This window comes from Ochotona princeps, chromosome 1 (assembly GCF_030435755.1).
Source record: "Ochotona princeps isolate mOchPri1 chromosome 1, mOchPri1.hap1, whole genome shotgun sequence".
Taxonomy (NCBI): domain Eukaryota; kingdom Metazoa; phylum Chordata; class Mammalia; order Lagomorpha; family Ochotonidae; genus Ochotona; species Ochotona princeps.
In genome coordinates, this window is record NC_080832.1 from 117,272,096 (window position 1) to 117,512,470 (window position 240,375).

General features: G+C 45.3%; 4 protein-coding genes and 1 pseudogene across 9 annotated transcripts; 4 read left to right on the forward strand and 1 right to left on the reverse strand.

Annotated features, from left to right (window-relative positions):
• The first annotated feature begins 6,260 nt into the window (after positions 1–6,260).
• Positions 6,261–20,323, forward strand: LOC101516549 (E3 ubiquitin-protein ligase TRIM31-like). Its single transcript, XM_058669942.1, has 6 exons — positions 6,261–6,677; positions 14,695–14,790; positions 17,275–17,505; positions 18,695–18,717; positions 19,173–19,294; positions 20,292–20,323. Exons 1-6 carry the CDS (start codon positions 6,261–6,263, stop codon positions 20,321–20,323), a joined length of 921 nt encoding a protein of 306 aa, XP_058525925.1.
• A 27,175-nt stretch (positions 20,324–47,498) lies between these two features.
• LOC131480756 (E3 ubiquitin-protein ligase TRIM31-like) lies at positions 47,499–214,083 on the forward strand. Of its 4 annotated transcripts, none has more exons than XM_058666683.1 (8): positions 47,499–48,157; positions 204,936–205,031; positions 205,986–206,216; positions 207,759–207,781; positions 208,260–208,381; positions 210,390–210,485; positions 211,603–211,974; positions 212,631–214,083. In XM_058666683.1, the coding sequence occupies exons 1-8, from the start codon at positions 47,981–47,983 to the stop codon at positions 213,155–213,157; spliced, it is 1,644 nt and encodes a 547-aa protein (XP_058522666.1). In that variant the 5' UTR covers positions 47,499–47,980; the 3' UTR covers positions 213,158–214,083. The 4 variants fall into 4 exon arrangements, with proteins under 4 accessions (XP_058522666.1, XP_058522676.1, XP_058522671.1 ...); XM_058666693.1 differs by lacking the exons at positions 204,936–205,031; positions 205,986–206,216; positions 207,759–207,781; ... (2 more) ...; positions 211,603–211,974; positions 212,631–214,083 and adding exons at positions 83,378–83,473; positions 100,526–100,756; positions 102,751–102,773; ... (2 more) ...; positions 107,726–107,791; positions 201,637–201,988; XM_058666688.1 differs by lacking the exons at positions 47,499–48,157; positions 204,936–205,031; positions 205,986–206,216; ... (3 more) ...; positions 211,603–211,974; positions 212,631–214,083 and adding exons at positions 81,500–82,126; positions 83,378–83,473; positions 100,526–100,756; ... (3 more) ...; positions 107,726–107,791; positions 201,637–201,988.
• Positions 95,557–99,198, reverse strand: LOC131480778 (SERPINE1 mRNA-binding protein 1-like; annotated as a pseudogene).
• Positions 214,084–222,202: 8,119 nt separating the features above from the next.
• Positions 222,203–229,832, forward strand: LOC131480804 (E3 ubiquitin-protein ligase TRIM31-like). Of its 3 annotated transcripts, XM_058666854.1 has the most exons (4): positions 222,203–222,852; positions 224,945–225,034; positions 227,700–227,921; positions 229,467–229,832. In XM_058666854.1, exons 1-4 carry the CDS (start codon positions 222,436–222,438, stop codon positions 229,533–229,535), a joined length of 798 nt encoding a protein of 265 aa, XP_058522837.1. In that variant the 5' UTR covers positions 222,203–222,435; the 3' UTR covers positions 229,536–229,832. The 3 variants fall into 3 exon arrangements, with proteins under 3 accessions (XP_058522837.1, XP_058522830.1, XP_058522843.1); XM_058666847.1 differs by lacking the exon at positions 229,467–229,832 and having other exon boundaries at positions 227,700–228,154; XM_058666860.1 differs by lacking the exons at positions 224,945–225,034; positions 229,467–229,832 and having other exon boundaries at positions 227,700–228,156.
• A 3,636-nt stretch (positions 229,833–233,468) lies between these two features.
• On the forward strand, positions 233,469–234,732 carry LOC131480808 (E3 ubiquitin-protein ligase TRIM31-like). Its single transcript, XM_058666882.1, has 2 exons — positions 233,469–233,508; positions 233,810–234,732. Exon 2 carries the CDS (start codon positions 233,887–233,889, stop codon positions 234,334–234,336), a length of 450 nt encoding a protein of 149 aa, XP_058522865.1. The 5' UTR covers positions 233,469–233,508; positions 233,810–233,886; the 3' UTR covers positions 234,337–234,732.
• Positions 234,733–240,375: the final 5,643 nt, after the last annotated feature.

Genomic DNA, 240,375 nt, shown 5'->3' on the forward strand with positions numbered 1-240,375 from the left:
GCTAACAGACATATGAATAGATGCTCAGTCTCTCTAACCAGAGAGATACAAAAGAAAACCACATTGAGGTACCACCTAACTCCAGTGAGACTGGCCTACACTCAGAACTCAACTAACACCTGCTGTTGTAGATGTGGGGAGAAAGATTACCCTCCTTCACTGCTGGTGGGAGTGCAGGGTAGTACAACCAATATGGAAATCAGTATGGAGAGTGCTTAGAGAATTGCAAATAAACCTGCCATATGAGCCAGACATCCTACTCCTAGGAATTTACACGAAAGAAATCAAGACTACATATGAGAAGGGGATGTGTAATCCTGTATTTACAGCAGCAGAATCTATAATAGCAAAGACATGGAAACTACCCAGATGCCTATCCATCAAGGATTGGTTAAAGAAACTGTGGTACTATCTGGACAATAAGTAGCTGGACTCTATGTTTGGTATATGTTTGCAAGGAAAGAATCTTGATTGAATTTGAACTGTAATACTGCACCAAGGTGGAGGAATCCACCTGGGGGGGGCGTGGGGAGGGATGGGGGGATTCCCAGAGCCTATGAAACTGTCACATAATGCATAATAATTAATAAAAAAAAGAACTAAAAAAAAATGCTACAGCAAACATGTAATCCAATTTTATAAACCTAGATATATTTCTGTATAATGATTCCAAAACTCTCTAATATTAAAGAGGGGGGGCGTTTAATGATAAGCAGTATGTTCCAAGAAGACCGCAGCATTCATTGTTAGTTTCAAAGGTACCTGTACCTTTTTCCTTATAATTTAATGAAATGTGGCACGTTTTTATTTTTATTAGTCTCCAAATTAAAATTAGTTATTCTATGGCTTGATCATAAATAGGTTAGCCAGCCATTTATTTTGTGCTGAGTTTATAAATTAAAGTTTTTTTTTTTTTTCACAGAAAAGGCACTAATATATAGTAGGTTAAGCCAGGTCTTGGGTCCTCGTTTCAACCTGGGCCAGCCCTGGCTGATGCGGGCATTTGGAGAGTGAACCGTCAGATGCAGGATGTCTCCTCTCTCTCTCTAACATTGTCACTATGCTTTTTAATTAAAAATAAAACTTAGGCTGAATATTATAGATCAAATGTGATGATCACCTATTTTCTCCATACCAGCTACCTTAAGCAAAATTATTACTAACTAAGAAGTCCTAAGTCTTTAAAAAACTTTATAAGCCATATGTGTAGGTTTTGATGACATATTCCCACCAATGGTGCTTGAGAATTCCTGTGTTTTTACAACCTTGAAAAATCCTTGAGATTTAATCCTTTGTAAGATTCGCATACAATATTGTTGGACATTTCTATCACTAGTTAGCATTAAGCGTTATATGTATTGAAGTCTAGCCATTTATGATTATTCTCCATTGTATTTCTTCATATATTCTCTGTGCATTTTTATTCAGTTATTCTATGCATTTCTAATGAGTCTTAAAAGGTCTTACATTTATCTCCGACTTTTTGCTAACCATATGCGTATAAGTTTGAAGTACACATAAGATGTAGATGAGATGTCAGCAAAACATGTGGAAACACATGGTCTGATTAGAAATCTTGAAGTAGATATGAGTAATCTGAACACTTCAGTGAGATTTTCAATTTATTAGATATGGCTCTCAATAACCAAACTCAGGTATTCCTTTTTTAAAATCTCAGAATCAAATGTCATCGGTATTAATAGGTTGTTTGTGGAAGTTTTAGGTCTCTTAATAAAAGACATACAAGCATGGAGCTTTTTTAAAAAATCACTTTATGAAATAAAATTCAAACCCTGCTACAATAAAAAAAAAAGAAAGAAACTGTGGTACTTCTACTCCATGGACTATTATTTAGTCATTAAAAAGAATGAAATTATACCATTCGCAACTAGATAGTCCAAACTAGAGACCATTATGCTCAGTGAAATAAGTCAATCACAAAAAGAGAAACACCATATGTTTTCTCTAATCAAGGAATCCATGATGCAAATTAGAATGTATAGTGGTGGAGTAATGGAGATTACATATTCAGATGTGAAGACGCAATGCAACATGCATCTCTGCTTCCAAACAAAAGATGGACCCCCAATGAAATTGTTGGATGTATCTAGAAAATGGGATGATGGTCTGTACCAGTAATGTAGGGGCATACTTCAATAGCACACTGATGGAATTGTAACTCCTTATGAAGATTTTTGACACTATGAGAAAAATCAATTGCTGGGTGGAAATCAGGGGTAGGGGAATTCCAGACTATACAGAATTGTTAGATAAATTTCAAAAATAAAAGTAAAAAAAAAAATTTTAAGTTTATTTTTTTTATAAATTATTTTTTAATAATCTTACTTAGTTGATTAGGGTAAAAAGGGTCAAGGGCTACAGGATGAAAGTGGGTAATACCAGTATTTCCACACTAATATTATCACTTTTCCCTGTATCTGGGGTCAGGGGAGTAACAAAGGGAAAAGCCCCACCCAACCTCCCACCCATCCCAGATCCCCAACGGGAGGCGCGCTCCAAGGGTCCTGTTCAAATAGTTTTGATAGTTCATTCGTTCTGGATTGCTGCCAATCTCACAGTTCCAATCGCAATGAAACCTATTCAGAGTCCACTGCCTGACAGTCTCTTTATGGTTGGGGTTCTAAGATCAGCAGTTCAGTTGGAGGGATCTCCAAAGAAACTTTATCTGAGATGATCCCAGACCTGATTCTTGCGTGAGTTTGCTAGTACAGAGTCCAACACCGTCCGTCACACCAATCAGCTTATGCACATGCTGGTCGTTGCTATTGCTGGGTCAGTTCTGTTTCCAGCCCAATCTTCCACATAAACCAACGGGTGTTGTAGTCCAGCTCGATCAGTAAAAAAAATTTTAAAGGATGTATTAAACAGACGATTATAAGGAATGGAATATGTGCTTTCAATTCAATAGGCTGGTACTTTAAAATTTCATTTTCTGTGGTGGTAAGCAACATTGTCCATTATTTAATTGTTTATCTTGCCCTAAACTGGTTTTGGCATGTTTGTTGCAGTATTCTTGATGAAAGAAATGGATAGACATTCCTTTTCACAGTCTCTGTTATACCGTATATAAGATAGGGATTCTCTAAATCAGATGTTGTCTGTTCCTTGACTCCATCAGAAATCGTTTAATTTCATAAAAGATAGATATTTTTACTATATAAGTTATTTTTGCACAGAACTAACATTTTAAGATTATGTTTACTTGAACCAATTTTCAGCACTTATATATTTCTTCAAATGTTTTTCATTATATAAACTTTCTAATAACTGGCATGAAGCTGTACATTGTGGGTTATCTGTGAGTTATCAACTTCCTAAGTTTACTTTCAATTTAAATCCTAATACTGTTTGTATCTTCCCTTTATTTTTGGCCAGTCTTTTCAATGTTATGCACATGTTGCTTAGTATTCATGATTAGTATTTTTAAATGTAATTCATTTTATTTTTGATAATGTTGACATGGTTCAGAGAAATGCATGCCAAGTGCACCAACAATTTGGATAAGGATGGTCGAGGAATGGGGCAAAATGGATGAGACAATTGCCTGCAATCTCCTTTCTCTTCCTTTATCTGTGGAAATTGGGGAGAAAGAGGAGAGGACCACTCCCAGCAGCCCAGCAGCATCAGCACCTGGGAATGGAGCAGGCCAGCCAATGTCATGCCAAGGTCCCCAAGGTGAAGCATGTTCTGAGGGTACTACTTTAGTGGTTTTGATAGTTCTGAGATGCTGTTGATTTTATTGCTCAAAGGTTAAGGAAATCCTTCCAAGGTCTATATGCCAACATAATTCATCTTAGGGTCACCATCTGCCCAGGTACCCACTATCAAAGCACAGCCGGGAGAGCTTTTTAATTTTTTCTCCCCTCCATGGTATTAGACATCCTCTGAAGGTTTTAATGACTGGTTGTCATGTCCCCCATAAGTATCTCAGCATGCCATCTGCTGCACAGACTTCAGCATCCGAACAGATCCAGTTCTGACACAGGCACTCCAAGATCCTGTGATTTTCACTGTGGTTGGAGTTCTGGATTTGATGATCCAAGTGGGTTGGGAGGTCCCCAGAGAAACCTCTCCAGGGGTCTCCAACCTGACTCTGTCCCCAGCCTGACTCCTGTGCCAGTCAGTGTGGAATCTGGCTCAGTCCATCACCCACATCAGAGTACACACACAGTGGTGGCTGTAGTCACCTGGTTAGTTCTGTCCCCAGTCCTCTCATTGCAAACTGACAATATTGGGGCCCAGCCTAACCTTGCCCATGGCACACTTAGAACATTCACACACTAGTGGGAACCACAGCCTAATTGGAGTGAACGGTAATAGCCCCCACTAGCCTGGCTTCCAACACTAATTCTCACTCATGCTGGTATGTGCAGCAGACTGGTCCACATCCCATTTGGCTTACATACATATCAAGCGGTATTGGAGCTCAGCTCGGCCCAACCAACCTGGCTCTTCCCCTATCCCAGTACACATACAGGTTTTCTAGTCCTGCCCAGCCTAGTTGGCACAAAGTCCCAGCTCTCATGCTCACCAGCAGGAGCAGTGTCCCAGCAGCGGAGCCCCTGAGCACCCCTGCTGGACTCAAAGCCCAATTCCAGGTCTTATCTGTGCTGATGGAAGCTGTGGCCCAGACTGACATGGTTTGTCTCACCTCATTATCCAACAGAGAGTACTCCAGCCTGGCCAGGCCTGGTCAACCCCTTATTCTAGCTCATGTTGTCAGGTGCTGTAGCCTAATCCAGCTCAGTCAACATCCCTGCTGTCCTGACTCTATGAACAGGATTATGCTGTGACCAACCTGGTCTGTCCTACATCTCAGATCAGCCAGTGAGTGTTATGAAAGGGACCAATTTGGTCTGCCCGCAGACCTCAGCCATATGAAAGCCAGCTAGTTCTGTAAACCAGCCTGGCCTGGGAAAGCAGCTGAGGATAGCCTAAAGCCTTGGGATCCTGCGCTCATATGAGAGACCCAAAGGAAGCTCCAGGCTGCTGCCTTTGATGACTCAACTCTGGCCATTGCAGCCACTTGGGGAGTGAACCAACCAGCTGAGGATGAGAAATGGGTGAATTTTCCTAAGGATAAGTAGAGATAATTTCTCACAGAAGAGACTCAGAGGAAATCTGTAAGTCAGGGTCATAGACAGGAACATGCCTGCAGACAGGGAGACCCAAGGTAATAGAATGGTGGGAGGAAGGCACCCTCCCAAAGGAACTCAAATTTCTATGTTTTATATTACCATGCCAATGAAAGCAGACCTGAATAAAAGTTAAACTAGCTCTCTGGGGACATGCAGTTTAGGGCAAAAATTGGTTACAAAACAATGCTTTAATTCAGCCTTAAAGCAATCAGAGAGACCTAGAAGTAGAACTTTTACAAATGTCTTTGGCTTCCAAAGCTGCTATGACTAGGTTAGTCATGTAATTTACCATCCAAAGAGTATACTATGAGAAAGGAAGGAGATAGTGTTAATAAATAAGCCAGGATAAAGAGAGAAAGATAGGTGGAATGTAAGGCCTGTCTATGTATGATCATAAAATTCACCATAGGCCACTGTATGACCTATGATAAATATCAGATAAAACAATCAGTGCCCTTCTTGTTTTTCATTCAAGACAAAGTCTACAGGGCAAAGCAAGTCAGGAATCAGAATCAACATGGAGAAGGAGGAAACAGGATAATCATAAACCACACAGCAAAGATTAAAGACATATGGAAGAAGCTTCACAGAGGTCATATGGCTACAGCTGATGTGCATCAGGAAGAGCCCCACCAGGAGAACAATGTGGAAGCCGGTGACTTGCCAGAGTAGCCTGTCACCCAACCATTCAACCTCCTGCCTAATGCTTCTGGGAAGTCCTCTGTGACTGGACTTTAGTGCCTTGGCCATTCTGATACAGTCACCTGCTTAAACACAACCAGTCCAAAGTTCAAGACCACCTATCCTATTTATAATCAGCACATATACCTTATCAGTAGCCATTTGTTTCTAAATGGTGACTGAGGAGGGTTGTGGTGTTGTTTCTCCTATCTTCAGAATGCTCACTGGATTGAAATCCTTAGTCCTTTGGATCAGTTTGTTCTTCTTCTTTTCCTCCCACCTTGCTACCATGGTTGATTGACAGACTCTTTGACTTCCCCCTGCTCCTTTCCTTCTCCCTTCTGGCAGCAGTGCCCACCACCAACACTCAGGGGCATAGTCAAGGTTCCTGTAGACGTCAGTCAGCCTGGATGCTCTGCCATGGCCAGCCAACATTTCTCCAATGACCTGCAACAGGAAGTGACCTGCCCCATCTGCCTGGACATTCTGCAGGAGCCTGTCACCATTGGCTGTGGGCACAGCTTTTGCCAATGTTGCATCTCTAGGATTAAGGAAGCTTCTGGGGATGACTTCAAATGTCCTCTCTGCAAGTGTTCCGTGAGAAAGGACACATTCATACCCAACTGGCAGTTGAGGAATCTTTTAGAGAAAATTGGAAGAATGGGTTCCTCTGAGATGAAGCCAGAAGAGGAGGAGCTGAGATGTTCAAAGCATGGGGAGAAGCTGCACTACTTCTGTGAGGAGGATGGGGAACTCCTCTGTGTGGTGTGTCGTGACTCCAAGGACCACAAATCCCATAACGCTAGTGTGATGAAAGAAGCTGCTCAGCACCACCAGGTAGGCACTTGCTCCCCTTTACTGTTGGGAGTTCAGTAGAGATCTGCAAGCTGTTTCCTCCTTCCTGTGGGTTTGCTCTCTGTGGCTCCTGCAAGGTTCCACTTAACCAGGACCACTGATCTTAAGGTTCTAATCTGGGCAACTGCTGTCCATGTGAATCAGGGAATAATAGAGGATGGAAAAGACATATTTTTCTGTTTCTGTTTTAATTTATTTCCTTTCTTTTTTCATTATAATTAATGCAATTTTTAAAGATTTATTAATTTTTATTACAAAGTTAGATATACAGAGAGGAGGAGAGACAGAGAGGAAGATCTTCTGTTTGATGATTCACTCCCCAAGTGTGCACAATGGCCAGCGCTGTGCTAATCCAGAGCCAGGAGCCAGGAACTTCCTCCAGGTCTCCAACAAGGGTGCAGGATCCCAAGGTTTTGGGCCGTCGCCCATGACTGCTTTTCCCAGGCCACAAGCAGGACCTGGATGGGAAGTGGAGCTGCTGGGACTAGAACCGGCGCCCAAATGGGATCCTGGCATGTTCAAGGTAAGGACTTCAGCCGCTAGGGCATGCCACTGGGCCCAGTTATTGCTATTTTATAATACAGTTCCATAGGCACTGGCTGATCCTTTATCCCTCCCACAAACCCTGCCCGCCCACACTAATTTCTTCCATACCATTAAAATAGTATAGTTCTTTATAAACAGTTGTAAGTCCAACATTGTGGCCATGGTCAATGACAGAGTCCTACATTGTCAATATACATCCAGCAATTTCATTGGGAGCCCATCTTTGATCTAGAAGTAGAGATGCATACTCATTGTATCACATCTGGACATGATAGTCTCCACTACACAGTTACTACACATTCCCCTCAGTTAAAAGCCACAAAACAAAATCAAATCAACAACAGGAAGGAAAATAGAAATTTACTATGCCATGAAATTGAACAACGTGCCACTAAATGATGTGTTGCTGAAGAAATGAAAAAGAAAGTCAACCTTCTTGAAGAAAATGTTGCTACTGTGTTATCCATTAATCAGTGAAGAATTTAATGAGAAAAAAGGAGTTTGGAAGGGGTTCAGGCCTTGGGTTTGGTAGCAACAGCAGCTGTGGGGGTGCCCCTGCCGGGCTGGACCCAATGCTGGGGATGCAAGCCAAAGACACTGCTGGAAGGCAGTAAATGAGTCCTCAACCTCCCCCAGGGCAGCCAGTACACCAAGTGGTGCCAGGCTTTGCCTGCTGGCCACCAGGCAGCAAACTCTGGGGTTTTTAAGATATATAGTTGCTCCCTGGGGACACCCATGAATAAGGCCAGTTTTAGTGTAGGTGAGAAGTGAATTCTGGGTGATTCAGAGTGACAGGGTCATGAAACTTTCGGGCATGCGTGGGGACTGACACCTGGTGGTTTGGAGGGAAGTATCCAGAAGATAATTTGGGTTAGACAGATTCACCAGCCCAATTAGGAATCCAGAGATGGGCTGTTAGCATAGAACATCACTGATCGTCACACACCAGTCCACACCAATGCTATGGGTGGGGGCCTCTTTGGCAGTGTTAGGTACAATTTCCCGACTGGGTGGTGGAGTGGTGGAGTGGTCACATTTGACAGGGTCAAGACTCTATCCAGCATGTGAGAGAACTTGGTCTGGGGGTAGACTCTATGGGGTTGTGTGGGCCCAACCCTGTGGAAATACAAGTCCCCCTGATTAGCTCACAAGCTGGGGATGCAGTGGACTAAGCTAGGTGTGACCATGCCACCTGCCATCACACATGGGTGCAGGAACCCACAACAGTCAGGGCAGGTCAAGGCAGCAGCACCTGAAAGTGCATCCTAAAACAGGATGTGGGGTGGGCCAGGCTGCCACTGGAAGGGGGCAGAATGGGCAGGGCTGAACAAACCTTAACTCACAAGAAACAACAGAAATCAAGTTGGAGCACAGGTTACGCCAAGTAGGTCCTTGTACCTACTGATCTGCGTGACACAGGGATGCTAAGCCACAGCATCTAAGGGGTCAGGACAAGTGAGGGGCTCTACCAAGTTGAATCAGAGCAACCACTGGCCTTCACGAGATCTAAGGCTGGGAATAGGCCAGGTTGGGCAGCTAAGGGAATACTCTAGCTGGGTTGAGTTTCCCACCAAGGAGCGCATGGGCTGTAAATGGGGCTGCGTTCTGATCAGGATACGAGTGTAATCCCACTTGGCACAAGTGTGTACTGGGAATGGAAGCACCAAGCCAGGCCAGACTCCAACACCATCTGGTGCTCTGGAGGGCCAGGGGAGATGTGTGACAGACTAGGCTAGGTCTCAGCCCTTACTGAAACATGTATGAGCTGTATGGGGGTATGGAAGAGCCATGGCTGGGTTGAAACATCCAACAGTAAGAACCAGAATAGGTTGAAGAACAGTCAGGAAACACCACTGTTCCTGCTAGGACAGGAGATGAACTGAACAGGGCTGGCTCATGGACCCACTGGTATGTGCGAAACCTGGCACTGGGGGAGTTTCTGTTGGAGGAGCCTGGACAACTTCTCTGGCAGGACACAGTCCATGCAGGTAAGCGCAAGAAGCACAATAGGAAACAGCCTAGAACAGGCAATGGAAATTATCCCACGGGCATACACATGGCATGGATCAGGGGCAGACCAGGCTGAACCTGTTCACATCAACCGCTGGCGAATCTGAGCAGCAGCAGAGTGTGGGTTGAGCCCGGTTCAGTCACGACAAAAAACCAGTACAGATTAAAGAATGTCAAGGTGAAATGAGCTGTACCAGATGTGGTTGCAGCGCCCAAACAGCACATGTGATAATCAGGTGGAGGAGGCAAAGCTGACAAGGGAAGGTGGGCTCCCCTGCTGGACAGCCACTCCCATTGGAAAGCGTGAGTCGGGATGGGGGCAGATCAGGCTAGGCAGGGCTATAACACCTGTGGGCCTCATGTGAGCTAGATAAAGGAAAGGCCACGGTGGGCTGACTTCCGACTGGTACAAGCAAAAATTAGAGTGGGTGAGGGTTGGATGGGGTTAGCCGCAGCATTGGCTGACAGAGGCTGGCACTGGGAGCTAATTCTGTCAAGCCACATGCCAGAACCACCTGGAGAGTACATAATCTGGGAATGGGAATGATCTAGAAGGGAAATAATGGGCACCTCCCTCGGGGTGACCACTCTCACTGGACAGCATGAAAACCAGGACAGGGGCAGGGGTGGCTGTACAGAAAGGCACCTGCCAGGAGGTGTATGGGCTGGATAGTAGGTTGGTTGGGTTGAACTAGACTTCAATGCCCATTGACATATGTGAGAGCTAAATGGGAAGTGGGACAGACTGGATAAGCCTGCGGTACATACTGGCAAGCATGGGAACCAGGGTAGGGGGCAGAACTGGTGAGGGTTATGGGGAGTCACCCCAACTAGGCTGCACCTCCAACTGGTTTGCGTGAGGACCAAGTATGAAGTGGGTAGGATTGAGCTGGACTACAACACCAGTTGGTTTATGTGGAAGATTGGGCGGGAAACAGAACTGACCCAGCAATAGCAACGACCAGCATGTGCATAAGCTGATTGGTGTGACGGACGGTGTTGGACTCTGTACTAGCAAACTCACACAAGAATCAGGTCTGGGATCATCTCAGATAAAGTTTCTTTGGAGATCCCTCCAACTGAACTGCTGATCTTAGAACCCCAACCATAAAGAGACTGTCAGGCAGTGGACTCTGAATAGGTTTCATTGCGATTGGAACTGCAAGATTGGCAGCAATCCAGAACTGTTGAACTATCAAAACTGTTTGAGCAGGACCCTTGGAGCACATCTCCCGTTGGGGATCTGGGATGGGTGGGAGGTTGGGTGGGGCTTTTCCCTTTGTTACTCCCCTGACCCCAGATACAGGGAAAAATGATAATATTAGTGTGGAAATAATGGTATTACCCACTTTCACCCTGTAGCCCTTGACCCTTTTTACCCTAATCAACTAAGTAAGATTATTAAAAAATAATTTATAAAAAAATAAAAAAAGAATTTAATGCGAAAAAAACTGTTTTGAAGAAATGAAAATAAAAACAAAAATATCAAAATCTATGTGATACAGTTACTCCTGATATTTGTTGGTGAGATGTGTCTCCTGTAGGTAACAGATAGATAGGTTTCGGTTTTAAATACAGTCTACTAATTTATGACATTTCATTGATGAGTTTAAGTCATTTATATTCAGTGTTAATAAGAATAGGTGGCAATTTGGTCCTGTCATTTTATCAATCGGTTGTTTATTGATTTAGTCTTCTGTTATTTTACTGGGATGTTCTTCACATTTGTCTTTGGTTTTTGTGGGTGCTATTCCTTTTCTCTGGCAAGAGAACATTGTATGTATCATTTGTAGGGCAGGTCTGGAGGAGGTGTATTCTTTTAGCTTTTCTTTACATTGGAAGAATTTCGTCTTTTTCAAAGACAAAGGAAAACTTTGCAGAGTATATTATTCTGAGGTGACAATTGTTTGCTTTTAGAATCTGGAATATGCCACTCCATTCTTTTGGTCTATAGAGTTTCTTTTAAGAGGCCAACTGTGAGTCTGATTGCCATTTCTCTATATGTCAATTTATTTTTTTCGTATGGGCATTTAAGGATCTTTTTCTTATGTTCAGCTGAAGAGAGTTCAGTTATCATGTGTTGTGGTAAAGATTGCTTTTGGTCAACCCTGTTGGGAGCTCTGTACCTCACCTGTTTTTTGTTTCCCAATTCTTTTCCCAGCTAAATAAAAATTATCCTTTATTAATTTATTAAACACATTTTTTTTTCAACCGAGCTTCTCTTTCTGCACCTTCTGGAACTCCCATAACTATTATTTTGACCTTTTAATAGTGCTCTTAATTCATGAATACTTTTTTTAGCTCTTCTTCCAGCTTTTTGGTTGTTTTCCATTTATGACAAGAAATATCTTCCAATTCTGACATGTTTTTCTTCTGTTTCATTTATTCTTTTATTGAATTTTTCAACTGAATTTGTAATTTTCTCTTTAGCATTCTTCATTTCAAATAGTTCGCCTAAATTTTGTTTCAATGTTGCTGTTTCCTGTGTGACATATTCCAAAATTTCTGAACTACAGTATATCCTCCTCATTGTTGATAAGAAGCTTCTGTATCCCCTATTTAACTGGTGTATTCTTCAGTTAACTCAGAGTTTAGCAGATACTTTTGCTGCTTTGCAGGGGGAATTTTCTGTAATATTCATTGTGCTGCTGCCTGTTTTTGCTCCTGGTCATTGTACTTCTGGTTAGCATGATCTTCTCCTTAGGTCAGGTTTCTAAGATGACTCACCAACAGATCTATATTTTTTTACTTGGTGTGGTTAGTACCCAGTTCTTTGATTGCAGTCACTTGTGACACTCACTCCAGTGAGTTTCATGCCTGGGCTCTAGTGTTAGACTTCCACCAGTCTCTATAGCCCCAGATTCTGCCTCATCACTTTCCACCTCCTGTGATCCCATGCTGAAACTACATATACCTTTGTCTGTACAACCTTTCCCCCACTTCTTATTTCAGCAGTTCCCAGGGTTAGGGAGACACCAGGTGTCCTAAATAATTAGGTTGTTGGTGGTGCTGATCTTGCAAGCACGTGTTGGCCATTAGGTCTGAGGGCCACATGAAACTATTTTGACCCAAAAGATGCCAAAGTCAGTATTATCCGTCTCAAAGCCTTTGCCACACTGTACAAAATGGCACCTGGATCTGCTGTCGTTAGGTCTGGTAGCTACCTTGACCTATGTTGGGTAGAACCTGAAGGATGCCCCGTTGGTGCAATACACTGAGCCAGAAATGAATTCTCTGAGCTTAGTGTATGCACAGTCCTGACCCATTGCCCTTTTTCCCTACACAAAATGGTGCCCAATGCAGCTCTGGTGGGGTCTCGGCTGTGAAATTCACCATCTATTCTGTACCGCCTGATTGGATTATGCTGGTTTGTCTCTGCTCCTGGTCAAATGAAACAAATCAGTAGGATGGACAGTTCTTAGCCTGGGTTCACTTACTGAGTTCCTGAAGAACACCCCTTCCCACCTGACTCTGGTGGAGTTCCAGCTACTCATGGAACTCAGATCACCACTGACTGCTGCTGGTGTATATGGTCACTGCAACACCACACTGTTTTCTCCACTGTTTTCCATTGTCCAACTTTTTCCAGGTGCCCCTCTGCCATTGGCCTGTCCTCTCCTATTTCCTGGAGTGATCCATCTTCTGCTTCACCCTGGCTAATGATTCTCTGTTGGTTTAAACTTGTCCTTAGCTTATTGCATCATGTTGATGCTCCAAGACAGATTTTGCAAAGGTTTTTTTAAAGAAAATTTATTAGAAAGGCAGACTTATGGAGAGGGGAAACAGGGAGAAAAGGATCTTCCATCCACTGGTTCATTCCCCAAATGGTTGCCCCAACCCTAAATGAGCCAATCTAAAGCCAGAAGCTTCCTCTGGATCTCAGGTTCAGTGTCTCAAGAATTTGGTTGTCCCCTGATGCTTTCCCATGCCACAAGCAGGAATCTGGATGGAAAGTAAAGTAGCCGTTGCACGAATTGTCACCATGTATTCTGTCACTTGTAAAGGGAGGATTAGCCAATTAGGCATCATGTCAGGCACCCAAGGATAAAAAAAAAAAAAAAAAAAAAAAAAAAAAAAAAAAAAACAAGAAGAGAAGGAGGAAGAGGAAAAAGAAGAAGAAGGAGGAGGAGAAGGGAGTGGAAAAGGCGGAGAAGGAGGAGGAGAATTTGTTTTGATTTGAATGGCAAGTTAACAGAAGTAGAGAAAGATCTTCCATCTGTTGGTTCATTCCCCAAATAGCTGTAATTGCTACAGCTGAGCTGATCCTAAGCCAGGAGCCAGGAGCCTGGAGCCTGGAGCTAGGAGCCTGGAGCCTGGAGCCAACAGCTTTTTCTGGGTCTACCACGTGGGTGCAAGGTCCCAAGGACTTGGGCTATCATCTGCTTTTCCAGGCCATATGCAAAGAAGTGGATTGGAAGTGGAGCGACCGGGAATTGAACAGTCAGTGCACATAGGGGATGTTGGCACTTGAAAGGGGACAGATTAGCCTATTGAGCCATGTACCAGTCACAAGGAACAGCAGCTTGATTCAGAAGATATCAACACGACACTGGGGTCTCTAAGATGTCATTATGTCAGATGCAATTTGACATCAAGGAGCTGCCTCCTCTATGCCTCCTCACCAACTTCCCCCAGCAGAAACAGAAGAAAAAAAGAAAAGAAGTAAACCATTTGTCCCACTAACTTTCATCCATACCTTGACCCTTCCCACCCTAACTGGAGATGCACATAGGCATGCTTCCCTCTCAGCTATGTAAGCAATATACAAAAATAAAATTAAAAACATGAAATTAAAAAAAAACAGATGTGGCCTCAGAATCAGACTTTCAGTTGATTGTGACTTTAAAGGATTCTCTGGGGTTCTCTGAGCCTCAGATGCATCAGCTTTGAAATTAAACTGACATCTTTAAAAAAAATCATTGTTTAAAAGGCAGAGTTAGAGTGAGGCAGAGAGAGAGAGAAAGAGAGAGAGAGAGAGAGATATCTTCCATCCTCACCATCTTCACTCTCCAAATTGCTGAAATGGTTGGAGCTGAGCTAATCCCAAGCTGGGAACCAGGAGATTCTTCCTGGCCTACCACATTAGTGTAGGAACCCAAGGATTTGGGCCTCTCTTCACTGGTTTACCAGGGCATTAGCAACAGACCCCAAACATATCTTCTAAAACTTTGGCAGACAGCTGAGGGAAGGTTTGTGGAAATTCTTTTGAAGCACTATCCTAACATTACTCATAGTCATTAGTAACCCTTTTCTCTTTTAGTCCATTTAGGTTCTGATTTCTCCCTTTGCTCCCAGCTCAAGAAGGGAGTGTGGATTAGCACTTGCTCCCAGAACCCCCTGGAGCCTCTCATATGCTCTCTGGAGCGATTGTGCTCTCAGGAGGTTTTTATGTAGCCAAGAACAATCCTGGCAGAGCCTTGTCTGAAGGTCCCTCTCCCCACAGGAACAAATTCAGGTGCAAGTGGCAGCTTTGCAGCAAAAAGAGCAGGAACTTGTACGTGTGAAGGCTCAAGATGAAAAGAAGATCAGCAACTTCATGGTAAGTGAAAAACTCCATCCTGTGTTGCTTTGGTTTTGATGTGTCAAAGGGAAAAAAAAGATATGAAAGCAAAATAATACTGAAAAACCCTCTGGAAAGATGAATTTTAGGGAAATTCCCTTTTTTAAAAAAGATTTATTTATTTTATTACAACGTCAGATATACAGAGAGGAGGAGAGACAGAGAGGAAGATCTTCTGTCCGATGATTCACTCCCCAAGTGAGCCGCAATGGCTGGTGAGTGCTGATCTGAAGCCAGGAACCAGGAACCTCCTCTGGGTCTCCCACATGGGTGCAGGGTCCCAATGCATTGGGCTGTTCTCCACTGCTTTCCCAGGCCACAAGCAGGGAGCTGGATGGGAAGTGGAGCTTCCAGGATTAGAACCAGCTCCCATATGGGATCCCAGGGCGTTCAAGGCAAGGACTTTAGCCGCTAGACCACGCCGCAGGGCCCGGGGAAATTCCCTTTTAAAAAAAACTCATAGCAGTTTTATTTACAATGTAGAAGAGGTAGAGCCAACCAAAACATCCACCAACAGACAACAAATACACAAATGTACTGTATACATTCAATGGAGTGCTATTTCACTCTTAGGAAGGAACAAAATTTGAACTCATGTTACCACATGGATGAAGTCAAAAACGTATTAAGTGAAATAAGCCAGGAAAAAATGATAGCGTATGGTTCAACAGGTACAGTCTGTTTCCTGTGCCTTCCAACATGTGCAGTGGCTGGTCAGGTCTGCCCCACATCCCATTCAGTTCTCGTATACACAATTGGGCATTAAAGCCCAACTCAACCCAATTGCAACTGAGTGTGGGCTGGAGGATGAAGTAGATTAATCTTCCTCCTTCAACACAGAATCCCACACGAGTACTTGTGTGAGATCCAGCTGCTCTATTTCCAATCCAGGTCCTTGTGTATGCACGTGGGAAGGCAGCAGACAATGACCCAAGTGCTTGGGCCCCTGTATGCAAGTGGAACTTTGGATGCAGCTCCTGCCTGCTGGTTTCACTCCTACCCAGCTCAGGCTATTTAGGCATGTAGGGAAGGAACCATCAGATAGAAGATCTCTCTCTCTCTCTCTCTCTCTCTTTCTTTCTGTGTCTGTCTGCCACTTAAATAAATAAATTAATCTCTCTCATATAAGGAAACCAACATGGAAAGGTGGAGTTCATCAAGTGCCCATGGAGTATGCGATGGAAACATAGTTCCTAAGAGACTTCTGTGTTTCCTTTTAGTTAAGCATGTGCTGCCTATTCAGTGACACATTACTTAATCAAGGTGTTACACTTTGTCGTTGACGTTGTTGCTGCTGTTATTCATGCTGTGATTGATGTGTTAAATTTGCATTAGTCAGTCACTTTCCTTGTAAAATGCTATGATTTATAGTTAGCTGAAAGAGCTGTGCATTTTGTTTAATCAATATGTGTAAAAGTGCATATGCAGTGTTAGAGATGGGAATCATTGAAAAGATGGTTGATGTTACTGTTAAAATTATTGTACTTCTTTATATTTAGTTTTGATCTAAATATAGATTGCTGCAAGTCAGGTCCCACGGCAAGAGATGGTGAAAATTCTCTGTTCTAGGCATGTAGGCATTCCATGGATGAAGTAACAGCAGAGTATATTTAGCATGTTGTGAACATGAATATGGCAAATTGGCAGTCTCCGTCAGTTGCTGGCAATAGTTTAGAGTGATGACAAATATTATTTTGATTTTTCTTTGTGTTATTTAGTTATGAGGAAAGTGTATGGTAAGCAGTCCATTTGATGGTTTACTAATTTCCTCGTTGAGAAGTCCGAGTTGATTATGTATTTAATATGATAACCATTTGTGTGTTGTGAATTGCATTAAGAGTTATGTAGGGCAGAGTTGATGCTTACTAAATGTACAGAATGGATTGATGAGATTAGCCAGTTAAATCTTTTCACCAGTAAGGCACTCAACAGCCCATGAGATATTTATTAAAAATGTCAAGTAAATCCTCTTATTTTTGTATCATAGTGTCAAATAGCAGTAAAACAAACAAGTTAAGGTCCTTAATCTACTGCTATGTTTCACTGTAAAATTTACCTTTGTTAAAACCTGCTTCTGTTCAAATTTGTTGAGACCGCACGTAAAAGGATCCTAATATTACTTTGGCTGATATTTTTCTAATTACTGTATAATATTTTGGGAATGCAAATTTTATTTGAATGTCAACTACAGTTAAGCATGTGCCGTTTGTTTTTCTTACTCAGGTTTTGTAATTTGATGGAATGTTTTTATTACAATTTAATAAATGTTTGAAAAAAATAATAAATAAATTAATTAATTAATTAAGGGAAAAGAAGTTTGTTCTCCTCATCTTTTCTCATGTATGTACCCCATTCTACATTGGTACTCTATGTAACCAAACACAAAATTAAAATGGAAAAGCATCAATATAAACACAGTTGAGAACATCTCTTTTCTCTGTGACCCTATACCTCAACCCCCAGGCCCAAGTGGAGTCTGAGAAGCAACGGATCCACACAGAATTCAAGGACCTGCAGCAGGTCCTGGAGGAAAGGAAGAGCATCCTCCTGTCCAGCATTGAATGGCTGGCTCAGGAGGGCACCAAGGAGTGTGAACGCTGCAATGCTGACACACAGGCAAAGCTCAGCTCTCTCAAGGATGCCCTGAATTCCCTGAAGGTCAAGCAGCAGATGCCACCCAGACAGCTGCTGCAGGTGAGTTCCAAGAGATCAGAATCATTGCAAGGCAAAGCCCAGACTTGGTGTCCAGCCCAGCGCCTCTCAGAATCCCTGAGTCTGCTCCAGCCACCCTGCCATACGGCAGCACCATTCAGCAGAGTCAAAGTGGTAATGTGTCATTTGAAATGACAGTATGAGTTGCATGTGTGATTTAGAATATGTAAACCACATATGAAAATTACAATTATACTGCCCAATATAATTGAGAAATGTAACATGAACCACATGTGTAATTTAGAAATATATTGCCAGGCACATTTGAGAAGCTTCAGCATGGTAAAGGGCAACAGCGTCCCATATGGGTGCTGGTTGGAGTACCAGCTGCTTAAATTCTAGTCTAGTTTGCTGCTAGTGCACCTGGGAAAAGGGCAGAAGATCAGCCAAAGCCTGGAGACCCTGCATATGGGAGACAAAGAAGCAACTCCTGGTTTATGATTGGCTCAGCTCCAACTGTTGCAGAAACTTGGGCAGTAAACCAATGGATGCAAGATCTTTACTTCTGTCTCTCCTCTCTGTAAATCTGACTAACCAATAAGAATAAATAAATCATTGTTAAAGTCCATGTGGTGAAGAAATTATAAGTGGATTTCAAAATGTTTGACACTAAAATTTTCTTTTTTAAAAGGAAATATTTATTTATTTGAAAGGTTGAGTTACACACAGAGAGAGAGATGGGGAGGGAGAGAGAGAAAGAGAGAGAAATCTGCTATTACTGGTGCATTCTCCAAATGGTAACAATGGCCTAAGCTGTGCCAGACAGAAGCTAGGCACTTCTGGGTTGTTTGAATCATTGTGATGGTTAGAGCATCCATTCCTTTCTACCAAGAAAGTTCATGCAAAGTCACTCCAATATTTCTTTTTTTCCCGGGGAGTAGGGCTCACCTACTGCTAAGGTTAAGTATCAGATAACGTTTATCAGCGAAAGTTTGCTTTTTTTCTGCTCATCAATGGTTCCTCTTGATATCTAACCACATTTCTGCTTGAAATCATATCAGCGCTTCTTGGAGGATTTCTCCCGGGAAATGAGAACAGGAGAAAGAATGAGAATTTCAGACATGTTACTTACTCCACCAGCTCTGCCCACAACCACTTGCCTCCTTGGCTGCTCCCTGGCCCCAAGGGTCAGCCAAGTGCTGAGACCATGCTGTTTGTCTTTCTCTTCCAGGACATCAAAGGCACCTTGCAAAGGTATGATGGCCATCCCAGATGCATGCTGCCTCCCTAGTTATTGCTAGCTTCTCTTCTCAATATAGCTTCAGATACCCTCAACATTCTCCCTCACCAATACCCACAGCCTCAGATATTGCAATCAGAGATTTAGGTGACATGAGGGGAGGTCTGAGCTGGTCAAATAGTTGGCTGTGAGATGTCTGAACTCTTCTCTCCACCTGCTGAGGTCTCCTGTTGGCCCCCTGCTCAGGTCGCTGCCTCATGGTCACCTCTCCCCACTGCTTTTCTTTTCTCCCCTTCACTTCCAGGTCTCCTTGGGCAGCTTCTAACTCCAGCCCCATTTCTGTAGTGTTTGCCTCCTGACTCAATCTACTCCCTAGCACTTGATGCCAACTGCTCTTCTCACTCCCATGACTCCATCCCCACAGGCTCTCTCCCTTGCCTCCCTACCAAGCTCTGCCTTGTCCTCCTAGGTGTGAAAAGGTTCAGTTTCAGTTACAAAGAACAACCCCAATTCCTCTGGAACTGGAGAAAAAACTCAATGAGGCCAAGTCCAGACATGACTCCATCATCAAGAGCCTGAAGAAGTTTGGAGGTAAGGAAAAGGCTGAGGGGGCCTCTGTTCTTCTCCCTGTAAGGAGTCTCTCCTGTCAACATTCGTCATTGCACCCTTCCATGGCTCTGCCTCCGTCAAGCATTTTTCTTGTGCTCTGTTTGATGTGATAATTGTCTATGCCCACCATCCACTGATTCTTGTGATAGTCAAAAAAGAGGGTCAAACATGGCCTTCATGTGACTCTGAAGAGTATGTCCATAGGGAAGAGGCAGATCCTTGCCTTCCCAGTGGATGCCAGCACCACAAAGGGCAATGTAACTTGCTTCATCAAAATGTCAACTTCTTCACTTACTTTTTTAATGCAGCCACTGGAAAAAAATATTTTAAAGACTTATTTGTTGGGCCTAGCACAATGGCTCAGTAGCTAAATCGTTGCCTTGCAATTATCAGGATCCTATATGTGAACTGGTTCATATTCTGACTCCTCTACTTCCCATCCAGTTCTCTGCTTGTGGCCCGGGAAAGCAGCAGAGGATGGTCCAAAGCCTTGGGACTCTGCATCCACATTGGAGACCTGGAAGAAGCTCTGGGCTCCTGGCTTCAGATCGAATCAGCTCAGCTCTGGCTGTTGTGGTCATCTGAGGAGTGAACCAACAGATGCAAAATCTTTCTCTCTGTTTCTCCTTCTTTGTAAATCTGATCTGCCTTTCCAATAAAAATAAATTAAAAAGAAAAAAATTGACTTGGGTTTCAGACAAAGGAAGATATTGAGAGACAGAGAGATGTGTTCCATTAACTGGTTCACTCTCTAGATGGCTGCAATGGCCAGGGCTGGCCAGGGCTGACTCAGGAGTTAGGAACTTCATCTGGTTTTTCCATGTGGGTGACAGGGGTCCAGGCACTTGGGCCAAATTCTACTGATTTCCCAGGCCCTTTGCAGGGAGCAAGATTAGAAATGGAGCAGCAGAAGTGAGTGTGCAACAGAGAAGTGTCCAAATGGGATGTTGACATTACAGGTGTCAACTTTTTTTTTCAGGTGTCAGCTTTATCTGCATGCCACAACACTGACCCTACCACTACAAAACTAAAAGTAATATATGGCATGCTTAAATGTTCATGGAAAATATGTATGGAAAAAGCTGCCTATGGCCTTCAAATCTGTTGTACCAAAATAAATTAATTTTTTAAAAAATATTGTTTAGGGCTCGGCAGCGTGGCCTAGTGGCTAAGGTCCTCGCCTTGATCCCATATGGCCGCTGGTTCTAATCCCGGCAGCTCCACTTCCTCTCTATCTCTCCTCCTCTCAGTATATCTGACTTTGTAATAAAAATAAAATAAATCTTTAAAAAAATATTGTTTAAAAAGCAAAGAATAAACAGAGAGAGAGAGAGAGAGAGAGAGAATATCCCATCCACCCAGTTTACTTCCCAAATGTCTACTATATCCAAGGCTGAGCCAGAAAAAAACCAGACATCAAGAACTCAATCTTAGTCTCTCACCTGTGTCGCAGGAGCCTAAACCTTTGCACCATCACCTGGGCCTCCCAGGGTGTCCCTTAGCAGGAAGCTGGAATTGGAAACAGAGCCGGGCATCAAGTGACCTAAGCAGCATGTTAAACACTGTACCGAATCTCAACCATATGGGTCTTTTAATTTTATCTTTCCTTAACTTTGTAAAAATTTTTATTTATTTTTACTCTTTTGAAAGGCAGAAATACTGAAAAAGACAGGCAGAGACAGAGAGATCTTCCATCCTCTGGTTAAGTCCCCAAAGGGCCACAACAGATGGGACTGGGCTGCTCTGAAGCCAGAAGCTTCTTTCTGGGTCTCCCCTGTGAGTCAGGGGCCCAAATCCTTGGGCCATCTTCTGCTACTTTCCCAGGCCATAAGCAGGAAGATGGATTGGAAGCAGAGCAACCTGAACATGAGCTGTTGCCCATATGGATGCCTCTGCACTGCAGGCAAAGGATTAGTCAGTTACTCCATCACTGCTAGTCCCCATGAATTTTTAAGAACCCTAAATGAGATCACATTAGATGTTCACTGGACAGTGCTGGGCTGTGTGGCCACTTTAGAGAAGCAGGGCAGCAAGGCTGGGATTTCACGTGCACCGAGAATATGAGAGAATTACAGCTCCCTGTTCCTAGGGGTTTTATATCAAGGCCCTGTGGTATGATCCTGGGTTCCTTGCTCAACTTCCCTGGCCTCTCTTGTCTTCTGTTCTCTACCCCCAGCCAAGCTCCAGGATGACAGGAAAAAACACAAATGCAAGTTCCTCCAAGACATAAGTACAACCTGCAGGCAGAGTGGTAAGTGGGGGAGAGAGGCTGTTTCCTGCTCCTAGGGGAGAGTGGGAGAATTCTCCCACAAAGGGAGAACAGGCCTAAGATGATGTCTTACACTTTCAGACTCAGGTAACTCACAGCCACTCAAAAAACTTTTAGAAGTAATCAGAATCATCAATTGATGTCTTCCCTGCTCAAAGTCAGGGAAGACAAGAAATGGATCTAGATGTGCTGGATCCAGGGCCTTCTCTGCTGTCTTAGCTGCCATACTGGGTAAATGCCAAGATCCTTGGCAAGGTCTTTGTTGGCAAGGGCTGGGCTATCTCCAATGGGAACTCAGTCTTCCCTCCCCTATGTCCCAGTGGCACAGGCCAGCAAGGATGTCCTCTCCTGCTGAGCCTGAGGCCAACTGAAAGATTTTCACACTTCTATTGACAGCAGTAGTGGTGCCGCCTGGGAATCACTGGCTGCCTTTATTCTTGATGCTGGTGGTGGGTGAGCGTTGCCTTTAGGTTAGCTGGTATTTTCTTTCTCAACCAAAGTTAGTTTTCCTGCCTCGAACTCCTAGGGTGCCTACTAGAGAAAAATAATTCTAACACTGACAGAGGCTCACAGCCTGAGCCAATATCCCCAGGTAGCAGTCTGGTCTTGAACACAGGAGACTGTCTGTGGGGTTGGAGGGTGATACAAAGCTGGTGGGTGTTCCAAGGTGGACACAGCCTGCAGAGGGAGCTGCAGGATATGTGTCCTCACCCTCACCACAGCTGCTGAGACCAAGGACTGCTCCCAGTTCCAATCTGAGGTGGAGAAAAAAGGGAAAAAACAGAAAACAGGGGTGAGAGGCAGAAAGAGGAGGTTGGTGGAGGAGGGGACACTGTGTCCTCCACAATGTTTCAGGTGCCATGGGTGTTGTGGGAAGACATGAGATGCGCTGTGCACTGCAGGCACACATGCCTCCCTCTGTCTCTGCTCACTTTCCACTAACTGTGGGAGATGGAAGCCCCAGAGTGAGCCCCTAAAGCTTGTGCGGGCGGTGGGGATTACTGCCCTCTTATTCCCACCCTCTTCATTCTTCTTTCTGTCCCTCAGAGGTGACCCAACAGCCAACCTGGTTTCCTCAACTCCTCACGCTCTAGTTCTATTTCAACCTCAACTTTGATGGGGTGGGTAGGTTCCAGATATCAAATGCCAGTTTAGCAGTGAGGTGCAGCTGCTAGAAAAGCCGCAAAGGTGCCAACATCGGAGAAAAGGGGAGCTTCCACAGCCCCGCGAGCTCTGTGTAGCTACAGCGGGTGCTGAGTGAGTGGCTGGGGGCTTCCTGGGGTTGGATCTCAGGTTGGCTGCGGGGTTGGGATGACCTAGAGGAGGAAAGGACTTGTTCTTAGCAGCCACAATCAAGCTGCCTCTGGCCTTCGTTTGGCCCGTGGTGCCCTCTACAGGACACATGAGGTTCCTGCGGCTATATCCACTCCTTCCCTCCTCCAGAGTGAAAGTACATGCACGAGTTAAGGCCTGCCTCATCACAGATCTCAGAATCCGTCCCCATGGACATAACTGGCAGGATAAAGTCCTCCGTGGGGACTTGACCTGGGGCTGCGCCTCTTTTCCCCTCTCTTCCCACAGACCCTGTGATCTTCAACGCGGCGTCTGCCCATCCTGACCTCAGGATTTCCCAGGATCTGAAAACGGTGAAAACAAACCAGAGCGTTTGGAAGCACTCAGACGATCCAGTTGAGCCACAGCGCTTCTATCCCTTGCATTGTGTGCTGGGGTTACCTGGCTTCTCCACTGGCCTCCACAGCTGGGAGGTGGAGCGCAGTGGATCAAGGGGCGGGGACTGCATCCTGGGCGTGGTGTGGGAGCAGGTCCCTAGAAGGGGAAGCCTGACCCTGGAGCCAGAGAGAGGCTTCTGGGTGCTGCGCTTCACAGATTCCAAATGCCAGGCGCTCACTGGGAAATACTCGCGGAAGGACCTCCCAGTCTGCCCCAGGAGAGTGGGTGTCTGCGTGGATTTCGAGGGCAATAAGGTCAGCTTCTGTGATGCGGCCACCAAGAAGCATATATACACCTTCCAGGTCTCCTTCCCGGGAAAGATCTTCCCTTTCTTCTGGCTCTTCTTTGACACCCAGATCACCCTGAGCCCTTAGCCTCGCTGCTTGGACATCCTCTGCAACTCCTTGGGGCCACCCCATCGCCAGGTGGTAGCATTGACATCAAGTTCCCAGGAGACCCGGAACTGATGTCTGCGACTCCAGTTTATTATTTTTTATTTATACATTTATATTGGGAAAGCAGATTTTTACACAGAAAAAAGAGGGCCCAGTGTGATAGTGTAGTGGTTAGAATCCTCGCCTTTCACAAGCCGGGATCCCTTACGGTTGCCGGTTCTACTCCGGCGGCCCCGCTTCCCATCCAGCTCCCTGCTGGTGGCCTAGGAAAGTAGTCAAGCATGGCCCAAAGACTTGGGACCCTGCAGCAGCGTGGGAAACCCGGAAGAGCTCCTGGCTCCTGGCTTCGGACTGGCTCTGCTCCAGCCAGTGCGGCTGCTTGGGGAGTGAACCATTAGATGGAAGATCTTCCTCTCTGTCTCTCCTCCTCTCTTTATATCTGGATTTCCAATAAAAATAAATAAATCTTAGAGAGAGAGAGAGTGAGCAAGAGAATAATCTCCCACCCACTGGTTCACTTCCCACGTGACAACTGAGTTGAGCTGAAAAAAAGCAAGAAGCCAGGAGCTTCTTCCAGATCTCCCATGTGCATGAAGAGCCCAAGGACTTGGATCATCATCCACTGCTTTCCCAGGCCATAAGCAGAGAGGTGGACTGGAAGTGAGCATCTGGGACATGAACCAGTGACAATAGAGATGTTGTCACTAGCATACAGAGGATTAGCCAATTGAGACAATGCATTGGCCCCAGTGCCCCAGGTTAGATGCACTCCCAGTTACTCCTCTGAATCCTGTTCCTGCATCTCTGGTATATGATCACCAGCTTTAGCCTCTCTCTCTCTCTCTCTCTCTCTCTCTCTCTCTGTCTCTCTCTCTGTCTCTCTGTCTCTCTCCCTCTCTTTCTGGACCTGCATGTCCTCTGTCTAAACCAAGATCATCCAAAGTCCACTCTTAATTAAACATTAACGCACTAAGTGGAGGCAGTGCCCAGAGCTTTAGGCCAGCCTGCAGAACTGTGGATGGCAAGACTCAGAATCCAGCCATCAGCGATCAGCCCTATAACTAACATCCTCTCACCAGGCTCCACTTTGAGTTGTTTCCCAGGCTCTTCCACCAGTCCCTCAATAACAACAAGCCTACCTGTAGACCCCTACAGTCGAGCTCTTTGCTCTCATAACATTTCCAGAACATGCATGCCTCCTGTGGGCCACTGTGATGATCCTTCTGAGGGGACCAGGACACGAGGTGTGACAACCATGCTAAGCAAAATTGGGACATGGGGGATAGAAGGCAGCTGAAGCAATGCACACCTATTGAGCTCAACAGGGTGTATATATATATATATATATACTAGGTAGGTCACCTAGGCAGCCAAGCAAAGCCTCTCTAAAGATACCCAATGAGGAAATGAAGTAACAATCATGAGATCTAATAACTCAAAGTAGTAAGAATGTATTTCAGGGACAGATTCTGATGATCAAACTGATTAACTGAGGAAGGGGATATGCTTGTCTACAAGAAACTAGTGAGGAAGGAGGCACAGCAAGGCGCCACTCATCCCCACTCATGCTTGGCCAGTGAGGCAGCCACAGTCCCGTGCAGGAAGTCAGCTCCCTGCTAGCACTCTCAGTCTGATGAAAAGTGTGTGAGTTCTGGTGTCCTCAGGCACCCGATGAACTTTTTTGAGGGGGTGCATTTCCACAGGCCACCAATTGCAGGAGACAATGAGGCCCAACCAGAGACACCCCTTTTCCCCTCCAATAGCCCCCCCCAAGAGGTGGTCATGTCCTGCTCAGTTCTCTGGAAGGTCTAGGAAGTCAGGAAAAGCTACCCACTCCCTTATTCTCTATCTGGCCAAAATAATTACTATCTTGCACCACTCTGATGTGAACAGTTGGTTTGCTGCCTCAGTGCTGAGTGGACCCAGTTGAGAGATTCGAGTACAATCCTTCCAACCAGGTTGGGGTGGTATTCTACTATTCCTGTCCCTGTGTGCCTGAGATAAAGCATACCCAGCTGTTCATGGCAGCACTGTCTGTGACAGGACAAGACAGGAAGCAACTCCAATATCCATCAACAGGTGATGATTGAAAACTGTGATGAGGAAGCCTCTGGAGGTGTTCTGGTTGAGGCACAGGTGCAAGAGACTAGACACTGACCCCAGACTGCCCTTTCTTTTCTACCATCCAGATCCTGGAAGTCCCATAGCCCTAACTTGACTCTGTGTGTCATCTTTTCTGACATCTTAGAACTCTGATCCTGGACTTGTGTCTCAGCACTTCAGCAATGCCTGTCCCTGTGCCTTCTATCTATTTTACAAATGAGGACTATAGGATGACTTCTTTCTAAATTTTTTTTAAATTTATTGATTTTTGTATGAAAAATTTACAAAGAGAATAGAAACAGAGAGAAATATGGTTTTCCATCCACTAATTCATTCCCAAAATGCCAAATGGTCTGAGCTGAGATGATCTGAGGCCAGGAACCCAGAGTTTCTTCTGGGTTTCCCCTGTAGGTACAGGGGCCCAAGCGCTTGAGCCATCCTCTGATACCTTTACAAGTCTAAGCAGGGAGCTGGAAATAGAGTAACTTGAGCATGAATTGGCTCCCATTTGGGATGCTGATGCTGGCAGACAGAGGAATAACTTGCTGTGTCACCTCTCTAGTCCGTACAGGATGACTTCTTAGATCCATTCATCCTTAAGTGAAAAAAGTAAAGTATGGAACAATACACAAATTATAGCACATTTACCTAAGAAGTGATTTGTTGACATATGGTTATGTTTTAGAGGAAAAGACAAACCAAAACCTAGTAAACAGTTCTCTGTTCAGGGAGGGAAAGCCAGATGAAGGGATGCAAGTTGACCCTTCTGAACATACTTTTTTTGTACGTTTGACTTTAGTACCATGTAAATGCTATATGTCATTATAAAGCAAAATTTAAGAGAGATAAAATGGCCTGTATGGAGTTGGCAGCTTACACTCAGACAAGAAGGATTTAAAGGCAGTTGTTTGTTGTGAGTGCTCAGTGCCAGCAGCTGCGTGACATCTGGATGCCTGCATCCCACATCCAGGGCCTGAGTTTGAGTCCTGGCTCCACTTCTGCTTCCAGCTCTCTTCTCCTTGTGATTCCTGGGGGTTGCAGGTGACTGTCCCTGAGTCCCTGCCAGCACCATGAGACCTGGCTTGTGTTCCTGGCCTCTGGCTCTGCTCTGGCCCTGCCCCACCTGTTGTAGGCATTTGAGAATGAACCAGTAGATGGAAGGGATTTCTCTCTCTCTCTGTCTAAGCTTGCTAATAAGATGAAAATAAGTAAGTTTTGTGTGCAAGAATTTGATTGTAATCCTTAGGATGGTATATCCTAGGATAAAAAGAATCACAAGTAAATGTTAAAATTGCTACTTATGTTGGCAGTATTAGTGTTACTATTCTGAACCTAGTATGCATGTATGCATATGTGTATGTTTGATAGGATAAACATTAATTATTCTTAAGCTACTAAGAGTATTTTCAACCTATATGATTATGGTTTTCTCTGACAAGATTAGCATGATTGAATGCAAATTAAATCATAGTAATGTTAACTTTGAATAGAAAATCTGTATAAACTCATAATGTAATTCCTCTGAAAGATAGTATAATTTACTTCTGCACTTTAAGTACAAATAAGCCCTAATCATAAGTAGGAACCAATCAGACCCTGTCAAAATCATATGACCGGGCCTGGCGGCGCGGCCTAGCAGCTAAAGTCCTCGCCTTAAACGCCCCGGGATCCCATATGGGCGTGGATTCTAGTCCCGGCAGCTCTACTTCCCATCCAGCTCCCTGCTTGTGGCCTGGGAAAGCAGTCGAGGACGGCCCAATGCATTGGGACCCTGCACCAGCGTGGGAGACCCGGAAGAGGTTTCTGGTTCCTGGCATCGGATTGGCGCACACCGGCCGTTGCGGCTCACTTGGGGAGTGAATCATCGGACGGAAGATCTTCCTGTTGATATGAAAAGTGAAACTGGCATTAAAGAGTAAATTAACCATTCGTTTTCTTTTTTATTATAATTAATTTTATTTTTGATGATTTTACTTAGTTGATTAGGGTATGAACGGTCAAGAGCTACAGGAAGGTGGGTGAGATGACCATTTCCACATTCTCTATTTTTCTTGCTGTAGCAGGGGATAGAGGGAAGAAAAGAGGAGAAGCCACACCCAGTTTCCCAAGCATTCCAGGGATGCGCTGTGGGGCATATTGTGAGGGTCCTGCTTAAGTCATTCTGATAGTCTAATAGTTCTAAATTGCTACCAATCTCACCACTCCAAGCACAATGAAATCTCTCCAGAATCCACTGGTTGATATAGTCCACCTTAGAGTCTCTGTTTATCTAGGTAATCACTACCAACACTTGGCTGTGGTAGTTCTCCAATTTTTTTTTCTGTCCTCCATCCTCTGTTCTGGTACCAGGTTTCTTGGCAAGGTCCAATGTACTGCCATATCCTCCACGCAAACCTGTATATGCTGCCCACTGCTCTGTCTAAGCCACCAAAGAGGCCCAGCTCTGAAACATGCATTCCAATGATCAGATCATGGAACCTTTAGTTCTCTTCATGTTTGGAATTATGAGTCCAGCGGTTCAATTGTCAGGGGGAAACCCACAAAAATTTCATCTGAGGTGATCCCAGACCTGATTCTTGTGTGTGTTTGCCAATATAGGGTCTAGCACAAGCCATCACCTAAATCAACCTACACACAGACTGGTAGTTGCAATTATTGGGTCAGTTCTCTCCACAGCCCTGTCTTCTACACAAAGCAATGGGCATTGTAACCCAGCCCAACCAATCCTGCCCACCATACACTCAGCCTTCACACAAACCAGTGGAAGCTACATGCTAGTTGAAGTAACCCCTCCAAATCCCTCACCAGGCCCACCCCCTTCCCTGAGTCTTGTGCTTGTCAACATGTACAGTAGACTGATCCAGTCTGTACCACATCCCATTCGACTCTTATGCATGTCAATGGACATTGAAGTCTAGTTCAACCCAATCAGCCCACTATCCAGCCCACACTGGTGCTGGTGGCTGCCACTCTCTGTCTAGCCATACCTGCAACTGGTCCTGGTTCTCATGCTCACCAGTCAGAGTGGCAACCTGAGAGGGAGGTACTCACAGTTTCCCTAATGGGCCCACTTACATACCCAGATCTTACAGTCTCCAGGTGGTTCTGCAGTTTAGCTTGATAGATTTTTGCCCCCCGCCCCATGCCAGCATCTGCTAGTTGATGCTGCGGCAAAGCCAAATCAACTTACACTCTTTGGCTTATGCATGCACCAATAGGTACAGTCAACCCATCCAGGCTTTCTTCTGACCCAACTCACATGCAGGCCAACAGATGCTTATCCCTGCACCGCCTGGTCTGCCTCCATCCCAGCTCTTATGCTTTCCAGTTGGAGTGGTGATTCAGCAGGGGAACCCCAGCAACCATTCTACCAGTTTGCCTCCCCGCCCCTCCTCTGCTCCTCTGTGTGTTTTGTGTGCTAATTAAGCACCACCGCCACCCAGTCCTGCTGTCTTGCCAATGGGTGCTGTGGCATGGCCTGGTCCAGCCCACCCCCAATTGCAGCTCACTCTAGTAGGGATTACAGCCTAGCTCAGTCTAGCCAGCCCCTAGTACTGGCCCTCATGTAAACTGGCTTGTGTTGTAGCCTGATCCGGAATGACCCACACACCATTCTGGTACTCTTATTTGCCCTCGAGCGCTATGAACTGGCCCAGCCTGGCTCACTCCAGACCTGCACCAAATGTATGCTAGTGTGTAGAGTAACTTGGCCTGGTCTGGGCTGCTCCCCACTGTGGTTCTTGCACTCACCTGCAGAGACTACGTCCCGACATAGAAGTTCCCCAAACTCCTCCATCAGAACCTCTCCCAATGCCAGATTTCGCACACACTGGTGGGTCCATGGCCCAGCCTTACTTAGTACACTTCCTGTTCTAGCAGGAACAGTGACCTTTCCTGGCTGATCCTCAACCATTCTAGTTCTTGGTGTTGGGTGCTACAGCCCAGCCAAGCCTGGTCCACACCCAGACACAGGTCACACATGGCTCAGCAGGGGCAGAGACCTAGCCCAGACTGCCCTATACCCACCCTGGTTCTCACGAGTACTAGTGGGTACTGGAGTTTAGCTCAATCTGGCACACTCCATACCCAGTCCACCCCTGTACAGAGGGACACTGCAGTCATATCCAGACCAGATATCAGTCCATACTCTGGCCCTTGCACACACTAGTGGGAACCACCATCAAGCTATGGTGCTGGAGACCAGTTCCAGCCTAGTTTGGAGCTTGGGAAAGGTGCGTGGAGTCAGCGATAAACAAAGACACAGACACTGTCACTTGGTGCTCTCTCGCAACAGCTCAAGAAGATGTCCTTTTTTATTTACTCAGACACATCACAAGCTTCTGCACAAACAACTAATTGTTCTATTTTTACTTCAAGGCTAAGGGAGCATGTACAGACATTTGGTCATTCCATCTGCACTTCAGGGCTAAGCAGGTGCCCCTAAAGATAATTCTGCAAAACGCTGTATTCTTATTCTTCAAAGCAAGCCATTATTCATTCTTCAGCAGTAGCCTTGGAGCGACAGCCAGTACTCCAAGGCCAAGGCACATGTGATTACCTACTAATCAGTAATACATTCCTACCACACTTCTATTTCTACAATTTACCCAGTTCTTAACGGGAAAAATGGGTTACAAGGAAAAAATATAAAGATCCAAGACAAAAGTTTCAAATGTTAAATCCCCCTACAACTATAGGCTCTACAACCCCATAAACAATGAAACAATAATTAAAAGCATATATCTTTAATAAAAGCATCCTTAATTCCTCTAGCTAAAAATTATAGAAGTGGCTAAAACAGTTACATTTTCCATGCTCCAAAGAAATTGCAAAGACAGGCTAGTCTTTGCGATAACAGTAACTATATATATTGTCATATCAGTTTCAGCTCTTACTCCCATCACTTGCTTTAATATTCAGGATATTTATCAAGCCCTTTCCCAGAAGGTGTGCTACATGTCTGGGCCAGATTCTGAGGCAATGGTTAAGTACCCAATAAGGTGTCCAGAAATGGCATGGGCTTAATTGTGCTCCTGTGTGTCAAATGTCAAAGGTGCACTTACCAAGACATTATTAGGGACATTAACTCTTAAGCTCACTTCGGTTGCAGAAACCATCTCACAGGGGTAAACAACAATGCCTCAATAGATTACAGAATTCTTAGTGGGGTGCTTGAGTGTCCAGGTAAACAGGGGGTGAGAATGCATCAAGGTGGTCAGAGAGAAATCTGCCAGGTCCTGCCAAACAGTTGGAAGCTCCCCTGGGCCCTGCCAAAAAAGGGAGCTGTTCACTTTCGTGTCATCCACACCTACTGCATGGACCCCAGCACTATGGCATCCCTTTAACTCCCCAGCCAGGTCTTTTCCCAGTCACAAATCTCATGTGTGCCAGTGCTGCCTCTAACCAAGCTTGGCATAGCCCCTCACCTTTATTGGCTTTTGCCTTTGGATGCTGCAGTCTGGACTGACCTGGCCTGCCCACAGTCCCAAATCTCATTGGTGGGTGCTGCACCTGAACCTGCTCAGTCTGCTCTCATCCCTGGTTCATGTAAACCAGTAGGTGTAATATCCTAGTCTGGCATGACCTGAACTCCAGCCTGGTTTCTGCACTTGCCAGTGGGTTAAGGTCTGCTCAGCCCTGCCCGGTCTGCCTTTTTTCAAACCCAACCCTTCACATTAGCAAACAATTGGAGCTACCTTGCTCAGCCTATGCAACACCTAGTGTTCACCAGCAGGAGTTATGACCCACAAGGGGAGTTTCCCAACTTTCCCTACTCAGCCTACTCCCAGACAAAGATCTCTTGCATGGCAGTGGGTTCTAGGCTCTTAATACATACAGCCTCACACTTCCGTCCCAGCCTTTGTATGAGTTGGTGGAATTGAGGCACAACCTTCCCCACACCCTGTTTTAAGATAAGCATGTGGGTGCTGCAGCCTGGACCTGCCCAGGCTCTTTCCAGCCCTAGTACCTGCGAATGTTGGTGGGTTCCATGGTTACCTAACTCAGCCCATCAAACCCCCAAATTTAAGCTAATCAGTGCAAGTTGCATTTCCACAGGGTTAGGCCCACATATCCCCCCCTCCCCCGAATCTACTCCCAGACCTGGTTGTCTTGTGTACTGGTTAGTGTCATGGCCCAGCCTAATTTGACTTGTCCACTGTTCCAACACACATAGTCAGATACTGGGATCTATGTTGGGAGTCTAGGCTACACTCCCTGCCACCAGCCAAAAGCAACTGATCGGGTGGAGGCTCCCGTTTGCATACCTAGCCTGACCCAAGATGGTGCAGGTGCCAATAAACCATTGTTGAAGTGCAGTCCTGGCTGTTAATACTGGGGAATGCACCTGACTAAGAGTCCAGAGGTCCTATACTTGCAATGAGGGAATCTCAACTGGTTATGCAACAAGGTGGAGGAATCCACCATGGGGGGAGGGTTTTGGGAGGGGTAGAGAGAATCCTAGTACCTATGAAACTGTGTCACATAATACAATGTAATTAATGAATTAAAAAAAAGAGGCCAGATGTCCTTTTGAAAGCACTGAAAAAATGGAGATTGTCACCCAAGATTGTTTACCCCTATAGCAGGAGTGGCTCAGGGATTCAGTATCAAAGACAAAATGAATCTGCCTTCACAGTTACTCACACGCAGAAACCAAAGTGAATCACGAAGCTCTAGCATCCTCACCTCCAACCATCACTATAGCCATGGGCAACTGAGACTGACCTTTTGCAACATTACCACATGAGGGATCCCAGTGTCAATGAACTTGTGTTTCTTGAGGAAAACTTACAAATAAACGAAATCAAAGGCATGAAAGTGAAGGAATACCTGCAGGTTCCTTCCTCAAGCACTTTTGTTGGAGGTGGCAGCAGGTGGTAAGATCTGGGAACAGTCCCTGCCTACAGAGGGGGATGCAGCAGGCAGGCTAGGGGCAGGCCCAAGTGCCCAGGCAGGACACATCCAAAGCCCAGCCCAGATTCCAGCAGCTCACAGTCATCCCTGAGCCAACACATCCAGCAAGTTCCCCTGGCCACCCATGAGCTGTTGCCAGTGACCTAAGCCACCTGGCCTTATATGAGGAGAGGGGATGACCTCAGACCAGCAGCCCATAGAATAGCTCCTGTCTGGACATATGTCCAGAGTACCCCCTGATATGGCCCAATTTCCTAGTTAACTTATGCAACACCTGGCCAGGAGCTTCCCAAGCTACACCTTATTGGTCCCTCTAGTAGCATATCCCTTACCTAAGAGAGGTTTTCCACTAGTTTTAAGTTAATGTACTACTTCCTCCCTCTCCCAGCTCCTGGCTTTCCAGCACAAACCAAAGAACCAGGTAGTTGGTGACTATGCACTAAATTAAAGCCACCCTCTAGTTCTTGGCAGTCTTTGAAAGGCCACTGTATTTTCACAGACTATCTTTACCTCACCTCTCCTAGGAAGTTGTCTCCAGGTAGGGCTCCTGGGTGCTGCAATGGGAAGTGTGCCCATTCTTGGTGATTAGAACGGCCTTGAGTCACCCCATGATCCAAGTTATCCTGGTATGTGGTGAATGAAAGCAGACTTTGTGGCAAGGTTTAAATCTGAGGTGGCTCAATGACATGGACCTTACCCCTGAACCATAACCATTCCTCCTGGACCCTGTGGAGAGAAGGGCCTCATTTGTCAGAACCTTCCAGAAGCTGAGTCACCTTAGGCATGTCCCAGCCATTCATTAGATGGTACAGCTGGGAAGCCAATGGGATACTGAGACCTCACAATATCTAGATCTCCATTCCTTAATCCAAGATGTTGTCTCTTGTACTCACAGTCTAGAAATACTAATAGAAGTTGTGTAAGAGCTTATCAGTGGGGGATGGGCATGTCTCAAGCCTGGAACACACGCCTGCTACCACGTACATACACGTGGTGAGTGGCTCCCGGGCCTGCCGGAGCCCCAGCGACTGCCCTCTTTGGGGGTGATTTTCGGGGGTCTGTGAAGCGGTCTGGGCCTGCCCACTGCTCACCATGAGGCTTGAGCTGGGGGAGGAACCAAGAGGGGTGGGGCCTGGGCCTTGGGCACCTGCACCCACATGGGAGACCCAGAGGAAGCTACTGGTTCCTGGCTTTACACCACATAGCTCTGTTAGTTTAGCCATTTAGGGGAGTGAACCAGTGGATGGAAAATCTCCCTGTGTTTCTCCTTCTCTTTGTAACTCTGCCTTTCAAATAAATAAATAAACCTTAAAAAAAAGAATGCACATCTGTAGGCAAGTGTCTAGGTTGCCTTGTACCTAAGCAAGTTTTACACAGTTGGGAGAAAAAATGCCGATATGTGGTGGGTATTTTGGGCCTGCTCAGTTCCAAATTGTGTTAACTATACCAGTATGCCAGCATAGTTACTTATTATCATTATTATTATTACTATTATTTTAGTTTTCATTGTGATTTTAGATGATAGTTACAATGTTGATTAGGATAGGAAGGATCTAGGGTTAGGGAGAAGTGGTAAGATCATTGTTTCTAAACTTTCTTCTTCTTCTTCTTCCTATTTCTGGGGGTCAGAGGGGAGATGAGGGGATATTGCCATAGCCAGCCTGCCAATGATCCCAGGACCCGAGGATGGAGAAAGGACACCCAATATCATTCCAGACTCACAACATGACACATGCTCTAAGGGTTCTGCCTAGTTGGATATGAAAGTTCTGAAATGTTGCTAATCTTTTTTTTTTCTGTTTTTAAATGCGTTATTTATTCTCTTACTAAATATTTCATGACCTGTGGTGGGCAACTGGCCTTGTAGTTAAAGACATGGAACAGCATCTCTGTTTCTGATTGCATATTTCTGCTAAGGCACATCCTGTGACATATCAAATTATGGTTCAAGCTTTTGGGTCCCTGCCACCCACGTGGCAGAGATGAGTGGCGTTGCTGGCTACTGGTGTTGGCCTATTCCAACCTCAACTGTTTGGGGAGAAAACTTTTGGACAGTGAACCACTAGATGGGAGACCTTTCTGCTTTTCAAATAGAAATGTTGCTAATCTTGCAGATCTATGGATGGGGAATCCCTGACAATGCCCATGGCTAACTAATCAACCTTATATTCTCCATTAGCCTAGATATTTGCTGCCATTTAGCTGCTGTAGCTGTCCATATAATCTGTCCTCCATTCTTTGCTATGGTACCTGATGTACTCCTTAGGTCCCAATGGACTGTGATGTCCTCTATGTATACCATGTTCTGCCACCCAGCACTCCATCCTTTACATTGAGGAGGACCAATTCCCTTAGGTAAGCTCATGGACCTGAGACAGGTGACCAGGGAAAGCTGGAACTTGGGCCCCAGGACTCATAGATCCAGCACCCACTGCCCAGGCAGGTCCAAGGTACTGTGCCATGAGAGCTGGACCCTGCTGGACCCCCTACCCCTAGGGCTCATAAACCTGTCACTCACCATGCAGGCAGGCACAGTAACCTGGGCCAGGGACTCAGGCGCATTATGAAACCCCGACCCCTAGGACTCATGGATCCAGCATCCACTGCGCAAGTGGATCCAAAAATTTGGGCCAGGAGACCCAGGTCTTGCCAGAACCCTCACCCCTGAGCTCAGAAATGCATCACCTACCACACAGGTAGGCCAAAGGCCCTGGTCCATGCAACCTGGGCCCCACTGAAATCCCCACCCCTGCATCTCACAGACCTGGAGCCTACCTTGCAAGCAGGTGCCGTGACCTGGGGGCTCATTGATCCAGCACCCACCATGCAGGTAGGCCTAAGGATCGACTAGAAGACCCAGGCCCCTCAGGATGCCCTACCCGTGGTGCTCACAGATCCAACAGCCACAATGCAGGCAGGCCCAAGGGGCTGAGCAGTGCTACCTGGGACCCACTGGACACCCCCAACCCCAGGGTTCGTCGAACTGATTTCCACCACACAGGCAGGCCCAGTGATCTAGTCCAAGAAACCCAGGCCCCTCCAGATCCCCACCACCAGGGCAGACAGACCCAGCATCCACCTCTCTGCAGGACTCAGTGACCTGGGCCAAGAGACCCAGGCCCCTGAGGGACCCCCACCCCTGGAGTCAAGAATCTAGCACCTAATGTGCAAGTGGACCAAAGGCCCTGAATCATGTGACCTGGGACCCACTGAACCCCCGGCCCTGGGGCTCTCAGACATGGCACCTACCATAGAGGTGGGGCCAAAGCCTCAGGCCATGCTACCCAGGACCCACCAGTACCCCAATGCCTGCAGCTCATGGACACAGCACCCACCATACAGGAGAGCCCAGTGACCTAGGCCAGGAGACTCAGGCCCCTTTGAACCTCATATCCTTTGGGTTCATGGATCCAGCATCCACTTCACAGGTGGGCAAAATGGATCCTTTTTTCCTGAGGCTCATGCCTGTCATCTACTGCCCCCAGAATGAAATGTCTCATCTCTCCTCAGCATCCACCAGTGGGTGCTTCAACCTAGCTTGATCCAAACTACACCCAGGTCCAGATTGTGCTGGTTGATGATGCAGCTTAGCCTTGCATAGTCAATCGCCCATCCCAGATACAGTGTGAACTGGCAGGTATTGCAGCATGACTTGGCCCCTCCCACACCCCATCCAGGTTCTTTGATCTGCCAGTAGATGTTATGCAGTGGCCCAGCCTGACAACCCCCCTAACCTGGCCCACATCTATGTCTATTGGTACTGTAACCTAAACTAGTTTGGGCTGCACTTTGCCTTGGTTCTTGCACTTACCTTCAGGGACTGTAACCCTCCAAAGCAATTTGCCAAGCTCCTCTATCTGGTCTCCTTCCAGTGGCAGATCTTGCACATACTGGTGGGTCCTTAGTCCTGGTTGAATCTGTCCACCTGTTGTCCTGGCAGGAACTGTGTTCTTGCCCAATCAGCCCATACCCTTTCTGGTTCTTACTATTGGGTGTTGCAGCCCAACCACACATGGTCCGTGTCCAGACACAGGTCTCACATGGTTCAGTGGGAGCTGAGACCTAGCCCAGCCTCTTCTACACCCACCCTGACTCTCAGGAATACCAGTGAGTTCTGGAGTCTAGTCCAGTCTGGCCTTGCCCAGACCCAGGCCACACACATGCCAAGGGAGATTGCAGCTATGTTCAACCCAGGACAATGCACTGATTCTGACTTTTGTGCCTACCATTTGTAATTTCAGCCTAGCTAGGGCAATCATTCCGTCTTTTTTTTTCTTTATTATTTTTAATTAATTAATTACACTGTATTATGTGACACAGTTTCATAGGTACTTGGATTCTCCCCACCCCTCCCCAAACCCTCCCACCATGGTGGATTCCTCCACCTTGTTGCATAACCACAGCTCAAGTTCAGTTGAGATTCCCCCATTGCAAGCATATACCAAACACAGTGTCCAGCATCTTATTGTCCAGCCAAGTTCAACGGCTTCTTAGGTATACCCTCTCTGGTCTAAAGACAGAGCCAGCAGAGTATCATCCCGATCAATTAAAAGCTTCAACATACCATCAGCAAAAATTTACATCATTATGAAATTAATTGACATAGTAATGAGTAACCAATATGTTAAAAGTAATTGCGAGTTCTTAACCACCTTCTGTGACCACCTCATTGACATTTCAATTTTAGTTTATACACAACATATAACATACATAACATGTTATACATCACATCATATCATCTTTTTTTTTAAGATTTTTTATTATTATTGGAAAGCCGGATATACAGAGAGGAGGAGAGACAGAGAGGAAGATCTTCCATTCGATGTTTCACTCCCCAAGTGACCCACAACAGGCCGGTACGCACCAATCCGATGCCAGGAACAAGGAACCTCTTCTGAGTCTCCCACATGGGTGCAGGGTCCCAAAGCTTTGGGCCGTCCTCGACTGCTTTCCCAGGCCACAAGCAGGGAGCTGGATGGGAAGTGGAGCTGCCAGGATTAGAACTGGCACCCATATGGGATCCCTAATGCCAGTAAGACTGGCCCACATGAATAAAAGCACCAACAACACTTGTTGGCAAGGTTATGGGGAAAAGGGAACCCTACTCCACTGCTGGTGGGGCTGCAGGTTAGTACAGCCTCTATGGAAATCAGTATGGAGAACATTCAAACAACTCAAAATCGACATACCATATGATCCAGCAATAGCACTCCTAGGAATATACCCAAAACACCTGTTTTATGAGAAGCCAACATGCACCCCTATGCTCATAGCAGCACAATCAGTAATTGCAAAAACATGGAAGCAACCGAAATGCCCATCAGCAGAAGACTGGATAAGAAAGCTGTGGTTCATCTACTCCATGGAATACTACTCAGCTATTAAAAAAAACAAAATGCAGTTGCCAAGCTGGAAACCATAATGCTAAGGGAAATGAGCCAATCCCAAAAGGTCAGATACCACATGTTTGCGTTAATTTAACAGGATATGATGTTATGTAAAACATGTGATTTTATGTATATTATGTTATATGTTGTGTATAAATTAAAACTGAATTGACAATGAGGTGATCATAGAAGATGGTTAAGAAATTGCAATTGTTTTTAACATACTGGTTACTCAATACTATAACTATTAGTTACACAACGAAGTCAATTGTTGCTGAGGGTATGTTGGAGCCTTTAATTGATAGGGTTGATAATCAGATGGTTCTGCCCTCGCACCGGACAGGGTCTCCCCAGGAAGCTGAGGAACTAGATTGGACTATAAGATGTTGGACTCTATGTTTAGTTTATGCTTGCAAAGAGGGAATCTCAACTGTACTTGATCAGTGGGTATGCAACAAGGTGGAATATTCCACATGGGGGGAAGGCGGGGGGAGGTGTGGGGTGATTCCCAGTTCCAACGAAACTGTATCACATAATACAATGTAATCAATGAATAAAAAAAAAGATGGAAAAAAAAAGAAAAAAAGGACAGTAGGTTCCTAGGACACTACAATAACTGGTTCTCCAATTCACAGGACAGCTGCTGTCAGGTAAATGCATCTCATCTGTACTAAGTCCATTGCTTCACTGCTGATGGACCCCAACGTATCACTCAAGGCTATTACCAGACAGGCTGGGGGTGTTGAAGTAGTGTCGGACTTCTTCTGACCAGCTTCTTCCAGATATTCTTTCATAATATGTTACACAAATCTTTTTGGGACCAAAGTAAGAAAAAGAGACAGAGAGAGAGAGAGAAAGAGAGAGAGAGAGAGAGAGAGAGAGAGAGAGAGATCGAGAGATCATTACCTTCATAAATTAAACAATCTCAATAATTATTCTGATTCCCTCTGAGGTGCTGGGTCCTCGAACTATTCCTGAGGTTTTAATTTTGCTGTGGCTGGCACAGTATTTTTAAATGTTGTGTAGATCTTTGCTGCTTCTTATCCACATGCCACAATCACCGTATCGATGACTTAGTTGAACAGTAAGATACCCCATGCATTACGAACTGAGAAGACAACCATGTACCTGGGAAGGCTGTAGGGGAGGAGAGATAAAGAGAGGATGCTTGGTTGTTATAGCAGTGAAGTTGGATAAGGAATCACTTTTGTGTCCTCTCGTACAGAAATGCTTCACTTGCATGAGGACGATTAACTAAATACTTCGCAGCAATTAATACTATTTTGAATACTACTAATACAAAGAACCAACAAATGCCTGCGATAACAGACATGCCAGCTAACCCAGTGTAACCATCATGCATATTTCCTCCATGTTTTCAAATGTCGCACTGTACCCCATCAATGTGTGTAATTGTCATGTGTCTTTTAAATATACCAAATGAAGAAAAAGAGAGATCATGGTGAACTTGACTGTGATGGGAAACTGCAGAACTTTTTAGTCCTGACCTTAGACAGCTGTGTCGTTGACATTCTTACTGTGTTGTCCTTCCTGATGGTATCATCACTGACATCTTTACACTGTATTACATTTACCAGAGCTTCTGTTGACATTTCCTATTTGATAAAGGACGAATAAATAAAAGTATATACTAGGAAAAAAATACCACTCAAGCAACACCCTTGGAACATTCTTCCCAACATCTGTGTCTCTTAGACATCATCAGGGAACTATATCTCATCCCTGGATGCTGATGTAGTTTGACAGCTAGGAGCAGCCCTCTCCCACCCATCCTTAGCAAAACACAGCAGAAAAAGAAAAGACTGAAACATGTGTGCCACCTACTTTCCTCCATGCCTGATTCTCCACACCCTAATGAAGGGCCCATGTATGCATTCATCTCTCCTAACAACGCTAAAAATATTAAAAATAAAATGTATTCCCCTGGTAACAGAAAGTATCTTCCAATTCTAAGATTCTTTCTTCTGCTTGCTTTATTCTATTTTGGAGACTCTCCACTGCACTTTTAATTTGCTTTACTGTATTCTTAATTTCTGATATATCAGCCTTCATTTGCTTTATTACTGCTATTTCTTGTGTAACATATTCCTTAAATTCTTTGAACTCTTGCATGTGCTTCTCACTGTTGATCAGAAACTCAAAAATGAGTTTTCTGAATTCTGTGTATCCCATTTTCTTGATGTATTCCTCAGTTAACTCTGAAGTTGGCATAGGATTTTGCTCCTTTGCAGGAAAGTCTTCAGCAATATTTATTTTGTCTCTGTGTCTTCTTTTGCTCTTGTTCATTGTACTTCTAGTTATCAGATTCTTCTCCTTGGGGCAGTTTTCTAAGCTCTGTCACCCACAGGTCTAAAGTTTGATTTTACTTATTGCAGTTGGTACACAGTTCTTTGCTTACAGCCAATTGTGCCACAACCTCCAGTGAGTTCCAGGTCTGGGTTCTTATATTTGATTTCCACAATGGTCTCCATAGCCCCAGCTCCTGTCTCACCACTTTCTACCTCCTGTGATATCATGCTGAGGTTGCACTGTTGTCTCTTGCAACCTTTCTCAGAATTGGAAGATATTTCCTGTCACCAGGAGAAAACAAACAAAAATGGAAGCAGAGCCGGATCAGGCAAAAAAAAAAAAAAGTATTCAAGAATTGAAAGGCACTTTGAAGAGGCCTAATGTAAGATTTATGGGAGTCCCAGGAGGAGCAGAAAGAGAACCTGGTTTTACAAATAGTTAATGAAATAATAAGAGAGCATTTCCGTAATCTAGAGAAAGAATTGGGAAGCAACATCCAGGAGGAGCACAGAACTCCCAACAGGCTTGATCAAAAGTGATCTTCACCACGACACATGATCATCAAGCTCTCTTCAATTGAACATAAGGAAAAGATCCTTAAATGTGCACGTGAAAAAAAGATCAATTGACATATAAAGGAATGGCAATTAAACTCACAGGAGACCTCTCACAGGAAACTCTACAGGCAAGAAGAGAATGGAGTGACATATTGCAGACCCTAAAACAAAAAACTTGTGCGCCTAGGATAACATATCCAGCAAAGCTTTCTTTTGTCTTAGAAAATGAAATAAAATTCTTCCACAGTAAAGAAAAGCTAAAAGAATTTGCCTCTTTCAAACCTGCCCTACAAATGATACTTCAAGATGTTCTCCTGACAGAGAAGAAGAATAGCACCCAACAAAACCAAAGGCAAATGGGAAGAACATTCCAGTAAAATGACAACAGAAGACTAAACCAATGAACAACCCATTCCTAAAATGACAGGATTAAAGTACCATCCATACATATTAACCCTGAATGTAAATGGCTTGAGCTCAATCAAACGTCATAGATTAATAGACTGTATTAAAAACAAAACTCATCTATTTGTTGTCTAGAAGAGACACACTTCACCAATAAAATCAGCAGAAACTATATCGCATGGATTTTGATGTTTTGTTTTTGTTAGTTTCATCTCTTCCAGTTTCTTTGGAATAAATTATTCAGTGACTCATAAATCATACAGTGCATCATTTTCTTCAGGAAGGTTCTTGAATTTCTTTTTTATTTCTTCAGTGACACATTAGTCATTCAGTAGCATGTTATTTAACTTCTTGGTGTTGTTAATTTCGTTTTTCTTCATGTTGCTGATTTGTTTTGTTGCTTTTCATTTAAGGGGATGTATAGTAGCTGTATAATGGAGACTGTCAAATCCAGTAACATGTTATTTAACTTCTTTGGCATTATAAGTTTCTAGTTTTCTTCCTATTGTTGATTTTGTATTGTGACTTTTCATTTAAGCGGATGTACAGTAACTGTGAAATGGAGACTATCATATCCAGATGTGAGGATACAATGTAGTATGCATTTCTACTTCCACACTGAAGATGGACCCCCCCCTCCAATGAAACTGTTTACTGTATTTTCACAATAGGATGCTGGACTCTGTCATTGTCCATGCCCGCAATGATGGACATATGACTGTGTATGAAGAACTATACTATGATAATGATATAGGGGAACTTGGAGGAAGAATTGAGGAGGCGATAAGGGAAATGCCAGGAGCCTATGGAACTGTATCATAAAATGATAATAATAATAATAAATTTAAAAATTAAAAAATAAAATAAAAAAGCATATAAAACAGGTATTGATACCACGGTAAAAAAAAATAAAATAAAATGTAAAAAAGAAAAAAATGGTGAGCCATACAAATAATCGGATGGCTCACTTTGCTAATCCTGCATTTGCAAGTTCCAGCATCCCATATGGGTGATATTTTGTGACCAGACAGCTCTATTTTCCATCTAGCTCACTGCCTGTAGCATGGTAATACAATAGAATATGTTCAAAGTATTAGAATCCGGCACCCACATGGAAGACACGGAGGGGGTTTGTCCCTCCTGATTTCTGTTCAGCTCAGCACTGGCCATAGTGGTCATTTGAGGAGTAAAACAACAGATGGAAGATCTTTCTCTCTGTAAATCTGTTAATTAAAATCAATAAATATTTTAAAAACATTTATTAAATAACATATGTGTGTGTTTGGCAACATTTTGCATGAAAATTGCTTACGTTTTTCAACCACAACAACAAAATAGCCACAGGATTTATCACATCTGCACAGACAGAACTTGCAGGAAATGACTTGGTTGAGAATAGCAGCTGAAAAGTGAACTATTTTGTCCGAATTACTGCAGAAAAGGCAAAGGACATCAGGATGGAAAAGCAGTCATGAGTAAAGACCTTGGCTTTAACAATCTGAAGTGGTAAATCTGTGACTTGGGAAGGTACATGGGCCATCTGTGACACGGGCCCATGGGATCTGTTGGCCTATGGCACACGCTTTGTGTCCTGGAGGTGCTGGGTGTCAGACTGTGAGCTGGCAACCACATCACACCTGCTCACCTGTGCCAGCTCTTAGTCTGGACTCCTGCTCTGGCAGGGGAGAAGAGCACCAGCCTTCCACCCTACAAGCAGCACAAACTTGGTTTCAGATGTGAATTGGCCATATGACAGGACAAGGCCTTGGTTCTGAGACAGAGATCAGCTTTGAGTTACTGTCAGGTGTCAAGGAGCAAGTGTGGGGGTGGGAGCTATCCAGGGCTAAGGCCAGATAACACAATCAGAGAAGCATTACTGTTTGCAGTAGAAGCCGGCTATTTTTAAAGCTCCCTTGTATTATTCAAAGAAAAACTATTTGTAAACCAATGGGCTACAAAAACATTGACTAAGCACACATGATATGAATTAAAAGAGTTGGACCTTATAAATACATGCCCTGTTTAATGAAAGTAGTTACATTTATGAGCTGAGCCAAAGTTCACATTGAAGCCACCTGGGTTACAGTCAGAACTATCTGATCATGGTGTGTTCTGTATCTACAGGAAAGTCACAGGTCAGGGTCAAGAACCATCCTTTAGACTGTGCACCACCCTTAAACAGCCCCAAAGTGTGCTACTTCTGTAGAGCTTGTGGACAGGCTTATCTCATTCCCTATCCCACCCCAGCTTTCTTCCCCCTTAATCTCTTCCAGTTCACTGAAAAGTTGTGAGAATTTGGGAGATCTTGTAAGAGTTGGGAGAGAAAGATCACTTGCAGTGTTGCAAGCTGAAATATAGGAAGCTCAGCTAGACCTGAATTTCAGATAAGCAGTTTGAAAAAATGACTTAGCTCTTGCCTCATTCATTATGTATGTGATTTTCATATTTAAATGGGCGTCACCTCCTGTAATGGAAGGAGGTATAAGGGCATTGGTTAAAATCCCAGATGCTCCATCTCCTATCCAGCTCCCTGCTAATGTTCCTGGGAAAAGTAGTGGAAGTTGGTGCCTGCGATTGGGGCCCTTTCACTCATTTGGGAGACCTGGAGGAAGCTCTGGGCTCCTAACTCAGCTTGGCTCAAGGCATGGCTTTGAATCCACTTGGGGCATGACCCAACCAAAGAAAGAACTCTCTTTCTCTCTCTCTCTCTGTCAGCTTGATTTTCAAATGACTACATAAGATCTCCTTTTTAAAAAATATAAGAGTATACAAACTATGAAAAATTTATCTACTTGTCCCCTGCTAGTCAGCCTGTCTCAATAGAGACAGCCGATGCTGTTAGATTCTATCAGATGGAGAGTTCATATGCATGATCAAGAAATGTTTTTGTTTGTTTGCTTGTTTTGTTTTATTATATTTATGATAGCATAGTGAGTGCACTGTTCTGAATCATAGCCCTTTTTCTCCCATCTAAGAGCATATCTTGATGATATTTGCTATCTGTATACACAGATCTTTCTTTTTTTGTTGTTGCTTTTATCTCTGTTACGTCAATTATATGCAGCTCCATTGATATTTGTCTATTTTTGTAACAGGACTACACTGACTTAATTATTTTTGCTTATAATAATTCAAACTAGCAGGTAGAGTATTCATCCTGCTCTTTAGACTCAATTGCTTTGGCTTTTGTGAGAAGGGGGACTTAAGCCTTTTGCGTGAATTTTAGAATTTGTCAGATTTTATACATGTTGCAAAAACAATTGTCATTGAATTGCAACTGGTATTATATGGGATTTATAGATGAATGCTGAATCATAATTATTACGTTAAATTTTCATGTCCCTTAGCATGACTTTAAATTTAGGGTAAGGTTGGGGCTGGTGTTATGGCATATAAGCCACTGCAGGCAACACCAGCATTCATTTTGCAGTGTCAGTTTGAGTCCTGCTTGCTTTATTCTGACAAGCTTCCTTGTTCCCATCCCAAAAGGCTGAAAAAGCTACAGTCAGGCCTGTCCAAAATCAGGAGCCAGGAGCCTCCTCCTGGTCTCCATGTGGGTATCAGGAATTCAAAAGAGCACCTAATGTAAGGTGGGAAACTTGGGACTGACTCTCAGCTCTGTTATTTACTGGTTGGGTAGGTTGGAGCTCTCAGGGGTGTTCTTAAACCAATGGATCTCTCTCTCTCTCTCTCTCTCTCTGTCTCTTTTAAATGATTTTTTTGCATATTTGAAAAGCAGAATTTCAGGAAGAGAGGTGTGAGGGAAAAGGAAGAAGGAAAGGCATAGAGAGAAGAACGAGAAAGAGAAAGAGAGAGATCTTCCATTTGTTACTTCACTCCCCAGATAACCACAGTGGCCAGTGCTGGGCCAGGGCTGTGCCAGGCTACAGCCAGGAGCCAAGAGCTTCCACTGGATCTCCCACAAATATTTCAGGGGCCCAAACACTTGAGCTGTCTTCTTCCACCTTTTCCAGGTCACTAGCAGGGAGCTGAATTGGAAGTAGAACAGATGGAGCATGAATTGATGCCCACATGGGATGCTGGTATCACAAATGTCAACTTCACCCGCAGCACCACAGCACCAGCCCCCAACCAGTGGTTCTGTTCGTGCAGGTGCATTCAGCAGCATGGCTGTCTCCTAGAGTTTAAAATGTGAATACTTGAGGTGGGTGCCTGACTCATAAGGCATGAACAGGGCTGGAGCAGGAAGAAGGAAGGAACCTGGGTTGCAGAAGAGATGGCATGCAACTAAGAAAACAACAAAGAGAAACAGAGGGACAAAATAAAACATCATAAAAGCAGGCAGACAAGGGTTTGTCTTCTTCAAAACAGAAAGGATCTCTGTAAACTAGCTGCATCAACTTTTGTTGACTTGTTTGATAATTTAAATTACAGGAATTGATGTGGCACAAACCATGATTGCCATGCCCAGTATTAATCTTCATCAACTAATGATTGATGATCAGGGCACAGAGTGAACCAAGTACGGATATCAGCACATGGTTGTCTTAAGGATATTCTTAAGCACAAAGTTCTGTGACTGAAATTATCCGACTTCAGTCCATTACATGCAAACTCTGACCTTGGTCTCTGGCACTAGCAATCTGTGAACTCAATATCCAGACACAGTCCTCTCTGCTCTTCTTAATCAAGTCAAATTTTTTGTAAAATTGTTTGCAGCCACCCTCCACTGCTTTCCCAGGCCACAATCAGGGAGACAGATGGAAGCAGGGCTGCTAGGATTAGATCCAGCACTCATATGGGATCCTGGCGCATGCAAAGTGAAGACTTAAGCTGCTAAGCTACCGCACAGGGCCCAGCAAGCAGCTTCTTCCATTTCTCCCCAGTGGGTGCATTGCTCGAAGACTTGGGACCATCTTGTACTGTTCTCCCAGGACACAAGCAGAGAGCTGGATGGGAAGTGGAGCAGCTGGGACACAAACTGATGCCTACATGGGATCCCAGCAGATACTAGGTGAGAATTTAGGTTATAGCAGCTCCCCAGGCCTGTTTTATTAAACAGCTAGATTCACTGGCTGCAGGGTGACCTGAATGCTTCAGAACTACAACACTCTCCATAGAGGAAGCCACAAAGCTAACTTTTAGCAAACCACTTGAGGTATAAATAACATCATGTACATATCATGAATGGTTATAATCATAAAAATCATTCAGGACAAAATCCACAGGGGAGAGCAAGTAAGGAATTAGAATCACCATGAAGAAAAAAGAGACATAACACACAGATCAAAGAACTAAACATATACAGGGGAACAGTTCCACAGAGGACAGATGACTGCGGATGGTGTGTAACAGGAAGAACTCCACCAGGATGAAGAACAACTTGGAAATCAGAATGATCTTCAGAAAGGTGGTTACTGGGGTCACAGCAGTGCAATAACAAATTAGTTCTCTGCCTGCAGCACTAGCATCTCATGTGGACGCCAGTTCAGGAACCAGCTGCTTTGCTTCTGATCCAGTTCCCTGCTGATGTGCCTGGGAGCACAGCAGAGAATGGCCTCAGTGCTTGGGTCCCTACATCCAGGTAGGAGACCCAGAAGAAGTTCTGGGCTTCTGGCTTTCAACTGGCTCAGATATGGCCATTGTGGTCATCTAGGGAGTGAACCAGTAGATGGGAGCTCTTCTTTCTTTGTTTCTCCCTATCTTCCTATAAGTCTCAAAGATAAATAAAATAAATCATAAAACAAAACAAAACAAAAGCAGAAAAGAAGTTCCTTGTGCCTGTCATTTGACTGTGAATCCCTTGTGAGAGAAAAGGTACAAGGTGGCATTCTATTTTCAACATCTTCACAAGATTCTTCAAAGTGAGGAACCACATTACCTGCAATGGATCTAATTTCCTTCCTTCCTTCTCCCTACACATGTTCTCTATCTTTATGGACTTGGCTCCACCTGTCTGTGACCTTGCCAGAGATGCTTGCCAGTCCTCCCACTCCCTTCCTAGCTGCTGGGAAGTCTTCTGTGACAGGACTTTATTGCATTTGCCCTTCTGATCCAGTCACCTGCCTTGTATACAACCAGTCAAGGTTCAAGACCAATTAACCTGTCTATAATCAACAAATATACTTTCTGAGTTCTGAGTTCTGAGCCATTTGTTCTCAGGTGGTGACAAGAGAGAACTGTCCTGACTCCACTCTCCAGAATGTTCACTGGATTGAGATCCTTACTCCTTTGGATCAGTTTATTTTCCCTCTTCTTTTCCTCCCACCTTGCTCCCATGGTTGATTGGCAGACTCTTTGACTTCTACCTGCCCTCTTTCATCCTCTCTTCTGGCAACAGTGTCCAACACTGAATTCTAGTGTTCCTGCCTATAAGGTCAACCTGGATGCTCTGTCATGGCCAGCCAAAGTTTTCCCACCAACCTACAGCAGGAAGTGACCTGCCATATCTGCCTGGAGATTCTACAAGACCCTGTCACCATCTGCTGTGGGCACAGCTTCTGCCACAGTTGCATCACTCAGCTTAAGGAAGCTTTCAAGGGTTCCTTCAAATGTCCTCTCTGCAAAAGTTGCATGAATAAAGACACATTCTCACCCAACTGGCTATTAGGAATCTGGTGGAAAGAATTCAAGCTATGGATCCCTCTGGGATTTGCCTAGAAGAAGCAAAGCTGAGATGTTCAAAGCATGGAGAGAAGTTGCACTACTACTGTAAGTCAAATGGGGAACTTCTCTGTGTGATATGTCAGGATTCCAAGGAACACAGATTCCATAACACCAGCCTGATAGAAGAAGCTGCCAAGCATCATCAGGTAGGCACTGGGGCTTCCCTGTGCTGATAAGAGTTCAGCAGAGATCTGCAAGCTGTTGACTCCTTCCTGTAGGTTTGCTGTCTGTGGCACCTATAAATTACACTTATCCAGGCATATGAGCTCAAGGTTCTAGTCTGGGGAATGGCTGTCCATGCCAATCAGGGAATAATGGAGAATGGAAAAGATAGATTTTTATTTATTTATTTTTAAATACATTTTGTGTTTTATTTAAAGATTTATTCATTTTATTACAGCCAGATATACACAGAGGAGGAGAGACAGAGAGGAAGATCTTCCGTCCGATGATTCACTCCCCAAGTGAGCCGCAATGGCCAATGCACGCCAATCCGATGCCAGGAACCTGGAATCTCTTCCTGGTCTCCCACGTGGGTGCAGTATCCCAATGCATTGGGCCGTCCTCAACTGCTTTCCCAGGCCACAAGCAGGGAGCTGGATGGGAAGTGGGGTTGCCGGGATTAGAACCGGCGCCTATATGGGCTCCCGGGGCTTTCAAGGCGAGGACTTTAGCCGCTAGGCCATGCCGCCGGGCCCTACATTTTGTGTTTTAATAATGACTACATGATTGATCAGGGTGGGAAGAATCAAGGTTTAGAAAAAATTGAGTGAACACATTGTTTCCAAATTTGCTATTTCTTATTGTGCCTGGGTGAAGGGGAGAAACAAAGGGCAAAACCACTCATGACTTCCCATATGTCCCAGGAACCAGGGATGAGGAACTGCCAGCTTAAACCAACCCATAATCTCAATGTGTACATATTCCAAGGGTTCTGTCCAAGTGGTTTGGATAATTCTGAAATGCTGTCAATCTCACTAATCCAAGGATGATGTCACTCTCCCAATGTCCATTGGCTCCATTCACTTAATATTTTTTGCTCTCCTCATCTGTTTAGGATAGATGTCTAGTTAGTTCTGTTCTTCTTCTGCTACAGCACCAAATTAGCTGCCATATTCTCCTTTTACAACAGTACCTTTGTCCACTGCTCTACCGTTTTCATTAAGTAGGGAATGTTCTTGTAGGCGAACCCAAGTAGCTGGGCCAGGTGTCCCAAGCATCATCAGATTCCCCCATCCCTGAGGCTCACAAACCCAACAACCACCTAGTAGGCAGGACCCAGGGCCCAGGACAGGAGACCCAAGCCCCGCTAGATCCCCCACCCATGGGGCTCACGAACTTGACATCCACCTAGTAGGCAGACCTGGGACCCGGGCCAGGAGACCCAAACCCTGCCAGATCCCCCACCCTCAGTGTTCAGGAAACCAACATCCACTTAGAAGGTGGGCCCTAGGATCTTGGCCAAGCCACCAACACCTCACCAGTTCCCCTATCCCTGTGACTCAGGAACCCTTTCCTCACCACACAGGTGGGCCCCATGACCTGAGCCAAGCTACCTGAGCCTGTCAAATCCTCTGTTGCTTGGACTTATGTACCTAACCCCACTAGGCCCAGGTTGGCATGACTCGCCTCACCTCAGTGTCCACAGTCTAACTGATCAGCTTGGCGTAGTCTAATCTGCCCCCTGACCCAATTCCTGCTAGTGGGTGCTGCAGCCTATCCCAACCCATCCTGATTGCTGTCATGGTCCTAATGTGAACTGGCTGGTGTTGCAGTCCAATCTGGCTCCTCCTGCCCCCTGCCTTAGTTCTTAGATCTGTCACTGGTCTTATATGCTGGTCCAGACTGGTTTGTCCCCAGATCTGACCCACATGTATTCCAGTGGGTACCATAACCTGGCATGGTCTAGGCTGCTCCTTGCCTTGCTTCTTGCACTCACCTACAGGGGCTACATCTCAATGAAGAAGTTTCCCAAGCTCCTTCATCGAGTCTCCTCCCAGTGGCAGTTCTCGCACACATCAGTGGATAGTTGGTCCAGGTTGACATTGTCCACCTCCTGTCCTGACAAGAACAGTGGCTTTGCTCAATTGTTCACACCCATTCTGGTTCTTGTTCTTGGATGTTGCAGGCCAGCACTACTGGTCCGTGCCCAGACACCGCTTTCACGTAGTTCAGTGGAAGTCAAGACCTAGTCTGGCCCGTTCTATAGCCAAACTGGCTCTCATGAGTACCAGTAGTGGCTAGAGTTAAGCCCAATCTGTCACTCCACCGTCCCAGTGCACACCTGTGCTGGTGCAGTCTGTAGCCATGTACAGCCACACCTGCTGCCCTCAATCCTACTCATGGTCTCACTAGTGGAAAGACAGGTTTACAGATAAAAGCAGAGAAATGGAAAGAAAAATCTTTCATTCACAGGTTTGCACCTCAAATGTTGCACCAGCCCCAACTGTGCCAATGTGAGGCCAGTTGCCAAGAGCTTCCTCTGGGTCTCACATGCAGCTACAGGGCCCCAAGGCTTTTGTACCACCCTTTGTTGCTTTCCCAAGGGTCACAAACAGGGTAGGCATAAAGTAGTCAGGACATGAATTGGTACTCATACGAGATCCTGGCACTTGCAAGGGGAGGACAATTAGACAATTAGACAACCATGTCAGGCCCCCACAGATCCAAGTACCTATGAAACTGTGTTACATAATACAATGTAATTAATGAATTAAAAATAATAAATAAATTAAAAAAAGAAGAAAATTTATTTTTATTTGAAAGGCAGATTTATAGAGAGAAGGAGAGAAAGATCTGCCATCTGCTGGTTGAATTTCCAAATGGTTGCAATGGCTAGAGCTGAGCTGATCCTAAGCCAGGAGCCAGGAGCTTCCTCTGGGTCTCCCATATGGGTGTCTGGTCCTAAGGACATGGGTCGTCTTCCTCTGCTTTCCTGGGCCATAAGCATAGAAGTGAATCAGTAGCAGAGCAATCAGGATGTGAACCAGCATTCATATTGGGGTGTTAGCAGTTGAAGCAGGGAGGTTAGCCTATTTAGCCATTCACCAGCTCCAAGACACAGGACTTTGATTCAGAAGATGTAGACTCCACATAGGGGTCTGTAAGATGTTGTATTCTATGATATAATTTGAAATCAAGTAGCAGTCCCTCCTCCTGCCCTCACAACTGCCCCCACAGAAAGAGGAGGGGAAAAAAAGGAAAGAATTTAAGCATTTATCTCATTCACCTTCCATACCTTGACTCTGACTACCCTAAATGCAAATGCATGTAGGCATGCACCCATCTCAACTGTGTAGACAATACCAAAAATAAAATTAAAAATACGAAATTTAAAAAAAATGTGGACTCAAATCGAGACTTTGAGCTGATTGTGTGACATTTAAGGAATCCCTCAGCTTTCAAATCATACATCTTAAAAAAAAAGGCTTATTTATCTGAAAGGCAGGTATATATATATATATATATATATAGAGAGAGAGAGAGAAATGTCTTTCATCTTCACTCCATGAATTTCCAAAACAGCTAGAACTGCATCAGTCCCAAGCTGGGAGCCAGGAGCTTCTTCCTGGTTTACCACATGGGTGCAGGGACCCAAGGATTTGGGCCATCCTTCTCTAGTTTCCCAGGCCATTAGCAGCAGACCTCCAAATACCTCTGAAAATATTGCGGGGTACAAGTGAGATCACTCCAAACAAGTCAAAAGTTTATTAACAAGTCTTTATTAGCCATGCTTGGTGATTATAGAAATACCAAATAACAAGTCCATATGACAATCCAATCAGTCATAACCCCAAGAGGAACAAATGGTCATTACCCTCAAATCCAAACATTAAGCTAAAGACCTATGTCCCAGCTCCCCCAACAATATACACTATCCTAAGAGACATGTAACAAATAACCTGGACACACTTACAAAGCTGCAGACAGTCACCTTTCCCTGGCTTCTCGGCCCACAATCACTACTGCTAGGCCTCACCTCTCCTCGAACTCACAATAGTACACAAATTAGAAATACAAAGCATCTTAGCATTGCTGTCTTCATTGTCTCACCCAAGCAGTGAACAGAGGGTGAGGAATATAGACACACAGGGGTCATGCTCAGGGGATACCTGTGCTCAGAGCTACTGGACAGGCCAAGAGTTGGAGTGCCAAAAACAAGGGAACACGTGACCAAGAGAGCAAGCCCCTTCCTATAATGAGTCTTTATAGTGGCTTGTGAGGGGAGTGATTACACAACAATGCAATACTGCCCCCTCTCAGGTGATAGGTGAGAGTCACAGTGGGCAGGAGGGAACACTAGGTGATGGGGGAGTGACTTCCAAGCTGGTGATCCAGAACTAGCTGCCTATCTCACCATAATAACACCCACCTAAGCCAGAGGCAAATGTGAAAACATCCAAGTAAGATAACGCCAGAGGAGTAAATCAAACAATGATAACCCATTGCTAAAATGACAGGGTCAAATGACCACCTATTCACATTAAACCTGCATGTAAGTGACTTAAACTCATAAATGAAATGTCATAGATTATTAGAATGGATTAAAAACCCAAACCCATCTATGTGGTGCCTGCAAGAGACACATTTCACCAACAAAGATCAGCAGAAACTGTATCTCATAGATTTTGATGTTTTTGTTTTTATTTTTATTTATTCAAAACAATTTTTCTCATATTAAATTCTTCACTGACTCATAGGTCAACAGTAGCATCATTTTCTTCAAGAAGATTCATGATTTTCTTTTTTAGTTTTTTGGCAACACATTAGTCATTTAGTAATATGTTATTTAACGTCATAGCATTGTAAATTTCTATTTTTCTTTCTGTTGTTGTTTCTTTCTGCTTGTTTTATGGCTTTTCATTTAAGGGATGTATAGTAACTGTGTGATGGAGTCTATCATATACAGATATGAGGATATAATGCGTCTCTACTTCCAAAGATCAAGGATGGACTCCCAATGAAGCTGTTAAATATATCTCGGCAATAGGGTGCTGAACTCTCTGCCATTGTCCATGGCTACAATGACAGTCATGATCGTTCATGAAGAACTGCACTATTTTAATAATATAGGGGAAATCAGTGTATGTGAGGAGTGGCTTTAGGGAGGGAGTAAGGGAAATCCCAGAGGCTGTGGAACTCTATCATAAAATAATAATAATAATAATAGAAAAAAGAAAGTTGGAAAATTTATCATAGAGTGGAGCCCTAGTGGATAAGGTTCCTGGCTTGAACACACAGGGATCCCATATGGGCGCCGGTTCTAGTCCTGGCAGCCCTGCTTCCCATCCTGCTCCCTGCTTTGGCCTAGAAAAGCAGTGGAGGTTGGCTCAAAGCCTTGGGACCCTGCACCCACATGGGAGACCTGGGAGAGGCTCCTGGCTTTGGATTGGCTCAGCTCCAACTATTGTGGCTGCTTCGGGAGTGAACCATCGAATGGATGATCTTCCTCTCTATCTCTCCTCTTCTCTGAACATCTGCCTTTCCAATAAAAATAAATAAATTTAAAAAAATTAGAGTGTATCACTGAGCACAAAAGAAATGTTCTTTTTAAAAAAATAAATATATATGTGAGAAGAAGAGTGACAGTGAGAGGAGAGATAGAGAGATTTTTCATTTACTGCTTCATTTTGCAATGGCCTCAATGGCAAGGAGGTGGTGTAGGCTGAAGGCAAGAACTCTGGGCTTCATCCAGGTTTCCCATGCTGTGGCAAGAGCCCAAGTATTTTGGCTATCTTCTATTATTTTCCCCAGTGCAGTAGCAGGAACTGGATCAGAAGCAGAGCAGTCAGTAGCTGAACCAGCACTTGAATATGAGATGTTTCCATTGCAAACAATGTCTTAATGGGCTGCACCACAACACTGGCATGGGAAGTGCTTTTAAATGTGTGTTCTCAGGGCCTGCATTATGGTGCAGGGGTTAATCTGCCTCCTTCAACACTAGCATCGCATCTGAATACTGGTTTGAGGTCCAGCTGCTCTATTATAGTCCGAGTTTCTGCCTATGCACCTGGGGAAGCAGGAGAAGATGGCCCAAGTACCTGGGGACCTGCACTAATGTGGGAGATTTGGGTGGAGCTGTTGGCTGCTGGTTTCAGCCTGGCCCAGCTTAGGCTATTTGGGCATTTGGGGAGTGAATCAGCAGATAAAAGATTCTCTCTCTCTCTCTCTCTCTCTTTCTCATTCTTTCTTTCTTTCACTGTCATTCAAAAAAGAAACAAATATATTTAAAGAAAAAGTTTATTCTCCTCAAAGTTTATTATAACCTATTGTACATTGGTACTCAGTACAATCCAATACAAAAATTAAAATGAAATCGCATCGGTAAAAGGACAGTTGAGGCCATCGCTCTCTATATGTTCCTGTATCTCACCCCCAGGCCCAGGTGGAGTTTGAGAAACAACGGATCCAGACAGAATTTGAGCACCTGCAACAGGTACTAGAGGAGGAGAAGAACAGTACCTTGTCCAATATCGAAGAGCTGACTAATAATGGAGCCAAGGAGAGTGAACGCTCCAGTGCTGCCACCAATGTACAGCTCAGCTATCTTAAGGATTTCAAGGATTCATTAAAGGCCAAGCAGAGGATACCACCCATAGAGCCACTAGAGGTGAGTCCCCTAGGGGCCGAATCCGTGTGATGTGGAGCCCAGGCCATGTATCTTACCCGTGCACCAGCGCCTGTCAGAATCCACGAGTCTGCCCCAGCCACCCTGCATCATCCAGCAGAAGGAGTCCAGATGGTAACATGTTGCTTGGAATGACAGTATGAACCACATGTGTGATTTAGTGCAAACTAGAGGGTTGAGGGTTATGTCTTATTCTCCCATCCAAGTACTAACCAGGCAAGACCCTGCTTAGCTTCCGAGATCAGATGAGATTGGGCGCATTCAGGGTGGTATGGCCGTCACATGTGTGATTTAGAATATGTAAACCACATATGTAATTTAGAAATATACTGTGAGTTACTGTCCAGGATAATTTAGAAATGTAAGATGAACCACATGTGTAATTTAGAAATATATTGCAAGCCACATATGAAGAGCTTCAGCACATTAAAGGCAGGAGATTGGTACAGTTTCAATATGTCACTTGTGGCATCCACCTTCCCTGTGGGCTCCTTTGCTAAAGTAAATATCAGACAAAATTCATCTACAAAATGTCACTCTTTCTGTTCGTCAATGGTTCCTCTTGAGTCTAACCATGTTTCCACTTAGAGCAGTATCAGTGCTTCTTGGAGAAGTCCTCCTGGTGAGTGAGAACAGGAGAGAGAAAATTTTGAGGCTGTTCTCGCTCCACCAGCTCTGCCCACACCCTCTTGCCTCCTTGGCTCCTCCTTGGCCTTCCATGGCTCAGCTGAGTGCTGAGACCATGCTGTTTGTCTTTGTCTTCCAGGACATCAAATACACCTTGCACAGGTATGATTGTCATCCCACATGCATGCTGCTTCATGAGGCATTGCTAGATTTGTTCCCAACATAGCTTCAGATACCCTCAACATTCCCAGCTCACCAACAAATACACCCTGGGACTTTGCAGTCAGAGGTTTAGGTTGCAGAAAGGAAGGTCTGAGCTAAGCAAATGAGTTGGCTGTGAGAGGCCTGAGCTGTCCTCCCCATCTCTCAGTGCCTCCTGTAGGCCCCCTGCTCAGCTGGATGCCTCCTGGTCCTCTCTCTCTGCCCCACTGCTTTTCTCCTCTCCCCTTCACATTCAAGTCTCCTTGGGCAGCTTCTCACTCCAGCCCCATTTCTGTAGTGCTGGCCTCTGGACTCAACACACTGATTAGGTCTTGATGCCTACTGACACTCCCACTGCTGTGGCTCTATCCTCACAGGACTGGATCCAAAGGACCAGCCTCTCGCTTGCCTCCCCACCAAGTTCTGCCTTGTTTTTCTAGGAGTGAAGAGTTTCTGTTTCAGTTTCACACAGTATCCTCAATTCCTATGGACTTGGAGAAAAAAATCAGCAAAGTCCAGACATGACTCCATCATCAAGAACCTGAAGAAATGTGGAGGTAAGGAAGAGGCTGAGGGGGCTTCTGCTGTCCTCACTGGAGGATTCTAATCTGACAGCACCCATCACGGCACCATTCCATGGCTATGCTTCCCTCAGGCATTTCTCCAGTGCTCTGTTCCTCATGGTATTTGTCTATACACATTGCCCACACATTATTACAGCCACAAAAGGGGGCCTGGTCTTCACCCCATGTGGCTCTGTAGCCTATGTCTGAAGGGTGAAGGCAGAACATTGAGTTCAGGGGATGCCAGTGTCACAAGAGGCCACAGAACTTGCTGCACCACAATGCCTACCTCTCTTCCTAGTTTTTGATGTAACCACTGGAAAAAAAAATGTTTTTAAGACTTATTTATTGGGCCCAGCAGAATGGCTCAATGGCTAAATCCTCACCTTGTAACTGCCAGGATCCCATATGGATGCCTGCTCACGTTATGGCTACTCCTCTTCCCATACAGCTTCCTTCTTACTTATGCCCTGGGAAAGCAGTGCAGGATGACCCAAAGTCTTGGAACCTGAACCCATGTGGGAGACCTGGAATAAGTTCCTGGCCCCTTGCTTCAGAAAGAATTAGCTCAACTCCAGTCCTTGCGGCCATCTGAGGAGTGAACCAGCAAATGCAAGATATTTCCCTCTGTTTTTCCTTCTCTCCACAAATCTGATCTCCCTTCAGATATAAATAAATCTTTTAAAAAGATTTATTCATTTCTTTGAGTTTCAGAGCGAGGAAGAGATTGAAAGACAAAGAGAGATCTTCCATCAACTGTTTCACACTCTAGAGGGCCACAGTGGCCAGGGCTAGTCAGGTCTGAGTCAGGAGCCAGGAGCTTCATCTTGTTTTTCCATGTGGTTTGCAGAGGTCCCGGCAATTGGGCCATCTTCTGCTGCTTTTCAAGCCTTTTTTTTTTCTATTCATTTATTCATTAATTACATTGTATTACATGACACAATTTCATAGGTGCTGGGATTCTCCCCCCTTCACCCCAAACCCTTACCCCATGGTGAGTTTCTTCACCTTGATGCATAACCACAGCTCAAGTTCCGTTGAGATTCCCTAATTAAAAGCTCACACCATACAGAGTCCAGCATCCCACTTGTCCAGTTCAAGTTCAACGGCCTCTTAGGGAGGCCCTCTCAGGTTTGAAGGCAGAGCCAGCAGAGCATCACCTCGATCAATTAGAAGCTCCAACATATCATCAGCAACAATCCAGGTACGATGAGACTGGTGCAGAGTCCACTGATTGACATAGTCCATCTTAGAGTTTCCCCTTGTCCAGTTTTTCGCTGCAAACATATAGCTGAGGTGGTTGATTGATCTACTCCATCTTCTATCTTTTCTTGGTTAATGTTTTGATTCCTCCATCTTGTTCAGGGGAATCCCCAAAGAAACTTTGAGGTGTTCCCAGTCCAGGCTCCTACATGCACTACTAGTAAACACAGTGCCTGCCACAGTCCATCACTCCAATCAGCTGGTGGCTGTAACCCCTGGGTTGGTTCTATTCTGAGCCCCGACCTCCACTGGAACCAATGAGTATTGCAGCTCTCCCCGGCTCTGCCCATCACACACTAGTCCCTCACCTAAACCAGTGGGAGGAGTGCTGGTTGGGTGCTGCATTCCCTATTGGCACAGGCCATTTCACCTTGGCATTTGGTGTTTTGTACTGTTTTTATCGCAACCAAACCTGGCCAGGCCCCCACACAGTTCCAGCGCTCGGATTTGCCAGTGGCTGACGTGAACTGACTCAGCCTGGTCTGCCCCCAACCCGAGCCAAATGTATGCCAGTGGGTCACTTTCCAAAGCCTTTTCTGGGTTGTTTACCTCCATGCTTCCTGCATTTATTTCTAAGGTCAGTGTCCTGTCAGAGGTACTGTTCAGATTCCTCCATCAGACCCCTTCCTGGTGTCAGGCTTTACGCATACCAGCAGGTCCTTTGGCCAGCACCGCTCTTCAATCCATTCTGGTTCCTGCTGTTGAGAGTTTCAGCCCAGCCATGGCTCGTCCATACCCACATTTGGTTCATATATGGCTCAGTTGGGGTTGAAACCTAGCCGAGTCCGTCCCACATCTACCCTGGTCCTCCAGAGCACCAAACTGTGTTGCGGTCTAACCCGGCATGGTGCGTCAAGTCCGAATCCATGTTTGTGCCAAGGGATTACAACTGTGACCCGACCAGAACGCAGCCCCCTTCCAGTTTCTGCGCCCCTTAGTGGTAACCTCCACCCAGCCAAGGCTGGTTTATCAATGCATCAGTAGAAGTGAGTGTCCAATAGAGTGGCACCCACATGGAATTTTGACATTATGGGTGTCAGTATTATCTATAATGCCACAATACTGGGCCTACCGCTGCAAGAGTTAAAATTACATGTGGCATGTGTAAATGTTTATAGAAATATGTATGTGAAAAAAAACTGCCCATGACCTTCAATATTTGTTGCACCAAAATAAATTAATTGTAAAAAAAAAAGTTGCTTAAAAAGCACAGAATAGAGAGAGGGATAGAGAGGGAAAGAGAGAGAGAGATCATCTTACTCCACTTAATTCACTTCTTACATGCCTGCTACAGTATCCTTGGCCTGGAAAAAGCCAGAAGTCAAGAACTCAATCTGAGTCTCCATTTTGCACCATTACCTGGGTTTCCCAGTGTGTGCCTGAGCAGGAAGCTGGAACTGGAAACAGAGCTGGGCATCAAGTGTCCTAAGCAGCATGTTAAACACTGCACCTGAACTCACCAAAACGTGACTTTCGGTTCCATTTTTCAATTCCATCTTTCCATGACTTAGTAAAAAGATTTACTTACTTTCACCCTTTTTAAAGGCAGAATTACAAAGAAAGAAAGAGAACCAGAGACAGAACTTCCATTCACTGATTAAGTCACCAAAGGGCCACAACAGATGGAGTTGTGCTGATCTGAAGTCAGAAGCTTCTTTCTAGGTCTCCCATGTAGGTGCAGGGGCTCAAGTCCTTGGCCTATCTTTTGCTACTTTTCCGTGCCATAAGCAGGAAGATGGATTTGAAGCAGAGCAGCTGGTACTTGAGCTTTTGCCCATATGGGGGCACTTGCACTGCAGGCAATTAGCCTATATGCCACCATGCCAGTCCCCATGAATTTTTAATACCCCCCCTAAATGAGGTCTCATCATATGTCTACTGGACAGTTCTACGCAGTGTGGCCATTTTAGGGAAGGAGGGCAGAACAGTTGGGAGTCTCACATCCACTGAAAACGTGATAGAAAACTCCAGCTCACTGCTCCCAGGGTTTTCATATTAGGGCCTTGTGGTGCAACCCCGGGTTCCTTGCTCAATTTCCACAGCCTCTCATGCTTTCTGTTTTCTACCTCCAGAGCAGTTCCAGCCTGAAAGAAGAAACACCGAGGCAAAATCCTGCAAGACATGAGTGCAACCTTCAGGCAAAGCATTAAGTGGGGTGAGGGGCTGCTTCCTGCCTCTGGGAGAGAGTGAGACCCCCAAAAGGGAAGGTAGATGAATTCTCCCACGAAGAAAATCAGAGCCAGGGAAGACAAGAATTGGTTCTAAATGTGCTGAACCCAGGGCCTTCTCTGATGTCTTAGCAGCCCTGCTGGACAATCCCCATGGTCTTTTGCAAGGTCTCCACTGGGAGGGTCAATGACCGGGTGTTCCACCTCCAACCGGAACTCAGTGTTCTGATCTCTAGTCCCCAGTGGAACAGGCAAACAGGGATCCTCTCTCCTGCTGAGACTGGGGCCAAATGAGGGGTTTTCACACTTCCACAAGGGGGCAGTGGTGGTCCCCTGGGAATCATTGGCTGCCTTCCTTGTTGATGATGGTGTTTCGTGGACACAGCCTCTGGCTTCCAGAACTAAAGCTAGCTTTTCCTCCCCTACTCCTAGGGTTCCTGCTTGAGATAAATAATCCTAACGCGGACAGAAGCTCACAGCCTGAGCCAACGACCGCATGTAGGACTCCAGTCTTGAACACAGGGGCTGGAGGGCGATACAAAGATGGTGGGTGTCCCAAGGTGGACACAGCCTGCAGAGGGAGCTGTGGATGTGTGTCCTCACCCTCACCACAGCTGCTGGGACCAATGACTGTTCTCAGTTCTAACCTGAGGTGGAGAGGAAAGGGAAAGGATAGAAAAACAGGGATGAGAGTCAGAGGGGGGAGGCTGGTGGAGGAGGGGACACTGTGGCCCCCACAAAACTTGAAGAAGTGTCAGGTGTCATGGGTTGTCTGGATGGATGTGAGGTGTTGTGTGTGTTGGGGCATATATGTCCCCCCTCTGTCCCTGTTCACTTTCTGTGATGGACCGGCTCGGATGGGTGCAATCAGTCCTATGGGAACAGAACCCCGGAAATGGTGGGCAAGGATTCAGTGAGTGACAAACGGACGTAACAACTCAAGGCAGTTGTATCTGAGTGCATTTTGCAAAAGCAAGGCATCAACTTATATACAATAGATTATTGCAAAGGGACATTTTCTTTGTTTATTCATGTGGTAACATTTCTACAAACAATTATTCCAGGGAGGTAAGCAGGTCTGCTGAGAAAAGATTGTTCTCTAATAGCCTGGTGACAGATTGCAGTTGCTATTTCTTGTGGACGCGGTTTGGCACAGTTACAGTTTTAATCATTAAGCGGTTAGCTCTCATTGTGCCTTCATTGGTTTTAATATTAACCTGTCTATTTTTCTTAGTTTTTCTTCCTGTATGGCTTTTTAAAAGCTTAAAGCTTTTAGCCTTAAAGCTATAGATTTCTACTATAATCTTCTTTTTAGGAATCCTCAAAAATAGTCCCAGGTAGGTTTATTGAAGCTAGTGACCTGATAGTTTTTATCCCATACTGCTTGTAATCCTTGTCCAGTCTCTTGTCAGAAGGCTTCATAGAACTATAAAGGAATATTGAGTCTTTGCTTCACATAAACAGCATTATTCCAGCCATTAAGAGAAGAGCAAAGAGAGTACAGGCAGGAATGCCAAGACCACTAGAGATGCAGCCAAATCCAGGAGGAATCCTTCCTTGAAGTTTCCACCTCGGCCTGGTGATTTCTCACGCAGGCTTCACTGGAGGTGGTGTGACAACTTTCCAGTAACTGTGAGAGCTGATAGCCCCGGAGTGAGCTCCTTGAGCTTGTGCAGGCGGTGGGGGATTCCTGCCCTCTTGTTCCCATTGACCTTGCTCTTCTTTCCTTCTCTGTCATAGGTGACCCAACAGGCAACCCAGGATCTTCTACTCCCCACCCCTCAGCTCAATTCCAACCCCAGTCGGGGGCTAGGTTCGAAGTAACCGAATCAGGATTAGAATTGAACCTGCTGCCAAGTGGAGCTCCCGAAAACACCACAGAAGTGGATACTGGGAAGACCTGTAATTGCATCACTCCCCCAATCTCTTTCAAGCTCAAGCGGGTGCTGAGTGAGTGGCTGGGGGCGGTTGATGGCCAGACTCGGGGGCAACTTGGGAAAAGTGTGGGTTGCTGATGGCAGAGGTCGGGTGGCAGAGGGGGTGGCGATGACTCCCAGGAGGGAAGGGCTTGTTCTTAGGAGAAGCAACAATCATGCTGGCCTTCTTGGCATAACTTGGCCTGCGGACAGATGCCTATGGCTGTGTCCACTGCCCTTCCCTCCTCCAAAGTGAAAGTCCACACAGGAGTTAAGTCTTGCCTGGTCACAAACCACCAAACCTGTCCCCATGGACATGACTGACAAGTGCTTGCACCTGTTTCCCCTCCTTTTCCCACAGCCCCTGTGACCTTGGACGTGGCCTCGGCCCATCCAGGCCTGAACATTTCCCAGGATCTGAAAATGGTTACTGCAGACGTGATCGCTCAGAACTCCTCAGAGGATGAAGTGGAGCATCAGCACTTCTAGCTGTCCCTTTGCATTTTGGGCTTGCAGGGGTTTTCCAAATGCCACACCTGGGAGGTGAAGTGCAGTGGGCCCCAGTGCGGGGCCTGTGTCTTGGGCATCATGTAGGAGGAGGCATCCCGCAGCGGCAGCCTGACCCATGAGTGGCTTCTGGGTGCTGCTCATTACCAGAATTCAAGTGCCTGGTGCTCACTGGGAGCAGCTCCTGGGAATCCCTTAAGGTGTACACCAGGAGAGTGGGTGTGTATGTGGATCTCGAGAGCAAGGAGGTCACCTTCTATGACCCTGATACTGTAAGGAGGGACTCTGAGGTCTGAACCAACCATCCTGGACTCAGTGCCACCTTGAATGTATACCAGGACCATCTTAAAGCTCCTAGGTCTCAGTTCCCTTAAACACCTGGTTACTCAGCACTACCGCAAACCTCCTAGTTCATATCCCTTTAAAGCCTATTGGCCTAATCAAGTTTAGTGACCTTCACGTTTAAACTGTGCTCTCCACCAACCCCTGATGTATATCCCTGGCGTATACCTACAGCCGCATCCGCCATTTCCTGACCCCACACTCCCTGTCTCCCTACTCCTAGGCCATACAAGATGCCTCTCTTTTTTCTTGCTCTGTTCTACTCTGTTTCTTGCTTCCCCACACTATCTCCCTTGGTGGAATAAGGGCCTTTGGTGTGGCTCACCTCTGAGTCTAGCATCTTGGGTTTGTGGAAAAAAGCTAAGAGATCCCAAAAACCACATCTACACTTTCCACGCCACCGTCCTGGGAAAGATATTCCTTTTCTTCAGATTATTGTTCTCAGGTGCCCAAATCACCCTGAACTCATACTCGTGCTCCTTGGTCAGCAACTATTTGGGGCCACCCCAGCACTGAGTGGTAGGATTAATGTCAAGCTTCCAGGAGACCAGAGCCTGATATCTATGATCCCACTTCATTTATTTATTTTAAGGATCTATGCATTTATATTGAAAAAGTAGATTTTACAGAGAGGAGAAGAGTCAACAAGAGAAAGCTAATTCACGATTTCACTCCACATGGCAACTGATCTGAGTTGAACAAAAGCCAGGAGCAAGGAGCTTCTTCCACACATCGTATGTGTGTGTACAGAATCCGAGGGCTTGGTTCATCATCCACTGTTTTCCCAGACCATATGTAGAGAGGTAGATTGGAAGTGAGCAGCTGGGACATGAACCAGCAATTATAGAGATGTGGTACAGAGAGGACTTAGCCATTCTATCAGCCCCAGTGACCCTGTGGAGATAATCTATGGATCTCTGCCTACTTAGCCTATGTGGGAGGTCACAGGCACATGGCACACTTTGTTCATGGGGGAGCCCCCTGCAATGGTTTCAGCTAACCAAGACCTCAACCTGGCCTATTCACTGGGCATGCAGTGAGAGCAATGGGCTTCACCTCAATTTCTCCTCTATGTCCTTGCATGAGTTGTGTTGGGACTTACTTGAGAAGCAACTCAAAGAAGGCAAATGCGACCCACAGCCTAACTCCCAGCCACACGTGGTGAATGTGAACGGAGGCATAGCTTCCAGCTGTGCTTGTTGAACGAACGTGACCTATGACTTGGTTGGAGGATCTAGAGAGCTAGACATGCTTTCTAGCCAGTTACAGTGTCATTGTTGGGTGGGAGTACTATTGGAGAACGTTCTTCTGCCTTCCCATTTCCTAGTCGATACGAGTTGCATTTACTTTAAAATTAACAGAATTATTCCATGAGACTGTCTCTGATGGTTCTTATGGCCAAAGAACACTGTTGCCTCACCCCCTCTGTGATCTTGGGGACTTTCTTCCAGGAAAAGCACCCGTGATGGCCCTGCATTAGATATTCTCCAAATTCCCTGTCAGAATCCTGGTCCCCATCTTTGATATTGTTTCCACAATTTAGAACCAGCAGCTGCGTGACATCTGGATGCCTGCATCCCACATCCAGGGGCTGAGTTTGAGTCCTGGCTCCACTTCTGATTCCAGCTCTCTTCTCCTTGTGGGTCCTGGGAGGTGTCAGGTGATGGTAGTTGGGTCCCTGCCAACCCCATGAGACCTGCTTGTGTTCCTGGCTCCTGGTTTTGCTTTGGCCTTGCCCCACCTGTCATGGGCATTTGAGAAGTGAACCAGAAGGTGGAAGAGATTTCTCTCTCTGATTTGCAAATATGATGAAAATAATTAAGCTTTATGTGCAATAATTTGATTATAATCCTTTGGAAGATGTATCCTAAGGATAAAAACAATCATAAATCTTAAATTTGCCACTTATGTTGGTAATATTAGTTTTACTATCCTGAATGTATGTATGTATATATGTAAAGGTATATATGTATATAAACAACACACAAGAAGGATAAAACAAATAACTATGCTTAAGTTCCTAAGAATGAATATTTTCAACTTATAAGAATAGGTTTTTTTTTCATAGAAAATAGCATGATTGAATGAAAATAGATGTTTAGCAATGCTAACTTTGAATTGGAAATCAGTATAAACTCATGACGTAATTCCTCTCAAAATAGTAAAATTTATTTCTGCACTTTGAGTACAAAGCAACCCTAAACATGAGTAGGAACCCATCAGGACCTATCAGAATCACATTACTAGCCTTCTGGAAATGCAGACAGAAAACTCCAGTTTGGGAAATTTTATAACACAGAAGATTAGTTTGTTTACCAAAGAGATTTCTGGGGGAAAGGGGAACATATAGAGAATACAGAACATATCCACCAAGGGTAATGGTAATATTGTTCGACTTGATCTGGGCAAAGCAATTGAAATTTAAATATAATAGCATGGGTCAGAAATCCCAACATACATCTGTATTAAAGAATTGGTTTCTACAGGTGTGCTAATTGTACTCTGAAAGTAGTTATTTGCATACTGAAAGGTTGGCAATGGTATGATAAGAAAGGTGGAACTGGCTGGAAAAAAAAAATCCTTGAAATATAGTCTTGACTGCCAGCATTGGAGAATGCACCTGACTCAGAGGCCAGACATCTTTTCAGAAACACCAAAAAGATGGGAATTGTCACTCAAGATTGTTTATCCCTGCAGCAGGAGTGGATCAGGGATTCTGTTTCAAAGACAAATGCATTTGCCTTCCCTTGTTGCTCACACGTGGAAACAAAAGCTCATCCCCAGGGGTTTTGCATCATTGCCTTCAAAGGTCACTGCCGCTGCACACACTGAGCTTGACCTGTTCCAGGGTTGCCGCATGAGGGACCCCAGTGTCACAGAGCTCACGTTTCTTGGTTGACATTGAAAACTAAAAGAAACCCATGATGTGAAAGGCAAAGGCACAGCTGCAGGCTTCTTGCTGCTGACTCCTTCCTTGGGCTCTTGGAGCAGCAGTGGCAAGGGGAAGGTGTCCCAAAGCTGTCCCATCTTCATGTGGGGCTGCAGGAGGCCAGACCAGGGGTCAGGCCCAGCAGTAGATTTCAGCAGAGCTCAATCAGCCCTGTCTGGCTCCTCCAGCCAGTTTCCTTCATTGTTCAAGAGTGACTAAGCCACTCTGGTTACCTAAGCCACCTGGCCTTGCCTGCTGAGGGTGGAGGAACTCAGGCAAGGGGTCCCTGAGCAGCTCCCTTTGGACACATGTTCACAGCCCTGGCTGCTCGAGGGCAATTTCCTGGTTGTGTTAAGCAATGCCCTGGCCATGGCTTCTCACACTGGGCCTTCCTGGTCCCTCTTGTCGTCATGTCCCTTAAAAGAGAGGGTCCTCAGCTAATTTTAAGTTGATGTCCTACTTCCTTCCTCTCCCTTCCCTGGTGTCCCAGCACAAACCCCAGAACCAGGTAGAAGATGAGTATGCCCTAAATTGAACCCACCCTCTAGTTCCTCTTTGGATACTTGGAAGGCCCACTGGGTTTTCACAGACCAGCTCTACTCCACCTCACCTCTACCAGGAAGTTGTCCCCAGGCAGGACTTCTGGGTTCTCCTGTGGTAAATGTGCCCATTCCCAGTAAGTATAACAGCCCTGGGTCACCTGGTAATCAAAGTGGCCCGTGTTTCACTGGAGAGAGAAGCAGCCTCTCAGCTTGTCTTCACTGCCTCACCTTTCTTGGACTATCAGGATCCTGGTTTGTAGTGAATAAAAGCAGCAGACTTTGTGGCAAGGATAAAATCTGAGGTAGCCTACTGACAGGGACCTTACCCTTGAGGTATAACCATGCCTCCTGGTCCCTGGGAAAGGAAGGGTCCCATCTTTCAGAACCTTACAAGCTGAGTCACCTGGAGCATGTCCCAGCCATTCATTCAGTGATGTAGCTGAGGAATCAAGACAGTACTGATCCAATACAAGACCTAGATCTCCATTCCTTATTCCAAGATGATTTCTGTCATACTCAAGGTCCAGAAAAACTAAGAACAATGTGTGTGTAAGGGCTTACCAGTGTTAATAGTATTGTGGTGCACTGAGTTAAGCATCCACTAGAAACACTAGCATCCCATATGAGCATTGGATGCAATCTCAGCTACTCTACTTCCAATACAGCTTCTATTAATTCACCTGGAAAAGTATCAGAGCATGTCCCAAATAGCTGGGCCTCGCCAAACATATGGCAGAGCTAAAGGACTTCCAGGCTCCTGACTTCCTATTGGCCCAATCCAGGCTGTTACAGTCATTTATTGAGTGAACTTCTTGGTGCAAGATTTTCATTCTCTCTCTCTCTCTCTCTCTCTCTCTCTCTCTCTCTCTCTCTCCTTCTCTTTCTGTAACTCTGCTTTTCAAATATACAAAAGGTTTAACAGTTTTTGAATGATTTCAGAGACGTTCTTCTTACTCTTCACCACCTCTTGAATTAGGTATCTTTGCATTCCCACATCTGGGTATGACATGGATGCTCCAATTCATCTTTTCATCCAAAATACATGTAAAAGTCCCCCCTTATAGATAACTGCTAGTACTGTCATCCATCTGGCAAAGATGTCCCTTGCAGTGCATCACACAGCGCTGACATCTATATAGATAACAATTCAAGTCTCAGTTGCTCTACTTATGATCCAGTTCCTTGCTAAGGGCCTGGGAAAGCGGTGAGGCGAGATCACATGCTTGAGTACCTGCACCCACATGAGAGACCCAGAGGAAGCTACTGGTTCCTGGCATTCAGACAATGCACCTATGGTAGTTTTAGCATTTAGGAGAGTAAACTAACAGATGGAAAATATCTCTGTGTTTCTCTTTCTCTTTGTAGCTTTGCCTTTTAAGTATATAAAATAAGCCTTTAAAAAAATCTGCAGCTGGAGTTCAGGTAAATCTGCTCAGAGGTGTGGGTATATGAATCTCCCAGCCACGTGACTGTGGCTGGGAGAACCCGTGCCAGGCCAGGCTTCCTGCTGGGGATCCTAGCTCCTCGTCTACCACTGCCAAGTGGTGGACAAATCCATGGCTTGTCCAGGCTCAATGTCCAAGAATTTCCTCTGTCCACAGTGATCATGCTGTGGGTGGATCTTGTGGATGGCTCTGGGCATGCTCAGGATTATGGCTCCACCCACTGCTGCCATGTGGGTGGGAAAAGTCCAGGTAATTCTGCTCAGAGGTGTGGGTGTCTGAATCTCCCAGGCATGTGGCTGGGATAATCTGAGCCAGGCCAGGCTCAGATTCACTGACTGCTGTCCATTCACTGCTGTCAAGTGGTAGGTTATTTTTGAGCTTGTGGGCAATCAAAATGACAATATAGCTGGGATTTGCCCGCTGGCCACCAAGCAGCAAGCTCTTGGGGTCTTGGTGGTCTGGAATTACTGCCAAGGAATATCCATGGATAAGGCCGCAGTACATGTAGGTGAACAATGAATCCTGAGAGACACCCAACGACAGGGCCACTGTACTTGCAGGTAAGTTAGGGGACTGAGACCTGGTGGTTTGGAGGGGAGAGACTAGAAGATGGGTCAGACTCATGCACCAGTCTACATGGGAATCTGGAATTAGGCTTGTTCACATGGAACATTGCTGACCACCACACATCAGTCCACATGAAAGCTAGTGCTGGGGGCTTGTCTAGCAGAACTAGATCTTTGTACCTGACTGAATTTCAGAACAGGGGACAGGTCACACAAGCAGGCCCATGACACTAACCAGCATGTGAGAGAATCATGACCAGTGGTAGATTCTGTGGGAAATTTGTGGGCCAAACCTTGTAGAAATGTAGGTCCTGCTAGTTAGCACAAGAGTTGGGATGGTGATGGGCTGAACTAGGTGTGACCATTCATGGAACCTGCCAACATTCACAGATACAACACTCACAGGGACTGAGAATAGGCTGGGCAGGTCCAGGCTGCAGCATTCACATGTGCATCCTAAAAGATGGTGTGGGGTAGGTTGGGCTGCACCAGCTCATACAAAGGCCGGGACAAATGGAGCAGGCTATGCCGGGCAAGGGTTTAGCACATACTGGCATGTGTGAGATCTGGGTCAGGAAGTGGGCCAAGGTGGAGGCGACTTGGGAAATTCCCCTAATAGGTCATATCTCCTGTTGGTCAACACATGGTCCAGGCCTGGGGGTCAGGCAGGCTGGGCAAGGTAGCTCCAACAGTTGGCTAATGTGTGGGTTGGTTCTGGAAGGAGGTGGACTCAGCAGGGCCAAGCAAACCTTAGTTCAGCAGCAAGTGCAGAAACCAGGCTGGAGTACAGCTCATGCTGTGTTAGATTGTCACACATATCAGTTTGTATAAGCCAGGGATGAGGACAGACTGAGCAGGGCCAGGTTGCAGTACCCACCAGTGAGAGCTGGGATTGGGGGCAGACTGGGTCAGGCCAGGATACAGCATCAAAAGGCAAAGGTTAAGACAGGTGAGGGACTATGCCAAGCTGAGTCAAAGCAACCACTGGCACATGCGAGATCTGTGGTAAGGGACAGAACTGGTTGGGGAGCATAGAGGACGCCCCGGCTGGGCTGTGGTTCCCACTGGTGGCCAGAATGGGCTGGATTGGGCTGGATTGCAACACTCATTGGTTTGTGCAAAAGACAAGGATGGAGACAGAACTCAGTAATTGCAATCACCAGCATGTGCATAAGCTGACTGGGGTGACAGACTGTGCTGGACCCTGTATTGGCAAGCGCACACAAGAATCAGGCTTGGTATCATCTCAGTTGAATTCTATGGGGATTTCCCCAGCTGAAACGTTGGACTCAGAACCCCAACCATGGGGAGAACTGTAGGTTCTGTGGTCTGACCGTGAAGCATATGTGTCAGAGCTGGGCCTCCTCAGTGGCTTGGACAGAGCAGTAGATAGCATATTCAGATGAACATGGAGAATATGGCAGTACATTGGAGACTGCAGAAACACCTGGTACCACAATAGAGGATGGAGGATAAAAAAGTCAATCAACTACCCTGGCCAAGAGTTGGCAGTGAATAACTGGGCAAACGGACACTCTAAGGTGGACTATGTCAATCAGTCGATTCTGGAGAGATTTCATCATGCTTAGCATGGCAATAATTTGGAACTTTTGAACTATCGAAATCTCATGAACAGGACCCTCAGAGCATGCCCCACATTGGGGACTCTGGATATTTGGGAAGCTAGGTGTGGCTTCTCTCCTTGTCTCTCCCCTTCCTCCAGTTACAGGAAGGAAAAAAAGAGAATGTGGAAAAGGTGATCTCACCCTCCTTCCCTCAGACTTTGACCCTAATCATCCGAATCAACTATGTAAAAATCATCAAAAATTTTAAAAATTAATAATTTTTAAAAATCCACAACTGTAGATAACTGTTTAATTTGCATTGTACCTAAGCAAGTGTTACACAGTTGGGAGAAAAGCAGCCAATATCTGATGGGTATTTTGGGCCTGTTTTAATGCCAAATTTGTGTTAACTACACAGGTATGGCAGTTGCTTATTATTATTATTATTATTATTACTATTATTTTTGTATTTTTTTAAATATCACCCGGGAAGGTAGGAAACTGGCCCAGAAGCAGCCCACCTGGCCCTCAGGCAGGGGTGGGTGTGTGTGGTGTGAGAAATTGCCTGGGAAAAATTTCTGGGAAAAGTTGAAGTTTGAGTTGCTGAGTGCATTTTGAAAGGGAACGAATGATTTCTGGGATCTTCCATGGACAGGGGCAGTTTATTTGCAGGTAGACAATGAGATAATACAGAGTGAATATTGGAAGGTGAGTCTGGGTCAGGCCTGGACACTCACCCAAGTGGGAGACTTGAATTGGGATAAACAGCATCACCCACTGTCCATGGTACTCATAAAAGCTGGGACTGGGGAACATGCCAGACTGGGTTAGGCTGTAGTACCCACCTATAAGTGTCAGTCCAAGTGTGAAGGATGTCATGCTGGGCTATAGCATCCCCCAAAATGCAAGAAAATCTGACCTGGAGGCATAATCTATAGGGGAATTCTGGACTCAGCTCTTGGGACTGTAGCACCCACTGGTTTACAAAAGAACTGATGATGATGGGTCGACCAGTCTGGACCTTGGAACTCGTCTGACAGGAAACCAACTGATACTATACTGCTGTATTTTACCTATCACTGAGGAACACAGGAAGTTGGGGAAGGGCCAGGCTTGGCAAGGCAGCAGCACCTATCAGTATACATAAGGGCTAAGTCAGGCTGAGCTAAGCTGTAACACTCATGGGTGTACACAAGAGCCTGATGAGATATAGGTTAGACAAGGCTAGTTTGCAGCAGAGGCTGGTGTGTGCAAAATCTGGGCCTTGACTGGATTGCCCCGACTAGGCCTGAGCACCTGCTGGTATTCATGAGGAGTGGGTCTATGCCAGGATGGCAAGGCTGACCTTGGAGCTCATGCATCAGGAATGGGCCTCCTGTTATTGATGCCTATGCAGTAGACAGCTTGCCTAAATAAACACAGGGTACGTGACAGCCAGCTCATCGGGACAGCAGAGGATGGGAAGCAGAACAGATTGAATAATTCTCTTGGCTAAGCATTGCAGCATGTTCCTGTGTCTGTGAATGCACTAAGGTTGACTTTGTCAACCAGTAGACCTTGAAAAGATTTCTGAACCCTACATCAATGAAACTGACAGTGTGTTAAACTGACAATACCACTCAAGTAACACCCTTAGAATATTTTTCCTGACATCAGGTCTCAAAGACATGCTCAGGGGACCATCTCCCATGTCCAGTTACTAATGCAGTTTGGCAGGTATGAGTCATTTCTCACCCATCCCCAGGGACACAGTAGAAAAGAAAAGACTGAAACATGTGTCCCACCAGTTTCCTCCATGCCTGACCCTCCCCACCCTAATCAAGGGCATACATGAGTTTGCATCCCTCCACTATGCAAAAAAACATTAAAAATGAAAATAAATAATTAAGAACACTTGGAGAGCCATTCAATTATGGCTTAGTTGGATAAGCCCACACCTGCAAGTGCCAGGATCCTACATGGGTGATATTTTGTGACCCCACTGCTCTAGTTTCCATTCAGCTCACTGCCTGGCCTGATAATATAGCAGAGGATGGCCCAAAGTCTTGGGACCCTGTACCCACTTGGAAGATTCCGAGGAGACACCTCCCTCCTGATTTTTCATCAGCTCAGCACTAGTCATTGTGGCCATTTGGGGAGTGAACAAAACAGCATGAGCTTGGTTTCAGATGCAAGTTTCTTTAAGATAATTTATGGTGATGGTTCTGAGGCAGAGATCAGCTTTGAGGTGTTCTCGGGCATTGAGGAGCAAGCAAATAGGGTGGGAGCTGTGCAGAACAAAGGCTTGATCAGATAATCAGAGAAGCATCGCTGTTTGCAGTAGAAGTTGTTCATTTTTTAAGATTGATTTTTTTTTTTTTTGGAAAGTCAGATATATAGGAGGAGGAGGGACAAATAGGATGATCTTGCATCCACGGATTCACTCCCCAAGTGGCTGCAGTGGCTGTAGCTCAGCTGATCTGAAGCCAGGGGCCAGGAACCTCTTCTGGGTCTCCCATGTGGGTGCAGTGTCCTAAGGCTTTGGGCCATCCTTGACTACTTTCCCAGGCCACAAGCAGGGAATTAGATGGGAAGCTGGGCCACCGAGATAAAAACTGGTGCCCATATGGGATCCCAGGATCCCGGTGCATGCGCTTTGAGGACTTAGCCACTAGGCTACCATGCTGGGCCTGAAGCTGGACATTTTTAAAGCCCCCTTAGATTATTCAAAGCAAAACAGGTTGTAAACCATTGGGCTACAAGAGCATTAACTAAGAACAGGTGGCCTGAATTAAAAGAGTTGGACCTTATACATACATGTCTTATTTAATGAAAATAGCTTCTTTTCTGGGGAGAGCCAAAGTTCACATTGAAGCTACCTGACTTCCAGTTAGAATGCTCTGACCAAAGCTACAATATTTATTTGCAAACAAGTCATAGGCCTGGGTCAAGAACTGTCCTTCAGACTGTGCCCCACCCTTTTCCAGCCCCTAAGTGTGCTACTTATGTAGAGCCGCTAGGCAGGCTTTTCTTATTCCCACTACCACCCAGCCTTTTCCCTCTTAACTCTTTCCAGTTTACTGGAAAGTTGTAAGAATTTAAGAGATTCTTGTAGCAGTTGGGAAAGGTAGATCATTTCAGTGTTGCCAGCTAAAATATAGGATGCTCAGTTAGACTTGAATTTCAGATAAGCAGTTTGAAAATATAAGTCAACTCTTGCATTATTCATTCTTTATGTGATGTTTGTATTTCACTGGGTGCCACCTCCTGCAATGCCAGGATGTGTAAGGGCACTGGTTTGAATCCCAGCTACTCCATTTCCCATCCAGCTGCCTGCTAATGTGCTTGAGAAAAGCAGCAGAGATGATGCATGTATTTGAGGCCCTGTCACTCACGTGGGAGACCTAGAGGAAGCTCTGGGCTCCTGAGTTTTGACCTGGTTCAAGTCATGGCCTTGGAGCCACTTGGGAAGTGAAGCAGCACATGGAAAACATCTCCCTCTTTCTCTGTAATCTGACTTTGAAATGAATAAATAAAATCTTTTAAAAAAAAAAGTCTAAGAGTATTTCAACTTTGGAAAGTTTGTCTTCTTGTTCCCTGGCTAGTCAGCCTGTCTCCCTAGAGTGAGCCAATGCTGTTACATTCTTAGCCTTTCAGATAGAAAGTTCATATGCATGCCCAAGAAAGGGTTTCTTCATCATCATCATCATCATCATCATTCAAATGGTCATTATTATTATTATTCAAATGGTAGCACAGTGAATCACTGCCCTTTTCCCTCCCATCTGACAACATATCTTGATGATATTTACTATCTGTAAACACAGACTTTCTTTTTTGCTTTATCTCTATTCAGATCAATTATAGAGGAATCAATTGGTTCTGGGTTCTGTGCTCAATTCCATTGATATTTCCTAAATTTTTAAATATCTATTTTCATTGGAGAGTTAGATTTAAAGAGAAAAAGAAAGACAGAGAGAAAGATTCTCCATCTGCTGGTTCACTCCCTTAGTGAGCTGAGCTGATCCAAAGCCAGGAACCAGGTGCTTCTTCCAGATGTCCCATGCATGTGCAGGGTCCAAAGACTTCAGGCCTTTCTTTGCTGGTTTTCCAGGCTACAAGAAGGGAGCTGGAAGGCAGTGGAGCAGCCAGGATACAAACCGGCACTCAAAAGGGGTGCTGACACGTGAGGGCTTAAGCTACTAGACTACAGTACTAGGCCAGATATGTGCCTACATTTATGAAAAGACTACACTGACTTGATTGATTTATCTTAAAATAAGTCATGCTAGCAGGTAGACAATTCACACTGCCTTTTTTTACTCAATTGTCTTTCTTTCGCAGGGGGTAGGGGGTAAAAGGGTAGGGGAAGAGGCTTAACTTTTTTACATGAATATTAGAGTGGTCAGATTCTATATATATACCAAAAATAATTGTCATTGTATTATCATTGATATTACATGGAATTCATACATAATGGTGAATTATTATTGTTACTACATTAAATTTTCATGTCCCTTGGGCCCGGCGGCCGTGGCCTAGCGGCTAAAGTCCTCGCCTTGAATGCCCCGGGATCCCATATGGGCGCCGGTTCTAATCCGGGCAGCTCCACTTCCCATCCAGCTCCCTGCTTGTGGCCTGGGAAAGCAGGAGAGGACGGCCCAATGCATTGGGACCCTGCACCCGCGTGGGAGACCCGGAAGAGGTTCCTGGTTCCCGGCATCGGATCGGCGCGCACCGGCCCGTTGCAGCTCACTTGGGGAGTGAATCATCGGACGGAAGATCTTCCTCTCTGTCTCTCCTCCTCTGTGTATATCTGGCTGTAATAAAAAAACGAATAAATCTTTAAAAAAAAAAAAAAAAAAAAAAAAAAAAAATTTTCATGTCCCTTGACATGACTTTAAACTTAGGGGTTGGTGTTTTGGCATAGTAGATTAAGTCACTGATGGCAACATCAGCATCCATTTTGCAGTGTAAGTTTGAATCCTGCTTGTTTTACTTCCAACCAGCTTCCTGCTAATGCTCTTGTGAAGGCAGTGGAAGACAAGCACAAGCCCCTGCCTCCCAAGGTGGAAACCTGGATGGAGTCCCTGGCTCTTGGCTTTAACCTGGCTCTGGCCCTCACTATCACAGACACTGGAGGAGAGGCTCAGCTGATGGAAAACATTCCTTTTTTATCCTTACCCCCCTTACCCTTGCTCTCCCTTTCAAATAAATCTCAAAAAAGTTTGTCTTACGTTTCTTTCCCCACCCCACCCCCATCTTTTGGGAGGTGTAGTTAACAGGTCTCATGGTTCTATATATCTCTTTCACACATAAATAGTAAAATTGAGGAAGAAGGCTGTTTGGTGTCATAGGTAAAACCAACAATTCCAGAAGTCTCATTGTATAAGGGCACTGATCCGATTCTCAGCTGCACCACTTCCCACCCAGCTCCCTGCTTATGCACCTGGGAATGCAGTGGAGGATAGCCTAGGTTGGGCCCCTGAACCCATGTAGGAACCTGGAAGAAGCCCCTGGTTTCTGGCTTGGACTGGCTCAGCACTGGGTATTTTTGTCATGTTAGAGTGAACCAACAGATGGAAGATGGAAGATTCTTTCTCTCTCCCTTTCTCTGTAATTCTTTCAAACAAATAAGTTTCTATAAATAAATAATGAATTTTAAAATTACAATTATATTTTTTCAATTGGGTATCTCTTTGAAAAAGTTTGATTTTTCTAGGATTTGTTATTTATTTATTTATTTATTTATGGAATGAGAGATTAGGTTTATGGAAAGAAGGATGGACAGAAAGATCTTCCATTCAGTGGTTCACACTTCAAATGGTCACAATAGCCAGAGCTGGGACTATTCAATGCCAGGAGTCAGGAGCTTCTTCCAGATCTCCCACACAGGTGCAGGGTCCCAAAGCTTTGGGCCATCTTCTACCACTTTCTCAGGCCACAAGCAGGTAGCTTGATGGAAAGTGGAGCAGCCAGAATGCAAACCAGTGCCCATGTGGGCTTACAAGTTCAGGATTTCAACCATTGAGCCATTGTACTATGACCGAAATTTGACTTTTATTGTGAATCTTCATCTAGCAACTCTTTAATTGATTCTAATAACTTTCTTTTTACTGAATTGCTTATAAAGAAAACCTGTAATACTTGCAAGCAGTAAGAAATTTCTTTTTCATCCCAATCCTTAAACACTTACTTCATTTTTTAATTACCCTCAGTGACATCTGTGGTACATAGCTAAGTGATATCGTGAGAGTGGCCATTACTGGCTTGTTTTCGAGTTTCACTTTTAAACTTTTACCGTGAGGTGGAAATTTTGTGTTAGATTCACAGTAGAAAACTCCTTGATGTGTTCAGGTAGCTTTTTTAATTTTTGCTGGAGGTTTTTTATCATGAAGGGTGTTAAATTCTACCTTTTTTTTTTTGCTTAAAATTTTTTTTTATATTGTTGACAATCTTTACATAGTTAATTACGGTAAAAAGGTTCAGTGGCTATAGGGAAGTGGGTAACACTATTATGTCCATATTGTTTCCTTCATGTATCTGAGGTAAAGGGGGATATTGAGAGAGAAGCCCCACCCAGTTTCTCACCCACCCCAAGTCCCGGATGTAGGGCATGCTCTGAGATACTTGCTCAAGTGGGATTAATAGTTCACCAGTTATGAATCACTGACAGTTTCGCCACTCCTAGCTTGATGAGGTCGTTGAAGAATCCACTGATTGACAAAGTCCATCATAGAGTCTTCATTTGCCCAGTATTTCGCTGCCAACATATAGCTGAGGTGGTTGATTGACTTATTCTTTCTTCTGTCTTTTCTTGGTTAGGGTTCTGAGTCCAGCAGTTCATTTGGGGAGATCCCCAAAGAAATGTTGAGGTATTCCCAGACCAGATTCTTGTATGTTCTAACAAGCATAGGGCCTGGCACAGTCCATCGCCACAATCAACTGGTTGTTGCAATTGCTGGGTTGGTTCTGTTTTCAGTCCCGACTTCCACTGGAACCAATGGGTGTTGCAGTCCAGCCTGGTTCTGCCCAGCACATACTCGGCCCTTGCATCAACCAGTGGGAGTTGCAGCCTAGTTGGAGTGACCCACAACAACCCCTACCAGGCCCGCCCCCTACCCTCGTTTGCCAGTATGTATAGCAGACTAGTCCGGTCAGTCCCACATCCCATTTGGCTCTTGTACTTGTCAATGAGTATTAAAGCTTAGGTCCATCTAACCAGCTCAACTCTCCAGCCCTCACGGATGTTGTTGAGTGCCTCTCTGTCTAGCCACCCCAGCCCGCATCCTAGTTTTCATGCCCTCCCACGGGAGTAGTGACCCAAGAGGGAGGAACCCACTATTTCCCTCCCAGGTCTCTCTCAATCCTGGTTTATGCACTCTTCGGGTGGTTCTGTGGTTTGACTTGACAGAATTAGTCCCCAGTGCCAGCTTCTGCCAGCTGGTGCTGTGGCTAAGCCCAAACAACCCTCACCCACTCTAATTTATGCTTGCACCAATAGGAATAATCCGCCCAGCCTGGCTTTTCCTGATCTAGTCCACATGCGGCACACAGGTGTTGTAGCCCTGCTTAGTCTGGTCTGTCCCCATCTCAGCCCACACTCTCCAGTGGGAGTAGCTGTCTGGCAAGAGGACCAGCCCCTAATCCCCCTGCCGGCTCTGCCCCCTCCCTTCCTGGTTCTCGCTCATGCTGGTTGGGTGCTGCAATCACTTCCAGTACAGGCAACCTCACCCTGGCATTCCATATTGTGCACTGGTTTTTGTCGTGACCAAACCCGGCCCCTCCCACACTCTGTTCTGGTGTTCGGATTTGCCAGTGGATGACATGAAGTGATTCAGCCTGGTCTGCCCCCAACCCATGCCAAATGTATGCCAGTGGGAAATTTTCCATGGCCTGTTCTGAGCTGTTTCCTATCATGCTTCTTGCACTTACCTGCAGGGACTGTGTCCTGCCAGAGGAGTTGCCCAGGATCCTCCATCAGAACCCCTCCCAATGCCAGATTTTGCACATATCAGGGGGTCCATGAGCCAGCCCTACTCAGTTCACCTCATGTCCTAGCAGGAACAGTGGCTTTTCTTGACTGGGCTTCAACCCATTCTGGTTCTTGTTGTTGGATGTTTCAGCCTAGCCATGGCTTGTCCATATCCACATACAGCTCACACTGGCTCAGTAGGGGGTTGAGACCTAGCCTTGCAAGTCCCACATCTACCCTGGTTCTCCAGGACACCAGACAGTGTTGGGGTCTGGCCTGGCCTGGTGCATCCAATCCCAGTCCACACTAGTGCCTCGGGAGACTACAACTGTTTCCTAGTTAGAACGCAGCCCCCATTCCAGCACATGCGCCTCTTGGTGGGAACCTCAACCCAGTTAGGGTGTCCCCTTAGCTCCCAGCCGGGCCTGTTTCCGGCCGTAGATCACGCGCCTGCCAGTGGTTGCTCTGACTCAGCTTGGCTCAGTCCCTCACTTGTCCTGGCCTCTGCCTTAGACACTGTGGCTTAGCATCCTTGACTCATGTAGACCAGTAGGTGCAAGAGCCTAGCTCGGCATGACCTGTGTTCCATCCTGGCTTCTAGTTTCGCTTGTAGGGTAAGGTTTGCTCAGTCCTGCCCGGTACATTCCGTTCCATTACCAATTTACACATTAGCCAACTGTTGGAGCTACTTTGCCCAGCTTGTCCGACCCCCAGGTCTGGACTACATGTTCACCAGCGGGAGCTATGACTTGCCAGGAGAGTTTCCCAAGTTCCTCCACTTGATCTACTCCCAGACCCAGTTCTCATACATGCCAATGGGTTTTAGGCCAGTGCCCGGCACAGTCTGGCCTTCCATTTGGCCATATATGAGCTGGTGAATGTTGCAGCCCGGCCTACCCCACACCCTATTCAGGATTCACATTCGGGTGCTACTGCCTTGACCAGTTCAGACTGTTGTGTGCTCCTTTACCTGTGATTGATGGTAGGCTCCTTGGTCACACCTAGCTTTGTCCAAAACCACCTAAGCTTTTGGGCTTACCAGTTGGGCTAGAATTTCCACAGGGTGTGGCCCACACATCCCGCACAGAATATACCCCCAGATATGGTTCTCGAGTGCTAGTTAATGTTTTGGCCCTGCTTAATGTGACCCGTCTCCTGATCCACCATCATGTCAGGTAAAAGGACAAACCCTGAGCCTTAGCATTTGCATGAACTGGTGTTCACCGCTCAGCATTGTTAAGTGATTACAAGTTCTTCAGAGGAAGAACCCACCAGCGGCCTCCTGGCTGCTGGAAGTTTAAATCCCCAGGCCCAAGGTCGCACCCTTCCCCAATCCCATTCACTGCCCAACGAGGGTGGTGGGTTGACCCCGGACCTACCCAGTCACAGAGACTTTCCCCCTCGGTGTACTCACCCCAAAGGAAGCAGCCCCTGAACCCAGGCAGGCCTGGGGACAGCTCACCACATGCACATGGTGGCTGGAGTTGGGATCTGAGCAGGACGCTCCATCCTGGAGCTCACCCAAAATTCTACCTGTTTAAGGAGGTGCACCTTATCTTATAGCAGAATTTGCCAACAGATTATCTAGCTTTCTTAAACCTAACATTCCTTGAATAAACATTATTTGGTTAAAGCACACATGCGTACACACACACACACACACAGATGCAGACATAAAAAGACCAAGGTGATTTCCTATCAGGAGATTTTTCTGAACAAGCTCCTAATAACTATTTGTTCTTCATTAAAGAGGAGTGTGACTGAACTAAGGGCTACATCATGCATGAAGCAAAGGAAAATTTATTTGTCAGTGCATGTGTATGTTGCTCAATATTTAATAGTATTGATTTTAACACATTGTGAACTAATATTTTTGTCTTCTAAAATGGTAGGATTAAATGCTCAGATGATTATGGAAGCTGGGACATCTTCTTTTGATTTAATTAGCTAAAACTTTATTATTTCATCATTTATGGTGAGAAGTTACATTATCCGTGATTTTATTGTTTTTCTTGGCCTTAACTAATTTAGCATGATTGTTGTACCATCCTTTTGATTCCATGGGAAATCATTTTGTTTCATGAAAGTCACATTTTTTAACTATAAAAATAATTTATTTAAATAGAAATAACATTTTTGGATTATTTATCTTTTCTTGAACTGCTTTTCAGTATGTATATATTTGTTTAAATATTTTGTATATGTATTTTCAAATTAACTGATATGAAACTACATTGTGGGTTTTCTGTGACCTTTTAATTTCCTAGCATTATTTTCCATTTAAATCCTAATATTGTTTGTGTCTCCACTTTTCCTTTACCAGTCTTATCAAAGTTATGTACTGTTTGCTTAGTGTTCATAATTAATATTTTCAAAGAGTAAATTCTAGTTTTATTGGTTATCTCTACTGTTTTTAAAGCTTAGCTCATTTTCCCTCTTTTAAATATTTTTATAAATATTAAAATTTATAAATTTATTTGAAAGGGAAAAACAGAGAGAGATCTGCCAGCTTCTGGTTTACTCCCCAAAAGGCCATAGGAGCTGCAGCTGGGCCTGTCCAAATCCAGGAACTGGGAGCCTCCTCCTGGTCTCCTATGTGGGTATCAGGGATCCAAAAGAGCAGCTAACATAAGGTGGGAAACCTGGGACTGACTCTCAGCTTTGTCACTTACTGTTTGTATGGGGAGCAATCAGGGGTATTCCTAAACTATTTAAAAATATTTATTTGCTTATTTATTTATTTGAAAAGCAGAGTTTCATAGAGAGGGAACAGAGGTGAGAGGAAAAGGAAGAGGGAGAGGGATAAAGAGAGGAAGAAAGATACAGAGAGAGACAGAGATCTTCCATCTGCCTCTGCTGGTTCACTCTCCAGATGCCCACAGTGGTCAGGCTAAGCCAGGTCAAAGCCAAGAGCCAAGAGCTTCCTCTGGATCTTCCATAGGGTTTGCAGGCCCCCAAACACTTGAGCTGTCTTTTGTCATTTTTTTCTAGGTATTAGCAGGGAGCTAGCTTGGAAGTGGAGCAGGTGGGACATGAGCTGGTGGCCATGTGGGATGCTGATATCACAAGTGGCAACTGTATCTGCTGCACCAAAACACCACCCCCCAACCAATGGTTCTCTATGTGCAGGCTCCCTCAGCAGCACTGTCATCTCAAGATGTTTAAAATGTGAGTATTTGAGGTGGGTACCCTGACCTGCATGGTGTGAACAGGGCTGGAGGTAGGGGTGGTGGGACATGGCATGCTATCAAGCAAACAACATAAAGAAACAGAGACACAAAATTAAAGACTATAAAATTTAGTAGCCAGACGTTTGCCTTCTTCAAAAAAGAAAGGAACCCTGCAAGCATGCTGCTTCAGCTGTTTAGTGAATTGCTTGGCTAACAAATTAGAGGAATTGACGTGGCACAAACTGTGACTGCCACACCCCATATTCACAGGCATTTGTTAATGATTGATGATCAGGAAAAGAGTGAACAAGGTATGGATATCAGCACATGGCTATCTTCAGGATATTAAAGCACACAGTTCTGTGGCCTCGAACTGTGTCCCAACTTCAGATAATTGCATGCAAGCTCTACTTTGATCTTTGGCACCAGCATTCTGTGAACTCAAGATTCTAGATACAACCCACCTTGCTCTTTCAATCAAGTCAAGCTGCTTGTAAACTGACTACAACAAGGGGTCTACAGGACAGTGGTGAAGTCAATTCTGGCTATGCCTGATGGGACACCCTACTTGAAGCCCCAGCTCTTCCACTTCCAATCCAGCTGCCTGTTCATGTGCACACCTGGAAGCAGCAGGTAATGATTCAAGTACTTTGAGTCCTGTCACCCAGGTAGGAGACCTGTGCTGAGTTCTCGGTGCCTGGATCCAGTCTGGATCAGTCCAGGTTGTTGTGGGCACTTAGGAGAGTGGAACCAGAGAATCATGGTCTCTCTCTCTCTCTCTCTCTCTCTCTCTCTCTCTCTCTCTCTCTCTCTCTCTCTCTCTCTCTTTCTCGTGCGTGGTTTGGTTCCACCTACAAGACATTCCCAAAGCACTGACACCCAACTGCCTGTGACCTTGCCAGAGATTCATCCCAGTCCATTCACTCCCTTTCTAATGCTTCTAGGAAGACTTTTATGACTGTGCTTTAGTGTCCTTGCTCTTCTGATCCAGTCACCTGCCTTATACACAACCAGTCCAAAGTTCAAGACCATTTACCCTATTTATAAGCAGTACATACGCTTTCTCAGTAGCCATTTGTTCCCAAGTGGTGAATGAAGAGGACTGTCCTTCTGGAGAATGCTCATTGGATTGAAACCCTCCCTCCTTTGGACCAGTTTGTTCTCCCTCCTCTTTTCTTCCCACATGGCTCCTATGGTTGTTTGACTGACTCTTTGACTTCTGCCTGCTCTCTTTCCTTCTCTCTTCTGGCAGCAGTGTCTACCACCGACATCCAGAATTCATGCAGATGTGAGTTAGCCTGGATGCTTTGCCATGGCCAGCCAACATTTTCCCTCCAACATGCAGCAGGAAGTGACCTGCCCCATTTGCCTGGACATCCTGCAGGACCCTGTCACCATTGGCTGTGGACACAACTTCTGCCGTGGTTGCATCACTCAGCTTGGGGAAACTTGCGATAATTTCCTCCAGTGTCCCCTCTGTAAACGTTCCATGAGGAAGGATGCATTTGCATCCAACTGGCTGTTAGGGAGTCTTGTGGAAAGAATTCAAACAATGGATCTTTCTGAGATGCGGCTGGAAGAGGAGCAACTGAGATGTCCAAAGCATAGGAAAAAGCTATACTATTTCTGTGAGGAGGATGGGAAACTCCTCTGTGCGATGTGTCATGAGTCCAATGAACACAAATACTATAACACCAGCACAATGGAAGAAGCTGCCCAGCATCATCAGGTAGGCACCAGGACTCTCCTTTGCTGACAGGAGTTCAGTGGAGATCTGCAAGCTGTTGTCTCCTTCTTGAGGGTTTGTTCTCTGTGGCTCCTACAGGTTCTACTCAGCCAGGCTATTGAGCTCAAGATTCTGTTATGGGGAACTGCTGCCTGTGCCAATCAGGAGGATATAAATGACACAGAATTCTGATTGAGAAGGTGTAGGTTCAAGTCCAAACTTTGAATTGATTGTTTGAGTTTCAAGGAATCTCTTGGATTCTCTGAACCTCAGATGCCTCAGCTTTAAAAGCAAACTTGTATCTTTAAAAAATATACTTGTTTATTCATATATTTGTTTGAAAATCTGAGATAAGAGACATGCAGAGAAAGATAAATAGAGACATCCTCAATCCACTTGTTTACTCCCAAAATTGATGAAACAGTGGGAGCCAGAGCAGTACAAATCCAGGAGCCATAGTTTTCTTTGGAGTCTCCCTTGTGACTGCAGGAGTCCAAGGGTTAGGACCATTCTCCAATTATTTCCCAGAAACATTGGCCATAGTTGGATCTGTGTGGAGCAATTGTGACTTGAATTATCACCCTTATGGGATGCCAGCCACACTGTTTCATCTGTTTTTCATAGCACTAGCACCCAAACATAGCTCTTAAAACTATTGGTAAAACAGATGAGGTAAGGTCTTTTTTTAAAAAAATTATTTATTTTCATTGGAAAGACAGACATACAGAGAGAAAGATCTTTAATCTACTGGTTCACTCCCCAAATAGCCGCAATGACCAGACCTGAGCCAATCCGAAGCCAGGCGCCAGGAGCTTCGACTGGTTCTCCCACTTGGGTGTAGGGTTCCAAGGCTTTGGGTCATCCTCAACTGCTTTCCCAGGCCACAAGCAGGGAGCTGGATGGGAAGTGGAGCAGCCAGGATTAGAACCAATGCCCATATGGGATCCTGGCATTTGCAAGGTGAGTACTTTAGCCACTAGGCCACTGCATCAGTCCCAGATGAGGGATGATTTGTGGGAGTTCTTTGACAGTCTTGAAACACCAGCCAAACATTACTCAGAGCCATAACACCATCTTTTATGCCATGTAAGTTATGATTTCTCCCTTCCCTCTCTCCCAGCTTGAGAAAGGAGTATGGATAAACACCCAGAACTGCCTGGAGCCTCTCACATGCTCTCTGGAGAGACTGGGAGGTTTTTATGTGGCCAAGGACAATTTAGGTAGGGCCTTGGCTAAAAGTTCCTCTTTTCACAGGAGCAGATCCAGTGGCATATTGAGATCTTGGAGCAAAAGGAGCAGTTACTAACACATATGAAGGCAGAGGATGAAGAGAGGATCAGTGTCTTCACGGTAAGGAAAAAGTTCATAGTGTGATCCCCAGAAATGTAACATATCTTCTGCCAGGCTCCTTCAGGTCCCAGGAAAGACTGGCTTCCTAGTCAGAAAATGTAGGCATTAAAGCACCATTCAGCACCTTACTCTGGCTTTTTGCTCTGTTTTGGTGTCTAAAAGGAAAAAAATCAGAGCATAAGTGAAAAACCTTCTGGAAAGATGAATTTTAAGCATATTTTTGAAAGCAAAAATATTGACAATAAATGATAACAGAGTTCAGCACTGTGCACAATGAAAGTGCCTTTATTGAAATAAACACTTGAATGAATGACAGTGAGAAGAGCTATAGGAGGAGGCTGTTTTCTTTTTTTCTTTTTTTTTTTTTTCCCCTCACTGGTTCACTTTCTGATGGCCTCATGGCCAGGAAGTGGTCCAGGTGGAACAAAAGAACTCTGGGATCTATCCATGTCTCCCAGAAAGGTGGCAGAGGCCCGAAGATTTGGGTCATCTTATGTTGTTCTTTCATATGTGTTAGCCAGGAACTGGATCAGAAGCACAGCAACGCGTACTTCAGCCAACACTCTAATATGAAATGTTCTCACTGAAAACAATGGCTTACTTGGATACATCACAACCCTAGTTCTGGAAATGCTTTTAAAAGTGTATTCTTGATGAGGATGGTGCTGGCTGGTTGGAAAGCAGCTGGTAGGGGGGACGGGCACTGCTTCCTTGGCTGATTGGCCAGGGTTGGCCGATGAAGTGGAGTTTCACTCTGTGTGCCTGAACCGTTTGAAGTGTTCTTATTGATAAGAGTGGCTTGGGAGAATCAAGATGGTGGAATAGGGTAAGGACACACTTAAACAAATGGAGAAACATTAGCCACTGTGAAGCAGACAGGGCACATTGCAAGAAATAGAAGAGACGGGCCCGGCGGCGTGACCTAGTGGCTAAAGTCCTCGCCTTGAAAGCCCCGGGATCCCATACAGGCACCGGTTCTAATCCCGGCAACCCCACTTCCCATCCAGCTCCTTGCTTGTGGCCCGGGAAAGCAGTTGAGGACGGCCCAATGCATTGGGACACTGCACCCGCGTGGGAGACCTGGAAGAGGTTCCAGGTTCCCGGCTTCAGATCGGTGCGCACCGGCCCGTTGCGGCTCACTTGGGGAATGAATCATCGGATGGAGGATCTTCCTCTCTGTCTCTCCTCCTCTGTGTATATCTGGCTGTAATAAGATGAATAAATCTTAAAAAAGAAAAAAAGAAATAGAAGAGGACAGAACAACAGCAGAGGGGTACCTGGAGACTGACAGACACAGGAAAGCAGCGGACACAATGGTATGATGTTGCAGTGACTGATATCCCCGTGGCATTCAGTGAATGGCAATCTTAACTCCACCAGCAACTATAACTCCACCAGCAACCAGGTGGGAAGGGGCGTTTACTAGGAGTTCAGGAAGTGAATTCAGACAAAGAACTGCCCATTCTGCTGGTCCATTTGATTTGACCAGGAGCAGAGACCGAACAGCAGATCCCAGATGGGTGGTGTGGGAACAGGGTAGATCTCGAAGCTCAATCCACCTCCTGGGACCAAATTGGGTGCCATTTTGTTTAAGGAGCCAAAAGCAATAGGGCAGGACTGAGTAGGCATGGAGCTGGGAGTGAACTAATTTCTGACTCAGTGAACTGCAACAATGTGGCATCCTACAAGTTCCACCTAAGACAGGTCCAGGCAGCCTTCAGACCTGAGAGCCAGCAGGTCATGAACTTTAGTAGTGGCATATCAGGCCCCATTTTGTACAGTGTGGAAAAGAATTTAGAACTACAGGGGATAGCATTGAGCTGTGCATGCACTGAACTCAGTGCATTGCACTGGTCCCAAAGGGAAAATAATACCGACTATGGCATTGCACAGGTTAAAATAAGTCCATGTGGCCCTTAGAACTAATGACTAACAGGTTCTGGCAAGATCAACACCAACAACAACCTAGCTATATAGGATACCTGGTGTCTCCCTAATCCCGGGAACTACTCCAACCAGAAGTGGGAGAAAGGTTGTACAGACAATGGTGCAGCCTCAGCATGGTATCACAGGAGGTCAAGTCTGGTGAGCCAAGAGCGGGGGCTATGGAGACCATGGTGGAAATCTAACATAAGAACCCAGACTGGAACTCACCAGAGGGAGTGAGTGGCACAAGTAACTGCAAAAAAAAAAAAAGAGTCATGTACTAACTTCAATAAGCGCAATCCAACTGCAGACCTGTGGGTGACAGAGCTTAGAAACCTGCCCCAAGGAGAAAAATCTGCTAACCGGAAATACAATGACCAAGAGCAAAAGACAAGACAGATACACAATGAATGTTATTGAAAGACTCCCCTGAAAAGCAGCAAAACCATATGCCAAATTCAGAGTTCACTGAGGAAGACATTGAGAAAATGGGGGAAACAGAATTCAAAACATTTGTCATAAAGCTTATCAACAACGAGAAGCATGTAAAGCAGGCATTCAAGGAATTCAAGGAATATGTCACACAGGAAATGAATCCAATGAAAGTTGATATATCAGAAATGAATAATAGAGTAGAGCAAATTAAAATTACAGTGGAGAGTCTCCAAAATAGAATGAAGGAGGCAGAAGAAAGAATCTCAGAATTGGAAGATCTTTCCTGTCGTCAGGGGGAAACAATCAAAAAGTTGAAAGCAAAGGTTGATCAGGCAAAAAAAGTATCAGGAACTGAAAGACACTATTAAAAGACCAAATGCAAGAGTTATGGGAGTTCCTAAGGTGCAGAAAAAGAAAAGCTGGGTTTACAAATATATTCATGAAATAATAAGGGAAAATTTTTCTAATCTAGAGAAAGAATTGGGAACCAACATCTTCAGCAGCATTTAGTCATTCAGTAGCATGTTATTTAACTTCATGGATGTCAGGAGCCGTGCACTATAGCCACACTGAAGCCATTTTGAATATAGACCTATGGGACAGTGAAACCCCCGGTTGGCTAGATGCTTGGGAAAGAAGTTATGAAACTAATCACACGCTTAGCTTCAATTGTTCCTAGCAACTGTTTCAGAATGTGATTGATGCTGTACTTACCAACATCTTGTTACTGATTACCTACGCTATTGTCGATATGTTGGTTACTATTGTTGATATGGTGGCTGCTCAAGAACAATCAGTCTTGAGACCATGGCTTGCGTCCCAGTTTCTCTTTCCCTGAGCCTTAGTTACTGAAGAATATAAAAACCCTCAGTTGAAATCAATAAACTGACAGCTTGATCAGACCTACTGTCTTGCTGTCCATTCTTTGTGTCTCTTGTCCCTTCATTCTCTCCTAGGTGGCTGCGACCCCGTTGACTGTCCTGCTGGACAGGACAAATTGGCGCCCAACGTGGATGTGTGCAGACCACCGACAGAGAGAACGCCGTGCCATCATTCATGGAGAGGCCTCTCGTGGTGTCGAAAAGGAACACCGGTTGAGCAGTTTCACGGTTGACCCGCCGGAAGTCGAGCTCGTGGGAAATATTCACGGCGCAAATCTTACGGAGCCAAGGTAAGATGGGACAAGCATTCTCATAACATGACCTATTCTTGCAAGGTCTTATAGATTCATTCAAGACACGAGGAATTAGGGTGAAAAAGAAAGACCTCAAAACCTTTTTGGATTTTGTTGGTCAAATTTGTCCTTGGTATCCCCAGGACGGTTCTATTGATGAGAAAACTTGGTGTAGAGTAGGTGATTGTTTTAAAGATTATTATGAGGTTTTTGGATCTGAGAAAATTCCTGTTACTGCTTTTAATTATTGGACTTTGATTTATGATATTTTAAAGATTAAGTCTCAACATCCAGATTTACAGGATCTGGCTTTTGAAGGAGAACGATCTCTTAAAAAAAAAAAAAAAAAAGTCACTCTCGGCTGTCCACACCTATCCCCTCACCTTCCCCCGGTTCTCGACCATCTTCTATCATTATAGATATTGAGGCAGAGTCCAATGCCAAGCCCCTTGATCAATTCACCCACCTCCACCTTATGCTTCAGAAGCAGCAGCTCCTTCAGCCCCTGCCTCATTACTAGAAGAGGAACCTGTAATAGAACCCCGTAAGAGTGAAGCTTCAGCTCTCCCCAAGAAGAGTATAATATGCTGCCCTGTTATTCACATCCCTGCACGAGGTGGTGGACACCACGCCACGAACATCAACCACTGCAGTTTAAAGATCTAAAAAATATTAAGTAAGCAGTGAAAGATTATGGCACTCAGACACCTTTTACCTTTGCCCTTATTGAGTCCTTTTCAGGCATGCATCTCCCACTTCTTTACCCAACCCCTTAGCTGAGAGAGGCAGGGTAAGATAAGCCACTTAAGGTTTATTAAAAAAAAAAAAAAAAAAAAAAAGAAAAAGAAAAAGAAAAGAAAAATATGTTCTGTAACTTGATGTAACAAAAGTAATCTGATATAGAGTGATCCAAATCCACTGTTAAATTAACTTAAAGCATGAGATGAACCTATGTGTGCTTGTTTTATAAAATATCTCCAGGTTAAAGTATTTTGAAGAAGAGTCTGGAAGTTGCAACAGGTTTGAGAGTTATATGTCTCTGTTTCGACATGTTTGGTGTTTGTGCTTATGTTTGTTTTGTCAATATTCTTGGTGTTCTATTATTTTTGTCCGGACAAAACTAAATTTTGTTTTAATATTCTTTCTCCAGTTGTGTCTTTGTCTTGAATTGTTAAGTTGTTGTTCTTGTTCTGAATTGGGTGCGTGTGTGACTGACAGACGAGATAGGACGGACCATGACTAACCCTTTTTCTCTCTCCTGGTAAATAATTTTAGAGAGGTCTAGCAAATTTAACAGGACCTGGCCAGACCAGACTCCCCACCTCCACTGGGAAAAAATTTGTGTGTAATTTTCTTGCTGTTTGGTCTTCAGCTTACAGTGTTGTCCTGGCACTGATTAGGTCTAACAGTATTCAACATGTTCAGTTAAATGCTAAAGGTACTTTTGTTTAACTCATTTAGACCTCTAAATTCTTCAGAGTTTTAAACCAAATCTCATGACTTTGGGGGTTCCAGTAGGATCCCTGGAACTCTCAAAGATTGAGACAAAATTTAAATAATGTACTTGTCATTTAAAATAATTTGGATTATAATCTCACAATATTATAAAATTATACTAAATTTATTGCATCATATATGCTATTAAAATAGAAGAGCATTTATGTTCATTGGTCAAAATGTTTCCTACTCATGAAATTGATCCAGATTGTAAATTACTTGTGTTCTTACTTACAAGGAAATATGTGAAATTTTGCCTTGCAGGAGAACAACGAATTCTTTAAAGATGTATAGTAAAATGGGTCATAATGTGTATATTTTCTGAATGTTTGCCTTTAAAACAATGGAGTTGAAGTCTGATTCTTTGTGAAAAACAGTGTTTTAACATCTTCTTTTAAGTAATTTTCATTTTATTGATAACCAAACCTGTTAACTAACTTCAGTAAATTCCAAGGTAGTCTCTCAAGACAACAGCTAAATTTAAGTTTTTTCAGCTCTCTTGACTTCAATAAAACAGAAGCTTAGGGGAAGCTCCAGGTCCATCAGCCATAAAACAAGGAAGGGACATGCTTGGAGTCTGCCCTTTGAAGAATTTGGGACTTTGACTTTGTCCCTGTTGTGGTGATTCTTATCTGCCTTCATTTTAAAAGGGAAAAATTTCCAAATCAGCTAGAAGAAGACTGAAAAAACTTCTCTTTCCCGGTTTTGAGGAGGATTTGTGCTAAAATGTGTTTCCATGAATTATGAGAAATGATTGAAAATTGCTTAAAGCCATTGTATTTAAAAGTTGGTATCCTTTTATTAAGAAAATGTCTTAAGAAAAGTTGAGGAATGAATCTTGTAAGCTTTACATATAATTGGCTATAATTTTAAAGATACTATTATAACATTGTGTAAATCTTTAACATTAATACCTAATACATACTGATGTTAGAATTGATATCTGTATTCAAAAAAAAAGTTTTTGAAGTGTGTATACATAGCAATGCTAGTAAATACCTAAAAATAAAAATATCTCCAATTTTGAAAGCTGTTAAGAAATTGAAGCATTGAAAAAAAAAAATTGAACTTTAGATAGTCTCTGTTTAATGGGTAGCTTTGTCAATTGTCTATCCAGCTTCAGTAAGCTCTATTCTTGTCCCAACCTTTGAGTTTGTTACAGTTCTTAAACAGTTAAGAGATGATTTTATGCACTAATTCCCATGTTTAAGGTTATATCTCCCTTTTGGTGACTGACTAAGGAAATATACATTTTGCCTTTCAGTTAGATAATCCCTTGTGTTCTGTATATTGTCTTTGTTAAATTCTCATGATTTAAAAGAACTGTGTTTAAGGGTATTTTTTGGTATGTATTTACTTTAAAATGTTTGGGTGATCATTTATAAGTGATAAAAATTTTTTTTTTTGATGTATTGCTGTTTGAATCAGTCTGACTAAATGAATGGATATTATAATGAGGAATCTTTGATCAGATACTTTAAGAACTCTTGGCATATTTAATAGGTTTAACTCTTCTGGTTCTGGAATCTCTAAATAGGCCCCTGACAGTCTCATACTCAGAAGAATGTTTTTCAAAGGCTGTATCTTTCTGCTAATGAGGTTAATTGTGAGACAAATAATTAATTAAATCTAAAAAAAAATTAAATTGGGGGTGAGAGGGGATTGCAGAAAAGACATTGGGAAACCTTGCCAGTGGGGAGCCAGGATGGCTAAGTCTAAAAAGTACAAGAGTGTGTAAAATCCCTCAGGTGATCACTGACGTCACACATAAGAGTGCTAATTTGTTAAATCCACTACAGTCACTGTGTACACTGGCTTCCCATGCAGGACCATATATTTAGAGTTATAGTAAAAGTAATAGTACATCTTGCTGTATTTTAGTATAAAGATTTATCATCTCAGTTTTGGTTAGGTCTGAATATTTAACTCTTTTGCTCTAAGAAGTCAGTTTGCATTTACCTGTTCTGTGATGGGCTTATATCCTGATGCTGTATGCTAATCCTTACATTGTTACTGTGCCTTCTGATTGATCTAGGTTAGCAATTTTATGCAGCTAAAAGAAGTTTCATGTGTTCCATTGAGCTCATTGAATATGTTCCAAAATTTGAGACTTAAAGGAGTTAATTTAGACAGATGTAAATCTAGTCCACAGTCTTAAATTAAAGTTTACTCTGACAAAGATTGAAACCTAACAGTTCTTTTACATCTAAGTACTGAAGCTCAAGTATTCAAACTGCTAACCAAACTCACAATCTGATAGTCTGGGAAAGTTAACTATGTTATGTCTTGTTATTTAGACTTCAAGAAAGAGAAACCTTTCAAGTGCCAGAATGTACATCGAACATCTGATGACTTCTGCCTTCTATCAGGAACCACTAGATGGATCCCCTATAGCTGCTCTTACCCAACGGCGCCCCCCTCTCAGCAGGAAGTAGTTAAGAACAGATGACGGCATCCCTTTTCCCTAAAAGCAGCTGGGGTCCATTTCTGTGTTTGGAAATGTAGGAGCTAGATGGGATAATGGGCAGTTAGGGTCTCCGGTTCCTGGTAAAACTGTCTTGTGTACATGTAACAATGTTAGTGTTATGAGATTCTTGAATGTTAGTAGTTTCAACAATACTTATATATTGTTAAGTATGTCCTTTTGAATCTCACCAGCCAGCTACTCCCCAATATACCATCATATATGTGTCACTCCAGTAAAAGTCCACAATATTTTGGCCAGAGTGATAGAAATCAATCAATACCTCCAGGGACAATGGTCTAGCGCCTTCCTAAATTTCACCAGTTAGTCACCAGTATAATTAAAGTAAATGAGACCCGAGTTCCACTCATGTCAGGAGAAGTTATTCTAAATGGCATTAAACTGGCAGCTTGCATGTTCAAGGAATGGAGCAGGATTATGGCCTTAGAAACCTTGATGGTTGCTGCACTAGTAGTTGCCATGCTCTTCCTGTACTGCATGCACAAACAGCAAGCCTGGGAGCAAGTTGTCATTGGACAAGCCATGATGGCACTGGCTGTGGAAAATCCTAGCGCTCAAGTTTGGCTGAGCATGATGTGTTAATAGGTGATCAGAGACGGATAAGATCTGACGGGACTCCCCAAGTGATAACCCCCCACATCATGCCATGCGGCTCCAGTCTTCTAACCGGTTCGTCTAAGATAATGTGGCCGTTTACGGTTGGAGCAGTGTTTCCCAACAGGGCTGTCATTTATGGCAGCATTGCCGAGGAATACATGCTCCAGCTATGAATTGTTATATGGCTCCTTTTCTAGTAAGCGTGTAGCCAATGACGGGCACCTTTCTGATACCCCGCCAACCTAAGACAGGGAGCCCTGGATGACTGGCAGGACTGCCCAGAGACAGGTAAGAGCTGAGGGTCCCTCAGAATGAACCTAAGACAGGCAGCGCTTATCTTGCTTCACGAACCTTTCTCTTTTTGCCACTTTCATTGATATATAGAAAAAAGGGGGAGATGTCAGGAGCCGTGCACTATAGCCACACTGAAGCCATTTTGAATATAGACCTATGGGACAGTGAAACCCCCGGTTGGCTAGATGCTTGGGAAAGAAGTTATGAAACTAATCACACGCTTAGCTTCAATTGTTCCTAGCAACTGTTTCAGAATGTGATTGATGCTGTACTTACCAACATCTTGTTACTGATTACCTACGCTATTGTCGATATGTTGGTTACTATTGTTGATATGGTGGCTGCTCAAGAACAATCAGTCTTGAGACCATGGCTTGCGTCCCAGTTTCTCTTTCCCTGAGCCTTAGTTACTGAAGAATATAAAAACCCTCAGTTGAAATCAATAAACTGACAGCTTGATCAGACCTACTGTCTTGCTGTCCATTCTTTGTGTCTCTTGTCCCTTCATTCTCTCCTAGGTGGCTGCGACCCCGTTGACTGTCCTGCTGGACAGGACACATGGAGTTGTTAATTTTTTCCCCTTCCTGTTGTTCATTTTGTTTTGTGGCTTTTCATTTAATGGGATATATAGTGGCTGTGTAATGGAAACTATCATATCCATATGTGAGGATACAATGCAGTATGTATCTCTACTTCCAGAGAAAGATGGACTCGCAATGAAACTGTTCACCATATCCTGACAATAGGATGCTGGACTCTGCCACTGTCCATGCCTTCAATGATGGACATATGACTGTGTATGAAGAATTGTACTATAGTAATAATATAGGGGAACTCAGTGAGGGGGACAGAAATTGAGGAGGGGATAAGGGAAATCCTAGGGCCTATGAAACTGTATCATAAAGCGATAATAATAAAAAGAAGTAAAAAATTTTTTTGAAAATTCATTCTCCCCCTAGCCCAGGGTAACAGCCTAGGTTGCATTGTACCTAGGCAAGTGTCGCTCTCCCGAGAGAAAAGCAGTTAACACTGGTTAATGCTTCATCTGTGTTAACTATACTGATGTACCAGCATAGTTACCTAGCCTATTTTATTTATTTTTTAGATAGGTGGGAAATAAATGCCAGCATGCCAGGAGATAGTTTTGGGGACCTGTTTGTTAGTCTGCATGGGCCCTAGGTAGGCAGGTATGGCTCCATGCTGGCATGGCACACTGCTGGAGGACTAGACATGGAGGGGTGTTGATTGCTCAGGGAAGTGGGTGTGGAGATGTATGGGAGGGAAGACTGCTGAAGGAGAATATGACCCATGAGAAGTGACTCTGGGGGACTTCCACCAACCTGGCTATGGCACTTAAAGGTAATTGAGGGAACTGAGACCAGGTAGTTTATAAGAGGTAAACCAGAGGACATCTGGGGGTCAACCCAATACACCCGCCCACATGGGAGACCCGAGCTGGGATTGTTAGAATCAACCTTTCGGTACACCAAGACCATAGCTGAGGGACCTGCCTGGCGGGGATCCACCACAGTACCTTCCAGTGAGTGTTGGGTAGGGGTGGACCATGTTAGGCTGTGCAATGACACTAACAAGCTCATGAGAGAACTGGGTCTGGGAGCAGAGTCTGTGGGGGATCATGGGATTACCCCTGTGGGACTGCCATGCTAGATGGTTTGCTCCAAGGTTGGGGTGCTGACAGGCTGAGCTAAGCATAACCTAGAACTCACCAGCACTCATGGGTACTGGGGCTGAGAACAGTCCAGGCTGTTTCATGCTGTAGTACCCACAGGCACACCAAGAATTGGGTATGGGGCAGGCCAGGCTGCAACCGGCAGACTGTCAGGTAAAGGTTAGCACCCACTGGCCTGTGTGAGATCTGGGTCTGGGAGTGGGCCTAGTGGTGAAACTTACTGAACTCCCATGGTAGGCCATTGTTCCCACTGGGGAGCATGTGAGAAAGGGCTGGTGCTGGTCAGGGAAGGCTGTTTCACTTGTCAGCAGGTGTGGGTTGGCTCTGTAGTGGCAAATGGGGCAGGATCAAGTTAACCATAGCACACCAGCATGCTTGGGAGCTGGAATGGCTAGTGGACCATGCTGAGCTAGGGCTAGGCTGTAGCACTCAGCAGCAACAGTTATGTCTGGGACTAGAACAGGTCAGGTCAGCCTGTAGCATCTGACATCAAAGGCCAAGCTGAGTGATTGGTTATGCCAGACTGGGTTGGAGGTACCAGTGGCCTACTCAAGATCTATGACTGGGAGCATGCTTTATTGGGGAGCTAAGGGTACACCCCAGCTGGTCTGTGGTTCCCTCTAGTGAGAGCAAGAGCCAGGATGTTGGTGGCACACTGGGCTAGACATGGCTGCAGCATCCCTCAGCATGTGTGTGGACTAGGTCTGGGGTGTGATAATCTGAGCTAAGCCCCAGCACCTGCTTTTGCTCACAAGAGCCAAGGTATATGTGGGACAGGTTGATCTAGGTCTTTTCACCTGTTGAATCACATGAGAGCTGGGTCTGGGGGCTAATCAAGCAGGGCTGGACTTGAGCACCCAACAGTAAGAGTTGAAATGGATGTGGGTCAGTCAGGCAAGGCTGCTGTTCCTGCCAGGACAGGAAGTGAGCCAAGTTAGACTGGGCCAAGGACCCACCAGTGTGCATGAGATCTACCACTGGGAGGTGACCTAACAGAGGGACTTGGGAACTCCTCTGTCAGCACACAGTCCCTGTACATGAATGTGAGAACAAAGGGTGGGAACAGTACAGACCAGACCAGGTTACAGTGCCAGATGACATTTGTATGGATCAGGTCTGTGGATGGGCCAGGCTGGGCCAGGCTGGGCCAGCTCATTAACACCCATTGGCAGATGTGAGAACCATGATGGGGTGCAGGATAACCCAGGCTGGGCCACAACGCCATCTTGTTCACATTAGGGCTGGGCCTGGAGGGTGGCTGGAATGAGCTAGGCTGTAGTACCTGCCAACATGAGCTGAAACTGAGGACAGTCTGGGCCAAGCCAGGTTGCAGCACCTGCTGATGGATGCTGAGGCAGGCAAGTCATGCCAAGTTGGAATGCAGCTCCCATCAGCACACTTGAGACCCAGGATAGGGGCAAGCCCAGCAGGCAAGCTATGGGGACTCCCCTGCTGAGCTTTGTTCCTGCTGGTGAATGTGAGAACTGGGACTGGGGACAGAATAGGCTGGGCAGGAATGTACCACCTGTTAGGCACATGTAAGCTGGGTTAGGGGGAGAGCCAGGCTGGGCTAACTGACTGGTCCACACTATGCATCCCTCTCAACTATGTAAACACCATCAAAAATAAAATGAATTTATTTTTTCACACTGTTCACACCTATATTTCAAGTTTGGAAATGCATATATGCAAGCAGCAATACAAAAGTATTCATGAAGAATGTATAATCTCTGAAAATTATGAAAACATCCCTGCTACCAATACATTTCTAAATACAAAACTGACTATCATTATTTGTTACTTCTGGGTAACAAGAGAATTTCATTTTTAAGACAGATAAAATTCAATTTTTATGTGTGAATGGCATAAATGACAGTCTTTTTTATTTGTCTTAAATTTCTAAGTTGTTTGGGATCTTTAAGCATACAAAAACTTTGAACAGAAGGATCCACAAAGGAACCAGGTTGTCATGGCATTTAAGCCAGTTAAGCCAGAGCTGGAAATGCCTCTGGGTTATCCACATCGAGAGCAGAAGCACTTAACTTATCAGTGCTGTTGCCACCATTTGGACATCCACCCTTCCCACATCCAGGTCACCATCCCCACATCTAGGTCATCCTCCCCTGCCACCACGTCCTGGGCAGCTTAGATCTCCAGAGTTGATCTCCAGCTGTGATGTTATATCATTTACTGGCTTCCAGAAATGATGGTCCATAACAGAACATTCAGCATGAGCCTCTTCACTCTTTGATTTATAAACAAATCTTTTCTTCCATTGCCTTCATTCGGTTTTCAGGTATTAAATTCCTCCTTTGCCCCGCCTTAATTCTGAATTGCCTTCACTCATCCAAAGTGTTCTCTTTAGGACCCTCTTCCTTTACCTCTTCTGCTTCATTTTCCTTATTTTCATTGTCTGCCACTGGGTGTTCTTCACCTTCAGGTGTTTCCCATTTGATTGATCCAAGATCCGCTAACTCCATGTTTGACCATTGTAATGTTAAAAAGAAGACTTATCACTTCCACTATGCCTATCAAATTCACATTTGCTATGAGAATCAAATCTTTCTTCTCTGCCCATTCCACATCCACGGCCTCCTCAACCTTTCCCAAGACTACCATGGCCTCGGATAGGTAAATCAATTATAGGCCTATCAACTGAAAACTTGCATACTTCAACCCTTTCTTCAACTGACTTTTCAAGTGGTTGCCTTTCTGGTCTTTTATCAATTATTTTCCCTTTTCCTAAATTTGTTGATCAGGTCTTCTTATTCCTTCTTTTTTTTTTTAATTTTAATCTATTTTAATGTATTGTTGTTGACAATCTTTACATAGTTAATTACAGTTAAAGGAAAAAGAAGAAAAGAAAAGAAAAGAAAAAAAAAGGTTCAGGGGGGTAGGGAAGTGGGTAATGCTATTATGTCCATATTGTTTCCATCATGTATCCGAGGTAAAGGGGGATATTGAGGGAGAAGCCCCGCCCGGTTTCCCGCCCACCCCAAGTCCCGGATGTGGGGCATGCTCTGAGATATGTGCTCGAGTGGTGTTAACAGTTCTCCAGTTATGAATCGCTGCCAGTTTCTCTCGATGAGGTCGTCCACTGATTGATATGGTCCATCATAAAGTCTCTGTTTGCCCCATATTTCGCTGCCAACATATAGCTGATATGAATGATTGTCCTGTTCTGTCTTCTGTCTTTTCTTGGTTAGAGTTCTGAGTCCAGCAGTTCGATTGGGGAGATCTCCAAAGATACTTTGAGGTATTCCCAGATTAGTTTCTTGTATGTTCTAGCAAGCACAGGGCCCAGCACAGTCCATCACCCCGATCAGATGGTGGTTGCAATTGCTGGGTTGGTTCTGTTTTTAGTCCTGACTTCCACTGGAACCAATGGGTGTTGCAGTCTAGTCTGGTTCGGCCCTTACATCAACCAGTGGGAGTTGCAGCCTAGTTGGGGCGACCCACAATAACCCCCACCAGACCGCCCCCTACCCTCGTTTGCCAGTATGTGTAGCAGACTAGTCCAGTCTGTCCCACATCCCATTTGGCTCTGGTACTTGTCAATGGGTATTAAAGCTTAGTTCTATCTAACCAACTCAACCATCCAGCCCTCATGGATGTTGTTGAGTGCCTCTCTGTCTAGCCACCCCAGCCCCCGTCCTAGTTTTCATGCCCTCCCATGGGAATAGTGACCCAAGAAGGGGGAACCCACTTTTCCGTCCCAGGTCTCTCTGTCCCGGTTTATGCACTCTTTAGGTGGTCCTGTGATTTGACTTGACAGAATTAGTCCCCAGTGCCAGCTTCTGCCAGCTGATGCTTCTGCCCTGATCTAGTCCACATGCAGCGCACAGTTGTTGTAGCCTTGCTCAGTCGGGTCTGTCTCTATCCCAGCCCACGCTCTCCAGTGGGAGTAGCTGTCCAGCGAGGGGACCAGCCCCTTAATCCCCCCGCCAGCTCTGCCCCTTCCTTCCTGGATCTCACGTGTGCTGGATGGGTGCTGCATTCATATCCAGTACAGGCAACCATGCCCTGGCATTCCATAATGTGTGCTGGTTTTGTCGCGACCAAACCCGGCCCCTCCCACACTCTGTTCTGGTGATCAGATTTGCCAGTGGATGGCATGAAGTGATTCAGCCTGGTCTGCTCCTGACCCATGCCGAATGTATGCCAGTGGGAAACTTTCCATGGCCTATTCTGGGCTGTTTCCTATCATGTTTCTTGCGCTTACCTGCAGGGACTGTGTTCTGCCAGAGGAGTTGCCCAGGCTCCTCCATCAGAACCCCCCCCAATGCCAGATTTTGCGCTTGCCAGGGGGTTCTTGAGCCAACCCTACTCGATTCACCTCCTGTCCTAGCAGGAACAGTGGCTTTTCCTGGCTGGCTTTCACCCCATTCTGGTTCTTGTTGTTGGATGTTTCAGCCTAGCCATGGCTCGTCCATACCCACATACAGCTCACACATGGCTCAGAAGGGGATTGAGACCCAGCCTAGTCAGTCCCACACCTACCGTGGTTCTCCATAACACCAGATGGTGTTGGGGTCTGGCCTGGCCTGGTGCATCCAATCCCAGCCCACACTAGTGCCTCGGGTGACTAAAACTGTTTCTTAGATAGAATGCAGCCCCCATTCCAGCACATACACCCCTTGGTGGGAAACTCATCCCAGTTGTGGTGTCCCCTTACCTCCCATATTGGTCCTATTCCTAGCCGTAAATCATGCGCCTGCCAGTGGTTGCTCTGAGGACCATTAGGTGCTAGCCTGCTAGACAAGCCGGAGCTTATCTTTTACTTGATAGGTGTTCAAAGCTCAGCATTATTAAGGGATTGGAAGTTCTTCAAAGGAAGAGTTACTGGCATTGGGAATCTTTAGGATTGACTCAGATCCCAGAAACAGTGGGGTCAGCCTAGAGCTATCTAAGCAGCGATTCAGACATCCATTACCCCAGAGCTCCCTGGCCGGGTGGCCAGCAGGCACAGCCTGGCGCCAAATGGGTTCGGGATCCGAGCTAGACGTCCTCTCCCGCAGCCCTCAGGTCGCCTCTGGCAGCCGGAGGTTTATGCCCGCAGGCCCAAGGTTGCGCCCCTCCCCAATCCCATTCACCGCCCAATGAGGGCGGTGGGTGGGCCCCAGACGTACCCAGTCACGGAGGCCTCCCCTCTCGGCGTACTCACCCGGGAAGGAAGCAGGCCCCGAACCCAGGCATGTCCGGCCCAGCCCGCCATGCACCAAGAGCACATGGCGGGCTGGGTTCGGGATCTGAGCTAGACGTCCTCTCCCGCAGCCCTCCGGTCGCCTCTCTTCTTATTCCTTCTTATTCCTTCTTTCTTGAGTGCTATGGGTGGCTGTGTCTCCTCTTTTCTTGTCATCCATGCCAACATTGAGAGGCAGTGGGTTTTTGCAGTCTTTCTGGGATTCTTTACACAGCTGTTTTCCTGCCACATTGAAGCTGGCCTGGGCCAAGGCCTGAGCAGAGCTTTTAGCCCCAGGACCCCCAATGCTGCCCCCGCTGGCTTCTTTTTTCTTGTTCTCTGTTGCCTTCTGCACCTCGAACGGGTCCGATTCATCATCGTCAAATAACTGGTCCAATCGGTTGGAGACTACTTAGTCAACATTTTTCTGTAGGTGCCCAGGCATGATGGTGGCTTGGTGGCACATTCCTCCACGGATTTCAGCAGGCAGTGCAGAGCCAGGAGAGCCTGCTTCAGTTCTCCCATAAGATGGCTGGGTAGAGAGAGGAATTTACTATTTTTAAGTGCATTCTTGGGCCCAGCGCAATGGATCAATGACTAAATCCTCACCTTGCAAATACCGGCATTCCATGTAGGTGCTTGTTTGTGTCCTGGCTGCTCCAACTTCCCATCTAGCTCCCTGCTTATAGCCTGAGAGAGTAGTGGAGGATGACACAAAGCCTTAGGAGCCTGCACCCGCCTGGGACAGTAAAAACAAGCACCCTAACTTAGTTTTAGCCATTTGGGGGATAAACAAGTAGATGGAAGATCTTTCTCTCTGTCTCTCCTTTTCACTGTAATTCTGCCTTTCCAATAAATAAATAAATAAATAAATAAATAAATAACATCAAAAACAAAAAAGCATTTTCAGGGCCTGCCTTGTGGTTCAGCGAATTAATTCATCTCTTTCAGCATCAGCATCTCATAGGAACACTGGTTTGAGTCTCAGCTGCTCCATTTCCAATCCATTCCCCTGTCTATGCACCTGGGAAAGCAATAGATGGCCCAGTGCTTTGGCCCCTGCACTCATGTAGGAGACCTGAATGTATTTCCTGTCTGCTGATTTCATCCTGACTCAGCTTAAGCTGTTGTGGACATCTGGGGGAGTAATCAGCAGATGGAAGATCTCTTTTGCTCTCTCCTCTTTTTCTCTAACTATGCTTTCCAAATTAAGAAAAAGTAAGTTTATGGAAAAACTACATTTCTCCTCTCTCTCTGTCACTCAAATTAAAAAAATCTTAAAAAAAAAAAGTCTTGTTCCCCCATCTCTTCTCAGGTCTGCACACTGTTCCATGTTGGTACTCAGTATAATCAAATACAAATATTAAAATAGAATAGTGTGGGGTATGGCGCGGTGACCTAGCAGCTAAAGTCCTCGCCTTGAACGTGCCAGGATCCCATATGTGCACAGGTTCTCATCCCAGTGGCTCCACTTTCCATCCAGCTCCCTGCCTGTGGCCTGGGAAAGCAGTCAAGGATGGCCCAAAGCTTTGGGACCCTACACCCCAGTGGGAGACCTGGAAGAAGCTCCTGGCTCCTGGCTTTATATTGGCTCAGGTCCGGTCATTGCGGCCACTTGGGGAGTAAACAGATCTTCTCTGTCTCTCCTCCTCTCTGTATATCTGCCTTCCAATAAAAGTAAATAAATATTTTTTTAAAAAAAAATAGGATAGTGTGGATGGAAGAACAGTTGAGACCATTTGTTCTCTTTGTGTCCCCATATCTGACCCCAGGCCCAGGTGGAGTTTCAGAAGCAACGAATCCACACAGAATTCAAGAACCTGCAGCAAGTCCTGGAGGAGGAGAAGAACTTCCTCCTATTCGGCATGGAGTGGCTGGAGGAAAAGGGTGCCCAGGAGCGTGAATGCTATAGTGCTGATATCCAGGCACAGCTCATCTCACTCAAAGATCTCCTGGATGCTCTGAAGGCCAAGCAGCAGATGCCATCCAGACAGCTTTTGGAGGTGAGTCCCTCAAGAGCAGAATCACTACAAGACACAGCCCAACACTGGTATCTGACCAGTGCACCCGTGCCTGGCAAAACCCCTGAGACTGCCCCAACCACCCAGCCTCTAAGGGACACTTTAGAGAGTGCCGAAAGAGTTGAAGTGGAAAATATGTCATTTGGAACAATAGTGTGAGCCACATGTGTGATAAGAAATATGTGAACCACATATGTCATTTTAAAATGCAATGTGAAGCACTACATGGGATAATTTGGAAATATATTGCAAGCCACAGATGAAATGCTTCAGCAATTTAAAGGGTAGGTGCTTGGTACAGTGCCTAATACACCACTAGGGGCACAAACCTTTTCTGTGGGTGTGCCAGTTCAAAGACCTAGTTCCACTTGCTACGCAGCTTCCTGCTAATGTGGGTCCTGTGAGGAAGCAGGTGAGGTGGCAAGTTCTAGGATCTCTACAACCCATGTGGGAGACCTGGACTGTGTTCCAGGATCCTGACTGTTACCAGGCCCAGCCCTGGCTGTGTGAGCATTTAGGGAGTAAGCCAGCAGATGGGGCATCTCTTTCTCTGTCTCTATCTCGCTGCCTTTCAAACATATAAAAATTGTATTTTAAAAATTTTGTGGGACTGGTGCTGTGGTTTAGTGGCCTAAGCTGCTGCCTATACCACCAATACCCCATATGAATGCTATTTCAAGTATCAGCTGCTCCACTTCCAATCCAGCTCCGAGTTGATGTGCCTGGGAAGGCAACAGAACAAGGCCCAAGTATTTGAACCCCTGAACTAATATGGAAGGTTTGGAAGAAGCTCCTGGCCCATGGATACAGGATGACACACTTTTGTTTGTTATGGCCATTTGGGAGGTGAATCACAGATGGAAGATCTCTCTTTCTCTGTCTTCTCTTTTTCTCTAACTACACATCCAAAATTTTTTTAAAAGTTGCTAAAAACTAGATTAAAAATAGATTTATTGGGGCCACATGATGGCTCAATTGGCTAATTCTCTGCTTGGAAGTGTCTACATCTGATACGGGCAACAGTTTATTCACTGTCTGCTTCACTTCCCATGCTGCTCCCTGCTTGTGGTCTGGGAAAGCAGTAGAGAATGACCCAAAGCCTTGGGACTCTGTGCCCACATGAAGGACCCAGAAAATGCTCCTGGATCCTGGCTTAAGATCAGCTCAACTCTGGTCACTTGAGAAGTGAAATAGCATGTGGAAGCTGTATCTCCCTGTCTCTCTGTGTAAATCTGCTATTTCAACAAAAATAAATAAATCTTTAAAAGAAGAATACATTTCCTTCAGTGCAAAACATTAATATTTGTACATATGAGGGGTGTTCTAAAAGTTTATTAAAATCCATGTAATTAAGAAATTATTAGCAAATTTCAAAAATTTTGCCACAAAATAAAATTATCTTCTTTAAAAAATATTTATTTACTTGAAAAGTAGAGTTATACAGAGAGAGGGAAAGAGAAAGAGAGAGAAGGAGGGAGAGAGGGAGGGAGAGAGAGAGAGAGGAATCTGCCATTGCTGGTTCATTCCCCAAATTGTCAAAATTGCCCTGGGCTGTGCCAGACAAAAGGCAGGAGGTTCCTCAGGGTCTTCCATGTGGTTATTTGAACCATTATGCTGGTTAGAGTGTCCATTCCTTTTTTTAAAAGAAAGTTCATGCAAATCACTCCAATCTTTCTCCTGTTCCAGGCAGTAGGGCTTAACTGCTAAGTATCAGACAAAATGCATCTGCAAAATTTCATTCTTTTTGTCCTCATCGCTTGGTTCCTCTTGATGTCTAACCATATCTCTACTTAATGCCATATTAGCACTTCTTGCAGGAGCCTTCCTGGTGAGTGAGAACAGGAAAGAAAGAGGGAGAATTTCAGAGATGTTCTCACTCCACCAGCTCTACCCTTACCCTCTTGCTTCCTCAGCTGATCCCTGGTCCCGTGGGTCAGCTGAGTGCTGAGACCATGCTGTTTTTCTTTCTCTTTCAGGACATCAAAGACACCTTGCAAAGGTATGATCGCCATCTCACGTATGTGTTGTCTTGTGAGGCATTGCTAGGTTCTGTTCCCAACATTGCTTCAGATACCCTCAATGTTCCCCGCTCACCAATACCCACACTCATAGTTTGCACTCAAAGGTTTAGCTGCAGAAAGGAAGGTCTGAGTTGAGCAAATGAGTCAGCTGAGAGAGGCCTGAGCTATTCCATCTCCCAGGGCCTCCTGCAGGCCCCCTGCTCAGCTGGATGCCTCCTGGTCCTCTCTCTCTGCCCCACTGCTTTTCTCCTCTCCCCATCACGTCCAAATCTCCTTGGGCATTCCAGCCCTGTTCTCATTCCAGCCCCGTTCTCATTCCAGCCCTATTTATGTAGTTCTGGACTCCTGATTTGATGTGCTCTCTAGCTCTTCATGCTCATGGCCACTCCTGTGACTTCATCCTCACAGGCTGGGTCCAGAGGATCCATTACCCTTCAAGCTCTGCCTTGTTATCCTAGGTGTGAAGAGTTTCAGTTTCAGTTTCACAGCACAACCCCAGTTCCTCTGGACTTGGAGAAAAAACTCAGTGAAGCCGAGTCCAGATATGATTTCATCATTGAAAACCTAAGGAAATTTCGAGGTAAGGAAGAGGCTGAAGGGACCTCTATTTTCCTTGCTGTATGATTCTCTCCTGTCAGCAGCCATCATAGCATCCTTCCTCCACCAGGATCTCTGAGTGTGGCCATACCTCCCTTAGGTATTTCTCTGGTTTTCTGTCCTGCACTGCACTTTTCTATATCCAGACCTCATTGATTCTTTTTTTTTTTTCCAGTTTTATGATAAAATTCCTTCCCCAAATTCCCTCCTCCCAACTGATTTTCCCCACATTATTATAATAATATTGTCCTTCATAAGCAGTCCTAAGTCCATCATTCTGTTATTTAAGTGTGTCCTATCACTGGCTTTGATAGTTTTGTTTTTATTTTTGTTTCTTCCAAATAGTTTCCTTTCTCTTATCAAACTCTTTACTGATTCATAGATCAAATAGTATCATCATTTTATCCAAGAAGCTTTTGTGTTTTCTTTTTCACTTCTTTGATGACACATTGGTTATTCAGTAGCATTTACTTAACTCCATTGTGCTGTAAATTTTTTGTTTTAACTTTATTCTGTTGTTTACTTTATTTCATGGTTTCTCATTTAAGGGAATGTATAGTGATGGCATAATAGAGACTATCATATCCAGATGTGAAAATAAAATTTAATATCTCTACTTCCAAATCAGAGATGGGCTCCCAATGAAGCTATTGGATACTGGATGCTGAATTGTCTGGCTTTATCTGTACCAGCAAAGTCAAGTCACTGATTCTTGAATTGCCCTTCTGGTTTAGGTCAGTGACCATGGGTCAGAGAGGCAGAATTCTGCCTTGCAAGGACTCTGATCTCTGGCCTGTACTTTTTTAAAAAGATTTATTTATTTATTATTAAAATGGCAGATTTACAGATAGAAGGAGAGACAGAGAGAAAGCCCTTCCATCCACTGGTTCACTCCCCAAGTGGGTGCAACAGCTGGAGCAGATCTGAAGCCAGGAGCTTCTTCTGGGTCTCCCAAACAGGTGCAGGATACCAAGGCTTTCTGCTGTCCTCTACTGTTTTCCCAGGCGATGGATAGGTAGCAGGAAGGGAAGTGGAGGAGCCCGTATATGAACTGGCACCGTATTGGATCCTGGCAGATGCAAAGCAAGGACTTTAGCCATTAGGCTCCTATGCTGGGCCCAGTCTGTGAGTTTGGTTTTTGTTTTGTTTTGTTTTTTGTTTTGTTTTGTTTTGTTTTGTTTGTTTCCCTGGTGCGTATTACTGTTTCAGACTACAGAAAATGGGTTCAGAGTTGGTGATGTTTTGGATATCCCACCCTTGCAAGAAACAAATAAGCCAGAACAGAAGCGTATGTCTTGGGCTTTGGATATTGAGTCACAAATTTATTAAACAGTACTCTGGGCTTGTAACCAGGAAGAAATGTTGTTATTTGTAAGAACACTCTTCACTGTAAAGACAATGCTTGTCTAAGCCAAGAGTAAAGGTGACTGAATGAAGCCTTCTTTCTTGGACCAGCACAAGGGCCTGCCCTCTCCAACATCTCCCATGCATTAAATACAAAAAACCCATGTGCTGGTTCAAAATCCAAATGACTGTGATAGCCAGGACTGGGCCAGGTTTAAGCCACAGTCAGGAATTCGATTTGGGTCTCCTACATGGATGACAGGGGCCCCAACAATTGGGATATGTTCTGCTGCTTTCTCAAGTCTTTTACAGAGAACTGGAAAGAAAGTGGCATGGAAGAGGTGAGCACCCAATGGAGTGGTGCCCAAATGGGATACTGACATCACAGACGCAACACAACTACTTTCATTGCCACAACACTGGCCCCAGAACTAAAAAAAATTTAAATTACTTGATGGATGTTTAAATATTCATGGAAAATATATACAGGGAATAAAATACCCATGGCCTTCAAAATGTGTTGCACCAAAATGAACTTACTTTTAAAAATTATTGTTTAAAGGGCCAGTACATGGCTTGATTGCTAATCTTTTGCCTGCAAGTGATGGCATCTTATATGGGTACTAGCTCATGCCCTACCTGATGCACTTCTGACCCAGCTCCCTGCTTGGATAGCCTGGGAAAGCAGCAGAGGATAGCCCAAAGCCTTGGCCCCCTAAACATGACAGACCCAAAAGAAGCTCCTGGCTCCTAGCTTTGAATTAGCTCAGCTCTAGCCATTTGACCATTTGGGGAGTGAAAAAGCACATGGAAAATCTTTTTCTCTATCTCTCCATCTCTGTATTCTGCCCTTCCAATAAATAAATAAATAAATAGTTGAAAAAACAGAGAATCTGAGAGAAAAAAAAAGGAGTGATTTTTCATCCTTTCATTCACTTCCCCAAATGTCTATGTCACACAGGGCTGGGTCAGGAAAAAGCCAGAAGTCAAGAGCTCAATCTGGGTCTCCTAAGTGGGTGGCAGGGACCTAAGCATTGGGTCATCTCTGTTCTCTCCCAGGATGCATCTTAGCAGGAAGCTGGAATTGGAAACAGAGCTGGACATCAAATGCCCCAGGCAGCATCTTAGCCACTTTACCTGAAACTCATTCAAATGTGTCTTAGGGCCCAGTGTGATGGCTCAACAAGCTAGTCCTCCAACTCCAAGTACGAGCATACCAAATAGGTGAAGGTTTGTGTCCCAACTGCTCTACTTCCCATCCAGCTCCCTCTCTATGGCCTAGGAAAGCAGCAGAGGATGCCCCAAAACCTTGGGATCCTACACCCATATGGGAGACCTGGAAGAAGCTCCTGGCTTCAGATAGGCTCAGCTCTGTCCAATGCAGTCATTTGGGGAGTGAACTAGCAGATGGAGGATCTTTCTGTCTCCCCTTCTGTCTGTAAATCAGGTTTGCCTTTCCATTAAAAAGAAATAAATATTTAAAATAAGCTTTTATTAGTGGATTTTTAAAAAATATTTATTTGTTTTTATTTTTAAATTTTTATTGCAAAGTCAGATATACAGAGAGGAGGAAAAACAGAGAGGAATATCTTCTGTTCGATGATTCACTCCCCATGTGACCATAGCGGTTAGTGCTGTGCTAATCTGATGCCAGTAACCAGGAGCTCTTCCAGGTCTCCCACGCGGGTGCAGGGTCCCAAGTCTTTGGGCCGTCCTCGACTGCTTTCCCAGGCCACAAGCAAGGAGCTGGATGGGAAGCAGGGCCACCGGGATTAGAACCGGCAACCATATGGGATCCGGGGCATTCAAGGTGAAGACTTTAGCCGCTAGGTCACTGTACTGGGCCCTGTTTGTTTTTATTTTTTTGAAAGGCAGACATATGGTGAGAAAAAGAAAGACAGAGATCTTTCATCTGGTGGTTCACTCATCTGAAGCCAGAAGCATTTTTCTGAGTCTCCTACGTAGGTGCAGGGACATCTTTTCACTGCTTTCCCAGCTCATTGGCAGAGAGCTAGATCAGAAGTGGAGCAGCTGCAACATGAACCGTACCCATATGGGAGGCACTGGTGATGCACACAGAGGATTATTATACTATGCCATTATGCCTGCCCCCATGAATTATTTAAGTCCTTTCAAATGAGTGACTCCCATTTGCATGTCATAACAGATGTCCACTGGAACAGTGCTGGGTAGTGTGGCCACTTTAGCGAAGCAGAGAAGCAAGGCTGGGGAGTCTCGCATGCGCTGAAAACATGAGAGACAACTCCAGCTCTCTGCTCCCAGGGGTTTCAAATCAGGACCTTGTGGTGCAGCCTCAGATTCCTTGCTCAACTTCACTGCCCTCTCATGCCTTCTGTTCTCTACCCTCAGAACAGCTCCAAGCTGACAGGATGAAACACCATGGTAAGTTTCTCCAAGACATGAGTATAACTCACAGGCAAAAGTGATAAGTGGGGATGATAGCTGCTTCCTGCCACTGGGGGGGAGTGTGAGATTCCGAAAGGGGAAGAGGGAGAATTCTCCCACAAATGGAGAAGAGACCCAGGGAGATCTCTTACTCTTTTCATCCAAGGTAACTCACAGTCATCCAAAACCATTTAAATAATCAAAAATCAAAAATCATCAACTGATGTCTTCCCTGCTCAGAGCCAGGGAAGACAAGAAATGGCTGGATGCAGAGCCTTCTCTGCTGTGTTAGCTGTCCTATTGGACATTCCCCATGCTCCTGGGCAAGCTTTCAGTAGTTGGGTGCTCCACCTCCAATGGTAACTCAGTGTTTCCACCCCAAGACCCTAGTGACAGGCCAGCAGTGACTTACCCCCCTCCTGCTGATCCTGAAACAAACTGAAATGTTTCCACATTTCTGTTGTGGGCAGTGGTGGTGCTGGCTGCCTTTATTCGTGATGGGAACACAGGATATTGCCTTTGCAGTTAGCTCACAGTCTTTTGATTTCAAAACCAAAATTAGCGTTTCCTCTCCAACTCCTAGAGTGCCTGTTTGAAGAAAATAATCCTAACATGGACAGAAGCTAACAGATTAAGCCAGCGACCCCAGGTAGTAGTCTAGTCTTGACAACAGGAGACTTCCTGTTGGGGCTGGAGGAGGTTACAAAACCGGTGCATGTTCCAAGGTGGATACAGCCTGCAGAGGGAGCTGTGGGACTTGTGTCCTCGCCCTCAGCACAGCTGCTGAGACCAATGACTGTTCTCAGTCCCAACCTCAGGTGGAGGGAAAAGGGGACGACCAGAAAACAGGGATGAGAGGCAGAGAGAGGAGGCTGGTGGAGGAGGGGTTGCTGTGGCCCCACAGGCCTTGAAGATGTGTCAGGCACCATGGGTGGTGTGGGCAGAGGTGAGATGTGGTGTGTGTTGGGTATACATGCCTCCCTCTGTGCTTGTCCACATTGTACCACCTGTGGGAGGTGGTAGCCCCCTATTTCTTCCCCTCCACTCCCACTCCCCTGGTGATCTCCTTGAGCCTGCACAGGAAATGAGAAATTCCTGTCCTCTTGCTCCCAATGACCTTGCTCTTTTCCTTTCCTTCTCTCAAAATGTAGAAATAAAGTGTGTTAGATATGTGTTTTGCCATAATACTGTTGTAACGGAATGTAAAAATGGAATTTGCTGGAATGTGTGTTGAAGTATTTAACTTTGCTAAGATATTGTTGTAACCTTAAGTTATAGATATTTCTGCAGCTTATTGTAGACACCTTTTTACAAGAAGCATATTGAAATAGAATTTGTCAAAATAAGTGCTAAAGTATATCTATTGTTAAAATGCTGTTGCCACCCTGAGCTGTTAGATACTTTTTGCAAAGAGCTGGATGTTCCGGGAAGTGGCCCCGACCACGCTGTACCAAGAAAAACCACAGCAGCAGATGTTCTGCGACCCTGCCCTGAGAACCGTTGCAACTGCTCTATCTCAAGCTCCCCTGCCTCGCCCTCCCCTGTTAAAAACACAGTATAAAAACCTGCCTAAAATGTTCTTCGGGGCTCTTGGTTCTTGGCAACCTCGAGCCCGCACAAGTGTGAATAAACCTTTTCCTTTGTCTCAGTGAGAGTCATCTGTTTATTGTGTCTCCGGCCGCTAGCAAAAGGCTTACCTACGTCACAAACTGCCAACCCGTACTCCTGTCCGTGACATCACTGGTGATATAAAGTCTTTCTGTGTGGAGACTTGACCTGGGGCTGAGCCTCTTTCCCCTTCTCTTCTGGAATCCCTGTGACCTTTGACGTGGACTGAGCACATCCTGACCTCAATCTTTGCTAAAATCTGGAAACAGGAAACTGTGATGAAGAGACTTTAACCCTCAGAACCTTTCCATGTACCCAGTGGAGCTGCAGCACTTTCACCCATCTCACTGCATGCTGGCTCCTGGCTTCTCCATCTGTTGCCACAGCTGGGAGGAGGAGCACAGTGGACCCTGGGCAGACCTGCATCATTGGCGTGGCCTGGAAGCAGGTGCCATGCAGGGACAGTCTGATTCTGGAGCCTGTGAGCAGCTTCTGGGTGCTGTGTATCACCAGCTTCAAGTATCAGGCGCTCACTGGGAGCAACTTCTGGAAGGCTTTGTCATCTGCCCTAGGAGATTAATTGTAGATCGCAAGGACAAGGAAGTCACCTTCTATGACCCTAATACCAATGACTACATCTAGATTTTCCACGCCTTCTTCCATGGAAAGAGCTTCCCTTTCTTCAGGCTGCTGTTCTCCAACCCAGGGACCACCCTGAGCCTCTAGACATACTCCTTGGCCATCCTCTGGGACTCATTGGTGCCCCCCCACCTTTCACTGGATAGTAGGGTTGACATCAGGATTCCAGGAGACCCATATCTTATGTCTGTGTCTCACTTTTTTATTTTATAAGACTTAATTATTTTTCTTTTTTTAATTTTTTTAAAGATTTATTGTTATTGGAAAGCCGGATATACAGAGAGGAGGAGACAGAGAGGAAGATCTACCATCCGATGTTTTACTCCCCAGTGAGCCGCAATGGGCCGGTGCGCACTGATCCGAAGCCAGGAACCAGGAACCTCTTCCAGGTCTCCCACATGGGTGCAGTGTCCCAAAGCTTTGGGCCGTCCTCGACTGCCTTCCCAGGCCACAAGCAGGGAGCTGGATGGGAAGTGGATGCGCCGGGATTAGAACCGGCACCCATATGCGATCCCGGCGCGTCAAGGCAAGGACTTTAGCCGCTAGGCCACACCGCCGGGCCCCAATTTAATTATTTTTCTTAAGCAGATTTATAGGGAGAAGGAAAACAGAGAGAGAGCTTTTAGCTAGGAGTTGATTTTTCAAGTAACAACTGAACTGAGTATATTTGAAGGCAGGAACCACTAGCAAGGAGCTTCTTCTAGATCACCCATGTGAGTGCAGGATCCCAAACACTTAGATTCATCCAGTGCTTTCCCAGCACACAAGCAGGCAGCTGGGTCGGAAGTACTTCAGCTATGCCAACAATCAGCGCTCATGTAAGATGTCAATGCTAGTACACAGTGGATTAGTCAATTGAGCCATCACATCAGACCCAGTGACCCCTCTTTAGATATGCTCCTAATTCCCCCTCTGAATCCTGGTCCCCATCCCTGGTATACTTTCCTCAGGTCTAGGCTCTCTCTCCCTGGGACTACAGACCCTCTATCTTTACCAATGTCATTCAAGTACACTCTTAATTGAAGATTAACTCACTAAGTGAAGGGAATGGCTGCAGTGTTCAGGCCAGCCTGCAGAACTCTGGATGGCAAGACAGCCCTACAGCTAGTGTCATCCTGCAAGGCTCTACTTTTGAGATGTTTCATAGGCTCTTCCATGAAGCCCTCAATAACAACCAGTCTACCTGTAGACCCCTGCAGTCTAGCTCTTTGCTCTCACATTTCCAGAGCATGTTGACCTCCTGTGTTCCACCAATCCGAATAGGCACTGGGGCCCAACCAGAGACTCCCGTCCTAGGAGGAATTCATGGCCCACTCAGTTTTCTAGAACGTCTGGGAAGTGAGAAATAACTTCCCACATCCTTGCATTGTGTCTGGCAAAGTTAAGTACTATCTTTCACCACTCTGATGTAAGCAGTTGGCTTGCTGGATCCAAATTGGGGAGTTGTAGAACAATTCCTCCAACCTGGTTGGGGAGACATTCTGCTATTCCTGTCCCTATGTGCATGAGATCTTTATGTTTTCATTACCAGATGTCCATGACATCATTGTTTGTGACAGGATAAGATAGGAAGCAACTCAAATGTGCACCAACCGGGAATAGTTGGGGGAAAAAGAAGCCGTGATGAGGAAGCCTCTGGCTGAATTCCATTTGAAGTGCAGGTGCAGGGGACTGGAGACTGACACAAGACTTTCTTCTCTACCATCCAGCTCCAAAAGGTCCCATAGCCTTGAACTTGACTCATTATGTCATTGTTTCCTGACATCTGAAAACTCTGATCCTGGACTTGTGTCTCTGAACAATACAGCCATGCCTATCCCTGTGCTTTTTATCCATTTTGCAAATGAGAACTATCTGCATATTGTTATTGGATGATGTTCCTTAAAATGTTTGAAAGATTTATTAATTTTTATATGACAGATTTACAGAGAGAAGAGACAGAGAAAAAGTGGTTTTCCATCTGTTGGTTCCCTCTCCAAATGGCCGAAATGGCCAGAGCTGAACTGATCCGAAGGCAGGAACCCAGAGTTTCTTCTTGGTCTCCCATGTGGGTGCAGGAGAGCCATCCTCTGGAGCTTTCACAGCTCATAATCAGGGAGCTGATTAGGAAATGGAGCATTTGTGATAAAACTGGCAACCAATACAGGATTCTAGTGCTAGCAGGTAGAGAATTAGTTTGCTGTGCCACTGCACCAGTCCATATAGGATAACTTCTAAGATGTATTGTTAAGAGAAAAAAGTAAGGTGTGAACAATACACAATGTATGTTACATGATACCTAAAAGGGGGGTGCATATATGGGTTTGCTGGCTTATAATTCTGTTTTAAGTTAATGGACAAGCCAAAATCTAGTAAACTGTTCCCTGCAGGGAGAGGGAAAGCCAGATGAGAGATGAAATTTGGCCCATCTGGATGTATTTTGTCCTGCACATCGCACTTTAGTAATATATAAATACTTTACATCATTATAACACAAAATTCAAGTGAGACAAATGGTCCGTGTGCAGAGTTGGCAGTTAACAATCAGTCAGGATTTAAAGGCAATCATTTATGGTGAGTGCTCAGTGCCAGCAGCTCTGTGACACCTGGATGCCTGCATCCCATACCAGAGCCTGAGTTTGAGTCCTGGCTCCACTTCTGATTCCAGTTCTCTTCTTTTTGTGGGTCCTCGGAGGTGACAGGTGATGGTCCTTGGGTCCCTGCCAGCCCCATGAGACCTGGCTTGTGTTCCTGGCTCCTGGTTTTGCTCTGGTCCTGCTCCACCTGTTGCAGGCATTTAAAAAGTGAACCAATAGATGGAAGGAATTATTCTGTCTTTCTTTGTCAGTCCTGCAAATAAGATGAAAATAAGTTTTAAATGTAATAATTTGATTGTAGTTCTTAGGAGGATATATCAAAAGACAAAAACAATCAAAAACAGATCTTTTATTTGTCACTTGATTGGTAATACTAACTTTGCTATTCTGAATCTAGTAGGTGTATATATGTGTACATGTGTGTATATATATATGCATATATATAGTATACACATATACTTGTACAGGTTTTTAGGTATATATACACACACAAAGGGATGAAACAAAAATTATGCTTAAGCTACTAAGAATCAACATTTTCAACACATAAGATGAAGTTAGTTTGGCCTATGAAATCCAGCTCTTCCTGCGCCACCTATCTGGAATGTGCCACTCTGTCTCTGCTCTTGTTCAAATCAAATGGACCAGCATGACCAGCAGTTCTGTTTCTGGGTTCACCTCCTGAGCTCACAGTGAACATCCCTTCCCATGTTGCTGTTGGTGTAGTTTTGGTTGCTGGTGGAGTTCAGATCGCCACTTGCTGAATGCTGCTGAAGTATCAGTCACTACTACACTATGGCATTCTGTCTGCTCCTTTCCCATGTCTGTCAGTCTCCAGGTACCCTTCTGCTGTTATTCGGTCCTCTCCTATTTCCTGGAATGAATCCTTTCTGGTTCACACAGGCTAAATTTTTTTTCTTCTGCTTAAATGTGTCCTTACCCTATTCTGCCATCTTAATTCTCCTATAATAGCCCAGTCTGCCACCTAGAGATGAATTAGAAACCATTTTGTTTAAGGAGGCAAAAGCTATGGGGCAGGACTGCACATGCACTGAGCTGGGAGTGAACTCATTTCTGACTCAGTGAACTGCAAAAACATGACTTCCTACAGATTCCACCCAAGATAGGTCTAGGTAGCCCTCAGACCTGAAGACTAGCAGATCAAGAACTTTAAAGGTGGCATATCAGGCACCATTTTGTACAGTGTGAAAAAGAATTTAAGATTACAGGTGACAACAGTAAGCTGCTCTTGCACAGAGGTCGGTGACAACACACTGAGCTCAGTGCATTGCACTGGTCCCAAAGGGAAAATAATACCGACTATGGCATTGCACAGGTTAAAATAAGTCCATGTGGCCCTTAGAACTAACGGCTAACAGGTTCTGGCAAGATCAACACCAACAACAACAACTTAGCTATATAGGATACCTGGTGTCTCCCTAATCCTGGGAACTGTTCCAACCAAAAGAGGGAGAAAGGTTGTACAGAAAATGGTGCAGCCTCAGCATGGTATCACAGGAGGTCAAGTCTGGTGAGCCAGGAACTGGGGCTATGGAGACCATGGTGGAACTCTAACATAGGAACGCAGACCTGGAATTCACTGGAGGGAGTGAGTGGCACAAGTGACTGCAAAAAAAAAAAAAAAAAAAAAGGAGTCATGTACTAACTGCAATAAGTAAAATTCAACTGTAGACTTGTGGGTGACAGAGCTTAGAGACCTGTGCCAAGAAGAAAAATCTGCTAACCGGAAATACAATGACCATGAGCAAAAGACGAGACAAATGCACAATGAATATTATTGAAGACTCCCCTGCAAAGGAGCAAAATCACATGGTAGCCTCAGAGTTAACTGAGGAAGACATTGAGAAAATGGGGGAAACAGAATTCGAAACACTTGTCATAAAGCCTATCAATAACGAGAAGCATGTAAAGCAGGCCTTCAAGGAATACAAGGAATGTACCAAATGAAAATGTATCACAGGAAATGAATCCAATGAAAGCTGATATATCAGAAATGAAGAATAGAGTAGAGCAAATTAAAATTACAGTGGAGAGTCTCCAAAACAGAATGAATGAAGCAGAAGAAAGAATCTCCAAATTGGAAGATATTTTTTATCAGGGGGAAACAAATAAAAAGCTGGAAGCAGAACTGGATCAGGCAAAAAAAAAAAAAAGTATCAGAAAGTGAAAGACACTATTAAAAGGCCAAATGTAAGAGTTATGGGAGTCCCTAAGGTGCAGAAAAAGAAAAGTTGGTTTTACAAATGTTTTTAATGAAATAATAAGGGAAATTTTTCCTAATCCAGAGAAAGAATTGGAATACAACATCCAGGAGGGGCACAGAAATCCCAACAGGGATGACAAAAAGTGTCTCTTAACCAAGACACATGATCATCAGGCTCTATTCAATCGAACAGAAAGATAAGATCCTTAAATGTGCACATGTAAAAAAGGAATTAACATATGAAGAATGCCAATTAAACTCACAGGAGACCTTTCACAGGAATCTCTACTGGAAAGAAGAGAATGAGGCAACATATTCCAGATTCTAAAAGCAAAAAATTGTCAGCTCAGGATAATGTACCCAGCAAAACTTTCCTTTGTCTTTGAAAATGAAATATAATTCTTCCACAGTAAGGAAAAGTTAAAAGAATATGCCTCTTCAAGACCTGCCCTACAAAGGATACTTAAAGATGTTCTCTTCACAGAGAAAAGAATTAGTGCCCACCAAAACCAAAAGCAAATGTGAGGAACATCCCAGTAAAATAACGGCAGAATATTAAATCAATGAACAACCAATTGCTAAAATGACATGACCAAACTACCATCCATTCATATTAACCCTGAATGTAAATGGATTAAACTCATCAATCAAACGTCATAGATTAGTAGACTGGATTAAAAAACAAAATCCATCTATTTGTTGCCTACGGGAAATACATTTCACCAACAAAGATCAGCAGAAACTGCATCTCATGGATTTTGATATTTTTTGTAAGTTTCATCTCTTCAAAACACTTTCTTCTGATTAAATTCTTCACTGGCTCATAGATCATGCAATAGCATCATTTTCTTCAAGAAAGCTCTTGAATTTCTTTTTTATTTCTTAAGCAACACATTAGTCATTCAGTAGCATGTTATTTAACTTCATGGTGTTGTTAATTTCTTTTTTTTCCTTCCGGTTGTTGATTTTATTGTGTGTCTTTTCATTTAAGGGTATGTGTATTAACTGTGTAATGGAGACTATCACGTCTTGCAGCATGTAATTTAACTTCGTGGCATTATAAATTTTTATTTTTCTTCCTGTTGTTGATTTTTTGCTGAGGCTTTTCATTTGAGGGGATGTATAATAACTGTGTAATGGAGACGATCATATCCAGATGTGAGGATATGATGCAGTATGTATCTCTACTTCCAAAGAAAGATGGACTCCCAATGAAACTGTTCACCATATCCTGACAATAGGATGCTGGACTCACTGCCGCTGTCCATGCCTGCAACGTTGGACATATGAATGTGTATGAAGAATTCTACTATATTAATGATAGAGGGAAACTCAGTGAGGGGGGACAGAATTAGGGAGGAAATAAGGGAAATCCTAGGGCCTATGGAACTGTATCATGAAATGATAATAATAAAAAAGAAGTAAAATTAAAAAAAATTAGGCTTAGTTTTATAAAATGGCATGATTAAATGAAAATAAAAGCATAGTAATGCTACCAGCCCTATGGAGATGCAGAGAGAAAACTCCTGTTTGGGAAAAATTATAAGACAGAAAATCAGTTTTCTTTATCAAAGAGATTTCTGGGTAAAAAGGGGGAACATGTAGATTTAGACAGACCAAAGGACATATCTACCAAATATAACAGTAATGTTGTTTGAGACCATTGTTTCCACATTCTCTATTTTCCTTCCTGCCTCTGGAGAAGGAGAGACATGGAGAGAAGCTCCTTCCAACCTCAAAAATTCCTCTGTACCCTGGGATGAAGGAAAGATACCCAGTGCCATCCCAGAGTCCCCGATGTGGGGTGAGCTCCAAGGGTCCTGCTCAAGAGGTCTTGATAGTTCAACAGTACTGAATTATTGCTGATCTCACCACTCTAAGCAAGAAGAAATCTTCCCAGAATCCATTGGTTGATATAGTTCACCTCAGATATAGTTCACCTGTTTGCCCAGATATTTACTGCCAGTACTTGGTTGTGGCAGTTGATTAATTTGTTCTGTCCTCTATCCTCTGTTATGATAATAGGTGTTCTTGGCAAGCTCAAATGTACTGCCATATTCCCCATGTGCACCTGGTTATGCTATGCACTGCTCAGTCTAAGCCACTGAGGAGCTCCAGCTCTGACACATGCACTCCATGGTCAGAACATGGAACCTGCAATTCTCTAAGGGTTGGATTGTGAATTCAGTGATTCATTTGGGGAGATCCTTGCAAAAACTTCATCTGAGGTGATCCCAGACATGATTCTCGTGTGTGCTAGCCAATACAAGGTCTGTTGCACACAGTGGTAGTCGCACATCCTAGATCAGTTCTGTCGCCAGCCCTGTCTTCTATGCAAATCAATGAGTGTTGGAGCCCATCCTGATTCCACTCACTGCACATTCAGCCCTCATGCAAACCAGTGGGAGCTGCATCCTAGTTGGAGCAACCTGTAATAACCCCCAACAGGCCTGCCACCTGCCCTGGTCCCTGTGCTTGCCAGTATGCACAGAAGACTGGTCCAATCTGTCCACCATCTTGTTCAGCTCTAACAAATGTCAATAGGCATTAAAGCCCAGTTCAACCTAGCCACCCTCACTATCCAGTCCACACATGTGCAGGCGGGGGTGCCACTCTCTGTCTCACCTAGTCCTGGCTCTCATGTTAACCAGTCAGAGTTACAACCCAAGAGAGAGGTGTCACTGTTTCCCTAATGGGCCAACTTCCACTCCTGGACCTCAAACTCTCCAGGTGGTTCTGCAGTTTAACTTGACAAAGTTTTCCCCCATGTCAGCATCTGCCAGCTGATGCTGCAGCAAAGCCCAACCAACCCTCAGCCTCTCTGGCTTGTGCATGTACCAGTAGGAATGGTCAACCCAGTCTGTCTTTCCCTGATTTAGCTCACATGTAGGCCAACAGGTGTTGTGGCCCTGTCCAGCCTGATCTGCCCCTATTCCAGCTTTCATACTCTCCAGTTGGAGTGATTGTCCAGCAGAGGAGCCCCATGCAACACCCCCACCAGGATCACCCCCTTCCTGCCTGGGACTTATGTGTACTGTTTGGGTGCTGTGGCCTAGTCTGGCATGGCCCGCCTCACCTCGGCATTTGCCAGTGGGTGCCGTAGCCTGGCTGGGCCCAGCCCACCCCCAATTTCAACTCACACTGGTGGGGACTACAGCCTAACACAGCCCAGCTGTCCTCAAGATCTGGCCCTCATGTGAACTGGCTTGTGTTGTTCCCCAATCCAGCCCAATCCATACTCCATTCTGGTGCTCTGATTCACCAGCAGGTAGTATGAACTGGCCCAGCCTGGTTCATCCCAATCTGAGTCAAATGTATGCCGGTGTTACCATTACCTGGCTTGGTTTGGGCTGCTCTTATCATGGTTCTTGAACTCATCTGCAGGGACTGTGTCCTGACAGAGGAGTTACCCAAGCGCCTCCTCTCAATACCAAATCAGAACCTCTCCCAGACCTGGGAGGGAAATAGTGGGTTCCCCCTTCTTGGGTCACTACTCCCGTGGGAGGGCATGAAAACTAGGATGCGGGCTGGGGTGGCTAGACAGAGAGGCACTCAACAACATCCATGAGGGCTGGATAGTTGAGTTGGTTAGATAGAACTAAGCTTTAATACCCACTAACAAGTACAAGAGCCAAATAGGATGTGGGACAGACTAAACTAGTCTGCTATACATACTGGCAAACGAGGGTAGGGGGCGGGCCTGGTGGGGGTTATTGCGGGTCGCCCCAACTAGGCTGCAGCTCTCACTGGTTGATGCAAGGGCCGAGTATGTGCTGGGCAGAACCAGGCTGGACTGCAACACCCATTGGTTCCAGTGGAAGTCGGGACTGAAAACAGAACCAACCCAGCAATTGAAACCACCATCTGATCGGGGTGATGGACTGTGCCGGGCCCTGTGCTTGCTGGAATATACAAGAATCTGGTCTGGAAATACCTCAAAGTTTCTTTGGAGATCTCCCCAATTGAACTGCTGGACTCAGAGCCCTGGCCAGGAAAAGACAGAGGACAGAGCAAGTCAATCAACCACCTCAGCTATATGTTGGCAACGAAATACTGGGCAAATGAAGACTCTATGATGGACTTTGTCAATCAGTGAACGACCTCATCGAGTGGCAGTGATTCATAACTGGAGGACTATTAAAACCATTTGAGCAAGGATCTCAGAGCATGCCCCACATCCGGGACTTGGGGTGGGTGGGAAACTGGGTGGGGCTTCTCCATCAACATCCCCCTTTACCTCAGATACATGATGGGAACAACATGGACATAATACTATTGCCCACTTCCCTGTACCCCCTGAACCTTTTTTTTTTTACAATAAAAAAATTTTAAAAAAAAGAACCTCTCCCAATGCCAGATCCTGCACCCACTGGTGGGTCCATGGGCCAACCCTATGTAGTCCACCTGCTGTCCTAGTAGGAATAGTGGCCTTTCCTGACTGACCCTCACCTATTCTGTTCTTACTGTTGGATGTTACAGCCCAGCCAAGTCTGGCCCAAACCCAGACACAACTTACACATGGCTCAGGATAGGCAGAGACCCAGCTCAGTCTGTCCTACACCCACCCTGGTTCTCACAAACATCAGTTGGTGCTATAGTCTATCCCAGTCAGTTTACCACAGATCCAGTCCACACTTGTGCTGAGGGACACTGTAGCCATGTACAGACTAGATAGTAGCTCCTACTCAGGCCCTTGCACTTAACCAGTGGCAGCCACAACCCGACCAGGGCGTCCCCTTAGCTCCCCAACCAGGCCTGTTCCCAGCCATAGAGATCTTGTGTGTGCCAGTGGTTGCTCTGACCCAGCTTGATGCAGGCCATCACACACAGAGCAAAGAATTGAAAACATACAGGGGAACAGTTCTACAGAGGACAGACAACTGCAGGTGGTGTGTGAAAAGAAAATCTCCACAGGATCAAGAATAACATAAAAAACAGAATGATCTTCAGAAAGGAATTTGCTGGGCTCATCACAATGGAGTAACAAGTTAGTCCTCTGCCTGCAGCACTGACAACTTGTGTGAGCACTGCGTTCAAGTTCCAGCTGCTGTGCTTTTGATACAGCTCACTACTGATGTGTCTGGGAGGACAACAGAGGATGGCCTGAATGCTTGGGCCCCTGCATCTAGGTGGGAGACCTAGAGGAAGCTCCTGGCTCCTGCCTTTGGACTGGCTAAGTTCTGGCCATTGTGGTCATCTGGGGGGTGACCCAACAAAAGGAAGATCTCCCTCTCCCTTTGTCTCTCCCTCTCTCTTTGTAACTCTGCCTTTCAGATATGTAAAATAAATCATAAAACAAAAGCAGAAAAGAAGTTCCTTATGTCTTTCACTTGACTGGGAATCCCTCATGAGAGGAATGGTATGAGGTAGTGATTCTATTTTCTACATTATCACAAGATTCTCCAAAGTGAAGAGCCACATTAACTGAGGTAGATGTGGTTTCCCTCTTCTTCCCTGCCACATTCATCATCTCATCTCTTCTCTTCTCTTCTCTTCTCTTCTCTTCTCTTCTCTTCTCTTCTCTTCTCTTCTCTTCTCTTCTCTCCTCTCCTCTCCTCTCCTCTCCTCTCCTCTCCTCTCCTCTCCTCTCCTCTCCTCTCCTCTCCTCTTCTCTTCTCTTCTCTCTTTCTCTCTGTCTTATTTGCAGGAGATGTTCAAAGTATTGCACCCAACTGACTGTGCCTTTTCTAGAGTTGCCTGACAGTGCTTCCACTTTCTTCCTAATGCTGCTGGGGAGTCCTCTGTGACTTGACTTTATTGTCCTGGCCCTTCTGAACAACTCAAAGATCAAGAGCACTTATCCTATTTAAAATCAGCAAATATACTTTCTCAGTAGCCATCTGTTCCCAAGTGGTATCCAGGTAGAACTGTCCTGCGGACTCCCCTCTCCAGAATACTCACTGGATTGAAATCCTCACAGCTTTGGATCGGTTTGTTCTCTCTCTTTTCCTCCCACCTTGCTCTGGTTGTTCACAGACTCTGACTTCTGCTTGCTCTTTCCTTCTCTCTTCCTGCAGTGGTGTCCACTGTCAGTTTCCAGGATTACTACAGGCGTGGGTCAGCCCGGATGCTCTACCATGGCCAGACGACAGTTTTCTAACAATCTGCAACAGGAAGTGACCTGCCCCATCTGCCTGGACCCTGTTACCATAGCCTGTGGGCTCAACTTCTGCCACAGTTGCCTCAATCTGTTTACGGAAGCTTCTGAGGATCTCTTCAAATGTCCCCTCCATAACAGTTCCATGAAGAAGGATGCCTTTGTACCCAATTGGCTGTTGGGGAATCTGGTAGAGATATTTTGAGCTATGGATCACTCTGAGATGCAGCAGGATGGGGAGCAGTTGAGATGTCCAAAGCATGGAGAGATGCTACACTATTTCTGTGAGAAAGATGGGGAATTTCTTTGTTTGGTGTGTCATGACTCCAAGGACCCCAGATTCCATAAGGCTAACCTGATAGAAGAAGCTGCCCTGCATCATCAGGTAGGCACTGAAGCTCCTCTTTGTTGATAGGAGTTCAATGGAGATCTACAAGGTATTGTCTCCTTCCTGTGGCTTGTCTTCCGTGGCTCCTGAAGCTTACACTTCATCAGGCCTTTGAGCTCAAGGCTCTGAGTCTCAAGAATTGCTGTCTATAGCAATCAAGAAATAACGGAAGACACAAAAGACACAGATTTTTTCAGAATAATTTATTTTTATTTGAAAGGCAGGCTTATAGAGAGAAAGAGTGACACAAAGAGAAACATCTTCCACCTCCTGGTTCATTCCTCAAATGGCCTGAACTGAACCAATCTAAAGCCAGGAGCGAAAAAGTTCCTTCTGGTCTCCCAAATGGATACAAGGTCCCAAGGCTTTTGGCTGTCTTCTGCTTTCCTAGAGATAAAGCAGAGAACTGGATGGAAAGGGAAGAAGCTAGGACAGGAACTGGTGCCCATATAGCATTCTGGTGTTTTCAAGTAGAGGACTAACCAATTAGGCCATCATATCAGGCTCCACAGATATTGTCTTATTTAAAGAATTATTTATTTTTATCAAAAGGCAGATTTACAGAGAGAACAAGAGACAGAGATCTCCCATTTGCAGGTTTACTCTCCAGATGGCTGCCTTGGCCAGAGTTGACCAAGCCCTGTGCCAAGGGATCCTAAAGCATGACAACCCTCTTGTCTTTCAGGTCATATATGGACCAGGAGCCAGGAGCTTCTTCCGGGTCTTCCGCATGGGTGAAGGGCTCCAAGGACATGGCCCATTCTCCTCAGCTTTCCCATGCTACAAGCAGGGAGATGGATCACAAGCAGAGCAACCAGGATATGAACTAGCATCCATATGGGATCCTGGAGCTTGAAAGGGGGGACTAGCCTGTAAGCCATGGTACTGTTCCCAAGACACAGAAATTTGACTCAAAATCAATCCACATTGATTCAGAAAATGTGGACTCTACATTGGGATCTCTCAGACCTACCTCATCGTGTCTGATGTAGTTGATGCAGTATTACAGCAAGGAGGAACCTCCCCTCTTCATCACTTAGTGCTCCCAGCAGACACAGGAGTTAAAAAAAAGAAGAAGAACCAAAACATTTTTCCCACTCACCTTTCTCCATTCCTTGATCCTCCCCATCCTAACGGAAGACACATATAGGTGTGCATCCCTATGAACTATATAAACAATATTAAAAATAAAATAAAAATAGAAAGTTAAAAGAAAATGTGGCCTCAAGTCCAGAGTTTGAGTTGATTTTGTGACTTTCAAGGAATCCCTTGGGTTTTTGAGCATCAGATTCCTAAGTTTTCATGTCAAACTTACATCTTTAACAACAACAGCAACAAAGATTTATTTATTTATTTGAAAGGCAGAGTGAGAGAGAGATCTTGCATTTTCACTCCACAATTCACTGAAACAGCTGGAGCTGACCTGTTCCAAGCTGGGAGCCAGGAGCTGCTTTTTGTCCCCACACGGGTGAGGAGCTCAAGGACTCAGGTCATCCTTTACTGATTTCCCAGGCCATTAACAGCAGACCCTAAACATACCTCTTCAAACTGTTGGTAGAATAGATGATGGAAGGTTTGTGGGAGTTGCTTGGCAGTCTTGAAGCACCGTCCAAACGTTACGCATAAAGAGTCATAGCAACCCTCTTCTCTTTCAGGTCACACAGGCTCTAGCTTTTCCCTTCTTCCCAGCTTGAGAAAGCAGTGTGGATTAACACACCCAGAACTCCCTAGAACCTCTTATCTGCTCTCTGAAAAGACTGGGAGGAAGTTTTATGTGGCCAAGAACAATCCAGGCTTGTTGAAGGTCCTTCTCCCCACAGAAACAGATCCAGTTGCATGTGGGGGTTTTGGAACAAAAGAAGCAAGTACTGGCATACAAGAAGGATCAAGGAGAAGAGATCATCAACTTCATGGTAAGGAAACACTCCACCCTGTGTTGCTTGGGTTTTAACATGTCAAATGAAAAAAAAGGCTACATTAAAGCAGAGTAAAACTGAACAGCCTTCTGGAAAGATGAGTTTTAGATAAATTCTTGAAAATAAAAATGACATAAATGATAGCACAGCATGCAACAGGGCACAAAGGAAGTGCTTTTATTTAAAAAAAAAATCAAGACTTGAGAGGAAGAATAACAGTGAGAGTAGAGACAGAGAGATTTTCTACTCACTGGTTCATTTTCCAGTGACCTCAATGACAAGGAGGTGATCGGACAGAAACCAGGAGCTTTGAGCTTCATCCAGGCCTCCCATACAGTGACAGGAGAGAGTGTTTGGGCTCTTTTCTGTTCTCTTTCCAGGTGCTTTGGCAGCAACTGAATAAGAAGCAGAACAGCCTGTACTTGAATCAGCACTTGTATATGAGATGCCTTCATTGCAAGCAATGGTTTATTGAGCTGCACCACAACACGGGCATGGAAAATGTTTTTAAATAATAATTTTAACTTGTGATGATTTTTATAAACTTGAGAAGAATGTATACTGTGTAGACCACCAATTACGGAGGAAAGCTCAAAGAATGGGGCAAGTTGTAAGACTATTGCTTCCATTTTTTTTTCTTCCTGTATCTGGGGAAGAAAGGAGAAAAGGAGAGATGGCTGCTTCCAGAAGCCTAACTGAATCAGTTCCCAGGGATGTGAGATGGCCACTTGATGTCATGCTAGGGTTCCAAATGTGGAGTATGTTACAATGGCACTGTTTAAGTAGTTTTGAAATGCTGTTGATTTCATTACTGTGTTCCAAGGTTGTTGAATTATTTCCAAGGTCCATTGGCTGACATAGTCCACCTTAGAATCTCCACTCACCTGGATACTTGCTGGGATTTGTCTGATTTCTTCCTTTATTCTCGTCCTTATTTCTTCCCTTTATCCTCTGCCAGGGTACTAGGCATCCTCTGAAGGCCTCAATGATCTGTCATGTGCCCCATGTGTACCGAGGCATGCTGTCCACTGCACAGATTTCAATAACTGAAGAGGCTTACTCTGACACATGCACTCCACAGTCAGACCACAGATCCTGTTATTTTTCTCAGGATTGGAGTTTTGAATCCAGTGGTCCAGTTGGGGGTTCAAAGAAACTCACCAGAGGTTACCCCAGACTTGATTCCTGTGTGTGCCAGACAGTGCAAGGTCTGGCTCAGTCCATTACCCACATCAGCCTACATACACACTGGTGGTTGCAGTCGTCCAGTCAGGTCTGCCCCATCTCATACACAGAACAATGGATGGCTGTGTCCAGCCTAACCCTGCCCACCACATACTTGGCCCTCACATACACTGATAGGAACTACAGCCTAGTAAGAGATCCCCCGATAACCACCCGCCCCCAAACCTGCCCCCAGCTCCAGTTTCTACACATGCTGGTTTGTGTAGCAGACTGGTCCAATCTGTCCCACATCCCATTTGATTCTGTACACACCAATTGATGCTATATCCTAGCTCAGCCAGACTGACCCCGCTATCCAGCCCACACTCATGGCGATGGGTACTACTGCTTGTTCAACCAGACCCCGCCCCCAGTCCTGGTTCTCATGCTCACTGAATGGAGTGGCAGCCCACAGAGGGGTGCTCACAGTTTTCCTGCTAGGCTCACTCCCAGCTACAGATCTTGCACTTGCTGAGTGGTACTGTGGTCTAGCCTGACAGGTCTTGTACCCAGTCCCAAACTTGCCATCTGATGCTGAGGCAAACCCGACTAGCCTGCACCTGCTCTGGCTCATCATGCACCAGTGGATGTGGTTGCTTAGCCCAGCCTTTCTCTCCCCCTAACTCAGCTCACATGTAGGCCAATGAGCTTTTTTCCTGCCCAGCCTGGTCTGCCCCCATCCCAACTCTCAAGCTCCCCAGTGGGAGCAGTGACCTGGAAGGGGAGCCTCCACAGCCCCCATGTTGGACTCAGCCTTCCCATCAGGTACTGGTGTGCTGGTGGATGCTGAAGCCCAGTCTGGCATGGACTTCCTCATCTTCGTATTTACCAGCTGTTACTGCATCCAAGTGGGTATGGCCTCCCCTCATTTGCAGCTAATACTGGTGGGTGCGTGCAGCCTCTTAGCACAGCCTAGCACATTAAGACCCTATTCCTTGTCCCAATGTGAACTGGCTGATGTTGTATCCAAACCCAGCCTGTCCTATACCTTGTCCTGGTTCTGACGTCTGTCAGTGGGTGCTATGTACTGGCTTAAGCACCGCCTGCCCCCAGACCTACCCACATGTATGCCACTGAACATTGTAACCTTGGCTGTTCTGTGCTGCTCCCAGCCTCAATTCATTTTTTTTAAGATTTATTTATTTTTATTGCAATGCCAGATATATAGAGAGAAGGAGAGACAGAGAGGAAGATCTTTCATCCACTGATTCACTCTCAAAATGGCTGCATCACCCTGAACTGAGCCAATCTAAAGCCAGAAGCCTGGAGTCTCTTCTGGTCCTCCCATGCGGGTACCGGGTCCCAAGGCTTTGGGCCATTCTTGACTGCTTTTCCAGGCTACAGGCAGGGAGCTTGATGGGAAGAAGGGCTGCCAGGATAAGAACCAGCACCCATATTGGATCTCTGCATGTGCAAAATGAGGACTTTAGCAGCATAGTCTTTATGTGCAAAATGGATAGAAAGCACTGGGACAGGCATGGCTGAACTGCTGAGAAACATATCCAGGATCAGAGTTTTCAGATGTCAGAAAAGAATGATATCCAAAGCCAAGTTCAAGGCCATGGGACCTTCAGGAGCTGAATGGTAGAGGAGAAAGGGTAGTGTTGGGTCAGTTGTCCAGGCTCCTTCACCTGCACCATAACCAAAATGCAGCTGGAGGCTTTCTCGTCAGGTTTTTTTCCAGCATCACCTGCTGATGGACATTTGAGTCACTTCCTGTCCTTTCCTGTCACAGGTAGTGCTGCCACAGACAGCTGGGTATGCTTTATCTCAGGCACACAGGAAAAAGAATAGTAGAGTGTTTCCCTTACCTGGTTGGAGGAATTGTTCTGTATCTGGAAAATTGGGTGCACTCAGCAGACAGTCAATAAGGCACCTCCTCACATCGGAGTAGTGAAAGACAGTAGTTAATTTTCTCAGATTTAGAGTAAAGAGGCGGGTAACTAATGCTCAGTTCTCAGGTGTTCCAGAGAACTGAGTGGTGCATGACTACCTCTGAGGGTGGGAGTCTCTGGTTAGGCCCCAAAGCCTCCTGGGATTGGTGGACCACATGAGGCCAGCATGCTCTGGAAATGTTGTGACAGCAAAGAGCTTGACAGCAGGGGTCTACAGGTAGGCTCATTGGTACTGAGGGTTTTGTGGAAGGGCCTGCGAAATATCTCAAAGTATTGCCTGGTGGGAGGACGTTTGCTACAGGTCTGATGGCTGGATTCTGAGTCTTGCCATCCAGAGTTCTGTAGACCGGCGTGATGCCCTGGCCACTATCTTCACTTAGCGTGTTTATTTTCAATTAAGAGTGGACTTGGGATGACATTGGTGAAGACAGAGGACCTGCAGTTCCAGGGAGAGAGAGTCTAGTGCTGAGGAAAGTGCACCAGGGATGGGGCCAGGGATTCAGACTGGGAACTGGGAACACATCTAAAGTGGAGTCACTGGAACCAGCACGATGCCATAATTGGCTGATCCTTTGTGTAAAAGTGCTGTCATTCTATTTTGGCACTAGTTCTTGTACTATCTGTTCAATTTTCCATCCATCTTCCTGTTTGTGGTCTTGTAAGCAGTGGATGATGGCTCAAGTACTTGGGATCTTGTACCATAGTGGGAGACCCAGAAGCAGCTCTTGGTTCCTTGCTTTGAATTGGCATTTAGGGAATGAACTAGCAGATGGAAGATCATTTTCTCTCTCTTTCTGCCTAAATTCTCCTCTTCTTTCAAATTTAATTTTGATTATTTTTACATAGTTGATTCTCAGGGTTTTTCCCTGTCAGTGGGCCCCGTGGTCCCTGAGAGTGAGGCAGATAGTGGCCTTCTTTGTCCTTCGTCCATCATAACCACCGGAGGCAACCTGGTGAGGAATGTCCACTTTATTACACACAAATTACAAGTTTTAAAGGTTAAGGAAGGGCAGGGCAGGAGGGAGCCTTCCGGCAGACTCCACATCCACCAACAATACTGTAATTGGCTGTATGACACATCTATTTCCCTAGATCTTTCAGTCATGTGTAATGTTAGTGTTAGTGTAATGATAGTCTTGTCTGGATCCTCATCAGGACAAAGCAATTGCAATTCAAATTTAAACATGAGTTTAAAGTCAAGGGCTTGTGTTGTAGTGTAGTAATTTAAGCCAGTGTTGACAATACCAGCATTCATTTTGCAGTCAGTTTCAATCCTCAACACTTAACACTCTTGTGTCAATTTTTTTAGGTCATTAGCAGAGAGCTACATTGGAAATGGAGCATCTGGGACATGAACTGGTGAGCATACTGGATGCTGACATCACAAGTGTCAGCTTTACCTGCTGCACCAAAACACCAGCCCCCAACCAACGGTTCCTTCTGTGCAGCCTTTCTTAGCATCACTGCCTTCTCCTGGTGCTTAAAGTATGAATTATTGCACCTGGTTGGCCTACTGGCTAAATCCTCACCTTGCCTGCACCGAGGTCCCATAGGGGTGCTGGTTTGTGTCTGGACTGTCCCACATTCCTTCCAGCTCCCTGCTTTTGGCCTGGGAAAGTAGTAAAGCTGCCCTAAGCCTTGGAACCCTGCACCTGAGTGGGAGACCTGGAAGACTCTCCTAGTTCCTAGCTTCAGATAGGCTAAGCTCCATCCATTGTGGGTACTTGGGCAGTGAATCAATGGATGGGAGATCTTCCTCTTTGTCTCTCCTCCTCTCTGTATATCTGCCTTTCAATTAAAATACATTAATCTTTTTTTAAAAAGTAGAGAGAAAAAATGGCAAAGGGAAACAGAGACACAAGGCAGCCAAAACATTATTTTCTTCTTTTTTTTTAATACTTACCTTTCTGCATTTGACATATTTTTTAATATTCATTTATTCATTAATTACATTGTATTACATGACACAATTTCATAGGTACTGGGATTCCCCGCCCCTTCACCCCAAACCCTTCCCCCATGGTGAGTTTCTTCACCTTGATGCATAACCACAGCTCAAGTTCCGTTGAGATTCCCTAATTAAAAGCTCACACCATACAGAGTCCAGCATCCCACTTGTCCAGTTCAAGTTCAACGGCCTCTTAGGGAGGCCCTCTCAGGTTTGAAGGCAGAGCCAGCAGAGCATCACCTCGATCAATTAGAAGCTCCAACATATCATCAGCAACAGTCCAGGTACGATGAGGCTGGTGCAGAGTCCACTGACTGACATAGTCCATCTTAGAGTTTCCCCTTGTCCAGTTTTTGCTGGAAGCATATAGCTGAGGTGGTTGATTGATCTACCTCATTTTCCATCTTTTCTTGGTTAATGCTTTCATTCCTCCATTTTGTTCAGGGGAATCCCCTAAGAAACTTTTTTTTTATTATTTTTTTATTTTTTAATCTATTTTATTGTATTGTTGTTGACAATCTTTACATAGTTAATTACAGTTAAAGAAAGAAAAAGAAAAAAAAAAAAGGTTCAGGGGGATAGGGAAGTGGGTAATACTATTATGTCCATATTGTTTCCATCATGTATCTGAGGTAAAGGGGGATATTGAGGGAGAAGCCCCGCCCGGTTTCCCACCCACCCTAAGTCCCGGATGTGGGGCATGCTCTGAGATATGTGCTCGAGTGGTGTTAATAGTTCTCCGGTTATGAATAGCTGCCAGTTTCGCTCGATGAGGTCGTCCACTGATTGATATGGTCCATTATAGTCTCCATTTGCCCCATATTTCGCTGCCAACATATAGCTGAGGTGGTTGATTGACTTGCTCTGTCCTCTGTCTTTTCTTGGTTAGAGTTCTGAGTCCAGCAGTTCGATTGGGGAGATCTCCAAAGATACTTTGAGGTATTCCCAGACTAGTTTCTTGTATGTTCTAGCAAGCACAGGGCCCGGCACAGTCCATCGCCACAATCAGCTCGTTGTTGCAATTGCTGGGTTGGTTCTGTTTTCGGTTCCGAGTTGCACTGGAGCCAATGGGTGTTGCAGTCCAGTCTGGTTCGGCCTTTACATCAACCAGTGGGAGCTGCAGCCTAGTTGGGGCGACCCACAATAACCCCCACCAGGCCCGCCCCCTACCCTGGTTTGCCAGTATGTGTAGCAGAAGACCAGTCTGTCCCACATCCCATTTGGCTCTGGTACTTGTCAATGGGTATTAAAGCTTAGTTCTATCTAACCAACTCAACCATCCAGCCCTCATGGGTGTTGTTGAGTGCCTCTCTATCTAGCCACCCCAGCTCCCGTCCTAGTTTTCATGCCCTCCCACGGGAATAGTGACCCAAGAAGGGGGAACCCACTTTTTCCCTCTCAGGTCTCTCTGTCCCGGTTTATGCACTCTTTATGTGGTTCTGTGATTTGACTTGACAGAATTAGTCCCCAGTGCCAGCTTCTGCGGCTATGCCCATACATCCCTCACCCACTCTAATTTATGCTTGCACCAGCAGGAACAATCAGCCCAGCCTGGCTTTTCCCTGGTCTAGTCCACATGCAGCGCACAGGTGATGTAGCCTTGCTTAGTCTGGTCTGTCTCTACCAGCCCACACTCTCCAGTGGGAGTAGCTGTCCAGCGAGGGGACCAGCCCCTTAATCCCCCTGCCGGTTCTGCCCCTCCCTTCCTGGATCTCGCGTGTGCTGGTTGGATGCTGCATTCATATCCAGTACAGGCAACCACGCCCTGGCATTCCATAATGTGTACTGGTTTTGTCGCAACCAAACCCGGCCCCTCCCACACTCTGTTCTGGTGATCAGATTTGCCAGTGGGTGACAAGAACTGATTCAGCCTGGTCTGCTCCTGACCCATGCTGAATGTGTGCCAGTGGGAAACTTTCCATGGTTCTTTCTGAGCCCCGACCTCCATTGGAACCAATGAGTATTGCAGCTCTCCCCGGCTCTGCCCATCACACTCTCGTCCCTCACCTAAACCAGTGGGAGGTGTGCTGGTCGGGTGTTGCATTCCCTACTGGCCCAGGCCATTTCACCTTGGCATTTGGTGTTTTGTACTGTTTTTTTGTTTTTTTGTTTTTTTTTTTTTTTAATCGCAACCAAACCCAGCCAAGCCCCCACACAGTTTCAGCGCTCGGATTTGCCAGTGGATGACATGAACTGACTCAGCCTGGTCTGCCCCAACCCGAGCCAAGTGTATGCCAGTGGGTCACATTCCAAAGCCTCTTCTGGGTTGTTTACCTCCATGCTTCCTGCGTTTATTTCTAGGGTCAGTGTCCTGTCAGAGTAACTGTTCAGATTCCTCCCTCCAACTCCTTCCTTGTGTCTGGCTTCACACATACCAGCAGGTCCTTTGGCCAGCACCGCTCTTCAATCCATTCTGGTTCCTGCTGTTGAGAGTTTCAGCCCAGCCATGGCTCGTCCATACCCACGTATATCTCACGTATGGCTCAGTTGGGGTTGAGGCCTAGCCGAGTCCGTCCCACATCTATTCTGGTCCTCCAGAGCACCAAACTGTGCTGCGGTCTAACCCGGCATGGTGCGTCAAGTCCGAATCGATATTTGTGCCAAGGGATTACAACTGTGACCAGACCAGAACTCAGCCCTCTTCCAGTTCCTGCGCCCCTTAGTGGTAGGCTCCACGCAGCCAAGGCCTCCCCCACGCTCCCCAACCAGGCCTGTTGCCAGCCAGTGTTAAGTATGCCAGAGGTTGCTCAGCGTGCCCCATAGACTGTCATGCCTCCTGCATAGACTCTACCGGCCCTTCTAATCTGTCCAGTGGGGTCAGAGTTTCCAGGGGATTGGTCCACGCATGCCTCACTCATTCTAGCCCCGAGTATGGTTCTCGAATGCCAGTCAATGTCATAGTCCTGCTTTCTGTGACCCCTCTGCTGATCCCTCATCCTATCAGGTAATGGGGTATCCTGCTAGACAAGCCCGGAATTTTGCCTTTTGAGTGAACTGATGTTGGCAATTGGCACTATAAAGTGACTACAGGTTCTTCAGAGGAAGATTAAATGCCATTGAAAATCTTAAGGACTAATACACATTCTCAGAGTACTGTGGGTTCTGCATGGAGCGACTCATGCAGCATATCAAAGAAACCAAATTCCAGAACTTCCTGGCCGGGCGGCCAGCAGGCAAAGCCTGGCGCCAAATAGCGCACTGGCCGCCCGAGAGCCTCTCACCCCATGTATGTACGTACGTGGTGGAAAGCTTGACTGTGTTAGGCTGGAATTGTGGCGGGGACCCGAGTACCCGGGCCGCATGGCTGCCCGGGGTCAAGCCGCTCGGGCCCCCGCCCAGATCTTCCTACCTCCTCCACATTATTTTCTTCTAAAGAGAAAGGAACCCTGCATGGTAGAGTTATGAGCTTTTTAATGAATTTCTCTGAGGGTCAAATTATAGGAATTCACATGGCACAAACTGTAACTGTCGAAACCCATATTCACATTCATCAGCTAATGATTAATGATAGGGAAACAGAGTGAATGAGTATGGTATCAGCACACAGCTATCATGAGGTTATTATTAAAGCACAAGGTTCTGTGGCCTTTGACCATTGACTAACTGCAGTTAATTGCTTTAAAGTCCAACTTTAGTCTCTGGAACCAGCAGTCTGTGAAGGCAAGGTTCCAGACACAGTCCTCCCTGCTCTTCTAATCAAGTCAAGCTGCTTATAAACTGTTGGCAGCAGTGGGTCTATGGGACAGTGATGAAGTCACTTCTGGTGATGCCTGCACCTATATATGACACCCTTCTTGGAGTCCCAGTCCTTCCGCTTCCAATCCAGCTTTGTGTTCATGTGCACACCTGGAAGCAGCAGGTGATGGCTTAAGTACTTTGGGTCCTGTCACCCGGGTGGGAGACCCGTGCTGAGTTCTTGGTTCCTGGATCCAACCTGGCTCAGCCGTGGCTGTTGTGGGCACTTGGGGAGTGAAGCAGGATAAAGGCTCTCTCTACTCTCTCTCCTCCTCTCCTTTCGCCCTTCAAATGAAAAACTAAAATATACGTTAAACTTTAGGGGTAAATAGTCAGGCTTTTACCCTGACTCCAAGGCTCAGCCAATCTGAGGTTTAATAAGGCTTTCAGGCCATCTGATGCTTGGTTTTTCCTGAGGATGAGAAGAGATAATTTCTCACGGAAGAGACAGGGAGACTTCAGGTAATAGAGTGGTGGAAAGAAAGGTACTCTCCTAAAGGCATTAAAATTTCCATTTTTTACATTACCATGCCAATCAAAAGAGACCTGAATAAAAGTTAAATTCTGAGTCCAGGAACCAGCAATTTAGGCTGAACATAGGTTACTAAACACTGCTTTAATTCGCCTTAAAGCAATCAGAGAGGCTTGCATTTGGTTTACAACAGATGCTATTACTAAGTTAGTTATGTAATTTTTCATCCAAAGAGGGCACTTTTGAGAAAAGAAGGGGATGGTTTTGATAATTATATGATGACAAAGGGGAAAGCCAAGTGGAAAGTATGACCCGTCTGTCTATAATCATAATCATTTACCATACCTGTTTGACCTAAGATAAGCAGCAGATAAGAATGATCAGTGTGTTTCTTGCTTTTCATCCAGGACAAAATCTACAATGGAGAGCAACTCAGGCATCAGAATCAACATGAAGAAGGAAGAAACAGAATAATCATCATGCGCGTACACACACACACACACACACACACACACACACACACACAGAGTAAAGAATTGAGGACATAGAGGGGAAAGTTCCACAGAGGACATACAACTGCAGCTGGTGTGCATCAGAAAGAGCTCCACCAGGATCAAGGACAATGTGGAAAACAGAATGATCTTCAGAAAGGAAGTTCCTGGGGTCAGTGAAGTGAGTAACAAGTTAAGCCTCTGTTGGCAGCACTAGCATCCCATGTGGGCACCAAATACGTTCCAGGTGCCATACTTCCCAATCCAGACCCATGCTGATGTGCCTAGGAGGATGGTGAAAGACGGTCCAGGTGCTTAAGCCTGTTTACCTACATGGCAGACCCAGAGGAAGCCCCTGGCTCCTGGCTCCTTGCTCCTGGCTTCTGGCTCCTGGCTCCTGACTTTGGACTGACTCAGCACTGGCCATTGCGGTCTAATGGGAGGGGGGGGAGGTGAACCATCAGAAGGAAGCTCTCCCTCTCCCTTAGGCGCCCTCTGTCTCTCTCTCTCTCTCCCTGTTCCTATCTCCAAGAGATTAAAGAAAATAATTACTAAACCAAGAAGTTAAACAAAATAAGTCTTAAAGTAAGAAGATAAAAAAAATAAATCTTAAAAAAATTAAAACAGAGTAAGCTCCTGTGTCTTCCACTTGACTGGGAATCCCTAAAGAGAAGAAACATTTTTGGAAGTGATTGTATCTTCTGCATTTTCACAACATTCTTCAAAGTAAGGAGCCACATTAGCTGCAGTGGTTTTAATTTCCTTCCTGCTTTGCAAGTTTTTCTCTCTCTCCTTGGACTTGGTTCCATCTGCCTGTGACCTTCCAGGAGATGCCTGCCAGCCCTTCCACTCCCTTTCTAGTGCTACGAAAAAATCTTTATAACTTGATTTTAGTGCCCTGCCCTTTCTGATCCAATCATGTGCTTTACACACAACCAGTCCAATGTTCAATACCACTTCATCTATGAATAATCAGCAAATGTACTGTCTCAGTAGCCATTTGTTCCCAAGTGGTGAATGAAGAGGATTGTTGTTCTTTTCCCCTCTCTACAGAATGCTCGCTGGATTGAAATCCTCACTCCTTTGAGATCAGTTTGTTCTCCCTCTTTTCCTCCCACCCTGCTCCCATGGTTGATTGACACACTCTGACTTCTGCCTGCTCTCTTCCATTCTCCCTTCCTGCAGCAGTGACCATTGCCAACTTCCAGCATTCCTGCAGATGTGGGTCAGCTTTGACACACTCTGACATGGCCAGATGATGATTTTTCGCTGACCTGTAGCTGGAAGTGACCTGCCCCATCTATCTGGACATTCTTGGACATTCTACAGGACCCTGTCACCATTGGCCATGGGCACAACTTCTGCCGCAGTTGCATCATTCAGCTAAAGGAAGCTTCCAAGGATCTCTTCAAATGTCCCCTCTGCAGCAGTTCCATCAGTAAGGACACATACGCACACGACTGGCAAGTGGGGAATCTGGTGGAGAGAATTTGAGCTATGGATCCCTCTGAGATGCAGCAAGAAGGGGAGGAACTGAGATGTCCAAAGCATGGGGAGAAGCTGCACTACTTCTGTGAGGAGGATGGGGAACGCATCTGTGTGGTGTGTCGTGACTCCAAGGAACACAAATCCCATAACACCAGCGTGATAGAAGCTGCCCAGCATCACCAGCATCACCAGGTAGGCACTGGGGGCTCTCCTTGCATGTACAGGAGTTCAACGGAAATCTGTAAGCTGTTTCCTCCTGAATGTGTGTTTGCTTTCTGTGGCTCCTGCAGGTTCCACTTAACCAGGCATTTGGGCTCAAGGCCCTGAGTTTGAGAAACTGATTTCCTTGCCAACCAGGAAATAGCAGAGTATGGAAAAGACATATTTTTAAAAAATTATATTTATTTTTATTGGAAATGCAGATTTACAGAAAAAAAGCAGAGACACAGAGAGAAAGATCTTTCATCGATTTGTTCAATCCACAAATGCTGCACCAGTCCTAACTGAGTCAATCTGAAGGGAGAGGCAAGGACTTCCTCTGGGTCTCTCACATAGGTTCAGGGTCCCAAGGCTTTGTGGTATTCTCTGTTGCTTTCCCAGGGCACAAGCAGGGAGTTGGATGGGAACTGAGATATCCAGATCATGAACTGGTGCCCATATGGCGTCCTGGTACTTGCAAGGAGGAGGAAAGTTTTTACTTCTTTTTATTTTTATAATTTTATGACACAGTTCCATAGGCCCTAGGATTTTCCTTACCCTCTGCCCAAATCCCACCCCACTCACTGAGTTCCCCTATATCATTACTATAGTATAGTTCTTCATACACAATCATATGTCCATCATTGCTGGCATGGACAATGGTAGAGTCCAGCATCCTATTGTTAAGATAAAGTAAACAGTTTCATTCTGATTCCATCTTTGTCTGGAAGCAGAGATACATACTGCATTGTACCCTCACATCTGGATATGATAGTACCCATAAATGGTTACTATACACCCCCTTATATGAAAAGCCTTAAAACAAAATCAACAACAGGAAGGGAAAAACAGAAATTTGCAATGCCATGAAGTTTAATTACATGCTGCTAGATATGATAGTCACCATTACAAAATTACTATATATCCCCTTAAATGAAAAGCCACAAAAAACAACAACAGGAAACAAAAAAGAAAATTAACAACAACATGAAGTCAAATAACATGCTACTGAATGAATGATATATCCTGAAGAAATGAAGAAAGACTATCAAAAATCTTCTTGAAGAAAATGATGCTGCTGTATGAGCTGAGTCATTGAAGAATTTAATTCAAAGAAAGTGTTTTGAAGAGATGAAACTAACAACAAAAAAAACCATGATCTTATGTTAGATCTCCACCATGGTCCCATAGCCCCAACTCCTGTCTCACCAGTCTCCACCTCCTATGATAGATATCATGCTGAGGCTGCACCATTGTCTATACAACATTTCTCCCACTTCCAGTTGCAGCAGGTCCCAGGATTAGGGAGACACCAGGTGTCCTATATAGCTAGGTGGTTGTTGGTGGTGATCTTGCAGGAACTTGTTGGCCATTAGGTCTGAGGTCCACATGGACCTATTTTGACACATACAATGCCATAATCAATATTATTATCCTGTGGGACCAGTGCAACGCACTGAACTCAGTGAGTTGTTGCCAAGCACAACACATGTGCAGCTCACTGTTGTCCCCTGCAGTCTTCACTCCTTTTGCCATCCTGTGCAACATAGTACCTGATGTGCCACTACTAGACTACTTGATCTGCTAGCCCTCAGGTCCTAGGGTTACCCAGACCTGTCTTGTGTGGAATCTGTAGAATGTCACTTTTTTAAGTTCACTGAGCCAGAAATGAGTTCACTCTCAGCCCAGTGCAAGTGCAGTCCTGGCCCATAGCCTTTGCCTTCTCAAACAAAATGGCGCCCAATTCGGCTCTAGGAGGTGGACTGGGCTGTGAGATCTACCCTGTTCCCACACCACCTGTCTGGGATCTGCCACTCTGTCTCTGCTCCTGGTCAAATCAAGCAGACAAGCAGGATGAGCATTTCTTTGTCTGGGTTCACCTCCCAAGCTCCTAGTGAAAATCCCTTCCCACCTTATTGCTGGTGGAGTTCCGGCTGCCAGTGGAGTTCAGATTGCCATTAGCTGAATGCTGCTAGGGCACCAGTCACTGCAACACCACACCATTATGTTTGCTATTTTCCTATGTCTGTCAGTCTCCAGGTATACCTCTGCTGTTGTTCTGTCCTCTCCCAATTCTTGGAATGTGACCTCTCTGGTTCACACTGCCTAATGTTTCTCTGTCTGTTTAAGCATGTCCTTACCCTATTCCGCCATCTTGATTCTCCCTAGTTGCAAGGAGGAGGATTAATCAATTAGACCATCGTGTTAGACCCCCACATATTTAAAAAAGAAGAGGGCCCAGCACACTAGCCTAACGGCTTAAGTCCTTATTTTACACACACTAGGATCCTGTATGGGCACTGGTTCTGATCCCAGGTGCTCCACTTGCCATTTAGCTCCCTGCCTGTGGCCTGAGAAAGCTGTAAAGGATGGCCCAAAGCCTTGGGACCTTAAACCCATGTGTAAGACCCAGAAGAAGCTCCCAACCTTTGCTGGGTTCAGCTCCAGCCATTGTGGGCACTTGGAGAGTGAACCAGCAGATGAAAGATCTTTCTCTCTGGATCTCTCTCTCTCTATTATGCATATTACCAATAAAATAAATAAATGTTGAAAAAAATTATCAATTTTGATTTGAAAGGTAGATTTGCAGTGAGAAGGAGACAAAGATCTTGCATTCACTGGGTCACTCCCTAAAAGGCTGTAATTGCTGGAGCTGAGAGATCCTAACTCAGGAGCCAGGAGTTAGAAGCCTCTTTCAGGTCTCCCACGTGGGTGCAAGGTCCAAAGGACTTTGGGCATCCTCCTCTGCTTCCCCAGGCCTTAAGCAGAGAAATGGATCAGAAATGGAGCAACCAACACTTGAACCAGCACCCATATGGATGTTGGCACTTGAAGGGGTAGATAAGCCTGTTGAGCTATGCACCAGACACAAGACACAGAAACTTGATTCAGAAGAAGTGGATTCCACATTGGGGTCTTTCAGATGTCATCATATCAGATGCAGTTTGACATCAAGGAGCACCCCCTTCCTTTCCCACCACTAACTGTCCCCAGCAAATATAGCAGAAAAAAAAAAAAAAGAAAAGGAGGTGAAACGTTTGTCCCACTCACCTTCTCCCACACCTTGACACAACCCACCCAAATTGGAGATGTACATAAGCATGTATCTCTCTCAACTACGTAAGCAATATTAAAAATAAAACAAAAATATAAAATAAAACAAGATGAGTGCTCAACTCCAGATTTTGAGTTGATTGTGTGACTTTCAAAGTATCTCTGAGTTTCTCTGAACCTCAGATGCCTCAGCTTTCAAATCAAACTTACATGTTAAAAAAAAAAAAGTACAGGAACCCAAGGAATTGGGCCATCCTTCACTGGTTTCTTAGGCCAATAACATTAGTGGCAGATCCCAAACATATCTCGTCAAACCGCTGATAGAAAAGGTGAGGCATAGATGGGGGGCAGACCAGGCTGGACCCGTTCACATCAATTGCTGGTGAATCCAAGCAGCAGCACAGAGTGTGGGTCAGGCCAGTTTCGGTCACAACACATACCAGTGCACGTTAAGGAATGCCAAAATGAGGTGAGCCATACCAGATTTGGTTGCAGCTCCCAGACAGCACACGTGAGAACTGGAGGGGAAGAGGCAAAGCTGGCAGGAGAATGTGGCCTCCCCTGCTAGACAACCACTGCATTGGAGAGCATGAGTTGGGATGGAGGCAGACCAGATCAGGAAGGACTACAACACCTGTGGGCCTCATGTGAGTTAGACAAGAGAAGGACCACGGTGGGCTGACTATTCCGACTGGCACAAGCAAAAATTAAAGTGAGTGTTGGTTGGGTTTTGCCACATCATCAGATGGCAGAGGCTGGCACTGGGGGGGCCAATTCTGCTAAGTTAAATGCCAGAACTACCTGGAGAGTGCATAACCCAGAAGTTGGAGTAGCCTAGAAGGGAGATAGTGGGCACCTCCCTCGTGGGTAACCACTCCCACTGGAGAGCACAAAAACCAGGACAGGGGCAGGGGTGGCTAGACAGAAGGGCACCTGCCAGTATGTGTGTGGGCTGGATAGTAGGTTGGTTGGGTTGAGCTGGGCTTCATTGCCCATTGATATGTGCGAGAGCTAAATGGGATGTGGGACAGCCTGGACAAGCCTGTGGTGCATACTGGCAAGCATGGGAACAAGGGTAGGGGGCAGAACTGGTGGGGGTTATGGGGAGTCACCCCAACTAGGCTTCAGCTCCAACCGGTTTGCGTGAGAACCGAGTATGAAGTGGGTAGGATCGAGCTGGACTACAACACCCGTTGGTTCACAAGGAAGACAGGGCTGGAAACAGAACGGACCCAGCAATCTCAACCACCAGCATGTGCATAAGCTAATTGGTGTGACGGACGGTGTTGGAGTCAGTACTACCAAACTCGCGCAAGCATCAGGTTTGGGGTCATCTCAGATGAAGTTTCTTTGGAGATCCCTCCAACTGAACTGCTGATCTCAAAACCCTAACCATCAAGAGACTGTCAGGCAGTGGACTCTCAATAGGTTTCATTGTGATTGGAACTGTGAGATTGGTAGCAATCCAGAACTGATGAACTATCAAAACTGTTTGAGCAGGACCCTTGGAGCATGCCTCCCATTGGGCATCTGGGATGGGTGGGAGGCTGGTTGGGGCTTTTCCCTTTGTTTCTCCCCTGACCCCAAATACAGGGGAAAATGATAATATTAGTGTGGAACAATGGTATTACCCATGTTCACCCTGTAGCCCTTGATCCTTTGTACCCTAATAAACTGTGTAAGATTATTAAAAAATAATAAAAAAAAAATAAAGTGAACACAACTTGTACCCTAATCAACTAAGTAAGATCATGAAAAAAATAATAATTAAAAAAAAAAGAAAAGGTGAAGGAAGGTTTGTGGGAGTTTTTTGACAGTCTTTTAGTACCATCCAAACATTACTCATAATGAATTATAGCAACCCTCTTCTCCTTTGGGTCACATAGGTTCTGATTTCTCACTCCTTCCCCTCCTTGAGGAAACAGTGTGGATAAACACCTATTCCCAGAATTCCCTGGATCCTCTCATGTGCTGTCTGAAGAGACTGGGATGTTTTTATGTGGCCAAGAGCAATTTAAAGGAACCTTGACTGAATGTCCCTCTCCCCACAGGAGCAGATCCAGTTGCATGTGTGGATCTTAAGGCAACAGATTCAAGAAGAGCAGAAGAGCAACAACTTCATGGTAAGGAAAAATTCCACCCTGTGTTGGTTTGTTTTTGGTGTGCCAAACAGAAAAAAAACTACATGAGAGCATATTGAAACTGAACAACTTTCTGGAAAGATGAGTTTTAGGGAAATTCTTGAAAACAAAAATGATGACATAATGATAGCACAGTGTCACATAAAACATAAAATGTTTTTACTATCAAAAACTATTAAGACTTGAGAGGAAGAATAGCAAGGAGAGGAGAGACAGAGTTTCCACTCAGTGGTTCACTTTCCAATACCCTCATGGCAAGGAGGTGGGCCAAGCAGAAACTAGGAGCTCTGAGTTTCATCCAGGCCTCCCATGAGGTGACAGGATCCCAGTGTTTGGTGTCATTTCTGTTGTCTTCCCAGCATTAGCAGGTACTAGATCAGAAGCAGAACAGCCAGTACTTCAATCAGCACTTCATTTTGGGTTGCTTTCATTGAAAGCAATGTCTTAATGGGCCGTACCAAAACACTCCCATGTGAATGTGTGTTCTCAGAGCCTGCATCATGGTGCAGTGAGTTAATCTGCCTCCATCAAGACACCATTCCATTTGAGTAGTAGTTGAGTTCCAGTTGCTCTATTGAAATACTCCTGGGAGGTTCGAAAAAAATGGCCGACCTGAGAGGACGGGCATAGAGAGGGAAGCACTGAAAGTGAGACAGGGCGCGGCTGGAGTGAGATCTGCAGACCAAAGAACCACAGGAAGGAGTGCCAGAAGCTCCCTGGACATCGAGCATCCAAGAAGAAACACATAACTCGGAAGAAATCCAGAGAAGGAATGCAGGAAACACAAAGACCCGCTTAAAACGTGGTGATTCATCCCGGGAAAGGGGCGCATCAGCAGGAAGCCCAGAGGACCCAGGGCAGCCGGAGACGGCGGGACAGGATGCCTTTTGCGAAGGCCCCTACCAGCAGCAGCGACCGCTCCTCTCCTGGCGGAACTTCCAGCAACCAAAGCTGTGAGACTGCTTGGCACTCTGAGCAACACGGGCCCCTGGAGGCACCTGGCTTAGCAGCTTTGTGGAGCGGGCACCGGTGATGCCGGGACACACAGGAACCCAGAGAGGTGGAGTGCAAAAGGGGTGAAAAAAAAAAACCCTTGGTTTTCGGGCTTTCCGCTCCCTGAGAGAACCATACTGAGACTGACGCTGCTCAGTGCCCCCTCTCCCCCGGAATTCTCCCAGTCTGAAGCTGTGTGAGAACTGAACACTCCAACTTGTGTGGGAGCCGGGGCGTAGGGCTCCTGCGGGGCCCCTCAGTGGTGCAGCGCAGGAGACTTGCCCAGCTTGGCTTTCTCTACCATCTCGGGGGCTTTGCCCCACTGAGGACTTCTTCCTCCGCCGGGGCCTCTGCTGCTCGAGGCTTGAGATTCCCATCCCCAGGCTGTGTTGGAGATTTCCACGGGCCTCAGCGCCAGACTTTGCTCTCCGGAGTTCCCGCTCGGGAGTGCTGCTCCGGAATTCCCTCTCAGGGATGCTGCTCCACTGAGGGGGCGGTGCTGCCTCCCGCTACCACAGGCGGGCTCTTCTGGGCGGGCTCCTGCTGGAAGAACCTGTCTCGCCTATTCCGCTGAGCCAGCTCTGGTTTGGCCTCTCCCGCTGGGCCCAGCAGGGGATTCTGCCTGAGAGAGGCTGCTTTCTCAGTTGCACTTTCTCTACAGTAGAAGCTGAGCCCTGGTGGGCGCAGGGCTGTGGGGGGCACGCAGCCGTGCCCTTTCTGCTTTGCTCTTCTGCCCAGGTCGTGGGGTTCTGCCGAGTGTTGCCCGGCCTCTGGAGCTCAGGCTGAGCCCAGCAGTAAGAGCCAGTGGATGCTCTAGCAGCCGTTCCACTGTTCAGAGCTGGTGTGGGGACTTCTGAGCCCCAGTCCCACAGCGCCCCTATGGTTCCCTCTGCACTCTCTCGGAGCTGCTGAGCAGTTGGGAGGCGCTTCAGGGGACTGAGGGCAATGGCTGTGGACAAACAAGTCAGAGGCTAACATCCCAAAACAACAGGAGGCAAAACAACACAATGAGGAGAAGTATCAGAAAAGGTAATGATCCAGAAGAAAGATCAAGCACTCCTCCCAATACAACCAAAAACTAATCTCAATATCTGAGATGCAAGATGAAGACATAGAGGAAATACCAGATAAGGAATTTAAGAAACTAGTGATGAAGTTCATCAGAGACAGTGAGAAGCGCTGGGAAGAGTCCAAGGTATTCGAAAACCATGTCACTGCAGAAATAAACCAAGTCAAAAAGGGAATCCTCGATATAGAGCACAAAATTGAAAGCCTAACCAACAGAATGAACACAGCAGAGGACAGAATATCAGAATTGGAAGACATTCAGAATCAAAGGCAGCAGCTCATCAAACAGTTGGAGACAAATCTGGAGAAAGCCAATAGGTCCATACAGGAAATGAAAGACAACCTCAAAAAATGAAATGTTAGAATAATAGGCCTTCCCGAAGGAGTGGAAAAGCAGACAGGCTTGCAACAGGTGCTCAATGAGATAATACAGGAGAACTTCCAGAACACTGGAAATATAAATCCAGCACAAATCCAGGAAGGACAAAGAACTCCAATAGATACGATACAAACAGATCGTCACCCAGACATGTGGTCCTCAAGCTACCTTCAAGTGAATACAAGGAAACTATTCTAAGACAAGTAAGAAAAAAGGACAAGATTACTTTCAGAGGAAGGCAAATCAGAATCACAGCAGATCTCTCAGAAGAAACGCTCCAAGCAAGGAGAGAATGGGGTAAAACCTTTCAAATCCTGAAACAAAACAACTGCCAACCAAGAATAATGTACCCAGCAAAGCTCTCATTTGTATTTGAGAATGAAATCAAATACTTCAACAGTAAAGAGAAACTAGAAGAATACATCAACACGAAACCAGCTCTGGAAAATCTCCTCAGGAAGGTGCTAAACCCAGAAAGACAAAATACAAACCAAAATCAAGGATGGCAAATGGGAGGACCTCCCCACTAAAATCCATACAAAGAAAATCAACCAATCAGAAACTCTAATAGTCGCAAATACACACTTGCACACTTACACACACTCATGGAAGCCCAAAATCACACCCTCTCAATATTATCTCTAAACACAAATGGCCTAAACTCACCAATCAAAAGGCATAGAATAACGGAATGGATCATCAAACAGCACCCAACTATATGTTGCCTACAAGAGACACATCTAACCAGAAAAGCCTCTAAGAAATTTAAAGTGAAGGGATGGAAAAAGACATTTCATGCCAATGGACGAGAAAAAAAGGCTGGGGTAGCTGTCCTAATCTCAGACGACCTAGACTTTAAGCTGACAGACATCAAAAAGAACAGAGAAGGACATTATATATTGGTGAAAGGATTGATCCACCAGGAAGTAATTACAATCGTAAACATATATGCACCTAATTCCAATGCACCTAGCTACGTAAAGCAATTACTTACAGACTTAAGGGGAGACATAGATGTACACACAATAATAGTGGGCAATCTTAACACTTCACTAACAACAATAGACAGATCAACAAAACAAAAACTCAACAAAGAAACAACAGAGCTCATACAAACATTAGAACAACTGGACTTAGTAGACATTTATAGAACTTTTATCTTAGGCCACAGATTATACATTTTTTTCAGCAGTGCATGGCACCTTCTCCAGGATCGACCACATGGTAGGACACAAAGCAAATCTAAATAACTTCAAAAAGATAGGAATCATACCATGTACCCTCTCAGACCACCACGGAATGAAACTGGAAATCAGCAATTCAAAATGCCCCAGGAAATACAGAACTCTTGGAGGTTGAACAATATGCTATTAAATGAATAATGGGTCAGGGAAGAAATTAAAGATGAGATCAAAAAATTTATGGAAACCAATGAAAACTCTGACACAACATTCCAAAATTTGTGGGACACAGCCAAAGCAGTGCTATGCGGTAAATTCATCGCAATTGGAGCTCATGTCAAGGCCCAAGAGAGGTGCCAAATACAGGAACTAAACACACTTCCAAGATTTGGAAAAGCAGCAGCAGATGTGCCCCACACACAACAGGAAACAAGAAATCATCAAAACAAGGGAGGAAATTAATCAGATAGAAATAAAAAAACTATACACAAAAATCAATGAATCAAAAAGCTGGTTTTTTGAAAAGATAAACAAAATAGACACCCACTGGCCCGACTGACAAAGAAAAAACAAGAGAAAGCAAGAATTAACAGCATCAAAGATGAAAAAGGCAACATAACAACAGACATTATAACCATTAAGAACACAATTAGAAATTACTACAAAGCACTATACTCCAACAAATCAGAAGACCTCCAAGAAATGGAAAAGTTCTTATACTTACACAACTTGCCAAAACTTAGCCCAGAGGCAACAAACGACCTGAACAAACCCATAACTGAAGCAGAGAATGAATCAATGATTAAAGACCTCCCAACAAAGAAAAGCCCAGGCCCAGATGGCTTCACTGCAGAATTCTACAAAACATTCCGAACAGAACTGACCCCAATCCTCTACAAACTCTTCAAAACAATAGAAAAGGAAGAAACTCTTCCAAACTCATTCTATGAAGCCAACATTACCTTAATCCCAAAAGCCGACAGAGACCCAACTGAGAAAGAAAACTACAGACCTATCTCTCTGATGAACATTGATGCCAAGATACTCAACAAAATCCTAGCCAATAGAATTCAAAAAATCATTAGACAGATCATTCATCCGGATCAAGTAGGATTCATCCCTGGAATGCAGGGATGGTTCAACATCCGGAAATCCATCAATGTGATACACCACATCCAAACATTGCAAAACAAGAATCACATGATAGTATCAATAGATGCAGAAAAAGCTTTCAACAAAATCCAACACCACTTCCTGCTAAAAACCCTAACCAAGGTAGGCATAGATGGAAAAATCCACAACATAATCAAAACAATGTATGAAAAACCCAACGCCAGCATCATACTGAATGGAGAAAAACTGGAACCCTTCCCACTGAGATCTGGAACAAGACAGGGATGTCCACTTTCTCCACTGCTATTCAACATAGTCCTAGAGGTACTTGCTGAGGCCATAAGACAAGAAAAAGAAATAAAAAAAATCCAAATGGGAATCGAAGAAGTCAAGCTTTCACTTTATGCAGATGACATGATTCTTTACATTGAAGAGCCAAGAGGCTCAACACAGAGACTCCTACAACTTATACGAGAGTTTGGTAGAGTGGCAGGGTACAAAATTAATGAACAAAAATCAACAGCCATAGTGTATGCAAACAGCCCCAAGTTGGGAAAAGATCTAACCAGCAAGATACCATTCAAAATAACAGAGAAAAGTATGAAATATCTGGAAATTAACCTAACCAAAAATGTAGGAGACCTATTTGAGGAAAACTACAAACTGCTTAAAAAAGAAATTGAACAAGACCTCAAAAGATGGAGTAACATCGCATGCTCCTGGATAGGTACAATCAATATCATTAAAATGTCTATATTGCCAAAAGCAATATATACATTCAACGCAATCCCAATCAAATTGCCAAAAACATTCTTCACAGATCTGGAAACAATGATCCAAAGGTTCATCTGGAAACACAAAAAACCATGAATAGCCAGAACCATCCTGAAGAACAGGAAGTTAGCAGGGGGAATCACAGTCCCAGACCTCTGGACATACTATAGGGCAGTGGTTATCAAAACAGCCTGGTACTGGCGCAAGGATAGAGAGGAAGATCAATGGAGCAGAATAGAAACACCAGACGGGAACCCACGTAGATACAGCCAAATAATCTTGGACAAAAGGACAAACGATAATCCAGGCAAATGGAAAGGTCTGTTCAATAAATGCTGTTGGGACAACTCGTTGATAGCCTGCAGAAACAAAAAGATAGACCCACATCTCTCATCATACACCATGATCAAATCCAAATGGATAAAAGATCTAAACCTACATCCAGAAACCTTTAAACTTTTGGAAGAAAATGTTGGAAATACTCTGCAAGATCTAGGGGTAGGTCCCTACTTCCTAAGAAGGACAACAAAAGCAGTAGAAATCAAGACCAGAATAAACAAATGGGACCTCATCAAACTAAGAAGCTTCTGTACAGCAAAGGAAACAATCAATAAAGTAAAAAAGCAGCCCACAGAATGGGAGAAGATCTTTGCGCACTACATAGGTGATAGAGGGCTAATCTCCAGAATATACAAAGAGCTACAAAACAGCCAAAACACCAAATCAAACAAACCACTCAAGAAGTGGGCACGGGAAATGGGCAAACACTTCACAAAAGAACAAACCCAAATGGCAAATAAACATATGAAAAAATGCTCAAGTTCCCTGGCAATAAGGGAAATCCAAATTAAAACATCAATGAGGTACCACCTAACGCCAGTAAGACTGGCCCACATGAATAAAAGCACCAACAACACTTGTTGGCGAGGTTGTGGGGAAAGGGAACCCTACTCCACTGCTGGTGGGGCTGCAGGCTGGTACAGCCTCTATGGAAAAGGGTATGGAGAACATTCAAACAACTCAAAATCGACATACCGTATGATCCAGCAATAGCACTCCTAGGAATATATCCAGAACACTTGTTTTATGAGAAACCAACATGCACTCCTATGTTCATAGCAGCACAATCAGTAATTGTAAAAACATGGAAGCAGCCAAAATGCCCATCAGCAGAGGATTGGATAAGAAAGTTATGGTTCATCTACTCCATGGAATACTACTCAGCTATTAAAAAAACCAAAATGCAGTTCTTTGTGGCCAAATGGGCCAAACAGGAAACCATAATGCTAAGGGAAATGAGCCAATCCCAAAAGGTTAAATACCACATGTTTGCGTTAATTTAAGATGATATGATGTTATGTATAACATATTATGTTATGTATGTTATATGTTGTGTATAGACCAAAATTGAAATGTCAATGGGGTTGTCGCAGAAGGTGGTTAAGAACTTGCATTTACTCTTAACATATTGGTTACTCATTACTATGTCAATTAATTCCATAATGATGTAAATTTTCGCTGATGGTATGTTGGAGCTTTTAATGGACTGGGATGGTACTCTGCTGGCTCTGTTTTCAGGCCAGAGAGGGTATACCTAAGAAGCCGTTGAACTTGACTGGACAATAAGATGATGGACCCTATGTTTGGCATATGCTTGCAATGGGGGATTCTCAACTGAACTTGAACTGTGGTTATGCAACAAGGTGGAGGAATCCACCATGGTGGGAGGGTTTGGGGAGGGGTGGGGAGAATCCAAGTACCTATGAAACTGTGTCACATAATACAATGTAATTAATGAATTAATAATAAAAAATACACCTGGGAAAGCAGCAGATTAACCAAAAAAAGTGGGTCCCTGCACCCATGTGGGAAATTTGGTTGGAATTCCTGCCTGCTGGTTTCAGCCAGGCCCAGCTCAGAATGTTCGGGCATTGGGGAGTGAACCAGCAGATAAAAGGTCGCTCTCTCTCTCTCTCTTTCTCTTTCTCCCCCATTGAAATAAACCATTTTAACTGTAAAAAGTTTGGTCTACTCGCCTCTTCTCAAGTCTGTATACTGTTCTACCTTGGTACTCAGAATAATCAACACAAAACTTTAGAGGGAATAGTGTGGAAATACAAAACTTAAGAGGGAATAGTGTGGAAAGAAGGAAGCTGAGCCCATGTCTTCTCTGCATCTGTATCTCACTTTCAGGTTCAGCTGGCGTTGGAGAAGCAACGAATCCACACAGAATTCAAGCACCTGCAACAGATACTAAAGGAGAAGAAGAACTCCCTCCTGTCCAACATTGAGCAGTTGATTCAGGAGGGCACCAAAAAGCGTGAACACTACAATGCTACCACCCAGGCACAGCTGAGCTTGCTCGAGGATTCCATGATGGCCAAGCAGCAGATGCCACTCAAACAGCTGACAGGGGTGAGTCCCTCGGGGGCAGAATCCCCATAAGGCAGAGCCCAGTCCTGGTGTCTGGCCTAGTACCAGAACCTGTCAGTATCCCCAAGTCTGCCCCAGTAATCCTACCTCTAGGGCAGTACCATCCAACAGAAAGAGTCAAAATGGTAACATGTCATTTCTTTTTTTTTAAAGATTTTATTATTATTATTGGAAAGCCGGATATACAGAGAGAAGGAGAGACAGAGAGGAAGATCTTCCATCCGATGATTCACTCCCCAACTGAGTCGCAATGACTGGTGCTACGCTGATCTGAAGCCAGGAACCAGGAACCTCTTCCAGGTCTCCCACTGGGGTGCAATGTCCCAAAGCCTTGGGCCGTCCTCAACTGCTTTCCCAGGCCACAAGCAGGGAGCTGGATGGAAAGTGGAGCCGCCGGGATTAGAACCGGTGCCCATATGGGATCCCGGGGCGTTCAAGGCAAGGACGTCAGCCGCTAGGCCACGCCGCCGGGCCCAACATGTCATTTCAAACAACAATACATGTGTGATTTAAAAATATGTGAACTACATATGTAATTTAGAACTATAATGTGAGTTACGGCCTGTATAATTTTGAAATGTCACATAAACTACACGTATATTTGAAAATTTATTACAAGCCACATATGAAAAGATTTAGCATGTTAAAAGGCAGGTGTTTGGTTCAATGGTTAATACGCCACTTAGGGCATTCACTTTCCCTGTGGGTATGCCTATTTAGAGCCCCACCTACACTCCCACCCAGCTTCCTGCTAATGTGGGCCTTGCGAGGAAGCAGGTGATGGGGCAAGTCCTGGAATCTCAGCAACTCATGTGGGAGACCTGGACTGTGTTCCAGGTTCCTTACTGCTACCTGGCTCAGCCTGGCTATGTGAGCATTTAGGGAGTGAACCATGAGATGGAACATCTCTATTGTCTCTGTCTCTCTGCCTTTCAGAATGATGAAAATTACATTTAAAAATGTTGTGGGACTGGTGCTGAGGGTTATAGAGTTAAGATGCTGCCTGGAGTACCAACATCCCCTATGAGCACTGTTTGGAGTTCTGGCTGACTCAGTTCTTGTCCATCACCTTGCTAACATGGCTGGGAAAGCAGCAGAAAATAGGCCAAAGTCTCCTGGTTTTGAATTGGCTCAGCTCCAACTTTTACGGACACTTGGAGAGTGTACCGATGAATAGATCTTTGTCTCTTCTTCTCTTGGTAAATCTGCCTTTCCAATAAAAACAAATAAACCTTTTTAAAGAAATCCATGTGATGAAGAAATTGGAAATGGACTTTAAAATGTTTGCCACAAAATACAGTTTTTTACTTTTTAAAAAAAATGTATATTTATTTGAAAGGCAGTTACACAAAGAAATAGAAAGACAGAGAAAGAGGGAAAGTTACAGAGTGAGAGAGAGAGAAATCTGCTAATAATGGTTCATGCCCCCAAATGGTCACAATAGCCTGGACTGTGCCACACAAAAGCCAGGAGCTTCTTCTGGGTTTTTTGTGCTGGTTGAAGTGTCCATCCTTTTCCTTCACAAAAGTTCATGCAAACTCACTCTAGTCTCTCTCCTGTCACAAAGAGTAGGGCTCCCTTGCTAAGGTAAGTATCAGAGAAAGTTCATCTGCAAAATGTCACTCTTTCTCTGCTCATCAATGGTTCCTCTTGATGTCTAACCATGTCTCCACATTGTGCCGTATCAGCACTTCTTGGATGAGTTCCGATGAGAACAGGGGACTTTCAGAGATGTTCCAACTCAAGCAGCTCTGACCAAACCCACTTGCTTTCTTGGCTCCTCTTTTGCCGCCCCCCCCCAAGTGTCAGTTGAGTGCTGAGACCATGCTTTCTCTTCCAGGATATCAAAGGCACCTTGCACAGGTATGATGGCCATCCCACATGCATGCTGCCTCCTGAGTCATCGCTAGGTCCTGTTCCCAACATAGCTTCAGAATGCTCACTAACCATCACCTATACCATGGGACTTTGCAATCAGAGGTTTAGGCTACAGGGTGGGAGTTCTGAGCTGAGCAAATGAGTTAGCTGTGAAAAGCCTGAGCTGGTCTCCACATCTCCCAGGGCCTCCTGTTGACCCCTGCTCAGCTGGATGCCTCCTGGTCCCCTCTCCCTGCCCCACTGCTTTTCTCCTCTCCACTTTACTTCCAAGTCTCCTTGGGCAGCTTCTCACTCCAGCCCCATTTCTGTAGTGCTGGCCTGCTGACTCAGAGCTCACCAACCCTGGATGCCCACTCCTACTGCCATCACTCCATCCCCACATGCTGAGCCCAGAGGGCCAGGCTATCCCCCCACCTCCCCACCCAGTTCCACCTTGTCATCCTTGGAGTGGAGAGGTTCATTTTCAGTTTCACAGCACAGCCCAAGTTCGTCTGGACCTGGAGAAACAATTCGACAAAGTGAAGTCCAAACACAACTCTGTCATCAAGAGCCTGAGGAACCTGGGAGGTAAGAAGGGGATGAGGAGTCCTCTGTTCTTCTCCTTGGAGGATTCTCTCCTGTCAGTGGCCATCATGGCAGCCTTCCTCTGACTGGGGTCTCCAAGCATTGCCATGCCTGTCTCAGGCATTTCTCCCATGGTCTGTTCCACAAGGTAATTGCCTATAATCACCCTCACTGATTTTTGCATTGCTCCCTGGACTAGGTCAGTGGCCATGGGCCACAAGAACCTCCCCAGGACACTTGGATTCTCTGATCTTTGGACTGTGTTTATTTCGCTGATGCATACTGCTATTGCTGACTCTAGAAAAACATTCGAGATTAATGATGTTTTGGAGATTCCACAATTGCAAGAATATGAATAAGTGAGATTAGAAGGGCAAGGCTTGGACTTTGCATATTGAATCACATAGTCATTAAGAAGTCCTCTAGGTTTGCATGGGCCTGGTGTTGTGTCCTAGTGGCTAAAGTCCTTGGCTTGAAAGTGCTGGGATCCCATTTGGGCACCAGTTCTAATCATGGCAGCCCTGCTTCCTATCCAGTTCCTTGCTTGTAGCCTGGGAAAGCTGTCAAGAATGGCCCAAAGCCTTGGGACTCTGCACAGATTTGGGAGACCCTGAAGAGTTACTGGATTCGGGCTCCTGGCTTTGTTTTTTTTTTTAATTATTATTGTTTATTATCATTTTATGATACAGTTCCATAGGCTCCTGGTATTTCCCTTATCCCAGCCCCAATTCCCTTCCCACAACTCTATTTGATATAGTTCCTCTATATCATTACTATAGTTCTTCATACACAGTCATATGTCCATCATTGCAGGCATTGACAATGGCAGAAAGTTCAGCATCCTATTGTCAAGATATAGTAACCAGTTTCATTGTAAGTCCATCTTTGTCTGGAAATAGAGATGCATACTACATTGTATCCTCACATCTGGATGTATTAGTCTCCTTTTCATAGCTACAATACATCCCCTCAAATGAAAAGTCATAATACAAAATCAACAATAGAAAGAAAAATAGAAATTTACAAAGCCATGAAGTTAAATGACATGTTACTAGATATGACAGTCTCCATTACACAGTTAGTCTACATCCCCTTAAATGAAGAGCCACAAAACAAAATCAACATTAGGAAGGAAAAAGAAATTAACAACACCAAGAACTTAAATAACATCCTACTGAATGACTAACGTGCAGCTGAAGTAATAAAAATCAAGAACCTTCTTGAAAAAAAATGATTCTACTATATGATCTATGAGTCAGTGAAGAATTTAATCAGAAGAAAGTGTTTTGAACAGATGAAACTAACAAAACAACAAATCCCATGAGATATAGTTTCTACTGATTTTTGTTGGTGAATTGTGTCTCTTCTGGGCAATAAATACATGGGTTTTGTTTTTTTAATTCAGTGTAGTAATCTAAGACATGTGATTGAACATAAGCCATTTGCATTCAGGGTTAATATGTATGGGTGGTACTTTGGTCCTGTCGTTTTAGGAATGGGTTGTTCATTGATTTAGTCTTTGGTTGTCTTTTTACTGGGATGTTCTTCCAGTTTGCCTTTGGTTTTGTTTGGTGCTATTCCTCTTCTCTGTCAAGAGAGCATCTCTAAATATCATTTGTAGGGCAGGCTTGGGAGGGGCGAATTCTTTATACTGTCTTTACTGTGGAAGAATTTTATTTCATTTTCTAAGACAAAAGAAAGCTTTGCTGGATATGTTTTCCTAGGCCCACAAGTTTTTTGTTTTAGGATCTGGACTATGTCACTCCATTCTCTTCTTGTCTATAGAGTTTCCTGTGAGAGATCTCCTGTGAGTTTAATTGCCATTCCTTTGTATGTCAATTGATTTTTTTCATGTGCACATTTAAGGATCTTTTCTTTATGTTCAATTGAAGAGAACTTGAAGATCATGTGTTGTGGTGAAGATCGCTTTTGATCAAGCCTGTTGGGAGTTCTGTGCCCCTCCTGGATCTTGTTTCCCAATTCTTTCTCTAGATTATTATTTGTAAAACCAGTTTCTCTCTTTGCACCTTATGGGACTCCCATAACTCTTATATTTGGCCTCTTGATAGTGCCTTTCAATTCTGGAATACTTTTCTTTTGCCCTGATCCAGCTCTGCTTCCATTTTTGTTTGCCTCCCCCTGGTGACAGGAAATATCTTCCAATTCTGAGATTCTTTCTTCTGCTTGCTTCATTCTATTTTGGAGACACTCCACTGTACTTTTAATTTGCTCTACTCTGTTCTTAATTTCTGATATATCAGCCTTGGTTTGCTTTGTTGCTACTATTGCTTGTGTAACATATTCCTTAAATTCTATGAACTCTTGTATGTGCTTCTCATTGTTGATTAGAAGCTTTAAAATGAGTGTTCTGAATTCTGCGTCCCCCATTTTCTCGATGTCTTTCTCAGTTAACTCTGAAGTTGGCATAAGGTTTTGCTCCTTTGCAGGGGAATTTTCAGTAATATTCTTTGTGCCTTTATCTCTTGCTCTTGGTAATTGTACTTCTGGTTATCAGAGTCTTCTCCTTGGGGCAGTTTTCTAAGCTCTGTCACCCACAGATTTTACTTATTACAGTTGGTACACAACTCTTTGCTTGCAGCCAATTGTGCTACAACCTCCAGCGAGTTCCAGGTCTGGGTTCTTATGTTAGATTTCCACAAAGAACTCCATAGTCCCAACTCTTGGCTCACCAATCTCCACCTCCATGGTGCTACCATGCTGAGTCTGCACCAATTGTCTGTACAAGCTCTCTCCCACTTCCGGTTGGAGCAGGTCCCAGGATTAGAGAGACACCAGGTGTCCTATATAGCTAGGTTGTTGGTGGCGCTAATCTGGCCAGAACCTGTTGGCCGATAGGTCTGGGTGACACACGGACCTATTTTGACCCATATGATGCTACAGTCGGTATTATTTTCCTGCAGGACCAGTGCAATCTATGGAACTCAGTGAGTTCTCATGAGCTCAACACATTCACAGTGCACTGTTGTCCCCTGCAGTCCTAAAGCGTTTGTCACAGTGTACAAAATGGTGCCTGATGTACCATTGCTAGAGTTCTTGATCTGCTAGCAATCAGGTCTGAGGGCTACTCAGACCTATCTTGGGTGGAACCTGTAGAATGCCTCTTCGCTGCAGTTCACTGAGTCAGAAATGAGTTCACTCCCAGCTCAGCATATGTTCAGTCCTTTCCCTTGCCTTTTCCTCCTTACACAAAATGGCTCCTGATATGGCTCTAGGAGGCTGACTGGGCTGTGAAATCCATCCTGTTTGCACACTGCCCACTGCACACTGCCCACACTGCCCACTCTGTCTCTGCTCCTGGTCAAATCAAAAGGACCAGCAGGACAGACAGTTCTTTGTCTGGGTTCACCTCCTAAGCTCCTAGTGAAAGTCCCTTCCCACCTGGTTGCTGGTGCAGTTCCGGCTGCTAGTGAAGTTCAGATTGCCATTAGCTGAATGCCGCTGGTGTATCCATCACTGCAACACCACACCATTGTGTCACTGCTTTCCTATGTCTGTCAGTCTCCAGGTATACCTCTGATGTTCTGTCCTCTCCTATTTCCTTGAATGTGTCCTAACTGCTTCACCCTGATTAACTGTTTCTCCATCTGTTTAAACATATCCTTACCCTATTCCACCATCTTGAGTCTCCTGGGCTCCTGGCTTTTAATGGTGCATCTCCATCCATTGTCATTACTTGAGGACTGAATAATCAGACAGAAGATCTTACTCTTTGTCTTTCTTTCTCTCTATGTATATCTGACTTTGCAATAAAAATAAATATTTTTTTTAAAAGACGTACTCCAGGTTTGCAACCGGAAAGAAGGGTTGCTATTGGCAGGGACGCCCTTCATTGTGTTTGCAGCCAGGAAGAAGGGTTGGTATTCACAAGGATGCCCTTCACTGTGAAGGTCATGTATGTCTAAGCCAAGAGTAAAGGTGGCTCAATTGAGTCTTCTTCCTAGGTTCAGCAAAGAGCCTGCCCTTTCCCAAATCTTCCATGCACTAAATTTAAAGGCAGGTGAGAGTTAAACCTCCAGAACAAAATCCACCTCACCATTTAGCCAGAACCTCCACTTTCTCCTTTTTTATTGTTGCTTTTAATGATTTACTGATGATTTAAATGATTGATTATTCTGAAAGGCAGAGCATCAGAGAGGATAGGAGAAACAGAGAGAGAGATAGAAAAAGAGAGAGAGAAAAAGAGAGCAAACCCTTGTGCTGCTTCACTCACCAAATGACTATGACATTCAGGACTGGGACAGGCTGAAGCCACAAGCTAGGAACTCCATTTGGGTCTCCCACAAGGATGGCAGGGTCCAAACCCCTGGGCAATCTTCTGCTGCCTTCCCTGGCCTTTCACAGGGCATTGCATTGAAAGTGGAGTGACTCTATGGAAATCAGAGAACATTCAAACAACTCAAAATCGACATACCGTATGATACAGCAATAGCACTTCTAGGAATATACCCGAAACACCTATTTTATGAGAAGCCAACATGCACCCCTATGCTCATAGCAACACAATCAGTAATTGCAAAAACATGGAAGCAACCGAAATGCCCATCAGCAAAAGACTGGATAAGAAAGCTATGGTTCAGGGGCCCGGCGGCGTGGCCTAGCGGCTAAAGTCCTTGCCTTGAAAGCCCCGGGATCCCATATGTGTGCCGGTTCTAATCCCGGCAGCTCCACTTCCCATCCAGCTCCCTGCTTGTGGCCTGGGAAAGCAGTCGAGGACGGCCCAAAGCTTTGGGACCCTGCACCCACGTGGGAGACCCAGAAGAGGTTCCTGGTTCCTGGCTTCGGATTGGCGCGCACCGGCCCGTTGAGGCTAACTTGGGGAGTGAATCATCAGATGGAAGATCTTCCTCTCTGTCTCTCCTCCTCTCTGTATATCTGGCTTTCCAATAATAACAATAATAATAACAAAAGAAAGCTATGGTTCATCTACTCCATGGAATACTACTCAGCTATTAAAAAAAACGAAATGCAGTTCTTTGTGGCCAAATGGGCCAAACTGGAAACCATAATGCTAAGGGAAATGAGCCAATCCCAAAAGGTCAGATACCACATGTTTGCGTTAATTTAAGAGGATATGATGTTATGTAAAACATGTGATTTTATGTATATTATGTTATATGTTGTGTATAAACTAAAACTGAATTGACAATGAGGTGATCACAGAAGATGGTTAAGAAATTGCAATTGTTTTTAACATACTGGTTACTCAATACTATAACTATTAGTTACACAATGAAGTTAATTGTTGCTGAGGGTATGTTGGAGCCTTTAATTGATAGGGTTGATAATCAGATGGTTCTGCCCTCGCACCGGACAGGGTCTCCCCAGGAAGCTGAGGAACTAGACTGGACTATAAGATGTTGGACTCTATGTTTAGTTTATGCTTGCAAAGAGGGAATCTCAACTGTACTTGATCAGTGGATATGCAACAAGGTGGAATATTCCACATGGGGGGAGGGTGGGGGGAGGGGTGGGGTGATTCCCAGTTCCAACGAAACTGTATCACATAATACAATGTAATTAATGAATAAAAAAATATATATATAAAAAAAGTGGAGTGGCAGAAGTGAATACCCAATGGAGTGGTGGCCAAATCGGATATTGACTTCACAAGTTTCAGCTTTACTTGCTGTGCCACAGCACTGTCTCCAAATCTGCAAAATTTAAAATTACATGAGGCATGGGTCTGGAGCAATGGCCCAGTGGCTAAATCCTCACATTACAAGAGCTGGGATCCCATATGCGCATTGGTTTGTGTACCGACTGCTTCACTTTCCATCCAGTTCAGTGCATGTGGCCTGGGAAGGCGGCAAAGGATGACCCAAAGCCTTGGAAACCTGTACTCATGTGCGTAACAAAGAAGAATCTCCTAGCTCCAGCCTTCTGAGGAGCCCAGCTCTAGATTATTGCAGCCATTTGTGATGTGAATCAATGGTTGGAAAATCTTTTTCTCCATGTCTCCTCTCTCTGAATCTATCTTTCCAATAAAAGTAAATAAACCTGAAATAAAAACATTATTATTTAAAAAGAACAGAATCAGAGAAAATGAAGCAGCACACTTCCATCCACTAATTTACTTCCCTAAATGTCTATAGCATCCAGGGCTGGGCCAGAAAAAAACAGAAGACAAGAACTCAATCTTAGTCGCCCATGTAGGTGGCAGGGATTTAAGCATTTGTGCCATCACCTGAGCCTCCCATGGTGTCCCTTAGCAGGAAGCTGGAATTGGAAACAGAGCTGGGCATCAAGTGTTCCAAGCAGCATGTTAAATACTGCAAGCGAAGCTCACGCAGATTTTATCTTAAAATGCCATTGTTCTGTGACTTTGGAAAAATGGTTTTTTTGTTTTGTTTTGTTTTGTTTTTTTTGGTTTTTTTGGGGGGGGTGTTTTTGGAAGAATTACAAAGAGAGAAGGAGAGGCATAGAGAGAGATAGTCCATCTAATGGTTCACTCTCCAAATGGCAACCAGCTAGAGCTGGGTTGGTGTAAAGCCAGGAGACAGGCATTTCTTTTGGGTCTCCCACATGAGTGCAGGGGCCCAAAGCAATCAACCATCTTTTGTTACTTTCCCAGCTCATAAACAGGGAGCTGGATCAGAAGTGGAGCAACTGGGACTTAGATGGGATGCCCCTACAACAGCTTAGCCTGATATACCATGTGGTGGTACCCATGAATCTTCAAGTTCCCCAGAATGAGTGGCTCCTGTTTCCATATCACATCAAATGTAAACTGGACAGTGCTGGGCTACATGGCCACATCAGGGAAGCAGGGCAGCAAGGCTTGGAGTTTCACATATACTGAAAATGTGAGAGACAACTCCAGCTCACTGCTCCCAGGGTTTCACATCAGTGCCTCGTGGTGCAACCCTGGGTCCCTTACTCAACTTCACTTGCCTCTCATGCCTTCTGTTTTCTGCCCCCAGACCAGCTCCAGGATGACAGGAAGAAAGACCAAGGCAAAAAAATAAAAAAGAAGAAGAAGAAAACAAAGAAAGACCCAGGCAAGTTCTCCGGAGACAGGAGTACAACCCACAGGCAGAGTGGTAAGTGGGGGTATGGGGCTGCTTCCTGCTACTGGGGCAGAGTGAGACCCTAAAAGGGGAAGAGGACAGAAGTATCCCACAAAGGGAGAACAGCCTTATGGGGACATCTTACTTTTTAGACCCATAAAACTCACTGCCACTCAAAAACATCCCAAAGCAATCAAAAATCATCAGTTGATATCTTTCCTGCTCAGAGCCAGGGAAGACAAGAAGAGACTCCAGACATGCTGGACCCAGGACCTTCTCTGCTGTGTTTGCTGCCCTCCGTGCCGGTCCCCATGCTTCTGATGACGTCTCCATTGGGAGGACAATGACTGGGCACTCCACCTCCACCTCCAATGAAACTCAGTGTTCTCAGCCCTAGGCCCCAGTATCTCAGGCCAGCAAGCCAGCTGAGTCTGAGGCGAACTGAAAATGTCCATATTTCTGTTGGGGTCAGTAGTGATGCCCCCTGGGAATCACTGGCTGCCTTTTTTTTCCTGATGCTACTGGTATGCAGGCATTACCTTTGAGTAGCTCACAACCTCTGAGTTTAAGGATGATAGTTTTCTCTCCCTAACTTCTTTGGTATCTGCCAGGAAAAAATAATCCTAATGTGGAAAGAAGCTCATAGCTTGAGCCAGCATCCCCAGGTAGCAGTCTGGTCTTGAACACAGGAATCTGCCTGTGGGGCTGGAGGGGAATACAAAGCAGGTATGTGTTCCAAGGTGGACACAGCCTGCAGAGGGGGCTGGGGACGGGTGTCCTCACCCTCACCACAGCTGCTGGAACCAACCCTCAGGTTCTCTGTTCCAACCTGAGCTGGAGAGAAAAGAGAAAGAACAGAAAATCGGGATGAGAGGCAGAGAGAGGTTAGTAGAGGATGGGATGCTATGGCCTCCACAGGTCATTGAAGAAGTGTCAAGTGCCACGGATCGTGTGGACAAACGTGAGGTGCTGTGTGTGTTGAGGTGTACCTGTCCTCCTCTGTCCCTGCCCACTTTCCACTAACTGTGGGAGCTGGTAACCCCAGAGTGAGTGCCTTGAGCTTGTGCGGACAGTGGGGATTCCTGCCCTTTTGCTCCAACGACCTGGCTCTTCTTTCCTTCTCTGTCAAAGGTGACCCAACAGCCAACCTGGGATCTTCAACTCTCCACCCACCAGCTCTAGTCCAACCAGGATTGGGGGAGGCTAAGTTCGAGAGTTCAGACTCCAGTTTAGAATTGAGCCTGCCGCGAGGTGAATCTCCTGGAAATGCAGCAGACCCCGAAACCTCAGACTCCTCGAGCTTCAGACGCCCTTTGAGCTCTGCAGGGCTCCATCGGGTGCTGAGTGAGTGGCTAGGGGTGATCGGGGGACTGATTTGAGGGGAGCTAGGAGTGGTCTACGGTCCTGGGATTGGAATATGGAGTGGCGGCGGGGGTGGAGATGACTCCCAGAAGGGAGGAACTTTTTCTTTTTTCTTTTTTTTTTTTTAATTTATTCATTAATTACATTGTGTTGTAATTACATAGAATCTGGGATTCTCCCCCCCACCCTCCCCCCATGGTGGGTTCCTCCACCCCGCTACATAACCATAGTTCAAGTTCAGTTGAAATTCCCTCCCTGCAAGTATCTGCCAAGCATAGAGTCCAACATCCCATAGTCCAGACAAGTCCAACTACTTATTGGGAAGACCCTCTCCGGTCTGAGGGCAGAGTCAGCAGAGTATCTTCCCGGTCAAATAAAAGCACTAATCTTAGAAGCCACAATCACGCCAGCCTTAGCCGTCACCTGGGCCTCTGGTGCCCTCTAGTGGACACACGAGGTCCCTGCGGCTGTGTCCACTCCTCCAGAGAAAAGTCCACACAGGAGTTAAGGCCTGCCTGGTCACTGATCTCAGAACCGGTCCCCATGGACGTGACTGGCAGGGTAAAATCTTCCGCTGTGGGGACTTGACCCGGTGCTGCTCCTCTTCTTCCTCCTCTTCCCACAGCTGCTGTGACCTTCGACGCAGCCTCAGCCCATCCCAGCCTCAAGTTTTCCCAGGATCTGAAAACGGTGATAGCGGAGAGGATCCATCAGAACTCTTCAGATGATCCAGTGGAGCCACAGCGCTTCTACCCATTCCATGGTGTGCTGGGCTCTCCGGGCTTCTCCACCGGCCGCCACACCTGGGAGGTGGAGCTCAGTGGACCCAATGGTGGGGCCTGCTTCGTGGGCGTGGCGTGGGAACAGGCCCCTCGACAGGGCAGTCTGACCCTGGAGCCTGCCAGCGGCTTCTGGGTGTTGAAAATTTCCAGCATTGAGTGCCAGGCATTCACTGAAAGCAACACGTGGGAGGACCTCTCAGTCCGTCCCAAGAAAGTGGGTGTCTGCGTGGATCTCGAGGGCAAGGAGGTCACCTTCTACGATGCAGCCACCAACGACCGAATCTACACTTTTCAGGCCTCCTTCCCAGGAAAGATCTTCCCTTTCTTCAGGCTGCTGTTCTCTGGCACCCAGATTACCCTGAACCCCTAGACATACTCTGTCGTCATCTTCTGGGCCTGCTTGGTGTCCACCCTCACTGGGTTAGGACTGAGTCCACTTTTCCTGGAGGTCTGGGTTTCATGTCTGTGCTTTATTTTTTTATAAGGTTTTATGTATTTTTATTGGAAAGATAGATTTTACAGGGAGAAGAGATGGCAAGAGAAAGATTTTCCTCCCGCTGGTTCATTCCCCAAGTCGTAACTGAACTGGGCTGAACAAAAGCCACGAGGCAGGAGCTTAATCCAGATATCCTACTGTTAGGTCAGTTGCAGACAAATTCCACAAGCAACAATGCAAAAGTAAAGAACCTCTATTGCTAGCTCCAGCTAGAGTCCCAGTCTCATCCACGGCAATGGAGTCTCAACAAGGACCCTGCCTCTTTTATTCCATTTTTATTCCCTCTTAGTCACATACAACATGTCTCCAGCAAGCAGTTCTTATCTCAGTCACCCACAACTCCAGCTGGAACAGACTGCATTCCTTTAAACTGAGACCTATTCTCCTACCTAAGTGTGGGAAGCCATGCAGTTGGGTAGGATGGCATGGGTGTGTGTTGAGCACTGCTCCTCAATTAGCAAGGCTGCAAGGAGTTTCTGGCAGTGAGGCAAGGCCCCGCGGAATGTCTCTGGTCACCTCATTGCTGCCTCACCCCATTGTATGGACACTCAATCACCTCTCTGATGTCTCATAGAATTCTCCTGAGGGTGTTGTTGTTGTTATTTTCTGCTAATGTGAAATGATTCCTGTAGCTGGTATGCCACCTCAAATTGATCAATCATGTTATGATAAACACATCTTTAGTGACGTAAGGCTATGACACACAGCTAAAAGTATACAATAGTACAATTGAGCCCACTATGTTTACAAATATCCTGTTATGTGCCCACTTTTGTCCTGAAGTTTGCCCTAGTATAAGCAATGTTTTCCTTAAGAAATGGCTTGATAATATCTTGGAACTGATGGCAATCATGGAGGTACAAAGAGTTTGTTTACCATGCACCTCGAACTGTTACAACACATGATATGACTCATTTTAGTTTCTCACCACAGAAAGTAAAAGTATATGGGGCATCTTCTAAAGGGAAACAAATGTGAACCCCCTCAAAATGGCTTGAAATCTCTATCTTATATTGGCACTTACATTTAGGGAAAGATAACAGTCTACAAAGATAAAAGGAAGTTTCTTGTAAAAGCCCTCTGTTTGTAGATTGGCTGAATTGCCTTGATCCCTTTCACTGCCCTTTAGCAAAAGAACAAAAAACAATTGAATCAGCATTAGGTGAAGGTGACGGTAATTAATGCATGATTTGATTATAAGATTTAGCAGAGAATCTATGTTATACACTTTTATAAAATCCTTTCATTTATGATCTTTTAATTCTGTACTCTTATTATTTTAAGCAATATTAGTTTGATTGTGTTTAGTAAAAATTGATTTTGAGTATAAGTAAACCACTTGTCACTATGTAACTACATGCACTGCCAACCGTGGAGTTACTGGCTTCAGCCAGGTGATTTCGGGTTTCAATGAGTAATGGTTTGTTGAAAATGTTTTCTTTAGGATTGTTTTTGTATTCTCTTAACCATGAAGTAATAATGAAACAATTGAATATTGTGCAAAAGCTTGTGATGATTTGTGTATAAATAAAGAAGGCAGCTTTTCTGAGTTGTCCATCATGAGCATCAAGCCATAGTGGTCCACATCTTATCTCTTCTTATCATCTCGCAGATCCATGCATCCTTTGCAAGCTCTCAGTCAGCCAGAGCTGGTCTCCAGCACCTAAGGCCTTTCATGGCGTTAGTCCTGTTCTTTGCACAGCAAGCTCAGCAGTTATTGCAGAAGTCAAAATCAGTGGTTAGATTAATAAACTCTACTTAAAGATCAACAATGCTCCAGCCCCACACGACATGTGTGCTGATTCCTGAGGACTTGTGCCCTGTGGTTGAGTTCTTCGTCCTCACAACATTTCCAGAGCATGGTGGCCTCCTGTTGACCTCCAATCCCGGGAGACACTGAGGCCCAACCAGATACTTCCCACTCCTCCTTCACTCCCTCTCCCGCCCCTGTATCCCCAGGAGGTGCCTGTGCCCTGATCAGATCTCTAGAAGGTCTAGGAAGTAAAGAATAGCTGCCCGATTCCTTGCTCTACATCTGGGAAAAATCACGACTGTCTTCCATCAATCTGATGTGAGCAGTTGCCTTGCTGCTTGTCTGATGAGTGGACACAATTTGGAGGGTTATAGAACAGTTCTTCCAACCAGGTTCGGAAGATATTGCATTGTAGCGTGTGGAATTTGTCTGTCCCTGTGTGCCTGAGATAAAGCATACCCAGCTGTCTGTGGCAGCACTGTCTGTGACAGGACAAGACAGCAAGTGACTCAAATGTCCATCAGCAGGTGATGCTGGAAAAAGCCTCTGGCTGCATTCTAGTTGAGGAGCAGGTGCAGGAGACTGGACAACTGACCCCAGACTGCCCTTTCTCCTCTACCATCCACAGCCTGAACCCCATGGCCCTGAGCTTGGCTCTGTACATCTTTCCTGACATCTGAAAACTCAGATCTTGGACTTGTGTCTCAGCAGTTTAGCCATGGCTGTCCCTGTGCCTTCTATGCATTTTGCACCTGAGGACTATGCATTTTGTTGTAATATGACTTCTTTCTAAAAAATTTTTAAAAATTTATTGAATTTCTATTAAAGGCAGATTTATAGAGAGAACAGACAGAGAGAATTATATGTTACCTAAAAGAGGGGGAAATATACAGATTTGTTGCCTAACAGTTAGCTATGTTTCAGGTCAAAGAATAAACCAAAACCTAGTAAAATGTTCCCTGTGGTGGAGGGAAAGTTAGATGAAGGAATTAAATTGGGCTCTTCTGGACATATTTTGTCCTGTACATTTGACTTTAGTAATATGTATCATTATAATGCAGAATTTAAGTGAGACAAATGGTCTGTGTGGGGAGTTGGCAGCTTACACTCAGGAGTGATTCAAAGGCAGTCATCTGTGGTGAGCACTCAGTGCCAGCAGCTGCTTGACACCTAAATATCTGCATCCGATATCCAGGGCCTGAGTTTGAATCCTGGCTCCACTTCTAATTCTAGCTCTCTTCTTCTTGTGGATCCTGGGAGGTGACAGGTGATGGTCCTTGTGTCCCTGCCAGCCCCATGAGACCTGCTTGTGTTCCTGGCTCCTGGCTTTGCTCTGGCCCAGCCCCACCTGTTGCAGGCATTTAAAAAGTAAACCGACAGATGGAAGGCAGCTCTCTGTCTCTCAATAAAATGAAAATAAATAAGTTTTATGTGCAATAATTTGATTGTAATCCTTAGAAAGGTATGTTGTAAGGACAAAAAAATCACAAATAGGTCTTGAAGTTGTTGCTTATTTGGTAACACTGATTTTACTATTCTGAGCTTAGTATGTACATATATGTGTATAGGTATAGATAGTATATACACACACAAAGGTTAAAACAAATCATTATGATTAAGCTACTAAGAATGTTTTAAACCTGTAACTCTAGATTTTCTTTTATATAAATGGCATAAAAGAATGGAAATAAAAACATAGTAATGCTAACTTTGAATTTGAAATCGGTATAAGCACATGATGTAATTCCTCTGGAAAATAGTAAAATTTATATTTGCACTTTGAGAACAAAGCAGCCCTAAACATGAGTAGAAACCCATCAGAACCTATCAGAATCACATTACCTGTGTTGTGGAGCTGCAGACAGAAAACACCAGTTTAGTAAATTTATAAGACAATAGACCAGTTTTCTTTTTCAAAAAAGATTTCTGGGGGGAAGGGGGAACATATAGACTTAAAGAGACTACAGGATATATCCACTAAGGGCAACGGTAGTCCTCTTTGGCTCCTCGTCTGGCCAAAGTAATTGCAATTTAAAAACTAAAAATTGGGATCGAAATTCTAACATCAACCATGCATCTATATTAAACGAATTGCAATCTACAGGTGTTAATTGTACTTTGAAGACAATTATTGCATACTGAAATGTTTAGCAATGGTATGATAAGAAAGCTAGAACTCGGTTAAAAAAAAAAAAAAAGAAAAAAAATGTGTCCTTATAGTATACTCGACCATTGATATTGGGGAATGCACCTATCTTAGAGGCTAAACATCATTTCAGAAGTGCTGAAAAGATTGGGATTGTCACCCAAGATTGTTTACCCCTGGAGCCAGAGTGGATCAGGGATTCTGTTTCTAACAAAAATGCATCTGGCCTATTTGTTTACTCACACAGAAACCAAAGCTAACCCCAAGGCACTTACATCCTTGCCTCCAACAGTAACTGCCACCACGAGCAACTGAATTTGATCTCTTCCAAGGTTCCCAAGCAAGGGGCTACAGTGTCACTGAGCTTGTGTTTCTTGGGTGACACGAAAAAATAAAGAAATCCATGATGCAAAAGCAAGGTGACACCTGTGGGCTCCTTGCTGGGAGCTCCTTCCTTCTGTGCTTTGGTGGGCAACCACGACAGGTATCACTGGTTTTCATGCTGCCAGTGGGCCCTAGTGCCAGGGTAGAAGAGAGCCAATGGACAGCACATATTCCAGCAGCTTCCAGTCAGCCCTGGCCTGGCTCCTCCAGCCAGTTTCCATGGTTGCCTGTGAGGTACCTCTGGTGACTTGCCTGTCAAGGGTGTCAACCTCAGGCTAGGGACCCTCAAGTGCTGGGGTCCGTGTGATGGTTGTGGAAGACACGAAGGTGTGAAGAGTTTTGTTCCATTGCTGGCAGGGCCGCAAGGAATTTCCCGCTGTATGGCAGGGCCCAGCAGATGTCTCTACAACCACCTGAATGCAGCTCCACCTCCCTTTGCATGGACACTGGACAACCCTGCTGAGAATTCTGTAATCTATTTAGGCATTGTCTACCTCTACGAAGTTAATGTTTATTACCAATGTGAGCTTGGAAGTTGATGCTGCTAATCAAGGGTGTTACCCCAGGTGTAGTGGGAATCTATTCTTTCCCTTTTTCCTTGATCTTTAGGCCCTTCCTTCTGTGATTCATTTCCCTCCTTTAACTGATTCAAGATTAAGTTGTAGAATGAGGATTGTAGTAGGAATGTGCTACTGATTGATATGCACCATCTACTGAGAACTTCCTGACCACAGGGTCAGGATGGATAACATCTTGCTTTAAGGTGAAACAAATGGCAGAATTTTCTTTAGAAACACCCACCTGACCATGATGTAAAACGTCTGAGCCAGAGTTTGATTGCTTCTATATAAATAAAGCAGGCAGCTTTCGTGCATTGTCCACGATGATCATGGAGTTGTAATGGTCCATTTCGTTCCTCTTTACACCTCATCCACGCCTTCTTCTCAAGTTTCAAACTCAGCTGGAGCTGGACTCCGGCACTCAAGCAGCTCACCTCTGAACCTATGTTCAAAGTCCCTGCTGCTCAAGCACAATTTCCTAGTCACATTATGCAATGCCCTGGCAAGGGTCTTTGCACATGGGGCCTTCCTGGTCCCTTGAGTCACATGTCCCTTACCAGTGAAGGGTCCTCAGTGGTTTTAAGTTGATGTCCTACTTCTTTGCTTTCCCAGACCCTGGCACACCAGTACTGACCCAAGAACCAAGTAGCTGATGACTGTGTACTAAATTGAAGCCCTATCGAGTTCTTCTTGGAAATTTCACTGGGTTTTCACGGACTTCCACCTCACCTTGACCAGGAAGTTGTCCCCAGGCAGGGGTCCTGGGTCCTCCTGAGGGAAATGTACCCAGACCCAGACAGTATAGCAGCCCAAGATCACGCAGTGATCAATGTGTCCCATGTCTCCAGATAACAGAAGCAGCCTCTTAGTTTGTCTTCACTGTCTCATGTTCCTTGGGTGGTCAGGATCCTGGTTTGTGGTGAATGAAAGCAGACTTTGAGGCAAGGTTTAAATCTGAGGTGGCCCACTGACCTGGACCCTGGGGAAAGTGGGACACATTCTGTCAGAACCTTCCAGAAGCTGAATCATCTGAGGCATGTCTCAGCAGGTCATTCAGTGATACAGCTGGGAAACCGAGGGGGTACTGAGGCCTTACAAGACCTAGATCTCCATTAATAGTCCAAGATGTTTTCTCTTGTGCTCACAGTCCAGCAGTACTAAAATCAAGTTGTGTAACAGCTTACCAGTGGTAATGGTATTGTGGTACACTGAGTTAAGCATCTGCTGGAAATATCAGCATGTCATATGAGCACTGGATGCAATCCCAGCTACTCCACTTCCAATACTTCTTATTAATTTACCCAGAAAAATAGCAGACCATGTCCCAAAGATCTGGGCCTCTGCAAACCACATGGGAGAACAGAAGGACTTCCAGACTCCTGTTTTTCTATTGGCCCAATCCAGGCTGTTACAATTATTTCAGGAGTGAACTAGTTGGTGCAAAATTCTCTCTCTCTCTCTCTCTCTCTCCCTCTCTCCCTTCTCTCTCTCTCTCTCTTTTCCCCTTCTCTTTCTCTCTCTCCCAGCCTCTTTTCTTTCTGTAACTCTGCATTTCAAATAGATAAAAAGGCTTGACAGTTCATTGAATGATTTCAGTGTCAAGCTGAGATAGCCTGCTGTGCCTGCTGGGATGCTGGGAGTCAGAATCTGAGCAGGTCAATAGAACTAGGCCACAGCACTATCTGGCAAGTGCCAGAAATGGATGCAAATCATATCAGGATGGACCACAGACCCTGGAACACCTTGCTAGGGAAACTATGGGCATTCTCCTGTTAAAATGTGCCTAAAGCTAAGGAACATAAGAATCATGATTGGGGTGGGCCAGGGCAGACAAAGTGGTGGCACCTATCAGCATATATGAGGGCCAGGTCAGGTTAAGCTTAGCTGTAGCTCCCACTGGTGTTCATAAGAGCATGAGGGATATAGGCTGGGCCAAGCAATTCCGCAGCAGAGGCTGGCATGCACAAGAACTGCTTCTGGTGGGGATTATTAGGTGTTGCCTTGATGAGGCAGGATCTGCTAGTATGCATGAAGGTCAGAGGTGTGGCAGGCTGTTTGATATAGTTTGTAGTACCCATCAGTTCTTTTGAGTTATGGGGCTCAGTCAGAACCGACTAGCCAACGGCATCTACAGATGTGTGTCTTGACAAATATAGGTCATAGACTGAACCTGAACTTGCACTGGCTGGCACACATAATAGTCAAGTCTGAGGTCAGCCTAGGTGGGGTTTCTTGAGGGATTCTCTGACTGGATCATTGGACTCAGACTCAGGCCATAGGGAAAATCACAGGAGATATTGTTTGATCTTGGAGTGCATGTATCAGGACTGGATCTCCTCAGGTGCTGATGCCCATGCAATAGACAGCATGCCCAGATACACACAGGGCACATGACACTTATCTCACCTAGACTAGCAGGGGGTGTCCAGTGCCCTATCAGAGGATGGAGAGGAGAACAAGTTGGACCACTCTTCTGGCCAAGCTTTGCAGCATGTTCCTGTGTCTGTGTATGCACTAAGGTAGACTTTGTCAACCACTAGACCTCAGAAAGATTTCTCAACCCTGAAGCAATGAAACTAACAACCTCTTAGGGCTGTCAAAACCACTCAAGTAACACCTGGGAACACTCACACAGGGGTCTGAGCCCATCCAGGCCTGCTGAGGTCTTGGCCACACCTTCAGGTGGGCGGCACCAGCATTGCCCACCCATTTTCTAATTAATTAAGAGACCACCAATGGGGAACATCTTACCTGTAGGTTCCCCGCCCAACAAGGAGGGGTCAAGGAAGGCTTAAAATCCCAAGAAAGGCTTAAAATCCCAAGACCCTTCCTCAAACCTTTGGTGTCTCTCTCTCCCTCCTCTTTTTTTTTTATATATATTTTAATTTTTTTTTATTCATTGATTACATTGTATTATGTGATACAGTTTCGTTGGAACTGGGAATCACCCCCCCCCCCGCCCCCCCATGTGGAATGTTCCACCTTGTTGCATATCCACTGATCAAGTACAGTTGAGAGTCCCTCTTTGTAAGCATAAACTAAACATAGAGTCCAACATCTTATAGTCCAGTCACCCACCTCCCGGCTCTTCGGAGGTGCTTTCCCCTTCCTCTCCCTTCCCTGCTCACCTGGTCCCTTCACAAATAAACTTTTCTGTCTGAAAAAAAAAAAAAAAAAAAAAAAAAGGTCTTTAAGGCATCATTCAGGGGACAATCTCCAATCCTGATGCTGTTGTAGTTTGATGGCCAGGACAGGCCTCGTGGAAACAGGAAAAAGGAAAACTGAAACATTTGTTTCACTGACCTTCCTTCATGCGTGATCAACCCCACCCACTGCCATTTTGGTAACAGAGAGATAACTTTTGTATCTTATCTATGTGAAGTTTGTATTCCCTGTCCCATTAAGTTCTCATAGCTTAAAAACAGCTAAGTTTGCTCAAGCATGCACTTATAACTACCTAAGTGGTCACTTCATTTCAATGAATAAAACTGGTTGATATTGTGTCAGACCTGATATTTTAAGCCTTCTTGGCATCCTTAACAGGCATTCATTCAGAAATGAAAATTTTCCAAACACCTTGATAGTTTCCAGCTGAGGCTTCCTGAAGATGTCAAACAATATATCTTTCATCTTGTAGAGTAAATAACTAATTGGGTTATTGGATTCCATTACAGACACAGTCAAGATGTGAAGTCGTACTAAATTTTAATTGGTAATAATATAAAATCCTGCTGATACAAATGTCCCAAAGCTACAAAAGTCTAACGATCTTTGTTGTATTATTAGTCACAATAGTTATGCTCGCAAATAAAACACAAAGGCCTAAAAAGTACAAGTGTTTATAAAATTTTACAGGTGGTTTCTAAAATACTGTGTAAACAGACACCTCCTGTTGGTTAGTAAGTTCTAGAATTCTAAGCATGGATGTTTCATCTTCTAAGGTCCATAGGACTTCTATTGTACCCAGTACTTTGGGATAACTCTATAAGCAAATAAAGCTCAAATTTAACAGTGAACTATAGTTTCAAATGAGAAGCTATGCTTACTTCAAGTAACTAATAGCTGTGTATAATTCTCAGTGATTGATAATTTCAAAACCATTTAAAGATTTTAGGAAACTATTACTAAAACTGCTGCATTTTCTTATATGATATGCTATGGGTGTAGTGTATATGTAGTTCATTTAGATTGTATATATGTAGTTAAATTAATACAATCCTTATCAGTCACATGATTTCAAAAATCCTTGATAGGTCTGGGCCACAGGAAAATCCCCCACCTTCTTAGTACATTAGAGAAAGACTTAAAATTTGCTGCATTAGATCCTCAACTCTATAGAAATTCACAAGGGTGGGACACCCTGAGTGCTCTGACTCAGATGTCATAGTGTTTTTTGGTTGATAAATTATGGGGATTTCTCTGCGTATGTACTTAAAATTGTTCTGTTCTTCAATTTCAAAGAGAGAAAAGTAAGGGTTAATGCTTTTTCTGCTTCTGTATCCTGCTTGGCGAGATTAGATAAGGGCTAAGGGAATGGCCATGACAGGCCTGATGACGGGAAGAAGGCCTAAGTTTGTTTCCTGATAAGTAAATTCCTTATTCCGAGGAAATGAGGCGGAAGAACCCAGAGCTGGCGCCAGAATGAAGCCATAAAACTCGTACCAAACCCAGCAGGTGTGCTAAGCTCACAGTATAAAATGTCTGCATCCCTGGACTTCGGGACTTCTCTCCCCTTTATAGGAGTAGGAGTCCACTAGCGAGTGTCAATAAAATTCCTCTTGCAATTGCAGCCTCTGACCTGCTTATTGGGAGCTTTCCGGTGGCGACTCCTGGGACCCAAACCCATTAGACCCCCGCGGTTTAACAAATTGCCTTGCAAAACTGTAGAGCTCTTTGTTCTGGAGATCTGTAAAATGCTATAAACTGTTGGATTACTGTATATCACAGCTAACTTACATCTACCGTTGCCTGCAATATTACGTATACATGTGTTGTAGCAAAGCATTAGAAATACTATGCCATTACTTCTGAGGCTAAATGTTCCTGGGACTCCCAGGGTTTGCCACATTGATAGAGTGTAATTGTGCCTAGTTACTACCTGGATTCAACACCTGCTTAGCATTTCCGAAATTCAGGTTTCTGTGCTTGATTGCCTTTATTGAGTTTATCTGCTTCAAATATTTGAGCCTTAGGGGAATTAACTTTAAAACTGGTTTGATCTAGTCTGTAGCTTTAATTAAAATGCTTAGGGCTAAATCACTTTGACAAAGGTTTAAGCTAGATAATCCTTTCATAACTAAGCTCTGAAACTCAAATATTCTGACACTGAGATTTCCAGCTGAAACTGTAAAACTCTATTGGAAGTTCACAACTGGCTAGAATGTTAGGCGTTCCTAAATTTAGCCTTAGAGGTTTGGTGTTGGTAAAAGCCCTCCACAGGCACTCTCCTCTCTGAATCTTAGGAGGGCTCTTTCACTATTATGGTATCTACTCCCTCTGCTGTGAAGGTCTCAGACCACAAGACCTAGATTTATCATACTAGAGTAAAAATGTAGACCTAACCACAGATGGCAATCCTGAGCCTAACATGGACAAGAGCTGCTTTTTCGAATCAACTCAAAGACTCAAGCTGCTCTTTAGAAAGACCCTGCCTACAGGTAAGTGACTTCTCTGTTACTGCAAACAGCTGCAGGAAGAAGCCCATGCTCAAACATGGCTAATGTGAGTACTGACAGGTGAGATGCGTGAGGCACCCTAAGTTGTGTGATGAATAGGCTCTCTCACATTCATTGGGAATTTGTCGGCTAATCTCTCTTTTAATGTGATAAATCAAATAACCTTTTGTATGCATGTGGGAATCTGCCCTTCGAAAATTTAACGATAAAACTTGTTAGGGCTTGGTACTAATATGAACTAAAGCAGGAAACTAGTTCAGGGTCTTGGAATTTGAAAGTCAATATCCCTTCACCTATGGGTCAAATGACTCACTAATGAGTCAAAAGAAGCTTACCAATGATTACCTGGGACCAATGATTACCTGGGATCTAACACTTTGCCTTCCAGGCCCATTCGGCCTGACCATGGCCTAACCTTCTGAATAAACCTTACCACTTTCTTCCATGTCAGGGCCTGTGCTTAAAGTGCTGTTTAAGTAAGGGGCAAGAGGTTGTAGCACAAAGCTCCTGGGTTAGGCCATATGTCCTTTTCACCAGAAGCCACTGAGGCCATGTGGAGAGGGCTACAGATTGCCCAGGAAAAGGGGTTTGGTGATGCAGCAGAATATGGACAACCAAAGGAGTGTCTCACAGGTGTGGAATGACTTCTGGGGGTTTCCGTGGACCAAGTCACTACACTCACAGATATCCAAGGCAGCTAAGAAGAGGTAGTTCAGAAAGGGGAATCCTTGATGACATGTCTGGGTCATGCCAAGGCATCTACTTATGAGGGAGAGTTGGTCTGGACTAAATAGCATCACCCAACAACACATGTGAAATCTAGGACTTGGGGCAGGGTGGTCAAGGCTAGGCCATAGTACCCACTGGAGAGTGTTGGGGAAGGATTGGGCTGTCAGTCTGGGCTGCAGCACCAACTGATTCACAGGAGAACCAGGGCTGAGTGCAGATCGAGTAGAGGCTTTGTGAGCTTTCCCGCTGAACTGCACCACCTGTCAGTATGAACAAGAGATGGGGTTGGGGTTAGGCTAGGCCAACATGGCCATGGCACCCACTGGAACCCATGAGAAGTAGGCCTGGGAGTGATCCAGGTAGGGCCAAGACTGCAGTACCTACTGGCACATGTGACAACTGAGTCCAGAGGTGGACTGGGCCACAGACCTGCCAACACAAGCAAAGATTGCAGTGGGGGTGGACCAGAGTGGCCTAGGTTCCAGTACCTGCTGGCAAGTGCCAGGCCTAGCGGCACACCATTCCAGCCTTGGCCACAGCACCTACCAATACATATAAACTGTAGAACTGGGAAGACTAGGCTAGCTCCCTGTACTGAGCATCAGAGCTGGGTCTGAGGATGGGCCAGACAGGGCATGGCTGTAGCACCCATCAACATATGTGTGGGCCGTATCCTAGGGCAGGAAAGGTCGCAGACTACAGCACCTACTGGTACATGTAAGAACTGAATAGGGTATGGGAGGGGCTAGACCATAACATTTGCCAGCTCAGATGGATGCTGGTGCTGGGGATGGGTTAAGCTGGGCTAGGCTGAAGTACTCGCTAGCATGCCAGGCCAGGCCAGTCCAGGCCACCGAGTCCAAAGACCAATGAGCTCACATAAGAGTCATTGCAGGGGTCAGGCCAAACTTCACTAGGCTTTAGCATCCACCAATGAGAGCTGGAATTGGGTCAGGCCAGGCCAGGCTAGGCAGCAGTACCTCCCAGTACATGCAAGGCCCTGAGTTTGAAGCAGACCTGGTGGAGAAAATCTCCTCTCCTAGGACACAATCCCACTGATGAGCACAAGAATTAAGTCTGGCGGCAGGCCAAGCTAATAAGAGTGCTGTATCTGTCAGTATTTGTGTGGGCCAGGTCTGAGAGTGTGCCAGACTTTTCCAGGCCACAACACAAACAGGTACACATGAAAGGCAGAACATTGTGTGTGCTAGACACTCCTAGGCTGCAGCACCCACTGGTTTACATGAGAACTAGGGTTATGGGTGGGAGCTGACTAGACTGCATTACCTGCCAGAATGAACAAAAACTAGGGCTGCAGTAGGACTGGTGGAAGTTATTGGGGATCACCCCAGTTGGACAACAGCAGTTACCAGTGTGTGTGAACCAGACCTAGGGCAGGCTGGGCTTAGTTAAGTTTCAACACCCACTGATTTGCATAAAATATGAAATGGGTGGAATTATTAGGCAGCTGGACTGATCAGTAGGTGATCTGACTGATGTGTGAGACAGACTGAACCTGACCCTGCTCTGGCTGGCACACGTGAGAGTCTAGTCTGAGGAACTCCCAGGTGGGTCCCTTGGGGAACTTTCCGATTAAATTTCAAGACTCAAACCCCATCCTAACAGAAAACCTCAAGGTACATGGTCTGATCTTGGAGTATATGTATCATGACTGGGCCTCCTTGGTTCCTGTGCAGTGGACATAAGCCCAGATTGCCCACAGGGCACATGAGAGCCAGCTCATGTAAACCAACAGAGGATACCTTGTCAGAGGAAGAAAAGCAGAGCAGGTTGAAGAACTGTCTGGGCTGAACTTCACAACAAGTGACTAGATTTGTGGCATCGCTAAGGTGGACCCGGACAGCTAATAGACCTTGGAAAGATTTTCTCAATCCTGAATCAAGAAAACTAGCAACATCTCAAAACTATCAAAAGCCACTCAAGTAACATGTTCTGCTATTCTTCACCACATTGGGGTTTCTAAGGCATCACAAAATGATTGTTTCCCACCTCTGGAAGCTGATGCAGTTTGATAGTAAGGAGTAGCCTAACCCTGCTTTCCCTTCATTCTGTGAACAACAGAGGGGAAAAAAAAGAAATATTTATTTAACTACCTTCTTCCTTAACTCAATCCCTCCCATCTTTTTGTGGCCCACAGGAGTAGGCATCATGTAATCAATATTAAAAACTTTAAATTAAAAAAAAAGTTAAGAGAAAGAACCTAGGAAATAAATATTACACCCAAACCTAAACCACAGTATTTTGCAAACAAACCAGGAGTTAGAAATGGCAATGTGGTTAGTTTTCAGTTGGTGACTCTCTCAGTTACATGTAGCTTCTGACTGCATCTTGAAAACTTCTCTATCCTGGGCCCAGCACAAATGCGTAGCAGTTAAAGTCCTCACTTTCGATGCACCAGACTCTCATATGGGTGCTGGTACTAATCCCGGTGGCCCCTCTTCCCACCCAGCTCCCTGTCTGTGGCCTGGGAAAGCAGTTGAGGATGGCTCAAAGCTTTAGGACCCTGCACCCATGTGAGAGACCTGGAGGAAGCTTCTGGCTCCTGGCTTCAGACTGGCTCAGCTCCAGCCATTGAGGCTACTTTGAGAGTGAACCATCGGATGGAAGATTTTCCTCTCTGTTTCTCCTCCTCTCTGTGTATCTGTCTTTCCAATAAAAAATAATTAAAAAAAAGAGAGAAAAAAATTCTCTGCTACTTTTTCTCTTCCCCCATGTTCACTGCTTGGGCAAGTCAGTGAAGATGCAACTGTCAGATGTTTTATATTTCTTTTTGGGGTACTTGCAAGAGTCCCAAGACAGGTGAGACCTATGCAGTCTGTTTGTCTTCTTGGAATGTGTTCAGAGAAGCTGTGGAAAGATGAGCTAGTTTATGGGTGTTTGTAGTTCTCTAAGTTGTGTCCATGTTGCTTGAAGCACTTTGCTTAAGATAACTTACATTACCAGGGAAGCTGGGACTTCGATCTTTAGTTTAACAGATGGATTTCATGGTGATGACCATTTTTGTCTCTGGATTTCAGTTTAGACTGGAATTGCAACTGTGACTTTTTTTCATTTGCTGATTTCTGTTATCACCAGGTAAAGTGTTGCCTAGTAACCACAGCTAGGACCAGGAAAGTGAAACTCCAAACATGGCAGAGACACCAACTGCCTGTTTCAGAGGACAGGACTTTTGCATAACAATATGGCAGTCCCAAGGGAAAACACATGATCACCAATATGGTGACTCCCAACCCTACAGAGAGATGGGCTAATAGTCACATGCTACATTCTTGCTCAGCAGTGTAAACTTTTTTTTAAGCTTTGCACTGGTTCTTGTAATTCTGCATTATTCCAGGTGTGAAACTTTACCACCTCAGACTCTCTGGGGTTGGCAAAGTAGCTCTCAATATTGGAGGTTCTTGGAAGACCCTGAGACACATCTCTCAGGTCTTTATTTTCCAATGTTCCCTGTGGATCACTAGGATGATAGCAAGCCCAGGGCAACCTAAGTCACAAGCCTTAGGAATGGCAGGGCATAAACTCCCTGAGAATTTCCAGGAAGAAGTAGCCATGGGATCCACTCAAAATTAAATGGTTGGTTTTTATCATCCAGGAACTCAGCTTCCTGGCATTAAGTGTGACCTGCTGGATGTGTGTATCCAGCAATGGTGTTAACATTCCTGACTGGTTTAAAGTATTGTTAAAAAGCTCCATACAAAAATAAAACCCCATATATGCATATATCTTCACATTTTAATAATAGTGCTATCACTCCAGGTGCAATGGCTATATATGTGTATATATATATATATGTCATATTATATATCTGTGTATATATATGTGTGTATGTATGTATGCATATATATGGATATATACATATAAACACACACACACATATATTGGATAGTGATCATGTGCAAAGGAACCCTGCTTTCAGGCTGGTTATAAGCCCCAGTGGAAGGTCAAATAGAATTCCCAAATGGGTTATGCAAAACAATGAATCCCCAGTTTTCGGACAACAAGGGAATTTAAGGTGCCAAAATTATAATTGATATAGTGAATGCAAGACAAATGTGTAAGCATACTGAGGCTTGTGGAGAGCTATGTTTACTTTTGTCTTCTCAGATCCCAGAAAGAGATTCTGCAGGCATTCCTATGGAGTCATTTGTAAGGGTACAGTTTTAAACTGGCCAGATCCCCATGAGTTGGATGGTAAAATATGAATGTGTATGTATGTAAGTGTTAATGATAATTTGAATGTTAGAGGGTTAAAGAAAACACTCCAATATAACAAACAGTCAATATAACAGACTCATAGAAGTTTAGCTTTTTAAAAGAAAGATTTATTTACTATTACTGGAAAGTTAGATTTACAGAGAAGGAAAGGCAGAGAAAGATGTTCCATCTGCTGCTTCACTCCCCAAGTAACTACAATGGCCTGAGCTGAGCCAAACCAAAGCTAGCATCCAGGAGCTTCTTCCAGGTCTCACACATGAATACATGTTCCCAAGGCCATGGGATACCCTCTACTGCCCTCCCAGGAAACAAGCAAGGAGCTGGATTGGAACTGAAGCCACTAGGACAAGAACCAGTGGCCATATGGAATCCCGGCAGTTACACGTGAGGATTTAGCCATTAGGCCATTACTCATATCCTTAGAATGACAATCTGAAGTAATACTCAGTGGTGTCAGAATCCAGGGAACCCAGCAAGGCAATTCCAGCTGGCCTGGGTCCATTGTAGTGTTAAACCGCGGGGGTTTAACAGGTACGGGCCCCAGGAGTCGCCGCCCGAAAGCTCCCAATAACCAGGTCAGAGGCTGCAAAAGCAAGAGGGATTTTATTGACGTTCGCGAACGGGCTCCCACTCTGCAAGGAGAAGAAGCCCCGATGTCCAGGGGTACAGGCATTTTATACTGCGAGCTCAGCACACTTGCTGGGTTTGGTACAAATTTTATGACCTTAGTCTGGCACCAGCTCAGGGCCCTCCAGCCTCATTTCCTCGGACTAAGGATTTACTTATCAGGAGATAGAAACTTAGGCCCTCTTCCCATTGTCAGGCCCAGCATGGCCATTCCCCTACCTTTAATCTGATCTCGCCAAGCAGGATACAGAAGCAGAAAAAGCATTAACCCTTACTTTTCTCTTTCATTCCCCCATTTTCTTCTTGTGAATTTTAATCTTAAAATTTACTAAGGCATTGGGTATGGCTCTTCCTGTTGCTTTAAAGCTTGATAATGTTGAGTTAATACTAAAGCTTGGGTGACTGAAAGTCGGTCCTGAACAAACTGCCGTAGCCGATTAAAAATACAGGGGCCGACCGATATCACTATTAATAGTCCGGTGAGGGGGCCTAGAAGAGGTAACAGGTATGGTAAAAGACCATTCCATGCCGGCCATAAGGGGTGTGGAGACAGCCATAAAATTTGCACAAAAGGTGATAACTCACTTCCGAAAGACCCTTTCCATTCTCCAGTAATGGCCACATAAAGCAGCTGTCTGGGCCCTAGTTCACAAGTGCTCCAACTAGAGTAGCATGCAGAATGTACAGAGCTATAAGCAGTTTGGTTGCATTCTCGAGGGCATTCCTCATTGGGCCCCAGGGAACTCGGCCTAGGTTTTGGAACACAAATCCACTGGCCGTTCCCCACACCATTCCTGTGATGGGAAGGTAGGCTATCTCACTCCCGCAGTCTTGTTTATATGTTGGTGATAACCCATCCGGAACTATCCTACTCCTACCCCTCCTGCACACTCACAAGGTTGGTATTTCTGAAGAAGAATGTGTGCCGTCTGGGGATTATCAAGCCCTGCCTGAGCCCTATCATTTAAAATCACAAAGTATCACAGGATAAAAAAATGTTTGTACAATAATAACAGGCATCATATTAAAACAAAATTTAAACTTTTAAAAGTCTTAGCTTAAGTGGACTCGGGGAACGTTGCACTTTCCAGGCTCCAAGCAGTGGTTCTGCAGCGGAGGGGGAGTCAGTTGGATCCCAGGGCGGTGCCCTCTTTACATGCGACGCATGAATCCAGGCGGAAATGCTGTCCACTTTCAAGGCGGTGGGAGTGGTGAGGAGGATGGTCTTTGACTGATGTCTCCTCACATACACGAGGTCACCTTCCTTGAAGGGATGTGGGCAAGACGGCACTTCTTTGTCTCGATAGACCTCCGCAAGGGGCTTCCAGATATGATCTTGCACCACACGGAGCGCCTGGTGATGAGTCTGTAAAGCGGGAGGGTTAGGATACAAGACCGGGTCAAGGCTACACAAGGAAGCCGCGGGAGGCGGGCTCCCATACAGCATTTCAAAGGGAGTGAGTCCATGATGGGCCGGCGTGTTTCTGGCCCTAAAAAGCACCATAGGTAGGAGCTGCACCCAGTCCTTAGCGCCAGTCTCCAAAGCTAATTTGGTCAAGGTCTCTTTTAAACTTCTATTCATTCTTTCTACCTGTCCTGAACTCTGGGGTCTATAGACACAATGCAATTTCCAATCAATCCCCAAAACCCTGGCCATCATCTGACCTACCTGGGAGACAAAGGCCGGCCCGTTGTCAGACCCAAGTACCTGTGGCAGTCCAAACCGAGGGAATATTTCTTCCAAGATCTTCTTTACCACCACCTGTGCCATTTTTTTCTTGGTGGGGTACGCTTCCGTCCACCCAGAGAAGGTGTCCACAAAAACGAGAAGATGCTTACAACCGTGCATACCTGGACGGACTTCAGTGAAGTCTACTTCTCAACACGTTCCTGGACGATGACCCAGTGTTCTCACCCGGGGGCGGGGGGGGGGGGAAGCTTGAGTCTCCCTGCATTTACCTGTGTGCAGGGTTTGCAAAGATCTACAGTCTCTTGGACTAAACCAGGCAGATGGGGAATGTGGAAGGGGCACTCTCCTTTAGTTAGTAAGGCAAGCTCTTTTCTGCGACTCAAATGCATAAGTTGATGTAGATGCTTTACTATTTCCATTGAATTTTTAAGAGGCAGAGCGACCTTATCTCTGCACTTCCAAGTCCTTGTGAACAATGGTCTCTACCACGACTAAAGTTTGAGTCTCTTCAGCTGCCTGTTTAGCGCCCTCGTCTGCCAATTGGTTCCCCTCTGCTATTGGATCTTGGGGCAAAACAATGCTTGTAAGAGTCCTTTAATCTCATCTTTGTTCTTTATCTCTTTTTTTTTTTTTTTCTTCTTCTGACGTCAGTAGTCCTCTCCTCCAGTATTTTTTCTCTATGTACATGCGCAGTAGCAAAGGCATAGCAGCTACCAGTGTATTAGCCTTTTTCCCTTCTGCGAGCTTCAGGGCCTGGGTTAGGGCTATCAGTTCTGCCTGCTGAGCCAAAGTGCCCCGTGCCAGGGCACTTGACCAAATAGTCTTTTCATTGTCCACCACTGCGGCCCACCGCTTTCCATCCACCACATAACTACCCCCATCGATGAACCACATTACCTCAGCATCTGGCATGGGTTGATCGGAGAGGTCCTCTTGTGTTAGTCAACACGGAGTGCTGTGCTTCCGTATCTAACAGGAAGGTGACTGGCTGCCCCCCCCCACGGTTAAAGTTCCAAGGGCCAGCGCAGAGGTCATCTTCTTGGGGTTCCGTGAGTTCTTGGGACATTCTCGGACCCAATGTCCTTTTTCTTTGCAGTAAGCACACTGATCTTGGCTCGACTGGGGCACCTTTCATCTCCCTGGTTGCTGATCTGCCTCCCTGTTTCTGGTCTACCATGCACTACGGTGGCCAGGATTCAACTTAACTCCTGATTACACCTTTTTTCTCTCTCTCATCCTCCTTCTCCTCTTGCAACTTTCTTAACCTTTCTATTACGCCTTTTCTCTCTCTCGTCCTCCCTCTCTTCTTGCAACTTTCTTAACCTTTTTAAAAATCCTGCAGGGGTTTCCTCTGCCCCCTGTACTACTGCCCTTACCTTGGCCAAATTGGTGGGTCGCCTTCCGGCACCCTTGAGACCCGCTAACAGAGTCTGGCGGTAAAGATGGGGACACTCCCTACCGGCAGGTGTGTTGTGGTCCCAGTCCGGTCGACTGAGAAGAAACACAGCGTCTATTTCATTAGGGAGTTGAGTTGGGTTCTCATCAGCTCCAGGAATGTTCTTCCGGGCCTCCAAAAGTACTCGGTGTCGCTCCTCTGTAGTGAGTAGTGTCCACGGGAGCTGCTGGCAATCATCCTACGTGGGCTGATGGGTTGGCAAAATAGACTCAATTAATCCTGTTAAAGCCTGGGGATCCCGAAAAAGGGGGTTATGGGTTTTTCCTTTGCATCTTATGATAGCCATACTCCTGTAGGACAAAATATTTTAACAGCAATGTTCTTTTTAATAATTCTCCTTTTATAACCTTCTCACCAAAAACACATTCCCAGGCTTGCAACCATCCTTCCTCTGTCAATTCTCTGGATCTACGTTCTGAAACATTTAAAACTTCAAACCAAAACATTTTCTAAATAAAAACAGGTTAAATTTTAAACACAATTGTTTTAGGCAATCTTCAATCATCTTTCATATATAGCCAATCTATGAAAACATTTTAAAATGCAAACCCTCTTGGAAACCAGAAGCAGTTACCTCCTTTTAGCTAATTTGGGAACTTTCCCCTTTTGAGAATCCCAATGGCAAGGACAAAGTCCGAACTTTTCAAAGCCCTGGCTCCAAGCATGTCCCTCCCTTTTCCAAGCCCTGGAGCATCTTCTTATCTTCTGTTTTGTTGAAGTCCAGGGAATGGAAGAACTCCAGTTTGGCTATTGTCTTAGGAGGCTGCCTAAGTATCTATTGAACCTAGTCAGCAGGTTACTCATTAATAAGATGAAAAATAGCTTAGAAGATGTTAAAACGCTGTTTTTTTTTTTTTGACAAGAGATCAAAGCTCAATTTTAATTCTATTGCTTTAAAGGTTAAATACTCAGAAAATGTACACAGTATAAGCAATTTTACCACACATCCTTTAAGAATTCGTTATCTTCCTGTAAGGCAATCTCAGAAATAATACTTCTTTGTAAATAAGAAAGGTTCAATTGAGTTTAGCAAACAAGCCTTAATTCAACGGAGAGAAAGAAAGAAGACATTTTTTCGGCTAGAAAGGGTTAACAAAGTCAAACCTCTCTCCAGTAGGGAGCGGTGGAGGAGTCTGGTCCAGTCAGGTTCTGCTAGATATTCTTTCAGAAGAGAGATTTCTCACACATACATTCAATTTAAGAATAAAAACAGAATTTACTCAAGACGAGGACAGGGCTATTGGAAAAAGTGGAGTTTAATCAATTTCATCATTAAAAGAATATTTATACACACATCACTACCAACACAATCCACAAAGCACTCTTAACAATAGACACACAAACTGCTAAGCAATCACCAAGCAATCCAGACAAACCAGCTCTCACTCGGACCGGTCCTTCTCACACACCTTTTTTTAACTGCTTGGATAATATCAGGATTATAACAGCCTTCCTTTGGCCAGCCCACGTTGAAAGTGGGCCATCCTGCAGAGCAGAAAGTCTGCCAAGATCTTTTAACCTGGAGGGAGAGATTGTGAACCCTATCCTTAACTTTTAGTCCAAGGGTGAGGAATCAAACTAAGGGGTGTCGTAAGGCGCCTGCTTACCTCCACAGATAGACTTCGGGCTTATCCCCGGACTTCTGGCCAATGATCAATCGAGAGGTTCAAGGGAGTAACTAAAGCTTATCCCATTATCAAACTTAAAACACTAAACACAATGGGCAGCAACACAAAAACACACAACAAACTAACGAAAGACAAGACTATCGCGGGATCAAATTCTCCTTCCAAATACAAATTCCAAATACAAATTCCAAATACAAATGGTCGGAGGGGCACCCTGCCTCCACACGACCTCCAGGGATGAGATAAACTCGCTCTTCCCCAGTTCCAAACAAGTCCTGGAGCGTCCTCCAGGCACAAACTAGTCCTGGAGCGTCCTCCAGGCACAAACAAAATTCAAATACAAAATTCAAATTCACCGGTGTACCAAGTAATTACAAATATCAACACAACATATAACAAACACACACACTACATGAACCGGCCGGACTTACCTCCCTCTGTCTGGTCAGAGCGTCGAAAGACGACCCCCGGATCCCGGGCGAGCCCCCAAATGTTAAACCGCGGGGGTTTAACAGGTACGGGCCCCAGGAGTCGCCGCCCGAAAGCTCCCAATAACCAGGTCAGAGGCTGCAAAAGCAAGAGGGATTTTATTGACGTTCGCGAACGGGCTCCCACTCTGCAAGGAGAAGAAGCCCCGATGTCCAGGGGTACAGGCATTTTATACTGCGAGCTCAGCACACTTGCTGGGTTTGGTACAAATTTTATGACCTTAGTCTGGCACCAGCTCAGGGCCCTCCAGCCTCATTTCCTCGGACTAAGGATTTACTTATCAGGAGATAGAAACTTAGGCCCTCTTCCCATTGTCAGGCCCAGCATGGCCATTCCCCTACCTTTAATCTGATCTCGCCAAGCAGGATACAGAAGCAGAAAAAGCATTAACCCTTACTTTTCTCTTTCAGTAGTCATTTGGGGGGTGAATCAATAGAAGGAAACTCCTCTCCCTTAGTCTCTTCCTCTCTCTGTATAACTGTCTCAAATAAAATAACTCCTTAAACATAAACAGAAAGGAAGTTCCTTGTGTCTTACACGTCACTGGGAATCTCTCAAGGGAAGACTGGTATGAGAAAGTGACTGTATCTTCCTCATTTTCTTCAAAGTGAGGAGCCATATTACCTGCAGTAGATCTTCCCTCCTTGGCAAGTGCATTCTCTCACTCTCTATCTTTCTCTTCGTTTGACTCCACCTACAAGAGATGCCCAAGACCTTGTCTTCCAGCCATTCCACCCCCTCTCTAATGCTGCTGAAAAGTCCTCTGCGACTGGACTTTATTGTCCTGGCCCTTCTGATCCAGTCACCTGTGTTATATACTGTCGCGGCTAGCTGAGCTGGCATAGTAGGCACGGCAAATGTCTGAGCAAAAAGCACCAACACACGGAGACCATGATGGTGTTAGAAGTGCTGGGAGCCGTCTCCCCCAAGCCTCTTTATTACCATATTATATCCTCTTTCCCCCAAGCCCATTAACAGGACAATAGGACGCCAATGAGTCTGCAAAAGCCAGGTGCTACTGCCATAGGCCTGATTCCTGAGTGCTCAGCTAAAGGAATGTAAATCAGCTCCTCAGCCCACAACAATATACAACCAGTCCAAGGTTCAATATCACATACCCTATGAAAAATCATCAAATATACTTTCTCATTTGCCAGTTGCTTCCAAGTTGTGATCAGAGAGGATTGTCCTTCTGATTCACCTCTACAGAATGCTCACTAGATTGAAATTGTTACTTCTTTGAATCAGTTTTCTATCCCTCCCTTTTCCTCTTGCCTTGACAGACTCTTTGACTTCTACCTGCTCTCTTTCCCCCTTCTGGCAACAGGGTCCACTGCCAACATCCAGAATTCATGCAGGCATGGGTCAGCTTGGATGCTCTGCCATGGCAAGCCAATGGTTTTCCACGAACCTTCAGCAGAAAGTTGCCTATCCTATCTGCCTGGACATTCTACAGGACCCTGTCACCATTGGCTGTGGGCACAACTTCTGCAGCTGCATCACTCAGCTTGGGGAAGCTTTTGATAATTTCCTCTAATGTCCCCTCTGTAACAGGTCCATGAGGAAGGATGCATTCATATGCAACTGGCTGTTGGGTAATCTAGTGGAGAGATTTTGAGCTATGGATACCTCTGAGATGCAGCAGGGAAAAGGGGAGGAACTGAGATGTCCAAAGCATGGGGAGAAGCTGCACTAGTTGTATTAGGAGGATGGGGGAGTCCTCTGTGTGGTGTGTCATAACTCCAAGGACCATAAATCCCATAACGGTGGACTGATAGAAGTTGACCCACATCATCAGGTAGGCACTGGCGCTACCTCTTTGTTGATGGGAGTTCAAAGATCTGCAAGCTGTTGACTCCTTCCTGTGGGTTTGCCCTCTGTAGCTTCTGCAGGTTACATTAACCAGGCATATGAGCTCAAAATTCTGAGTCTGAGGAACTGCTTTCCTTGCCAATCAGGGAATAACAGAAGATTAAAAGAAGACATATTTAAAATTTTTAATTGTTTTTATTGGAGAGGCAGGTTTACAGTGAAAGCAAAGAGGCTAAGATTCTCCACCTACTGGTTCACTCCCCAAAAGGCTGAGCTAGCCCTAAAAGAACTAGGAGCTTCCTGTGGACCAGACATGGGTACACGGTCCCGAGGCTTTGGGCTATTCTGCTGCTTTACCATGTCACAAGTAGGATGCTGGATGGGAAGTGAAGTAGTCAGGATCCTGGCCCTTGCAAGGGGAGAACTGGTTAATAAGGCCATCCTGTAAGGCTGCTACAGATTAAGAAGAATAAGAATTATCTATTTTAATTTGAAAGACAGGTTTTCAGAGAGAAAAGACAAAGATCTTCCACCCAATGATTCACACCCCAAAAGGCTGCAATTGCTAAAGTTGAGGCGATCCTAAGCCAGGAGCCAGGAGCCTCTTCTGGGTCTACCATATGGGTGCAGGGTCTTAAAGACTTCAGCCATCCTCCTCTGCTTTTCCAGGCCATAAGCAGAGAAATGGATTAGAAGTGGAGCAACCAGTACTTGAACCAGCACCCATATGGGATGTTGGCACTTGAAGGGGAAGGATTAGCCTGTTTAGCCATGTACCAGCCCCAAGACCCAGAAATTTGATTCTGATGATGTGGATTCCACCTTGCAGTCTTTCAGATGTCACCATCAAAGAGCAGTTTGACATCAAAGAGCAGTCCCCTCTTTACCCCTCCCACACTAAATCCCATCAGAAGAAACAGGAGGAAAAAAAAGAAAAAGGAAGTGGAATGTTTGTCCCACTCACCTTCTTCCACACCTTGATCCACCTCACCCAAACTGGAGATGTTCATAAGCATGCATCTCTCTCAACTATGCAAACAATATTAAAAAATAAAATAAAAATAAAAATAAAAAAAAGTGGGCCCAGTGGCATGGCCTAGCAGCTAAAGTTCTCACCTTGAAGGCCCCAGGATTCCATATGGGCACCAGTTCAATCCCGGCAGCCCACTTCCCTTCCAGCTCCCTGCTTGTGGCCTGGGAAAGCAGTTGAGGACGGCCCAATGCATTGGGACCCTGCACCTGTGTGGGAGACCCAGAAGAGGTTCCAGGTTCCTGGCTTCAGCTTCGGCTTCGGATCAGCGTGCACCAGCCGTTGTGGCTCACTTGGGGAGTGAATCATCGGACGGAAGATCTTCCTCTCTGTCTCTCCTCCTCTCTGTATATCGGACTTCATAATAAAATAAATAACTCCTTAAAAAATAATAAAAAATAAAAAGATGCAGGCTCAAAGTTAGACTTTGAATTGATTGTGTGACTTTCAAGAAATCCCTAGGTTTCTCTGAGCCTCAGATGCCTCAGGTTTCAAATTGCATTAACTAATGTCTTTAAAATTTTACTTATTTGAAAGGCAGAGTTAGAGAGAGAGAAAGAGAGAGATCTCCTATCTTCACTCCCCAAATTGCTGAAACAGCTGGAGCTGAGCCAGTCCCAAGCTGGGAGGCAGGAGGTTCTTCTGGTGCACCACATGAGCATGGGAACCCAAGGACTTGGCCCATCCTTCACTGAGTTCACAGTTCATTAGCAGCCGACTTCAAATATACCTTTTCAAACTGTTGGTAGAATAAGTGAGGAAAGGTTTGTGGGAGTTGTTTGACAGTCTTGAAGCACCATCCAAACATTACTCATAATAAATTATAGCAACCTTCTTCTCTCTTACATCACATAGGTTCTGATTTCCTACTCCCCCCCAGCTTTAGAAAGCAGTATGGATCAACATTTAGATCCAGAACTCCCTGGAGCCTCTCATGCAATCCGTGGAGAGGCTAGCAGGTTTTTATGTGATCAAGAACAATCCAGGCAAGCCTTGTCTTAAGGTACGTCTCATCATAGGAGGAAATCCAGCTGCATAATGGGAATTTTTTTAATCTATTTTAATGTATTGTTGTTGACAATCTTTACATAGTTAATTACAGTTAAAGGAGAAAGAAGAAAAAAAAGAAAAAAAAAAGGTTCAGGGGGATAGGGAAGTGGGTAATACTATTATGTCCATATTGTTTCCATCATGTATCTGAGGTAAAGGGGGATATTGAGAGAGAAGCCCCACCCGGTTTCCCACCCACCCCAAGTCCCGGATGTGGGGCATGCTCTGAGATATGTGCTCAAGTGGTGTTAATAGTTCTCCAATTATGAATCGCTGCCAGTTTCGCTCGATGAGGTCGTCCACTGATTGATATGGTCCATCATAAAGTCTCCATTTGCCCCATATTTCGCTGCCAACATATAGCTGAGATGAATGATTGTCCTGTTCTGTCTTCTGTCTTTTCTTGGTTAGAGTTCTGAGTCCAGCAGTTCGATTGGGGAGATCTCCAAAGATACTTTGAGGTATTCCCAGACTAGTTTCTTGTATGTTCTAGCAAGCACAGGGCCCAGCACAGTCCATCACCCCGATCAGCTGGTGGTTGCAATTGCTGGGTTGGTTCTGTTTTCGGTCCTGAGTTGCACTGGAACCAATGGGTGTTGCAGTCCAGTCTGGTTCGGCCTTTACATCAACCAGTGGGAGCTGCAGCCTAGTTGGGGCGACCCACAATAACCCCCACCAGGCCCGCCCCCTACCCTGGTTTGCCAGTATGTGTAGCAGAAGACCAGTCTGTCCCACATCCCATTTGGCTCTGGTACTTGTCAATGGGTATTAAAGCTTAGTTCCATCTAACCAACTCAACCATCCAGCCCTCACGGATATTGTTGAGTGCCTCTCTATCTAGCCATCCCAGCCCCCGTCCCAGTTTTCATGCCCTCCCATGGGAATAGTGACCCAAGAAGGGGGAACCCACTTTTTCCCTCCCAGGTCTTTCTGTCCCAGTTTATGCACTCTTTAGGTGGTTCTGTGATTTGACTTGACAGAATTAGTCCCCAGTGCCAGCTTCTGCCAGCTGATACTGCGGCCCTGATCTAGTCCACATGCAGCGCACAGGTGTTGTAGCCTTGCTTAGTCGCGTCTGTCTCTACCCCAGCCCACGCTCTCCAGTGGGAGTAGCTGTCTGGCAAGGGGACCAGCCCCTTAATCCCCCCGCCAGCTCTGCCCCTTCCTTCCTGGATCTCACGCATGCTGGATGGGTGCTGCATTCATATCCAGTACAGGCAACCATGCCCTGGCATCCCATAATGTGTACTGGTTTTGTCGCAACCAAACCCGGCTCATCCCACACTCTGTTCTGGTGATCGGATTTGCCTGTGGGTGATATGAACTGATTCAGCCTGGTCTGCTCCTGACCCATGCCGAATGTATGCCAGTGGGAAACTTTCCATGGCCTATTCTGGGCTGTTTCCTATCATGCTTCTTGCACTTACCTGCAGGGACTGTGTCCTGCCAGAGGAGTTGCCCAGGATCCTCCATCAGAACCCCTCCCAATGCCAGATTTTGCGCATGCCAGGGGGTTCTTGAGCCAACCCTACTCGGTTTACCTCCTGTCCTAGCAGGAACAGTGGCTTTTCCTGGCTGGCTTTCACCCCATTCTGGTTCTTATTGTTGGATGTTTCAGCCCAGCCATGGCTCGTCCATACCCACATACAGCTCACACATGGCTCAGAAGGGGACTGAGACTCAGCCTAGTCAGTCCCACATCTACCCTGGTTCTCCATAACACCAGATGGTGTTGGGGTCTGGCCTGGCCTGGTGCATCCAATCCCAGCCCACACTAGTGCCTCGGGTGACTGAAACTGTTTCCTAGATAGAACGCATCCCCCATTCCAGCACCTACACCCCTTGGTGGGAACCTCATCCCAGTTGTGGTGTCCCCTTACCTCCCAGATTGGGCCTGTTCCTAGCCGTAAATCACGCACCTGCCCATGGTTGCTCTGAGGACCATTAGGTGTAAGCCTACTAGACAAGCCAGAGCTTATCTTTTACTTGATAGGTGTTCAAAGCTCAGCATTATTAAGGGATTGGAAGTTCTTCAAAGGAAGAGTTACTGGCATTGGGAATCTTTAGGATTGACTCAGATCCCAGAAACAGTGGGGTCAGCCTAGAGCTATCTAAGCAGCGATTCAGACATCCATTACCCCAGAGCTCCCTGACCGGGCACCCCACCCCAATCCCGTTCACCGCCCAATGAGGGCAGTGGGTGGGCCCCAGACATACCCAGTCACAGAGACCTCCCCCTCGACGTACTCACCCTGGAAGGAAGCAGGCCCCGCACCCAGGCATGTCCGGGCCCAGCCCACCATGAGCCATGAGCACATGGCGGGCTGGGGTCGGGATCCGAGCTAGACGTCCCCTCCTGCAACCCTCCTCCATAATGGGATCTTGGAGCATAAGGAGAAATCACTTGTAAACAAAAAGTCTCAAGATGAAGAGATTATCAATTTCAAATAAGGAAAAGCTCCACCCTGTACTGTTTTGGTTTTGGTATGTCAAAGTAAAAAATATATATATATGAAAACCTTTCTATTAAGATGAATTTTAGGAAAATTCTTGAAAACAAAAATGATGACATAAATGATATCAGAATGTTACAGAAAAATTAAAGACTTGACAGGAAGAGTGACACTGAGAGGAGAGATAGATTTTCCACTTCTTTACTTTCCAATGGCCTCATTGGTGAGGAGGTGGTTCAGGCAGAAGCCAAGAATCTGAGCTTCATCTAAATCACCCATGTGGTGGCTTTCCAGGTGCATTAGCAGGAACTGGATCAGAGCACAGCAGCCAGCCCTTGGACCAGCACCTGAATATGAGATGCTTCATTGCAAGCAAACAATATCTTAATGGGCTACACCACAACACTGTCATGGAAAGTGTGTTTTACATGTGTGTTCTTTGAGTTTGCATAATACTGCAGTGTGTTCATCTGCCTCCTTCAACACAGCATTTCACATAAGTACTGGTTTGAGGTCCAGCTCTGCTCAGCTTCTAATCCAACTCTGCCTATGTACCTGAGAAAAACTGAAAATATGACCCAAGTGCTTGGTTCCTTGCATCTGTGTGGAAGATTTGGATGGAATTGCTGGTTGCTGGTTTCAGCTTGGCCGAGCTCATGCTGTTTGGGTATTTGGGGAGTGAACCATCCATGTACAAGACTCTCTATATCTTTCCATCCCTCACACCTTCGCTCCCTTATTCCCTACTCCCTTCCTCCTTCTCTCTGTTTCTCTGCCATGCAAATAAACAAATCTATTTAAGGAAAACAAAAGTTTATCCACCTCATCTCTTCTGGTGAAATCAAATACAAAAATTAAAATTAAAATTAAATAGCAGGCAAGGAAGGACAACTGAGGCCATCTCTTCTCTCTGTATCTCTGTACCTCACCACCAAGCCCAGATGGACTTTGAGAAATAATTGATCCACTCAGAATTCAAGCACCTGCAGCAGATACTATGGGAGGAGAAGAACTTCCTGCTGTCCTGCATTGAGCAGCTGACTCAAGAGGTTACCAAGGAGTGTGAAAGCTACAATGCTGCTACCCAGGTACAGCTCAGCTGTTCAAGGATCTCAAGGATTCCTTGAAAGCCAAGCAGCAGATGCCACCCAGAGAGCCACTAGAGCTGGATCCCCCATGGGCAGAACCCATGTGATGTGAAGCCCAGCCCTGGTGTCTGGCCAGTGCAGAATAAACCTTTATTTAAATAAAAACCTCTATTTTTATTTAAAAATTAATAAACCTTTCAACACCTGTCAGAATCCTCAAATATCCCCAGTTACCCTGCCTTTAGGGCAGCACTATCCAACAAAAAGAGTTACAGTGGTAATGTGTTACTTGGAATGTGTTACTTGGAATGAACCACATGTGTGATTTAGAATAGGTAAACCTCATATGTAAATTACAAAAATAATGTGAGTTAATGCCCAGTATAATTTAGAAATGTAACATGAGCCACATGTGTAATTTAGAAATATACTGCAAGCCACATAGGAAGAACTTCAGCACGCTAAAGGACAGGTGTTTGGTACTGTGGTTAATATGCCATTTATAGCATCCACCTTCCCTGTCGATGTGCCTGGTCAGAGTTCTACCTCTACTTCCCACCCAGCTTCCTGCTAGTGTAGGCCCTAAGCGGCAAGCCCTGGGATTCCAGCATCCCATGTGGGAGACCATTCTGTCTTCTAGGCTCCTGATTGCTACCTGTCTCAGCCCTGGCTGTGTGAGCATTTAAGGAGTAAACGGGCAGGTGGAACATCGCACTTGCTGTCTTCTGCCTCTCTGTCTTTCAGATAGATGAAAATTATATTTTAAAATGTTATGGGACTGATGTTGTGGCTTAGTTATTAAGATGCTGCTAATATTACTGATCTCTCATATGAGTGCTGGTTAGAGTCCCAGCTGCCTCAGTTCTATTCCAGTTCCCTGCTAATGTGCCTGGCAAAGCAGCAGAGTATGGACCAAAGCTTGAGACCCTATATCCATACAGGAGAGACAGAAGAGGCTCCTGGTTTTGGATTGGCTCAATTCTGGCTATTGAACCACTTGTGGATTGAACTAGCAAATAGACTATCTTTTCTTTCAGTAAATCTTCCTTTCCAATAAAAATAAATAAACCTTGCAAAAAATCATGTGATGAAGAAATTATAAAAGGACTTCAAGAAGATGGTTGATCATGGAGAGCTGGTATAGGGTGGAGTGCAGAGAGAGAGGGACCAAACCGGCAGAAGAACAAACCAGGAGGCATAGAATTGCAGGGAGAGGAGTGGGAAGGACCCTGGATATCACTGAAGTAAGAAGATCCACTCAGCTTGGAGCGAGTACCCCGCATGAAACTTGGTGAGTTATGATCCCAGGCAGGGGGAAGGCTGGCAGGAGTTTCAGCTGATCCAGAGAAGACAAAGGCAGCTAGAAAAACCTTTTACAAGTACCCACACCAGCAGGGGCCACAGACCACTGGAGTGCTAGAGATCCAGAGGTGGCTGCGTGATTGAATATAGAGGCCACCATCCCGGGCAGAGGTGGAGGACAAGCAGGGGGGAGGACCTCAGCAGCATACTTTCCAACAGGGGAGCGCCTTTGAGAGAGTGTAATGGGGAGTGGAACTGCACACACTGGGTTCACAGAGCGCCCTGACTCTGCTCAGGGTGGTGGACGGCTGGAGGCTCCAGTAGAATTCCCTGCTGCTCAGCACAGGCCCCAAGGGTGGTGGCACCACTGAACAAAGACTACTGACCTGGGCAGAGGTGGCAGGCAAGCATGGGACACAGCAGCCCACTTCCCAAGGGGAGAGCACCTTTGAGAGAGTGTAGTGGGGAGTGGAATCACACGCACTAAATCTACCCAGAGCAAAGACAGGAAGCCCCAAGGTTACAAAGTCACTCACCTACTTTCTGTCCCCGTGGGCACACGCAAGACAACACCTAACCAACAAGCTGCAGGGGAACCAGGCTGCAGAGATATAAACCCAGGGGCAGACAAAACAACCCAACACCCCACCATCGCCTACTGTCCCCAATAGAGCAAGGAGAATTACGCTTCTGCCTATACTTCAAGCAGCAGTAACTGGACCACACCTGCTGTAGGCAACAGCACTGAGGTCAGAGGCTGTGGATGAGCAACTCAGAGGCTAAAATCCGGAAACAACAAAAAGCCAAAAAACAATGGGGGGAAGTATCAGAAAAAGTAATGATTCAGACACAAGATCAAGCACTTCCCCCCAAAACAACCAAAAACTAATCTCAATCTCTGATATGCAAGATGAAGACATGGAGGAGTTACCAGATAAGGAATTTAAGAAAATAATGATAAAATCCTGAAAGAAAACAACTGCCAATCAAGAATAATGTAACCAGTGAAGATTTTGTTTGTATTGGAAAATGAAATTAAATTCCTCCACAGTAAAGAGAAACTCGAAGAATAAGCCAGCATGAAACCAGCTCTACAAAATTTCCTTAGGAAGGTGCTAAACCGAGAGAGAAAAAATGAAAACCAAAATCAAAGATGGCAAATGGGAAGACCTCCCCACTAAAGTTCACAAGAGGAAAGACAGTTAATCAGAGATACTGGGCATGGCAGCGTGGCCTAGTGGCTGAAGTCCTCGCCTTCAATGCATAGGGATCCCATATGGGTGCTGGTTCTAATCCCAGCAGCTCCACTTCCCATCCAGCTTCCTGCTTGTGGTCTGGGAAAGCAGTCGAGGATGGCACAAAGCTTTGGGACCCTGCACCTGCATGGGAGACCTGGAAGAGGTTCCTGGTTCCTGGCTTCAGATCGGCACAGCACCAACCATTGCGACTCACTTGGGTAGTGAATCATCAGACAGAAGATCTTCCTCTCTGTCTCTCCTCCTCCTGTATATCCGACTTTGTAATAAATAAATAAATAAATCTAAAAACTAAAAAAATAAAATCAGAGATACTAATAGATGCAAATGCACACTTGCACGCCTACACACACTCATGGCAGCTCAAAATTACAACTTCTCCATATTATCTCTAAACACAAATGGCCTAAATTCATCAATCAAAAGACACAGATTAACAGAAAGGATCAACAAACAGAACCCAACGATCTGTTGCCTACAAGAGATACAGCTAGCCAAAAAATATGCTAAGAAACTGAAACTAAAGGGATGGAAAAGATATTTCATGCCAATAGATGAGAAAAAAAGGCTAGAGTAGCTGTTCTACTTTCAGATGACTTAGACTTCAACATGACAAACATCAAAAGAGACAGAGATGGACACTTCATATTGCTGAAGGGAACCTTCCAGCAGGAAATGATTACCACTATAAACATCTACGCACCAAACACAGGTGCACCCAGCTATGTGAAGCAATTGCAGATGGACTTAAGAGGGGACATAGATGCACACACAATAATCATGGGGGACGTCAACAACCCGTTAACACCAATAGAAAGATCAACAAAACAGAAACTTAACAGAGGAACAGTAGAACTCACACAGACCATAGAACTAATGGACTTGGTAGACATTTACAGACCCCTCCACCCCAAGGACACAGAATATACGTTTTTTTCAGCAGTGCATGGCACCTTCTCCAGGATTGACCACATGATAGGGCACAAAGCAAGCCTCACTAACTTCAAAAAAATTGGAATCATACAATGCACCTTTTCAGACCACCAAGGCATGAAACTGGAAATCGATAAATCAAAATGCCTCAGGAAATATGTAAACACTTGGAGGCTGAACAATATGCTACTAAATGAACAATGGGTCAGAGAAGAAATAGAAGATGAGATCAAAAAATTTATGGAAACCAATGAAAACTCAAACACAACATTCCAAAACTTGTGGGACACGGCCAAAGCAGTGCTACGGGGTAAATTCATCACCATTGGAGCTCATGTCAAGGCCCAAGAAAGGCACCAAATATAGGAATTAAGCACACACCTCCAGGAATTGGAAAAACAGCAGCAAAATGACCCTACAGGGCCCGGCGGCGTGGCCTAGCGGCTGAAATCCTCACCTTGTAAGCCCCGGGATCCCATATGGGCGCTGGTTCTAATCCCAGCAGTTCCACTTCCCATCCAGCTCCCTGCTTGTGGCCTGGGAAAGCAGTTGAGGACGGCCCAATGCATTGGGACACTGCACCCGCATGGGAGACCAGGAAGAGGTTCCAGGTTCCCTGCTTTGGATCGGCCCGTTGCAGCTCACTTGGGGAGTGAATCATCGGACAGAAGATCTTCCTCTCTGTCTCTCCTCCTCTGTGTATATCTGGCTGTAATAAGATGAATAAATCTTAAAAAAAAAAAAAAAACGACCCTACAAACAAAAGAAAACAAGAAATCATCAAAACAAGGGAGGAAATAAACCAAATTAAAATAAAAAACTATACACAAAATCAATAAATTAAAAAACTGGTTCTTTGAGAAGATAAACAAAATAGACAACCCACTGGCCCATCTGACAGAGAAAAAAAAAGAGAAATTGAGAATTAATAGCATCAAGGATGAAAAAGGCAACACAACAACTGACACTGCAACCATTAAAAAAATAATTAGAAACTACTATGAACAACTGTACTCCAACAAATCGGAAGATCACCAGGAAATGGAAAAGTTCTTAGACTCCCACCATTTACCAAAACTTAGCCCAGAGGAAACAAAAGACCTGAACAAACCTATAACTGAGGTAGAGATTGAATCAGTGATTAAAGATCTCCCAACAAAGAAAAGCCCAGGCCCAGACAGTTTCACTCTAGAATTCTACAAAATATTCCAAGCAGAGCTAACCCCAATCCTCTACAAACTCTTCAATACAATAGAAAAGGAAGCAACCCTTCCAAACTCATGCTATGAAGCCAACATCACCTTAATCCCAAAAACGGATAGAGAACTAACAGAGAAGGAAAACTACAGACCTATCTCCCTGATGAATGTTGATGCTAAGATTCTCAACAAAATTCTAGCCAGTAGAATTCAAAGAAACACCAGACAGATCATTCATCCAGTATGATTTATCCCTGGAATGCAGGGATGGTTCAACATTCGGAAATCCATAAATGTAATGCACCACATCCAAAAACTGAAGAACAAAAATCACATAATAGTATCAATTGATGCAGAAAAAGCTTTTGACAAAATTCAACATCACTTCATGCTAAAAGCTCTAATGATTGTAAGCACAAAAGGAACAATCCACAACATAACCAAAGCAGTAAATGAAAAACCCAACACCTGCATTGTACTGAATGGAGAAAAACTGGAACCCTTTCCACTGAGAACTGGAACAAGACAAGGATGTCCTCTATCACCATTGCTATTCAACATAGTCCTAGAAGTACTCACAGAGTCCATAAGACAAGAAAAAGAAATCAAAAGATTCAAATATGAAATGAAGAAGTCAAGCGTTCACTCTTTGCAGATGACATGATCCTTTTCATAAAAGAATCAAGAGACTCAATACAGAGACTGCTAGAACTTATACGAGAGTTTGGTAGAGTGGCAGGGTACAAAATAAATGAACAAAAATCAACAGCCATAGTGTATGCAAACAGCCCCAATATGGAAAAAGATCTAACCAGCAGGATACCAATCAAAATGACAGAGAAGAGTATGAAGTACCTGGGAATTAACCTAACCAAAAATGTAAAAGATCTATTTGAAGAAAACTACAGTAAGCTTAAAAAAAGAAATTGAGGAAGACTTCAAAAGATGGAGAGATATACCATGTTCCTATATAGGTAAAATCAATTTTGTCAAAATGCCCACACTACCAAAAGCAATATATACATTCAACGTAATCCCCATCAAAGTACTCAAAACAATCTTCATAGAACTGGAAACAATGATACAAAGGTTCATCTGGAAACACAAAAACAGCAAAAATAGCAAGAACCATACTGAAGGATAGGAAGTTAACAGGGGGAATCACAATTCCAGACATCTGGAAATACCATAGGGTGGTGGTTATCAAAACAGCCTGGTAATAATGGCCACACACCAGAGAGGAGGATCAATGGAGCAGAGAGAACTAATACAAGGGAACCCACGCAGAGACAGTCAAATAATCTTTGATAAAAAAGCAAACAACAACCCATGCAAATGTAATGCTCCTTTCAATAAATGCTGTTGGGACAACTGGTTAATAGCCTGCAGAAACAAGAAGATAGACCCACATCTTTCACCATACACTAAGATCAAACCTAAATGGATAAAAGACCTAAACCTACATCCAGAAACTTTCAAACTGTTGGAAGAAAATGTTGGAAACACACTGCAAGATTTAGGTGTAGGCCCTGACTTCCTAAAAAGGACTCCAAAAGCAATAGCGATCAAGTCCAAAATAAGCAAATGGGACTTGATCAAACTAAGAAGCTTCTGCATGTCAAGGGAAACAATCAACAAAGTAAAAAAGCAGCCCACAGAATGGGAGAAGATCTTTCCACTCTACATAGGTGACAGGGGGCTGATCTCCAGAATATACAAAGATCTCCAGAACAACCAAAACACTAAAACAAACAAACCACTCAAGAAATGGGCACAGGAAATGGGCAGACATTTCACAAAGGAACAAACACAACAGGCAAACAAACATATGAAAAATGCTCAGGTTCCCTGGCAATAAGGGAAATTCAAAGTAAGACATCAATAAGGTACCACCTAATGCCAGTAAGAATGGCTCATATACAAAAAAAGACCAACAACACTTGCTGGAGAGGATGTGGGGAAAAGGGAACATTCTCCATGGCTGGTGGAACAGCAGACTTGTACATTTTATATGGAAATCAGTATGGAGGACACTCAAACAACTGAAAATCTGCATAATATATGATCCAGCAATAGCACTCCTAGAAATATATTCAAAACACCTGTTATATGAGAAACTTACATGCACCCCTATGTTCATAGCAGCACAATCAGTAATTGCAAAAACTTGGAAACAACTGAAATGCCCATTAACAGACGACTGGACAAGAAAGCTATGGTTCATTTACTCCGTGGAATACTAATCGGGTAATAAAAAATGCAATGCAGTTCTTTGTGGCCAAATGGGCCCAAATGGAAGCCATAATGCTAATAGACATGTGCCAATCCCAAAAGGTTAAATGCCACATGCTTGCCTTAATTTAAGATGAAATTATATCAATCTGGAAAATAGTACCTGTAAATTGTAATATTATTTCAACTTCTAACAGCCTGTATCACATGCAATAAGATATTTTGATGTAACCAATGAACCAACAACCAATATGAGTCAGACTGCTCATGATCTACATCAAAGAACTGTAAAACCTAATTCAATTTTAAGACCCTATGCTTTTCAGTAATGGGGCAGGAGAGCAGAGAAATCTTCCATTTCCTTAGAATGTGCGAGGAAGACGTCAAGTATAACCTATCAAGAACATAACAGGTAATTATAGCAAATAGACTCTAATCAGCATTAGACAACAGTAAAACTTCAGAGACAGAGGGGTAATCAAGAGCAATCCTGACAACCTTTTAACAGGAGGTCATATGCACAGAGCAGGGGATGATCCCAGAGTGGAGCAGGTGGACAGGAGGAGGCTTGTATTCCAACCCTGGAGACTCCTGGATCCTCACCAAGGACTATCAGTTCGGGCACCAAGTACTACATCCCAACTGCCAAGGAGACCATGGGGAATCAGAGTGCCTTCAGAGGCAGAGAACTTTGAGGTCATCCACCCCCTTTTGGATCTACCACACGGGATGGAAGAAGTCCAAATCCTTCCTCGCAGGATTCAAGGTCATCGGAACAACAGACAGGAACCCTGAGCGGTCCGCAGAAACAGAACAGTAAATTTCCTTTGGGAGTAGGGAGAAGAGCTTTCTCTGGTCCTTACTTAGTTCAAACTTTGGATCCCCACCCTCTGTTGCAATGATCATCAGGGTCACCATGGAACCCCCTAAAAACAAAACAAAAAAAAAATCACACAAACAACAACAAAAAAAATAGAATAGATAGACAGAGAATAATAAGAAAAGCTTAGAACCAGACAGGAAATGGTCAGTGAGGACTCACATATACCTTACTAGGTAGGACACGAAAGTAAGTTACTCCTCACTAGGGTATTGAAAATTTCTCGGCACACCCCTCCTAAAACTGTTCTATGCCTCAACTGTTGACATATGATTTGTTAAACTTATAAGCCAGTTTGGACTATCCTGAAATCTGCCAAGTTCAGTAAAAATTATGCTTCAATACAATAAACAGCTAAATACAAAATGAAAATAGACACGAGACAGCTAAATAGTATCCTATAGCCATTTTAAGGTGGATAGAAGCCTGTTGTATATAAACTAAAATTGAAATGTCAATGAAGTAGTCACAGGATATGGTTAAGAATTTGCATTTTGTAACATATTGGTCACTCAATAACATGTCAATTAACCCCATAATGTTGTAAACTGTTGTTGATGTTATGTTATGGCTTTTAATTGATCAGAAAGATATTCTGCCAGCTCTGCTTTAGGCCAGAGATTGTTTCCCCAAGAAACTGTTGAATTTATCTGGACAATATGATGTTGGGCTCTATGCATGGTACATGCTTGTAATGAAAGAATCTTGCCTGGATTTGAACTGTAATACTGCAATAAGGTGGAGTAATCCACCATGGGGGAAGGGTATGGGGAGGAGTTGGGTGACCTCAAAGCCTATGAAACGATGTCATAAAATGAAATGCAATAAAAAAAAATAATTTAAAAAAAGAGGTTCAGGCCTTGGTGTTGGGGGCAACTGTAGCTCCCTGCAGTGTGGTGGGTGTGGGGAGTACCACTACTGGGCCAGACCCAATGCTGGGGAGTCAAGCCAAAGACACTGCTGGAAGGCAGTGAATGAGTTCTCAGCTTACTCCAGGACCCAAGAGAGCTCTTCCCTCAGAGTACGTACACCATGAGGAAAGTTGGGAACTGGATTAAAGTCCTAGCTCCACCCCGCCAGTAAGATCTTGCAGCTGTGCGAGTTTAGGAGAGGTTCAGGCCTTGGGGTTGGGGGCAACTGCAGCTCCCTGCAGCGTGGTGGCTGTGGGGTGTGCCCCTGCTGGGCCAGACCCAATGCTGGGGACTCAAACCAAAGACACTCCTGAAAGGCAATGAACGAGTCCTCAGCCTTGAGTGGCCAGTGCACCAAGTGGTACCAGGCTTTGCCTGCTGGCTGCCTGGAGGCGAACTCTGGAATTTTTAAGATATGTAGTTGCTGCCTGGGGACACTCATGAATAAGGCTAATTTTAGTGTGGGTGAGAGATGAATTCTGGGTGAATCCCAGTAACAGGGTCATGAAACTTTCTCTCATGTGTGGGGATTGAGACCTGGTAGTTTGGAGGGATGTATCCATAAGACAATTTGGATCAGACTGATTCGCCAGCCGAATTAGGAATCCAGAGATCGGCTGTTAGCATAGAGAATCACTGATGTCCACACACCAGTCCACACTGAAGCTATGGATGGGGGCCTGTTTGGCAGGGCTAGGTACCATTACCTGACTGGGTGGTGGAGTGGTGGAGTGGTGGAGTGGTCACATTTGGCAGGGTCAAGACACTATCCAGCACGCAAGAGAACTTGGTCTGGAGTTAGGCTCTGTGGGATTGAGTGCACCCAACCTTGTGTAAATACAAGTCCCTCTGGTTAGCTCGAAAGCTGAGGATGCAATGGACTAAGCTAGGTGTGACCATAGCACCTGCCATCACTCACAGGTAAAGGAACCAACAACAGTCTGGGCAGGTCAAGGCAGCAGCACCTGAATATGCATCCTAAAACAGGATGTGGGGTGAGCCGGGCTGCAACTGGAAGGGAGAGGACTGGGCAGGACCGAGCAAACCTTAACTCACAAGAAAGAACAGAAATCAGGCTGGACCACAGGTCATACTAAATAGGCCCTTACACCTACTGATATGCGTGAGCTAGGGACACGAAGCCACAGCATCTATGGCAGGGGCCAGGACAGGTGAGGGGCTCTGCCAAGCTGAGTCAGAGCAACCACTGGCCTGTGCATGATCTATGGCTGGGAATAGGCCTGGTTGGGGAGCAAAGGGGACACCCTAGCTGGGTTGAGTTTCCCACCAAGGAGCACATGGGCTATAATGGGGGCTGCGTTCTGAAAAGGATATGGTTGTAGTCTCCCTTGGCACAAGTGTGGACTTGGACTGGGCGCACCAAGCCGGGATAGACTCCAACACCTTCTGGTGTTCTGGAGGACCAGGATAGATGTGAGACAGACTAGGCTAGATCTCAATCCCTACTTAGCCATGTGTGCGCTGTATGTGGATATGGAAGAGCTGTGGCTGGACAGAAACATCCAACAGTAAGAACCAGATTGGGTTGAAGGCCAGTCAGGAAAAGCCACTGTTCCTGCTAGGACAGGAGGTGAACTGAGTAGGGCTGCCTCATGGACCCCCTGGTATGCACGAAATCTGGCATTGGGAGAGGTTCTGATGAAGGAGCCTGGGCAACTCCTCTGGCAGAACACAGTCCCTGCATGTAAGCGCAAGAAACTCGATAGGAAACAACCCAGAACAGGCCATGGAAATTATCCTACTGGCATACAGTTGGGAAAATATACCAACTGGCATGGGTTTGGAGCAGACCAGGCTGAATTTGTTTACATCAACCGCTGGTCAATCCGAGCACCAGCACAGAGTATGTGTCGGGCCAGGTTCGGTTGCGACACATACTAGTGCACATTAAGGAATGCCAAGGTGAGGTGAGCCATACCAGATTTCATTGCAGCACCCAAACAGCACATGTGAAAACTAGGGGGGAAGAGGCAAAGCTGGCAGGGGAATGTGGTCTCCCCTGCTGGACAACCACTCCCATTGGAGAGTATGAGTTGGGATGGAGGCAGACCAGACTAGACAGGGCTATAACACCTGTGGGCCTCATGTGAGCTAGATCAGGGAAGGGCCAGATTGGGCTGATTGTTCCGACTGGCACAAGCAAAAATTAAAGTGGGTGAGGGATGGTTGGGCTTAGCCGCAGCATCAGCTGGCAGAGGCTGGCGCTGGGGGGGGGGGTCAATTCTGCTAAGTTAAATGCCAGAACCACCTGGAGAGTATGCACCTGGAGAGTATAATCTGGGAGTGGGTGTGGCCTAGAAGGGAGATAGTGGGCACCTCCCTCTTGGATAACCACTCCCACTGGACAGCACAAAAACCAGGACAGGGGCAGGGGTGGCTAGACAGAAGGGCACCTGCCAGTATGTGTGTGGGCTGGATAGTAAGTTGATTGGGTTGAACTAGGCTTCAATGCCCATTGACAAGTAGGAGAGCTAAATGGGACAGCCTGAACAAGTCTGCGGAATATACTGGCAAGCATGGGAACAAGGGTAGGGAGCAGGCCTGGTGGAGGTTATGGGGAGTCACCCCAACTAGGCTGCAGCTCCCACTGGTTTGAGTGAGAACACGTATGAAGTGGGTAGGATTGAGCTGGACTACAACACCCATTGGTTCAAGTGGAAGACAGGGCTGGAAATAGAACTAACCCAGCAATTGCAATGACCAGCATGTGCATAAGCTGATTGGGGTGATGGATGGTGTCAGACCCTATACTGACAAGCTCACACAAGAATCAGGTTTGGGATCATCTCAGATGAAGTTTCTTTGGAGATCCATCCAACTGAACTGCTGATCTCAGAACCCCAACCATGAAGAAACTATGTTAGCCAGTGGATTCTGAATAGGTTTCATCACGATTGGAATGGCGAGACTGGCAGCAATCCAGAACTGTTGAACTATCAAAACTGCTTGAGCAGTACCCTTGCAGCGTGCCTCACATTGGGGAATCTGGGATGGGTGAGATGTTGGGTGGGGCTTTTCCCTTTGTTTCTCCCCTAACCCCAGATACAGGGAAAAAAATTATATTCGTGTGGAAACAATGGTATCAACTGCTTTCATCCTGTAACACTTGACCCTTTGCACTCTAGTCAACTAAGTAAGATTATTTTTTTTAAATAATAATAATAAATTTTAAAAAAAGAATCATCTGGGTCCTGGCTTTGAATTGGCTGAGTTCTGGTTATTTGGCCACTTGGGGTGTGAATCAACGGATGGAAGATATTTTTGTTTCTCCTTCTCTCTGTGAATCTGACATTCCAATAAATGTGAAATAAATCTTTAAATAAATAAAAATAAGTGTGAATTATTGAGGTGGATATTCTCACACGCACATTTTGAACAAGATTGGAGGTGGGAGTAGGGAGGAAGATGACATGCATTTAAGAAAATAACAAAGAGAAACAGAAACACAAAATAAAAGATTATAAAAGCAGGCAGCCAGAGGTTTGCCTTTGTCAAAAGACAAATGAACTCTGCAAGCTCTCTCTATCAGCTTTTTATCGAATTGTTTGGTGGTCAAATTACAGGAAGTGACATGGCATAAACTGTAACTGCTGTGCCTCATGTTAATCTTCATTAGTTAATAACTGATGATTAGGAAACATAGTGAACCAAATACAAATATCAGCACACAGCTATCTTAAGAATATTCTTAAAATACGCAGTTCTGTGATGTTGCACTGTTGTCCAACTGCAGATAATTGCTCATAAGCTCCGACTTTGGTCTCTGATTCCAGCAGTCTGTGAAGTCAAGATTCCAGACACAGTACTCCATGCCTTTCTAATCAAGTCAAGTTGCTTGTAAATTGCCTGCTGTACTGGGTCTGTGGGGCAGTGGTAAAGTCACTTTTTGGATTCCTGCATCCATATGGGACACCCTACACTTCCACTTCCAATGCAACTTCCTGTTCACGTGCACACCTGGAAGGCAAGCAGGTGACGGCTCAAGTACTTTGCTTCCTGTTGTCAATGAGGGGACTGGTGCTGAGTCCTATGTTCTTGAATCTAGCCTGGCTGAGCCCTGGGTGTTGTGAGTGCTTGGGAAAGTAAACCAGAGGATGGGGCCTTTCTCTCTCTCTCTCTCTTTCTCTCTCTCCACCTTTCAAATGAAAAACTAAAACATAAGTAAGAATTAAGAAGGTGAATGATCAGGTCTTTACCCTGGCCATGGGGCTCAGCCAATCTGAACTTTAATAAGGCTTTTAGGCCATCTGATGAACCCTCAATTTCACTGAGGTTGGGTAGAGATAATTCCTCACAAAAGAGACTCAAAGGAAATCTGTAAGTTAGGATCACAGATGGGAAGATGTCTGCAGAGAGGGAGACCCGAGATAATAAAGTGGTGTAGGAAGTCACCTTTCTGAAAGTAGTCAAATCTTCATTTCTTACATCACCATGTCAATCAAAGGAGACCTGAATAAAAGTTAAATTATGTCCTTGGGAAACAGCAGTTTTGGGTAAGTATAGGTGACAAAACATGAAAATTTAAGCTGCTTTAATTCAACCTTAAAGCAATCAGAAAGGCTTGGAAGTAGAACATTTCCAAAAGCCTATGATTTCCCATGGTTTCTATCATTAGGGTAGTCATACGATTTACCATCCAAAGGGATAACTTTGAGAAAAAAAGAGATTAGTGTTAATTAAAGCAGGACAAAAAGGGAAAGCCAAGTGGAATGTATGACCCATCTATGATCATAAAATCCTGATCACACCTATTTAGCTAACATAAGCATCAGATAAAAATAATCAGTGTCCTTCTTGTTTTTTATTTAGGACAAAGTCCATAGGGCAAAGCAAGTCAGGAATCAGAGTCACTGAGAAGAAGGAAGAAACACAGAAGAATCATAATACACACAGCAAAGATTGAAGACATATTGGGGATGTTCCACAGAGGACACAGTCACAGCTGGTGTGTGTTAGGAAGAGCTCCACCAGGATCAAAAACAATGTGGAAAACAGAATGATCTTCAGAAACGAAATATCTGGGGTCAGTGCAGTGGAGTGGCTAGTCTGGTGGCAGCACTAGCATCCCATGTGGGCACCAGTTTGTGTTCCGGGTGCTACACTTGCTGATCCAGCTCCCTGCTGATGTGCCTGGCAGGGTGGTGGAGGATGGTCCAGGTGCTTGTGCCTGTACTCCTACGTGGGAGACCCAGAGGAAGCTCCTGATCCTGGTTTTGGACAGGCTCAGTACTGGCCATCATGGTCATCTGGGAAGTGAACCAGCAGAATGAACCTCTCCCTCACCCTTATTCTCTCACTTTCTCTGTAACTGTCTCCAGGATAAGTAAAATAAGTCCTAAAACAAAACAAAATAAATCAAAATCAGAAAGGAAGTTCCTTGTGTCTTCTGCTTGACTAGTAATCCTTGAGAGACGAATGATGACAGTGATTGCATCTTTCACATTTTCACAAGATTCCTCAAAAGTGAGGAGCCACGTTACCTGCAGTAGTTCTAATTTTCCTCTTCCTTCTTCTCACTCTCTCTCTCTCTCTCTCTCTCTCTCTCTCTCTCTGTGATTTTGGCCATACCTGCAGTAGATGCTAAAAGGCTGATCATCCAGTCATACCACCCCCATTCCTAATACTGCTTGAAAGTCCTCTGTGACTAGACTTTATCTCCTTGGCCCTTGTGATTAGGTCACTTGCCTCATACACATTCAGTCCAAGGTTCACTTAACCCGCTCATAGGCAGTTAATACACTTTCTCAGTTGCTGTTTGTTCCCAGTGGTGACCAGAGAGGATCGTCCTTTTGATTCCTCTCTACAGAATGCTCACTGGATTGAAATCCTTACTCTTTCAGGACAGTTTGTTTGCCCACTTCTTTTCCTCCTGCCTTGCTCCCAGGACTGATTCAAACTCTTTGACTTCTACCTGCTTTTTCATTCTGATTACTGTAAATGGTGTCCACCACTGACATCCAGGATTCCTGCAGACGCTGGTCAGCCTGCATACTCCGCCATGGCCAGACAAGAGTTTTCCACCAACCTGCAACAGGAAGTGATCTGCCCCATTTGCCTGGACATTCTGAAGGACCCTGTCACCATCGACTGTGGGCACAACTTCTGCCATGGTTGCATCACTCGGCATTCAGAAAATTCTGGGGATCTCTTCAAATGTCCCATTTGCAAAAGTTCCGTAAGAAAGAGTGCATTTATACACAACTGGCAGTTGAGGAATCTGGCAGAGAGAATCCGAGCTACGGATTTCTCTGAGGTGGAGCAAGATGAGAAGGAGCAGAGATGTCCAAAGCATGGGGAGAAGCTGCACTACTTCTGTGAGGAGGATGGTGAACTCCTCTGTGTGGTGTGTCGTGACTCCAAGGACCACAAAACGCATAAGACCAGCGTGATAGAAGAAGCTGCCCAGCATCACCAGGTAGGCACTGGGGTTTCTGTTTGCTAACGGAAGTTCAGTGGAAATCTTCAACCTGTTGCCTCCTTCCTGTAGCTGTGCTCTCTGTGGCTCTTGTATGTTCCATTTAACCAGGCCTATGAGCTCAAGGCTACAGTCTGGGGCACTGCAGTCTGTGCCAATCAGGGAATAATGGAGAGTGGAAATGACAGATTACTTTTTAGATTTAATTAGTTTATTTGAAAGGCAGGAGAGACAGAGAGAAAGATCTTCCATCCACTGATTCACTCCCCAAAGATCTGCACTGGCCCTAACTGAGCTAATCTAAAGGCAGGAGCCAAGAGCTTCCTCCAGGTCTCCAGCAGGGATGCAGTGTTCCAAGGCTTTGGGCTATTTTCTGTTGCTTTCTCAGGCCACAAGCAGGGAGCTGGTTGAGAAGTGAAGTAGCCAGGACACGATTCAGCACCCATATGTGATCCTGGCACTTGCAAGTGCAATGATTAACCAATTAGGCCATCATGTCAGGTCCCCATAGATTTTTTAAAAAGGAAGAAAAAATATTTATTTTTATTTGAAAGGCATATTTATAGAGAGAAGGAGAGAAAGATCTTTTACTCAATGGTTCACTCCAAAAATAGTTGCAATGGCTAGAGCTGAGCCAATCTTAAACCAGGAGCAGGAGCCAGGAGCTTCTTCCAGGTCTACTACAGGGGTGCAGGGTCCAAGGAATTGGGCCATCCTCCTCTGCTTTCCCAAGCCTTAAGCAGAGAACTGGATCAGAAGTGGAGCACCTGGGATGTGAACAAGCACCCATATGGGATGCTGGTACTTAAAGGGGAAGGATTAACTTGTTAGCCATGTGCTGGCCCCAAGAGACAAGAATTTGACTTAGAAGATGAGGACTCCATTTTGGGGTAACTTAGATGTCTTTATGACAGATGCAGTTTGACATCAAGCAGCAGCCTCCTCCCTTTCCTCTTGCCCAACTCCCACCAGTAGAAACAGGAGAAAACGAAGGAAAGTTATCCCACTCATCTTCTTTCATGCCTTGGTGTTCCATACCCTAATTGGAGATGCACATAGGCATGCATCTCTCTCAACTATGGAAACAGTATTAAAAATAAAATAAAAATATAAACAAAAAAAGCTGTGGGCTCAAGTGCAGACTTTGAGTTGATTGTGTGACTTTCAAGGAATCCCGTGGGTTCTCTGAACCTCAGATAACTCAGCTTTCAAATAGAATTCATATCTTTTTTTAAAATTTATTTATTTGAAAGGCAGAATTAGAGAGAGAGACAGAGAAAGTCTTCCACCTTCAATCTGCAAATCGCTGAAACAGCTGGAGCTGTACCAATCCCAAGCTGGGAACCAGGAGTTTCTCCCTGGTATACCACAAGGATTCAGGGACCCAAGAATGTGGGCCATGCCTCATTAGACTCCCAGGCCAATAGCAGCAGACCCCAAACATACCTTTTCAAACTCTTGGTAGAACAAGTGAGGGAAGGTTTGTGGGAGTTCTTTAATAGTCTTGAAGCACCAGCCAAACACGTAGGTTCTGATTTCTATCTCCCCCTCAGCTTGGAAAAGGAGTGTGGATTAACACTTAGTCCCAGAACTCCCTGGAGCCTCTCATGTGCTTTCTGGAGAGACTGGGAGGCTTTCATGTGGCCTAGAGCAATCCTGGCAGAGCCTTGGCTGAAGGTTCCTCTCCCCACAGGAGCAGATCCAGAAGCATGTGGAGGTCTTGGAGCAAAAGGAGAAGGTACTGGTGCACACGAGGACTCAAGGTGGAGAGAAGATCTATAACTTCATGGTAAGGAAAAAGTCCACCCTGTATTGCATTAGTTTTGGTGTGTCAAAGGAAAGAGAAAGAACTAAATGAAAAAGCCTCTGGAAATATGAGTTTTAGGCAAATTCTTGAAAACAAGAATAAAAACAATACGGCACCGAGTACAAAGGAAATGCTTTTATTCAAAAAAAAAATTAAAGGCTTGAGAGGAAGAGTGGCAGTGAGAGGAGAGATTTTCCACTCACTGGTTCACTTTCCAGTGACCTCAATTGTAAGGATGTGGTCCAGGCAGAAGCCAGCAGCTCTGAGCTTCATCCAGGTCTCCCATGCAGTGACAGGAGCCCAGTGTTTGGGCGCTTTTGTGTTGTCTTCCCAGGTACATTAGCAGGAACTGGATCAGAGCAGAGCAGCCAGTACTTGAATCAGTACTTGAATATGAGATGCTCCATTGCAAGCAAACAATGTCTTAATGGGCTACACCACAACACTGGCATAAGAAGTGTTTTGAAACGTGTTCTCAGAGCCTGCATCATGGTGTGCTGTGTTAATCTGCCTCCTTCAACACAGCATTCCATATCAATACTGGTTTGAGTTTCAGCTGCTCTGTTTCCAATCCAGGTTCCTGCCTATGCAACCGGGAAAACAGAAGAAACCGAAGTGTGTGGGCCCCTGCTCCCACCTGGGACATTTGGAAGTTCCTGGCAGTTGGTTTCAGCCTGGCCCAGTTCAAGCTCTTTGGGTATTTGGGGAGTGAACCAGCAGATAAAAAACCTCTTTCTGTTTCTCCCCCTTTCTCTATCCCTCGTTTTTAAGGAAAAAAAGTTTGTTTTCATCTCTTCTCAAGTCTAAACCCTGTTCTATATTGGTACTCAGTATAATCAGATAGAAAAACAGATAGAAAAATTAAAATGGAATAGCATGGGTAGAAGAGCAATTGAGGCCATCTCTTCTCTGTGTATCCCTGTACCTCACCACCAGGCCCAGGTGGAGTCTGAGAAGCAACGGATCCACAAGGAATTCAAGAATTTTTACCAGGTAATGGAAAAAGAGGAGAGCATCCTCCTGTCAAGCACTGAACATCTGGATAAGGAAATCACCAAGCAGTATGAATACTACTATGATGTCACCCAAGAGCAGCTCAGCTCACTGCAAAATCTCAAGGATTCCCTGAAGGCCAAGCAGCAGATGCCACCCAGACAGCTGCTGCAGGTGAGTCCCTAGGAGGTAAAATTACTGCAAGGCAGAAACAAGCCCCAGTGTCTGGCCTAGCACTCAACATCTGTCAGAATCCCCAAATCTGCCTCAGCCAGCCAGCCTCTAGGGCAGCGCCATCCAAAAGAAAGAGTCAAAGTGGTAACGTGTTGCTTGAAATAGCAGTATGAGTCACATGTGTGGTTTAGAATATATAAAACACTTACATAATTTAGAAGTATAGTGTGAGTTACTGCCAATATAATTTAAATATGTAACATGAGCCTAAAGTATAAATTAGAAATATATTGCAAGCCTCATCTGAAGAGCTTCAACATATTTAAGGGCAGGTGTTTGGCACAGTGGTTAATATACCACTTGGGACATCCACTTACCCTGTGAGTGTGCCTGGTCAAAGCTCTACTTCCACTTCCTACCTAGCTTCCTGCTAATGTGGGCTCTGCGAGGAAGCAGGTGATGTGGCAAGTCCTGGAATCCCAGCAACCCATGTGGGAGACCTGGACTGTATTCCAGCCTCCTGCTTGCTACCTGGCTCAGGCCTGGCTGTGAGAGCATTTAGGGAGTGAACCAGTATGTGAAGAATCTGTCTGTCTCTGTCTCTCTGCCTTTCAGATAAATGAAAATTACATTTAAAAATATTGTGGAACTGCTGCTGTTGCTTAGTGAGTTGAGATTCAACCTGTAGCACCAGCATCCCGTATGAATGCTGGTTAGAGTCCTGGCTGCTTCAATTCTATTCCAGTTCCCTGCTAATGTGCCTAGAAAAGCAGCAGAGGATGAGACAAAGCCTTGCAAACTTGCACCTGTGTGGGAAACAGAAGAGTCTCCTCACTTAGGGTGGCTAAGCTTTGACTTGTGGCTACTTGGGAGTGAACAAGCCTATGGGAGTTCTTTCTCTGTGCTTCTTTCTGTAAATCTGTCTTTCCAGTAAAAATAAATAAATGTTCTTTTAAATCTATGTGATGAAGAAATTGTAAACAGTCCTAAACATGTTTGGTACAAAATATAATTTTTAAAGATATATTTATTTATTTGAAAGGCAAAGGTGCACAGAGAGAGAGAAAGACAGACAGACAGAGGGGCCAAGAGAGAGAGATGTACTATTACTGCTTCATTCTCTAAATGGTCACAATGGTCTGGACAGTGCCACAAAAAGCCAGGAGCTTCTTCTGTGTTTTTTCAGTCATTGTGTTGATTGGAGTGTCCATTCCTTTCTTTCAAGAAAGTTCATACAATATCACTGCAGTCTTTCTCCCATCCCAAAGTATAGGGTACCCCTTCCAAGTTAAATTTCAGACAAAAGGCATCTGCAAAATATTGCTCTTTCTGCTCATCAATGGTTCCTCTTAATGTCTGATCTGTCTTCACATATAGCCATATCAGTTCTTCATGGAGGAGTCCTCCTGGTGAGTGAGAACAAGAGAAAGACAGAGAATTCAGGAGATGTTCTCACTCTACCAGCTCTGTCCACATCACTTGCCCATCCTTGGCCTCCATGATCAACCGAATGCTGAGAACATGTTTATCTTTCTTTTCCAGGACATCAAAGGCACCTTGCAAAGGTATGATGGCCATCTCACTTGTGTGTTGCCTCTGAGTCATTCATGGTGCTGTACTCAACATAACTTCAGATACCCTCAACAGTCCCTTCCTCACCAGGAACTGTTCACATACTGGGAGTTTGTACTCAGAGGTTTAGGCTGCAGAAGGAAAGGTCTGAGCTGAACAAATGAGTTGGCTGGGAGAGATCTGAGCTCTTCTCCCCATCTCCCAGGGTCTCCTGCAGGCCTTCTGCTCAGCTGGTTGCCTCCTGGTCCCCTCTCCCTGTCCCACTGCTTTTCTGCTCTTCCCTTCATGTCCAACTGACATTGGGCAACTTCTCACTCCAGCCCCATCTCCTGACTCCTGTCTCCTGACTTGACTCTCCTTAGCCCTTGATGCCCACTGTCACTCCTACTGCCATGACTCCATCTTCACAGGATTGGGACCAAAGGATGAGCCTCCCCATCCTCCCCATCCAGCTCTGCCTTGTCATCCTAGGACTGAAGAGATTCTGATTCAGTTTCACAGTCAATCCCCAATTCCTCAGGACCTGGAGAAACAACTCGATGAGTTAAAATCCAGACATGACACTGTCATCGAGAATCTGAGGAAGTTTGAAGGTAAGGTAGAGGCTGAGGGGCCTCTGTTCTCCTCCCTGGAGGATTCTCTCCTATCAGCAGCCATCATGGAATCCTTCCATTGCTATGACTCTGTCAAGCATAACTTCTGTGCTCTGTCCCACATTTGATTTGTCTATACTCACACCCACTGTTTCTTCTGACAGCCCAATGTGGCTCTGAAGCCTATATCCATAGTGAGGAGGCAGAACCTTGCCTTCCCAGGGGACGCCAGCATTACAAGGGGCCAAGAACCTGATGCACCAAAATACCAACTTCTCCTCTTAATTTTAATGTAGCTATCGGGGAAAAATGTTTTAAAGACTTATTATTATGCCCAGCAGAATGGCCCAATGGCTAAATCCTCACCTTGCCACTGCCAAGATATTGTATGGGTGCCAGAACGTGATATAACTCTTCCACTTCACATAAAGCTGGCTGTTTGTGACCTGGAAAAGCAGCAGATGATGGCCCAAAGCCTTGGTACCCTGCACCCATGTAGGAAACCTAGAAGAAGCTCCTGGCTCTTGTCTTCAGAGGGAAAAATCTCAGCTCCAGCTGTTGAGCCATCTGAGGAGTAAACCAACAGATCCAAGATCTTTCTGTTTCTTTTTCTCTCCATAAATTTGATCTGCCTTTCCAATAAAAACAAATCTTAAAAAACTTATTCATTTTTCAGTTTCACAAAGAGGAAGAGATTGAGAGAAAAAGAGAGAGAAGGAGAGAGAAGGAGAGAGAGAGAGAGAGAGAGAGAGCGTTATCTTCAATCAACTTGCTCACTCCCTAGATAGCCACAATGGCCAGGGCTGGCCAGGACTGATTCAAGTGCCAGGAATTCCATCTGGTTTTTCCATATGTGTGGAATGGATCAGGGCAATGGAGCCATCTTCTTTTGTCTTTCAAAACCTTTTTCAGGGAGCTGGATGAAAAATGGAGCAGTAGAAGTGAGTGTGCAATAGATAAGCACACAAAAGGGATGTTGACATTACAGGTGTCAGCTTTATTTGCAAAGCCACAACACTAGCCCTACCACTGCAAAAGTTAGAATTACATGTGGCATGTTTAAATGTTTTGTAAAATATTTCTGGTAAGAAAAAACTACCCATGGCCTTCAAAATATGTTGTACCAAAATAAATTTATTGTAAAAATTTATTGTTTAAAAATCAGAAGAGAAAAGGAGAGAGAAGAAAGAGAGAGAGGGAAAGGTGTTCCATCTACTCAGTTCACTTCCAAATGTCTACAACATCCAGGGCTAGGCCAGGAAAAGCCAGAGTCAAGAATTCATTCTTAGTCTCCCCTGTGTGTAGCACGAACCTAAACCTTTGCACCATCACCTTGGCCTCCCAGGGTGCCCCTTAGCAGGAAGCTGGAACTAGAAACAAAGCCGGGCATCAAGTGTCCTAAGCAGCATGTCAAACACTGCACCCAAAACTCACCCAAAAGTGTCTTTCAATTTCATCTTTTCATGACTTTGTAAAATGATTTATTTACTTTCACCCCTTCTAAAGGCAGAGTTAAAGAGAGAAAGAGACAGAGACAGATCTTCTATCGACTGGTTAAATTCCCAAAGGGCTGCAATAAATAGATGGAGCTGAGAGGATCAGAAGGCAAGATTCAGCAGCCTTTTTTGGATCCTCCATGTGGGTTCAGGGGCCCAAGTCCTTGATCCATCTTCTGCTACATTCCAGGCCATAAGTATGAAAATGGATTAAAGGTGCATCAGCCAAGACATTAGCTGGTGTCCATATGGATTCACTTGCACTGCAAGCAAAGGATACCCTATTATGCCATTATGCCAGTCCCCATGATTGTTTAAGTCCCCATAAGTGAGGTCTCATCAGATATCCACTGAAATGTGCTGGGCTGTGTGGACACCTCAAGGAGGAGGTCAGCAAGGCTGGGAATTTCATGTACACTAAGGACATGAGTGACAACTCCAGCTCACTGTCCAAGGGGTTTCATGTCAGGACCTTGTGGTGCGACCCTGTGTTCCTTGCTCAACTTCTACAGCCTTTGGTTCTCTGCCCCAAGACCAGCTCCACGCTGACAGGAAAAAACACCAAGGCAAAATCCTTCAAGACAAGAGTACAACCCACAGGCAGAGCCGTAAGTGAGGGTGATGGCTGCTTCCTGCTAGTGAGGAGAGGAGAACCTCAAAGGGGAAGAGGGGAGAATTATCCCATAAAGGGAGAAGAACAGTTTGAGGGGGATGTGGTATACTTTCAGACCCAGGGAACTCACAGCCACTCTGAAACATTCCAACATAATCAAAAATCATTAACTGATATCTTCACTGCTCAGAGCCAGAGAACACAAGAAATAGATCTAGATTGGCTGACACAGAGCCTTCTCTGTTGTGTTATCACACCTGTTGGGCAATTGCCATGCTCCTGGGCAAGGTCTGCATTGGGAGGGGCAATGACTGGGCATATCAACTTTAATGGGAACTCAGTGTTCCCAGCCCATCCCTAGTGGCACAGGCCAACAGCAAACCCTACTCCTGCTGACCCTGAGGTCCACTGAATGATTTCCACACTTCTGTTGTAGGCAGTGGTGGTGCCCCCTGGGGATCACCAGCTGCCTTTATTCTTGATGGTGATGGTGGCTGGGCTTTGCTTTTGAAGTTAGGTCACAGTCTTTTGATTTCAAGACCAAAATTAGCTTTCCCTTCCCTACTCCTAGGGTTCCTGCTTGGGAAAAATACTAATAGCACAGACAGAAGCTCACAGCCTGAACTAGTGACCCCAGGTAGGAGTCTGGCCTGGAACAGGGGGAGATTGCCTGTGGGGCTGGAGGGGGATACAAAGCCGGTGGGTGTTCCAAGGTGGGCACAACCTGCTGAGGGAGCTGGGGACGGGTGTCTTCGCCCTCACCACAGCTGCTGGGACAAATTCTCAGGTTCTCTGTTGCAACCTGAGGTGGAAAGAAAAGGGAAGGAACAGAAAACGGAGAAGGGAGGCAGAGGGAGGAAGGTGGTGAAGGAGGGGGGCACTGTGGCATTCACGGGCCTTGAAGAGGTGTCAGATGCCACAGGTGGTGTGTGCAAACGTGAGTAGCGATGTGTGTTGTGGGAGGACAAGTGCCCCTCTGTCTCTGCCCACTTTCCACTTACTGTGGGAGCTGGTAGCCCCGGAGTGAGCTCCTTGAGCCTGTGCGGACAGTGGGGGATTCCTGCCCTCTTGCTCCCACTGACCTGATCTTCTCCTTTCCTTCTCTGTCAAAGGTGACCCAACAGCTGAAAAGGGATACTCAACTCTGCACCCCACAGCTCAATTCACACCCCGACGGGAGGGTGTTAGGTCCCAGAAAACAGACTCCGGTTTAGAGCTGCCACTTAGTGGAGCACTGAAAAACTCTGCAGGTGCCAAAACAGGGGGCAAGCAGAGTTCCAGTGATCCGGAAACAGAAGATGAGGAGAGTTCCAGCGAGTCAGAAACAGAGGACGAGGAGAGTTCCAACGAGTCAGAAACAGAGGACGAGAAGAGTTACAGTGACCCGGAAACAGGGGACGGGGCAAGTTCGAGTGGCACAACAACATGGAACCAGGGGAGTTCCAGTGCCCAGGACAGTTCCATGGAGCTCCAGCAAGTGCTGAGTGAGTGACTGGTGGCGATCCGTTGCCCGACTTGAGGGGAGCTAAAGGAAGCATCTTGCCTCCTGGGATTGGATGTCAGGGTGTGGTGGTGATGACACTCAGAAGGGAAGGACTTGTTTTTGGGAGAAATGACAATTACGCTGGCCTTCTAGCCGTCGCCTAGCCTGTGGTGCCCTCTAGTGGACACACAGGTCCCTGCGGCTGTGTCTACTCCCCTTCCCTCCTCCAGAGTGAAAGTTCACGCAGGAGTTAAAACCTGCCTGGTCCATTAGTTACTTCACAATATCTTATTTCATGTGAGATAGGCTGTTTGAGGTTGAGATAATATTACATTTTACATATGCTGTTTTTCATATTGACATCATATCATCTTAAATTAAGGCAAACACTTGGGTAATGCAACAAGGTAAAGGAATCCACCATGGAAGGAGGGTTTCGGGAGGGGTGGGGGGCATCCCAATACCTATAAAACTGTGTCACATAATGCAATGTAATTAATAAAATAAATAAATAAAGTAAAAAACCCAAGATAAAAAATTTAAAAAAAAAACCTGCCTGGTCATATTTCGCAGAACCCGTCCCCAGTCACAGCAGGGTGAAATCTTCTGTGGGGACTTGACCTGCGGCTGCGCCTCTTCTCCTTCTTCTCCCCACAGCTCCTGTGATCTTCGATGCAGCCTCTGCCCATCCTGCCCTCAGCCTTTCCCAGGATCTGAAAACAGTGAAAGCAGAGAAGATCCATCAGAACTCTTCAGATGATCCAGTGGAGCCACAGCGCTTCTACCCATTCTACTGTGTGCTGGGATCCCCAGGATTCTCCACTGGCCGCCACAGCTGGGAGGTGGAGCTCATTCGGTCCAGGGGCCAGACCTGTTATGTGGGCGTGACCTGGGAGCAGGCCCCTAGACGTGGCAAACTGACCTTGGAACCCGCAAACGGCTTCTGGGTGCTGTGCATCACCAAGTCCAAGTGCCAGGCGCTAACTGATGGAAACACCTGGAAGGACCTCCAGTTCTGCCCCAGGAGAGTGTGTGTCTATGTGGATCTCGAGGGTAAGGAGGTTAGCTTCTACGATGCGGCCACCAACAAACGAATCTACACTTTTCAGGCCTCCTTCCCTGGAAAAATCTTCCCATTCTTCAGGCTGCTGTTCTCAGGCATCCAGATCACCCTGAACCCCTAGCCGTGCTACTTGGTCATCCTCTGCAATGCCTTGGTACCACCCCATCACTGGGGGTAGGGTTGACATCAACCTCCTGGGAGACCCGGGTGTGATATCTATGATCCCACTATATATATATTTTTGTAAGTTTAAATATTTTTATTGGAAAGGCAAAATTTACAGAGAGAAAAGAGACAGGATCTTTATCTGCTAGCTCACTGGCTAAAAGCCAATCCAAAGCCAGGAGCCAGGAACCAGGAATGTCTTGGTCTCACACTCCAGTGCAGGATCCCAAGGACTTGGGCCGTTGTCAACTACTTTCCCAGGTCACAAGCAGGGAGCTTGATTGGAATTGGAGCAGCCGGGACATGAACCAGAGCCTGTATGAAATGACAGCACTTATACCCAGAGGATCAGCCAATTGAGGCATCCTGCTGGTTCCAGTGACCCCACTATAGATGTGCTCCCAGCTCCCCCTCTGATCCTGGTCTCCCAACCCTGGTACACTTTTCCCAGCTCTAGGCTCTCTCTCTGGGCCTCCCTTGTTTTCACCAAGATCATCCTAAGTGTGGAAGTGCGCCTCTGAATCAGTTCATCAGATGGCAGAGGATCCCAGAACCCATTATAAACTCAGCAGACTGGGAGTGCTAGCAGGAAGCAGACTTCCTTGCTGAAAAAGCATGGCTGGGAATGAGCAGTGTCTCCCTGTGCCACCTTTCTTATTAGTTGGATAATATGATTACCCATTCATATTCCCTTCTTCAGTTAATTGGTTTGATTGTTAGAATCCATTCCTGAAAAACATGTTTACTCCTTTGCTACTACAGCAAATGTTACTTCATTTCCATGTTGGCTATCTTTAGAGGGTCTTTCTATGGTTTCCTAGGTAACCTGCCAAATACTTTATATCCTGGTGAGTTCAATAAAGTGTGCATTGCTTCACTTGCCTTTGTTCCCTGTGTCCTGATCTTTTATCAGTGCAGTAGACAAACCTCAATTCCTGATCTCCTTGGAGGAATCATCCACACTAAGTCCATCCACACTAACTCTTAGTTGAAGATTAACCCACTAAGCTAAGGTAGTGGCCAGGACATCAGGCTGGCTTGCAGAACTCTGGATGGCAAGAATCAGAACATAGCCATTAGCCCTGTAGCTAGCGTCCTCCTGCCAGGCTCTATTTAAAGATGTTTCCCAGACCTTTCCATAAAACCCTCAATAACTTTGCTTTCACAACATTTACAGACATGCTGGTTTCCTGTGGTCCACCAATCCCAGGAGGCACTGGGACCCAATAGAGGGTCTGACCATTCACTCCACACCCCCACCTTCAACCTAGGAGGTGGCCATACCCTGCTAGGTTCTCTAGAAGGTCCAAGAAGTGAGCAATAGCTACCTGCCTCCTTGCTCTGGGTTTGAGAAAATTAGCCACTGTCACCTACCACTCTGATGTGAGCAGTTGAATTACTGCCTATATGAGAAATGGGCCCAATTTGGGGGGAGGTATTTTGCAACCATTCCTGCAGCCAGGTTGGGGAGGTATTCTGCTATACCTGTCCCTGTGTGCCTGAGATAAAGCAGACCCCGCTGTCCATGACAGCACTGTCTGTGACAGGACAAGACAGGAAACAACTCAAATGTCCATCAGCAGGCGATGGTTGAAAACTGTGATGAGGAAGCTTCTAGCTGCATTGTGGTTGAGGTGCACCTGCAGGAGGCTGGACAATTTACCCCACACTGCCATTTCTCCTCTATTATCCAGCTGCTGAGCCACCATGACTCTGAATTTACCTCTGTCCACCATCCTTTCCTCTCATTTAAAAACATACTGCGGTGTCAGTTTGGGACCTGCTTGCTTTACTTCCAACCCAGCTTCCTGCTAATGCACTTGTGAAGTCAGTGGAAGACAAGCACAAATCCCTGCCTCCCAGGAGGGAGACCTAGATGTAATCCCTGGCTCCTGCCTTTAACCTGGTCATGGCCCTCACTGTCACAGACACTGGAGAAGTGTTCAGCTGATGGAAAACTGCTGGGATCCGTGTAGTAGTTATGGATCACACGAAGGTGTAAAGAGAACAGCTCCGCTGTTTGGCAGGGCTCAGGGGAACTTCCAGCTGTTTGACAAGGCCTGGCGGATTTCTCTCTGACCACCCTGACGCATTCTCACCCCCTGGTACATGGACACTCAAGCACCCCACTAAGAATTCTGTAATCTATTGAGACATTGTTGCTTGCCCTGTGAGACGGTTTTTGCAACCCATGTGAGCTTGAGAGTTAATGTCGCTGATAGTGTCTTGGTAAGTGGGCCTTTGACAGTTTACACACAGGAGCACAATTAAGCCCATGCCATTTCTGGACACCTTATTGGGTGCTTAGCCATTGCCTCAGGATCTGGCCCAGACATGTAGCGCACCCTCCAGGAAAGGGCTTGATAAATATCCTAAATATTAATGCAAGTAATGGAAGTAAGAGCTGAAACTGCTATGGCAATAAATATACTTACTGTTATCTCAAAGGCTAGCCTGTCTTTGCAGGTTCTTTGGAGCATAGAAAATGTAGCTGTTTTAGCCGCTTTTATAATTTTTTTTTACCAGAGGAATTATAGAGTGATTTTAATAATATCATAGAGATAGGCCTTTGATTATTCTTTGTTTATGAGGTTGTAGAGCCTGTAATTGTGGGGGGGATCTAATATTTGAAACTTTTGTCTTGGATTTTTACATTTTTTTCGCTTGTAACATATTTCTCCCATTAAATGATAGGCAAGTTGTGGGAATAGAAATGTAGTAGGAATGTATTACTGATTAACAGGTAATCACATGTGCCTTGGCTTTGGTGTCCTGGCTGTCACCCAGTGGCTACTACTGAAGAATGAATAATGGCTTGCTTTAAGGAAAATGATTATGGTGGCTTACAGAATTATCTTTAAGAGCACCTGGTTGACCATGAAGCAAAAAATAAAATAATCAAACATCTGTGCATACCCACTTAGTCATGAAATCAAAATAGAACAATCAAACAATTGTGCAAGAGGTTTGTAATGTGTCTGAGTAAATAAAAACGACAGCTTCTTCTTGAGCTGTTACAAGAGGGCACCAAGTGACAATGTCCGTGTCTTTTCTTGTCACTGACTCCACGCACCCTTCTGGAGCTCTGAATTTGGCTGGAGCTGGAGTTGGGCAAATGGCGCCCAACATGAGGGCTCAATGAAGGTAGGTCTTTTTTTCTTGCTCTTTGCGGCGTAGATAGGACTTCACCCAGGGTGCTGCAGGCCCCCTGACAGAAGGTCAGGTTAGGAGGGTGAATAGTCAGAACTTATATTGAGAAGTTTTGTACCCTCTGTGCTTAAAAATGGGCCAAGTTGATTCTAGTGAAAGAAGTTTATATGCTGATACTATTAAGCATAGCTTACAGAAGAAGAGCACTAAAGTTAGCAAGAATCAATTATTAGAATTTTTACAATTTGCACAAAGGGTTATCCCATGGTTTTTTGAGCAGACCACTTTAGACTTACACACGTGGGATCAAGTAGGGAACGACATGGAAATGTTTTAAACACAAGTCTGTGCAGAAGATCAACACCTACCTTGATGGCACATCACAAATACGTCTGCTGATCTAGTCTCTACCACCAAGACATCCCTGTGCAGGATTCATGCTACTTTCCAAAACGGACTGCTGATGAGGAAACTTTCTGTAACTTACAGAGGGACCCTTAGGCTCCCTCCCCCTTTCCCAAAATGGCTCTGTATACACTGTATACACTGTAATTTGTATCAAGTGTATTGTTACTAATTGTTTTAATTGTTCCCTGATGCCTGGTACTTTTGTTATCTTGAGAAAACCCTCATATGCAATGTTACCTGCTGCAGATAATTGCACACAAGCTCTAACTGTGTTCTGACACCAGCAGTCTGTGAACTCAGGATTCCAGACACAATACTCCCTGCTTTTCTGATTAAGTCAAGCTGCTTGTACACTGCCTGCAGCAGTGGGTCTATGGGACAGTGGTGAAGTCACTTCTGGGATATCTGCATCTGTGTGGGACACCCTACTTGGAGTTCCAGCCCTTCCACTTCTAATCAATGTTTCTGGTCACATGCATTCCTGGAAGGCAGCGGGTAATGGCTCAAGTACTCTGGGTCACCCATGTGAGAGACCTGTGCTGAATTCTAAGTTTCCAGATCCAGCCCAGCCTAGGTCAGTGCTGGCTGTTGTGGGCACTTGAGGAGTGAGCCAGAGGATGAAGGCTTCTCTCTCTCTCTCTCTCTCTCTCTCTCTCTCTCTCTCTCTCTCTCTCCCTTACAAATGAAAAACTAAAATATAAGGACCCAGCATGGTAGCCTAGTGGCTAAAGTCATATGGGTGCCAGTTTGTATCCCGGCAGTCCCACTTCCCATCCAGCTCCCTGCTGTGGCCTAGAAAAGCAGTCAAGGACAGCCCAAAGCCTTGGGACCCTGTACCTGCAAAGGAGACCTGGAAGAGGCTCCTGGCTCCTGGCTTCAGATTTGCCCAGCTCCAGCCATTGCAGCCACTTGGGGAGTGAATCAACAAGAGGAAGATCTTCCTCTAGGTCTCTCCTCTTCTCTGTATATTTGACTTTCCAATAAAAAATAAAATAAATCTTAAAAAAAACCTAAAATATAAGAAAGAATTTAGAAGGGGAATGATCAGATCTTTATCCTGGCTCTGAGGCTCAGCCATCTGAGCTTTAACAAGGCCTTCAGGCCATCTGACACATCCTTGGTCTCCCTGATATAGCTAGAGATAATTTCTCACAGGAGAGACTCAGAAGAAATCTACAAGTCAGGGTCATAGACAGGAGGATGTCTGCAGACAGGGAGACCTGATGTGACAGAGTGGTGGGGAGGAAGGCACCCTCCTAAAAGCATTCAAATTTCCATTTTTTACATCACCATGCTCATCAAAGGAGACCTGAATAAAAGTTAAATTCTGTCTCCAGGGAGCAGCAGTTTGGGTGAGTACAGGTGACAAAACACTGCTTTAATTCAGCCTTAAAGCATTCAGAGAGGCTTGAAAGTGAAACATTTCCAAAAGCCTTTGGCTTCCAACAGTTGCTATGACTAGGGTAGTCACGTAATTAATCATCCAAAGGGCACACTTTGAGAAAGGAATGTAATAGTGTTAATAATTAAACCAGGAGAAAGAAAGGAAGCCAGGTAGAATGTATGGCCGGGTGTCGATGATCATAAAATCATTCACCACACCTGTTTGACCTAGGATATGCATCAGATAAAAATCATCCGCGTGCTGCTTGTTTTAATTCAGAACAAAATCTTCAGGGGAAAGCAAGTCAGGAATCAGGGTCATTACACTCTTGGTCATGTGCTTCCATTGCTCTGGCACTTTGATGCTCAGCTTTCCCAGGACAGAAAGCTCGTGGCTAACTTTAAGCAGTATCCTAGGATGACCATAACCACATCCTTACAATCATGTATGTTTGAACACAGTCACTAACTGTGATAGACATAGGAAAGCAGTAGACACAAGGTGTGGTGCTGAAATGATACCCCAGCGGCATTCAGAGAACCACAGTCCAAACTAACAGCAGCCAGAACTCCTGCAGCAACAAGGTGGGAACAGATTTTCACTGAAAGCTCAGGCGGTGAACCCAAAGAACTGCCCGTCTTGCTGGTCTGTTTGATTTGACCAGGAGCAGAGACAGAGCAACAGGTGCCGGACAGACAGTGCAGGAACAGGGTGGATTTCACAGCCCAGTCTGTCCCCTAGAGCCAAATTGGGCGCCATTTTGTACTGTGGAAAAACTTTAAGACTGCAGGGACAATAGTGAGCTGCACATGCACTGAGCTTGGTGAGAACTCACTGAGCTCAGTGCATTGCACTGCTCCCACAGGAAAATAATACTAACTTCAGCATTATATGAATCAAAATAGGTCCATGTGGCCCTCAGACATAATAGCCAACAGCTTCTGACAAGATCAGCACCACCAACAACCTAGCTATATAGGACACCTGGTGTCTCCCTAATCCTGGGACCTGCTCCAACTGGAAGTGGGAGAAAAGTTGTACAGACATGGTGCAGCTTCAGCATGGTATCACAGGAGGTCAAGTCTGGTGAGCCAGGAGTTGGGGCTACGGAGATCATGGTGAAAGTCTAACATAGAAACCCAGACCTGGAACTCAGTGGAGGCAGTGACACAACTGACTGTAAACAAAGAGCTGTGTAACAATCACAATAAGTAAAATCAAACTGTAGACCTATGGGTGACACAGCTTAGAAACCTGGCCCAAGGAGAAGAATCTGATAACCAGAAATATAATGACCAAGAGCAAAAGAAGAGACAGAGGCACAATGAGTATTACTGAAGACTCCCCTACAAGGGGCAAAAGCCTTTGCCAACCTCAGAGTTAACTGAGGAAGACATTGAGAAAATGGGGGATACAGAATTCAAAACACTTCTCATAAAGCTTACCAACAATGAGAAGCATGTAATACAGGAGTTTGAGAAATTTAAGGAACATGTCACGCAGGAAATGAATCATGTGAAAGCTGATACATCAGAAATGAATATTGTGGAGCAAATTAAAGGGCAGTGGAGAGTCTCCAAAATAGAATGAAGCAAGCAGAAGAAAGAATCTGAAAATTAGAAGATATTTCCTGTTATTATGGGGAAACAAACAAAAAGCTTGGAGCAGAGCTGGATCAGGCCCAAAAAAAGGTATTCAAGAATTGAAAGACACTATTAAAAGGCCAAATATAAAAGTTATGGGAGTCCCAGAAGGTGGAGAAAGAGAAACCGACTTTACAAATATGTTTAGTAAAATAATAAGGGAAAATTTCCCTAATCTAGAGAAAGAATTGGGAAACAACATCCAGGAAGGGCACAGAACTCCTAACAGGATTTCCCGAAAGCAATCTTTATGACGACACATGATCATCAAGCTCTCTTCAATTGAGCATAAAAAAAAGATTCTTAAATATGCACATGAAAAAGATCAACTGACGTTAAAAAATGTCAATTAAACTCATAGCAGACATCTCTAAGGAAACTCTACAGGCCAGAAGAAAATGGAGTGGCATATTCCAGATTCTAAAAGCAAAAAATTGTTGGCGCAGAATAACATACCCAGCAAAACTTTTCTTTGTCTTTGACAATGAAAAAAACTGTTGCACAGTAAAGAAATTTAAAAGAATATGTCTTTTCTAAATCTGCCCTACAAATGATACTTCAAGATGTTCTCTTGATAAAGAGGAGGAATAGCACCCAACAAAACCAAAGGCAATTGTGAAGAACATCCCAGTAAAATAACAACAGAAGACTAAACCAATGAACAATCCATTCCTAAAATGACAGGACCACATTACTACCCATTCATATTAACGCTGAATGCAAATGCCTTAAACTCATCAATCACATGTCATAGATTAGCAGACTGGATTTTTTAAAAAAAACTTTATTTGTTGCCTATAGAAGACATCTCACCAACAAAGATCAGCAGAAACTGTATCTCAAGGATTTAAAATTTTTTAAGTTTCATCTCTTCAAACAGATTATGCAGTAGCATCATTTTCTTCAAGAAGTTTCTTGATTTTCTTTCTTATTTCTTCAGTGACACATTAGTCACTCAGTAGCATGTTACTCACCTCCATGGCATTGTTAATTTCTTTTTTCTGTTGTTGGTTTTGTTTTGTTGTTTTTCATTTAAGGGGATATATAGTAACTGTAATGGAGACTATCATATCTAGTAGCAAACAGTGTGTTATTTAACTTCATGGCATTGTAAATTTCTATTTTTCTTTCTATTTTTGATTTTGTGCTGTGGTTTTTCATTTAAGGGGATGTGTAGTAACTGAGTAATGGAAACTATCATATCCAGATGTGCAGATATAATGCAGTATGCATCTGTACTTCCAGACAAAGATGGACTTACAATGAAACTGCTTACTATATCTTGACAATAGCATGCTGGAGTCTCTACCATTGTCCATGCCCGCAATGATGGACATATGTCTGTTTATGAAGAACTACACTATAGTAATGACATACAGAAATTCAGTGAGCGAGAAGGGATTGGGAATAGAATAAGGAAAATCCCAGGGCCTATGGAACTGTATCATAAAATGATAATAATAATGATGATGATGGTGATAAAAATATGAAATAAAAAAACAGAGTCTCTATGAAGAAGGAAGAAACATAGAAGAATCATAACACACAGCAAAGATTGAAGACACACGAGGGAAGTTCCACAGAAGACACATGGCTACAGCTGGTGTGCTTCAGGACGAGCTCCACCAGGATCAAGAGCAATGTGGAAAACAGAATGATCTCCAGAAAGGAAGTCCCTGGAGTCAGTGTGGTGGAGTAACAAGTTAAGCTTCTGCCTACAGCACTAGCATCCCATGTGGGTGGAAGTTTGTGTTCTGGTGCTACACTTCTGATCCAGCTCTCTGCTGATGTTCCTGGGAAGGTGGTGGAGGATGGCCCGGGTGCTTGTGCCTGTGCACCTATATGGGAGACCCAGAGGAAGCTCCTGGCTCCAGGCTATGGACTGGCTCAGCACTGGCCATTGTGTTCATCTGGGGGTGGTGAAGCAGCAGAAGAAAGATCTCCTTCTCTCTTAGTGTCTCCCTCTCTGTGTTGCTGTCTCAAAGATAAAGAAAATAAGTCTTAAAACACAACAAAAATAGAAGCAGAAAGGAAGTTCCTTGTGTCTTCTGCTTGACTGGGAATGCCTCAAGAGAGGAATGGTACAAGGTAGCGATTATATCTTCCACATTCTCACAAAATTCTTCAAATAGAGAAGCTACATTACCTGCAGTAGATCTAATTTCCCTCCTCTTCCCTTGTCTCTCTCTCTTTCTCTCTCTGTCTTGGTTTGGTTCCGCCTGCCTGTGACCTTGCCGGAGATGCCTGCCAGCCCTTCCACTCCCTTCCTAATGCTTCTTGGAGGTCTTTTATAACTGGACTTTGGTGCCCTTGCCCTTCTGATCCAATCATGTGCCTTATACACAACCAGTCCAAAGTTCAAGATCATTTACTCCATGAATAATCAGCAAACATACTTACTTAGTAGCCATTTGTTCCCAAGCAGTAAAGAAGAGGATTGTCCGATTCCCCTTCCAGAATGCTCGCTGGATTGAAATCCTTACTCCTTTGGATCAGCTTTTCCCCCTCTTCTTTTCCTCCTGCCTTGCTCCAGTGGCTGACTGACAGACTCTGACTTCTACCTGCTCTTTTTCCTTCTCCCTTCCCACAGCAGTGCCCACTGCCAACTTGCTGATTCCTGAAGGTGTGGGTCAGCCTGAATGCTCTGTCATGGCCAGCCACTGGTTTTCCACTGACCTTCAGCAGGAAGTGAGCTGCCCCATCTGCCTGGACATTCTGCAGGACCCTGTCACCATTGACTGTGGGCACAACTTCTGCCATGGTTGCATCACTCAGCTTAGGAAAACTTCTGAAAATTTCCTCCAATGTCCCATCTGCAAAAGTTCCATGAGAAAGGACACATTCTCACCCAATTGGCTGTTGGGGAATCTGGTGGAGAGAATCCAAGCTATAAACTTCTCTGAGAGGTGGTCAGAAGAGGAGGAGCTGAGATGTCCAAAGCATGGAGAGAAGCTGCACTACTTCTGTGAGGAGGATGGGGAACTTCTCTGTGTGGTGTGTCATGACTCCAAGGACCACAAATCCCATAACACCAGAGTGATAGAAGAAGCTGCCCAGCATCACCAGGTAGGCACTGGAGCTCCCCTTTACTGACAGGAGTTCAGTGGAGACCTTAATGTTGTTCCCTCCTTCTTGTGGGTTTGTTCTCTATTGCTCCTACAGGTTACACTTAACCAGGCCTAAGAGCTCAAGTTTATACTCTGAGGAACTGCTGTCTGTGTCAATCAGGGAATAATGAAAGGTGGAAAATAAGGCTTTTTAAAAAGATTTATTTATTTATTTATTTATTTATTTATTTGAAAGGTGGGTTGACAGAGAGATGGAGAAACAGAGAGAAAAAGATCTTTCATAGATTGGTTTAATCCCCAAATTGCTGCACCGGCCCTATATGAGCCAAACTGAAGCCAGGAACAAGGAACTTCTTCTGGGTCTCCCACATGGGTGCAGGGTCCCAAAGCTTTGGGCCACCTTTTGCTGCTTTCCCAGACCACAAGCAGGGTGCTAGATGGGAATGAAATAGTCAGGACATAAATTGGTACCCATATGGAATCCTGGAGCTTACAAGGGGAGAATTAGCTAATAGGCCAGTATGTCAGTCCCCCACAGATTTTTTTAAAAAAGATTTATTTATTTTTATTTGAAAGGTAGACTTACAGAGAAGGAGAGCAAGATCTTCTGCCCAATGGTTCACTGCTCAAATGGCTGCAATTGCTAGAGCTGAGCCAATCCTACGCCAGGAGCCAGGAGCCTCTTCTGGGTCTACCAAATGGGTGCATGGTCCCAAGGACTTAGGCCATCCTCTTCTGCTTTCCCAGGCCATAAACAGAAAAGTGGATCAGCAGTGGAGCAACCGAGATTTGAACCAGAACCCATATGAAATGTCAGAACTTCAAGGGGGAGGATTAACCTGTTAACCATGTGCTGACCCCAAGACATAGGAATTTGATTTAGAAGATGTGGACTCTACATTGGGGTCTCTAAGATGTCATCATATCAGATACAATTTGACATCAAGAAACAGCCTCCCTCTTTCCACCCTAATTGTCCTCAGCGGACACAGGAAAAAAAAAAAAAAGAAGAGTGAAACATTTGTCCCACTCACCTTCTTCAATACCTTGACCCTCCCCACCTTAATAGGAAATACACATAGACATCTCTCTCAACTGTGTATGCAATATTAAAAATAGAATTAAATATAAAATTTTAAAAGAGAGATGTGTGGAGCGGCTTTAGCCTAGCAGCTAAAATCATGACCTTGCATGCACCAGGATCCAATATATGTGCCAGTTTGTATCTTGGAAGCCCCCCTTCACATCCAGCTCCCTGTTGTGGCCTGGGATAGTGGTCAAAGACAGTCCAAAACCTTGGGACCCTGAGCCCACCTGGGAGACCCAGAAGAGACTCCAGGATCCTGACTTTAGATCGACTCAGCTGTGGCTATTGCAGCCATTTGGGGAGTGAATCAATGGATGGAAGATCTTACTCTCTGTCTCTCTTCCTCTCTGTGTGTCTGACTTTCCAATAAAAAAATAAAAATAAATCTTTTTTAAAAAAAGAGAGGTGTGCCTCAAATCCAGACTTTGAGTTGTTCGTGTGACTTTCAAAGAATCCCTTGGGTTCTCTGAGCCTCAGATGCCTAGGCTGTCAAATCAAACTTTTATCCTCAAGAAAAATGTTTATTTATTTCAAAGGCAGAGTTAGAAAGAGAGGATATTCCATGTTCACACCCCAAAATTGCTGAAACAGTCCCCAGAGCTGAGCCAGTCCCAAGCTGAGGGCCAAGAGCTTCTTTCTGGTCTCACATGGGTGCAGGGAACCAAACTCTTGAGCCATCCTTCACTGGTTTCCAAGGTCAATATCATTAGCAGCCGACCCCAAACCTACCTCTTCAAAATGTTGGTAAAACAGGTGATGGAAAGTTGTGGGAGTTATTTGACAGTCCTGAAGCACCATCCAAACATTACTCAAAAATAGTTATAGTGGCTCTTTTAGGTCACCTAGGTTCTGATTTCTTCCTTCTTGAGAAAGCAGTGTGGATGAACATTGTCTCCAAGAACTCCCTTGAGCCTCTCATGTGCTTTCTGGAGACACTCAGAGGTTTTTATGCAGCTAAGGAAAATCCAGGTAGAGCCTTGTATGAAGGTTCCTCTCCCCACAGGAGCAGATCCAGTTACATATGGGGGTCTTGCAGCAAAAGAAGCAGTTATACTCAAATGATCAAGATGAAGAAAAGATCTCTACCTTCGTGGTAAGGGAAAACTCCATCCTGTATTGCTTTGGTTTTGGTGTGTGATGGCCAGCAATGATCCATGCTAACTAGTCCATCTCAAGTATCCCATGTGGGCTGGCACATCTGTCTAACCCAGAAAGGTCTCCCCTCTAAAATACCAGGTCTCAATCCCCTTGCTTACCTGCAAGTACAGTGGCCTTGTTGTTGGGAGTCCTTTAGGAATCATTCAGATGTGCACGAGATCTGGCACTGGGAGAGGTTCTGATGGAGGAGCTTGGGGAACTCCTCTGTCAGGACACAGTCCTTGCAGGTAAGCACAAGAACCAAGACAGGGAGCAGCCCACATTAGCTCAGGGAGTGGTACCCACTAGCATACATTTGGCTCAGATCAGGGGCCAGCAAAGCTGGGCCAGTTCATACCACTTGCTGGCAAATCCAAGAACAGGATGGGGTGTGGAACATGCTGGATTGGGCCACAATACCAGCCAATCCACATTAGGGCCTGGATTGAGGGCTGGCTTGACTGGGCTAGGCTGTAGCCCCCACCAATGAGAGCTGAAATTGGGGTTGGGCTGGGCCTGGCTAGGCTACAGCACCCACTAGCAAATGCCAAGTATAGGTGGGCCATACCAGATTGGGACACAGCACCCAACCAGCACACATGAGACCCAGGGCATGGAGGTGAGTGTTGTAGCAGGGGGATGTGGGGGACCTCCCTGCTGGACCACTACTTCCATTGGTGATCATGACAGCTGAGATTGGGGGCAGATCAGGTCAGGCAAGGCTATAACACCTGTTGGTATGCATGTGAGCTGGATCAGGGGAAAACCAGGATGGGCTAACTATGCCTTCTGGTGTATGCAGAAGCCATATTAGGTGTGGGTTGGTTGGGCTTTGCCATAGCATCAGCTGGCAGATGCTGGTATGGGGGGAAAATTCTATCAAGCTATAAAGCAGAACTACCTAGAGAGTGCAAGATGTGGGAGTGGGTCCAGTAGGGAAACAGTGGGCACATCCCTCTTGGGTTGCCACACACCAACTGGTCAGCATGAGAACCAGCTAGGAGCAGGCATGGCTAAACAGAGAGTGGCGCCCACTGGCATGTGTGTGGGTTGAATAGTGGGGCTGGTTGGGATGAATTAGGCTTCAATGCCCATTGACATGTATGAGAGCTGAATGGGATGTGGAACAGACTGGACCAGACTGCTGTACATACTGGCAAGTACAAGAAACAGTATAGGGTGCAGGCCTGGTAGGAGTTATTGCAGGTTACTCCAACTAGGCTGCAGCTGCCACTGGTTTGTATGAATGTCAAGTGTGTGTTGGGCAGGATTGGGCTGGGCTGCAACACCCATTGGTTTGCCTAGAAAACAGGGCTGGAGACAGAAATGACCCTAAATTGCAACTACACATGTATGCATAGCTGATTTGGGCAACGGACTGTGCCAGACCCAGTATTGGCATGCACACACAGGAATTAGGTCTGGGACCACTTCAGATGGGGTACCTTTGGGGATCCCTCCAACTGAACTGCTGATCTCAAAACCCCAACCATGAAGAGAAGTACAGATTCTATGGTCTGACCGTGGAGTGCATGTGTCAGAGCTGAGCCTCTTCAATGACTTAGCTGGAGCAGTGAACAAGTGTATCCAGATGAACAATGAGGATATGGCAGTATATTGGAGCCTGCAGAGGTTGCTTGCTACCATAACAGAGGACAGAAAACAGAACAAATTAATTAACTGCCCCAGCTAAGCATTCACAGTGAATGGGTAAACAGAGACACTGCATCAGAAGCAGAGCAGCCAGTACTTGCACCAGAACTCAAACACGAGCTTAATGTCTGAATGTGCTGCACCACACACTGACATGGGAAGTGCCTTTAAATGTGTGTCTCAGGGCCAGCATTATGGTGCAGTGGGTTTATTCACCTGCTTTGACACCAACATCTCATATGAGTACTGGTTTGTGATCTAGATGCTCTATTTCCAATCCAGGGCCCTGCCTACGTATCTAGGAAAGCAACAGAATTTGGCCCAAGTATGTGGGCTCCTGCACCTGTGTGGGAGATTTGGGTGGGGTTCCTGGAAGCTGGTTTCAGCCTGGCCTAGCTCAGGCTATTTGGGCATTTGGGGAGTGAACAAGTAGACAGATAGACATCTCTGTGTGTATGTGTGTGCCATTCAATTAAATGAACAAATCTTGTTAAGAAAAATAAGTTTGGGCCTGGCATGGTGGCCTAGTGACTAAAGTACTCACCTTGAATGCATAGGGATCCCATTTGGGCGCCGGTTCTAATTCAGGTGGCCGCTCTTCCCATCCAGCTCCCAGCTTGTGGCCTGGGAAAGCAGTTGAGGATGGCCCAGAGCCTTGAGACCCTGCACCTGCATGGGATACCTGGAAGAAGTTCCTGGCTCCTAGCTTCAATCGACTCAGCTCTGGCCATTGCGGTCTCATGGGGAGTGAATTATCAAACTAAAGATCTTTCTGTCTGTCTCTCCTCCTCTCTGTATACCTGACTTTGCAATTTAAAAAAAGAAAATAAAAAGTCACCTTTTCTCAAGTCTGTTCCCTGTTCTACATTGGTACTCAGTATAACCAAATACAAAAGTTAAAATGGAGTAGCATGGTGGAAGGACAGTGGGGCCAATCTTTTCTCTGTGTCCCTGTACCTCACCCCAAGGCCCAGGTGAAGTTTGAGAAACAACGGATCCAGACAGAATTCAAGCACCTGCAACAGGTACTAGAGGAGGAGAAGAACGTCCTCCTGTCAAGCATCGAGTGGCTGGAAAAAGAGGGCATCAAGGAATGTGAAAACTACAGTGCTGTCACCCAGGCACAGTTCAGCTCACTCAAGGATTCCCTGACGTCCAAGCAGCAGATGCCACCCAGACAGCTGCCGCAGGTGAGTCCCTGTGGGGCAGAATCACCACACGGCAAAGCCCAGCCTGGTGTCTGGCCTAGCACCCAGCACCTGTCAGAATCCCCGAGTCTGCCCGAGCCACCCTGCCTCTAGGGCAACACCAATCCAGGAGAATGAGTCAAAGTGGTAACGTGTCATTTGAAACAACAATGCATGTGTGATGTAGAAATATGTGAACCACATATGCAATTTAGAAATACAATATGAGTTACTGCCCCGTATAATCTAGAAATGTAATGTAAGCCACATGTGTAATTTAGAAATATATTGCAAGCCTGATATGAAAAGCTTCAGCACATTTGAGGGCAAGTGTTTGGTACAGTGGTTAATATGTCACTTGGGGCATCCACCTTCCCTGTGGCTGTACCTGGTCAGAGTCCTACCTCCACTCCCCACCCAGCTTCCTGCTAATGTGGGCCCTGAGAGGAAGCAGGTGATGTGGCAGGTCCTGGGATCCAGTAACCCATGTGGGAGACGTGAGCAGTGTTCCAGGCTCCTGACTGCTACCTGGCTCAGGCCTGGCTGTGTGAGCCTTTAGGGAGTGAACCATCAGGTGGAGAATCTCTCTGTCTGTCTCTCTGCCTTTCAGATAGATGGAAATTATATTTTACATTTTTATGGGACTGGTGCTGTGGCTTAGTGGATTAAGAAACTGCCAGCACTCATATTCATACAAGTGCTGGTTAGAGTCCCAGCTGCTTCAATTCTTCTAATCTATCTCTCTGCTAATATGCCCAGGAAAGCAGCAGAGGATGATCAAAGCCTGGAGACCTGCACCCATGTGGGAGATGAGAAGAGGCTCCTGGTTTAGGATTGGCTCAGCTCTGACTGTTGCGGTCAATTGGGGAGTGAATGAGCAGATGGAAGATCTTTCCTTCTGTCTAGCCTTCTCTTTAAAAATCTGCCTTTCCAATAAAAGTAAATCTTTTTTAAATGCATTTGATGAAGAAATTATAAATGAACACAAAGTCCAATTTTTAAAAGGATTTATTCATTTACTACACAGGCAGAGTTACACAGAGAGAGGGAAAGATAAGCAGAGAGAGAGAGAGAGAGAGAGAGAGAGATCCACCATTACTGGTTCATTCCCCAAATGGTCACAGTGACCTGGACAGTGCCAGGCAAAAGCCAGGAGCTTCCGCATTTTTCGAACCATCATGCTAGTTGGAGTGTCTATTCGTCTCTTAAAAGAAAGTTCATGCAAACTCACTCCAATCTTTCTCCTGTCCCAAGGAGAAGGCTCTCAGCCAAAGTATCAGGCAAAGTTCATCTGCAAAATGTCACTCTTTTTCTGCCCATCAATGGTTCTTCTTAATGTCCAACTACATTTTCACTTAGTGCCATATCAGCACTTTTTTGAGGAGTCCACATGGTGAGTGAGAACGAGAGAGAGAGAGAGAGAGAGAGAATTTCAGACATGTTCTCACTCCACCGGCTCTGCCCACACCCACTTGCCTCCTCGGCTCCTCCCTGGCCACTAAGGGTCAGCCAAGTGCTCAGACCATGCTGTTTGTCTTTCTCTTCCAGGACATCAAAGGCACCTTGCACAGGTATGAGGGCCATCCCACATGCATGTTGCCCCTGAATCATTGCTAAGTTCTGTTCCCAACATAGCTTCAGATACCCTCAACATTCCCCATTCACCAACACCCACACTCATAGTTTGCAGTCAGAGGTTTAGGTTGCAGAGAAGATCTGAGCTGAGCAAACGAGTTGGCTAGGAGAGTCCTGAGCTGTTCTCCCCATCTCTCAGTGCCTCCTGCAGGCCCCCTGCTCAGCTGGATGCCTCCTGGTCCTCTCTCCCTGCCCCACTGCTTTTCTCCTCTCCCCTTCACTTCCAAGTCTCCTTGGGCAGCTTCTCACTGCAGCCCCATCAGTAGTGCCCACCTGCTGACTGGATGTGCTCACTAGCCCTTGATGCTCACGGCCACTCCCGTGACTCCATCCCCACAGGGCTGGATCCAGCGCACCAGCCTCTCTCCCTTGCCTCCCCATGCAGCTCTGCCTTGTCCTCCTAGGAATGGAGAGGTTCAGTTTCAGTTTCACAGCACAACCCCAATTCCTCTGGGCCTGCAGAAACAACTGAATAAAGCCAAGTTCAGACATGACTTCATCATCAGGAGCCTGAAGGAATGTGGAGGTAAGGAAGAGGCTGAGGGGCCTCTGTTCCCCCTGGAGGATTCTCTCCTGTCCACGGCCATCACTGTACCCTTCCATGGGTGTGTCTCACTCAGGCATTTCTCCCATGCTCTGTTTCACATGATATGTGTTTGTACCCACTGCCCTCATTCTTCTGACAACCACAAAGGGGGCCTGGCCTTCAGCTCCATGTAGCTCTGAAGCCTATGTCTGTAGGGAGGAGGTAGAACCTTGCCTTCCCAGGGGATGCCAGCATCAAAAGGGGCCATTTAACTCGCTGCATCACAATGTCAACTTCTCCATTTAGTTTTTAATGTAACCACTGGAAGAAACATTGGTCCCAACACAATGGCTCAATGGTTAAATCCTCACCTTGTAACCACCAGGATTTTATATGGTGCCAGCTCATGTTATGGCTCCCCCACATCCCATCCAACTGGCTACTTGTGGCCTGGGAAAGAGGCTAAGGATGGCCCAAAACTTGGGACTCTACACCCATGTGGATAACCTGGAAGAACTTCCTCGCGTCAGATTGAATCAGCTCAGCCCCAGCTGTTGCGGCTATCTGAGGACTGAACCAGCAGACGCAAGATCTTTCTCTCTGTTTCTCCTTCTCTCCATAAATCTGATCTGTCTTTCCAATAAAAATATATCTTTTTTTTTTTTAAAAAAAGGACTTTTTAATTTGAGTTTCAGAGAGAGGAAGAGATTGAGAGACAAAGAGAGATCTTCCATCAACTGGTTCACTCCCTAGATGGTCACAATGGCCAGGGCTGGTCAGGTCTGAGTCAGGATTTTTCCATGTGGGTGACAGTGGTCCAGACAATTAGACCATCTTCTGCTGATTTCCCATGTGTTTTTCAGGGAGCTAGATTAGAAATGGAGCAGCAGAAGTGAGTGTCCAATAGATACGCACCCAAATGGTGTGCTGACATGACAGGTGTCAGCTTTCTCTGCACGCCACAACACTGGCCCCACCACTGCAAAAGTTAAACTTGATGTAGTATGCTTAAATGTTCATGAAAATGTGTCCAGAAAAAAAACTGCCCATGACCTTCAAAAACTGTTGCACTATAATAAATCAATTTTTTAAAAATTATTGTTTAAAATTCAGAGAAGAGAGTGTGTGTGTGAGTGTGTGTGTGTATGTGTGTGTGTGTTCCATCCACTCAATTCACTTCTCAAATGTCTACAACATCCAGGGCTGGGCCAGGAAAAAGCCAGAAGTCAAGAATTCATTCTTAGTCTGCCCTGTGTGTAGCAGAAGCCCAAACCTTTGCACCATCACCTGGGCCTCCCAGGGTGCCCCTTAGCAGGAAGCTGGACTTGGAACAGAGCTGGGCATCAAGTGTCCTAAGCAGCATGTTAAACACTGCACCCAAAGCTCACCCAAATGTGTCTTTCAGTTCCATTCTTCCATGATTTGCAAAAAGAGCGGCAGAGACAGAGAGAGATCATCCATCCACTGGTTAAATCCCCAAAGGGCCGCAACAGATGGGACTGGGCTGCTCTGAAGCAGGGAGCTTCTTTCTGTGTCTCCCCTGTGGGTGCAGGGGCCCAAGCTTTGAGCCATCTTCTGCTGCTTCCCCAGGCCATTATCAGAAAGGTGGATTAGAAGCACAGTAGCCAGGAAACGATCTGGTGCCCATGTGGATTCCCCTGAACTGCAGGTGGAGGATTAGCCTATTATGCCATCATGCCAGTCCCATGAATTTGTTTTATTTTTATAATTTTTCTTTTATATTTCAGATGATGTTTGTATAGTCAATCAGGGTGGGAAGGATTTAGAGTTAGAGAGAAATGGGTGTGATCATTGTTTCTAAACTTTTTATTGAATCCCCATGAATTCTTAAGTCCCCCGAAATGAGGTCTCCTCAGATGTCCACTGCGCAGTGCTGGGCTGTGTGGACACCTCAAGGAGCAGGGCAGCAAGGCTGGGAGTCTCGCAAGCACTGACAACATGAGAGACAGCTCCAGCTCACCACTCCCAGGGGTCTCATGGTGCGACCCCGATTCCTTGCTCAACTTCACTGGCCTCTCATGCCTTCTGTTCCCTATGCCCAGATCAACTCCAGGCTGCCAGGAAAAAATACCAAGCCAAGTTCCTCCAAGACATGAGGACAACCTGCAGGCAGTGTGGTAAGTGGGAGTGCGGGGTTGATTCCTGCCACTGGGGGAGAGTGAGACCCCCAAAGGGGAAAAGACAGAATTCTTCCACAAAGGGAGAAGAATAGGCCTAGGGGGATGTCTTATTCTTTTAACCCATGAAACTCACAGTCACTCAAAAAATATTCCAAAGTAATCAAAAATCATCAACTGATATCTTCCCTGCTCAAAGCTAGGGAAGTTAAGAAATGGCTCTAGATGTGCTGAACACCGGAGCTTCTCTGCTGTGTTAGCAGCCCTGCTGGGCAGTCCCCATGCTCCTGGGCAAGGTCTCCATTGGGAGGGACAATGACTGGGCACTCCACTTCCAAAGGAACTCAGTGTTCTCAGTCCTAATAACACAGGCCAGCAGGGACCCCCCTGTCCTTCTGAGTTTGAGAACAACTGAAAGGTGTTTACACTTCCATTGGGGGCAGTGATGGTGCCCCCTGGGAGTCACTGGCTGCCTTTATCCTGATGTTCACAGTAAGCAGGCATTGCCTTTGAGTAGCTAGCAGCCTCTGAGTTTAAGGATGAAAGCTGGCTTTCCCTCTCAACTCCTTTGGTGCCTGCTTGAGAAAAATAATCCTAAGGAGGACAAAAGCTCACAGCCTGAGCCAGCGACCCCAGGTAGCAGGCTGGTCGTGCACACAGGAGTCTGCCTGTGGGGCTGGAGAGGGATACAAAGCCGGTGGGTGTTCCAAGGTGGACACAGCCTGCGGAGGGAGCTGGGGACGGGTGTCCTCGCCCTCACCACAGCTGCTGGGACCCAATTCTCAGGTTCTCTGTTCCACCTGAGCTGGAGAGAAATGGGAAAGAACAGAAAACCGGGATGAGAGGCTGAGAGAGGTTAGTGGAGGAGGGGACGCTGTGGCATCCACAGGCCTTGAAGAGGTGTCCGGTGGCACGGGTGGTGTGGGCAGACCAGAGGTGCAGTGTGTGTTGTGGGAGGACAAGCCCCCCTCTGTCCCTGCCCACTTTCCAGTAACTGAGAGTTGATATCCCTGGAGTGAGCTCCTTGAGTTTGTACGGGTGGTGGGGGATTCCTGCCCTCTTGCTCCCACCAGCCTGGCTCTTCTTTCCTGCTCTGTCAAAGGTGACCCAACAGCGAACCCCCCAGCTCAATTCCAACCCCAATCGGGAGCTAGGTTCAAAGTAACAGAATCAGGATTAGAATTGAGCCTGGCACCAGGTGGAGTTCCCAGAAACGACGCCGAGGTGGACACCGTGGGCACCTGTACCTGTACAACTCTCTCGAGCTCCAGGGGGCTCCATCGGGTGCTGAGTGAGTGGCTGGTGCTATCGGGGGGACCAACTTGAGGGGAGCTAAGGGAAGGATCTGAGATCCTAGGATACCGGGGTAGCTGTGGGGGCATGACTCCCAGGAAGCAACAATCACGCCAGCCTTCCAGCCATCGCCTGTCCTGTGGCGCCCTCTAGTGGACACACGAGGTCCCTGCAGCTGCGTCCACTCCCCTTCACTCCTTCAGAGTGAAGTCCACGCAGGCCTACCTACTCACAGATCTCAGAACCCGTCCCCATGGACATGACCGGGGCTGCACCTCTTTTCCCTTCTCTTCCCACAGCCCCTGTGATCTTTGACGGGGACTCGGCCCATCCTGCCCTCAGCCTTTCCCGGGATCTGAAAACGGTGATAGCGGACATGATCCCTCAGGACTGCATAGAGGATCCGGGGGAGCCGCAGCGCTTCTTCCCGTCCCGTTGCGTGCTGGGCTCTCCGGGCTTCTCCACCGGCCGCCACACCTGGGAGGTGGAGCGCAGTGGACCCAGGGGTGGACAGTGCATCCTGGGCGTGGCGTGGGAGCAGGCCCCTCGACAGGGCAGCCTGACCCTGGAGCCTGCCAGAGGCTTCTGGGTGCTGCGCTTTGCCAGATTCAAGTGCCAGGCGCTCACTGGAAGCAACACGTGGGAGGACCTCCCGGTCTGCCCCAGGAGAGTGGGCGTCTGCGTGGATCTCCAGGAAAAGGAAGTCAGTTTCTATGACCCTGATACCAACAACCACATCTACACTTTCCAGGCCTCCTTCCAGGGCAAGATCTTCCCTTTCTTCAGGCTGCTGTTCTCTGGTACCCAGATCACCCTGAACCCCTAGTCATGCTCCCTGGTCATCCTCTGCGACTCTTTGAGGCCACTCCATCGCTGGGTGGTGGGATTCATACCAGGTTTCCAAGAGATCCGGGTCTGTGCATTTAACTCCACTTTATGTGTTTCTCTTAAGGATTTATGTATTTTTATTGGAAAAGTAGATTTTACAGAAAGAAGAGACAGCAAGAGAAAGATCTCCCAACCACTGGTTCACTCCCCAAGTCGTAACTGAGCTGAGCTGAACAAAAGCCAGGAGCCAGGAGCTTCTGTCAGAGTCCCATGTGTGTAGACAGGGCCAGGACTTGGGTCACCATCCACTGCTTTCCCAGGCCAGCAGAGAGATGAATTGGAAATGAGCAGACGAGAAATGAACAAGCAACAATAAAGATGCTAGCACTTACACGCAGAGATTAGCCAATGGAGCCATTGCATTTGCCACAGTGACCCCACTTTAAAGGTGCTCCCAGTCCCCCCTCCGATCCTTGTCCTCATTCCTGGTACATTTTCCTCAGCTCTAGGCTCTCTTTCCCTGGGCTAGCAGGTCCTCTGCTTCACCGAGGTTATCCCAAATCCACTCTTCATTGAAGATTAACCCACTAAGGGAAAGCAGTGGCCAGGGTGTCAGGCCGGCCCACAGAACTCCGGATGGCAACATTCAGAATGTAGTCATCAACCCTGGAGCCATCGTCCTCCCACCAGGCTCTGCTTTGAGATGTCTCACAGGACCTTCCACAAAACCCTCAATAACAACCAGCCTACCTGTAGACTCCTGCAATGGAGCTCTTTGCTCTCACATTTCCACAGCATGCTGGCCTCATGTGGTCCACCAATCCCAGGAGGCATGGAGGCCCAGCCAGAGACACCACTGCCCTGAGAGGGGGTCATGTCTTGCTCAGTTCTCTGCAAGGTCTGGGAAGTGATCAGTAGCTACCCGCCTCTTGCTTTGTGTCTGACAAACCTAGTTACTATCTGCTACCTCTCTGATGTGAGTAGTTGGCTTGCTGTCTGTCTGTTGAGTGGACCCAATTTGGGGGATTGTAGAACAATTCCTCCAGCCAGTTCGGGGAGATGTTCTACCATACCTGTCCCTGTGAGCCTGAGATAAAGCATACCCCGCTGTCCATGACAGCACTGTCTGTGACAGGACAAGACAGGAAGCAACTCAAATGTCCATCAGCAGGCGATGGTTGAAAACTGTGATGAGGAAGCCTCTGGCTGTGTTCTGGTTGAGGTGCAGGAGGCTGGACACTGACCCCAGACTGCCCTTTCTCCTCTGCCATCCAGCTCCTGAGCCCCAGGCCCTGAACTTGGCTCTGTACACCATCTTTTCCTGACATCTGCGAACTCTGATCCTGGACTTGTGTCTCAGCAGCTCAGCCATGCCTGTCCCTGTGCCTTCAGGCCATTTTGCACATGAGGATATCTGCATGTTGTTATAGGATGATTTTTAAAGATTTATTAATTTTTCTATGAAAAACAGATTTACAAAGTGAAGAGATTAAAAGTGGTCTTCCATCCACTGGTTCACTCCACACATGGCTGAAATTGCCAAAATCAAGCTGATCCAAATCTGGGAACCCAGAATTTCTCCTGGGTTTCCCATGTAGGTGCAGGGTCCCAAGCACTTGAGCCTGCCTCTCAGGCGTTCCTGGGTCATCAGCAAGGAGCTGGATTGGAAATGGAGCAGTTGGGAAAAACTGGCTCCCGTTTGGGATGCTGCTGCTGACCAGCAGAATATTAGCTAGCTATGCCACTGTGGCAGTCCCTAAGATGACTTGAAATATGTATTGTTACATGTACATGGCAGGGTGGGGAACAATACACAAGTTACGATGCCTATGGCCTAAGGAAGGGGGAAATATTTGGGTTTGTTGGCTTATACTTTTGTTTTAGGCAAAAGAACAAATAAAAAACAAATGGTGCCAGCATACAGAGGAATAACTTACTGTGCCACCACCCCAGGGTGACTTCTTTGATGTATTTATTGTTAAGTGAAAAAAGCAATGTGTGGAGCAATAAATAAAGTACGTTATATGTTACCTAAGAAAAGGAAAAATATACAAATTGTTGGCTTACAGTTACATCTTAAGTAAAAGGACAAACCAAAGCCTGGTAAACAGTTCCCTATGAGGAGGGAAAGCCAGATGAAGGGATGCAAGTTGGTCCTTCTGGATGGATTTTGTGTTGTACATTTGACTTTAGTACATGTAAATACTATATGTCACTATAAAGCAGAATTTAAGTGAGATAAGTGGCCTGTGTGTGGAGTTGGCAGCTTACACTCAGCCAGGAAGGACTTAAAGGCAGTCATCTGTGGTGAGTGCTCAGTCCAGCAGCTGTGTGACACCTGGATGCCTGCATCCCACATCCGGGGCCTGAGTTTGAGTCCTGGCTCCACTTTCAATTCCAGCTCTCATCTGCTTGTGGATCCTGGGAGGTGTCAGGTGATGGTCCTTGGGTCCCTGCCAGCCCCATGAGACCTGTCTTGTGTTCCTGGCTCCTGGCTTTGCTCTGGCCCAGCCCCACCTGCTGCAGGCTTTTGAGACAGCCCCACCTGCTGCAGGCGTTTGAGAAGTGAACCAGCAGATGGAAGGCATCTCTCTCTCTCTCTCTCTCTCTGCTTGCAAATAAGAAGAAAATAATTTAGTTTTATCTGCAATAATTTGACTGTATTCCTTATAGGATGTACCTTAACGATGAAAACAATCATAAATAGTGGCCCAGTGTGTTAGCCTAATGGCTAAAGTCCTCATGTTGCATGCAGTGGGATGCCATATTGGCGCCAGTTCTAATCCCAGCTGCCCCGCTTCCCATTCAGCTCCCTGCTTGTGGCCTGGGAATGCAGTCGAGGACAGCCCAAAGCCTTGGGACCCTGCGCCTGTGTAGGAGACATGAAAGAAGCTCCTGGCTCCTGGCTTCAGATTGGCTTAGCTCCAGCCATTGTGGCTACTTGAGGAGTGAAACAGCAGATGGAAGATCTTTCTCTCTGTCTCTTCTTTCTGTTAAGTGACTTTCCAATAAAGATAAGTAAATCTTTTTTTAAAATCACAAATAAATGTTGAATTTGTCACTTATGGTAGTAATATCAACTTTATTATTCTGAACCTAATATTCATGTATATATGTATATATATGTATATAAATACACATGAAAGAATAAAACAAATAATTATGTTTAAGCTACTAAGAATATGTTCAACCTGTAAGTCTACGTTTTCTTTTATAAAAATGGCATAAAAGAATGGAAGTAAAAGCATAGTAATGCTAACTTTGAATTGGAAATCAGTATAAACTCATGATGTAATTTATCTGGAAAATAGTAAAGTTTATTTCTTTGAGTACAAAGCAGCTGTAAGCATGAGTAGGAACCCAGCAGAACCATCAGAGTCATGTTACCAGCACTGTGGAGATGCAGAGAGAAAACTCCAGTTCGGGAAAGTTTATAAGACAAAAGACTAGTTTTCTTTGTCAAAGAGATTCGTAAGAGGAAAAGGGGAACATAAAGACTAAAGGACATATCCACCAAGTGTAACGGTGGTCCTGTTTGGACCTGGTCTGGACAAAGTAATTGCAGTTTGAAATTTAAAAATATGGAACCAAAATTCCAACAACAACCATGTATCTATGCTAAATAATTGCATTCTATGCTTGTGCTAATTGTACTCTGAAAGGAGTTATTAGCATACTGAGTGTTTAACAATGATATGGTATGAAACCTGGAAGTAGGGTTAAAAATAAGATTTAAAAAGGTAGATGAGTGAGAGAGGTGATCACAGGCAAAACCGGTTGAGATTTTGATTTTGTTTGAAGAGGATGAGTTGTGCTCAAGAACTCACCTTCCTCTTTCTACTTAAGTGCAATTGAAAATGAAAGCAGACAGTAGATTTAAAAAACAAACAAGGGCATCTTTGAAGTACAGTCCTGACCTCAGATACTGAGGATGCACCTGACTCAGAAGCCCCCCGAAAACACTGGGGTTGTCACCTAAGATCCCAACATAGTTTACTCCTGGAGCAGGAGTGGTTCAGGGATTTTGTTTCAAACACAAATGCACTTGCCATCCCTGGTTGCCCACACACGGAAACCAAAGCTCATCCCGGGTCTCTTGCATCCTTGCCTCCAACCATCACTGTCGCCTGGTGCGACTGACCTGGACCTCTTCCAGTGCTGCCACGCGAGGGACCCCAGTGTCACTGAGCTCGTGTTTCTTGGGTGACAGTGAAAAAGCGCCAAGGAGACGCCCGCAGGCTCCCTCCTGATGCAGTTGGATCTGCAGGGGCAGCCGGTGGCAGGCGTCTCGACTCGGGACTGTGCCCACCGCCTGCGGGGCTGCAGTGGCCAGATCAAGGGGCAGGTCCAAGTGCCCGCCTGGAGCGAGCCAACGCCAGCACGGATTCCAGCGCGCAGTCAGCTCGTCCCGGCTGTCCCAGCCAGTTCTCCTGGTCGCCCGCCAGGAGCCGCCAGTGACCTAAGTGTAGGACGCTGGGCCTCGCCTGCCTGGGCAGGACGACCTCCGGCAGGGGGCAGGCGAGCAGTTCCCCTCTGGAGGATAATGTAGAGTCCCTGCTACTTGCCCAATTTTCTAGTTGCTGGTTTTAAAAAAAAAAAAAATATATATATATATATATATATATATATATATATATATATATATATATATATATATATATATATTTTATTAATTACATTGCATTATGTGACACAGTTTCATAGGCTCTGGAATTCCCCCAGCCCCTCCCCGTACCCTCCCCCATGGTGGATTCCTCCACCTTGTTGCTGTATTACATTTCAAATTCAGTCAAAATTCTTTCATTGCAAGAGTATACCAAGCATAGAGTCCAGCATCTTATTGTCCAGATAAATTCAATAGTTTCTTGGGGAGACCATCTCTGGTCTGAAGGCAGAGATGGCAGAATATCATTCCAATCAATTAAAAGCCACAACATAACATCAATGACAATTTGCAATATTATGGAATTAATTGACATGCTATTGAGTAACCAATGTGTTAAAAAATGCAAGTTCTTAACCACATCCTGTGACTATTTCATTGACATTTCAATTTTAGTTTATACATAACCTACTGCTATACACCTTAAAATGGTTATAGGGTACTATTCAGCTGTCTCGTGTCTGTTTTCATTTTTATATTTAGCAGCTTATAGTATTGAACTTAGCAAGTTTCTAGATAGTCCAAGCAGGCTTATAACTCTAACAAGTCATATGTTAACACTTGAGGCACAGAACAGTTTTAGGAGGGGTGTGCAGAGAATCTTCAATACCTTAGTGAGGAGTAACTAATCTTTGTGTCCTACCTAGTAAGGTATGTGTGAGTCCACGCTGTTTCCTGTCTGGTTCTAACCTTTCCTTGCGGTTCTCTGTCTATCTATTCTAATTTGTGTGTGTGTGTGTGTGTGTGTGTGTGTGGGTGTGTGTGTGTGTGTGTTGGGGGGGCTCCAGAGCGACCCTGATGGTCATTGCAAGAGAGGGTGGGGATCCAAAGTTGGAACTAAGCAAGGACCAGAGAAAGCTCCTCTCCCTAGTCCCAAAGAAAGTTTACTGTTCTGTTTCTGCGGACCACTCAGGGCTCCTGGCTGTTGTTTCGATGACCTTGGATGAAACCCCTCGGTCAAGGGCTTCTTCGCACATTGCACCTTCTTGGTCCCTCGAGGCGAGTGTCCCTTACCTGAAAGGGGTCCTCTGCTGGTTTTAAGTTGATGTCCTACTTCCTCTCTTTCTCTCAGACCCTGGCGCTCCAGCTCAGACCCTAGAACCAGGTAGTCTATGACTATACACTAAATTGAAGCCACCCTCTAATTCCTCTTGGCAGTCTTAGAAGGCCCACTGGGTTTTCACAGACCAGCTCCAGCTCACCTCTCCCAGGAAGTTGTTCCCAGGCAGGGCCGCTGGATCCTCATAGGGGAAGTGTGGCTGTTCCAGGTCAGTATAGCAGCCCTGGGTCACCTGGTGATCAAAGTGGCCTGAGTCTCCCTGGTGACAGAAGTGTCCTCTCAGCTTGTCTTCACTCTCTCACCTTCCTTGGCCA

What these genes read in the sequence shown, in the direction of transcription:
- LOC101516549 (XM_058669942.1), top strand. Translation starts at nt 6,261, where the DNA reads ATGGCCAGCCAACATTTCTCCAATGACCTGCAACAGGAAGTGACCTGC. An exon ending in AAGCTGCTCAGCACCACCAG is followed by an intron (nt 6,678 to 14,694) that starts GTAGGCACTTGC and finishes CTCTCCCCACAG; the next exon opens with GAACAAATTCAGGTGCAAGT. An exon ending in CACCCAGACAGCTGCTGCAG is followed by an intron (nt 17,506 to 18,694) that starts GTGAGTTCCAAG and finishes TTTCTCTTCCAG; the next exon opens with GACATCAAAGGCACCTTGCA.
- LOC131480756 (XM_058666683.1), top strand. Translation starts at nt 47,981, where the DNA reads ATGGATCCCTCTGGGATTTGCCTAGAAGAAGCAAAGCTGAGATGTTCA. An exon ending in GAATCTGAGGAAGTTTGAAG is followed by an intron (nt 208,382 to 210,389) that starts GTAAGGTAGAGG and finishes CAACTTCTACAG; the next exon opens with CCTTTGGTTCTCTGCCCCAA. An exon ending in GGAGCTCCAGCAAGTGCTGA is followed by an intron (nt 211,975 to 212,630) that starts GTGAGTGACTGG and finishes TTCTCCCCACAG; the next exon opens with CTCCTGTGATCTTCGATGCA.
- LOC131480804 (XM_058666847.1), top strand. Translation starts at nt 222,436, where the DNA reads ATGGCCAGCCACTGGTTTTCCACTGACCTTCAGCAGGAAGTGAGCTGC. An exon ending in AAGCTGCCCAGCATCACCAG is followed by an intron (nt 222,853 to 224,944) that starts GTAGGCACTGGA and finishes CTCTCCCCACAG; the next exon opens with GAGCAGATCCAGTTACATAT. An exon ending in AAAAGATCTCTACCTTCGTG is followed by an intron (nt 225,035 to 227,699) that starts GTAAGGGAAAAC and finishes CCTCACCCCAAG; the next exon opens with GCCCAGGTGAAGTTTGAGAA.
- LOC131480808 (XM_058666882.1), top strand. Translation starts at nt 233,887, where the DNA reads ATGATCCCTCAGGACTGCATAGAGGATCCGGGGGAGCCGCAGCGCTTC.